Below are 220,424 nucleotides of genomic sequence, written 5' to 3'. Positions count from 1 at the left end.
AGTTCTGCTCATGAAATATGGGACCAACCCTTTACATGTTGCGTTTATATTTTTGTTCAGTGTGAGAAGAATGTCAAACGAACTTCATTGGGACGTAACAGTGACTCTGAAATTACATCTGTCGCTGTAATATTACTTTTGAGGAGAAAATGTGCTCCTTGTTTTTGCTGCAAAGTGTTGAACACTAAAAAAACAAACCAACTTAATGTTGATATTTTTAAAGATGTCAGCTCCAATATGTTACCCCCCCTGAGAAATTGTTCAATTTGATGCTTGTATTTGTGTGTTTTGTGTGATTTGTTTAGTTATTTTTAGACAATCACAAAATAAGATACAAGCATTGTAAATGGACATACTGGCAGACATTTTGTGATGTGTACAGTTTGTCAACTTCTTCCACTCGTTAAAAGTTTGTAATTATGATTCTAAAGTTATGAAAATGCCGTTGGTTTTTACTTTTTGTTTTATATTCAATTTGTTTTTGTTTTTTAATAAAAAGCACTACATTATTGTGAATAAATGTTTATTTTGCCTTGCCTTTTTGATCATGTTAAATTGTGCTCTGGATTTCCTTAATATAATTGAGTTATATTCAGCCGTCTAAGCAGGGATGTAGAAAAGCAGCTCCCAGGTTTAGATAGGTGGCTGCCGGTGCATAAGAGCTCATTTAATTATGGAGTTCAGCAGGTACACACACAAACCATAAAAAGGAAAATCAGAGGTCCGGATGCAAAAATATACTCAATTAAAATCCATACTCAAGACTAGAAAAAGTCCCTGTACAGTTAGTTACTCACTTGCACATAAGCACCTTGACATGGATCTCCACGCTGTCCTATTCAGGGCCAGGTCCCAGTCTGTGGTTTTGAGTCCCAGGTTGTGTAGGTCGTCCTCCAATTGGTTCGATCATCTGGCTCTCGGTCTTCCTCTTGGGTGTGGCCAGTTGGAGGATGGCTCTTTATCTGACTAGGTGACTGAACAGTCAGAGTACTAAGAGGACAGAGGAGCCTCTTAAAGAAGAAGTTACAGGTCTGTGAGAGCCAGAAATCTTGCTTGTTTGTTTGGTGACCAAATACTTATTTTCCACCATAATTTGCAAATAAATTCATTAAATATCCTATGTGATTTTCTGGATTTTTTTTCTCATTTTGTCTGTCATAGTTGAAGTGTACCTATGATGAAAATTACAGGCCTCTCTCATCTTTTTAAGTGGGAGAACTTGCACAATTGGTGGCTGACCAAATACTTTTTTGCCCCACTGTACTTAGTCAGTTAGGAAAGCTAAGGCTAGCTTTTTCAAACACTAATTTGCTTCCTGTAGCACTAATTCCAATAAGTTTTGGGACACTAAAGTCCAAGGACAATAAGAGCACCTCCTCCCAGCTGCCCACTGCACTGAGGATAGGAAACACTCAACACTGATAAATCTACGATAATCGAGAATTTCAATAAGCATTTCTCTACGGCTGGCCACGCTTAGCACCTGGCTACCCCTACCCCGGCCAACATCTCAGCACCCCCTGCAGCAACTTGCCCAACCCTCCCACGCTTCTCCTTCACCCAAATCCAGACAGCTGATGTTCTGAAAGAACGGCAAAATCTGGATCCCTACAAATCAGCTGGGCTAGACAATCTGGACCCTCTTTCTAAAAATTATCCACCGAAATTGTTGCAACCCCTATTACCAGCGTATTCAACCTCTTTCGTATCGTCTTAGATCCCCAAAGATTGGACAGCTGCTGCGGTCATCCCCGTCTTCAAACTGTTATGGACCTATATCCATCCTTCCCTGCCTTTCTAAAATTTTCAAAAGCCAAGTTAATAAACAGATCACTGACCATTTCGAATCCCACCGTACCTTCTCCACTATGCAATCATCTGGTTCCGAGCTGGTCATGGGTGCACCTCAGCCACGCTCAAGGTCCAAAACGATATCATAACCGCCATTGATAAAAGACAGTACTGTGCAGCCGTATTCGTCGACCTGGCCAAGGCTTTCGACTCTGTCAATCACCACATTCTTATCAGCAGACTCAATAGCCTTGGCTTCTCAAATGACTGCCTCGCCTGGTTCACCAACTTCTTCTCAGAGTTCAGTGTGTCAAATCAGAGGGCCTGTTGTCAGAGGTCTGGACAGTCTCTATGGGGGTGCCACAGGGTTCAATTCTCGGGCCGACTCTTTTCTCTGTATATATCAATGTCGTCCCTCTTGCTGCGGGTGATTCTCTGATCCACCTCTACGCAGACCACACCATTCTGTATACATCTGGCCCTTCTTTGGACACTGTGCTAACAAACCTCCAAACGAGCTTCAACGCCATACAACACTTCTTCCGTGGCCTGCAACTGCTTTTAAATGCTAGTAAAACTAAGTGCATGCTCTTCAACCGATTTCTGCCCGCACCCTCCCGCCCGACTAGCATCACTACTCTGGACTCTGGTTCTGACCTAAAATATGTGGACAACTACAAATACCTATGTGTCTGGTTAGACTGTAAACTCTCCTTCCAGACTCACATTAAGCATCTCCAATCCAAAATTAAATCTAGAATCGGCTTCCTATTTCGGAACAAAGCCTCCTTCATTTAATGCCGCCAAACATACCCTCGTAAAACTGACTATCCTACCAATCCTCGACTTCGGTGATGTCATTTACAAAATAGCCCCCAACACTCTACTCAGCAAACTGGATGTAGTCTATCACAGTGCCGTCTGTTTTATCACCAAAGCCCCATATACTACCCACCACTGTGACCTGTATGCTGGCCCTCACCACATATCCGTCGCCAAACCCACTGGCTCCAAGTCATCTGTAAGTCTTTGCTAGGTAAAGCCCCGCCTTAACTCAGCTCACTGGTCACCATAGCAACACCCACCCGTAGCACGCGTTCCAGCAGGTATATTGCACTGGTCATCCCCAAAGCCAACACTTCCTTTGGCCGCCTTTCCTTCCAGTTCTCTGCTGCCAATGACTGGAGCGAATTGCAAATATCTCTGAAGCTGGAGTCTTAAATCTCCCTCTAACTTTAAGCATCAGCTGTCAGAGCAGTTTACTGATCACTGTACCTGTACACAGCCAATCTGTAAATAGCACACCCGACTACCTCATCCCCAGATTATTACTTACCCTCTTGCTCTTTAACACCCCAGTATCTCTACTTGCACATCATCATCTGCACATCTATCACTCCAGTATTAATGCTAAATTGCAATTATTTTCGCCTCTAGGGCCTATTTATTGCCTACCTCCCTTTTCTTCTACATTTGCACACACTGTACATTGATTTTTCTATTTTTGTGTTATTGATTGCACGTGTAACTCTGTGTTTTTGTCGCTTTGCTTTATCTTGGCTAGGTCGCAGTTGTAAATGAGAACTTGTTCTTAACTGGCCTACCTGGTTAAATAAAGGTGAAATATATATATTTTTAAAAGGCCCTAATCTATGGATTTCACGACTGAGAATACAAATACCTTTAAAAAAAGGAAGGGGTGTGGATCAGAAAACCAGTCAGTATCTGGTGTGTCACCATTTGCCTCATGTGACCCACCCTTCGCATAGAATTGATCAGGCTGTTGATTGTGACCTGTGGAATGTTGTCCCACTCCTCTTCAATGGATGTGCTAAGTTGCTGGATATTGGCGGGAACTGGAACACGCTGTCGTACATGTCGGTCTAGAGCAAACATGCTCAATGTGGGACATGTTCAGCTTCCAGTAACTGTACAGATCCTTGCGACTTGGGGCTGTCCAATATGCTGAAGCATGAGGTAATGGTAGCGGATGAATGGCAACAACCATGGGCCTCAACTCATCACGGTACCTCTGTGTATTCAAATTGCCATCGATAAAATGCAATTGTGTTTGTTGTCCGTCTAACCATACCATAACCCGCCACCATGGGGCACTCTGTTCACAACGTTGACATCAGCAAACCGCTCGCCCACACAGTCTGTCATCTGCCCCATACAGTTGAAACCAGGATAATTCTGTGAAGAACACACTTCTCCAGGGTGCCAGTAGCCATCGAAGGTGAGCGTTTGCCCATCCTAGTCGGTCACGACGCGAAACTGCAGTCAGGTCAAGACCTTGGTGAGGACGATGAGCACGCAGATGCGCATGAGACAGTTTGTGCAGAAATGTTTTGGTTGTGCAAACCCAGTTTCATCAGCTTCCCGGGTGGTTGGTCTCAGACAATCCCGCAGGTGAAGAAGCCAGATAATGGAGGTCCTGGGGTGGTGAACAAGATGGCGGTCTCCGTTTTGCTTTACGATTCCCACAAGTGTCAGGGGACTCGTCTGGTTGGTACTGTCGATGTGCCAACTTCTGTTTGTAGCGTCTGAACCGTTTGGGCTACAAACTAATGTGAAGGCCAGTTGGACGCACTGCCAAATTCCCTAAAATTATATTTGAGGCAGCTTAGGGTAGAGAAATTAACATTCAAATCTCTGGCAACAGCTCTGGTGGACATTATTTTAGTCAGTAGGCCAATTGTAAGCTCCATCAACTTGTGACATTGTGTTGTGTGACACAACTGCACATTGTAGAGTGGCCTTTTATTGTCCCAACACAAGGTGCACCTGTGCAATGATCATGCTTTTTCATCTTGATCATGCTGTTTAATCTTCTTGATAGGCCACACCTGTCAGGTGGATGGGTTCTCTTGGCAAAGGAGAAATGCTCACTAACAGGGATGTAAACCAATTTGTGCACAACATTTGAGAGAAATAAGCTTTTTGTGCATATGGATAATTTCTGGGATCTTTTATTTCAGTTAATGAAACATGGAACCAACACTCTCCATGTTGCGTTTTATATTTTTCTTCAGTGTAGTTCGTAGGTCCAATCGTTTGGACGCTACAGACGGTTTCCTGAGAATACCTATTTTTGGCTCATTGTCTGACAAACACCACTCTAGTTCTGCCACCTTTCACCACAGATGCGGAAGTGCGACATAGGCGGTAGACGCATCCAAAGCATCTCCAGCTTAAATTGACAGATTTAGAATGGGATTTCTTTATTATGTTACTTAGATTGAGAGCGGACCCCTGGACCTCAGTTAATCTTTCAATCACCCACGTGAGTATATGCTCCTAAAAAGAGGCGGGACTTGCAGCGCGTCAAATATCGCAGATAGAACGGAGATGTATTTTTGCAACTGGCTACGCAGACGCTCGTTGATACGTGCGAGCAGTGTGGGTGCAATGATTGAATAACATGTGTACTTTTATTTTGCAACGCTCGCGCACACGAAGCAAGCACGTTAAGGCAACCTCTTTGCACATGGGGAAAATAGCAAAATGCCAGTCTCCACTCAACATTCTCCCCCCAAGCAGACTTGGGTAGAGGTGGAAGAGGTGGATCATCTTCCTCTGGTTTCAGACAATATGCTGGCCAAATAATCAACTACCAACTTTTGTATAAACTCTGACTAGCCAATTGGAGTATTACTGTTATCAAAAGGGAGCTAATGGGTTTGAATGACCTTAAAGTCGATTCAGCCCCTTTTTATACAGTTTAAAATAAACGTAACGTCACGGTAACACAATACTGTCATAACCCCAATTTAATGATGCAACAATTCACGTGTTTACATTGTTTGCCTGGGTGTCACGCTGGATGGAGCTGAACATTGACACATCAGGTGCTGAGAGTGTAAAAGACTGGCAGGAGTACAAAGGATGTCCCCATTCCATCCATTGCAGCTCATTTTAAGTTTAATTAGCAGCTAACAGAGGCATGAAATAAATGTTGTCCAATGAGCCTTCACAAATTTTTCTTGAAATGCATTCACCAGTAGAGACTCGTTTTTTCATCCTGGTGCGTGCTGGCACTTTTCAAGTGACAACTAAAAAGTATGTAAAACAGATCGCTATTTTTGTACTTTGTTTGGCTTGGTATCGTAAATGTTTTAACTAAATCAGGAGCTTGCTGATATACAAAGACATTTGAATGGAACTCATAAACTACAATGCATCCAATGTGCACACAAGGATCCCTGGCTGCATCCTAGTTCCTACACCTGTTTATTTTCAGAGTTAGAGATTTCACCTCTTATGAAGTGAACAGGTGTGGAAGTGTGTAGTATTTCATGTCAGTGTTTTTGTTTATTGATTGCACTAGAGTAGACAAGTGACACGTGGAATTATAAACAATGGGGAAATAGCAGGAAAAAACTTTAATTTGTAATTCAAATTGAGATACAAATTGGTAGCCTGGGTACCAGACCTGCTATCATGCCAGTTCTTGTCATAAGCCAAACAAGGGGTGGCAAGGTGTGGAATGATAGCACAAATTGGTTCGGGTACCCACGATAACAAATTGGGTAGGGGAGTTAAGATTTTTACTCTGCTATCTATAGTTTATGCTGCCTGCCCCTGTTCGTCATCTACTTGAGCAGAGGCCGTTTTGTTGAGAGGATCCCTGAGTGACATCAGTTCTTTTATCTTGAGGAAGGAATCACAGTCTGGAGGGAAACGGTTTCTCTTTAGGAAAACAAAAAGAGAAGTGGACTGGGGTCACATTCAGTGTTAAAGACACCGAAAACAGGAGTAATTAAGTTGTTTAATTATATGAATCTTCAAGCTTTTAAACCTGTCAACAAACACACACAAAGAGCAGATCAATGCACCACACACACACACACACACACACACACACGGAAGAGCTTGAAAAGACAAGACTCACATTGAGACAGAGACGAAGCAGACCTCCCCCTTCAGTCTGCGCCCCCACTGAGGATAGGAAGAGGAGCAGCGACTGCTCTGAAAGCATGTTGCCTACAGGAAGGAGAAACCAGCATAGCTACTACATCCCAATACAAAGACAATTCAAGTCATTGTACTTTTTTTTTTTAAAGAAGCGTCCTCACTTCAACATCACATTATAATTGCAACCAAAAAAATCTTCCAATGTTACAACTACAGCAATTATTCCCATGTGATGAAAGCTGCCTTCACTGAAGATGTTGTTAGTATGCTCCAAATGGCATCCTATTCCCTATAAAAAGTGCTTTACTTTTGACCAGGGCCCATAGGGCTCTGGTCAAAAGTAGTAGGGTGTAATTATGGACGCAGACTGTGTTGTGAAAGTGGCAGAGGTGGGACCAAGTCACTATTATTAGAGTCACAAGGTTTGAGTCTCTAGTCAAGTCCAAGTCCTGCATTCTAAGAGCAAGTGAAGTCGAGTCAAGTAAAATAAAATCTAGACTTGTAGTTGAACCAGTCATTACACATCTTTATTTATTGAGGCTACAGACAGCCGTTTTCATTAGTCTGCAGCACGTTTTGGAAAAAAAGGAATTGTTGCATCTAGTTGTGTTGTTGTCCTCCGTTGGCTAGCTAGCTAAAATTTTCCCTTTCCTAAATAAGCCATGGATGGAGATATGGATTTTGACTTAATTCTCTGTACTGGCCAATGATTATAAAGGTCATTCCGATCCAACCATGAATTCATACATTCTTCATCTGGCCTGAGAGGATGGAAGTTCAATATGTAGCTAGATGTAGAAGGCTAATGTTAGCTTGCTGGCTAATTGTTGCCCATGATAGGAAGTTAGGCTAGCGAGCAAGCATTTTAGCCAGGTAGCCTAGGCCAACAAAAACTAAAAGCATGTACTGTATGACAGAGTCACAGACCGTTTCGGCCACATGAAAGACAGGAGGATGGCATTGGCATTTCTCTACAAGTAGGGTGAGTCCACAAGTTTTTTCTACTTACTGATTTTACCCACGCACTGCTACCCGACACACTGAGGTGCGCACAGTCCTATTACACACAACCACAATGTCTGATACAGAGGCTATTTCTTTTGGGCTATTTCCCATGTATATTTGGTAAATCTACTTGTATATTTTGTACGATATGGCGCTTTCACCATTGGCGAGCACTTTGTTCTCTTGTTGAAATGTTTGCTGTTGACACAAACACATGGAGCGCCGACAAACACATGATACCATATATTTAATTAAATTAACAGAACTTCTACTTCATGAGTCATGTGCACATGAAAGTTCGCAATAAACATCGTGCCCACGCGGAAGGTAAGAAATGGTACATGAAAACATATCTATCAAACATGAAACAGAAATGTCCAAGTGTTGCAATAAACAGTACAGGAATGGAATGATGAAACGCTAGCAATTATTTTAGGCTTAGATGGAATATATACACTGAACAAAAATATAAAACGCAACATGTTAAGTCTTGGTTCCATGTTTCATGAGATTGAATAAAAGATACCGAAATGTTCCATACGCAAATTTTGTGCACAAATGTGTTTACATCACTGTCAGTAAGCATTTCTCCTTTGCCAAGATAATCCATCCACCTGACAGGTGTGGCATATCAAGCTGATTAAAAAAAAATATATATATTTTATTTCACCTTTATTTAACCAAGGTAGGCTAGTTGAGAACAAGTTCTCATTTACAACTGCGACCTGGCCAAGATAAAGCAAAGCAGTGTGACAGACAACAACACAGAGTTACACATGGAATAAAGAAGCCAATGACACAGTAGAAAAAAAGAAAGTCTAGATACAGTGTGTGCAAAACGCATGAGGTAGGCAATAAATAGGCCATAGTAGCAAAGAATTACAATTTAGCAGATTAACACGAGTGATAAATGAGAAGATGATGATGATGTGCAAGTAGAGATACTGGTGTGCAAAAAAGCAGAAAAGTAAATAAAAACAGTATGGGGATGAGGTAGGTAGATTGGGTGGGCTATTTACAGATGGACTATGTACAGCTGCAGCTGCAGCGGTTAGCTGCTCAGATAGCTGATGTTTAAAGTTCGTGAGGGAAATATAATTCGTTCCAGTCACTGGCAGCAGAGAACTGGAAGGAAAGGCGGCCAAATGAGGTGTTGGCTTTGGGGATGATCAGTGAGATATACCTGCTGGAACGTGTGCTACGGGTGGGTGTTATCGTGACCAGTGAACTGAGATAAGGCGGAGCTTTACCTAGCAGACTTATAGATGACCTGGAGCCAGTCTGGGGTCTGGCGACGAATATGTAGCGAGGGCCAGTCAACTAGAACATACAGGCCGCAGTGGTGGGTGGTATAAGGTGATTTGGTCACAAAACGGATGGCACTGTGATAGACTGCATCCAGTTTGCTGAGTAGAGTATTGGAAGCTATTTGTAGATGACATCGCCGAAGTCGAGGATCGGTAGGATAGTCAGTTTTACTAAGTTAAGTTTGGCGGCGTGAGTGAAGGAGGCTTTGTTCCGAAATAGAAAGCTGATTCTAGATTTGATTTTGGATTGGAGATGTTTAATACGAGTCTGGAAGGAGAGTTTAGTCTAGCCAGACACCTAGGTATTTATAGTTGTCCACATATTCTAGGTCAGAACCGTCCAGGGTGGTGATGCTAGTCAGAGGGGCGGGTGCGGGCAGCGAACGGTTGAAAAGCATGCATTTGGTTTTACTAGCATTTAAGAGCAGTTGGAGGCCACGGAAGGAGTGTTGTATGGCATTGAAGCTCGTTTGGAGGTTAGTTAGCACAGTGTCCAAGGAAGGGCCAGAAGTATACAGAATGGGGTCTACGTAGAGGTGGATCAGGGAATCACCCGCAGCAAGAGCGACATCATTGATATATACAGAGAAAAGAGTCGGCCCGAGAATTGAACCCTGTGGTACCCCCAGAGACTGCCAGAGGTCCGGACAACAGGCCCTCCGATTTGACACACTGAACTCTGTCTGCAAAGTAGTTGGTGAACCAGGCGAGGCAGTCATTAGAGAAACCAAGTCTGCCGATAAGAATACAGTGATTGACAGAGTCAAAAGCCTTGGCCAGGTCGATGAAGACGGCTGCACAGTAGTGTCTTTTATCGATGGCGGTTATGATATCGTTTAGTACCTTGAGCGTGGCTGAGGTGCACCCGTGACCGGCTCGGAAGGGCAGGATAGATATAGGTCTATAGCAGTTTGGGTCTAGAGTGTCACCCCCTTTGAAGAGGGGGATGGCGGCGGCAGCTTTCCAATCCTTAGGGATCTCGGACGATACGAAAGAGAGGTTGAACAGGCTGGTAATAGGGGTTGTAACAATGGCGGCGGATAGTTTTAGAACGAGAGGGTCCAGATTGTCTTGCCCAGCTGATTTGTACGAGTAGCTGCGGGGGGGGGGGGGGGGGGGGGGGGCTGTTGGCCGGGGTTGGAGTAGCCAGGAGGAAGGCATGGCCAGCTGTAGAGAAATGCTTATTGAAATGTTCGATTATCATGGATTTATCGGTGGTGTTACCTAGCCTCAGTGCAGTGGGCAGCTGGGAGGAGGTGCTCTTGTTCTCCATGGACTTTACAGTGTCCCAAAACTTTTTGGAGTTAGAGCTACAGGATGCAAATCTCTGCTTGAAAAAGCTAGCCTTTGCTTTCCTGACTGACTGCGTGTATTGGTTCCTGACTTCCCTGAACAGTTGCATATCGCGGGGACTATTTGATGCTATTGCAGTCCGCCACAGGATGTTTTTGTGCTGGTCAAGGGCAGTCAGGTCTGGAGTGAACCAAGGGCTATATCTGTTCTTAGTTCTGCATTTTTTGAAAGGGGCATGGTTATCTAAGATGGTGATGAAATTACTTTTAAAGAAAGACCAGGCATCCTCGATTGACGGGATGAGGTCAATATCCTTCCAGGATTCCCGAGCCAGGTCGATTAGAAAGGCCTGCTCGCAGAAGTGTTTTAGGGAGCGTTTGACAGTGATGAGGGGTGGTCGTTTGACCGCGGACCCATAGCGGATACAGGCAATCAGGCAGTGATCGCTTAGATCCTGATTGAAAACAGCAAAGGTGTATTTGGAGGGCAAGTTGGTCAGGATAATGTCTATGATGGTGCCCATGTTTACGGATTTAGGGTTGTACCTGGTGGGTTCCTTGATGATTTGTGTCAGATTGAGGGCATCTAGCTTAGATTGTAGGACTGCCTGGGTGTTAAGCATATCCCAGTTTAGGTCACCTAACAGAACAAACTCTGAAGCTAGATGGGGGGCGATCAATTCACATATGGTGTCCAGGGCACAGCTGGGAGCGGAGGGGGGTCGATAACAGTGAGAGACTTATTTCTGGAGTGATCAATTTTTAAAATTAGAAGTTCGAACTGTTTGGGTATAGACCTGGAAAGTATGACAGAACTCTGCAGGCTATATCTGCAGTAGATTGCAACTCCTCCCCCTTTGGCAGTTCTATCTTGATGGAAAATGTTGTAGTTTGGTATGGAAATCTCAGAATTTTTGGTGGCCTTCCTAAGCCAGGATTCAGACACGGCAAGGACATCAGGGTTGGCGAAGTGTGCTAAAGCAGTGAGTAAAACAAACTTAGGGAGGAGGCTGATGTTAACATGCATGAAACCAAGGCTTTTTCGATCACAGAAGTCAACAAATGAGGGTACCTGGGGACACGCAGGGCCTGGGTTTACCTCCACATCACCCGAGGAACAGAGGATGAGTAGGATGAGGGTACGGCTAAAAGCTATCAAAACTGGTCGTCTAGAGCGTTGGGGACAAAGAATAAAAGGAGCAGATTTCTGGGCGTGGTAGAATAGATTCAGGCCATAATGTGCAGACGGGTATGGTGGGGTGCGGGTACAGCGGAGGTAAGCCCATGCACTGAGTGATGATAAGAGAGGTTGCATCTCTGGACATGCTGGTTATAATGCGTGAGGTATGATGAGGGGAACTAGGGGCTCCATTGTAAACTAAAACAATGATAACTAACCTAAACAACAGTATACAAGGCATATTGACATTTGAGAGAGACATAAAGCGAGGCATAAAGTAATCACAGGTGTTGATTGGGAGAGCTAGTTAAGACAACAACGGGTAAGACAACAACAGCTAATCAGCTAAAACAACAACAGATAAAATGGCAATGAATGGGCAGAGAGGGTCGGTTAACTACACACAGAGCCTGAGTTCGCGGCTGGGGCCGACAGAAACAAAAATAACCCAAATGGAGTACCGTGATTAATGGACAGTCCAGCAGGCATCAGCTATGTAGCCAAGTGATCATAGGGTCCAGGGGACAGCAATAGATGGAACAGGGAAGCCACGGAGTAGTTGCTACTACGCTAGCACGCCGGCGACACGGCGTTTAAAGTTAGCAGCCCGGGGCTAGTAGAAGCGTCTGCTCCGACGGAGGCCGGTTGAAGGCACAGCAGATGGAGTATTCATCGGCAGACCAGTCGTGGTGGTGCGGCGGGGCGCCGTGTCGACAAAGCATCCAAGCCAGATGGCGAAAGAGGTATTGTAGTTGTAGTAATATAGTTTGCTAGCCGGGAGATGCGCCTGGCTCACGGCTAACTGGTGCTAGCATCGGGGCAGGGGCGTTAGCCACTATAGCCACTCGGTAGCAGCGGTTATCCGGTGCCAAGGTCCAGAGCTTACGGCAAGGATCTGGTGGAGTAGTGGATTCTAGCCGTGTTTGGGTGGAGTCCGGGTGAACAACTGAGTAGGCCGGGAGGTGGGCCTGGCTCAGGGCTAGCTTCGGTACTGGGTCACTCGGTGGCAGCTAGCTAGCTGTGAAGATCGGGAGTAATGGTCCAGGGTTTACGGCAGGAATCCGGTGTTGTAGTGGAGAAACAGTCCGATACTGGTAGGCTGGCAAGTATTATCCAGGATAAAAAAAGGGCTGGTATCTGTGCAGAAGGTAAAGGCCGCTAGCAGTGGCTAACAATGACTAAATAGCTTGTAGCTAATTAGCTGGTTAGCTTCTGATGGCTAGGTGGTTCTGGCTATAAGGTCTAAAAATAAAAAATAATAGCGGTTCCGTATCACATTGGGTGAGGCAGGTTACCGGAAGGTATAATTGATTTCAAATGGAAAAGAGATTGAAAATAATACTGAAATATATACAAAAAAGGACAAAAAATACAAAAGTACACGAGAGGACGAACAAAATACGTCTGCACTGCTACGCCATCTTGGAACATTGATTGATGCTGATTAAACAGCATGAACATTACACAGGTGTACCTTGTGCTGGGGACAATAAAAGTCCACCCTAAAATGTGCAGGTTGTCACACAACCCAATGCCACAATGTGTCCAGTTTTGAGGGAGCGTGCAATTGGCATGCTGACTGCAGGTATGTCCAACAGAGCTGTTGTCAGAGAAATTAATGTTAATTTCGCTACCATAAGCCGCCTCAATTGTCGTTTTAGAGAATTTGGCAGTATGTCAAACCAGCCTCACAACCTCAGACCACGCTTAACCATGCCAGCCCAGGACCTCCACAACCGGCTTCTGAGACCAGCCACTCATCCAGCTGATGAAACTGTGGGTTTGCACAACCAAAGGATTTCTGCACAAACTGTCAAATTATCTCAGGGAAGCTCATCTGCGTGCTAGTCATCCTCACCACGGTCTTGACTTGACTGCATTTCGGCGTCGTAACCGACTTCAGTGGGCAAATGCTCACTTTCGATGGCCACTGGCACACTGTACTCTTCATGGATGAATCCCGGTTTCAACTGTACCAAGAAGATGGCAGACAGCGTGTACGGCGTCGTGTGGACGAGAGGTTTGCTGATGTCAACGTTGTGAACAGAGTGCCCCATGGTGGGGTTATGGTATGGGCAGGCATAAGCTACGGACAACAAACACAATTGCATTTTATCGATGACAATTTGAATGCACAAAGATACTGTGACGAGATCCTAAAGTCTATTGTCGTGCCATCTGCCGCCATCACCTCATGTTTCTGCATGATAATGCACATCCCCATGTCGCAAAGATCTGTACACAATTCCTGGAAGCTGAAAAGGTCCCAGTTCTTCCATGGCCTGCATACTCACCAAACATGTCACCCATTAAGCATGTTTGGGATGCTTCTCACAGCAATTGAAGAGTGGGACATCATTCCACAGGCCAGAATCAACTCTATGCGAAGGAGATGTCGTGCTGCGACATCTCACACCAGATACTGACTGGTTTTCTGATCCACGCCCTACATTTTTTTAAAGGTATCTGTGACCAACAGATCCATATCTCTATTCCCAGTCATGCGAAATCCATAGATTAGGGCCTAATGAATTTATTTCAATTGACTCATTTCCTTATATGAACTGTAACTCTAAAATGTTTGAAATTGTTACATGTTGCGTTCATATTTTTGTTCAGTATAGATTTACAACATATGCATTTAAACATGTGAAAGCAACAGCAAACATTTCAACAAGAGAACAAAGCACTCTCCACTGGCAGGAGTTTGGAGAGAACAAGTGGATAGACAATTTTTAGAGCTGAATATTTATTTATTATGGCAATCCGGTCTTCTTACATTTTGACATTTGTGCTGCACCCGATCCTATTGCTGTACATCAAATCAGTAATCTGTTCACTAGCTCTCCCGACCTGTGTTGATAATTTGCTGGTCCAATCAGTGACAAGTGTGCGTTTCTCTAGCCAATCTGTTGCACGTTTTTTTTGCAAGGGCAATGCTGCGGCTACTGTCTCTGGCTGCGTGGAGAGTAATCCACAGAGACTGTGCCACAGAGTGACAAAACATTACAAAAACCTGGCCAGATCAGTTCAAGTCTCAAGTCAAAGTCCAAATCAAGTCGCAAGTTATTTATTTTCTATCAAGTTGAGTCTCAAGTCAAACTCGAGTCCAAGTAATGTGACTCTGGGAATTGGTGCGGAGTCTGACCTGCTAGGTTGAGGGAGGTGAGGGCTGTGTTCCCAGGCAGAATTACTCGGCCTCCAGTGTGTTGCACTCCCGGCTCCAGCAGGGGGCTCACTGTCTCAACCAACTCTGCTGACTGGTGGAGGGAAACGGGATGAAAAATCTGATCTGTGTCCCATATTGCACCCCATTCCTTTTATAGTGTGCTACTTTTAACAAGGGTAAAAGTAGTGCACTATGAAGGGAATAGGGTGCTATTTGGGATGCAAACCAGTATCAAAATATTGATGGAGTTTGATTAGACATACAGTGGTAATAATGCTTTAACAGTTGTTAGTTTTATGTACATCATACAGTGCATTCGGAAAGTATTTAGACCTCTTCACTTTTTCCACATTTTGTTACGTTACAGCCTTATTCTAAAATCTATTCAATATTATTTATTATTTCCCCCCCCCCCCTCAATCTACACACAATACCCCATAATGACAAAGTGAAAACAGGTTTAGACATTTTAGCTAATTTATTAAAAACAGAAATACCTTATTTACATAAGTATTCAGACCCTTTGCTATGAGACTCAAAATTAAGCTCAGGTGCATCCTGTTTCCATTGATAATCCTTGAGATGTTTCTACAACTTGATTGGAGTCCACCTGTGGTAAATTCAATTGATTGGACATGATTTGGAAAGGCACACACCTGTCTATATAAGGTCCCACAGTTCACAGTGCATGTCAGAGTAAAAACCAAGCCATGAGGTCAAAGGAATTGTCTGTAGAGCTCAGACAGGATTGAGTCGAGGCACAGATCTGGGTAAGGGATCCAATATATTTCTGCAGCATTGTAGGTCCTCAGTAACTCTTCCTAGAGCTGGTCGCCCGGCCACACTGAGCAATCGGGGGAGAAGGTCCTTGGCTAGGGAGGAGACCAAGAACCCGATGTTCACTCTGACAGAGCTCCAGAGTTCCTCTGTGGAGATGGGAGAACCTTCCAGAAGGACAACCATCTCTGCAGCACTCAACCAAATCAGGCCTTTAGGGTAGAGTGGCCAGACAGAAGCCACTCCTCAGTAAAAGGAACATGACAGCCCGCTTGGAGTTTGCCAAAAGGATCCTAAAGGACTCTGACCATGAGAAACTGATCTACAAAAAGAGTCAACACAGACTGTACTTTCTCAAAAAGCTGGGATCTTTTAATGTTAATTGAACTATACTGACTCTGTTTTACAAATCTTTCATTGAGTTTTTTCACATTTTGTATTGTTTGTTGGTTTGGCAATTCTACTGTCAGCCAGAGAAATATGCTGAGAAGGATTATCACCACAGCAAGCAAGGTACTTGGAGTTCAACAGACAGGCCTGGATGAGAACTTTAAGGTCAGGGCCCTCCGCAAGGCTCACAAAATAATTTTAGACCGAAGCCACCCCCTGTACCCGGACTATGAACTACTCCCCTTTGGGCGCAGGTATAGGGCACCCCTCAGCAGGAAAAACAGAACTAGACAATAATTTGTGCCAGGTGTGATATCCCTCCTAAATAGCTCGGGCTAATGTTCCTATCCACCGAGTAAGGCCAGCAGGCTAGTCTCTTTTTAATGGTATGTAAACTTATGAAAGTTGTATTGTCAATTTGTTTTGTTGTGTACATGACACTGCAACAAAATTTCCCCATGGGGACAAAGTCAGTAAAGAAACAAGATTCTCTGGTCTGATGAAACCAAGATTTAACTCTTTGGCCTGAATGCCAAGCGTCACGTCTAGAGGAAACCTGGCACCATCCCTATGGCGAAGCATGATGGTGGCAGCATCATGCTGTGGGGATGTTTTTCAGCAGCAGGGATTGGGAGAGTAGTCAGGATCGAGGGAAAGATGAAAGGAGCAACGTACAGAGAGATCCTTGATGAAAACCTGCTCCAGAGCGCCACGAAATTCAGACCTGGGCGAAGGTTCACATTCCAACAGGACAACGACCTTAAGCAAACAGCCAAGACAGCACAGGAGTGGCTTCGGGACAAGTCTCTGAATGTCCTTGAGCAGCCCAGCCAGAGCCCGGACTTGAACATCTCTGGAGAGACCTGAAAATAGTTGTGCAGCGACGCTCCCCATCCAACCTGACAGAGCTTGAGAGGATTTGCAGAGAAGAATGGGAGAAACTCCCCAAATACAGGTGTGCCAAGCTTATAACGTCATACCTAAGAAGACTCGAGGCTGTAATCTCTGCAAAAGGTGCTTCAACTGAGTAAAGGGTCTGAAAACATATGTAAATTGTGATATTTCAGTTTTTTAAAAACCTGTTTTTGCTTTGTCATTATGGGGTATTGTGTGTAGATTGAGGGGGGAAAAACTATTTAATAAATCTTAAGAGTAAGGCTGTAACGTAACAAAATGTGGAAAAAGTCAAGGGGTCTGAATAGTTTCCCAATGCACTGTATATCCACCAAATCCAAACATTGTGCATTTCACAGTCTAAGCTTTTTCTCTTTGAAAAGAAACACTAGCATGGTGTCATCTGTGAGACAAACTGCAATGTGCACACACACACCCAAACAAACATACCTTATTCTGTGTAGCATTGGCCTTCTCCTGCAGAAAGAAACAGAGGGACATGAGCTGTCCACAATGTACATATTTCCAAGGTGATACAATGCATTTAACCTGAGTCTAACAGGGTCTCTGTTGGTACCTCTTGATCCAACACAGATGGGCGCTTCTCTTTACCCCCTGACTTTCCCCCTTTACCCCGGGGCAACTTGGTGTCAGAGGCTGAAAGAGAGAACAAGAAAAACTAACGTATAGAAGAGAGAGAAATATTATGAGGGTTTATGACAATGCTTTACCTTTTCTGGCCAACTTTGGTTCCTCTTTCTTTCCTGCTACCCCTCCTGTCTGGTTTGCTGCTGGCTTCTCATCCTTTTTGGCTGTGTCCTAAAAAAAAAGAAATCAAGGGATTAATCTGAATATGAAGGAACCTTTTTTTCTGTGTGTTTATGAAAGAGATCATACTGTATGGGCGGCTTCCCTGACACAGATTAAGCCTAGTCTAGAACAGCGTTTCCCAAACTTGGGGTCGCGTCCAACGGTGGGGTCGTCTGATAAAAAAAAATATATGTTACCTTTATTTTAACAGTGAAGACATATTGAGACCTAGGTCTCATTTACAAATGAGCCTTGTGGATTCGGGAAAGTATTCAGACCCCTGGACTTTCTCCACATTTTGTTACGTTACAGACTTATTCTAAAATGTATTAAATCGTTTTTTTTCTGCTCATCAATCTACACACAATACCCCATAATGACAAAGCAAAAACTGGTTTTTAGAAATCGTTGCAAATGTATAAAAAAGAAAAACCTTGAAATAACACATTTACATAAGTATTCGGACCCTTTACTCATTACTTTGTTGAAGCACCTTTGGCAGCGATTACAGCCTCGAGTCTTCTTGGGTATGACACCACAAGCTTTGCACACCTGTATTTGGGGAGTTTCTCCATTCTTCTCTGCAGATCCTCTCAAGCTCTGTCAGGTTGGATGGGGAGCGTGACTGCACAGCTATTTTCAGGTCTCTCCAGAGATGTTTGATCGGGTTCAAGTCTGGGCTCTGGCTGGGCCACTCAAGGACATTCGGAGACTTGTCCCGAAGCCACTCCTGCGTTGTCTTGGCTGTGTGCTTAGGGTCGTTGTTCTGTTGGAAGGTGAACCTTCGCCCCAGTCTGAGGTCCTAAGCAAGAGCTCTCTGTACTTTGCTCTGTTCATCACTCCCTTGATCCTGAGGAGTGGCTTCCGTCTGGCAACTCTACCATAAAGGCCTGATTTGGTGGAGTGCTGCAGAGATGGTTGTCCTTCTGGAAGGTTCTCCCATCTCCACAGAGGAACTCTGGAGCTCTGTCAGAGTGACCATTGTGATCTTGGTCATCTCCCTGACCAAGGTCCTTCTCCCTCGATTGCTCAGTTTGGCCGGGCGGCCAGCCCTAGGAAGAGTCTTGGTGGTTCCAGACTCTTCCATTTAAGAATTATGTTCTTATGGACCTTCAATGCTGCAGATATTTTTTGGTACCCTTCCCCAGATCTGTGCCTCGACACAATCCTGTCTCAGAGCTCTACGGGCAATTCGACCTCATGGTTTGGTTTTTGCACTGACATGCACTGTGAACTGTGGGACCTTTATATAGACAGACAGGCGTGTGCCTTTCCAAAACATGTCCAATCAATTGACTTTACCACAGGTGGACTCCAATCAAGTTATAGAAACAGCTCAAGGATGATCAATGGAAACAGGATGCGCCTGAGCTCAATTTCAAGTCTCATAGCAAAGGGTCTGAATACTTTTGTAAATAAGGTATTTCTGTTTTGTTTTTTTATACATTTGCAAACATTTCTAAAAACCTGTTTTCGCTTTGTCATTATGGGGTATTGTGTGTAGATTGAGGGAAATAAATAATGTAATCCATTTTAGAATAAGGCTGTAACGTAACAAAATATGGAAAAAGTGAAGGGGTCTGAATACACTGTACACCACTTAAATTCTCTCCCTCTCCCCTTCCTTCCTTCCCTCCTTCCTTCCTTCAAATGTGGCTCTAACTTTTGAAGCTATACGCTACAGATGACTGCCGAAATAAACGAATCACCAACATAAAGTGTCTCAGTATGTGTGGGGCCAACATGAACCAGAACAGTTTCAATGTGCCTTGGCATAGATTCTACAAGTGTCTGGAACTCTATTGGAGGGATGTGAATCCATTCTTCCACGAAAAAGTTGATAATTTGGTGTTTTGTTGATGTGGTGGAAAACGCAGTCTCAGGCACCACTCCAGAATCTTCCAATTGGGTTGAGATCTAGTGACTGACACACACACACACACACTTTTACGCCCTATGCTCCATTGAGACCCCTCTTTAAAAACTCACAGATTTCTTCTAGTCATGGTAGCCAAAATAATGGGCAACTGGGTATTTTTATACCCAGTTGATGGGATGTTAATTGCTTAATTAACTCAGGAACCACACATGTGGAAGCACCTGCTTTCAAAATACTTTGTATCCCTCATTTAGTAAAGGATTTCCTTTATTTTTGCAGTTACCTGTATTAGGACCCCATTCCAGAAAGCTAAGGTCATCTGCCCCTGTTCTGACGCATGCCAGCTATTTTTACATATCAGTGGACCACGCCATGTTATAGCAATCTGGTGCCCAACGGCACAGTCGATGACGTGGCACGCATAGGGCTGTGGCGGTCACTAATGACCAGCAGCAGCATCAGTGCCTGGAGAAGCCTAATTACCGCGACTAAACGGTCATGTGGAATTTGACTGCCTTCATGACTCGTGACTGCCGGTGTGGCGGTAATATGGTCATTGCAACACCCTTAGGCACACAACCATTGCTTGATGCATTCATCGTCGCCGCAGGGGAATCCGACCTAAGACTCTCAGGAACACGTTTGTATCGTCTGTTTCCCTCTACAATGCTCACAAGTCACGCAGGACTTATTAGAACAGTGAACAGGACCAGGCACCAAATTCAAAACAATGATGGCGTTATTTTCTACATAGAAGATCATATCCAATTTTTGCCTGATGATCTGAACTTCCCAATACCTTTCTTATGCAATTCAGTCACTTCAAACCATAATCGTTTTAGATTGAAGTACTGACAGACGGATTTGTAATAGGGTCACGAGCCCAAAAAGTTTGGGAACCCCTTTTTTAGACCATGTCTTAGTCCAGGACAGTGTCTGGGAAACTAGCCCCGAGTTCTGGTAGGTACCTTTTTCTTGGAGGCAACCTTGGCTCCTTTGCTGACGTTGCGCTCCAGTGAGGAGCTGCTGGGGATGGAGAGAGGTCGTTCACACTTAGAGTCAGCATGAGAGGGCTGGGAAGACAGAGAGGGAGATAAAGCAGGATCAGATTAGTGTGCTTTTGTTTAGTTTGAGTTAGTGTGTAGCTATTGGTGTGTTATTCTTCTATAGAAGTGTGTAGGTGTGTGTGTGGCTTGGGATGGTCTAGTCTCTAAGCCGCTGCCTCCAGAATACATATCCCAGTGAGAGCGTGGGTTTAAATCCAGCACACTGCTTTTCTAGCACACTCTCTCCTCCTACCAGTATGTTATTGTTCTATCTAATAAAAAAATACGAAAACAAAAATATATAAAAAGGAGTTTTTTTTAGGAGGTCCCCACTCCTAAAAAAAAATAATAATAATACAATTTTAAAAAAGTGTGTAGGTGTGCTTTCCCCTCTCACCGACTGGTCTCTTCTGAGCAGCAGCCTCCTCCTCTCAACAACCTCCTCATGGGTCAGAGAAAAGGGACCCAGCACCTAAGGAACCAACACAAGAGAGAGAGATCACTGGGAGGGTAAAGATACAAAAAAATATGTGGATCCCAAATGGCACCCTATTCCCTATGTAGTGCACTACTTCAAACCAGGCCCATAGGGAATGCACTATTTAAGGAATGGAGTTCCATTTGTTATACACCCTTTGAAAACTCTTAGTTTATTTTTTAAAGGGGAATCATTTGTAAGCGGTTAAGTACCCACCTCTGCCAGACGAGAGGCTCCTGTGTCTCCAATATGATTATTGGCCAGAGAGAGACACAGCAAAGAGCGATTCAGACGCAAACCCTGGTAGCAAAAATAGGGGAGAAAGAAGTTGATACAACAACAAATATCTGCCACGTATCATCCTTCAAGGCTGGTAAATGTGGAAAACACATTTCTACAATAGTGGGGTACATTTTTTACATTTGACTAATTTAGCAGATGCTCTCATCCAGAGTACCTGTGCTATATGAGCAGCGCCCGCATCACCAATGGAATTGAAGGCCAGATTGAGTGACAGAAGATTATTGTTGGCAGCGTGGGCTGTAGCGAGGGCTGAGCCAATCAGGCGAGCTCCCTCCTCGCCAATCCGGTTATTACGCAGTGATACATGAGTAAGCCTGTATTGCAGTGATACATCATTATTGAAATGTGTGTGTAAGCATGATTGAAAAAAACAATAAAAAAAAAAAAACAGGGACTCACATACTGTCTTCAGATATAAGGAGATGATAACTCTGCTCTGGTAGTGGGTTTCCCTCCAAAACCACAGTCCTAACCGGAGACAGAGGTCAGAGAACATGAGAGAAGTTCAGTGGCCGACTGTATCAAGCGTCTCAAAGTAGGAGCGCTGCCTGAGGATCAGGTCCCTACTGTCCATGTAATCTTCTCATTGTAATCTAAAAGGTAAAACGGATCCTAAATCAGCACTACTCCGAGACACTTGATTCATACGGGCCCAGATATTCTTTCATTATACTCTGCATATCTCCATGACACAGGTAGAGAATAGGTACAGTGCCTTCAGAAAGTATTCACACCCTTTGACTTTCTCCACTTTACAGCCTGAATTTAATATGGATTAAATAAAGATTTTTTTTGTCACTGGCCTACACACAATACCGCATAATGTCAAAGTGGAATTATGTTTATTGAAATTTTTACAAATTAATTAAACATTTAAAACTGAAATGTCTTGAGTCAGTAAGTATTCAAGCCCTTTGTTATGGCAGGCCTAAATAAGTTCAGTAGTAAAACAATTGCTTAAAAAGTCCCACAATAAGTTGCATGGACTTTGTGCAATAATAGTGTATTTTAATGACTACCTCATTTCTGTATCCCACACATACAATTTTGTGTAAGGTCCTTCAGTCGAGCAGTGAATTTCTAACCGATTCATCCAGAAAGACCAGGGAGGTTTTGCAATGCCTCGGTAGATGGATAAACATTTTTTTTTAAAGTAGACATTGAATATCCATTTCAGCATGGTGAAGTTATTACTTACACTTTAGATGGTGCATCAATACACCCAGTCTCTACAAAGATACAAGCATCCTTCCTCACTCAGTTGCCAGAGAGGAAGTAAACTGCTCAGGCATTTCAGCATGAGGCCAATGGTGACTTTAAAAATCAGTTACAAAGTTTAATGGCTGTGATAAAAGAAACTGAGGATGGATCAACAACATTGTAGTTACTCCACAATACTAACCTAATTGATAGAGGGAAAAGGAAGCCTGCAAAGAGTAAAAATATTTCAAAACATGCATCCTGTTTGCAACAAGGCACTAAAATACTGCGAAAAAATGTGGCAGAGCAATTCACTTTTTGTCCTGATTATGTTGGGGCAAATCTAATACAACACATTACTGAGTACCGCTCTCTATATTTTCAATCATAGTGGTGGCTGCATCATGTTATGGGTACGTTTGTAATCGGTAAGGACTGGGGAGTTTTTCAGGATAAAAAAGAAACTGAATGGAGCTAAGCACAGGCAAATCCTAGAAAAAAACCTGGTTCAGTCTGCTTTCCACCAGAACTGGGAGAATAATTCACCTTTCAGCAGGACAATAGCCTAAAACACAAGGCCAAATCTACACTGGAGTTGCTTACCAAGACGACATTGAATGTTCCTGAGTGGCTGAGTTAAAATTTTGACTTAAATCTACTTGAAAATCTATGGCAAGGCCTGAAAATGGTTGTCTAGCAATGATCAACAACCAATTTGACAGAGCTTGAAGAATTTTGAAAAGACGAAATAGGCAAATGTTGCACAATCCAGGTGTGGAAACCTCTTAGAGACTTACCCAGAAAGACTCACAGCTGTAATCACTGCCAAAGATGCTTCTATAAAGTATTGGCTCAGGGGTGTGAATACTTATGTTAATGAGATATTTCTGTATTTCATATTCAATAAATTTGCTAATATTTCTAAAAACATGTTTTCACTTTGTCATTATGGGGTATTGTATGTAGACAAGTGAGAAAATAATAAATGTAATACATTTTGAATTCAGGCTGTAACACAAAATGTGGAATAAGTCAAGGGGTACGATGAACACTTTCTGAAGGCACTGTATATGATGAATCATCCAATCACCTTAGGTTTGAGCAGAGAGATATTGTATTCTTCAGGGAGGTCAGAGTTCGCCCCGTCAGACCAGCACGCCACAGACTGCAACACAGAATATAATATTGCAAGAGCAATGCCTATACCCAAAACATTACACTAACAACCAAGTAACAATAAATGTGGGATATTTTTCTCATTTTCTCCTAGGAAAAGTACATAAGCTGGGGGAAAAAACATGCCAAACATGCCCAATAGCGCTTAGCTTTGCCTTGGGCAAATACTGTATATCATGAGGTACAGGAAGTTACATCTCAATCTAAATACAGTACTCACTGCAGATTCTGTAGGTTGCTTAGGGCTGGAAGTGTCTTGTTAAGCACTCGAGCCATCAGCTCATCCACCTTCCACCCTATGAAGTGACAGAAACAACGGCTCAGACACCGCTTGTTTGCCATTACAAATGATGTTCATACAATGGCACTAAATGGTACTATTTATATTGTTCACTGTGTAAGAGGTGAATATGTAAGAGAAGTGGTACAGTTCAAATGTCAATGTCAGTGTCTCTTGAGAGAAAGCAGTATTGTTTTAAAACAACTCATAACATCTTTAAATGATTTTTTCTGTATGTTGTTTGCTATCACAACTACACTACATTGTTTACTTTAGGAGTATTCTACTGTTGTTCAGACAGTTAGGGAATATGTTTAGTTCAGTTATGCTCTCACCACACACCCTGACCTCCTTAATACTGCGAGGGTCCTCGCTCTCCAGCTCCACTTGGAGGCGTGGTTTAGGGCACCACGTTGTAGTCGCTATACCAGCACCCATCTGGGACTGGCTCTCCTCTGAGGCCACAAGTACGTAAATGATAAACAGCAATAATAAAAAGTCCCAAATGGCACCCTATTCCCTTTATAGTACACTTATGGGCACTGATCAAAAGTAGTACACGATAGGGAATAGGGTGCTGTGTGTACTGAAATGTGTGCACACACAGACACACACAAAATGTATACCGTAAATAAAATATATAAAGTATGTAGAAAATATAAATGGGCCAATATTTTTTATATATAATCTGAGAACAAAATCACCAAAATAAAAGCTAGACAGGTATAATTAAAAATTCCAAAAACAATTAATTTAGCAGTACTGATTTTGTTCTTATGTTTGAGCAAAAGTACACAGCATTAGCCATGGCAAAATGCATAGAATTGATGGAAAATTTGCTTAAAACTGCAAAAACATTATCTCAACTCCATGGCAGAATATGTAGAATGTGTGTAAATTTGCTTTAAAACTGTAAACATTTCTCCCAACTTCATGGATAATTTTTTTGAAATGCAGGAAATTGGCTTAAAAAAGCAACATGTCGACCACACCCATTGTCACGCCCCCTGCCACGTCCAATACCTAAGCCCCTTTTTGATCTAGAAAAAACCCTGGGCCTAGCAATAGAGAAACAAGTAAGACATGAGGCTTAGCTCCACAGTTTGGTGGTTGATGTGAATGGCTGGTGGACTGTCATTTACCCATGTTGCCTTTCTCTGTGGTAGGAGTGACAGAGGCTGGAGGTCGTGGGGTTACAGCAGGGATCTCCTTCATGCCCAGAAGAGAACACAGCTCAGGGAAGTCCATCTCCAGACTGCCAGAGCACTGATAATCATCTTTTAGAGAGAGGATCAAACCACAGAATGACATCCAGTGATGCCATCTGTCATTATGACTACCCATTAAGTTTTGCAATAGTATGTCACTGTACTGAGGTTATTAAAAACTGGAAGTTCAATCTGCAGCATCTAACAAAATGTTAGGTACAGTACTATATAATTTGCCAAAATAGTAAAATCTCACCTGAACCAGTATCTGGGCAACTGAGGTATATCTGGGCAGAGGAGGATGAATATGCCTACTCGTGATATTTATCTTCTCTTCCTCTGCCCAGATAATGTTACTGGTTCAAATCTTACCTATCCTCTGAACTGGACACTTCTCCTGTATATTTAGTCCTAAATGCCAGAGAAAAGGACAAAGAACAGTGAAGTGCTCAGCTATTTAACAACCGAAATATGACAAAATAAGCCAAATTTCTGCATCTGCACCACGGTCTACGTAAATAACACTGTCATTAGAGACTGGACTTGTCAGGCAAGGCTGGGACTGAATTCCTTCATCTTACCAGCAGTTTTTGAAAACTCATCCTCAAAGTTACCAGCTGCCTTCTCTTTCACGACTTTCTCAACCCTCTTTTTCATCCTCAAGGTGATGTAGCTTAGCTAGCTAGTAAGTACGTACAGTACAGTAGGCGGGTAAAGTTAGCAAGCTAGATATCAAGCTAAAATTCACAGATGTTGACTGTAACTATACTATAGCTACTGTTGTTACAGTCTAACGTTAGTCAAATTAAAATTTCCTTATAGCCTCCTAAACGAACCAGAGTAATATTTCGCTTGCTATCTAGCGACATATGCTTTCAGCAAGCTGTGTGTGTTTTCTTTCAGTCCAATTTACGCGACTTTCAGTTGTTGTCACTTGCTTGAAACTGCCAGAGCGAGCTAGACTGGCGTCATTACTCGTTATCACCATGCCAACCGCCCCGCCTTCCACAGGGAAACTAGGACAAAATATTTTTACTTGCATTTACCTGCAATGGATGGATGGGCTTTGGGCACTTACCTTGTCATGTTTATGTTCTCTGGACCACAGTTCATATAGTTCTTTGATAAACCTACATGTAACTGCCAAAATAAAGGAAACACTTGCGTAAACGAGGGATGCCAAGTATATTGGAAGCACAGGTGTGGTTCCTAAGTTAATTAAGCAATTAACATCCCATCATGCTTAGGCTCATGCATAAAAGTGCCCAGTTGTCCATTATTTTGGCTACCATGGCTAGAATAAAAAAGATCTCACTGACTTTGAAAGAGGGGTCTCAAAGGAGCATAAGGGGTTTAAAGTGTGTGTGTGTGGAGCTGCGCCTGAGACAGCGTTTTCCACCAGCGTCAACAAAACACTAAATTATGTAATTTCTCTTGGAAGAATGGTGTTTTATAGAGTTCCAGTTGTATAATCAATGCTAACACTTTATGTTGATGTTGGGGCGGCAGGGTAACCTAGTGGTTAGAGCGTTGGGCTAGTAACCGAAAGGTTGCACGTTCAAATCCCCGAGCTGACAAGGTACAAATCTGTCGTTCTGCCCCTGAACAAGGCAGTTAACCCACTGTTCCTAGGCCGTCATTGAAAATAAGAGTTTGTTCTTAACTGACTTGCCTAGTTAAATAAAGGTTAAAAATGTAAGTCGCTCTGGATAAGAGCGTCTGCTAAATGACTTAAATGTAAATGTAATGTTTCTTTTATTTTGGCAGTTACCTCCTAGTTCAGTGGTTCATCCAGCTACATACCAGAAATCAACCAACAGAAATAAAAAATGATGCAATAAACCGAAATCAAATGGAGGGTTTTGTTACTGTTTGTTACTCGGGCCTCATTGAGTCATTAATTTGATGATTTGGGTTTATTGCGTCATTCTGTTATCGTGATGTCACTTAATATTTTATTTTAGGTAATCTAAGTTTGTTTAAAAATACCTCAAGCCTACTTATCATTCCTATCTTTTATCTTATTAAGAAACATTCTCACCTGACGTGGGGTTGTAATAGTTTTGTAGGATAAACCGTTCGGACACTACAGAAGTTTTCGTGAGAGGGATGTCTCATGGTTGGTTAGACAAACACTACTCTTCCAACTTTCACCACAAATGCAGAAGTGCGACATAGGCGGATGTGGTGGATTGAGACACATCCAATGCAAAAATATATCTTAAATTGACGGATTTTTGCGTCAATCGACTCTAGGGAGTTAAAGTTTGTTTTAATTAAAATCAAGTTGGGAAATAAGTTAGCCAATTGCGTTTTGATTCTTGACCCACGAGGCTCAACAATGGGGCAAAACCTTCTTGCTATACCTCAGTGGTCTGGATGGCCAGATAGCTAGCAACAATGACAACAAACTGCCATCATAAGTGGCTCGTTTCAGATTGTTTGATCTTGTTCTTGATCCCATGACTTGTTTTGAGGTGTTTTGACTGACGTCACATCTATGCTAATATGGCAAAATTCTAGCTAGCTAACCAACAACTGTAACAATGCATTTGAGACAACAAGTGCTTATTGTGCAACTTTATTTATGTTTTCAATAAACATTGGAGACAAAATTACAGTTATATATACACATTATCAACAATCTAAGCCAATGATTCTGCCCCTTTGAAGCACGTGTATCGTTTTCGATAAGTTGTCAGCTAACCCATCTATAGAGCCCCACAGTGGACTCGTTAAGTAAATATGACATTATTTATTCATCAATGCCACAAACCTGGGACACCGAAGAGCACCATATGAACTATTATTACTATCCGAGAGCGCACAGATTCTTCTTTACCATTTGTCACGTATGCTCCCTTTCCGGCGCTCGAGGTCGCCAGTCTGCTTATTATTACACACACCTGTCACCATTATTACGCGCACCAGCACCTCACCAGACTCACCTGGACTCCATCACCTTCCTGATTATCTTCCCTATATCTGCCACTCCCTTTGGTTCTTTCCCTAGGTGTTATTAACTATGTTTCTGTTCATGTCTGTATGCTACCTGTGGTTCTTGTTTTGTTCTATGTTCATTTATTTATTAAATACACTCCCTGAACTTGCTTCATGACTCCCAGTGTACAAGTTACACCATTTTAGGAATTAGACAGCACAAATAAAACAAAATGTAAAACAGCATATTTATAATTTTGGTGGGTAAGTTACAAATGGAGAAACAATTGGATGCGTAAGGTAGGTTTAATATAAAATACTTTTTTTACTTTTTAATTACGTTTTATATTTTTATTTTTTCCCCTCGCTCAACTTTTTTCATTTCACTTTTTCACCCCGGACGCTTTATCTGGACGTGGTTCGTCAGGAACTCCACCAGCCGAAGCTAAGTAGTAACATTAACATGATGCCTAATTGCAGTCGCTGTACTCATAATATACAGGAGAACAATCGCCTTATGGCGAGGATAGCTGTGCTGCAAGCCCAGCGTCAGACGCAATCGTTAGGCAAGGGTAATTTAAGTGTAGGAAAGGATGAAACAGCGTCTGTGCCACCAATAAGTACAGATAGTAGTATGAATCTCCTCGCACAGTCCCCGCAGTCGGACAATTTTCTCATAGCTTCTGGAAGGAAATGCTGTAGGAATGCTCAACTGGTGTTGATCATTCAGCCAACAGAAACTTTCAACCGGTTCTCCCCATTAAGCAACGGGTCGGAGTCAGAGGCCGAGTCTTCTCTGGTCTCTCCTCCTCCCGTTACGGGGTCAGACGCCGAAGCCTCCCACCATTAGCTCTGACAAATTGAAAACCCTAGTCATTGGTGACTGCGCAGTATTAGACTTAAAACGAATCATCCAGCGATCATACACTGTTTACCCGGGGACAGGGCTACCAACGTTCAGGCTAATCTGAAGATGGTGCTGGCTAAGGCTAAAACTGGCGAGTGTAGAGAGTATAGGGATATTGTTATCCACGTCGCCACCACTGATGTTAGGATGACACAGTCAGAGATCACCAAGCGCAACATAGCTTCAGCGTGTAAATCAGCTAGAAAGATGTCGGCATCGAGTAATTGTCTCTGGCCCCCTCCCAGTTAGGGGGAGTGATGAGCTCTACAGCAGTCTCACAACTCAATCGCTGGTTGAAATAAGTTTTCTGCCCCTTCCAAAAGATAGAATTTGTAGATAATTGGCCCTCTTTCTGGGACTCACCCACAAACAGGACCAAGCCTGGCCTGCTGAGGAGTGACGGACTCCATCCTAGATGAAGGGGTGCTCTCATCTTATCTACGAACATAGACCGGGCTCTAACTCCCCTAGCTCCACAATGAGATAGGGTGCAGGCCAGGCAGCAGGCTGTTAGCCAGCCTGCCAGCTTAGTGGAGTCTGCCACTAGCACAGTTGGTGTAGTCAGCTCAGCTATCCCCATTGAGACCGTGTCTGTGCCTCGATCTAGGCTGGGGAAAGTGGATTTTGTCCAACATGTCTCCGGACCTACTCACTGCCACAGTCAAACTTTGGACCTAGTTTTGTCCCGTGGAATAAATGCTTAACTTCTTTGACAAAAAGATCATGATCATTAGAAAGCAAATTACAGACTCCTCTTTAAATCTGCGTATTCCTCCAAAGCTCAGTTGTCCTTAGTCTGCACAACACTGCCAGGACCTAGGATCAAGTGAGATATACTCAAGTTTTTTAATACTATATCTCTTGACACATTGATGAAAATAATCATTGCCTCTAAATCTTCAATCTGCATACTGGACCCTATTCCAACTAAACTAGTGAAAGAGCTGCTTCCTGTGCTTGGCCTCCTATGTTGAACATAATAAACGTCTCTCTATCCACCGGATGTGTACCAAACTCACTAAAAGTGGCAATAATAAAGCCTCTCTTGAAAAAGCCAAACCTTGACCCCAAAAATATAAAAAACTATTGGCCTATATCGAATCTCCCATTCCTCTCAAAAAAAATGAAAAAGCTGTTGCGCAGCAACTCACTGCCTTCCTGAAGAAAAACAATGTATACAAAACGCTTCAGTCTGGTTTTCGACCCCATCATAGCACTGAGACTGCACTTGTGAAGGTGGTAAATGACCTTTTAATGGCGTCAGACCGAGGCTCTGCATCTGTCCTCCTGCACCTAGACCTTAGTGCTGCTTTGATACCATCGATCACCACATTCTTTTGGAGAGATTGGAAACCCAAATTGGTCTACACTGACAACTTCTGGCCTGGTTTAGATCTTATCTGTCGGAAATATATCAGTTTGTCTCTGTAGATGGTTTGTCCTCTGACAAATCAACTGTAAATGTCAGAGTTCCTCAAGGCTCCGTTTTAGGACCACTATTGTTTTCACTATATATTTTACCTTTTGGTGATGTCATTCGGAAACATAATGTTAACTTTTACTGCTATGCGGATGACACACAGCTGTACATTTCGATGAAACATGGTGAAACCCCAAAATTGCCCTCTGGAAGCCTGTGTTTCAGACATAAGTAAGTGGATGGCGGCAAATGTTCTACTTTTAAACTCAGACAAAACAGAGATGCTAGTTCTAGGTCCCAAGAAACAAAGAGATCTTCTGTTGAATCTGACAATTAATCTTGATGCACAGTCGTCTCAAATAAAATTGTGAAGAACCTTGGCGTTACTCTGGACCCTGATCTCTCTTTTGATAAACATATCAAGACCGTTTCAAGGACAGCTTCTTTCCATCTACTTAATATTGCAAAAATCTGAAACTTTCTGTCCAAAAATGACTTCTAGGTTTGTCACTTCTAGGTTAGACTACTGCAATGCTCTACATTCCGGCTACCCGGATAAAGCACTAAATAAACTTCAGTTAGTGCTAACCTGCCGTACATACCTACACGTATGCTACGGTCACAAGACGCAGGCCTCCTTACTGTCCCTAGAATTTCTAAGCAAACAACTGGAGGCAGGGCGTTCTCCTATAGAGCTCTATTTTTATGGAATGGTCTGCCTATCCATGTGAGAGACGCAGACTCGGTCTCGACCTTTAAGTCTTCATTGAAGACTCATCTCTTCAGTAGGTCCTATGATTGAGTGTAGTCTGGCCCAGGAGTGTGAAGGTGAACGGAAGGGCACTGGAGCAACGAACCACCCTTGCTGTCTCTGCCTGGCCGGTTCCCCTCTCTCCACTGGAATTCTCTGCCTCAAACCCTATTAAAGGGGCTGAGTCACTGGCTTACTGGTGCTCTTCCATGCCGTCCCTATGAGGGGTGCGTCACTTGAGTGGGTTGAGTCACTGACGTGATCTTCCTGTCCGGGTTGGCGCCCCCCCTTGGGTTCGTGCCGTGGGGGAGATCTTCGTGGGTTATACTCGGCCTTGTCTCAGGATAGTAAGTTGGTGGTTGAAGATATCCCTCTAGTGGTGTTGGGGGCTGTGCTTTGACAAAGTGGGTGGGGTTATATCCTGCCTGTTTGGCCCTGTCCTGGGGTATCGTCGGACGGGGCCACAGTGTCTCCCGACCCCTCCTGTATCAGCCTCCAGTATTTATGCTGCAATAGTTTGTGTCGGGGGGCTAGGGTCAGTCTGTTATAACTGGAGTATTTCTCCTGTCTAAGCCAGTGTCCTGTGTGAATTTTAAGTATGCTCTCTCTAATTTTCTCTCTCCTTCTCTTTCTTTCTTTCTTTCTTTCTTTCTTTCTTTCTTTCTTTCTTTCTTTCTTTCTTTCTTTCTTTCTTTCTTTCTTTCTTTCTCTGTCTCTCTCTCTCTTTCTCCCTTTATTTCTTTCTTTCTCTGAGGACCTGAGCCCTAGGACCATAACTCAGGACTACCTGGCCTGATGACTCCTTGCTGTACCCAGTCCACCTGGTCGTGCTGCTTCTCCAGTTTCAACTGTTCTGCCTGCGGCTATGGAACCCTGACCTGTTCACCAGACGTGCTTCCATGTCCCAGACCTGCTGTTTTCAACTCTCTAGAGACAACAGGAGCGGTAGAGATACTCTGAATGATTGACTATGAAAAGCCAACTGACATTTACTCCTGAGGTGCTGACCTGTTGCACCCTCTACAACCACTGTGATTATTATTATTTGACCCTGCTGGTCATCTATGAACATTTGAACATCTTGGCCATGTTCTGTTATAATCTCCATCCGGCACAGCCACCCCTCATAGCCTGGTTCCTCTCTAGGTTTCTTCCTAGGTTCCGGCCTTTCGAGGGACTTTTTCCTTGCTACCGTGCTTCTACACCTGCATTGCTTGCTGTTTGGGGTTTTAGGCTGGGTTTCTGTGCAGCACCTTGTGACATCAGCTGATGTGAGAATTTGACATTTGATTGAAATTTGAATGAATGAGAAACAGACTCAAAACAAGGATGCCATGCCTAAACGCCCTTATTGTCAATTTAACAGGTCCATGTGGCTGCTGTCATTTGTGAGCAGCACATTTACCACTCTCCTCAAACTTCCTTTTCTGCCTCCTCTCTACCTCCATAGACCTCTCGCTCCCCTTCAAACCCCTACTCCCTTTCTCTCCACTTTCTTTTTCTTTTTCTTACTCCATCCTTTATTTGTACTACTATGCTCCATACTTGCTTCACTTTCTTCTCCATCACTATCTCCTACCATCTCTAACCCAGTCACAGCACGGCTGTGCCGAACCGCCGACACACCGAGTAAAGTTTGTTTGTTTTTCCGCAAATTCAAACTGTTCACACAACGTCGCCTCGAAAACCCGCCTCTCTATTCCACACAAAATAATTCAGTATTTCAGTCTATGATTGCCATGTGAGTGTATAAAATTCAGAAAGTAAATTGACACACATGTACCAAAAAAATATCAACGTTTATATATTTAAATCTAAAATATTGCCAGATTGGTTTTCATGCCATAAGGTGTTCATTTTTGTAAATTGTAACGTATCCCTTGATGGTATTTGTAAGTTCAACATTATTCATTGTTGTATTCAACCACAAGGGTGTACTAATGAGCTATGATTTTTTTTTATCATAGAGGACTACTGAAATAATATTATCTCAGTGTAGATAAGGGAAGGCCTGTTTTAAAATGAAAACATGCCAGCCAGACAAGCCTGTGTATGAATCAAATGTATTTGCATATGAATGAGTGGAAATTAGCTGACTTTGTGATCTGAAAGGTAAGTAGCGTTAATGTGTGGGGGGGTATCAAAATTATATATATTTTTAACCCGATGCCTGTTTATTCATAAAAAGCAGAAGTTGGAAAATAACAATTGCAATGGCTAGCCTATGCAAATCAATAGGAAAACAAAAGCTTATTAATAGGATTACATTTAGCCTAATTGGTAACAAATATGATGTGGGGAAAAGTCAGGATCCTAGTCAGGGTATTGTTTGTCAAATCCAGAATAAATATAGGTCTTCATGTGTATCAAATCTATAGGCGATTGTGGGCTAAATCAGTGGGCTAAATCATGATGAAGCCTGAAATGTTCAGGCTTCATCATGATCTGTGATCAAAACAGGCTGGGTTGTTTTCAGTTCCGTTTAGGCTAAGGTTATGCGTAAGAACGCAACTGCAAAGGAATAGCCTGACTCAATGGGACTCTTTTTAATAAATACGTTTTTATCTGTTAAGCTGTTTGGTCTATGCATAGACCCATACCGATTCTATCTTTTTAGTATTATGTGGTGGGCATATTCTAAATTGCAGAGCATTTAATAAACCAACCACAATTTCCTGTGATGTTGAGGCTGAGCAAGACCTTCGATAGGCTAGTAGGCTATGCAGATATAATTGTTGTAGCCTAGATCGCTTTATAAAATCTGGACCGTTGTTTTTTCGAAGGCTAAGCAAACAAGGGGTAGCATATGCTTTATGCCACTCTCTATAACACAGGTTAGGCCTATGTCCTCACATACCGCCCTCATTTCGAGCGCTGCTGTTAAACATAAGACATCTCCACAGAAATGTATAGCCTAAGGATTGCATGGTGACAGTGATTGTGTCTGTTAAACCTGGGAACCCAGGGGGAAAAATGAGGTCAAATCATGACATCAGTGATTTTCAGGTCAGAGAAAGATGAGAGTTTCTGAAAAAATGTTTATATATATATATTTCAGTCTGAGCTCTGAGTTCCCAGTTATCTTGAACGCACTGAAGACGGAAGTCAGAGATTGCAGAGTTCCGAGTTGTTTTGAATGCGCCACTAGAGACCTAGGCTACCACTTATTTCTGAATAGGGCTGCCTCCAACAAAGAAGCCTTTGTGTCTGTATTGAAGTGAAAAATAGGCATATCTACACAGTAATGGTGGCTGGATGCGATATCAACTAGCCTAATAATTTTTGCATTGAGGTGATATCCCTATTTTAGCTAAATCTACAAATGAAATTGATTAGATTACTCTGGCAATGAAAAATATTTTTTTCAAAATCATGAACATATGGACATTTGTAAGGCGATCACGGTGGATCTTTAATAATAAACTAAACGTAACACATGTAGACGTTTTGAAGGCGTTCGTTTTGAAGGCGTTCGTGCTAAGATCGTTCATAATAAACTTACAAGTGACGTGTCAGTGCCACGTTACATGACGTGAACACTACGTGTACGTGTCACGAACGTGATGTGAACGCGTCGGCAGTTTGACGCCTTAGACTGTCAATGGAGCCAAGTTTTTTCCCGATGTTAATTCACGGCAGTATTTTATGGCGCTAGGAAGATGTTAGGTGACTTCGTGAGATGTATCAGTAGCTTCACAAGGCTTAATTCTGGCGCTTATCACCCTCCATACAGGACCTTTGCCTTCCTAGCACACGTGACCTCCCTCCTGAAACATTTTACCAGTAAGCGCCACTCAAAAAGCTAGATGAAGTGGAGACACTTCAAGCTGAGGAGTAAGTTTCATACATCCCCATGTGCTACATTCACCCCTCAAATGTAATCAACAGCGACCCCAGTATTGATCTTAGCGCAACTGTAGATCCGGGTCACAGCACCACTGTACGGGTTGTCGGAATTACTAGCTTGTACTGCTAAGACTGCCTCTTTTTGAAGTTGCCATCATGGCCCTTTGGCCTGTGTAGTCATTGGGCTGTGCATTGTATAGCTCTGCCCTGCTCCCTTGTGGGGCTTTTTTCAATTACTGTTTCCTGTGTAAATCAATGGTTAATTTACAGTATAACTGTCATGTTGTCAATGTGGCTTACTATTCTAATAGCAGTTTATTATGTTACGTCAGTGTAATATTGTTTATTGCTATAATCTGACATTTACTAATTATAATTCCTCTTCATTCTGTACTTTCAGAAAACCACACAAACACACATTTAGAACCCCCTGTGAATATAATTGCTAATTGACTTTTTCAACATTTTGTTATGTTACTGCCTTATTTTAAAATGGATTAAATAAATAAAAGTCCTTTACTGGACTTCCAAGTGGCGCAGTGGTCTAAGGCACTGCATCTCAGTGCTAGAGGCATCACTACATACTCTGGTTTGATTCCAGGCTGTATCACAACCGGCTGTGATTGGGAGTCCCATAGGGCAGTATCAATGTAAATAGTCCGGGTGGCCATTTGATTAACTATTCAGCAGTCTTATGGCTTGGGGGTAGAAGCTGTTAAGGAGCCTTTTGGACCTAGACTTGAAGCTCTGCCGGATTTTCTGCCATTTTCTTCAACTCTAAAAACATTGTGAAGCCACGCCCATTTCTGAAGAATTGTATTATGGGCCTTAAAAGTACGGTAATAGTGTCTACTGGGTGTATACTTCGTATTTTTGCGAATTTAGTATGACATCCGGGAACATTTGGCATACTAACTATATCCATACTATGATCGATAACTATACTATATACTCAATTCACGTCATAAATAGTACGGTTAGTATTACTATTTGAACACAGCTTATGTGTTTTGACCTTACAAATATGTCCACCAACCTCTTCTAATTCACTCACTTCCTGCCGGTGCACAAAATGAGTGTCAATATGAACCTACTGTTTCCGGCAATGCCTCCTTTCCGGCAGCGGCTATTTCCTCGCCAACATGCCAGTGAGTATCGGAGCCTGACATAATCACAATTTTAACCGTTCATATGGGGCTTTAGATGCCAACACTGGAGTCAGTAATGCATAATAATGCGAGTACTGACTGTAGTGTGTTTTAGCTCTGTCGGCCTATTCAGTGCCGAGGTGTTGCTATCACAATCGTTCACATACGCGCGCATTGTGATACAAGATGGCGGCCTGCATATCGCAAACATGGAGAGTCACCTGAAAATGGAACATTGTCTAAATATATACGTGCAATAGCGGCCACTGTTAAACATACTATTGTCTTGTGTACTAGTAGATTATGTAGTGCCAGTTACTGCTCAAATCCCAAGTGAACATGTGTTATTATTTTGCCTCGAACAAGGGTCAGCGTTGACATTACCTAATCCAGTGAGCAAGAGTTCAGGGTGGTAGCTATGAGGTTTTGGATCGCAAATTCATTACAGTTCCTTGGCAGTATCACTCGCAGCAATTTTTTTATTTTGATGTCAATTTCAACAAAGCTTGAGTGGTTGATATGTGATTCGATTTCAATGTAATTCAACTGGCTGTGAGCCAACACCCATTGTGAGTTGTGTATCTGACATAGCTACATCGCGGTATCGTCCACTAGTTTTCTCTGGATAAGGGGGTCTGCTATTGACAAATGTTAAATGCACGGTCTGTCACTTGTAAACAGTAGTCCTAACTACTCAAACTAAATGTAATGTTTTAAGCAGTCTTTTGTCTACTCTTCTGCAGCTCGCAAAAGACTTGTTGCACCCATCCCCTGAGGAGGAGAAGAGGAGCCACAAGAAGAAGCGTCTCGTCCAGAGCCCTAACTCCTATTTCATGGATGTTAAGTGCCCAGGTAGATCCAGCTCTTTACTTCATTGGACTCATGTTTGAAGGGCCACCTTGTCTATCCGAATGCACTAGCTTAATGAGTCAGTGCTTACAACATTGTATTCATTAGGAAGCAAATGGGGCGGGACCTATTAGTATTTGTCCAATAAGAAACACTTGTTTTAGTGTACACAGTAGCAAAGAAACTATGAGTACACCCCCAGGCACGAATGACGTTGGTCTTAAGATTGTGTGTTTAATGTTTTGTATTTTTCTGTTTCCCTCAGGATGCTACAAGATCACAACTGTGTTCAGCCACGCCCAGACGGTCGTGCTGTGTGTGGGTTGCTCCACAGTTCTGTGTCAGCCCACTGGCGGCAAAGCACGTCTCACAGAGGGTCAGTAGTCTCAGCATTCTGTCTCCCAACTCATGTTGGAGAGTGGATAGTCTCTAATAATTGAATGTCTATGGAAAAACAACTCACAGGTAGTAGCAGTTAAGTACAGCATGTCAATATTTATTGATGTAGTTGGTCCTATTGCCAGTTACTATGTTAATGAATAGTAATTTGACTGGCTGATATTAAAGCACAGATTAATTCAGACAGACTTGTCACATTCACTGTAGATGTTAATGGCTCATATCTTTATCAAATGACCTGACTGCACTGTCAAGTGACTGGACTGCCACCCCAATGGTTGTACTGTCTCATTCCAGTGCCAGATGATAAATCTCAGTTTGCAGAAGGGTAGGGCTAGACCACTGGCTCTCCCCTTTCGAAGGCTGAGAACAAGATGCAAGTGATGCTATGGTGCTGCAGTACACTGGATTCCAACATTGCGTAACCATACTATGGCCTTAGCAGATTTTGAATGATTTCCTGCCATGTAGACTGTTTAGCACTAGATGCTGTAAATATGCAACCAAATGAATGAACACTGTCCCGCTACTTTAATCATTCAGATTGTAGTGCGATCAGTGGTCGTGTATAGCGGTAATGCCCCCATTGTCTGTGGCCTGACTGTCATTTTCTCTCTCCATCAGGGTGCTCATTCAGGAGGAAGCAGCATTAGTTGTACTCCCGATGCCCTGGTAGAGATGTAAGGGAGAGGAGGGGTTGGACAGGTTGATTTCAGCGACTCCAGCCTCGACACAGCAGTCACTTCATCCAAGAAACAGCGGATTGATCTAGAAGTGCTCAAGACGTCTGGACACCAGATGGGAGTACTCTGTGATAGTCCACTCTGTTGCTGTAACTCAACCCTCCAACCCAGTCTCTTAATAAAATATGGTTTTGGCTAAAGAATTTGGGTGGTTTCAACTTTTGTTCCCTTTTCCGTGCCTATGATGTCATGGAAATGCTGTTCTGACTTCATTGCAGACGTATGCCAGAAATTACAACGCCGGGATCCGTATTTAAGATCTCTGTTGAACACATGATTAAGCAATCTGATTCCCAGCGGTACATTGGATGACGTGGCACGCAACACCTGCGCATGTAGTTGGGCAGAAACTCGACCACTGGCATCTGTGTTCATAGCCTGTTACAGTAAAGTGAGTGCTCATTTTTTTCAAGGAAATACATAAGGTACAATGTCATATGTAATTAACTGACTCGTGACAAGAAAGATGTAACTTCATTTATTAATGTTTTACTGAATTGTATAATTTACAGTAAACAGATTTGGTTATTACTGGACATGGTCTTTTATACTGTACACCACATACTATCATGCCAATCTACCTATCACTGTGAAATGACATACATTAGTTACGACGCGCAGAACATTCAGTGCACATGCTGGCTAACAATACTTTTTGTTTAATTCTGAGAGTGTTAAAATCAAGACTGTTTTTTTTGGCCAGTATGGGTCACTTATCAGCACTGCATATAGTCTGGATGTTGGCTCATCGTAATTCGAAAAAGAAAAAAATCTATCCCTTATTGCTTTGACACATTCTTTACGTACACTGAATAGTTATTCCTACAAAGTATCTTTTGAAGATCCTCATCTAAATCCTATCCTGATCCCAACTTTTGCCCTTCATTTTCTTTCTACCTCTCCCTGTAACAATACACTTTGCATCTCTTGCCATTTACCTATCCTGCCCTGCCATGCTCCATGTCACTGCCTGCTCCTCCCTCTCCCTGAGCAGGTGGCGGATGGAAGCGTTTTGTGTGGCGAGGGTACAGGAGAGGAGTGGCATTAGGGTCCTGAAGCCTTCTCTCAGCTCCTCCACATTCTGCTGCAGACTGTTTGTGTGTGTTTCCAGGTCCCCTCGACATCCACTCACCTCTGACAGCACGTCATACATCAGATTCTGCATCTACATGGGGAAAAAGGTGCAGAGTGGTCTGAGAATGAGAGGGGCCAATGCGATAACGTTTAGAAGATCGTCGATTGCTCCCTTCTCTAGAATATTGGTCATATTTGGTTGTTGCAACAGTAGTGGCCTAGCCTGGACTCATATCTGTTTGTGCTACCATGTCAACTCCTCGTCACTCATTTGGCATGACAAGGAGTTGACATGATAGCACAAACAGATCTGGGTCCAGGCTAGTAGTGGCCTAGAATATTGGTCATATTTGGTTGTTGCAACAGTAGTGGGTGAACCTAATGGGTAACCGTGCCTGTCTCTCACCTTGCAGAGATCCACCAGCGTGTTGGCCTGGTCAGCCAATTTCCTCCTTTCCATCTTCACATCACGCAGCCTGGGGTGAACACACAGGAAGATTTCTAACATTCAGACATAATCACAGGACAGGTAAAACAAATTGAAAATATAATTCATGATGAACAGAGAATGATCATTTCTATATTACAGTTGAGGTTTTCACAAGTTCTAGAGTTCTAACACCCCTGTGCATGTGGTGTAAAGTGTAACCTCATTGGCTTTTCAGAGGGGAATATCTAAGCTGATTGGTGGGTTACTTGGGGAAGTGTGTTTTGAATGGTGCTTTACCGGTGGATTGCGAGCAGCAGCTTCCTCTGGTGCATGCGTACTCTGCAGTGGTCTCTCTCCCTGGCCAGCTTGGTGTGTTTGTAGATCATCCAAGTCTCTCTAAGTACATTTGCTGCAGCAATTTTTATCTGGAAGAGAACAATTGTTTCCTTGTCCAACACTCAGTTTTCAATGTGTGCATCCCAAATGGCACCCTATTACCGGTGCACTATATAGGGAATAGGTTGGCATTTGAGACACAGTCCATGATTCATACAACTCTACAGGTCAACGTTGAATGTCTCACATATGTTAAGTCAAGGTTCCAAAGACCACTATTGAATACATTCACATGTTAAGTCAGGTGAGTTTTACCCCTTTTGTAAAGTGGGAATCCATCATGAAGTTGTGGACGTGTTTCTCTGCCCTGGTCAGCTCTAGTTTCCTGGCAACCACGGCAACCACCAGCACTGTGCAACCAGCCCCCTTGTGTGTGTGTGTATGACAGAGAGAGAAATAAACAAAACAAAAAAGGTTAAAGGCCCAGCGCAATCAAAAACTAGATGTTCCTGTTTTATTTCCACACTGGGAGTTGGAATAATACTATGAAATTGTGAAAATTATGATAATGCCCTTTTAGTGTATGAGCTATTTGAAAAGAACACCTGACATTTCAGCCTGTTTTGGCGGGATGGAGTTTTGGCCTACCCGATGACACCACCAGGCGGTAAATTAGTTAATAGATCAATAAGATAGAGATTTCCAAACCAATAACAGCTAGTTTTCAGTTTTCCCCTCCCCACTCAGACCACTGCCAGACAGTCCTAGCTAAATTCTTGCTTGGGATATTGGTCTTGCTAAGAAGTCATTGTTGTTTATTTTTCACTATTTTAATTGAGAACAATCACAGTAGGGTACTTAATTGTTAACCACAAATTATTTGATATTGAGATAAAAATGGCTGCATTGGGCCTTTAAGGAAAAGAAGACAGTATGCTAATGACCACAATTACAATGATTCCCACCCCCTTCTCTTTTCTTTTAAAGATTTCATCAAATTATTCCCAGGCACCTGCAACGAGCCAACTCAGCTGTGCGATTGCCCTTCCTATTTTGCCGAACTGCTTACCATGATCCCAGTGAGTAGACAGATGCTGCGGCCACAGTAGGTGTGGGGAACAACATCCCCATAACCAATGGACAAGAAGGTGACCGAGACCATCCACAGGGCCTCCATGTAGTTACTGCTCAGGTCCTTATAGTTGTGGTGTCTAGAGGACAAGGGAGGGATGATGGTTCAGCTTTTCCTCTGTCTTGTCCACTCTTACCATATTAACATTTAACAAAAAACTAGTTTCTGTCTAGGAGTGTGATTTTTGACTGTATTTTTGATATGACTGACTTAACTTATGATGGGCCCATCTGATATTAGTCACAGTACAGGTTGGTCCAAGTCATATAGTCACTCAGGCCGGGATTAAATCGAAGGCACGTCCCAGCACGGCACTACAGACAATGAGTCTTTTAAATGCCATTTCCCCGACGTTTGCAATGGTAAATGCTGCAGACGTCGGCTGAAGTATTAATTGCCTTTAAAAGGCGCATTATCTGTAGTGTAGTGCGCAACACGCCTTTGAATCCATGTTAATTTTGGCCCTTTTTAGAAATTTTGTCTAGTTTTAGACAAGGATATATTTGTCAAAATTACTTAGTCACATTTTTGTCATTTAAATAATGATTAATTCTAGTTATTGTCAAAATGACAAAAACAGTGGGCCATTTGAGTCAATTAAATGCCCTTTAATTTTAGTCACATTTTAATAGTGTATTCAGAAAGTATTCAGACCCCTTTACTTTTTCCACATTTTGTTAAAATGGATTAAAAAAAATCTTAATCAATCTGCACACAATACCCCATAATGTCAAAGCAAAAACGGGGTTTTAGAATTTTTTTCACATTTATAAAAAAAAAAGAAGACATTTTACATTTACATACAGTTTAAACTCAGTTTTTCACAATTCCTGACATTTATTCAGAGTAAAAATTCCCTGTTTTGCGTCAGTTAGGACCACCACTTTATTTTAAGAATGTGAAATATCAGAATAGTAGTAGAGAGAACGATTTATTTCAACTTTTCAACACATTCCCAGTGGGTCAGAAGTTTACATACACTCAATTAGTATTTGGTAGCATTGCCTTTGAATTGTTTAACTTGAGTCAAACGTTTCGGGTAGCCTTCCACAAGCTTCCCACAATAAGTTGTGTGAAGTTTGGCCCATTCCTCCTGACAGAGCTGGTGTAACTGAGTCAGGTTTGTAGGCCTCCTTGCTCGCATACGCTTTTTCAGTTCTGCCCACAAATTTTCTATAGGATTGAGGTCAGGGCTTTGTGATGGCCACTCCAATACCTTGACTTTGTTGTCCTTAAGCCATTTTGCCACAACTTTGGAAGTATGCTTGGGGTCATTGTCCATCTGGAAGACCCATTTGCGACCAAGCTTTAACTTCCTGACTGATGTTGCTTCAATATATCCACATAATTTTCCTTCCTCATATAGCCATCTATTTTGTGAAGTGCACCAGTCCCTCCTGCAGCAAAGCACCCCCACAACGTGATGCTGCCACCCCCGTGCTTCACAATTGGGATGGTGTTCTTCGGCTTGCAAGCATCCCCCCTTTTCCTCCGAACATAACGATGGTCATTATGGCCAAACAGTTCTATTTTTTGTTTCATCAGACCAGAGGACATTTCTCCAAAAAGTATGATCTTTGTCCCCATGTGCAGTTGCAAACGTAGTCTGGCTTTTTTTATGGACGTTTTGAAGCAGTGGCTTCTTCCTTGCTGAGCGGCCTTTTAGGTTATGTTGATATAGGACTCGTTATACTGTTTATATAGATACTTTTGTACCTGTTTCCTCCAGCACCTTCACAAGGTCCTTTGCTGTCGTTCTGGAATTGATTTGCACTTTTTGCACAAAAGTACGTTCATCTCTGAACCAGACTTCTGGAGGTTTACAATTTTTTTCTGAGGCTGATTTCCTTTGATTTCCCCATGATGTCAAGCAAAGAGGCACTGAGTTTGAAGGTAGGCCTTGAAATACATCCACAGGTACACCTCCAATTGACTCAAATGATGTCAATTAGCCTATCAGAAGCTTCTAAAGCCATGACATAATTTTCTGGAATTTTCCAAGCTGTTTAAAGGCACAGTCAACTTAGTATATGTAAACTTCTGACCCACTGGAATTGTGATACAGTGAATTATAAGTGAAATAATCTGTCTGTAAACAATTGTTGGAAAAATTACTTGTGTCATGCACCAAGTAGATGTCCTAACCGACTTGCCAAAACTATAGTTTCCTAACAAGAAATTTGTGGCGTGGTTGAAAAATGAGTTTTAATGACTCCAACCTAAGTGTATGTAAACTTCCGACTTCAACTGTATGTATTTGGCAGCAATTACAGCCTCGAGTCTTCTTGGGTATGACGCTGCAAGCTTGGCACACCTGTATTTGAGGAGCTTCTCCTATTGTTCTCTGCAGCTCCTCTCAAGCTCTGTCCGGTTGGAAGGTGCACAGCTGCACAGCTATTTTCAGGTCTCTCCAGAGATGTTAGATCGGATTCAAGTCTGGGCTCTGGCTGGGCCACTCAAGGACATTGTCTTGGCTGTGTGCTTAGTGTCGTTGTCCTGTTGGAAGGTGAACCTTCGCCCCAGTCTGAGGTCCTGAGCACTCTGGAGCAGGATTTCATCAAGGATCTCTGTACTTTGCTCCGTTCATCTTTCCCTTCGATCCTGACTAGTAGTCCCAATCCCTGCTCCTGAAAAACATCCCCACTGCATGATGCTGCCACCACCATGCTTCACCGTAGGGATGGTATTGGGCAGGTGATGAGCGGTGACTGGTTGCCTCCAGACGTGACGCTTATCCCTTAGATGTTCATTTTCTCGACATCTAAAGGCACAACCTAGATTCGAGCCAATGTCTTAAGTAGTTGAACATGTTATTACTCCAACCTCGTGAAAGTGACAAACTGACATGTTTTCATTTTTGTCAAAAGCAACTTTATATATACTTGTATAACCTTTGATTTGATGGCCTTTGTGAAATATATTTTCCATAACCACAAATATTGTATTTTCAGCCGTTTGAAGCTGGTGTATAAAACCAAAAGAAATAGTGCACATAGAACAGATCTACCGCTTCTTAGACTTGCTTACAAGGAGCATGACAGATCTATAACTCACATTTCTATGTGAATTTGGTCGGGTCGCCCAAAAAGTTACATATTGCAGCTTTAACGCAAAATAAAGTTATTTACCCAGTCAGATATAGTGTAGTGGCAAGGGGAATTTAGTCAATAAATAGTTTGCTATCCCTTTTCCTTTCTTTCTGTGCCACCAAATGTATTTATTTATTAGAAATTTAGGAGGATGAAATCTCTTGAGATGCAGCATCTCGTTTTCAAGAATGTCCGAAATCAAAAAAACAAACAAACAATACTTAGTAAGGATGGATCGAAATTTACGGAATGGTAGCTGGAGGGTCATGCTTTTTCAATTTCGGTCAAGGGGAAGGTTTAGTATTTCATCTAGTCCAGGGGAGGATCATGTCATTTCTAATTCATGAAAATTAGACATTTCTCAGTGTTTTAGAATTAGTTGCTTATTAGGCTATACAGTGCATTCGGAGAGTATTCAGACTCCTGGACTTTTTCCACATTTTGTTACGTCACAGCCTTATTCTAAAATTAATAAAATAGTTTTTTCCCCCCACATCAATCTACACACAATATCCCATAATAACAAAGCAAAAACAGGTTTTTAGAAATGTTTGCAAATGTATATATAAAAAACAGAAATATCACATTTACATTAGTATTCAGACCCTTGACTCAGTACTTTGTTGAAGCACATTTGGCAGCAATTTAGCCTCGAGTCTTCTTGGGTATGATGCTACAAGCTTGGCACACCTGTAATTGGTGAGTTTTTCCCATTCTTCTCCGCAGATCTTCTCAAGCTTTCTCAGGTTGGATGGGGACCATCGCAGCACAGCTATTTTCAGGTCTCTCCAGAGATGTTCGATCTGGTTCAAGTCTGGGCTCTGGCTGGGCCACTCAGGGACATTCAGAGACTTCTCCCGAAGCCACAACTGCGTTGTCTTGGCTGTGTGCTTAGGGTCATTGTCCTGTTGGAATGTGAACCTTCACCCATATCTGAGTTCCTGAGAGCTCTGGAGCAGGTTTTCATCAAGAAGCTCTCTGCTTCGTTCATCATTCTCTCGACCCTGACTAGTCTCCCAGTCTCTGACTCTGAAAAACATCCCCACACCATGATGCTGCCACCACCATGCTTCACCGTAGGGATGGTGCCAGGTTTCCTCCAGACGTGACGCTTGGCATTCAGGCCAGACTTTAATCTTGGTTTCATCAGACCAGAGAATCTTGTTTCTCATGGTCTGAGAGTCCTTTAGATGCCTTTTGGCAAACTCCAAGAGGGCTGTCATGTGCCTTTTACTGAGGAGTGGCTTCCGTCTGGCCACTCTACCATAAAGGCTTGATTGGTGGAGTGCTGCAAAGATGGTTGTCCTTCTGGAAGGTTCTTCCATCTTCACAGAAGAACTCTGGATCTCTGTCAGAGTGACCATTGGGTTCTTGGTCACCTCCCTGACCAAGGCCCTTCTCCCCCGATTGCTCAGTTTGGCCCGGGCGGCCAGCTCTAGGAAGAGCGTTAGTGGTTCCAAACTTCTTACATTTAAGAATGATGGAGGCCACTGTGTTCTTGGGGACCTTCAATGCTGCAGAAATGTTTTGATACCATTCCCCAGATCTGTGCTTCTGTGTCAGAGCTCTACGGACAATTCCTTCGACCTCATTGCTTGGTTGTTGCTCTGACATGCACTGTCAACTGTGGAACCTTAAATAGACAGGTGTGTGCCTTTCCAAATGATTTCCAATCAATTGAATTTACCACAGGTGGACTCCAATCAAGTTGTAGAAACATCTCAAGGATGATCAATGGAAACAGGATGCACCTGAGCTCAATTTCGAGTCTCATAGCAAAGGGTTCGAATACTTATGTAAATAAAGTTTTTGTTTTGTTTTTTGTGATACATTTGCAAACATTTCTAAAAACCTGTCTTCACTTGGTCATTATGGGGTAATATTTGTAGATTGATAAGGACCATTTTTTATTTAATCCATTTTAGAATAAAGCTTTAACGTAACCAAATTTGGGGAAAAATCAAGGGTTCCGAATGCACTGTATAGCGATGTCTGCCCGGTGCCACCCCTCATCTCTGATTCTACGCTGGGCGCGCACTATCAAGTACACCTACAGGTTATTTGTGTGGTCTCAATCAAATGATCAATGAAGTGCATGCTCGGAGAAGCACAGAGCAGTTATATTTCTTAGATAGCTGCTGGGATGGTGTAAATACAACTAGGCTGCATTACACACTGCAATGGATATTCGAACCCTGCTCTTGCTGTTCAACATTGGTTCTGCGTAACCAATGGCTGTGCTGTGTAGGTATAAGGTGGCAGGTCAGGAGGAGTCAAAGGCTTCTTCAGAAAATAATTTATCGCACGTGGACTAGTATATAGCTTGTGTTCTGTTCAGTATCAGAAAGAGAGTGCGAAGATGTACGCATAATTAATTTCAACCATCTTCATTTTAATTAGACTAACAATAGGGCTTTGTGTTGGAGCCTATTTCTTCGTATTTTAGAAATAAGAGGTAGGCCTACCTGTTTGCCAGATGAATTAGGCTATCCATATATTTGTTCTTCAATTCCTTCACCCACCATGCACTCTTTAAATAGCCTATCTTCGTGTCAGTGAAGGGCTGTGAAGTTAAAACCAAGACTCGAATTGGGGGGGCAATGAGAAGGTATGCCATAAGCCTACATTTTATGAAAGAAAATGGCAAAAAGCACAGGCCAACCACTTGTTAGTTTAAGATTTTTAAGAAAATAAAACGAATCCGATTATATAAAAGTCATCTTTAACAGCGCTTTGGTCCGCGATGCTTTATCCTTAGAAACAAGCTGTAAAATACACGGGAAAGACGTGACTCCGATGCATATGGGAATACATATATCAGTTTTGTTTCTTTGACATTCAGAGGCTGAGCTACAACTTTCTATAGCCAAGGAGACAAACAATGACTTTGCTTGGGAAATAATCTAATTCTGGCACAATCAATTGATTAAACTATTAATTTTCTGTACAATAGAAGATGTTTAAACCCAGACAAATTTTAGGGAAACACTTGTGAATTTCTCTCGTTGGGTTAAGCCACGGAAGAAGAGTAGCTAGCAGTTCAAGTTTACACATTTCTGCGTCGGTAGGCCTACTCTGTCTGGGGTGGAAAGGTAGACCTAACTTTTGAAAGTACCATGCTCAGATTCCTAATGATGTCTCAGATTTATTTATTTATTATTTGGAAACAGGGACAATTTATTTGCAAACAAGACACACTGATTTGGCATCGGGAAATATGATAAGATTAACACAAAGGCCTATCTCTGTCCATTCTTAGCCATTATTTCGGTAATTTGTGTGGTATTAAAAAAGATTCAGCTAATATGTAAAATTATGTAGAATTGCATGAACTGTTTAAAAAGGGCAAAAAAAAAAAGATCGGACCTGCAAATATGATGATAGATTCATGCAATGTTTTTACTATAAAGGAGATCTTTCCACTCCTACTTTTGTCCACCGTGGTCTGTGTACCTGAAACCTTCTGGCCCACAGCCCTGTACGCTATTCAACATTTCTGCTTTGCCACTGGTCTATCCAAGAAGTAAGGGTAACGGGTATAAATGTTCTCTGCTATCCACTTTGTTTTAATTATTATTTTGGCTATAGGGGACGGTAACTACTTTTTTCAAGCGTTCAGGGAGGGTTTAGTTAATTATCCAGTATTTTACTGAAGGGGGGGCTATCCATTTTCATTTCAGAGAAGTCCGATTTCCTCCACGTAATCCTTATTAGAAATAATGTTCACTCCCGTACAATAATAATATAGTAACTACTGTCTAATAATAATAACTATGACATAATAATAATACATTTAAAAGCTACTAATAGGCATAAAACTAATAAAAACTACTGCTACAACTACTAAATCAACTAATACAATTACCTATTATATATACATGCATGCACAAGTATGATTCTCCCTGTAACACAGCTTGGCTCGTAAATGTAATTCCAGAACACTCAAGCAAGTATGATATGTTACATTTGGTATGGTTACATAAAACAGACGGTAACTTAAGGTAAAAACGAAAGGATAACGCGAATGGTTGCAAGTTTGAATCTCATCACAAACAACTTTAGCATTTTAGCTAATTAGCTACTTTTCAGATACTTTCAACTACTTAACATGTTAGCTAATCCTTCCCCTAACCCTTTTAGTTAGCCCTTCCCCTAAACCTTTAAACTAACTCCTAAATTTAACCCTAACGGTAACCCTAACCCCTAAACCCAGCTAACATTAGCCAACTAATGTTAGCCACCTAGCTAGAATTTGTAACATATCATAGTTTTGGAAATGTGTCACATATTGTGCATTAAAAAAAATCATTACATATTGTACGTTTTTCAAATTGATAACATATAATACGTATTGTAATTCATAACATATCATACGAAATGGATGATGTACATCCACAAATTAATACATAGCATACTAAATGGAGTGTCTCGGACTTACGTACAGAATAATATGAAATGCTCTGAGACCAGGTTGGTTAGTGAAGCAAACGCTCCGCTATAAATCGGAGCCGGAGCGGAGGCTATTTGCCCACACTTATCGCTTGCGTCACCGCAGCTCACCAATTGATTTAGGCTGTGTTTGCAGGTCGCGTCCTTCCCACTGCTGAACAGAACTGCGCTGTGCTGCTAATATTAATTGTGCTTATCACTGAAAAGCTGTCAATCTCGCCAAAAAATATTGTCTAGTCCATTTAGTAGTCAGATTTTAGTCACAGAGATCATTTTGTCAACTGAAAATGTATTTTTTTGTTTAGTTATATTTTTTTCTGGGTCTATTTAGTCAGTTATAGCCACTGAAAAATTGTTTTTTGAATAATATTTTAGTCACTGTTTTTGTTGACGAAATTAACACCACTGAATGAATCCCGGGAAAAGTCTATTGCCTATTTCCCTCTGTCACGCCCTGGCCTTAGTATTCTTTGTTTTCTTAATTATTTTAGTTAGGTCAGGGTGTGACATGGGGAATGTATGTGTTTTTTGTAGTGTCTAGGGTGGTTGTAAGGTTTAGGGGGTTTATTAGAGTAGTTGGGTTTATGTTTAGTATAGAAATCTAGCTGTGTCTATGTTATACGTCTGTAGCCTGTGTGTGCACTACGTTCATAGCTTCACGGTCGTTTGTTTGTTTTGTTAGTTTTTTTGTAAGAGTGTTTCTTTTCGTGTTATGTCTTCGTCATCAATATTAAAAGGAAGATGTATTTCTCACACGCTGCGCCTTGGTCCAATCTCTCTCCTAAAGACGATCGTGACAGAATTACCCACCAATCCAGGACCAAGCGGCGTGTCAAGCGGCAACAGGACCCACCTACACAGGATTCATGGACATGGGAGGAGATACTGGATGGTAAGGGACCTTGGGCACAACCGGGAGAATATCGCCTCCCTCGTGAAGAGCTGGAGGCAGCTAAAGCCGAGAGGAGGCGATATGAGGAGGCAGCACGGAAGCAAGGCTGGAAGCCCGTGAGTACAACCCAAAAATTTCTTGGGGGGGGCCTTAAAGGGAGTGTGGCGAAGTCAGGTAGGAGACCTGCGCCTACTCCCTGTACTTACCGTGGAGAGCGAGAGTACGGGCAGACACCGTGTTACGCAGTAGAGCGCATGGTGTCTCCTGTACGCGTGCATAGCCCGGTTCGGTACATTCCAGCTCCACGTATCGGCCGGGCTAGATTGAGCGTTGAGCCGGATGTCATGAAGCCGGCCCAACGCATCTGGTCACCAGTGCGTCTCCTCGGGCCGGCTTACATGGCACCAGCCTTACGCATGGTGTCCCCGGTTCGCCTACATAGCCCGGTGCGGGTTATTCCACCTCCCCGCACTGGTCGGGCGACGGGGAGCATACAACCAGGTAAGGTTGGGCAGGCTCAGTGCTCAAGGGAGCCAGTACGCCTGCACGGTCCGGTATTTCCGGCGCCACCTCCCCGCCCCAACCCAGTACCACCAGTGCCTCCTCCACGCACTAGCCCTATGGTGCGTGTCTCCAGCCTTTTACCACCAGTGCCTAAACCACGCACCAAGCCTCCTGTGTGTCCCCAGAGTCCTGTGCGTCCTGTTGCTGCTCCCCGCACTAGCCCTGAGATGCGTGTCCCCAGTCCGGTACCACCAGTTCCGGCACCACGCACTAGGCCTAATGTGCGCTCCCACGGTACAGTATGCCCTGTTCCTTCTCCCCGCACTAGCCTGAAGGTGCGTGTCCTTAGCCCGGTGACTCCAGTTCCGGCACCACGCACCAGGCCTACAGTGCTCCTCATCCGGCCAGAGCCATCCGTCTGCCCAGTGCCATCTGAGCCATCCGTCTGCCCAGTGCCATCTGAGCCATCCGTCTGCCCAGCGCCATCTGAGCCATCCGTCTCCCCAGCGCCATCTGAGCCATCCGTCTCCCCAGCGCCATCTGAGCCATCTGTCTCCCCAGCGCCATCTGAGCCATCCGTCTCCCCAGCGCCATCTGAGCCATCCGTCTGTCCCGAGCCATTAGAGCCGCCCGTCTGTCCCGAGCCGTCAGAGCCGTTAGTCAGTCAGGAGCCGCTAGAGCCATTCGTCAGTCAGGATCTGCCAGAGCCGCCAACCAGACAGGATCTGCCAGAGCCGCCAACCAGACAGGATCTGCCAGAGCCGCCAACCAGACAGGATCGGCCAGAGCCGCCAACCAGACAGGATCTGCCAGAGCCGCCAACCAGACAGGATCTGCCAGAGCCGCCAACCAGACAGGATCTGCCAGAGCCGCCAACCAGACAGGATCTGCCAGAGCCGCCAACCAGACAGGATCTGCCAGAGCCGCCAACCAGAAAGGATCTGCCAGATCCGTCAGCCAGCCATAAGCAGCCAGATCCGTCAGCCAGCCATGAGCAGCCAGCTCCGTCAGCCAGCCATGAGCAGCCAGATCCGTCAGCCAGCCATGAGCAGCCAGATCCGTCAGCCAGCCATGAGCAGCCAGATCCGTCAGCCAGCCATGAGCAGCCAGATCCGTCAGCCAGCCATGAGCAGCCAGATCCGTCAGCCAGCCATGAGCCGTCCAGCCAGGATCCGCCAGCCAGCCATGAGCCGTCCAGCCAGGATCCGCCAGAGCCGTCCAGCCAGGATCCGCCAGAGCCGTCCAGCCAGGATCCGCCAGAGCCGTCCAGCCAGGATCCGCCAGAGCCGTCCAGCCAGGATCCGCCAGAGCCAGCCAGCCAGGATCCGCCATTCAGTCCAGTGCTGCCCTTCAGTCCGGAGCTGCCGTCCCTCAGTCCGGAGCTGCCCCTTATCCTGGTGCTGCCCCTTATCCTGGTGCTGCCCCTTATCCTGGTACTGCCCCTTATCCTGGTGCTGCCCCTTAGTCCGGTACTGCCCCTTAGTACGGTGCTGCCCCTTAGTCCGGTGCTGCCACTTAGGCTGGTGCTGCCCCTTATTCTAGTGGGGTTAAGTAAGCGGGTAGTGACTATGGTGGGGTGGGGACCACGACCAGTGCCGGAGCCGCCGCCGTGGACGGACGCCCACCCAGACCCTCCCCTAGACTTTGTGCTGGTGCGCCCGGAGTTCGCACCTTAAGGGGGGGGTTATGTCACGCCCTGGCCTTAGTATTCTTTGTTTTCTTAATTATTTTAGTTAGGTCAGGGTGTGACATGGGGAATGTATGTGTTTTTTGTAGTGTCTAGGGTGGTTGTAAGGTTTAGGGGGTTTATTAGAGTAGTTGGGTTTATGTTTAGTATAGAAATCTAGCTGTGTCTATGTTATACGTCTGTAGCCTGTGTGTGCACTACGTTCATAGCTTCACGGTCGTTTGTTTGTTTTGTTAGTTTTTTTGTAAGAGTGTTTCTTTTCGTGTTACGTCTTCGTCATCAATATTAAAAGGAAGATGTATTTCTCACACGCTGCGCCTTGGTCCAATCTCTCTCCTAAAGACGATCGTGACACCCTCCTCCTCAATCTCCTCCTTTCCCTTCTTACAGGCTGACTACACCGCTAGCGTCCGATGCGCGAACGTTGCAAAATAAATGTAGAAATTTATGTTATTCAATTATTGCATCCACACTGCTCGCGTGAGTGTCTGCGTTGCCAAGGGCTAAAATATAAGTCAGTTATATTTCTGACGCAGATCGCGCTGCAAGTCCTGCCTCTCCCATCTCCTCATTGGCTTATAGAAGCAGGTACCCACGTGCCATCTCCTCATTGGTTATACCCACGTGGGTGACTGAAAGACGACGAGGTCGGTGGCGAAAAAGCCTGGAAGGAGGAGAGATAACTAGAAACGATTCGGTTGACCGTTTTATGTGTGGATTAATTGTCGGAGTAGAGGACCTTGTGCATTTCAGGTAAAATAACAACTCAATGTTTATATCCCAGGACAAATTAGCTAGCAATAGCAAGCTAGCTAAATAGGACAAATTTGCTAGCAAGTGCAAGCTAGCTAGCTAAATTGCCATACATGTTTAATGCTTTTCGACCTGTCTCCAAATTAATATAATCGGTTCAGAGTTTGTTTTGATATTTTAACCTGCGTGTCGTGATCGCGTTTGGTATGGAGGGACAAAATAGATTTATGCACGATGGCAGGTTAGGTTCCGTGTTAGCCACTCACCTCTCACAGACATGTAGGCCCCATGCAGCGATGAGCCACAGAGAGACGCTGAAGATCATCAACACAGTGCCAGGGTAGATGGTCATCAGCGCTTTGACCACAAAACGGCTGTTGAAGTGGATCTGGATACAAGTAATAAAAATATTCATATCCACAGTAAGAATGGAGAGGTTTGCAAAGCCAAGCGGGAAGTTCAAGGTCATCAGTTTGATCAGTGTTAAAAAAGCAATAACAAGGGAAGGAATTACCGAGGGAGGATTTGGTAGAGACTCAGGAGAGTGGGAGAGGGAGGCGGGTTGCGAGACAAAGCAGAATGTAGTGTCACTGTCATTGTAGTGTCCCCAACAAACTCAAGTTGAAAAAAAAAATATATATATATTACAAAAGCATTGTGGAGATACTGCACAATGGTTGTGTAAACATTTTTGTGCAGACAAAATCTCGACATATGGCTTGAAAACGTACAGTATCTCAATCCAAGGATGGAATGTGTAGCTTTACTTCTAATTATCACATATCGAGAAGATTTAAATACTTCTGGTTGTTATTAAATTGCCTTTTTTGTTAGCATGCTCAGCTAGCCAATGCTAAAGCAGATCATTGGATTCCATGAAAATGCAACACCTAGCAATGGGGTGAGTAGCTGCTGGAAGTGTTGTGGAATCCAATGGGCAGCTTTAGCATTGTATCGAGGATCTTACTACTGAACTTCAAGTCAAATCCATTTTGGCTAATGTTCAAACTGAGTGTGTACAAGTCCATTAAAGCAAGTAACTAAGATTTGAGGGAGAGGTTGCACCACTTGCATGGTGACCAATGTTGACCTCTGACCTTGTTGAGGGCGCCAATGCTGCGCGAGGCCGTGTCTGTGTAGAGTCGGCTGTGCAGCATCAAGGCACGACCCAGGAGGTAGAGTCGCAGGAACATGGGCAGAGCCAGCACAATCTCGAGCTCTGTCTCTGACAGCGTGGGGGACATGGCTTGCCATGACAATGGGAGACCCACTGGGAACGGGTGCACCATCGCTACAAACAGCTCCAGGGCGATCAGGGTCACCCGCTCCATTGTCATGGCGATTCGCCAGTCCTCTGCTCCGTTATCGTGGATGTAGAGCTAACAGTGATGGGAGTATGGGTACAAAACCATATCTGAGTTAGAGCATAGACGTAGTACAGTGTCACTGAGAGTGTAGTCAAAGTGTAATAAATTATATAACGAGAGGTACCAGACAAGGTTGCCCTCTGTCACCATCTTCTTTCCCAGTTAGCAATAGAACCTCTACTATACTATTGTCTGGCATATAACAAAAACAATTGTAGAGTAGAATGACTTAAAATAATCTAAGCCAAGGGATCATAGCTTGTTTAAAATAGGGAGATATGGGCAGTATATTAAGTAGTCAGACAAGTGAATTACCTGCACCTCACAGATGTGGTAGGCAATGATCAGGCCCAGCAGGATAAGAGAGGACAGGCTGATAATAGACTTCATAGCCACGGAGTATATGGAGCTCTGTAGGGGAAAACATGTAGTGGACTCACTCATCTTAACATACAGTACCCTTCAATTGGGCAAATATGCCTTCTTTTAACATACAGCTGGGATTCAATCATAGGTGCATTGTAGCGCATTTAAAGGTAATTTCAGATTGATACAATCTTCGCGAACACGGGAACATTTCCTTTAAAAGGCACGTTGTTCACAGAGCTCTACAGTACAACGCGCCTCAGACTGCATCTTGGCCACAGTAACCTTCATTCAAATATGCCATCTTCAGCAACAAACACTGAAGACCTTCAAATACATTTCTCTGAGTTAGAACTCATTATTTCTCATTAATTACCCAGGTGTCCCCCGCATTTCAAAAACGTGACCTGTGCCTGGTTGAACTTGCCTGGCTTAGTTAACCTACAGAAAATACCCAAAACTGCAAACCCCTCCCATCTGGCACTCCAGGCAAAGTATACAGAAAAAAAGGACGCATTGGAACCCAGATCTGTACCCCAAGGCTGACCTTACTGTAGACGCTCCAGGAGAGCTCTGTCTCGGTGACCATGACCACTACTCCAAACATCCCCACAGCGAGTGCACAGTCATTCAGCCTCTGCCTCCTCTCAAACAGCGCCCTTCGCCGGACCAGCCTATGACCGATGCTCTGGGTCTTCTTGTGAGGGCAGTCATGGGGACCATCCTTGGGCTCTGCACCACTGATCTCCTCACCTCCACCATAGGTGCCCTTGGCCTCAGATTTGGTGTGATTCTTGTCAGAGCTGGATGTTTGATTGGAGTCCTTTGGCTGGTAGTCGTCTTTGGTTGTAATGATAATCTCGGGTAGACTCTGGCGGACCTGCATCTCCATTGATGTGGCCTCTAGCCTTTGACCTCCTTCACTGGGTGGCCCACTTTCTGTCTCCCTTAAGTCCATACGAGACATGCGGACTCTGTTGTAGGGTGACTGAGTGGATTTCATGTCCTGCTGGCGCCTCTGTGGGCTTGCCTTTTTGGCCTGACTACCCCAAATCCGTTCCTTGTGCCCAGCATTCTGTTCATTTCCTGCTGGCTTCTCGCCTCTCTTTTCCTTGTGCACCTCCTTCCCCCTAACCTTTTCCTTGTTGTCTCCCCTTCGGGGTGAGGAGTGTGGTGAGGGTGAGACATATTGGCAGCCATTGTAATATGGGATTGTGGGTGATGACTGGCTTCCATCGAGCCACACTGAGTGATCTTCCCCTCTTTGACATGAGTGGTTTCTTCTGCACTGGTTGCCAAAAACAGGAGGGAGAGGGACCACTTTTGATTGAAGGAGGGGACGTGGATCCTCCTCATTCTGCATTGTCAAGTTCATAGAGGGAGAGGGCTCCATCTAGGGATTGATACAGATTGAAATATTTTATGGGGTTTGGAAGGAGACAAAAGTGAGATAATGCAGCCAGTTGGAGTGAAAACAGTAAAAATGTATGAGGCAGAAGCATATAAAAACACAGTCTATTGTAAAAGAAATCGGAGGCGGAGTTGATATGCCTGCGGAATGCTAAGAGATTCACAGAAGACATTCATACTATTAATGGTTGACATTATATTGACATTTCCCTATGGGGTTTCCATTGAAGATAATATGATAAGACAATGGAAACCTGTTGGAAAAACTTATCTAGAAACACTAGAATTATTGAAGTGATTGCAGCACCTGGTAATCTTACCATGTCAATCTTCAATATTCTTGCCAAATTACTATTAAAACCTAGTTGATTCCGCTCAGTCTTACCTCTCCACGTATTTCAGTTACTTCCAAATAAGTTTTAAATTCCACCGTTGCTGGATAAGAATGCCCCTGTTCCTTTTAAATTCCTTAAATTGTCCTTTAGTCAATATCCTCAAAGCACACAAAGGAATTGAAGCATCAGTTAAATATATCCTGGATATTACCTAAGGATAATTAGGTGACAAAACGACAAAAATATATTCAGTTTCTCTAGTCTCTCAGAAATAACTCTATCAATCCAGCTCACCTCCCACAGACACAAGTAAAGGTTATGAACTATAATCCATATAGCAGCATATGAACCATATGTCCATGGATATCAATTGTATTATGACTCCTTTATTTAATTATTTTCCAGTATTAAGTTATGTCCATCATGACATATTAATTTAAACTAGGCTTATGACTGACTGTAAGATCCACAGTTTCAGTTGTCCCCCAGTTGCATGGCAAAGTATTTGTCATCTGACAGAATTATTCATCAAGTTTGACAGTTCTTTCTCCTCTTTCTCCTTTTGTGTGTTTGTGTGTGTGTGTGTGTGCCGAATAAGGGAAGAATAGTTGACATTTAGTTTTATTGAGTGATAAAAATTACTATTTTATTGGGTTTTATGGGAGCTTGCCAAGGTGGCAATTTGGATAATTTCCCACTTAATCGGGATGGTCCTGTGTATGAATGCCGGGGAGGAGATTATAGAAATATGACAGATTAATCAAATTGGTTTGAGAGTCAGAGATCTGATACTTACGGGCTTATGAAATATGTCACCCTTTAGCCTGACAATGTGGAGAGGGAAATGGTTTTGGAATTAAAGTCATAGCAATGACATTCACCATCATTTAATTCCATCTATTAATACGTGACAGATGGCGCTCCAGTAAACAGAGGAAGTCAAGGAGGGTTGGAGAGAGGAGGATAAAGACAGGTATTGTAAAGTCAAAATACAACACATACTCAAATCTAGATAGTAGCCTACTAGAAGTATGCAATGAGACAGGTGAAAGGCATTCGTCAAAAGATAATTCATCAGGAAAAGGCTACTTTGAAAATGCCGCAGATACAGTTGAAGTCGGAAGTTTACATACACCTTAGCCAAATACATTTAAACTCAGTTTTTCACAATTCCTGACATTTAATCCTAGTAAAAATTCCCTGTCTTAGGTCAGTTAGGATCACCACTTTATTTGAAGAATGTGAAATGTCAGAATAATAGTAGAGAGAAGGATTTATTTCAGCTTCTATTTCTTTCATCACATTCCCAGTGGGTCAGAATTTTACATACACTCAATTAGTATTTGGTAGCATTGCCTTTAAATTGTTTAACTTGGGTCAAACATTTTGGGTAGCCTTCCACAAGCTTCCCACAATAAGTTGGGTGAATTTTAGCCCATTCCTCCTGACAGAGCTGGTGTAGCTGAGTCAGGTTTTTAGGCCTTCCTGCGCTTTTTCAGTTATGCCCACACATTTTCTATAGGATTGAGGTCAGGGCTTTGTGATGGCCACTCCAATACCTTGACTTTGTTGTCCTTGAGCCATTTTGCCACAACTTTGGAAGTATGATTGGGGTCATTGTCCATTTGGAAGACTCATTTGCAACCAAGCTTTAACTTCCTGACTGTTGTCTTGAGATGTTGCTTCAATATATCCACATAATTTTCCTCCCTCATGATGCCATCTATTTTGTGAAGTGCACCAGTCCCTCCTGCAGCAACAAAGCACCCCCACAACATGATGCTGCCACCCCTGTGCTTCACGGTTGGGATGGTGTTCTTCGGCTTGCAAGCCTCCCCTTTTTTCTCCAAACATAACGATGGTCATTATGGCCAAAAATTATATTTTTGTTTCATCAGACCAGAGGACATTTCTCCAAAAAGTACGATCTTTGTCCCCATGTGCAGTTGCAAACCGGAGTCTGGCTTTTTTATGGCGGTTTTGGAGCAGAGGCTTCTTCCTTGCTGAGCGGCCTTTCAGGTTATGTTGATATAGGACTTGTTTTACTGTGGATATAGATACTTTTGTACCCGTTTCCTCCAGGATCTTCACAAGGTCTTTTGCTGTCGTTTTAGGACTGATTTGCACTTTTCAAAGTACGTTCATCTCTAGGAGACAGAACACATTTCCTTCCTTAGACATATGACGGCTGCGTGGTCCCATGGTGTTTATACTTGCGTACTATTGTTTGTACAGATGAACGTGGTACCTTCAGGCGTTTGGAAATTGCTCCCAAGGATGAACCAGACTTGTGGAGGTTTTTATTTTATTTATTTTTATTTTCCATGATGTCAAGCAAAGAGGCACTGAGTTTGAAGGTAGGCCTTGAAATACATCCACAGGTACACCTCCAATTGACTCAAATTATGCCAATTAGCCTATCAGAAGCTTCTAAAGCCATGACATAATTTTCTGGAATTTTCCAAGCTGTTTAAAGGCACAGTCAACTTAGTGTATGTAAACTTCTGACCCACTGGAATTGTGATACAGTGAATTATAAGTGAAATAATCTGTCTGTAAACAATTGTTGGAAAAATTACTTGTGTCATGCACAAAGTAGATGTCCTAACCGACGTGTCAAAACTATAGTTTGTTAACAAGAAATTTGTGGAGTGGTTGAAAAACGAGTTTTAATGACTCCAACCTAAGTGTATGTAAACTTCCGACTTCAACTGTATGATAATATACTTGTTAATAATACCCTATTAAGTGGGAGTCGTCAGCGTAGTATAATGCCCTAATCCAATCAAGAGAGTAATTAAAAACACACAGCACAATGACTAATTGTGTGTGTCCCAAACGGCACCCTATTCCCTATATTGTGCACTACCTTTGACCAGAGCCCTATGGGCCCTGGTCAAACGTAGTGCACTACATAGGAATTGGGGTGCAATTTGAGACGTAGCCATGGTTCCATTGTGAGAGGCCGGGTAGCACTCAGTAATCAATGGGATTAACTATTCTTCCCTAGTGAAATCATCGCCAGCAGCATCCACGTGTTCTTCATCATGATAGCCATCGTAATCTTCATAATGAAAATGATTTTATTTATTCAGCTTCCATATCAATTGTTATTTTTCATGAGCAATTGTTTTACAAAACGCCGCTACTCATTGTTTTCATATTCTTTATCATTCTCTTGATCTTCTCCTCTTCCTCATTACCACCCTCCTCTCCTCTCCCCTCCCCTCATTACAGGTTGGTCAGAAATAGTTATCTTTACCCTGAATGTAGTTTTTGTACAAACCACCAGATGTCACCCACACCCTAGTGGCTGACACGCATATTTTTATGAGGCGTCATGTTTTGATTTTGGCACAATACAATAGTGCGTAATAGGACAGGCACCATATTTGACACCATATTTTAAATCAGACTTTAGTTAATTCTGTACACATTCTAATGATGTAGGTTTGTAGATTCAACAGGAATCTTCTTACATGGCCTATTACAGTTGTGCACCATACAGGGAACTGCTAAAATAAAGGAAATACTTGACAACATCAGGGATACAAGGTATATTGAAAGCAGGTGCTTCCACACAGGTGTGGTTCCTAAGTTAATTAAGCAATTTAAATGAAAACATCCCATCATGCTTAGGGTCATGTATAAAAATGCCCTGTTTCCCATTATTTTGGATACCATGGCTAGAAGAGATCTCAGTAACTTTGAAAGAGGGGTCTCAAAAGAACATAGGGGGTATAAAGGGTGTGTGTGTGTGTCTCAGTCATCAGATCTCAACCCAATTGAAACAGTTACGGAAGATTCTGGAGGGGCGCCTGAGACAGCACTTTCCACCACCAAAAACATGGATTTGTTTTGTGGAAGAATGGTGTCGTATGGTTTAAGACACTTGTAGAATCTATGCCAAGGTGCATTGAAGCTGTTCTGGTGGCTCGTCATGGCCCAACGCCCTATTAAGACAGTTTATGTTGGTGTTTCCTTTATTTTGGCAGTTACCTGTATATCCTTGTTGTTTCATGCTTGGTGCAGTTTTCTTTACTTAACCGATACCGATGCTTTCCTCCCCCCATTCTACGGGCCATTCATCATTGTGTGCACCCATGCGTGAATATGTGCCTCTAGGGCACAGGAGAGGCCTGACAACTCCCCATAAGCCATGGATAGCGAAAGGCAGCAGAAGTAATAGGATATTCTATTCTACAGTCCCTCTTTCTTTCCCTCTCTGTTTCTCTCCTCTTCCCTGCATCAGCACTACATGAGGACGAATGAGGAGTGGAGTCTAACTATGCACATTCCTGGGCCCCCATGCAGAGCCCAGCACTTTCTCAATTAGACAAGTCCACCCCTCCTGCTGATTCAACTCCCCCCCCCTGCCCCCCCCCCCCCCCCCATTGACAGAGCTACTTCCCCACCACACCACACAGAACCCAGCCAAATCACTCACCTATCTATCACCTCGCTCACTCACAGACTAGTTCTCCTCTCCATCAGTTCTCTGCTCCAGTAGACTGTGTATATCACTGTGCAGCACAGATAAATCTGGAGATTGGACCCAAGAGGAATGTTTGTACACACACGGAACTAATGGAATAGATACAAATATTCGGTAATGTTGTCAATTAAGATGTTGACACAAATCAATCAGGTCGGACTATTTTTCGTAAAAAGGTCAGTTGAGGCTCCACCTCCTCTCTTTTTCCACTCTTCCACATCCCTTATTTCCTCTCACGGTTTCCTTCTAGACTCCACCTCCCAGGGAAGCAGAGGGACACGGTAAGGGAGGGGGGATAAGGAGAGAGAGAGCAACAGAGAGAGGTGGGGGCTGGCTTGTGTAGAATCAGTTGTTTTTTTCCTCCACTCATTCACTGCATTTTTCCAGACGGCGTGTGCAAACTTAGGCTCCGTACCTCACTGCCTGCCACCCATATCTCTGTCTTTCTCTCTCTGATTCAATTATTCATTCCTACTAATGCTTTGTGGATGCAAATCAGGGATATTCCAGCCTCTGAATCCAACCTTCCTGTCCGTTCCTCTTCTCCTCTTATCCCTGTCTCAGCTGCACTCTTCTCCGATCCCTATCCATTAGAAATGTGGTGCTCTGTGGTTCTGGTTCTCTGTGGATTCTCTGCTTTGGTCCAGGGTAGGTCTGCCTCTCTATTTACTCTCTCTGACTACATTGAAAGATTAGAGTTACAAAGCCAGAGGGAAAGACTAGGAAAATATCACTGTAAAGGAGGAGAGGACGAATGAGAAGTGTCTGTGTATTTGTGTGTGAGTTTTTTTGTGTTCTGTCAGTGTTTGTGCTCTTGTTTTATGTTTGTCTGTGTGTACATGCCTACCTGTGTGCATAGTTAATACAGTAGTCTACATCTTATTTAGAGCCTGATGTGACGTGGTGCTCAATGTAAAATACATGTTGTTAATCGCGGGGACAGACATAAAAAGAAAGAGAGTCGGTTTATAAATTGAGAGAGATGGGGATAAATGCTTTACTAGGGAAGGATTTTATGCTGCAATCGTAAATGTAAAAACCTTGATCCCTCACTTTGTCCCCTCTATTTTCTCCAAAACTCTGTTGACAGAAAGTGCAGTATTTATGGGATTGAACCAGCAGGGGACAGACAATTGTCAATGGCGTTCACGTCATTTCAATTGAACACCATTATAGATCTGGTTCGATCTTGCTTCCTTGTTATCCTGTTATGGACACGTTTCTGTAGCAGAGAGAGTAGATGCGCTGTAAGCAGAGGAAGAGGTAGGTTACTAAGGAAAATTAAAAAGGTGTCACTACAGTATATCAGAGGCTACTTGCCCTGGAATTAGGTAAAGAGACAGTGAACTTTCCTCTCAATGCAAAACCGTAAATAATTTCCAGACCGTAACCTTTTGTAGAGATTCTTGATACTTTCCCGGTGATACCTGATTCTCCTTTGGCTATTGACACAGTGGTAAAGGATAATAGCAACAGCTTGAAGTACACAGACCACTGAAAGCGCTCTTAACGTCTGTTTGTACACCAAATGGATCTGAAATGACACACAACAGCAACACACATATCGGGCAACATAACAGCTACAGTTATGGGCCTATGAGGTTAAAAGATAAAAGCAAATACAGCTGCCAAAATAATAATGGCTGGAATGGAATCAAACTGATGGAAACCATGTTTGATGTGTTCGATACAAATCCATTAATTCCATTCCCACCATTACTTTCAGCTCGTCCTCCTCTAATTTGAGTAATAAAACAGAAACGCATCGAAGATACAATCGTCAGTAAAAATCTACATTTCTAGATGAGTCACATAACACTTTCTTGAAACAAATCCTTAGCATGCCTTATTTAATGATTCACACTACATACATTTTTAGTGCTTCAGGGGTTTTACACAAAACTGCTTTATTATTCATTAATTAGGTGTGCTTGCTGAAAGCAAAGCACAACTTTAGAAACGGTTCATACTTATTATTATTCTCCTTCCGGTCCCATAAAAGCTGCCAATACCAAAACAGCTTTACAACGTGCAGGCTGACAGTCCTGCAGTGTGCTTGAAAGAAACTTGTTGATACTACCGATACGTTTCACACCATAACAACATTTGCATGAATCCCAATGCATTTCAATGGCCATAGGTTAACGTGGTAAAAGTTTGCATCGTTTGAACTTTAAAATGTGCTGACCAGTCTGGAATGGTGTGCTTGTCAACAGCTTTTTGATACCATTTACACTTTTTGAACTATGACTGTTTCAAATGTGCATAAGAGCTCAATAAGCTTGAATGGGAAGTATTTGGATACGCAACCGTTAAAGCTACCAACACCAAAACAACTTTATAGCATGCAGACTGGTCCTGGTACTGTTGCTTGAAAAAAACATTTCGATACTAATGAGACTTTTCCCACTACAGCCATATTTGCATAAATCTGAATGCATTTCAGGAGCCATAGACTTGAATGGGAAAAATTCCGGTCGCTACTACAGTTATCTTCAACCGTTTAAGCTACAAATGCCATTCACTTTAAAACGTGCAGACCAGTCTGGAATAGGTTACTTGTATACAGCTTTTTGATACCTTCTGTGTCTGTCACCTCTCTTCTGAAATCTCCTGCTCTCCTTTTCCTTCCATCTCCCTCTCCTCCGTTCTTCTCTCAGTGTCGGTGCAGGGCCCTCACCAGAGGACCCTGTTGAAGAACCTACTGAAGGACTACAATCGTATGGAGAGGCCGGTGGGCAACGATTCACACTCCCTCACCGTCTTCTTCTCTATCAGTCTGATGCAGATCATGGATGTGGTAGGGATCAATGTTCAGATTACATTTACGTTATTTTATCTGTCTGAGCCTTTGTCTATACCTGTGCCACCTGCCTGTCTGTGAAAGTAAATCATCCACTGCACCTATTTTTAAATTTTTACATTCTTTGAGTCAAGTCTCTCAATATACACTAGGTCCTCAGAATAAGAATTTACTTAAAAACATTCACATCTTACAGGATGAGAAGAATCAGGTCGTCACCACTAACATCTGGCTTCGGATGGTAAGCACAGCACAGCTTCAAGTAAGAGTATACAGCTGTCGAAGTGAGAGTGAATGTATCTCAGGGGACCTTCTGTTATACACTGAGTGAACAAAACATTAAGAACACCTGCTCTTTCCATGACAGACTGACCACGTGAATCCAGGTGAAATAAGGTGATCCCTTATTGACGTCACTTGTTAAATCAACTTCAATCAGTGTAGATGAAGGTGAGGAGAGGATTTTAAAGATTTGAGACAATTGAGACATGGATTGTGTATGTGTGCCATTCAGACGGTGATTGGGCAAGACACAAGATTTAAGTGCCTTTGAACGTGGTATGGTAGTAAGTGCCAGGCATACCAGTTTGTATCAAGAACTGCAACGCTGCTGGGTTTTTCATGCTCAACAGTTTCCCATGAATATCAAGTGGTCCACCACCCAAAGGACGTCCAGCCAACTTGACACAATTGTGGGAAGCATTGGAGTTGACATGGGTCAGCAGCCCTGTGGAATGCTTTCGACACCTTGTAGAGTCCATGCCCCAATGAATTGAGGTTGTTCTGAGGGCAAAAGTGGGGGGTGCAACTCAATATTAGGAAGGTGTCCTTAATGTTTTGTACACTCAGTGTATATTCCGTTCATGTTGAATTCAATTGCCTTGTCCAATATATCCAGTTTGAGTCTGTCTTCCAGAGCTGGTTTGATCATTATCTTCAGTGGAACCAATCTGAATACCCTGGAGTGAAAAACCTTCGGTTCACAACTGACCAGGTGTGGACGCCAGACATCCTCCTCTATAACAGGTAATACACCTATAGTCATATCACGTCGTCATGCATCACATTTACATGCATGCGTTTTCTGCTTTAAAACACTACAGTTTAGAGTTCGATCCACCCTTTCCTTTCTCCTTTCTCAGTGCAGACGATGACTTTGACTCTACCTTCAAGACCAATGTGCTGGTTAACTCCAGTGGCTTCGCAGAGTATCTCCCTCCAGGTGAGTCCCTTTCTCTTTTTCTCTTTCCCACTCTGTATATATATGTATATATATATGTATATATATATATATACAGTTGAAGTCGGAAGTTTACATACACTTAGGTTGGAGTCATTAAAACTCGTTTTTCAACCACTCCACAAATTTCTTGTTAACAAACTATAGTTTTGGTAAATCGGTTAGGACATCTACTTTGTGCATGACACAAGTAATTTTTCCAACAATTGTTTACAGACAGATTTCACTTATAATTCACTGTATCACAATTCCAGTGGGTCAGAAGTTTACATACACTAAGTTGACTGTCCCTTTAAACAGCTTGGAAAATTCCAGAAAATTATGTCATGGCTTTAGAAGCTTCTGATTGGCTAATTGACATCATTTGAGTCAATTGGAGGTGTACCTGTGAATGTATTTCAAGGCCTACCTTCAAACTCAGTGCCTCTTTGCTTGACATCATGGAAAATAAAAATTATAGACCTCCACAAGTCTGGTTCATCCTTGGGAGCAAGTTCCAAATGCCTGAAGGTACCACGTTCATCTGTACAAACAATAGTACGCAAGTATAAACACCATGGGATCATGCAGCCGTCATACCGCTCAGGAAGGACACGCATTCTGTCTCCTAGAGATGAACGTACTTTGGTGCGAAAAGTGCAAATCAATCCCAGAACAACAGCAAAGGATCTTGTGAAGATCCTGGAGGAAACAGGTACAAAAGTATCTCTATCCACAGTAAAACGAGTCCTATATCGACATAACCTGAAAGGCCGCTCAGCAAGGAAGAAGCCACTGCTCCAAAACCGCCATAAAAAAAGCCAGACTACGGTTTTCCACTGCACATGTGGACAAAGATCGTACTTTTTGGAGAAATGTCCTCTGGCCTGATGAAACAAAAATAGAACTGTTTGGCCATAATGACCATTGTTATGTTTGGAGAAAAAAGGGGGAGGCTTGCAAGCCGAAGAACACCATCCCAACCGTGAAGCACGGGGGTGGCAGCATCATGTTGTAGGGGTGCTTTGCTGCAAGAGGGACTGGTGCACTTCACAAAATAGATGGCATCATGAGGGAGGAAAATTATATGGATATATTGAAGCAACATCTCAAGACATCAGTCAGGAAGTTAAGCTTGGTCGCAAATGGGTCTTCCAAATGGACAATGACCCCAAGCATACTTCAAAAGTTGTGTCAAAATGGCTTAATGAGAACAAAGTCATGGTAGGCCATCACAAAGCCCTGACCTCAATCCCATAGAACATTTGTGGGCAGAACTGAAAAAGCATGTGCGAGCAAGGAGGCCTACAAACCTGACTCAGTTACACCAGCTCTGTCAGGAGGAATAAGCCAAAATTCACCCAACTTATTGTGGGAAGCTTGTGGAAGGCTACCCAAAACGTTTGACCCACGTTAAACAATTTAAAGGCAATGCTACCAAATACTAATTAAGTGTATGTAAACTTCTGACCCACTGGGAATGTGATGAAATAAATAAAAGCTGAAATAAATCATTCTCTCAACTATTATTCTGACATTTCACATTCTTCAAATAAAGTGGTGATCCTAACTGACCTAATACAGGGGATGTTTACTAGGATTTAATGTCAGGAATTGTGAAAAACTGAGTTTAAATGTATTTGGCTAAGGTGTATGTGAACTTCCGACTTCAACTGTATATATATATATCTATTTCTCTATATATATATATGGATGAGCGATGGCCTAGCGGCATAGGCCGAGCGGGATGTGCAATAGATGGTATAAAATACGAGTAATGTAAGACATGTAAACATTATTGAAGTGGCATTATTTAAAGTGGCATTGTTTAAAGTGACTAGTGATCCATTTATTAAAGTGGCCAGTGATTGGGCAGCAGCCTCTCTGAGTTAGTGATTGCTGTTTAGCAGTCTGATGGTCTTGAGATAGAAGCTGTTTTTCAGTCTTTCGGTTCCAGCATTGATGCACCGGTACTGACCTCGCCTTCTGGATGGTAGCGGGGTGAACAGGCAGTGGCTCGGGTGGTTGTTGTCCTTGATGATATTTTTGGCCTTCCTGTGACATCGAGTGCTGTAGGTGTGGAGGGCAGGTAGTTTGCCCCCAGTGATGCATTGTGCAGACCGCACCACCCTCTGGAGAGCTCTTCGGTTGAGGGCGGTGCAGTTGCCATACCAGGCTGTGATACAGCCCGACAGGATGCTCTCGATTGAGCATCTGTAAAAGTTTGTCAGGGTTTTGGGTGAAAAGCACATTTCTTCAGCCTCCTGTGGTTGAAGAGACGCTGTTGCGCCTTCTTCACCACACTGTCTGTGTGGGTGGACCATTTCAGTTTGTCTTTGATGTGTACACTGAGGAACTTAAAACTTTCCATCTTCTCCACTACTGTCCCTTCGATGTGGATAGGGGGGTGCTCCCTCTGCTGTTTCCTGAAGTCCACAATCATCTCCTTTGTTTTGTTGACGTTGAGTGAGAGGTTGTTTTCCTGACATCACACTCCGAGTGCCCTCACCTCCTCCCTGTAGGCTGTCTCGTCGTTGTTGGTAGTCAAGCCCACTACTGTTGTGTCGTCTGCAAACTTGATGATTGAGTTGGAGACGTGCATGGCCACACAGTCGTGAATGAACCGGGAGTACCAGAGGGGGCTGAGCACGCACCCTTGTGGTGCCCGAGTGTTGAGGGTCAGCGAAGTGGAGCTGTTGTTTCCTAACTTCACCACCTGGAATCAACAAAATGGCGCCGGAAGAAATGGCAGCAGTTTTACGGGCGCCCAACCAATTGTGCTATTATGTGTTTTTTTGTGTGTGTTATTTGTAACTTATTTTGTACATAATGTTTCTGCAACCGTATCTTACGGCAAAAAAGAGCTTCTGGATATCAGGACAGCGATCACTCACCTCGGACTAGACAAAGATTTTTTCTACAACAAGGAGGGCGCACAAGACATTCTCCAAACACCCCACAGGGCCGACATCCCCGTTATTTGCAAGAGGAAGCGACGCAGGTACAGAAGACAAAGAGCCGGATGCCTCGTCAAGACCCAAAGAAGGCGAGTGGGAAAGCTGGCATTACCGTCAATACTACTCGCCAACCTGCAATCATTGGACAATAAATTAGACGATGTACGATCACAAATATCCTACCAACGGGACATCAAAAACTGTAATATCCTATGTTTCACGGAATCGTGGCTGAATGACGACATGGATATTCAGCTAGAGGGAAGCACCGGCAAGATAGAACAGCGCACTCCGGTAAGACGAGGGGGGGGGGGGGGGGGGGGGCGGTCTGTGCATATTTGTAAACAACAGCTGGTGCACGAAATCTAAGGAAGTCTCTAGATTTTGCTTCCCTGAAGTAGAGTATATTGTGATAAATTGCAGGCCACACTACTTGCCTAGAGAGTTTTCAGCTATACTTTCCGTGGCTGTTTATTTACCGCCACAGACAGATGCTGGCACTAAGAACGCACTCAGTCAGCTGTATAAGGAAATAAGCAAACAGGAAACCGCTCACCCAGAGGCGGCGCTCCTAGTGGCCGGAGACTTTAATGCAGGGAAAATCAGTTCTACCAAATTTCTATCAACATGTTAAATGTGCAACCAGAGGGAAAAACATTCTAGATCACCTGTACTCCACACACAGAGACATGTACAAAGCTCTCCCTCGCCCTCCACTTGGTAAATCCGACCACAACTCTATCCTCCTGATTCCTGCTTACAAGCTAAAATTAAAGCCTTCCTGACTCTGTCTATAAAAAAGTGGTCAGATGAAACAGATGCCAAACTACAGGAATGTTTTGCTATCACAGACTGGAACATGTTCCAGGATTATTCCGATGGCATTGAGGAGTACACCACATCAGTCACTGGCTTTATCAATAAGTGCATCGAGGACGTCGTCCCCACAGTGACTGTACGTCCATACCCCAACCAGAAGCCATGGATTACAGGCAACATTCGCACTGAGCTAAAGGGTAGAGCTGCCGCTTTCAAGGTGCGGGACTCTAACCCGGAAGCTTACAAGAAATCCTGCTATGCCCTGCGACGAACCATCAAACAGGCAAAGCGTCAATACAGGGCTAAGATTGAATCATACTACACCGGCTCCGACGCTCGTCTTATGTGGCTCTTATGTGGCTTGCAAACTATTACCGACTACAAAGGGAAGCACAGCCGCGAGCTGCCCAGTGACACGAGCCTACCAGACGAGCTAAACCACTTCTATGCTCGCTTCGAGGCAAGCAACACTGAGGCATGCATGACAGCATCAGCTGTTCCGGACGACTCTGCAATCACGCGCTCAGTAGCCGACGTGAGTAAGACCTTTAAACAGGTCAACATACACAAGGCTGCAGGGCCAGACGGATTATCAGGGCGTGTGCTCCGGGCATGTGCTGACCAACTGGCAGGTGTCTTCACTGACATTTTCAACATGTCCCTGATTGAGTCTGTAATACCAAAATATTTCAAGCAGACCACCATAGTCCCTGTGCCCAGAACACAAAGGCAACATGCCTAAATGACTACAGACCCGTAGCACTCACGTCCGTAGCCATGAAGTGCTTTGAAAGGTTGGTAATGGCTCACATCAACACCATTATCCCAGAAACCCTAGACCCACTCCAATTTGCATACCACCCAAACAGATCCACAGATGATGCAATCTCTATTGCACTCCACACTGCCTTTGCCCACCTGGACAAAAGGAACACTTATGTGAGAATGCTATTCATTGACTACAGCTCAGCGTTCAACACCATAGTACCCTCAAAGCTCATCACTAAGCTAAGGATCCTGAGACTAAACACCTCCCTCTGCAACTGGATCCTGTACTTCCTGACGGGCCGCCCCCAGGTGGTGAGGGTAGGTAGCAACACATCTGCCACGCTGATCCTCAACACTGGAGCTCCCCAAGGGTGCGTGCTCAGTCCCCTCTTGTACTCCCTGTTCACCCACGACTGCATGGCCAGGAACGACTCCAACACCATCATTAAGTTTGCAGACGACACAACAGTGGTAGGCCTGATCACCAACAATGAAGAGATAGCCTATAGGGAGGAGGTCAGAGACCTTGCATGGTGGTGCCAGAATAATAACCTATCCCTCAACATAACCAAGACTAAGGAGATGATTATGGACTACAGGAAAAGGAGGACCGAGCACGGCCCCATTCTCATCGACGGGGCTGTAGTGGAGCAGCCCCTTCGATGAGCTTCAAGTTCCTTGGTGTCCACATCAACAACAAACTAGAATAGTCCAAACACACCAAGACAGTTGTGAAGAGCCTATTCCCCTCCAGGAAACTAAAAAGATTTGGCATGGGTCCTGAGATCCTCAAAAGGTTCTACAGCTGCAACATCGAGAGCATCCTGACTGGTTGCATCACTGCCTGGTACGGCAATTGCTCGGCCTCTGACTGCAAGGCACTACAGAGGGTAATGCGTATGGCCCAGTACATCACTGGGGTTAAGCTGCCTGCCATCCAGGACCTCTACACCAGGCAGTGTAAAAATTGTCAAAAGACCCCAGCCAACCCAGTCATAGACTGTTCTCTCTACTACCGCATGGCAAGCGGTACCGGAGTGCCAAGTCTAGGACAAAAAGGCTTCTCAACAGTTTTTACCCCCAAGCCATAAAACATCTGAACAGGTAATCAAATGGCTACCCGGACGATCTGCATTGTGTGCCCCCCCAACCCCTCTTTTTACGCTGCTGCTACTCTCTGTTTATCATATATGCATAGTCACTTTAACTATACATTCATGTACATACTACCTCAATTGGGCCGACCAACCAGTGCTCCCGCACATTGGCTAACCGGGCTATCTGCATTGTGTCCCGCCACCCGCCAACCCTTCTTTTACACTACTGCTACTCTCTGTTCATCATATATGCATAGTCACTTTAACCATATCTACATGTACATACCACCTCAATCAGCCTGACTAACAGGTATGTATGTATGTAGCCTGGCTACTTTTATAGCCTCGCTTCTGTATATAGCCTGTCTTTTTACTGTTGTTTTATTTCTTTACTTACCTATTGTTCACCTAATACCTTTTTTGCACTATTGGTTAGAGCCTGTAAGTAAGCATTTCACTGTAAGGCTGTATTCGGCGCACGTGACAAATAAACTTTGATTTGGGGGCGGCCAGTCAGAAAGTCCAGGACCCAATTGCACAGGGCGGGGTTGAGACCCAGGGTCTCAAGCTTGATTATGAGCTTGGAGGGTACTATGGTGTTGAATGTTGAGCTGTAGTCAATGAACAGCATTCTTACATAGGTATTCCTCTTGTCCAAATGGGATAGGGCAGTGTGCAGTGTGATGGCGATTGCATCGTCTGTGGACCTGTTGGGGCGGTATGCAAACTGAAGTGGGTCTAGGGTTTCCGGTAAGGTGCAGGTGATATGATCCTTGACTAGCCTCTCAAAGCACTTCATGATGACCGAAGTGAGTGCTATGGGGCGGTTGTCGTTTAGTTCAGTTATCTTTGCCTTCTTGGGTACAGGAACAATGGTGGCCATCTTGAAGCATGTGGGGACAGCAGACTGGGATAGGGAGCGATTGAATATGTCTCTAAACACACCAGCCAGCTGGTCTGCGCATGCTCTGAGGATGCGGTTAGGGATGCCTTCTGGGCCAGCAGCCCTGCGATGGTTAACACGTTTAAATGTTTTACTCACGTTGGCCACGGAGGAGAGGGAGGGGGTGGGGTGCAGTCCTTGTTCGCAGGCCGCGACGTTGACACTGTATTATCCTCAAAGCAGGAAAAGTAGACGTTTAGTTTGTCTGGAAGCGTGACGTCGGTGTCCGTGACGTGGCTGGTTTTCTTTTTGTAGTCCGTGATTTCCTGTAGACCCTGCTACATACGTCTTGTGTCTGAGCCGTTGAATTACAACTCCACTTTGTCCCTGTACCAGCATTTCGCTTGTTTGATTGCCTTACCGAGGGAATAACTACACAGTTTATATTCAGCCATATTCCCAGACCTCTTTCCATGGTGAAATGCGGTGGTTCGCGCTTTCAGTTTTGCACGAATGCCACCATCCATCCACAGTTTCTGGTTAGGGTAGGTTTTAATAGTCACAGTGGGTCCACATCTCCAACACACTTCTTTATAAACTCACTTACTGAGTCAGCATATAGATTGACGTTGTTCTGTGAGGCTGACTGGAATATATTCCAGTTTGTGTGATCAAAACAATCTTGAAGTGTGGATTCCGATTGGTCAGACCAGCACTGAATGGTTCTAGTCACTGGTACATCCTGTTTGAGTTTCTGCCTATAAGACAGTAGGAGCAAGATGGCGTAGTGGTGGGATTTGCCCAAGGGAGGGCGGGGGAGGGCTTTGTATGCATCACGGAAGTTAGAGTAGCAGTGATCGAGTGTATTACCCCCGCGAGTAGAGCAATCAATATGCTGATAGAATTTAGGTAGCCTGGTTCTCAAATTTGCTTTTTTTTAAATCTCCAGCTACAATAAATGCAGTCTCAGGATATATGGTTTCCAGTTTACATAGAGTCCAGTGAAGTTCCTTGAGGGCCGTCTTGGTGTCTGCTTGAGGGGGAATGTACAAAGCTGTGACGATAACTGACGAGAATTCTCTTGGGAGGTAATATGGCCGGCATTTGATTGTAAGGAATTCTAGTTCGGGTGAGAAGGACTTGAGTTCCTGTATGTTGTTACGATTACACCATGAGACGTTAATCATGACTCATACACCCCCGCCCTTCCTCTTCCCAGAGAGGTGTTCATTTCTGTTGGTGCGATGCATGGAGAAGCCCGGTGGCTGAAACGATTCCGACAACATATCCCGAGAGAGCCATGTTTCCGTGAAACAGATAATGTTACAATCTCTGATGTCTCTCTGGAAGGCAACCCGTGCTCAAATTTGATCTACCTTGTTAAGAGACTGGACATTGGCGAGTAGTATACTCGGGAGCGGTGGGCGAAGTGCACGTCTACGGAGTCTGACCAGGAGGCCACTCCGTCTGCCCCTTTTGCGGCGCTGTTGTTTTGGGTCGGTTTCTGGGATTAGATCCATTGTCCTGGGTGGTGGTCCAAACAGTGGATACGCTTCGGAAAAGTCGTATTCCTGGTTGTAATGTTGGTAAGTTGACGTCGCTCTTATATCCAATAGTACTTCCCAGCTGTATGTAATAAGACTTAAAATTTCCTGGAGTAAGTTAGAGTAACAATGTAAGAAATAATACATAAAAAAAACGAAATACTGCATAGTTTCCTAAGGACTCGAAGAGAGGCGACCATCTCTGTCGGCGCCATCTTGCGGAGATGGCACCGACTCTACCTACATGTAAATATTACCTCCATTACCTCGACTAACCGGTGTCCCCGCACATTGACTATGTACCGGTACCCCCTGTATATAGACTCACTGTTGTTATTTTACTGCTACTCTTTAAATTATTTGTTATTTTTATTTCGTATCCTTATTTTTTAAACTGCATTGTTGGTTAGGACTTGTAAGTAAGAATTTCACTGTAAGGTCTACTACACCTGTTGTATTCAGCATGTGACAAATACAATTTGATTTGATTTAGTTGGAACAAAAACCTGCAGTACCTGCAGCACTCTAGTAACAGGGTTGCCTACCCCTGCCCTACATAGTGCACCACTTTTGACCAGAACCCAAAAGTAGTGCACTATAAAGGAAATAGGCTGCCGTTTGGGACAAACACTAAGGGAAAGGAAGGAAATAGGTTTTTTGAAGGCTGGGGTGATCCATCTTGTTTCCTGTGTAGAGGTTGTTTTTCAAGGGATTCTCCAGAGTTTTAAGATATATTTTTCGACATGTTGCAGTTTGAGGATATTTTGTGTCAAGGAAGGTTGCTTGTCGGATCAGCTTTTAGAGTAACCTAATTGTTAGCTTAGAGGATCTGTTACAGAGCTGCAGGAGAGCAGTGAATTGAAAATGGAGGTAAAAGTAGCTTTTCGCTAATCATTTTAGTTTTAATGAATCTAGAGAAAATAATGAGTTATTACAATGGCCTTGCCACAGAGCAAAGAGGTGCAGTTGTAAGGAAATTGCATTAGTTTTGGAGAGTTGTAAGTTGTGTTTTGGACTGTTTATGTTGACAATTTCCTTGTCACATGCCTTTACGGCTCAGCGGGAAACTATAAATCAAATTGTATTTGTCACATGCGCTGAATACAACAAGTGTAGACCTTACCGTGAAATGCTTACTTACAAGCCCTGAACCAACAATGCAGAGTTTTTTTTTAAGTAAGAAAATATTTGCTAAAAAAATAAAAAGTGAAATAAACAGTTACAATTTAAAAAAAAATCATAATTAACAATAACAGGGTTATATACAGGGGGTACAGGATCGAGTCAATGTGCGGGGGTGCAGATTAGTCGAGGTAATATGTACATGTAGGTAGGGGTAAAGTGACTATGCATAGATAATAAACAGCGAGTAGTAGCAGAATAAAAAAAAGCGGGTCAATGCAAATAGTCCGGATAGCCAATTAACTGTTTAGCTGTCTTATGGCTTAGGGGTAGAAGCTATTAAGGAGCCTTTTGGACCTAGACGTGGTGCTCCAGTACCACTTTCCGTGCGGAAGCATAGAGAACAGTCCATGACTTGGGTGGCTAGAGTCTTTGACAATTTTTAGGGCCTTCCTCTGACACCGCTTTGTATAGAGGTCCTGAATGGCAGGAAGCTTGGCCGTACGCACTACCCTCTGTAGCGCCTTGCGGTCGGATGCCGAGCAGTTGCCACACCAAGCGGTGATGTGGTCGGATGCTGAACAGTTGCCATACCAAGCAGAGTATGCAATTGAGATTCTCCCAATGAGTACTGTACACTTCAGGAGAAAGGGGATATATTGGGACGCACCCAGAGAGTGCCATCTAACCACTAGGTTACCTGGGGCGGCAGGTAGCCTAGTGGTTAGAGCATTGGGCCAGTAACCCAAAGGTTGCTGGATATAATCGCCAAGCTGACAAGGTAAAAATCTGTCATTCTGCCCCTGAACAAGACAGTTAACCCACTATTCCCCGGTAGGCCGTCATTGTCATTAAGAATTTGTTCTTAACTGACTTGCCTAGTTAAATAAAAGGTTACATTTATTAAAAACATAGAGAGAAAATACTGATCTCTACTCTGGAGATGCCATTATGTGTGATTCCCCCCCAAAATAAATATTGTATTAGACATTTTATGTTTATGTGATGACTAAGTTTTATAATCAATACTGGATTTAATTTAGTATTGGTTTGATCGTCAACTTCTGGTGGCATTTTCGGAAAATCAGCTAACCCATTCAAAATTGCTTTTCTAACCATCTGGTTGTCCCTTATTTGCATGTCTTGTGTCTCATAATTCATGTTTTTGAGTGCTGTTTGGCTACTATGGCATTGTAGTTTTGTGCTCTACTGGAAAACTCAATAGCGTTGATTTGTCATGTCAGTAATTGCTTTGCTTAAGTTTGCCAGCAATCTAAACTGTGTAGTACTTGGTGTGTCTCTGTGTGTGTGTGTGTTTCCCCCTGTGTGCCTCAATAATGTGGTACTTTGTGTGTGTGTGTGTGTGTTTCTGTATAATGAAAAGGTTGATCAGTTGTCTGCAGAGTAGAGATCAGTGTCACTCTCTATATGGTACTATATCTCCTTTCTCCTGAAGTGTACTCATTGGGAGAATATTGCGTCCTCTCTCCTCACCTAATTTTCAAAACTCATTGGATGAGAAAGCCAGAGGTCCCACCCATCTGACCTTCTCCTCCAATGGGTTTTGAGAAGGAGGCGAGGAGAGAGGACCCGAGGAGTGTGCAATTGAGATTCTCCCCCTCACCACTTCCCAAAAATCTTAAAGTATTAGATTGGTGGAGGCAGCGGCAAGTTTAGAAGGAATTTACACCATTCATTTCCTTCCAAATCAGTGAAGTGCACACTTTGGGAAGAAGGAGAGATAATTGAGACGTAGCCATTCACTCTTGCACTGTTATTCTGTGTACTGATCCCTCCTCCAGAATGCTTAAAGATAGGTGCCAGAACAAGAAGATACAGTGCATTCAGAAAGTATTCAGAACCCTTGAATTTTCCCACATTTTGTTAAATTACAGCCTTATTCTAAAATGTAATAAAAAATGTAATAAATGTTTTTTTCCCCCTCATCAATTTACACACAACACTCCATAATGACAAAGCAAAAACAGCTTTTTACAAATGTTTGCAAATTCATTTAAAAAAACGGAGTATTCAGACCCTTTACTCAGTACTTTGTTGAAGCACCTTTGCCAGCAATTACAGCCTTAAGTTTCTCCCATTCTTCTCTGCGGATCCTCTCAAGCTCTGTCAGGTTGGATGGGGAGCGTTGCTGCACAGCTAGTTTCAGGTCTCTCCAGAGATGTTCGATCTGGTTCAAGTCCGGGCTCTGGCAGGGCCACTCAAGGACATTTGGCCAGTCCTTGTCGCTGAAAAACACCCCCACAGCATGATGCTGCCACCACCATGCTTCACCGTAGGGACGGTGCCAGGTTTTCTCCAGACTTGGCATTCAGGCCAAAATGTTGTTTCTCATGGTCTGAGAGTCCTTTAGGTGCCTTTTGGCAAACTCCAAGCAGGCTGTCATGTGCCTTTTACTGAGGAGTGGCTTCCATCTGGCCACTCTACCATACAGGCCTGATTGGTGGAGTGCTGCAGAGATGGTTGTCCTTCTGGAAGGTTCTCCCATCTCCACAGAGGAACTCTGGATCTCAGTCAGAGTGACCATCGGGTTCTTGGTCACCTCCCTGACCAAGGCCCTTCTCCCCCAATTACTCAGTTTGGCCGGGCGGCCAGCTCTAGGAAAAGTCTTGGTGGTTCCAAACTTTCTTCGTTGAAGAATGATGGAGGCCACTGTATTCTTGGGGACCTTCAATGCTGCAGAATTTTTTTGTACCCTTCCCCAGATCTGTGCCTCGACACAATCCTGTCTCGGAGCTCTATGGACAGCTCCTTCAACCTCATGGCTTGTTTTTGCTCTGACAACTGTGGGACCTTATATAGACAGGTGTGTGCCTTTCCAAATCATGTCCAATCAATCCAAACAAGTTGTAGAAACATCTCAAGGATGATCAATGGAAACAGGATGCACCTGAGCTCAATTTCAAATCTCAAAGCAAAGAGTCTGAAAAGTTATGTAAATAAGGTATCTGTTTCTAAAAACCTGTTTTCGCTTTGTCATTATGGGGTGTTGTATGTAGATTGATGAGGAAAAAAACATTTTATACATTTTAGAATACGGCTGTAACGTAACAAAATGTGGATAAAGTGAAGGGGTCTGAATACTTACCGAATGCACTGTACAGTCGTGGCCAAAAGTTTTGAGAATGACACAAATATTAATTTTCACAAAGTCTGCTGCCTCAGTTTGTATGATGGCAATTTGCATATACTCAAGAATGTTATGAAGAGTGATCAGATGAATTGCAATTAATTGCAAAGGCCCTCTTTGCCATGCAAATGAACTGAATCCCAAAAAACATTTCCACAGCATTTTACCCCTGCGACAAAAGGACCAGCTGACATGTTATTCTCTCGTTAACACAGGTGTGAGTGTTGACGAGGCTGGAGATCACTCTGTCATGCTGATTGAGCTTGAATAACAGACTGGAAGCTTCAAAAGGAGGGTGGTGCTTGGAATCATTGTTCTTCCTCTGTCAAACATGGTTACCTGCAAGGAAACACGTGCCGTCATCATTGCTTTGCACAAAAAGGGCTTCACAGGCAAGGATATTGCTGCCAGTAAGATTGCACCTAAATCAACCATTTATCGGATCATCAAGAACTTCAAGGAGAGCGGTTCAATTGTTGTGAAGAAGGCTTCAGGGCGCCCAAGAAAGTCCAGCAAGCGCCAGGACCGTCTCCTAAAGATGATTCAGCTGCGGGATCGGGGCACCACCAGTACAGAGCTTGCTCAGGAATGGCAGCAGGCAGGTGTGAGTGCATCTGCACGCACAGTGAGTCGAAGACTTTTGGAGGATGGCCTGGTGTCAAGCATTGAAGCAAAGAAGCCACTTCTCTCCAGGAAAAACATCAGGGACACACTGATATTCTGCAAAAGGTACAGGGATTGGACTGCTGAGGACTGGGGTAAAGTCATTTTCTCTGATGAATCCCCTTTCCGAAAAAAGCTTGTCCGGAGAAGACAAGGTGAGCGCTACCATCAGTCCTGTGTCATGCCAACGGTAAAGCATCCTGAGACCATTCATGTGTGGGGTTGCTTCTCAGCCAAGGGAGTGGGCTCACTCACAATTTTGCCTAAGAACACAGCCATGAATAAAGAATGGTACCAACACATCCTCCGAGAGCAACTTCTACCAACCATCCAGGAACAGTTTGGTGACGAACAATGCCTTTTCCAGCATGATGGAGCACCTTGCCATAAGGCAAAAGTGATAACTAAGTGGCTCGGGGAACAAAACATCAATATTTTGGGTCCACGGCCAGGAAACTCCCCAGACCTTAATCCCATTGAGAACTTGTGGTCAATCCTCAAGAGGCGGGTAGACAAACAAAATCCCACAAATTCTGACAAACTCCAAGCATTGATTATGCAAGAATGGGCTGCCATCAGTCAGGATGTGGTAAAGAAGTTAATTGACAGCATGCCAGGGCGGATTGCAGAGGTCTTGAAAAAGAAGGGTCAACACTGCAAATATTGATTCTTTGCATCAACTTCATGTAATTGTCAATAAAAGCCTTTGACACTTATGAAATGCTTGTAATTATACTTCAGTATTCCATAGTAACATCTGACAAAAATATCTAAAGACGCTGAAGCAGCAAACTTTGTGGAAATTAATATTTGTGTCATTCTCAAAACTTTTGACCACAACTGTATATGCAAAGTACATATTTTCTTAAAGAGTATATGTGGACCAAAAGTCAAATGTCTCTCATTCTTTCTTCAAATTGCCTCGTGCGAAAGGAAAGTGTCTATACTTCTTATACTTCACTCTTTGCCTCCCTTTTAATCGATCTCTTCCCACGTCTGTCAGGGATTTTCATGAGCACATGTAACGTGGACGTACGTTGGTTCCCCTTCGACATCCAAAAGTGTGAGATGAAGTTTGGCTCGTGGACGTACGATGGCTGGCTGATGGACCTACAAATGAACGAGGCCGACATCTCCGGGTACATGTCCAACGGGGAGTGGGACCTAGTGGGTCAGTGGGGTTGGAATTGCCCTCCTAAATTTCTGTTATCAATTTCTCAACTTCAGTGTCAACTCAACTTTTATAAAAAAAGATTTATTCTCTCCTTTACTCTTTTTTTGATTTTCTTTCTCTCTCTCTCTCAAGGAGTGCCAGGTACTCGTAGCGAGGTGTTCTATGACTGTTGTAAGGAGCCCTACCCTGACGTGACGTTCGTTGTGACCATCCGCCGGCGCACTCTCTACTACGCTCTAAACTTGCTCATCCCCTGTGTGCTGCTATCCTCCATGACCCTGCTTATCTTCCTACTGCCTGCCGACTCTGGAGAGAAGATCTCTCTGGGTGAGCAGAGAGGAGAACATGATCCAAGAGTGATAGAATAGACTAACCTTATTTTTCTAGAAGGAACATAGAGAGGAGAGGATGAGAGGATGGTGGACAGCAGCATGGAGAGGAGAAGAGGAAATTAATTAGAGAGTATAGGGAGGAATAAGAAAAGGATGTGGGGGAATAATGGTGACGGGGAAGAAAAGATGACAGGGGAGGGAGAGTAGATTGATTCTAGAAAAAACTAAAAAGTGGAGGAAAACAAAGAAGACCTAGAAGAACTTTGGGGATGTAAAACGTTTTAACCTAATTTGAGGATGCATTACACTGCATTGTATTACACACCACAGCCAATTAACATATTGATGTAATTAAGCCCAGGAATTGATTAGGGGGTGAGAGCATACACACAGCCTTCCAGGAATTCAGCTTGACACCATGCTTGATGAACAGCCTGGCTGATACCAGGTTATGTTGTACAACACAAGCTATGTACCCAATACCTATCATAGTGTGGAGAGGCTGTTTTTTAAACTCTAAATCGAGTCTCATGATAAGGGTAGAAATGCTTCCAGCTTTGTGCTTTGGCACTGATTGGTTATTACCCCCCCAAAATTACCCGAGGGGCATTGAAAACTCTTGCTATCTGGATTTGAAAACAAACAGTTGTAAAGCAAGGGGTCAGTGCTCACAGCCTATTTGTGTGTGGGGGTGTTACAGCGAGAGAGATGGAGAGTGGAACAAACCAGTGTAAAAGCACAGCAACCTTCATTATTGAGGCTCTATCTGCATCCCAAATGGCATCTTATTCCCTTTATAGTCTACTACTTTTGACCAGGGCTCTGGCCAAAAGTAGTGCACTATATGGGGAATAGGGTGGCATTTGAAACGCATTGATTGTGCCAACAACATCAAAGGAGCCTCCCCAGCCGCTGAAGTAAGGAGGACTTGGAGTTTGGTATCAACCAGGCTAGCCAAGATAAGCATATTGCTTAAATGAAAGCCACTGTCCATTTCTTACTGTGACATTCTTAAAAGTGATTTTCTGATTTCCTCTCAACCCTTGAAGGGACATTCGTTTTATCTAATGAGCGAACAGGACTGACTCACTTGACAGATGTTTGTTTTATCGGCTTGCTTCTGGACGGCACCAGTTATGCCAAGAAAGCACTTGTAAAATGTGGGTTTAAAAAAAAGTGGGACAGAGGTAATGGGAGGAGATGAAGATTAAATCTGATGAATGAAGATGGAGAAGGGAGGGAGTTGGGGGGGGGGGCAGAGACAGCCGGGGTAGATGGATTGCTAATATAGGGTAAGCATATGTGTGGGTTAGAAGTAAGGCTCTACTAAGGGCAATTGAAGAAGAGGAATGTAGTAAAGTAATTTCACTTTGGGTACATTACTCTGTCACACTTTGCAATTTGCATCAGATCGAACCAAATCGAATCATATTCAATTCAATTGAAATCAATAACCATTGGCTTGATTGGTAGAGACCATAAAGTATTTGCCAAACGAGATGCCTATAAGAAAGTTTATCATTACAAATGTGGATTTCTGTAGGCTGGACCGAGATCAAAACTAATTGACGCACTGATGTTGATAAATGTGTGATAAGTGTGGCGAGTAGTGTGTGTTATAGTTGCCCTGAGTATTTCAAAACCCAAGAGCCTAGTCAGTTAGAATGGAGACGGTGCTCAGCATCCACTCACTGTTTTATACATTTTCAATATCTTCCTCTCTCTTTTCAGGTATCACTGTGCTGCTCTCTCTCACTGTCTTCATGTTGCTGGTGGCAGAGATCATGCCAGCTACTTCAGATTCCATCCCTCTTATAGGTGTGTGTGTTCTTATACGCGTGTTAGAGTCTAGAATGTATGTGTGCTTGAAATAATTGTCCCAAATGTTTGTCAGGCCCTGGTGATCTAACCATCTGGTTGTCCTTAAATGTAATTGGCTAAATAAATCTGAAAGATTCGCTGCTGGAAATTAGGTACGGTGAGCTCCCTGCAGCCAGACAGATGGCTACTAAAACACAAATGCAGCTCACTATAAAGCCCAAGAAAAATGACAAGTCATGATCAGCAAGAACCACTGTTAGCATTGTTATTACAAATGGCTTCCTCTCTCTACTCTAATTGTTTTGTCTCTTTCCTGCTTTTTTGCCCACCTTTCAGGACAGTACTTTGCCAGTACTATGATCATTGTTGGGATGTCAGTCATAGCTACAACGGTGGTGCTGCAGTATCATCACCACGACCCAAACGGAGGACAGATGCCCAAATGGGTAAGGCCAGAGCTCATGCTGTCTACTCCAGCCAAAGACAGTTACATTTTTAGTAATTTAGCAGATGCTCTTATCCAGAAAAACTTACAGGAGCAATTAGGGTTAAGTGTCTTGCTCAAGGGCACAGACAGATTTTTTTTACCTAGTCGGCTCAGGGATTCGAACCAGAGACCTTTTGGTTACTGGCCCAACGCTCTTAACCGCTAGCCTACCACCAGTCATGACTAACTATTTAGCATTTCCCATAGGAAAACACGCCACGCTTCGCTCTATGTGCTCACCCACCAATCCCTCCGTGGCTGGTCTCCTGGTATATCACAATGCTACAATGTTTTTATCAAAGTAATATGATTAATCATTTTGCTCACAATTTTTCTTCTTTGAAATTGAGTAACACCAATGACACTTTGTAATTAGACACACTTAAAAATGTTTTTATCAGAGTAATATGATTAATCATTTTGCTCACAATTTTTCTTCATTTAAATTGAGTAACACCAATGACACTTTGTATTTAGACACACAAAATGATCAATGGAGTCCTCAAATGTAAGACATTAAAGGGAGGGAATGCTTAAGGTCCATTTATATCTTTGTAATGAGTGTTTTACAAGCAGGTAACATTGACATAACATTTTTAAACTTTACAACGTTTATTTACTTTCTAGCCTTCTAAATAATCGATAGATATCTCTAAATCTCAAAAACATGTCACTACAACAATACTCATCACTAGTGGGACAAGCCAATTTGCTTTAAACAATTTGCTTCAAACAATGTATAAACATACATTTTTATGCAGTATAAAGAACTTGCATTGTAGTTTATCATTGATAAATAGTTCATTTAAAAACAGAATGATGTGATGTGCAACTATTTGTCATTTCAAAGTGTTTTTTTTTAATGGTTGCAAAGGCGAGAGGCGCAAATGCCACCCCAATTCAAAAATTACTGATGCAATACTTGCCGCCATGCTACCTTTGACCCCTTAATTGCTACCCTCTTTATCTGCCCTTCACTCCAACTGTCGTAGATTATTCTTTCAACGCCTCTTTCTATAGTTTTCTCCATCTTTTCACCCTCCAATCTCCACATCCCTCTGTATTTGTCCTACTAAACACTTATACTAACAAATCACTATATACAGTGGGGAGAACAAGTATTTGATACACTGCCGATTTTGCAGGTTTTCCTACTTACAAAGCATGTAGAGGTCTGTAACTTTTTTTTAAATCATAGGTACACTTCAACTGTGAGAGACGGAATCTAAAACAAGAATCCAGAAAATCACATTGTATGATTTTTAAGTAATTAATTTGCATTTTATTGCATGACATAAGTATTTGGTCACCTACCAACCAGTAAGAATTTTGGCTCTCAGACCTGTTAGTTTTTCTTTAAGAACCCTCCTGTTCTCCACTCATTACCTGTATTAACTGCACCTGTTTGAACTCGTTACCTGTATAAAAGACACCTGTCCACACACTCAATCAAACAGACTCCAACCTCTCCACAATGGTCAAGACCAGAGAGCTGTGTAAGGACATCAGGGATAAAATTGTAGACCTGCACAAGGCTGGGATGGGCTACAGGACAATAGGCAAGCAGCTTGGTGAGAAGGCAACAACTGTTGGCGCAATTATTCGAAAATGGAAGAAGTTGAAGATGACGGTCAATCACCCTCGGTCTGGGGCTCCATGCAAGATCTCACCTCGTGGGGCATCAATGATCGTGAGGAAGGTGAGGGATCAGCCCAGAACTACACGGCAGGACCTGGTCAATGACCTGAAGAGAGCTGGGACCACAGTCTCAAAGAAAACCATTAGTAACACACTACGCCATCATGGATTAAAATCCTGCAGCGCACGCAAGGTCCCCCTGCTCAAGCCAGCGCATGTCCAGGCCCGTCTGAAGTTTGCCAATGACCATCTGGATGATCCAGAGGAGGAATGGGAGAAGGTCATGTGGTCTGATGAGACAAAAATAGAGCTTTTTGGTCTAAACTCCACTCGCCGTGTTTGGAGGAAGAAGAAGGATGAGTACAACCCCAAGAACACCATCCCAACCGTGAAGCATGGAGGTGGAAACATCATCCCCAAAGAATGCTTTTCTGCAAAGGGGACAGGACGACTGCACCGTATTGAGGGGAGGATGGATGGGGCCATGTATCGCGAGATCTTGGCCAACAACCTCCTTCCCTCAGTAAGAGCATTGAAGATCGGTCGTGGCTGGGTCTTCCAGCATGACAATGACCCGAAACACACAGCCAGGGCAACTAAGGAGTGGCTCCGTAAGAAGCATTTCAAGGTCCTGGAGTGGCCTAGCCAGTCTCCAGACCTGAACCCAATAGAAAATCTTTGGAGGGAGCTGAAAGTCCGTATTGCCCAGCGACAGCCCCGAAACCTGAAGGATCTGGAGAAGGTCTGTATGGAGGAGTGGGCCAAAATCCCTGCTGCAGTGTGTGCAAACCTGGTCAAGAACTACAGGAAACGTATGATCTCTCTAATTGCAAACAAAGGTTTCTGTACCAAATATTAAGTTCTGCTTTTCTGATGTATCAAATACTTATGTCATGCAATAAAATGCAAATTAATTACTTAAAAATCATACAATGTGATTTTCTGGATTTTCGTTTTAGATTCCGTCTCTCACAGTTGAAGTGTACCTATGATAAAAATTACAGACCTCTACATGCTTTGTAAGTAGGAAAACCTGCAAAATCGGCAGTGTATCAAATACTTGTTCTCCCCACTGTATCTCCTCACTTCCTTGCAGTCTGTCCAAGTTCGCATCAACAGTACCATACCTTTCGGTTGGACCCAATAATACACTGGGTCTGTAGGCTTGTGTTTGATGTAGTTTCTAGCCTTATCTCAGTCTCTCACTTTGTGCAATACCTTGAAGCTTTTCCAAATGCATATCTCAGCTTCCCCTGTTTGGCAGATACGGCATTTACAGATTTATTGATGTCATCAACTCAGAGAATGGGTTTCGGTGAAGGAGAATGGATGGGTTGAAGATGCTTTATAGATTGGTGCAATCTGCAAGGTCTTCCCACTGATAAATGGCCCACTTTGGGTAGTCAGCTGGCCAATTAGCAACGTAAATGATGGTGGTTCAGAGAAGGGCATCGAACGGCAATGTTAATAATTGCACAACAACAACAGACACTATAGAGGCCCACAGTGGAGGTGTCATAATACCCATAAAACCTAGCGTTCAAATGGGGAAATGGTTCCAATCATTTCCCCACCATTCATTTTTCCAATTGGGGATTTTAGAAACACTTAAAATAAGGGCTGTGTTTCATGTAGGCTTACCCTGGCGTTTTGATAATCATGTAAATCTCTCTCGGAGTTGACTTTATCAATATATTCGCGGCTCTATTTACTCAGATTCGAAAATGCTATTTAGCGTCAAAGTACAGTGCATTCGGAAAGTATTCAGACCCCTTGACTTTTTCCACATTTTGTTACGTTACAGCCTTATTCTAAAATGGATTAAAATAAAAATATTCCTCATCATCCTACACACAATACCCCACAATGACAAAGTGAAAACCGGACTCTCAGACCATGAGAAACAAGATTCTCTGGTCTGATGAAACCAAAATGGAAGTATTTTGCCTGAATGCCAATCTTCACGTCTAGAGGAAACCTGGCACCATCCCTATGATGAAGCATGGTGGTGGAAAACTCATTCTGTGGGGATGTTTTTCCGCGGCAGGGACTGGGAGACTATTCAGGTTTGAGGGAAAGATTAATCGCAATGTCAAATCAAATCAAAGTTTATTTGTCACGTGCGCCGAATACAACAGGTGTAGACCTTACAGTGAAATGCTTACTTACAGGCTCTAACCAATGGTGTGGGAAAAAAAGGTATGTGTGTAAAGAAATAAAGAAATAAAACAACAGTAAAAAGACATTTGAAAAAAGAGTAGCAAGGCTATATACAGACACCTGTTAGTCAGGCTTATTGAGGTAGTATGTACATGTAGGTATCGTGCATATATGATGAACAGAGAGTAGCAGCAGCTTAAAAGAGGGGTTGGGGGGGGCACACAATGCAAATAGTCCGGGTAACCATTTGGTTACCTGTTCAGGAGTCTTATGGCTTGGGGGTAAAAACTGTTGAGAAGCCTTTTTGTCCTAGACTTGGCATGCCGGTACCGCTTGCCATGCAGTAGTAGAGAGAACAGCCTATGACTGGGGTGGCTGGGGTCTTTGACAATTTTTAGGGCCTTCCTCTGACACCGCCTGGTGTAGAGGTCCTGGATGGCAGGCAGCTTTGCCCCAGTGATGTACTGGGCAGTACGCACCACCCTCTGAAGTGCCTTGCGGTCGGAGGCCGAGCAATTGCCGTACCAGGCAGTGATGCAACCGGTCAGGATGCTCTCGATGTTGCAGCTGTAGAACCTTTTGAGGATCTCAGGACCCATGCCAAATCCTTTTAGTTTCCTGAGGGTGAATAGGCTTTGTCGTGCCCTCTTCACGACTGTCTTGGTGTGTTTGGACCAATCTAGTTTGTTGTTGATGTGGACACCAAGGAATTTGAAGCTCTCAACCTGCTCCACTAAAGCCCCGGTGATGAGAATGGGGACGTGCTCCGTGCTCCTTTTCCTGTAGTCCACAATCATCTCCTTAGTCTTGGTTACGTTGAGGGATAGGTTGTTATTCTGGCACCACCCGGCCAGATCTCTGACCTCCTCCCTATAGGCTGTCTCGTCGTTGTCGGTGATCAGGCCTACCACTGTTGTGTCGTCAGCAAACTTAATGATGGTGTTGGAGTCATGCCTGGCCATGCAGTCGTGGGTGAACAGGGAGTACAGGAGGGGACTGAGCACGCACCCCTGGGGAGCTCCTGTGTTGAGGATCAGCGTGGCAGACGTGTTGCTACCTACCCTCACCACCTGGGGGCGGCCTGTCAGGAAGTCCAGGATCCAGTTGCAGAGGGAGGTGTTTAGTCCCAGGTTCCTTAGCTTTGAGGATACTATGGTGTTGAACGCTGAGCTGTAGTCAATGAACAGCATTCTCACATAGGTGTTCCTTTTGTCCAGGTGGGAAAGGGCAGTGTGGAGTGCAATAGAGATTGCATCATCTGTGGATCTGTTTGGGCGGTATGCAAATTGGAGTGGGTCTAGGCTTTCTGGGATAATGGTGTTGATGTGAGCCATTACCAGCCTTTCAAAGCACTTCATGGCTACGGACGTGCGTGCTACGGGTCTGTAGTCATTTAGGCAGGTTGCCTTTGTGTTCTTGGGCACAGGGACTATGGTGGTCTGCTTGAAATATTTTGGTATTACAGACTCAATCAGGGACATGTTGAAAATGTCAGTGAAGACACCTGCCAGTTGGTCAGCACATGCCCGGAGCACACGTCCTGGTAATCCATCCGGTTCTGCAGCCTTGTGTATGTTGACCTGTTTAAAGGTCTTACTCACGTCGGCTACGGAGAGCGTGATCACACAGTCGTCCGGAGCAGCTGATGCTCTCATGCATGCCTCAGTGTTGCTTGCCTTGAAGCGAGCATAGAAGTGATTTAGCTCGTCTGGTAGGCTCGTGTCACTGGGCAGCTCGCGGCTGTGGTTCCCTTTGTAGTCTGTAATAGTTTGCAAGCCCTGCCACATCCGACGAGCGTCGGAGCCAGTGTAGTATGATTCAATCTTAGCCTTGTATTGACGCTTTGCCTGTTTGATGGTTCGTCACAGGGCATAGCGGGATTCCTTGTAAGCTTCCGGGTTAGAGTCCCGCACCTTGAAAGCGGCAGCTCTACCCTTTAGCTCAGTGCGAATGTTGCCTGTAATCCATGGCTTCTGTTTGGGGTATGTACGTACAGTCACTGTGGGGACGACGTCCTCGATGCACTTATTGATAAAGCCAGTGACTGATGTGGTGTATTCCTCAATGTCATCGGAAGAATCCCGGAACATGTTCCAGTCTGTGATAGCAAAGCAGTCCTGTAGTTTAGCATCTGCTTCATCTGACCATTTTTTTATAGACAGAGTCACTGGTGCTTCCTGCTTTAATTTTTGCTTGTAAGCAGGAATCAGGAGGATAGAGTTGTGGTCGGATTTACCAAATGGAGGGCGAGGGAGAGCTTTGTACGCGTCTCTGTGTGTGGAGTACAGGTGATCTAGAATTTTTCCCCTCTGGTTGCACATTTAACATGTTGATAGAGATTTGGTAAAACTGATTTAAGTTTCCCTGCATTAAAGTCTCCGGCCACTAGGAGCGCCGCCTCTGGGTGAGTGGTTTCCTGTTTGCTTATTTCCTTATACAGCTGACTGAGTGCGTTCTTAGTGCCAGCATCTGTCTGTGGTGGTAAATAAACAGCCACGAAAAGTATAGCTGAGAACTCTCTAGGCAAGTAGTGTGGCCTGCAATTTATCACAATATACTCTACTTCAGGCAAGCAAAATCTAGAGACTTCCTTAGATTTCGTGCACCAGCTGTTGTTTACAAATATGCACAGACCGCCCCCCTCATCTTACTGTGCTGTTCTATCCTGCCGGTGCAGCGTGTATCCCGCTAGCTGAATATCCATATCCAATGTACAGAGAGATCCTTGATGAAAACCTGCTCCAGAGCGCTCAGGACCTCAGATTAGGGTAAAGGTTCACGTTCCAATAGGACAACTACCCTAAGCACACAGCTAAGACAATGCAGGAGTGGCTTCAGGACAAGTCCCCGAATGTCTTTAAGTGGCCCAGCCAGAGTTCAGACTTGAACCCGATCAAACATCTCTGGAGAGACCTGAAAATAGCTGTGCAGCGACGCTCCCCATCCAACCTGACCGAGCTTGAGAGGATCTGCAGAGAAGAATAGGAGAAATTCCCAAAATACAGGTGTGCCAAGATTGTAGCGTCACACCCAAGAAGACTTATCGCTGCCAAAGGTGCTTCAACAAAGTAGAGTAAAGGGTCTGAATACTTATGATATTTACGTTTTTTATTGTCTAAAAACCTGTTTTTACCTTGTCATTATGGGGTAGTGTGTGTAGACATTATAAAATTGATGAGAGAAACACAATTTAATCAAAGGCTATAACGTAACAAACTATGGAAAAAGTCAAGGGGTCTGAACACTTTCCGAATGCACTGTAGACATCATGCAATACTACGAATTCCTGCAAATCATCTCCATCTGTCACCTTTGCTAACAGGTAGTGTGTCAATTTAAAACTTGCACAAGACAGTTCACAGAATTGTCCATTTAAAGAAATGTAGCCTATTTAATCATTATTACATTTAGATAACATTAGATAGTTAAACCAAGATAGCAGTGGACTTGTGTGTGTTTGTGTCCTCAAAAAAGTTGCGGTGGACAGATGATCTGCTGTAACTCATTCAGAACGCAGATCGGCATTTCATCTTGTTTTCCTAGCCTCTCTCCACTTGTTAGACATTATATGCACATTGATAGCTTGCTAGAAAACGTCTACACCAACTGATTTAACATGCGAGGAGAAATTACGAGTGAATTTATCGAGCGATGAAGAGCAAGTGGATGGACAGAATACATGCCAAAGTATTACTTTGAAGTTTTGTGATTGGTTGTCCCAAAGCTGGGACTTGTTGAACGTCCCGGTTTTCACAGAGCCGTAGGCAGAATTTTTAAAGAAAATACCGCAACAATGACTATTGGCGGGTTTTAATGTACAGCGTTTTTGACCCCCTACCGCTTTCAGATAAAAAAAAAAAGACTGTATAAAGACAGCTTTTTGTCTAGATATAAAAGGGATAAAATATCCCTAAGGGGGAGACAAATGCCTGTGTCTAACTTTAATTCCACGGTTAGAATTTAAATGAAGCTTTATATAAAAGGCTTCCTGCCTTAGGTGATTTTCTCATTCTTGTGCTCATGAAAGTAGCGTTGAATACAAAAGGTCAAGTTGAATATACCAGCATCTGCACACACCACCCACTGTGTCAAGCTTTTACCAGCTGAAAGGTTTACCCCTTAGTGTATTTAAGTGCACTACCCTTTTTAGGTGTAGGTGTATTCCTCACTAGATGTGTTTACCTCCCTTGCTATGTATCTACACTGAGTGTACAAAACATTAAGAACACCTTCCTAATATTGAGTTGAAGTGGATTTAACAAGTGACATCAATACCGGATCATAGCTTTCACCTGGTTAGTCTGTCATGGAAAGAGCAGGTGTTCAATGTTTTGTACACTCAGTGTATATTATAACATCCTTCTCTGATTGATTCTCCTTTCTCTTCATTTCAGGTTAATGTGGTCCTACTGCAGTGGGTAGCATGGTTCCTACGTATGAAGCGCCCAGGGGAGAGTGATGACCCAGAGCGACCACCCTGCGCCCCCCACCTACGGCGCTGCTCCTCAAGCTCCCAGAGCGGTAGCATCCCTAACCCTCCAGACCCCACACTCCACCCGCTCCACCCCCAGAACCTGGTCCCTCTCCAGGCTGGCCCCCAGCACTTGGGTCATCCCCATCTTCACGCCCAGTCCAGTGCCAACAACAATGGAAACCTGCTCTACATTGGCTTCCAGAATCTGGACGACCCCCCACTGCTCCCAGATCACATCCAGAATTACAGCATCTCGGCCGGGCCTCCTCGAGTAGCAGGCAGTCCCCCTCCCCATCTGCCCCCACCATTTTGCAGCCCTCCGCCACCCCCCATCCCGGACACCGTGGGCTGCCCTAGCACCATTTCCAGCGGCGGAGTCTTCGGAATGGGGAGTGGAGGACAGTACTCAGCAGGGCGTATAGGCGACCCTCAGCTCCAGGCTATTCTGGAGGAAGTGCGTTACATGGCGGACCGCTTCCGTGAGCAGGATGAGACGGAGAGCGTGGCTGACCAGTGGAAGTTTGCGGCAGCAGTAATCGACCGGCTCTGCCTGGTGGCCTTCAGTGTGTTCAACATCATCTGCACCATCGCCATCCTCATGTCCGCTCCCAACTTTGTGGAGGCTGCCTCCAAGGACTTCTTCTGAGGAAGAAGAGGATGGGGCAGAGGAGGAGATATTAAGAGTGAGAAGAGAACTGGGGTGGAGAAAGGATGTGGAATGATTTGGGGCTCAGTCTAAGAGGGCTATTGTCGGGGACAACAGACCCTCCTGTCAAGATGAAGGGGGTTCTTTGGAGATGCCTATAGTACATCTCAAGATGGTCTATTGAAGTCTATCAAGGACCTCTGATGAAATGGAACAGGATGGGGAGGGATGAGTTAATGGGAGAAGAATCCAAAAAATCCAGTCAAGGACTGTAGAGGGTGAAGTCAATTGTATTGAACTATAAGGCTTTCTCAAAGACCTATAAGAAGTGAAGGTGAGCAGGACGGGCAATTAGAAAAGTGGAGTATGGGATAATTCAACCTGAGATTGGGAAGATTGCAGTCCCTAGAGAGAGAGAGGGCGAGAGAGCGAGAGAGAGGAACATACAGATATATAGGGCTGTTTGATTTACTGGCAGAGAGAAGATAACCCTTCACTCTCAAGTCCCAGAAAAGGCAAAGAAAGACGGCATCATTTACTGAAAGGGGGGACCGGGAAGGAGGGGGAGAGTGACTTTTACAAGGAGAGACAACAAGGAATGAGTGTGTGAACAGACAGAGGTATTCTATGGTGACAGCGAAGGAGGGAAGGTCCAACAAACTGAACTGGGCAGTGTTAAAGCGAACACTTAGATCTCCGGGATAAACAGAAGAACACATCAGATTCTGTCTCATTTGTTTCATGGGCATCAAATTGCAAGGTCTTAAATAACATGGGGTATTTTTCGATCGGTTGAAGCACTAAATGAAGTCCCATTTCCTTCCCCAGGCCTGATCTGTCAGTGGGTTGCCAGTGTCTACCAATCTCCTTCAGTGTGCAGCACTGCTTGTGATTGGGCAACTGCATTACGGCGTAATCGTCAGTATAATTGCCAGTAATTGTGTTACAGTGGAGGGTTGATCCAATAATGACCCATCAAAAAGTCACTTAATAGAATTTGGCAGGTCCTGATAGAGAAGGCTTATCTCATTGGTTCCAAAGTGAAAGCTTAAAGGAAAATACCACTCAAAAACTTTTAAGTGGTCTTTTGGTATTACCTTTAATTAGTCTACTGTTGACATAGTCTCAAAATGTTTTTGCATGTCAGCAGTCAAGTTTTCAAGATATAGGATTTTCTTGAAAGTCCAATATGTTGAAAAGTCAACTGCTGACATCCAAAAACATTCGGGGCTGTATTAACAGTAGACTAATGAAAACAATACCATCATTTGAGTATTTTTCCTATAATATACTGTATGTGAGGAACGTGAAGGAAAGAGTGAGCCTCAAACCTCAAGATGAACACACAAATGACTTGATTTAAATGACACAATTGTCACATTTTTATATTACACAATATGGTTGATCATTTATAGGAGTAGGAATTTTTTCGATATTTTAATTATTTCCAAATTCAATGTATAGATACTAAAATATATTTCCTATAGTTATTTTAAAGACCACAGAGAGCTCCTGGAAGATCTCACATCTCTCGCTCCATCTCTTTCTCTCTATAAACTGACAGATCTCCTCCCTTCAGGGAAAACTTCAAGTTGGGAATAGGCGGACTGACTTTCTCTGGCACAAACACAAGTATAGAAATATTTCTCATCCCCAAATACATTTTTTTTAAACTATCCTTGCCTTCCTTTCCTGAATGGACACTGGTGCTGATATACATAAGAGAAAAATGACAGAGGGGCAGAGAAAGTGCTGACACGCAGCGCGCGCCGGACAGGGTTTTAATTGATCACATGTCCAGGAAGAGAGGGAAGGAGAGTTAACGGAGGAGAGAGGCCATGCTCGGTAATTCTCTGAATTTATGAGATGACCAGAGGGATAGCCGCTCGACAAAGCATAACTCAGTCACATAACACACTAGTGTTTCCCAACCCTGGTCCTCGAGTACCCCCCCCCAACAGTACAATTGTTTATTGTAACCCAGGGCAAGCACACCTGATTAAACTTGTCAACTAATCATCAAGCCCTGAATGAGGTGTGTTTGTCAAGGGCAACAACGAAACTGTGTACTTTTGGGGGTACTCGAGGACCAGGGTTGGGAAACACTGCAATACACCACAATGCAAAATATGTGGTATATTACAATGCAAAAGGATAAGCGTTTTTTTGGGGTCGCCTAATGCCAAACAATGTAAACTTAAAACGACTAAAACCAGATATAAAGTATGTAAAAAACATAATGGACGTATATATTTTGTATTATATAAACTGAGAACTAATAAATCACTTAAATAAAAGCTAGACAGTCAGGGAGAATTGAAATTTTCAAAACCAATTAATTTAGCAGTATTCATTTTGTTATTGTTTGAGCAAAAGAACAGCATTATCCATGTCGAAAATACATATCGTTGCAGGAAATTATACTGAACAAAAATATAAACGCAACATGCAACAAAATGTCAATGATTTTACTGAGTTACAGTTCATATAAGGCAATCAGTCAATTTAAATACATTAGGCCCTAATCTATGGATTTCACATGACTGAGCAAAGGCACAGCCATGGGTGGGAGGGCATAGGCCCACCCACTGGGGAGCTAGGCCCAGCCAATCAGAATGAGTTTTTCCCCACAAAAGGGCTTTAATACAGACAGAAATACTCCTCAGTTTCATCAGCTGTCCAGGTGGCTGGTCTCAGATGATCCCGCAGGTGAAGAAGCTGGATGTGGAAGTCCTGGGCGGGCATGGTTACACGTGGTCTGCGGTTGTGAGGCCGTTTGGATGTACTGCCAAATTCTCAAAAACGACTTTGGAGGTGGCTTATGGTAGAGAAATTTAAATAAAATTCTGGCAACAGCTCTGGTGGACATATCCTGCTGTCAGCATGCCAATTACACGCTCCCTCAAAACTTGAAGAATCTGTGGCATGGTGTGTGACAAAACTGCACATTTAAGAGTGGCCTTTTATTTGTGCACCTGTTCAATCAGCTTCTTGATATTCCACACCTGTCAGGTTGATCGATTATCTTGGGAAAAGAGAAATGCTCACAAACAGGGATATAAACAAATTTGTGCACAACATTTACGTATGGAACATTTCCGTTTTTTTAAATTTCAGCTCATGAAACAAGGGACCAACACGTTACATGTTACGTTTATATTTTTGTTCAACACATACAGTTGTGGTCGAAAGTTTTGAGAATGACACAAATATTAATTTCCACAAAGTTTGCTGCTTCAGTGTCTTTAGATATTTTTGTCAGATGTTACTATGGAATACTGAAGTATAATTACAAGCATTTCATAAGTGTCAAAGGCTTTTATTGACAATTACATGAAGTTGATGCAAAGAGTCAATATTTGCAGTGTTGACCCTTCTTTTTCAAGACCTCTGCAATCCGCCCTGGCATGCTGTCATTAACTTCTGGGCCACATCCTGACTGATGGCAGCCTATTCTTGCATAATCAATGCTTGGAGTTTGTCAGAATTTGTGGGATTTTGTTTGTCCACCCACCTCTTGAGGATTGACCACAAGTTCTCAATGGGATTAAGGTCTGGGGAGTTTCCTGGCCGTGGACCCAAAATATCGATGTTTTGTTCCCCGAGCCACTTAGTTATCACTTTTGCCTTATTGCAAGGTGCTCCATCATGCTGGAAAAGGCATAGTTTGTCACCAAACTGTTCCTGGATAGTTGGGAGAAGTTGCTCTCGGAGGATGTGTTGGTACCATTCTTTATTCATGGCTGCGTTCTTAGGCAAAATTGTGAGTGAGCCCACTCCCTTGTCTGAGAAGCAACCCCACACATGAATGGTCTCAGGATGCTTTACTGTTGGCATGACACAGGACTGATGGTAGCGCTCACCTTGTCTTCTCCGGACAAGCTTTTTTCCGGATGCCCCAAACAATCGTAAAGGGGATTCATCAGAGAAAATCACTTAACCCCAGTCCTCAGCAGTCCAATCCCTGTACCTTTTGCAGAATATCAGTGTGTCCCTGATGTTTTTCCTGCAGAGAAGTGGCTTCTTTGCTGCCCTTCTTGACACCAGGCCATCCTCCAAATGTCTTCGCCTCACCGTGCGTGCAGATGCACTCACACCTGCCTGCTGCCATTCCTGAGCAAGCTCTGTACAGGTGGTGCCCCGATCCCGCAGCTGAATCAACTTTAGAAGACGGTCCTGGCGCTTGCTGGACTTTCTTGGGTGCCCTGAAGCCCTCTTCACAACAATTGAAATGCTCTCGAAGTTCTTGATGATCCGATAAATGGTTGATTTAGGTGCAATCTTACTGGCAGCAATATCCTTGCCTGTGAAGCCCTTTTTGTGCAAAGCAATGATGACGACACGTGTTTCCTTGCAGTTAACCAATTTTATACATTGTAGAATAATAGTGAAGACATCAAAACTATGACGTAACACATATAGAATCATGTAGTAACCAACAAAGCGTTAAACAAATCAAAATATATTTTATATTAGAGAATCTTCAAATAGCCACCCGTTGCCTTCATGACAGCTTTGCACACTCTTGGAATTATCTCAACCAGCTTCATGAGGTAGTCACCTGGAATGCATTTCAATTAACAGGTGTGCCTTGTTGAAAGTTAATTTGTGGAATTTCTTACCTTAATGCGTTTGAGGCAATCAGTTGTGTTGTGACAAGGAGGGGGGGTATACAGAAGGTGGTCTTTTAGCAAATAGGGCTAAGTCCATATTATGGCAAGAACAGCTCAAATAAGCAAAAAGAAACGACAGTTCATCATTACTTTAAGACATGAAGTTCAGGCAATACGGAACATTTCAAGAACTTTGAAAGTTTCTTCAAGTGCAGTCGCAAAAACCATCAGCACTATGATGAAACTGGCTCTCATGAGGACTGCCACAGGAAAGGAAGACCCAGAGTTACCTCTGCTGCGGAGGATAAGTTCATTAGAGTTACCAGCCTCAGAAATTGCCGCCCAAATAAATGCTTCATAGAGTTCAAGTAACAGACACATCTCAACATAAACTGATCAGAGGAGACTGTGAATCAGGCCTTCGTGATCGATTGCTGCAAAGAAACCACTACTAAAGGACACCAATAATAAGAAGGGACTTGCTTGGGCCAAGAAACACGAGCAATGGACATTAGACCAGACGAAATCTGTCCTTTGGTGTGGAGTCCAAATTTGAGATTTTTTGTTCCTACCGCCGTGTCTTTGTGAGACGCGGTGTGGGTGAACGGATGATCTGTGCATGTGTGGTTCCCACCGTAATGCATGGAGGAGGAGGTGTTATGGTGTGGGGGTGCTTTGCTGGTGACATGTCTGTGATTTATTTAGAATTCAAGGCACACTTAACCAGCATGGCTACCACAGCATTCTGCAGCGATACGTCATCCCATCTGGTTCAGGTTTAGTAGGACTATTATTTGTTTTTCATCAGGACAATGACCCAACACACCTCCCGGCTGTGTGAGGGCTATTTTACCAAGGAGAATGATGGAGTGCTGCATCAGATGACCTGGCCTCCACAATCCCCCGACCTCAACCAAATTGAGATGGTTTGGGATGAGTCGGACTGCAGAGTGAAGGAAAAGCAGCCAACAAGTGCTCAGCATATGTGGGAACTCCTTCAAGATTGTTGGAAATGCATTCTCTCAAGCAGCTGGAATGCCAAGAGTGTGCAAAGCAAAGGGTGGCTATTTGAAGAATCTCAAATGTAAAACATTTTGATTTGTTTAACACTTTTTGGTTACTACATGATTCCATATGTGTTATTTCATAGTTTTGATGTCGTCCTGAAACTTTTGACCGGTAGTGTGTGTGTGTGTGTGTGTGTGTGTGTATACACATCTCCCTCTCTCTCAGGGTGTGTGGTCAGTGTTTGAGCTTCAGTGTGTTACTCAGTGTGTCAGACGGATGGAGGGGCTATACTTATAGCAGCTGTTCTTGTACTGTAGGCTGTCTGACTGGGTAATTCTCTATTTTCGATCCTCTCACTTTCCCTCTTTCAGAGGCTCTTGAGTTGGCAATGTGCAGCGTTGGCACTCTGAGCTCTCAAATTTACTGGGTTCACTCAGATGGAAAAAGAAGAGTAGATAAGTCGAGTGTGTGTGTGCCCGTGCTGTTGTTTGTGTGTGTAGAGGAATGCGTGTGTGCATGCTTCGAATCAATCAGTTGTTTTCTCACTCTCTCTCTCAGTTAATGAGCATGTGCGTAGCCAATGCACTCTCCACACTGAGACATTTCTCCAGGCGGCCAATTGAAGAGTACCCGGCTGGAAACATTACCCCTCAGACTGTTTGAGTATGTGTGAATGGGCGCTGCAATTTTGCATTAAAATATACATTACTGCAGAGCACAGGCGGAATGAAAACCTACGGCTCGATTTGAGACAAACACATGCCTGCGGGAGACATATACCAGTTACACACACACACACACACACGTTAATACTGCACACACTGCAAACACACCATTTACATAGCACAAAAACATCCACTACACACACACACACCGAATAAATACACAAGGCTTGTAGGTCAACACCCTTTAAAAAAAAAAAAAACAGCCTCTCAGAACCCCCCACCCCTACCGTTTGCTGTTTCCCTCGGACCATATTCCCGATGTGCGGATGATCAATACCTTTTAATTACCGATCGGCTGGGAGCGCTGGTCGATAGAGCTGATGTGAAGCAAAGTGAGAGAGACAGAAAGAAAAGAGAGAGAAGAGAGAATGAGAGGAAGAGACCTGCTCCGGACCGCGATTGATGCCCGTACCCGCCTGGTCCCACCTGGGGACTGCCTTGACTAAAGATGCGTCCAAAATGGTACCCTACATCCTATTTGGGCCCATATGGCTCTGGTCAAAAGCAGTGCACCATAGGGAACAGAGTGCATTCAGGACATAGACTAAGCCTGCCAAGCCACATTCACTCACCATGCTGACTGTCATTCAGCTGTCCCAAACCTCTGCGGTCACAAGATTAAGTGGCCAGCTGGTTGTGAGCGTTTAGTGGGCCAATGAGGGTATTCTAGTTTGGCCGTAAATCAAGGTTGGACAGTTTCAGGCAGACCGAAACATGGGTCAGTTGACTTTTATACTGATTCTTTATTGATTAAGTCCGGAACATCATTCTTTAGGTAGAAATGGAGATGGAGAGAGAGGCACCTGGAACAGCTAGGATGGTCAGGGTTCAAAGTGCACGTGGGTTGAATTAAATTGTAGCTCAGACTTCCATGATCAATGGGAAAAAAAGAGAACCAATTAACATTAGCTCATGAACAATGTTGAACTCAGACTGAAGACAAAAGTACCTTTATCACTAGTGCGATTAACTGACATTTTCGTTATTAAATAAGTAATTGATGTCTGTTCAATTATTTGAATTCCATTTATTCTTCTCTTTGAGCTCAATTGCGTAGTTTCTCTAGAGATGAATCAGATCAAGCCCGAACTGTGCGATGTAGTAGGGAGTTGTAGTTTGCAACAGGCCAATATTCTAAATAGTTTAGCTTAGAAAACGTGGTTATTAACTACAATGACCATAATCCATTGCGCGCCTACTTGTTCGGTCTGTTTCTTTTGCTAATACTACATAAGAGACAGAAGAATGATCGATCCAGAGTGATAGTGAGCAGTTGCTTCATGACGTATCGCTAGATGAAAATACTTGATCTAAGTGATAGTTGGTACTCAGTCATAAAAGTATGCCTTATTTACTTTGAAGAACTACTAAAGTTGTAATTTTGCCAGACATAGGCAGGTCTAGAGAGATTAGATAATATACACAACTGAAATATGTAATCAAAGTAACGTGAATAAATGGTCATAAGTAATGTGAAGACACTACCATCATGGCACTTGTATTAATTGTTTTATTCTGTGTTACAGCATTCAACCCACATGATGCACAATGATTTTTTAAATAATTGTTTATACCAACCTCAAAAAGCACTAATCGCTCAGCACTATTAAATCACTGCTAACCTAAAAATGTACTATCAGGTAAATGGTAGCTATGTAATTCCCTATATAGTGCACTACTTTTAACGAGGGCCCCTCTAGGCTCTGGTCAAAAGTAGTGCAAAATGGCTGTTTAGACACGCAACCCAATTCTGATCTTTTGCCCAATTATTGTCAAAAGATCAGAATTGGCCAGTCTGTGTAAACACAGCCCTTGTAGGGAATAGGGTGCCATTTGTGACTCAGCCGGGGACTTTATTGGGACCCATTACCACTGGGGTGCCAGGTTTGACATACAGCTGCAGCCTCTTGAAGATTAGAGCAGTCAGCAGTGCAGCTCTAATCGATTGGCCCCTGAGCCCTATATAAATTCACCTGAACAAACCAACATACCTCTACCATAATGAGAAATCTAAATAAGCCATTTGTTAAGGCTAAGGGGGAGCGAGCGATTAAGGATCACATGAGCAATTCTGGATAATTTGTATAACTGTTTTTGTTGTAAGACTCCATTTCATCTGTGCTTGGCCTAACAAGCTGCCTTAAGTCATAGTGCCATCACAGAAACATGGTAATGTATGACTGATTGACAGCACAATGACAGTAGAATAAAGACCTTTGCAGGGAGTGCCCATCAACTTTAACTTGTCAGTGTTCCCTACTACAGGTTTTTTAGGGCACTATTCTGACAGGTTTTATAAATCTGACTTTTAGAAAGAGCGATCAGTCAGAAAAGTTTCTCATCACCCCAGCAGCAGGGATAGACTGGGACCAGAAATCGGCCCGGGCATTTCTAACACACCAGCTTATTTTTTCCCTTTGAGGCCCCCACACCGACCCCTAAAACTAGCCAAATAATTACAATTTTGCCCAAAATAAACAAATAAAATAAATATATAAGGCCTACTGGGCAAAAGATGGACCAGCCCATCTGGCATTTCCCAGAATTTCCCTTTGGCCAGTCCATCCCTGCCCAGGAGGGTAATGAAGACTTCACAGGAGCAGAACACAGACATCAGTGATATCCCTGTGGAGAATAATGGTCCATGCATTGATAAGCACCACCTGATTACCTTATCAAAATGACAGTAGGAGGTAATGACTTGTTCCAACAAGAAATTGAGCTAATTACCAACTTCACATTCAGCATGCAAGTGTGTGTGACCACAAACAATTATAGCCTTTGCCCTAGGGATGAACAGGAAAAAAGTACAGGAAAAACATTGAACACAATTTTTCTTCAATATATAATTTTATTTAAAATAATGTTACAATGTTTCTCTACATGACATTTCCAAACCTGTAATATTTTTTCCTTTTTATATTGGTTATTAAACCTTCATATATTTTAAGATATAAAAAACTTTCCATTTTGTGTTTCACTATCAGTTGTTTATTCATGTTTTGATGAGTAAATCCAACACTGCTTAACTTCCAAAACTTGACTCAGTGTATATTTTAGTTAGGTCTATCTTCCCCAAATACCCTACAGTAGTTCTAGGACACTACGCTATGATTTCCCACAGCTCTAATAATTTGCTGAAATAAATTAAAGGTTTCGAGAGAGAGAGAGAGAGAACGAGAGAGAGAGAACGAGAGAGAGAGAACGAGAGAGAGAGAGAGAGAGAGAGAACTTTCATCCAAAGGACATTTTTAGAAATCATTTACAAGTTATGCTGAAGACAAAATATAAACATTTCTAGGTTTTAATGTTGCCTATTATACTTGCCATGGAACAAAAGCCCTGCTCATCTGAAACGTAAAGAACAGAAATCCATGTTTTACCTACACAAAGAAGGCTAACAGTCGGAAAACAGCACTTACACCACCATGTTAGTTAGTCGTTTAGAATGCCTAGCTCAAGTGTTAAGAAGCGGGTGCCATCCTTTAATGCCGGGGTGCATTCAACAGGACAAAACATTTTGGAACGTTCAGATATAAAAACACAGTATGTAGAACAAACCCCCATTCCGACATGTAGAATAAGGAGTTTGGCTACTGAACGTGGCCCCGTTTTTTCACTCTTATGGTAATGTGGTGGTGGCTGAATCTACAACAACAGTGTCAAGCTGCTATCAGAGGACACTGACCTTTTAATAACACCGCAAACAAACAAAAAATGTAGGGGTGAAAGACCTTTTGAAATACATTCGATCGGGGAGACATGATCACTCTCTTACAACTGACATTATTAGAGATGCAACAAAGTAAGCACAGGTGACTAGCGTTATTATAGCTCGGAACAAATGAGTCACAAAGACAACATCTTAGCATCCCCAGCATCTCACTGGCTCCTACTCCCTGTAACCATGACGATGGACCACTGACAACCCACTCCACATACAAGTGCGTGCACCTGTGTATGTGAATTGGTATGCATGCGCCCCTGTATTTCCAGGGTATGAGAGCCAACAGACAGCACCTGCTACAGCCTAGGGACGTAGACCGAAGTCTGTCAAAGGCTTTTTTTTCTTCACAAGAACAGATACCATCGTGACGACATCAAACAGTAAAGAACATTAACATGAATACGTTATAAGGGTGAGTGAGTCAGTTTTGTTATGCGGTCTGGGGCGAGACTGGGCATGCTCACACAGCGTAGTGCTGCTAAGGCAACCACATCTAGTCTGATGGCAGACCAACCTGGAGTGGAAGAACGGAACACTGGCACGCAGAACGGATGCGCGCGCACACACACACACACACACACACACACACACGCTCGTTGTCCCTCTCCCTCCTCTCAAAATCACACACACGTTCTGGTAGAGCATCTGCTATCTTTGTCATCCATCTCTAAATTGGCTATTACCCTGGCTGTCAAAACAAATAGGCAGCACCTCAATTGCACATCTTTAGCATTTCTTTCAGAATGCAGCTGTGGTGTTTATAACGGAAATGCTAGTGTATCGTTTGTCATTGGTTATTCTCCTCTCGGAAGGAAAGCAGTGCAGAACCATTCAACTAAGAATGGTAAAATGTTACACCTGTCAAACTTCAGTAATATCCTTTATTTCAACATAGTTTCCACTACAGAGAGGGAGGAGAGAGAGGGGCTGAGGCATGGAAGAGGTGTGAGCTAACCTTACACAGCTTGAAAAGGCTGCAAGGCAGCGCTCACTAGGGGAGGGGAAATGCCTCCCATCCATCTATCTGCACAGCTGTCACCCTGCACAACCCTCTCTGTGTTGCGTCCCAAGTGGCACCGTATTGCCTATGTAGTGCACTACTTTTGACCGGAGCCATCAAAAGAGGTGCACTACACCAGGAATATGGTGCCATTTGGGACGCCGCCCTGGTCTTTATCTGCTGCCTCAAAACCTAAACCCCCATATATCACATCTTAATCAAGCCTACCGCCTTAACAATACTGAGGTTAACACTGGGGTGTATTCATTACGGAGACCGTTTCCAAACCAAAACAGAGAAAGTATATCTCTATCTACAAAATTCAGGTAGGTCCCTCCCAGTTTCATTCCGTTTAAGACAGGTTTTGCAACAGAATCGGCGTAATGAATATGCCCCTGGAGACGTATGCTCACACCACCTTAATACTGTGACCGTTTGGTTAGACAAGGTGCAATGAGGGGCAGAGAGACAACATGCATCATAACTGTGGCCATGGTCCCACTTATACGCAGACACACACGTACACTGGTGCACACACACGGGTAATGGTCAAACTGTAGAGCAGTACTTAGTGGTTGATTTACAGAGCCCAGCGGAGCAATCTCTGTCATGTCTGCTCAATACTGACTCAGTAGTACATAGTACTTTAGTAGTACTCTACCGCTCTCTGCTGGCTGCGATAGGCACGGCACCCAACACACTACTTCCATCACTGTCTGTTTGTTGATCAATACTCAGAGTGCGGGAAATATTAGCTGGTTTCTAGTTTCTCTGAACGTTTAGTTCACAAGGTCAAACCCCGACTTCAAACAAGGTCAAACCCCGAAAAACACAAGTTTACTTCCGAACTTGGGAGTTTCTGCTGAATCACCACAAACATTTTTACGGTGATAAAATGTTCACTCTTTCGGTAGTGAACTGCCAACAGACATCATTCTAGACTAGAGTGTGTTAGATAGGTTAGAAAATGTGAAAAAAAATAGAGCAAGAATGAGAAGCCAAGAAGGAAGCTTTCCACATGGTTAGAATAAGGAATTAGTTGAGCTCTTATATTAATATATCACTTTAGCAGATTTTTCTAAAACATAGCTGTATTGTTTTTATGAACAAAAACACAATAACCCCTTACATCTCCAGTCAGTTACTTTTGTTTCCTAAGCTTTTGAAAAGCATAAGCTGTGTACCCAAAAAGTTAGATGTGCTGACTAATGGCGAGTAAACTATAGGCTATAAAAATAGAGTTGCACATATAGATAAGCTGCCAGTAATCTGTTAGGTTAACCACACAACTAATTACTGGGAGCTTATATTGTGCATCAATTGTTTTTATAGCCTACAGCTTTTGACAGATACCCTTTTGTTTCTTACCCCCCCCCTTATCCAGAAAACCTAATCCATCTGATAATGTCCAGCATCAGGGAAAACCATTGCCAGTGACAATGGTGTCCCGCCCACCCTCCGTTTTGTTTCCCAGCATGTCAGCTTGTAGTTCAGTAGACCAGAGGCACATTGAAAGCATTGGCCCGGACCAAACGTGTGGCAGAGCTGCCCGTCACAATCACGTCGCAGATGTCGGCTGGCTCCCTCGCTGGCGTTTCATCGGTTGATCGCGTCAAGGAGTTCCAATGGTGCCGCAGACTGGTGTGAACCTTGACCAATCGCACTGTACTGTTCTGTTTCCTCAACCAGTGGGGTGGCAGAACTCAGCTAGTGTCCCGCCCCATGTCGGAGGGGTGATGCATGGAGGAAAAAGTATATGCTATTCTATGAACATCTAGTAATGACATTAATGTTTTTTTTTCTCCTTCATTGCTCGTCGTCTATCTGAGAATTCCTGGGTTTGTGTGATTTAAAAAATCAGTTTCCAGTTGTCATTTGGGGAGTGGATCACCTAAGTTCTCTTCGTTTTTTTTGTTTCTTTTGCAGATGTCAATCTCGGTTGTGGCTGTGATGGCGTGAGTGGACCGATTCTGGTTCTGGAAGTATTTAGGATGTGGCGATCTCGCCCCCTAGATGGCGCCATCCCTTCTGTGTCTCCAGAGCAGGGAGATATTCTAGAATAGAGAGAAGGTTCAAGACACCAAACTCAACCACTTTCCCTTCCTGACAGTGAAGCTGCAGATGTAACAAACACAGCAGACATAGTGTCCAGTGTCCACTCTACAATTCTGCTTTTGCTGGTTACTTGCTGCCCTTTACCTTTCCTGTTATTTTGCTATTCACATTCCTTTGCTGTTCACTTGTCTTTACTGGTCACTTTGCATTTCCCATTCATATTACTTTGCTGTTCATTTGCCTTTGCTGTATGACAGTCTCCCACAGGGTAAATACCTGCCAGTCTGGGTTTATTCATCTTTGTGCCTGGGAAGGAAGTGACCTTTGATATGGACCACATGGCTGCTGTTCTTTTATGCTCATAAGCATACACCTGTATATGTGCTCCTGTACACCTCGCCTCAGGAGATGATCAACTTTGCTCTGTTCTCACTCATTCTTACCTACTGGGAATATTGGACGGGGTTGCTTTAAGCTTTCATGTCACTGAGTATAGTGGACTGTTAAAAGTCGTGAAATAAGTAGCCTCTTATCAGCAGCATTGTGAACGGTTGATGTGGTTTATGTTGGACAACAAGGCTTTCCAGAGCACACTTACCGTTGTTACTACAGTTCTGGTTGTCTTTGTCAGAGGCTTCCTCTTCAACCTAACATGTGGAGAGGGAAAGGAGAAAGAGTTTTAGAAAATAACCATTGGCGGAGAGAGTGGGAAATGGACATTTAGAGTACCTAATGTTGTAAAATCCATTGTCTAAAATGGTGAGGGCAGTAGGTAGCCTAGCAGTTAGAGCGTTGGGCCAGTAACTATGGTTGCAGGTTCGAATACCTGAGCCGACAAGGTTAAAAATCTGTCAATGTCACTTAAGGCACACAAAGGCACTTAACCCTAATTTGCTCCAGGGGCGCCATACTACTATGGCTGACCCTGTAAAACAACGCATTTCAATTCACCTATTTGGTGTGACGATACAACATGTATTTTTTATTTAAACAACATTGTAAGACAATGGAATTGTTCTGCCATTGTAATCTTTGGGTGGGTCGCTTAAGTCGAATCCGTAAAAAATAACAATAAAAAGTATGTAGAAAAGATAATGGACCAATATCTTTTTTTAATTTTTTTATACTACAATCTTTAAGAACTAATAATCACCAACAAAAAAGCTAGACTAGAATAATTATAATTTGTTTATTAAAAAATGAATTGAGCAGTATTAACTTTGTTGTTATGTTTGATCAAAAGAACACTGCATTAGCCATGGCAAAATGCATAGAATTGCAGGAAACTAGCTTTAAAACTAGGGATGTTAATGGTTGACCGGTCATGCTCATCAGTCTATAGGTACATTTGAATAATTTAGTGGAATTAAATTGCTTATCACCTGTCAGCCAGCGTGAGAGCACCTCAAAAAGCTGGTAGTGAAACATGCTTTAATAATTTATATATATTTTTTAACCTTTAACTAGGCAAGTCAGTGAAGAACAAATTCTTATTTACAATGACAGCCTAGGAACAGTGGGTTAACTGCCTTGTTCAGGGGCAGAACGACAGATTTCTACCGTGTCAGCTCGGGGATTCAACCCAGCAACCTTTCGTTTACTGGCCCAACGCTCTAACCACTAGGCTACCTGCCGCCCGATCTGATACATTTTCAGTTGGTCACATAATTTTACTGTTTGGATAAAATGTAACCGTTTGTTGACCGGTTAATAGGGGCCCTTGTCAAATGTAGTGCACTATAAAGAGAATAAGGTGCCATTTGGGATACAGACAATTAGTTGTGTATTGGAGGAGAAGGAAGGGTGTGACTCTTACCTGTTTCCTCCACTTGAGCTCACAGAAGACCCTCTCGAAGCACTCATGCATGTAGTTGAACTGGGGAGAGACGACAAAAACACATTGTTAGAATGAACTGTTCTACATACACTTAACAAAAATATAAAAACGCAAGTTACACCATGCCAACACCGTGCGTCCACGTGCGCAAATTGATTTCCCCCCCCCCACACCAAACGCGATCCCGACACGCAGGTTGAAATATCAAAACAAACTCTGAACCAATGATATTCATTTGGGGACAGGTCGAAAAGCATTAAACATTTACGGCAATTTAGCTAGCTAGCTTGCAGTTGCTAGCTAATTTGTCCTATTTAGCTAGCTTGCCGTTGCTAACTAATTTGTCATAGGATAAATACATTGTGTTGTTATTTTACCTGAAATGCACAAGGTCCTCTACTCCGACAATTAATCCACACATAAAATGGTCAACTGAATCGTTTCTAGTCATCGCTGCACGAGCAGTAATGAGCACCAATGAGCGTCTGCGTTGCCAAGCACTAAAATAGAAGTCAGTTCTATTTGTGACGCTGAACACAGTCCAGCCTCTCCCATCTCCTCATTGGTTTATAGAAGCATATTACCCACGTGCCATCTCCTCATTGGTTATACCCACGTAGGTGACTGAAAGATGAACTGAGGTTGGTTGGTCGTGGTAATACACCTTTATTACGAAAGTTAGATGCCAATCGTCATATAAAGTCCAAAGAAGTGCAATGATTGAATAACATGTATGCATACATTTATTTTATTCAATGCTCGCACACCTTGATGCAAGCAGTGTGGTCAGCATGTTACAGTTCATAGAAGGAAATCAGTCAATTTAAATAAATAAATTAGGCCCTTAATCTATGGATTTCACATTACTGGGAATACAGATATGTATCGGTTGGTCACAGATATCTTGAAGAAAAAGAAACGCACACCTATTTAGGCGAGGTGCTGGCTAGCGGAGTAGAAAACTTGAAAATAAAAGGAGAGCCGCACACTCTAGGAGCTCAGATGCAAAAATGTAATATCCAACGTTTCGACAGCCAAGCTGTCTTCATCAGGGTATAATCACAAACACTGCGGGATGACTCGTTTATATAGTGTCAAAAGACACACAGGTGTCTGTAATCATGGCCAAGAGTGGCCTAATATCATTGGTTAATTCTCAAATATTAAAATGGCATACAAAGAGCAGCATACAAAAAACAAACAAATGGATAGCATATGATCATAGATTCATTTTAGACTACACAAGCTTACAAACAATTACAATGGCAAAGTCACAATAATCACAAGAATGGCTTCAGATCAAAGTCTACGTTGAGACCGAAGGGAGCAAGGGTCTTTAAGTTAAAGATCCAGGCAGCCTCTCGTTTTAACAATAAATTATCAAGGTCACCCCCTCTCCTAGGGAGGGTGACATGTTCGATGCCAATATAACGCAGAGACGAAATCGAGTGGCCTGCCTCCAAAAAGTGGGCCGCAACTGGGTAAGTCAAGTTTTTGTACCTGATGGTGCTACGATGCTCTGAGATATGTACTTTTCATTCGCGCTTTGTTTTACACGCATAATTTTTTACCACAAGGACAAGTTATAAGGTCACAGATATCTTAAAAACAATGTTGGGGCGTGGATCAGAAAATCTCCTTCGCATAGAGGTGATCAGGCTGTTGATTGGAATGTTGTCCCACTCCTCTTCAATGGCTGTGCGAAGTTGTTGGATATTGGCAGGAACTGGAACACGCTGTCGTACAGGTCGATCCAGAGCATCCCAAACATGCTCAATGGGTGACATGTCTGGCGTGTATTAAGGCCATGGAAGAACTGGGACATTGAATTTCGTACAGATCCTTGCGACATGGGGAGGTGCTTTATGCTGAAACATGAGGTGATGGCGGCGGAAGAATGGCACGACAATAGGCCTCAGGATCTCGTCACAGTATCTCTGTGCATTAAAATTGCCATCGATAAAATGCAATTGTGTTTGTTGTTCATAGCTTATGCCTGCCCAAACCACAACCCCACCATCGTGCACTCTGTTCACAACGTTGACATCACACTTCTCCAGCGTGCCAGTGGCCATCGAAGGTGAGCATTTGCCCGCTAAAGTCGGTTACGACGTCGAACTGCAGTCAGGTCAAGACCCTGGTGAGGACGACGCGCACGCAGATGAGCTTCCCTGAGATGGTTTCTGACAGTTTGTGCAGAAATACTTTGTTTGTTTGTTCAAACCCACATTTTCATCAGCTGTCTGGGTGGCTGGTCCCAGACGATCCAGCAGGTAAAGAAGCCAGATGTGGAAATCCTGGGCTGGCGTGGTTACATGTGGTCTGCGGTTGTGATGTCGGTTGGACGTACTGACAAATTCTATAAAACATCGGAGGCAGCTTATGGTAGAGAAGTGAACATTTAATTATCTCGCAACAGCTCTGGTGAATATTCCTTCAGTAAGCATGCCAACTGCATTCTCGCTCAAAACTTGAGACAAATGTGGCATTGTGTTGTGTGACAAAACTGCACATTTTAGTGGCCTTTTATTGTCCCCAGCACAAGGTGCACCCGTGTAATGATCATGCTGTTTAATCAGCTTCTTGATATGCCACTCCTGTCAGGTGGATGGATCATCTTGGCAAAGGAGAATTGCTCATTGATGGCTGAATATATTAAAGCAGTGATTTATGGGAGATGTCCTAGTGTATTTTGTTTGTTTATTGTATATTGTAAACTCACATATGGTGTGAAGATCTTGACCCAGCGAGGTTTCTTCTCCCCCCTGGCGTACTCAAAGCAGAACGCCATGCCCTCCTCGTCAGTGTCCCAGCGCTGCATCTCCACCCACTCAAACGCTATCACCTGGTTCTGATGGGGCGGGAGAGAGAATGGTAAGTACATACACAGAGTATGAGCCAGAGTATACACAGACATACACTCAAATGTTTTTCATTTTGTTCTGTATGTGAGAGAAGGACGGCACACACAATAAAAGTCAGTGTATACACACACACACTCCAATCTCACTCACCTCAAGCGTGCCGTCCTCTGTGCAGGCGTGCAGTTTGAAGTGGTGCATGCTGATGGCCGTGATGACATGGCCCTTCCTCCGGGAGTCACAGGCGCAGTGGGGGAACATGACCTCGTTGTAGCCCTCACAGGAGCGCAGCAGACTCAGGTACTGACAGACAAGATAGATCGCCATCAACCACACAGGTAGGCACCAAACAGGCACGTACACATTCAATATACATATTCATTTATTTATTTCTATATCCCTTATTTTCCCAGGTAAATTGACTGAGAATAGCCCTCTGTGCCAGACATCTACTATGAAGGAGATGTGAAGTCACTGATCAGTGAGCCTGAGCCCTTCAGCTTAAGAGCATCTCAGCTGTCCGACACAGACTGGGCTGCTTTCATGTCACACTAGTGCGACATCAAAACACACTGTTTTAAGAATGCAAGTTTGATTATTGTCAACTTCAATGAGTTTGTGTTACAACTTCTGCTACAAAGTGATCATTTCTTTGTCTTTAATTGTTCAAACAATTCATGAGATTCAAACATTTAATCTTGTAATTCTAAATTTAAATCACATCTGTTTTAATATTAGAAATGTGTCTACGCAATGTGGAGATTACTGTCTTTAAAAGATATTGCACAGAAACACCTTACTTTTTCTTAAAATTGTAATATGTCGAATAATACAGTTTTAATGCATTTAAAAAAAAAAACATTTATGTTTGAACGTATAATTACTCAGCCTCCAACCGCAAGGCACTACAGAGGGTAGTGCGTACGGCCCAGTACATTACTGGGGCCAAGCTTCCTGCCATCCAGGACCTCTATACCAGGCGGTGTCAGAGGAAGGCCCTAAAGGAAGGCCCTTGTCAAAGACTCCAGCCATTCTAGTCAGACTGTTCTCTCTGCTACCGCACGGCAAGTGGTACCGGAGCTCCAAGTCTAGGTCCAAAAGGCTTCTTAACAGCTTCTACCCCAAGCCATTAGACTCCTGAACATCTAATCAAATGGCTACCCAGACTACTAGACAGTCATTCAAAATGAGGGGTTATCCAGTCATAAGTGGATTTTTTTATTATACTATGACTTATAAACTTAATGTTAAAAAAGGTTGAATACTTCTTTACATGAAATAATGGTCAGATTTTTTTTAATGGTCGCACAGAATGACTTTTTTTTGAAGGTCAATTTAACAATCACATAAAAAAAACATGTTTTAAATTTTTTTTGCGACAAATCCTGAAAGCGCATAGGGAACAAAGTGTTTCAAATTAAATAGTTTTCCCTTTTCAAAACCTTATACATTAGGTATTCCCAAACTGGGCACTGCGCAATGCGGTCAGAGGTACGTCAAATAAAAATGTGATTCACATTTTATATTTTTTTGTAATCTTCACATTTTCAAACAGTCCATTTATATTTTCCAACGGGGCTATAAATTTGGGTGAAGTTTTTCCTCTCGCGACTGAGTAGCCTCGTTTCACTGCTAAAAATAAAATGAAACCATCTAGTGTTCAGCAAAATAACAACAATGTCAAATACAGGTAGCCTAGTCAAATAATTAACATCCAATCACATTAACCGTTACTCTCTCGTGGTAATTCCACTAACGGTCCTTATGTAGCCAAACGTAGCTGCTGCTCATTGCGTTTGCTCGAAAATGGATAAATGGTTAAAAAAAGTAAGGCCCGTGTCCATAGAGACACATAACAGCTCTACTGGTAGTACTGCTACTACCAGCAGTACTACACCTGCACCTGTCGACGGCAAGTTGTTCTGCTTCCACGAGGACATCCAATGCTAGCATCAGTAATTCTACATGTTGTTAGCCCAGCTAGCATGGAAACTGACAGTTGTGAATCTGTTGCAGCCGAAGAGCTACTGTCCCCTTACCCAGGAAAGCACCGAACAACAGACGGGGACGTTGCACCATCAAAGAGGCGCAAATATGATGAGAACTACATTGATTTGGGGTTCACTTATATTGGGAGTAGTGCCTTTCCTCAGCCACAGTGTGTTATATATGCAAAAGCACTCTCACAACTCGATGAAACCACTCTTGCACAGACATTTAGAAACAACATTTTTGAAATTCGAAAAATAAGCCACGGGAGTTTGAGCGAGAATTAAGACTTTCAAGTAGTAAGACATGTATAAAAGCAACAGATACCATTAATAAGAAGGGTCTAGAAGCGTCTTATATGGTGAGCTACCGAGTGGCTAGGACAGGCAAGCCCCATACCATTGAGGAGGACTTAATTCTTCCTGCTGCCGCGGATATGGCTGGGACAATGCTGGGGGAAAAGGCCAAAAAAACTATACAGACAATGCCTTAAACAACACTGTTTGTTGCATCAGTGACATGGCAAGAGATGTTTTGAAACAATTACTGCTTCGCATATAAGCCAGTGAATTCTATGCGTTACAGCTGGATGAGTCAACAGACGTGGCGGGCCTGGCACAGCTCCTGGTATATGTCTGTTACGTTTATGGGGGGTCAAATAAGGAACACATCCTTTTCTGCAAACCAGAAGAGGATATGGTAACGCGCATGCAAGCAGTTGCTCCCGATGCCACTTGGGTACACTGCAGCATCCACCGAGAGGCTCTTGCTGCCAAGGGAATGCCTGACAGCTTGAAAAATGTTTTGGACACTACAAAGCAAAGCCCCTGAACTCTCGTGTATTTTCTGCACTATGCAATGATATGCGCAGTGACCATGTAACGCTTTTACAACATACAGAAGTGCGCTGGTTATCAAGGGGCAAAGTATTGACACGTTTTTTTGAATTGAGAGATTAGCTTAAAGTTCTCTACTGACCATCATTTTCACATGTCTGACCGCTTGCATGATGACGAGTTTCTCACGACTGACCTATCTGGGTGATGTTTTTTCTTGCCTGAATGATCTGAATCTAGGATTACAGGGACTCTCCGCAACTATATTCAATGTGTGAGACAAAATTGAGGCTATGATTAAAAAGTTGGAGCTCTTCTCTGTCTGCATTAACAAGGACAACACACAGATCTTTTCATCATTGTATGATTTTTGTGTGCAAATGAACTCAAGCTTATGGACAATGTCAAATGTGATATAGCGAAGCACCTGAGTGAGTTGGGTGCTCAATTACGCAAGTACTTTCCCGAAACGGATTACACAAACACCTGGATTCGTTATCCCTTTCATGCCCTGCCTCCAGTCCACTTACCTATATCTGAACAGGAGCGCCTCATCGAAATTGCAACAAGCGGTTCTGTGAAAATTGAATTTAAATCAGAAGCCACTGCCCGATTTCTGGATTGGGCTGCGCTCAGAAAATCCTGCCTTGGGAAATCGTGCTGTTAAGACATTGATGCCCTTTGCAACCACGTACCTATGTAAGAGTGGATTCTCAGCCCTCACTAGCATGAAAAGTAAATACAGGCATAGACTGTGTGTGGAAAATTATTTAAGACAGACTCTCTCCAATACAACCCAACATTGCAGAGTTATGTGCATCCTCTCAAGCACACCCTTCTCATTAACATGTGGTGAGTTGTTCACAATTTTTGATGAACAAATTCGGTTTTATATGTAAGATGGCTAAATAAAGAGCAAAATTATTGATTATTATTATTTGTGCCCTGGTCCTATAAGAGGTCTTTGTCACTTCCCACGAGTTCTTATGTTAAACAAATGTATCTTATAGTGTGTGTGTGGCAGGCTTAAAATGATGGCAAAAAAACAACATTTGAGAGTGCGCTGACCCTGGTGCTAGAGGGGGTACGCAGCTGGAAGTTGAATGTTTGAAGAGGTACGGAACTATAAAAAGTATGTGAAACACTGTTATACATCCTTGACCCACACATTCTCATACTGTTTATGAGTTGTAATAATATATGCCATTTTTAGCAGACGCTTTAATCGAAAGCGACTTAGTCATGCATGCATACATTTTACGTACGTGTGGTACCAGGAATCAAACCCACTATCCTGGTGTTGCAAGCGCCATGCTCTACCGACTGAGCTACAGAGGACCACTTGCAATGGGAAGAGAATAGAAACGAGAGACTAGAAAAAGGGACTAACCATGGCCATCTTGCGCTGCTCTGCCAGTTTCGTCAGCTGGTAAGAATTGTCTTCTGTTTTGATGAATCCCTTCTTCACGTCATCCAATGCCTTAGCAGACAGAGAGAGAGAGCGAGAAAGGGGCTTTGTTAGAGACCACATTTCATCTAATCTAGCACTGACCTCAGAGCAGTGGCACTGGGAAGCAGTAGTGGGCGATAATATCATTGAAACTGACCACAGATCAGTATTATACAGTAGCCTAACACTGACTCAGGACCAGTAATACAGCAGAGCATAAAATTAACATTTGCCACCTGCCAAATGAGGATAGATTTAGGTATGAATGCCTTTCACCAGCCACGTGGAGGATAGTAAACTTGAAGGGCTCTACAGTGCGAGTATTACATTCGCATAACAAATAAAGTCAAAAGTCAAGTATGAGCACATGTGCGAGTTGAAATTTTCTAGCAAGAAAATGCTGCAGTAGATGTTTAAAAAAGTAATTCTGCTGTTTTGTTTCATACTGTAGCTGCTAATTGCACAAAGAAATACAAATCCTATATTCCACCTCACGCAGCAACACTGCCTGGCTGGGTAACTGTGCACACAGTGAAGTGCTGATCGATTCATTTTTGGAGGCGCTGCACACAGGCATAAAAGTTGGTCTAACTCGCTGGAAAGTCTACAAAGCGAGATTTTCTTGGCTATTTACATTGTTCACAAGCTCGGTTGTATTTCAATGTTAGTTTGAGTCTGCTGCTTCAGCCTAGTCAGATCCCAAATCTCAGACACACACTTGACAACTTCATTGGCCCCATTATCACGGGAACCTCCCGCCCTTAAAAGGGCAGCTGAATATTTTGTCTCAACTGACAGTTTGGTTAAAAGTATTTTGGCTGGTAGATTTTTTTTATCCATCTACATGCAACAGTTTTTAAAAGAAAACATACATTTTAGGCCCTGAATACAGTAACCCAGATAATAATAATACACAGTACCAGTCGAAAGTTTGGACACACCTATCATTCAAGGGTTTCTTTATTTTTACTATTTTCTACATTGTAGAATAATAGTGAAGACATCAAAACTATTAAATAACATATGGAATCATGTAGTAACCAAAAAAAGTGTTAAACAAATCTAAATATATTTCAGATTTTAAATTCTTCAAAGTAGCCACCCTTTGCCTTGATGACAGCTTTGCACACTCTTGGCATTCTCTCAACCAGCTTCACCTGGAATGCTTTTCAGTCTTGAAGGAGTTCCCACATATGCTGAGCACTTGTTGGCTGCTTTTCCTTCACTCTGCGGTTCAACTCTACCCAAACCAATTGGGTTGAGGTCGGGTGATTGTGGAGGCCAAGTAACAGACACATCTCAACATCAACTTGAGATGGCTTTGGATCAGTTGGACCGTGGAGTGAAGGTAAAGCAGCCAACAAGTGCTCATCATGTGTGAGAACTCCTACAAGACTGTTCAAAAAGCATTCGTTGGCTGCTTTTCCTTCACTCTGCAGTCCAACTGATCCCAAACCATCTCAAATTGTGGAGGCCAGGTCATCTGATGCAGCACTCCATCACTCTCCTTCTCAGTCAAATAGCCCATACACAGGCTGGAGGTGTGTTGAGTCATTGTCCTGTTGAAAAACAAATGATAGTCCCACTAAGCCCAAACCAGATGGGATGGCGTATCGTTGCAGAATGCTGTGGTAGACATGCTGGTTAAGTGTGCCTTGACATGCGGAGATCATCCGTTCACGTACTCTGCGTCTCACAAAGACCCGGCAGTTAGAACCAAAAATGTCAGACCAAAGGACCGATTTCCACCGGTCTAATGTCCATTGCTCATGTTTCTTGACCCAAGCAAGTCTCTTCTTCTAATTGGTGTCCTTTAACAGTGGTTTCTTTGCAGCAATTCGAACATGAAGGCCTGATTCACATAGTCTCCCCTGATCAGTTTATGTTGAGATGTCTGTTACTTGAACTCTATGAAGCATTTATTTGGTAACTCTAATGAACTTATCCTCTGCAGCAGAGGTAACTCTGGGTCTTCGTTTCCTGTGGCAGTCCTCATGAGAGCCAGTTTCATCATAACGCTTGATGGTTTTTGCGGCTGCACTTGAAGAAACTTCCAAAGTTCTTGAAATGTTCCGCATTGACTAACCTTCATGTCTTAAAGTAATGGACTGTCATTTCTCTTTGCTTATTTGAGCTGTTCTTGCCATAATAAGGACTTTGTCTTTTACCAAATAGGGCCATCTTCTGTATACCACCCCTACCTTGTCAAAACAGAACTGATTGGCTCAAACGCATTGAGGAAAGAAATTCCACTAATTAACTTAACAATACACACCTGTTAATTGAAATGCATTCCAGGTGACTACCAAGAGGGAGCCCTTACCTGGTGGAAGCAGTAGTGGACGGCCAGCGGGTTGTCCCTGAGAAGTTCCTCCTCCTGAGATGTGAAAAGCCACTTGCGGAGGGCCAGACAGGTGCACGGCACAGCTGATGTGTAGTTCTGCACGTACAGCTTGTGGGGAAACTCGTTGGGGGCCAGTTTTCGCACTAGGGAAAGATGGAGAGGGGCAGCCTATTTATTTCCATACCGTTAAAAAAATATAGTAGTCTACAAACTGACTGGAGGGTGCATCTCAATAGACTAGAGAGGTTTCGCTTCCTCGTCTCCTTCCCGTCATTTCAGATCGGTGCAGTTGAATGGAAGGAGACCGGGAGAGGAAGCCACTTTAGACTACTGAGATGCAACTGTACTGATCAGAAGAGTAAAGGTGAAAGGTAAAGGGGTCGGTACATGGAGTAGCTGTGGACTCCAAAATAAATGAATGAATAAACAGATGAATGGTCTTACCAAAGGAGTGGTTGATGACTTCAAAGAGGGCAAAGTAGCTGGCCATGATGCTGTCCATACCAACCTTCATCACTAAAGCCTGGGGAATAGAGAGAGGGAAAGTACAGTGGCGGCCTATCAATTATTGATATTTAAGCACCATTCAGTCGCATAAGAGCCATGTATTGATATTGATCGAGTGTTATACACTCTGGTCCTGGGAGTGCAAGCCTTTGTCCCAGCCCAGCATTAACCCACCTGATGATTCAACTAACCAGGGTCATGATGATTTGATGAATATCTCCATGGTTAATCTATCCTGTTTAGTGTACTTTTAAATACTTATTTTAATATGTGATTTTGTTTATCCTGCTGATTTCATGGTGTATGTAAAGTGACTTTGGGCATCTTGAAAAGCTCTTAAAACAAAATGTATTATTATTATTGATTGGTTAAATCAGGGGTGCATTCAGTGGTGTACTGAATGTTGCAGATATAAATATAATTAATAGAGCTGACATTTCCCTATTATATCTGACACAGAAATTGTACAAATGATATGATTGCTATCTGAAAGTTCTGTAATGTTACATCCTCCTGAACAGGGCCCATATTGACATAGTGTCTCAGTAGGAGTGCTGATCTAGGATCAGTTTTACATTTTATTTTTTAAACTAATATGTAGCCCTGTAAAGATTTGTTTATTACAATGCTAAATTGATACAAAAAAAACTGTAATTGGTGAAATTACGTTTCTACATTGTGTACAATCTCTATTTACCTACTGAGATGCATTACATTGAAAATTGTCTCTTTAAAAGGGTGTATACGAACAGTTTGAAAAGTACTGGAGCATATTAACTTCTCTAGGATAGGGGGGCAGCATTTTCACGTTTGGATGAAAAGCATACCCAAATTCAACTGCCAGCTACTCATCCCCAGAAGATAAGATATGCATATTATTAGTAGATTTGGATAGAAAACACTCTGAAGTTTCTAAAACGGTTTGAATCATGTCTGTGAGTATAACAGGACTTATTTAGCAGGCGAAACCGAGGACAAACCATTCAGATGTTTTTTTTTTTTTGAGGTCACTCTTTTAAATGGTTTTTCATTGGGAATACAGATTTCTAATTGACCGTCTTGCAGTTCCTACCGCTTCCACTGGATGTCAACAGTCTTTAGAAATTGGTTGAGTTTTTTCCCTTTGTGTAATGAAGAAGTACGGCCATCTTGAACGAGGGTCACTTGAAGTGTACTGTTTGTTAGAGGCGCGTGACCAGAAAGCTAGCTACAGTTTGTTTTAATCCTGTATTGAACACAGATCATCCCGTCTTCAATTTTATCGATTATTTAAGTAAAAAAATACCTAAAGTTGTATTACAAAAGTAGTTTGAAATGTTTTGGCAAGGTTTACAGGTAACTTTTGAGATATTTTGTAGTCACGTTGCACAAGTGGAACCTGTGTTTTTCTGGATCAAACGCGCCAAATAAATGGATATATATCGACGGAATTAATCGAACAAAAGGACCATTTGTGATGTTTATGGGACATAATTGGAGTGCCAACAACAGAAGCTCGTCAAAGGGTAAGGCATGAATTATATTTATATTTCTGCGTTTTGTGTCGCGCCTGCAGGGTTGAAATATGCTTCTCTCTCTTTGTTTACTCTGTTGCTATCCTCAGATAATAGCATCGTTTGCTTTCGCCGAAAAGCCTATTTGAATTCTGACATGTTGGCTGGATTCACAACAAGTGTAGCTTTAATTTGGTATCTTTCATGTGTGATTTAATGAAAGTTTGATTTTTATAGTAATTTATTTGAATTTGGCGCTCTGCATTTTCTCTGGCTTTTGGCCAAGTGAGACAGTAGCATCCCGCCTAAACTCAGATTTTTGGATATAAATATGAACTTTACCGAACAAAACATACATGTATTGTGTAACATGAAGTCCTATGAGTGTCATCTGATGAAGATCAAAGGTTAGTGATTAATTTTATCACTGTTTCTGCTTTTTGTTACTCCTCTCTTTGGCTGGAAAAATGGCTGTGTTCTACTGTGAATTGGCTCTGACCTAACATAATCGTTTGTTGTGCTTCCGTCATAAAGCCTATTTGAATTATGACATGTTGGCTGGATTCACAACAAGTGTAGCTTTAATTTGGTGTCTTTCATGTGTGATTTCATGAAAGTTAGATTTTTATAGTAATTTATTTGAATTTGGCGCTCTGCATTTTTACTGGCTTTTGGCCAAGTGAGACGTTAGCGTCCCACATATCGAGCTCTAGAGTTCCTCTGTGAAGATGAGATAACCTCCAAAAGGACAACCATCTCTGCAACACTCCACCAATCAGGTGTTTATGGTAAGCCACTCCTCAGTAAAAAGACACGACAGCCCGCTTGGAGTTTGCCAAAAGGCACCTAAAGACTCTCAGACCATGAGAAACAATATTCTCTGATCTGATGATACTAAGATTGAACTCTTTGGCCTGAATGCCAAGCATCACATCTGGAAGAAACCTGGCACCATCCCTACTGTGAAGCATGGTGGTGGCAGCATCATGCTGTGGGGATGTATTTCAGTGGCAGGGACTGGGAGACTAGTCAGCATAGAGGGAAAGATGAAAGGAGTACACAGAGATCCTTGATGAAAACCTGCTCCAGAGCACTCAGGACCTCAAACTGGGGTGAATGTTCACCTTCCAACAGTACAGTCGTGGCCAAAAGTTGAGAACGACACAAATATAAATTTTCACAAAGTCTGCAGCCTCAGTTTGTATGATGGCAATTTGCATATACTCCAGAATGTTATGAAGAGTGATCAGATGAATTGCAATTAATTGCAAAGTCCCTCTTTGCCATGCAAATGAACTGAATCCCCCAAAAACATTTCCACTGCATTTCAGCCCTGCCACAAAAGGACCAGCTGACATGTCAGTGATTCTATCGTTAACACAGGTGTGTTGACGAGGACAAGGCTAGAGATCACTCTGTCATGCTGATTGAGTTCGAATAACAGACTGGAAGCTTCAAAAGGAGGGTGGTGCTTGGAATCATTGTTCTTGCTCTGTCAACCATGGTTACCTGCAAGGAAACACGTGGCGTCATCATTGCTTTGCACAAAAAGGGCTTCACAGGCAAGGATATTGCTGCCAGTAAGATTGCACCTAAATCAACCATTTATCGGATCATCAAGAACTTCAAGGAGAGCGGTTCAATTGTTGTGAAGAAGGCTTCAGGGCTCCCAAGAAAGTCCAGCAAGCGCCAGGACCGTCTCCTAAAGTTGATTCAGCTGCGGGATCGGGGCACCACCAGTACAGAGCTTGCTCAGGAATGGCAGCAGGCAGGTGTGAGTGCATCTGCACGCACAGTGAGTCAAAGACTTGGAGGATGGCCTGGTGTCAAGAAGGGCAGCAAAGAAGCCACTTTTCTCCAGGAAAAACATCAGGGACACACTGATATTCTGCAAAAGGTACAGGGATTGGACTGCTGAGGACTAGGGTTAAGTGATTTTCTCTGATGAATCCCCTTTCCGATTGTTTGGGGCATCTGGAAAAAAGCTTGTCCAGAGAAGACAAGGTGAGCGCTACCATCAGTCCTGTGTCATGCCAACGGTAAAGTATCCTGAGACCATTCATGTGTGGGGTTGCTTTTCAGCCAAGGGAGTGGGCTCACTCACAATTTTGCTTAAGAACACAGCCATGAATAAATAATGGTACCAACACATCCTCCGAGAGCAACTTCTCCCAACCACCCAGGAACAGTTTGGTGACGAACAATGCCTTTTCCAGCATGATGGAGCACCTTGCCACAAGGCAAAAGTGATAACTAAGTGATAACTAAAACATCGATATTTTGGGTCCATGGCCAGGAAACTCCCCAGACCTTAATCCCATTGAGAACTTGTGGTCAATACTCAAGAGGCGGGTGGACAAACAAAAACCCACAAATTCTGACAAACTCCAAGCATTGATTATGCAAGAATGGGCTGCCATCAGTCAGGATGTAGTCCAGAAGTTAATTCACAGCATGCCAGGGCAGATTGCAGAGGTCTTGAAAAAGAAGGTTCAACAATGCAAATATTGACTCTTTGCATCAACTTCATGTAATTGTCAATAAAAGCCTTTGACACTTATGAAATGCTTGTAATTATACTTCAGTATTCCATAGTAACATCTGACAAAAATATCTAGACACTGAAGCAGCAAACTTTGTGGAAATTAATATTTGTGTCATTCTCAAAACTTTTGGCCACGACTGTACAACGACCCTAAGCACACAGCCAAGACGACGCAAGAGTGGCTTCGGGACAAGTATCTGAATGTCCTTGAGTGGCCCTGCCAGAGCCTGGACTTGAACCCAACCAAACATCTCTGGAGACCTGAAAATAGCTGTGCAGCAACACTCTCCATCCAACCTGACAGAGCTTGAGAGGATCTGCAAAGAATGGGAGAAACTCCCTAAATACAGGTGTGCCAAGCTTGTAGCGTCATACCCAAGTACACTCGAGGCTGTAATCGCTGCCAAAGGTTCTTCAACAAAGTACTGAGTAAATGGTCTGAATACTTATGTAAAATGTGACGTTTCAGTAACATTTAAATAAAATAAAAAACGTTTTGCTTTGTCATTATGGGGTATTGTGTGTAGATTGGTGAGGGGAAAAAACAATTTAATCAATTTTAGAATAAGGCTGTAACGTCACAATGTGGAAAAAGGGGTCTGAATACTTCCCAAATGCACTGTAGATGCAAGATTCTTACAGGGTTCAACTTCAATGTCTAATTTACTGATTAACACCTTCCTAATATTGAGTTGCACCCCCTTTTGCCCTCAGAACAGCCTCAATTCGTCAGGGCATGGACTCTACAAGGTGTCAATTGTTCCACAGGAATGCTGACCCATGGTGACTCCAATGCTTCAAGTTGGCTAGATATCCTTTGGGTGGTGAACCATTCTTGATATACACAGAGAAAATGTTGACCGTGAAAAACCCAGCACCGTTGCAGTTCTTGACACACTCAAACTGGTGCGCCTGGTACCTACTACCATAACCTGTTCAAAAGGCACTTCAATCACAGAATGGCACACACAATCCATGTCTCAATTTTATCAAGGCTTAAAAATCCTTCCCCTTCATCTACACAGATTGAAGTGGACATCAATAAGGGATCATAGTTTCACCTGGATTTACCTGGTCAGTCTGTCATGGAAAGAGCAATGTTTTGTATACTCCATGTAAGTCAAAACTAAGCCACTCAGGAACATTCAATGTCGTCTTGGTAAGCATCTCCAGTGTATATTTGGCCTTGTGCTTTAGGTTATTGTCCTGCTGAAAGGTGAATTCATCTCCCAGGGTCTGGTGGAAAGCATACTGTTCCAGGTTTTCCTCTAGGATTTTGCCCGTGATTAGCTCCCATTCCTTATTTTTCTTTATCTTGAAATTCTCCCTAGTTCTTAAGAATTACAAGCACCCCCATAACATGATGCAGCCACCACTATTCTTGAAAATATAGAGAGTGCTACTCAGTAATGTGTTGTAGTGGACTTGCCCCAAACATAACACTATATATTCAGGACAAAAAGTGAATTGCTTTGCCACATTTTTCACAGTAAGTATTACTTTAGTGCCTTGTTGCAAACTGGATGCATGTTTTGGAATATTCTGTACAGGCTTCCTTCTTTTCACTCTGTCAATTAGGTTTGTATTGCGGAGTAACTACAATGTTCTTGATCCTTCCTCAATTTTCTCCCATCACAGCCATTAAACTCCGTAACTGTTTTAAAGTCACCATTGGCCTCATGGTGAAATCCCTGAGCGGTTTCCTTCCTCTCTGGCAACTGAGTTAGGAAGGACGCCTGTATCTTTGTAGTGACGGTGTATTGATACACCATCCAAAGATAAAATAACTTCACCATGCGCAAAGGAATATTCAATGTCTGCTTTTTTTACCCATCTACCAATAAGTGCTCATCTTTGCGAGGCATTGGAAAACATCCCTGGTCTTTGTGGTTGAATCTGTGTTTGAAATTCAATGATCAACTGAGGGACCTTACAGATAATTGTATGTGTGGGGTACAGAGACGAGGTAGTCATTAAAAAAATAATATTAAACACTTATTGCACACAGAGTGAGTCCATGCAACTTGTGACTTGTTAATCAAAAGTTTACTCCTGAACTTATTTAGGCTTGCCATAACAAAGGGGTTGAATACTTATGGACAAAAAATTTGGAAAAACACAATTCCAATTATGGGGTATTGTGTGTAGGCCAGTGATACAAAATGTAAAATTAATCCATTTTAAATTCAGGCTGTAACAACAAAATGTGGAAAAAGTCGAGGGGTGCGAATACTTTCTGAAGGCACTGTAGCTATTCATTACAGTAGCTATCTAAACTAGTTAGTGCTCTGTTAACTTTATTAGCAGTATGTTTTGAGAGGTGGAAAATGCCAGCGCCATAGCACCGGTGTCCAGTGGTACCATCGGGGGCTGCCAACTCCTCTCCCTCTCGACCTTGTTCGTGCTTTGTGCTGTCCCTCTAATAATAGCTTGAATAAAAGGCTAGTTCGAGCAGTTTTCTAGGCAGAGACCAATTTCTCTGGGGCACTCGGTAACAACGGTACAGCGAAGCCTAATCATTACAACAATTATCTGGGTGATTTTTTTTTTGTTGGTGCACAGGTGCTCACAAAATAACATTTCAGGTCACACAGCACAATATTTAGGAGCATATGCAACCAAAATGGTTACACATGCTGACCACTCCGCTCGCGTCGCAAAATAAATGTACACGTTATTCAGACATTGCACCCGCACTGCTTGCGAGCGTCTGCGTGGCCAGGCGCTAAAATAGAAATAGGTTCTATTTGTGACACTCAACGCGCTGCAAGTCCGGCCTCTCCCATCTTCTCATTGGTTTTTAAGAGCATATACCCACGTGGGTGATTGAAAGATGAACCGACATCCACACTCCAGTCGGTTGTAGTAACGCCCCGTAAAGTTGGTTGCCAACCGCCAAAGAAGTAAAAAAGAAGCCTGAGGAAGGAGGAGAGATGACGAGAAAGGAATTCGGTTGACCGTTTTATCTGTGTCGGAGTAGAGGACGTTTCAGGGAAAATAACAACCCAATGTTTATATCCCAGGACAAATTAGCTAGCAACAGCAAGCTAGCTAGCTAAATTGCCATAAATGTTTAATGCTTTTCAACCTGTCCCCAAATTAATATAATTGGTTCAGAGTTTGTTTTGATATTTCAACCTGGGTGTCCTGATCGTGTCTGGTGTCGGGGTACCAAAATGAACATGCGCACGCCCGGTTTGGTCAGCATATATTTGACTACAAGTGAGGAACTTCTCTATAAAAACGGTTCTATACCTGGTAGACTTGGTCAGTTGTGCTGTTCTTGCGCACCCTGACAGAGATGATGGTCTTGTCTGGCAGGGCTATCCGCAGCTCCACGTCTGAAACGCCATTGTAATTCTGACAGAGAAAGGAAAGGGGAGTATCAGTGTGTGTGTTTTAAGATGCTCTCCTGGGGCTACGGAAACTGTCTGCACAAACGTACCTCATCTGATTCAGAAAGGAATTCCTGCATGATGTCACTCTCACCAATCACCCGTACTGAACAAACTACAGAAGGAGAAAATAAGAGAAAGAGAGAGAGCAAAAGGTCATCTTACCATATTGCATTCACGTGCACACTTGAAGTTGGACACAATGTGCACTGCAGTTATATTACCGCTACATACACATTCCAGGGCATTCCACAAATATTGCAATGATTTGCCATCTGTCTGCAGGAGATAGAGAGCTATCTTGGAGTTCGACACACTGCATTACAGCATACGTGGTTTCTCACTTCTCCAAAAACTCAGATTTCTGTGCTACTTGTTCCTCCAATTAACTCACACAGACATTCCAAAAATAAAGCACGTGCTGTTTTTCATCTCTCCTCAACTGATCTCCAGCACTGACATATGGTAATGTGTAATACCACAGAATGAAATAGAACGTAATAGTAAATATATACACATCTCTCTGTGTAATATGATACCTGTGGTGTTGGAGCTATAGGCACTATCTGCATGTCAGCATTACACATCATTGAAGGGAATTAAGTGGCCATCCTTAAGTTTTTTTCCTTAACTCTCCTCAATTCTCTACAGGTACACTCTACCTCTTTCTCTACCTTTGCTTCCTTCTCTCTCTCTCTCTCACCTCTCTCCAGGTACTCCTCCAGGCCCCTGCGGCGTGTGTCCAGCTGCTGCTCAGACAGGGAGAAGGGCCACTTCCCTGGGATCTTAGGGAAGGTGTAACTGGCAAACTCCCTCTTCAGGTTCTGGTTCAGGATAGCAAACTCCCGGTAGCGCTTGGAGCACAGCTGCCTGCCCGACATGTACACGTTGTACACCTGTAGGGAACAGACCGAGGTGAGCGGTAAGGTGGAATATGACAGAACACAGGGGAAATGATGCACAGTATTCACTTGTAAAAGATGAGACATGTACACAGGGCTCTAAAGTGCGACCATTTTGGTTGCATATGCTTCTAAATATTTTGTTGTGTGACCGGGACTTAATTTGGGAACACCAGTGTGCCTAGAAAAACATTTGTAGTAATGATAAGGCTTCGCTGTACAGTTAAAAAAAAAATGTTTAGGTGATAGATCAGCTTTAACATTGCAGACAGATTGTAGCTTCCATCAATGTAAATGTCTGCATCATTTCCAATCCCATAACACACACACACACCAGTCAAAAGTTGTACACCACCAACTACCTACCTCAACCCCATATTTGTTTTTCCTGCTCTTTTGTACACCAGTATATATCTACTTGCACATCATCATCTGCACATATATCACTCCAGTGTAAATTGCTAAATTGTCATTACTTCGCCACTATTGTCCTATTTATTGCCTTACTTCATTTGCACACACAGTATACAGAAGTTTCTATTGTGTTATTGACTGTACGTTTGTTAATCCCATGTGTAACTGTGTTGTTGTTTTTGTCGCACTGCTTTGCCTTATCTTGGCCAGGTCGCAGTTGTAAATGAGAACTTGTTCTCAACTGGCCTACCTGGTTAAAAAGGTGAAATAAAAAAATAATTTAAATAAATAAATAAACAAATAAAGAAGCTGATTAAACAGCATCTTTTCACAGGTGAACCTTGTGCTGGGGACAAAAAGCCACTCTAAAATGTGCAGTTTTGTCACAACACACTGATGTAAAAAGGGCATCAGCTGTCAGAGCAGCTTACCGATCACTGTACCTGTACACAGCCAATCTGTAAATAGCACACCCAACTGCCTCATCCCCATATTGTTATTTATCTTTTTGCACCACAGTATCTCTACTTGCACATCATCAGCTGCACATCTATCACTCCAGTGTTAATGCTAAATTGTAATTATTTTGCCTCTACGGCCTATTTATTACCTTACCTCCCTAATCTTCTACATTTGCACATACTGTACATATATTTTTCTATTGTCTTATTGACTGTACTTTATTGACTTTGTTTATGTTTAACTCTGTTGTTGTTTTTGTCACACTGCTTCGCTTTATGTTGGCCAGGTCGCAGTTGTAAACGAGAACTTGTTCTCAACTGGCTTACCTTGTTAAATTAAAAAATACGTTTGGACACACCTACTCATTCCCGGGTTTTTCTTTATTTTGACTATTTTCTACATTGTAGAATAATAGTGAAGACATCAAAAACTATGAAATAACATGCAGTAACGAAAATGTGTGAAACAAAATCAAAATATATTTCATTTTTGGGATTCATCAAAGTAGCCGCCATCCTTTGCCTTGATAACAGCTTTGCACACTCTTGGCATTCTCTCAACCAGCAAATTTTTATGGTGAAAATTAGCTTCCCCAAACTTGAAACTCACGTGATGCCTTTGTAAAGTGGATGAATGTGCTTAATTTTAAGAATTGAGCAATAAATATAGCAGCATAAGAAAGCTGGGATCCTCTTAAATAGTGGCCAGTCAAAACTCTGTTTTCACATGAAATTACACAAATGGTGTACTTAAGAAAAATTACTTTAAAGTGCTAATTAGTTTTTTGGGGGGTATCTGTACTTCACATTCAACAACTTTTACTTTACTACTTTTTACTCCATACATTTTCCCTGACAGCTCGCTACATTTTGAAAGCTTAGCACACTTATCAAGAGAACCTACCTGGTCATCCTTACTGCCTCTGATCTGGTGGACTCACTAAACATACATGCTTTGTTTGTAAATGGTGTTGGGAGTGTGCCTCTGGCTATCTGCAAAAAAAATCTACAAATAAATAAAAAGCCAACCGTGCCATCTGGTTTGCTTAATATAAGGAATATGAAATAAGTTCCTTTTGATACTTGTGTATATTTGAGCAATTACATGTACTTTTACTCAAGTAGTATTTTACTGGGTGACTTCCACTCGAGTCCTTTTCTACTAAGGTATCTTTACTTTCCACCATTGCGATTGCATAATGACTGGGCTTATAAGAACATGTTTCACTAGGCTCTCTAATGTGTTCCAGGAGTCCTAGGCCTATAAGCTACGTTTTGAGTTAATTGGCCACTTTAGTTGTGATACACACCTTATCAAAACATATAAGACTATGGGCTAGGCTACATAAGCGACTGGCAGTTAGAAAGTTTGGTAGGCTACTAATGACCATCAGAGCTCAGTTTTGGAGAAGCCTAGTTACCGTGACTAAACGGTCACGTGGAATTTGACTCGTGACCGCTGGTGTGACGGTAATACTGTCACCGTAACAGCCTTAGTCCACCAGAATCTGCAGTCATGAAGAGAGCATGGCAGCGCCCCCCCCCCCCCAAAAAAAAATTGGCATGGGCCCTTGGATCAAATTTCTACAGCTGCACCATCATTTTGACTGGCTGCATCCCCGCTTGGTATGACAAATGCACCGCCGTCGACTGCAAAGCGCTACAGAGGGCGGTGCGAACAGCCCAGTACATTACTGGGGCTGCGCTCCCTGCCATCCAGGACCTCTATAATCAGGCGGTGTCAGAGGAAGGCCTGAAAAAAAAAAAAAAAAAAGACTCCAGCCACCAAAGCAATAGACAGTTCACTCTGCTATCGTCCGACAAATGGTACCGGTGCATCAGCACTTGGACTAACAGGCTCAGAGACAGCTTCCACCCCCAAGCCATTAAACTGCTAAATAGTTAGTCCCGGTAACCATTAATTATCTTGCACTGACCCTACGCACACTCACCTTCAGAAAGTATTCACACCACTTCACTTTTTCCACATTTTGTTGGGTTACAGCCTGAATTTAAAATGGATTTAATAATGTCAAAGTGGAATTATGTTTTTAGACATTTTTACAAATTAATAAAAAATGAAATCTGAAATGTCTTGAGTCAATAAGTATTCAACCCCTTTGTTATGGCAAGCCTAAATCAGTCCAGGAGTAAGAATTTGTTTCATTCTTTTTTGGGGACTCATTCCATGTTCAATCATAGTGGTTAACATGATTTTCAATGAATACCTCATCTCTGTACCCCAGACATACAGATAATTGTAAGGTCCCTCAGTCGATGAGTGAATTTCAAAACACAGATTCAACAACAAAGACCAGGGAGGTTTTCCAATGCCTCACAAAGGGCACCTATTGGTAGATTGGTAAAAAAAAAGATATCCCTTTGAGCATGGTGAAGTTATCAATACACCAGTTACTACAAAGATACAGGCGTCCTTCCTAACTCAGTTGCCAGAAAGGAAACGGCTCAAGAATTGGTGACTTTAAAACAATGGCTGTGATAGGAGAAAACGGAGGATGGATCAACAACATTGTAGTCACTTCACAATACTAACCTAAATGACAGCATAAAAAAATGACAGCATGTACAATAAAAATTATATGCATCCTGTTTGCAATAAGGCACTGAAGTAAAACTGCAAAGAAATGAACTTTATGTCCTGAATACAAAGCGTTATGTTTGGGGCAAAAACGAACATCGCTGAGTACCACTCTTTATATTTCTAAGCATGGTGGTGGCTGCATCCTGTTATGGGTATGCTTGTCATTGGCAAGGACTAGGGATTTTGGGGGGAGGGATAAAAAGAAACAATAGAACTAAGCACAGGCAAAATACTAGAGGAAAACCTGATTCAGTCTGTTTTCCAACAGACACTGGGAGACAAAATTCATCTTTCAGTAGGACAATAACCTAAAACACAAGGCCAAATATACACTGGAGTTGCTTACCAAGACAACATTGCATTTTCCTGAGTGGCCTAGTTAGTTTTGACTTAAATTGGATTGAAAATATATGGCAAGACTTGAAAATGGCAGTCTAACAATGATTAACAGCCAACTTGACAGAGCTTGAATAATTGTTTTAAGAATATTGTGCAAATATTGTACAATCTCTTAGACTTCTCTCTGTATTTGTTGCCAAACGTGATTCTAACATGTATTGACTCAGGGGTGTGAATGAGATATTTCTATATTTAATTTTCAATAAATTAGCAAACATTTCTAAAAACATGTTTTAGCTTTGGCATTATAGGGTATTGTGTGTAGATGGGTGAGAAAATACATCTATTTAAAAAATGTTTAAATCATGCTGTAACATAACAAAATGTGGAATTAAGGGGTATGAATTGACACTCCCACACACACACCATTTGCTGCTGCTAATCTGTTCTTTATTTTACACTTATCTATTCTGATGCCTAGTAACTTTACCCTGCCTTCATGTACACATCTACCTCAAATACCTTATACCACGGCACATTGATCTAGTGCTGGTACTCCCTGTAAACTAAACAATGAACACCTGCTCTTTCCATGACATAGACTGACCAGGTGAATCCAGATGAAAGCTAATGATCATTTGTTAAATCCACTTTATAATCAGTGTAGATAAAGGGGAGGAAAGGTTCAAATATGGATTTTTAAGCCTTGAGACAACAGATACATGGATTGTGTATGTTTGCCATTCAGACGGTGAAGGGGAAAGACCAAAAATGTCAGTGTCTTTGAACGGGGTATGGTAGGTGACCGGCGCACTGGTTTGTGTCAAGAACTGCAACGCTGCTGGGTGTCACGCTTAACAGTTTCCTATGTGTGTCAAGAATGATCCACTACCCAAAGGACATCCAGCCAACTTGACAACTGTGGGAAGCATTGGAGTCAACATTCCTGTGGAATGCTTTCGACACCTTGTAGAGTCCATTCCCTGACAAATTGAGGAGGTTCTGGGGGCAAAAGGGGGGGGTGAAACTTAATATTAGGAAGGTGTTCCTAATGTTTGGTATACTCAGTGTAGGTCGCATTGTATACGTGATTACTGACAAAGGCCTACACATTTTGGCATGGCCGAACTCTGCACTGCAAAAGACACATTGGGCTTTTAGAAAAGTTTAGTCATTCTCTAGTAAACAAGGCCAGCCAGAAACCTCACCATAAACTATGTATTTTTTACTCACCACAAACCTCTCGGCGTGCTGCTCCACGTGCTTGAATGTGGGGATGGAGATGGGCACGGCCTGCTTGTCGCTGTAGTCATAGCTGAGCTGGGCGGCGCTTTCATCCCCGGCCTCAAGACCGTCTGCCTCCTGGGGCGGCACAGACAGCACAGAAAGCACCAGCTCCCTCTCCCCGGCCCGGATCAGATCCACCACCTGCTTGTGGGTGGCCCCCTCCACGCTCACACCATTACTGTGGGACGCAGAGTGAGAGATGGTGGGACGGGATCAATCGGTGCTCATGTTATGCCCGTTAATGGTGGTAGTGTTTGGTTAGAGGATAGGTTTGGCCTATCCTCCAACACCGTCTCCGAAATTATACACGTTTGCCTTATTCTGTCTAGCTCTGTAACCTGCCAAACTTTTACCACTGATATACATCTCTTTCCAATGTTGGCTGAGCAGTGAGTCTCTCGCTATCGATTCCCTATCGCTACAAAAAACATTATATATATAAAATAGTAAAAATAAAGAAAAAACATATAATATATATAGTACCTGTCAAAAGTTTGGACACCTCATTAAATGTTTTTTCTTTATTTTTTACTATTTTCTACATTGTAAAATAATAGTGAAGACATCAAAACTATGAAATAACATGTGGAATCATGTAGTAACCAAAAAGAAAACAAGTGTTCAATCAAAATATATTTTATATGAGAAACTTCAAAGTAGCCACCCTTTGCCTTGATGCCAGCTTTGCACACTCTTGCATTCTCTCAACCAGCTTCACCTGGAATGCTTTTTGAACAGTCTTGTAGGAGTTCTCACACATGATGAGCACTTGTTGGCTGCTTTACCTTCACTCCACGGTCCAACTGATCCAAAACCCTCTCAAGCCACTGGATATCATAAGGTGAATGCACCAATTTGTAAGTCGCTCTGGATAAGAGCGTCTGCTAAATGACTTAAATGTAAATGTAAAGTTGATGTTGAGATGTGTCTGTTACTTGGCCTCCACAATCACCCGACCTCAACCCAATTGGTTTGGGATGAGTTGGACCGCAGAGTGAAGGAAAAGCGGCCAACAAGTGCTCAGCATATGTGGGAACTCCTTCAAGACTGTTGGAGAAGCATTCCAGGTGAAGCTGGTTGAAAGAATGCCAAGAGTGTGCAAAGCTGTCATCAAGGCAAAGGGTGGCTACTTTGAAGAACCTTAAATATAACATATATTTGGATTTGTTTAACACAATTTAATAGTTTGTCTTCACTATTATTCTACAATGTATGAAAATAAAATAAAAACCCTTGAATGAGTAGGTGTGTCCAAACTTTTAACAGTACTGTATATAGACACAGTGCATTCGGAAAGTATTCAGACCCCTTCACTTTTTCCACATTTTGTTACGTTACAGCCTTATTCTAAAATTGATCAAATACATGTTTTTCCTCATCAATCTACACACAATGCTCCATAATGACAAGGCAAAAAGTTTAAATTGTTTGCACATTTATTAAAAATAAAACAGAAATACCTTATTTTACATAAGTATGCTTAAAAATTGAGTCCACCTGTAGTAAATTCAATTGATTGGACATGATTTGGAAAGGCACACACCTGTCTATATAAGATCCCACAGTTGGCAGTGCATGTCAGGGCAAAAACCAAGCCATGAGGTCGAAAGAATTGTCTGTAGAGCTCCGAGACAGGATTGTGTCAAAGCACAGATCTGGGGAAGGGTACCAAAAAAATGTCTGCAGCATTGAAGGTCCCCAATACCATCCCGACGGTGAAACATGGTGGTGGCAGCATTATGCTGTGGGGATATTTTTCAGCGGCAGGGACTGGGAGACTAGTAAGATCGAGGGAAAGATGAACAGAGTAATGAACAGAGAAATCCATGATGAAAACCTAATCCAGAGCACTCAGGACCTCAGACTGGGGCAAAGGTTCACCTTCCAACAGGACAACGACTCTAAGCACACAGCCACGACAACGCAGGAGTGGCTTCGGGACAAGTCTCAATGTCCTTGAGTGGCCCAGCCAGAGCCTGGACTTGAACCCGATCAAACATCTCTGGAGAGACCTGAAAATAGCTGTGCATCGACGCTCCACATCCAACCGGACAGAGTTTGAGAGGATCTGCAGAGAATGGAGAAACTCCAAATACAGGTGTGCTAAGCTTGTAGCGTCATACTCCAGAAGACTCGTGGCTGTAAACACTGCCCAAGGGGCTTCAACAAAGTACTGAGTAAAAGGTGTGAATACTTATGTAAATGTGAAATTTATTTTTAATAAATTAGCAACAATCTCTGCAAACCTGTTTATGCTGTCGTTATGGGGTAGTGTGTAGATTGATGAGTGGATAAAAAAAAAATCCTATTTCGAAATAAGGCTGTAACGTAACAAAATGTGGAAAAAGTCAAGGGGTCTGAATACTTTCCGAACGCACTGCATGTTTTATTGTCACACACCGGATAGGTGCAGTGAAAATATTTTGTTTTACAGGGTCAGCAATAGTAGTACAGCGCCCCTGGAGCAAATTAGGGTTAAGTGCCTTGCTCAAGGGCACAAACAGATTTTTCACCATGTCGGCTCGAGTATTCTAACCAGCGACCTTTCGGTTACTGGACTAGCGCGCTAACCGCTAGGCTACCTGCCGCCCTACAGGTTTACCATGTGGTGACATGCCTCCCTCCTTAACGCACGATGCTGAGGCCAGATGGCAGCAGCATCAGGTGTCTCGGCTAATCTGCCTCTGAGTACCAAGGGGGTTGAGGGAGGGAGGGCAGGGGATCACTTGCCTGCCACACACTGTTTCCATCATTAATTATTCATTTTAGTAACCTTTGACACCCCTGGCCTATAAGATCCGGACTATTTTCTATGTAAGAGAACATTAAACCTTTAACATCTCCTCGAGATTAAATTTTTACTGCAAGATATGAAACTGTCACAATGATGTTTGTTCTTCAAATTATGTATTTTATTAAGACAAATGAAATATCCCACATTATCTCGAAAAATGTAAGGTTTTGTTTTAGGTTTCCGCTTTTTACAGGTTTTTGCTCTTAAAAAAAATTACACGTCCACAACAACGCTTAAACCTGAGAAATGTTGACTTTTAGGTGTAGTGCACATATTTAGGTGTAGTGCACATTTGTAGTGCACATATGATAGTGTTTGCAAAACAAATACCCACTGGATTGATGAAAATGACCATGATATCATTCTGACAGGTCAGCATAGGCTACTTTGTAGATAACATTTAATTGAGAAGGTTTTTTGGGAAACCTTTCCATCTACCAGAAGTCTTTTCATTAGCATCATCGCTAACAGCTACACAAAGTATTAGACGCGCACCCCCCCCCCCCCACACACATTCTCATTGCCTCTCCAGAAAGTTGCAGGAAATACAAATCATTGATGTTCACGTCTTATGATAAACTTGGGCAAATTAATACATTTTCAATACATTTAGTGGATGCACTACTAAGTCAACACTTCCGTTTTAATGCCTGGATTCCACGAGGGCCCTAATTATCATACTTGGATCAGAATGATTGTTACGAATTCCCTGCCGGGCTTATCAGCACACTCCGCTCCTTATTCCCTAGGACCATAGCCTGAGAGTCTAGGGAGTACCCTAAACCTGCTTCTCAAACTCTCTGACCTGGGTGACGTGTGCCCTGATAGGTTGCTAGGGAGGTTACTAAGGGGTCGGAAATCTGCCCATCCTCTTGACTCCGCAGGTCATACAGGGCACTTTCCATACTGCCTACCTGCAGTCTAGTGGAGTATGGCTCCGGGGTATACAGTGGACCAATACCATGTGGATTATACCCCTTCTATGGAGCCTATGGGAGTGAAGTACAGGAAGAACATATGGTTCGTATGGAGCAGAATAGATCTTTGCATCTTGGAATAGCAGACCAGATCCCGGGCTTCCTCCGGTCAGGGGAGCCCTCTCCAACAGGGGAAGACTTGGGATAGTCGTATGGAGTTCAGCAGTATGATGACACCTCTCCAACCCCAGCAACATTACCGGCTACGACTGTGACTTTAGTATTCTGCCTCTTCAGCGGCACGGCGAACTCTGGAGTAACCCTCTCCCTGGCTCGGCCAGCATTGCCCCGCGGTAGTAAACTTATTGCTGACCGGACCCTATTCCTCACCGCCTGTCCCTGAACTATGGAATCCTGCAGAAGCACCAGACCAGTCTGCTGCTACCTCCGATGACCGTTCCAGCCCTGACCTGGGCCCATGGGGAGACCCAGCCACACCACTGTCACCAGTTACTGACAGAACAGCTTCACCTAACCCAGCCATAGCCCTGGTCCCATTCAGTATGTCTAGGATGCACCTGCCCAGCGTGCAACACCTGATCCAGGTCCAGTCTTGCTGCCTCTGGACTCAACCCCAGATGTGACGGTGGTGGACACACCAGACCTCACCGGGGTCGACCACTCAGACTTCGCCCCCCCGCCAGTGTCCTGTCCCAGGGGCACTACCTATTCCTGCTTCTGGTGTCCGAGCTGATCCACCATCTGCCCTGGGCTCACCAGCACTGCCGCCTGATCTGGCCTCGAGTTTACCGTTGGGGCCTGCTCTGGGTCCTCCTCTGGTTCCTGCACTGGGGGACTTTCCTGCCTCAGTTGGGGAACCGTCGCTGCTCCTTGCCTACCTTGGGACCAATAGGCTCTAGACTGACATTCGAGCATGGAATTACTTATTTTGTATGCTGCTCATATTTAGGGGTGGCTGTTACGAATTCCCTGCCGGTGACTTATCAGCACCTCACAACCCTGAGCTGCACACTCCACTTCCCATTCCCCACAACCGGAGCCTGAGAATCTAGGGAGTACCATAAACGTGCCTCTCAAACTCTCTGATGTGTGTGACCTGTGCCTTGATAGGTTGCTAGGGAGGTTACAAGGGGCCGGACAGCTGCCCATCCTCTTGACTCTGCAGGTCACGCAATACTTCAAGCAGTCAGAGAACAGCAAGCTCATCTCTGTCCTGCACAACAACAGCTGGACTCATTCATATCTGTACTTGTGGGATGGTGTGCGTGTCAAAAGTGAGTTGTGACATTTGTATATTGTTCTTCATAGTTACTACTATTGCATGTTGCACCTCTGCGTTTACTGTGTAATACTCTGCAGGTAGCATATGCAATCTATACAGTCCTTTGCATCTGTGCCCTGGTGTATTCATTACCTCTGTTTCTGTCCATTACAGAACCACTACCATCCCCATGTTCATCTTTATCAGTTTGTTTAAATAAAGTTTGCGTATGTGTGAACTCTTGGGCTGCTTTATTCCCATTCTAACCGGGTCAGTGTCGGTGGGTCACAAATCACTAAAATACATAGTGCCGGGTACCTCTCAATTATGCACACCTCGACCCATTATTCCTGCAATGTTGATTCACCATCGTCATCAATTCTTTTCATAATTTATCTGCAGATAATCGCCAAAAAGCCTAAGTCTACCAGTAGCCTGTGCAAATTAGGGAGCCAAATGAAAGGCTCTCCCACCGATGCAATTCAGGAGCTTACACTGAGTGACGAGAGTCACTCACTTCAGCGTCACTGTCTGGCAAGCCCAGACATCCTAGGAAAGGAAACTCAAGAAATCCTTTGGTATACTAGTCCCAATATGATACCATAGACATAACCACGTTGCATGATTCATGAATGGCAAAAGGATATAGGAGATCGAATTTATTCAGTCAGTTCACCTTTTATAAACTAGTCAACACTTGCAGGACTACCTGGCATGATGACTCCTTGCTGTCCCCAGTCCACCTGGCCTTGCTGCTGCTCCAGTTTCAACTGTTCTGCCTGCTGCTATGGAACCCTGACCTGTTCACCGGACGTGCTACCTGTCCCAGACCTTCTGTTTTCAACTCTCTAGAGACAGCAGGAGCGGTAGAGATACTCTTAATGATCAGCTATGAAAAGCTAACTGACATTTACTCCTGAGGTGCTGACTTGCTGCACCCGACTACTACTGTGATTATTATTATTTGACCATGCTGGTCATTTATGAACATTTGAACATCTTGGCCATGTTCTGTTATAATCTCCACCCGGCACAGCCAGAAGAGGACTGGCCACTCCTCATAGCCTGGTTCCTCTCTAGGTTTCTTCCTAGGTTTTGGCCTTTCTAGGGAGTTTTTCCTAGCCACCATGCTTCCACACCTGCATTGCTTGCTGTTTGGGGTTTTAGGCTGGGTTTCTGTACAGCACTTTGAGATATCAGCTGATGTAAGAAGGGCTATATAAATACATTTGATTTGCTGTTCAGTTGTCAGTCCACACACAATAAATAGCCTACTATGCTCCACGATGCTGCGTAGCTAATTTGTAGATTTTGACTCATCGTTACCAATTACATTGAATGGGACATGCAAATTCACAAGCATCATGCTCTCTCCCCTCCGTGTAAAGAAATTCGACTGCATCTAGAGATCTGTATATAAATTATATGCTCAAGTCTCCGCCCTAACAATGGGAGTCGTTGTCCCAAAGGCGGGAAGGCAGGAGACAAGCTTAGGTCCAAAATATGCACATAGCAGAGAGGAAGAGGTGAAGCATTTCTGTGTTTCCCTGTCATCACTCGCTTTGTGACTGAAAGGCGCCTATCCTATCAATAGATCGCTATAAGATGTATAGCGTTCATTCTAGTAGGAGATGGCTCGACAGACTAGCGAATTGAAACTTTTAAATAAAAAGTACCCTATTTAATATGAAGTGGAAAACGTAGCTGGCTGAAAACGAGTCTGTATTGGGAACTTTCCTCAAGCTTATTCAGGGGGACAAAGAATGGGAGACAAAAAAAATAAAAAGGATAGAGGGAGATGTAGGCTAACCCCTCTCCACATCACAGCTTTGATGTAGCCGTGATCCTTCTATCAATCAGAAAAACAGTTCTCTGTAGCATCTGCCAAATTAATCTCATGAATACCATATATAGAAACGTGAAGGTAGGTGAACTGAATTGGAATAAAGTCAAAATAAAAAAGGGACAGTACCAAGAGAGTTGGCCAACTTCTGGCTACTTCATGAGAATTTTTCACTCATTGACAAGGGTGGATCTAAATGAATAAATATTGCAAAATAAAACATTGCATAACTTTTAGGTTTCCCTCAATCAATAAGTAGGGATTGACAACAGCCTAAAGCCATCTAGTAAAACAGCAAGTGTGCATGCGTAAACAAACAAACTAACCTTCAAGCCTGATCCGCTGACGTGAGTTAGAGGTGTAGGCACTGGGGGAATAACTTGACTACACACATCAACTTTATTTCCAATTGCTGGGGAAGCAGTAGTGGCTGATTAATGTGTCACAAACACTACTTATCATACGACACAGGCAAAGCGGCTAGTTGATGGATAAAGACATACCGTTAGGAAGGCAAAGGTTTACGTCCCAATATCACCCTATTCCTTATATAGTGCACTCTTTTTGACCAGGGCCCATAGTGCACTACATAGGGAATAGGGTGCCATTTGGAAGTAGAAATACCCTTTTGATGCCTCAGCAAGTTGTCTACCATGTTCCTCATTCTTTCTCACGTTTGTCATTGACCGAGAAAAGCTTGGTATCGTTTCCATTTTCTTGTTCCTCAAGCGTAAGGCAAACTAATACTCAAAAGAAGAATCTGTGCCCTGAACAGACTGTACTGCTTCTGCAGTTACATAAACTGAGTAATGTAGTGTAGGAAGACCATTTCCTTTGCAACTTTTTTTAGGAAGGTATGAAAGGTTAATTCCCTCCTCTGAAGTTATGATTAAAATAATATTTTCCTAATTTGAGGTGCTGGTCTTGCCCCAAAATGTTCTCAAAACGAGGGTCCAGCTTTTCCTGTATCAACTCCACCCAGGCACACTGACTTACACACAAATACACTCAGAAATAGGGCAAACAAACACAAAGCATGATTGATTGGCTACATAACCAGGCTAATCCCCCCCCACTATGGTACACTGTCAGACTGAGTAAAACCCCAATTTCACACACAGTAGAGTTGGTGAACTGTCTGTCTACAGTTGGTTGAGTGACAATAACTGACCTACTCACTGTCATTATCCTGTCAGCCATGAGGACGCTAGACTGGGAGAGAGCCCTAATCTTTTTAATCTCCCGTTTCAAAAAATGATTTAAGTTACCAAGAAACCAATGACAACTCTGACATTCTACACTCATGAGCACAGTGTTAAAATCACTCACTGACTGCCGAAACGTACTCTACCAAATTAGCTAGCAAAGATCATATTGTTTGTTGTGGTGGTGCGATGATTTGAATACATACTACTCACAAATTTATGCAATGATTGTCGGTCTGGATTTGTTTATTAAAATGCTTGCTAGCTAATTAGCATGGGTGCTAGCTAGCTAATGTGTACTAGCTAGCTACAGATAACGTTTCAGCCAATTACTGCAGTGAGGTTAACTAGTTAGCAACTTGCTAGCTAACGTTAGCCACTTTGCTAAATAGCTAGTTATTGCAACGTTCAAAACAACTTGGAACTCTCCGACTTCCATGTGTTCAAACCAACTGGGAAATTGGAAGAAATTCAATTTGAAAGGTCATACAACTCGAAATTACACTCGGGAACTAGGGCCTCTTTCTAGAACTCCGAATTCCCGATCTGAAGACCACTGACGTCATGATTTGAACTCGTTTTTTCCGAGTTCTCAGTTGTTTTGAACGCGCGCATGATGCGGATTCCCGAGTGGGATGACCGTTCAAATGGATTTTTCCCAGTCGGAGCTCATTTTTCCCTAGTTTCCCAGTCGGAGATTTGAGTTCACAGTTGTTTTGAACGCGGCATCAGTCCTCCCCAGAGGTAGCTAACTAGCTAGCTAACGGCCGCTATTATGGGTAAAGAAAGCTGACTTACACCTCCAGAATCCTGTCACCCTTTGATATGCCAGCTCGGTCCGCTGCCCCTCCAGGCAAAACAGCACTGACATGCTGAAGAGGTGCGTACAATTCCCCATTGATGCTTCGCAGTTGTCCTCCTTCGCTAACTTGTCCACGAACGTTGAATCCATATCCTGATTCCGACTTTACAATTCTAACCATTCGTGGACCTGACGTCACTTGGGTAGCATTTTGGACTCCGGTACCGACTACCGAACCTGCAGCGGGTCCATTACGGGAAGCCGAAGGGAGAGCCGACTTAATTTCATCGCCTTCAACATCCGCCATCTTCTACTCAATGCCTCCGGTCGGTGTTTAGCGGTTTCAAAACAACAAGTAGAAATACGCTCAGACTAGCTCCTCGAGACCGACTCATAGGGAGTTCTATTAACCTGAACCATGGTGCACCGGTCTATGCCCGTGACGTGAACGGGCAAAAGCGGTAAAGAAGGAGCGCCCTTCTCAAATCCAACTGTAATGCGCTGCTCAGTCATGTTGTCAACAAGACATCATGGTGCATCTTCCAGAAACATACAACATTTATTTTCCACCAAATATATGTTAGCATTTTCTAAGTAGTTTTGATTGGTAAGGCAGATCAAGCGTTTTTATCTAAAGCAATGACTTTTGCATTGGCAAATCACAGAATCCTACTCATTACCAACAATGACGAAACAGCCTACTGGGAGGAGGTGAGGGCCCTGGCAGAGTGGTGCCAGGAAATTAACCTCTCCCTCAACGTCAACAAAACGAAGGAGCTGATCGTGGACTTCAGGAGACAGAGGGAGCAAGCCCCCATCCACACCAATGAGCCTGCAGTGGAGAAGGTGAACAGTTTAAAGTTCCTCGGCGTACACATCACTAACAATCCCAAATGGTTCACCTACACAGACAGTGTGGTGTGACGGCACAAGAGCATCTCTTCAAACTCAGGAGGCTGAAGAAATTCGGCTTGGCCCCTAAGACCCTCACAAACTTTTACAGATGCAAAATTGAGAGCATCCTGTCGGGCTGTATCACCGCCTGGTACGGCAACTGCACCACTCGCAACCGCAGGGCTCTCCAGAGTGTGGTGCGGTCTGCCCAACTTATCACAGGGGGCACACTGCCTGCCTTCCAGGACACCTACAGCGCCTGATGACACAGGAAAGCCAAAAAGATCATCAAGGACCACCCGACTGTTAAATAGCCATCACTAGCCGGCCTCCACCCAGTACACTGCCCTGAACTTAGTCATTGCCACTAGCCGGCTACCACCCGGTTACTGAACCCTGCACCATAGAGGCTGCTGCCCTATGTACAGTTGAAGTCGGAAGTTTACATACACTTAGGTTGGAGTCATTAAAACTCGTTTTTCAACCTTTCCACACATTTCTTGTTAACAAACTATAGTTTTGGCAAGTCAGTTAGGAGATCTACTTTGTGCATGACACAAGTCATTTTTCCAACAATTGTTTACAGACAGATTATTTCACTTATAATTCACTGTATCACAATTCCGGTGGGTCAGAAGTTTACATACACTAAGTTGACTGCCTTTAAACAGCTTGGAAAATCCCTGAAAAGGATGTCATGGCTTTAGAAGCTTCTGATAGGCTAATTGACATCATTTGAGTCAATTGGAGGTGTACCTGTGGATGTATTTCAAGGCCTACCTTCAAACTCAGCGCCTCTTTGCTTGACATCATGGGAAAATCAAAAGAAATCAGCCAAGATTTCAGAAAAAAATGTGTAGACCTCCACAAGTCTGGTTCATCCTTGGAGGCAATTTCCAAACGCCTGAAGGTACCACATTCATCTGTACAAACAATAGTACGCAAGTATAAACACCATGGGACCACGCAGCCGTCATACCACTCAGGAAGGAGACGTGTTCTGTCTCCTAGAGATGAACGTACTTTGGTTTGCGAAAAGTGCAAATCAATCCCAGAACAACAGCAAAGGACCTTGTGAAGTAGCTAGAGGAAACAGGTACAAAATTATCTATATCCACAGTAAAACGAGTCCTATATCAACATAACCTGAAAGGCCGCTCAGCAAGGAAGAAGCCTTTGCTCCAAAACCGCCATAAAAAAAGCCAGACCACGGTTTGCAACTGCACATGGGGACAAAGATTGTACTTTTTGGAGAAATGTCCTCTGGTCTGATGAAACAAAAATAGAACTGTTTGGCCATAATGACCATCGTTATGTTTGGAGGAAAAAGGGGGAGGCTTGCAAGCCAAAGAACACCATCCCAACCGTGAAGCACAGGGGTAGCAGCATCATGTTGTGGGGGTGCTTTGCTGCACTTCACAAAATAGATGACATCATAATGGAGGAAAATTATGTGGATATATTGAAGCAACATCTCAAGACATCAGTCAGGAAGTTAAAGCTTGGTCGCAAATGGGTCTTCCAAATGGACAATGACCCCAAGCATACTTCCAAAGTTGTGGCAGAATGGCTTAAGGACAACAAAGTCGAGGTATTGGAGTGGCCATCACAAAGCCCTGACCTCAAATCCTTTAGAACATTTGTGGGCAGAACTGAAAATGTGTGTGTGAGCAAGGAGGCCTACAAACCTGACTCAGTTACACCAGCTCTGTCAGGAGGAATGGGCCAAAATTCCCCCTTGTGGAAGGCTACTCAAAACGTTTGACCCAAATTACACAATTTAAAGGCAATGCTACCAAATACTAATTGAGCGTATGTAAACTTCTGACCCACTGGGAATGTGATGAAAGAAATAAAAGCTGAAATAAATCATTCTCTTCTATTATTCTGACATTTCACATTCTTAAAATAAAGTGGTGATCCTAACTGACCTAATCCATCCATAAACTGAGTTGAAATGTATTTGGCTGAGGTGTATGTAAACCTCCGACTTCAACTGTACATACTGTAGACATGGAATCACTGGTCACTTTAATAATGGAACACTGGTCATTTTAATAATGTTTACATACTGTTTTATTAATTTCATATGTATATACTGTAATCTTGTCAATGCCATCCTATTCAACTATTGCTGTTTATATACTATTATATCCTACAGATATACTAAATATTCTATCCACATACTGTCCATTTGTCTATATATCCCATCACACACACATTTAAATATGTGTATGCGACCAATACAATTTAATTTGATTACACCACATGCGTAATCTAGCCTAGGCTACTTTTGTTTTGAGCAGACTTTGCCGTGTGCTTTCAATGGGGCACCTGGCTCATGCCTGTGAGGCAGCCAGGTTACAAAACAAATGCAATCACTTTTCTCTCTGAGTAAACTCCTTCCCCCTTGATATCCCGGGGTCAGATAATCGAATCCCCTCAGTCAGCCCGCCCCTTGATCGCATCACGAGACCCTGCTTTTCACTTTCCCCACTCACGCAACGCGGGATCTGAGATCTGTCAGTGTATGCAGATGCTTTCTGTTTATTGTATTCCGGTTTAACCTACACAAGCATACGTTTATCACCCCCACATGAGGCTGCTGAGGGGAGGACCACTCCTAACAATGGCTGGAATGGAGTTCATGGAATGGTATCAAACACATGGAAACCATGTGTTTTGTAATATTTGTGTTGTGGAGAAATAACAAGGCAGGAGACGGAGTACAGTTAGTTTTCGTTTAGTCAAAACCTCTCCTGCTCTACAGTTTCCCGGGCACACTAGTGCGCATGTGCATTTCCTATTAGGTGTAGTAACGTACACTGTCGTAACACATCACTGCTTAGTAACAGCATAGTAACTAATATAAACAGATGTAGATCCCAGATACTACATGTTTGATGAGTTTGATATCATTCCATACAGTCCTTTCCAGCCATTGACCCTTTCCTCCCCAATTAAGGTGCCACCAACCTCCTGTGTCACCACCGTATTATGTAAATGGTGCATAGCCTGCTGATGTAGGTCTACTGTACATATAATAGGTGCAGTCTGGAGTAGCCCTCCAGTCAAAATGTCTAGTGTACGTTTTGTGAGAATTTTGATAATAGAAAGTTACAGGAAGCCACAATCAAAGGCTAAAGTGTACCCTCATGAGGTTATGCTCATTGAATGCTCTTCATACACTTAAGTAGGCCAGTAGCTGCTTCAAGTTGGGGACTGCCTCACACAATGAGCTTTTCATTATGCATTTTTGTACTGAGGTCATATTATTTGGTTTGCAGAAAATTAAATGTGTCCCTTTTAATGCAAATGTTTTTGCAATGACATGTTATTTGAATTAAACGATTTTTGAATGAAAGATGACCTACAGCAGTGATTCCCAACCTTTTCCGGTTACTGTACCACCAACTGAATTTTGCTCTGCCCGGAGTACACCTGAAGTACCCCCTCATGTGCATTTTACCATTAGGCCTATGGCCACTAACCTACAGCATATTCAACAGATAATATTGTTATGAGAATACATGGTACATTGAGTGTACAATGTTAACATTCTCTAAAATGGCTTTGGATGCATTGTTGGGCATGGGCATCAGTTGACCCAGACTTAGTGCAGTAATTCATTCATCTCATATTAATTTACTCAAGAGGCAGTGTGTGTATTGACTTGCTGTGTGTTATGATTATGGAATTGAAAAAAAACAAAAAACAAATGGCCATATACACTGAGTATACCAAACATTAGGAATAGCCCACACCACACACACACACACAAAACACAACAAAGTGCCAATGCAAAGCCCTCCATCTGTCACTCAGAAACATATTATAGTGTCTCTCTGCCTGCCAGCTGAAAATCTTTGCCAGTATGTTTATGTGTAGGCTACCTGCCCCCCCCCCCCCGAAGCACAGGATACTGTAGCAGTAGCCTACTGAAGTTACAAGAGATTTTTAATTAGAGACGTGGATTCACTTTTGGGGGATTTTTGGACAACTTAGGATGATGCACACTGTGTTTAGCCAACTGTGTGCAACATCCTAAATTGTCCTAAAATCAGAAAATGGTGGTGGAAAATTGTGTCTCCTAGATTATAATATTATATTTTATCAAATCATTTTTGTATATTTTTTTGTTATACCTAAAGGGGTCCTAAAATTCAAAATCAAATAGCTAAATGATCCATAGTATGACCATCTTAAAACCTTTCCATATGTCAGCTTAGCATCCTCCCTCCCCCAACATCTTAGACTCTAAAGAATTAACAAGCTGCTTGTGTCTACAATAATCAACCTGTCCTCAACGATTACCACCCTGTTGCATTAACACCTGTCATAATGAAAAGTTTTGAGCACCTGGTTCTCTCCCACATACAAAACAAGATTTGAGACATTGTAGACCCCCTTCAATTCGCTTACAAGCAATAGAGAGGAGTGGACGATAGTCTTGTGTGCTTACTACACTGTGTTCAGTTCCATCTTGAGAAGACTAAGTCCTATGCCCGGATGGTGTTCGTGGACTTTTCCACTGCTTTTAAAACAATACAGCCACATCTAATAGGTCAGAAACTTTTGAATATGAACCTAAGTCCAAACCTCATTCTGTGGGTTTGATCTTATTTTGTCAAATAGACCACGATGGGTGAGATTCAATGGTGAGTGCAGCACAAGGAAAACCATCTCAAATGGGTCACCACAGGGCTCAGTCATCTCTCCTGTCTTATTTACACTCTACATGTCAGTCCAGACTGTACTTCGTACGTAAACTTAGAAGTCTAAATGTCAATTAATCTGTTTTACAGTCCTTTTACAGATGTTTTATTGAACGTGTCTTAACCTTTAGTGTAGTTGCCTGGTTTGTCTCCCTCACATGGGCAAGTTAGAATACCCTGGAGAGAGTTGTTCAGGTCAGTGGTAAGCTTGTAGGGAGAAAGAAAAAAGCTCTCCGAAACATTTACAAAGAGCGTTGGACTGGAAAGGTTGCAAGTTCAAATCCCCGAGCTGACAAGGTACAAATCTGTCGTTCTGCCCCTGAACAGGCAGTTAACCCCCTCACATAAGAGGGGTAAATAAATAATTTTGGATCTTACACATCGACTGAATAGCCAGTACTGCCATCAGGGCTAATACTCAGGTCTTTACCTATTGAAACCAAGAGAGCTACTAACAGTACAGCTTTTAAGTGAAAATGGATTTGTGTGACTTACAAATGCTTACAAGAGTATATACAAGACAAATGTATCTGTCATGTGAATGTTGCTGTTTATATGTTTACTTTATGTTTACAGTTTATTAGGTACACCACCCTGTTCACAAAAATGGTTAACTTCTACAGAGTGAGTCACATGGCCGTGGCTTGCCTTATAAAGCAGGCAGACAGGCATCGGGCAATTCAGTTACTGCTCGATTGAACGTTAGAATTGGCAAAACGACTTTGAGTGTGGTATGATAGTAGGTGCCAGGGGCGCCGGTTCCAGCGTCTCAGAAACGTCCGGCCGGCCTCCTGGGCTTTTCACGCACGGCAGTGTCAAGGGTTTACTGAGAATGGTGAGACAAACAAAAAACATCCAGTCATTAGCAGTGCTGTGGGGCGAAAACAGCTTGTCGAAGGAGAATTGCAAGAATCGTGCAAAATAACAGGCGGGTCACAAACAGGCAAATAACGCACAACTTGTCGGTCCTTGTCACGTATGGGCTATTGCAGCAGACAATCACACTGGGTTCCACTCCTTCAGATAAAAACAGGAATAAGTGGCTCCAGTGGGCACGAGGTCACCAACACTGGACAATTGAGGAGTGGATAAACATCGCCTAGCCCGACGAATCCCGTTTCCTGTTGCATCAATGGTTGTAAAGATGAGGAGAGGTCTCTCCGTAATAAAGAGATGCTCTGCATTTTTGACACCACACTCCACAATGCAAGTCCTGCAGGTTCTAATTTGATTTTATCTTGATTATTGTCCAGTCATATGGCCAAGTGCTGCAAAGAAAGACCTGGTTAAGCTTCAGCTGGCCCAGAACAGAGCGGCACGTCTTGCTCTTCATTGTAATCAGAGGGCTAATATTAATACTATGCATGCCAGTCTCTCTTGGCTGAGAGTTGAGGAAAGACTGACACCGTCACAATTTCCAACGCACTTAATGCGTTGGAAATTCCAAATTGTTTGTATAGTCAACTTACACTTAAGTGATAATGCCTGAGAATCCGGTGTTTGGAGGATATATTGGCATGGTTGTTGTTAGGCTCTAGACGTAGCCGAGGGCCGGCAAACCGTGCCAGTATATCCTCCAAACACCGGCTTTGAGGGCATTATCACTTTTATACCTTGGGTTACCAACATATTCAAATAATGATAGACATATTTTCATTAAAAACGTTATTTTGACAAATGTATTAATATTATTACATCCTTCCACAAGATATAGTCCTGACAAAGATCTGGGGTTGCTATCCAAACCGACTCGTCATTCGTCTTTTTGTTCTGTATCTATGGACGCGACCCAGTCGTTCGTTCTAAATGTTCCATTGCCATACTGGCTGGCAACGTTCTTATCCCTTGCTTGCTAGCTAGCCAACTACGGCAAACTTAGTCACGTCAAACAGTGCTGCCAGAATAACAACAGAGTAGCTGCATTTGAATTTGTTTAATCTGTTTTATAGTGACATTTATTTGGATACATCCATAACAATTAGCTAATGAGGCATAGAAAGTGGGTTCTCTCGTCAGGACACTGTTGTTCAGAGGAGCTAGCCAACAGCACAGCTAACACAATCACTTCAAACTGAAGCTAGAAAGACTGCAAACTAACTCTTCGTTTCATTTTACCTTTTTTCAATTTACATTTCTTTGTATCTATCCATAAAAATGAAGCCAGCTGATTGTCGTGACTTTACTTTCATTAATCTAATGACTGTTATTTATTTAATCAACTAACTATGTTTAATTGCTACCCAATTAAATTAATCATCTAACAATTAACTCATTAGGAATTTGGGGCGAATTAATCTCTAAAGGTCTTTACCTATCACATCCATAAACAGTCAACTCATTAATCATAATCTTGTATCATATCATCGTTCTGAACAGTCGTAACCTCCTGCATCTGCAAAACATAAATAATTATTTATTTACTAGCTAACTAAATGATAACACAGGGTAAACATACACACTTAATACATTAGAACCAGATCCCTAGAGGACTGACACAGAGATGGAGAGTGTAACGGGCTTCCTCCTTCTCTTCATCCGAAGAGGAGTAGCAAGGATTGGACCAAAGTGCAGCAGGGTGTGAATTCATAATGATTTATTAAACAAAACGACGAAACATGAAATAACACTTAGAAATACAAAATAACAAAACGAACTAAACAGACCTAAACTACAAACTTACATGAAACGAAGAACACACGAACAGGAACAGACAAACCGAAACAGTCCCGTGTGGTAACATCTACTGACACGGAAGACAATCACCCACAAACAAACAGTGAGAACAACCTACCTTAATATGACTCTCAATCAGAGGAAACGTCAAACACCTGCCTCTAATTGAGAGCCATACCAGGCAACCCAAAACCAACATAGAAACAGAAAACATAGACTGCCCACCCAAAACTCACGCCCTGACCAATAAACACATACCAAACAACAGAAAACAGGTCAGGAACGTGACAGAGAGGGAGGGAGAGAGAGCGAGAGAAAGAGACACTTATCATTTTAGAAACTACTCTCACAATAATCATATACTTTGCACACAAACTGCCGCCCGTTTGGATTAAGAAATCATGAAACTTGGTTCACCAAGTATTGCTGTCGGAAACAGGCCTTCTTAGAAAGGGTGTTGGGCCTTTCCGTGGCACGCTTGCAAGGCTCTGAATGTCCAAAAGGGGTCCCCACTCGTCTTCTACTGTTGTTCTCTGCCGTCGTCCTGTATCCGGTAACTTGTCGTGTAGTCCTGAACAGAACTACATAGTTTATTCTACTTTCCATTCGCTCCCGAAGCTGCCTCTTTGAAGAAGGTGTCGATGGTTCCCATTGGAGTGATGATAGCTGGTTCCACTGGTCCCACTTAAATTCGTTTTTCTAGATACTTTACTTAGGACAGCTAATCAGCCGTACCAGTGATTGTACGGGAGGTGACTATTGTCTCTACCGCGTGTTGAGATTTCAGAGTTCGACTTACTTTGGATGTGAGCTGCAGCTACACGCCTCTCTGGTTCTTAACCCACCGTTTTATACAGTTCATTCAAAAGGGGCTGACACACTCTCTTACCTCACTCAAGGAGTGGTGACTACTCACTTGTACAAAGTTATTGAAACAATTTCCTCTTATAGTTTCTAAGATCACATCCCTCTCTTAACAAAAACACTTTCATCATTGTTCATATTTCATACACAACGTAGAGGATGGAGACTTCGCACATATAGTGTGTATACTTATCAAGTTACGGTATTTCCTTTATAACATTTTTAATGACATAACAAAATAACAACCGAAATGACATAATTCTTTAGATCGCCTCTGACAATTCCCCACATTTATTTTTTATTTATTTATAGGGGACAATGCACATTAATCAACATCAATGTTACAATAATGCAACATTCATGTTAATGTGATGGGGGTTAGCCAAAAGCTAATTTGCACCCATAGTTCCAGGGCAGCTAAGGACAATTACACAACCACAATACAAATACTCACTGAAACAATACAACATACAATACATTACATCCAGTAATAAATCATTCTAACGACAATAACACCATCATCAACTGTCGTCTTACATATGAGGAACCACAGACAACACATGTGTACAGGTTTGGATAGATTTGAGCCATTAAAAGTACAATAATCAGTGCAGCTTCTCAAGTCCATGGGCATTGCATTCCAGTATATTGTAGCTTTAACAGAGAAGGCCGATTGACCGATTTTACTGTGTCGAAAAGGGACAACGCAATCCCCTCATTATATTTTTATTATTATTAAACCTTTATTTAACCAGGAAGGGCTCATTGAGATTTAAAATCTCTTTTTCAAGAGCGTCCTGGCTAAGATAGGCAGCACCAAGTCATTACAAAGATTACAGACAAACAACATGAAAAACTACAGGTAATCTAGTAAAAACCATAGAATTCACAAGAGTATAACAAAATCAAAAACAGCAAGTTAAAAACATTGACAGGTCAGGGAATCAATCTCAAAATCATTCATCAGTGATTTAAAAACACCAATCGGGGCAAGTTCTTCCAGTTTAAAAGTATTTTGTAAGGCGTTCCAAGACGATGGCGCAGAGTACATGAAAGCCCTTTTACCAAATTCAGTTTGGACATTTGGAACAGTTAGCAGGAAAAAGTCCAGCGAACGAAGAGAGTACCCACCACATTTCTGAACAATAAAAATGAAAAGGTAGTAAACCCAAAATGGCATATATGCCGGCATAGGGGTGGAGGGGCAAGACCATGCAGGATCTTAAAGACAAGGCTTGCATCTACATACTGCTTAAAGCTATCCAGACAAAATAAATTATGTTTGTAAATGATATGACAACGGTGGTAACTGTTTGTTTTGTTATTAAAAATCTTAAGTGTTTGTTTGTAGAGTGATTCAATTGGTTTCAGAATAGTAGCTCCTGCTTGTGACCAGCATGTGAGGCAATATCTCAAATGTGATAAGATCATAGTATGAATATATAGTTTGGCGGCCTCCAGAGGAAGGAAAGGTCTTATAAACCTAAATTAAGTTTGGATAATCCAAACTTAACCGTGTTAACCACCTTCTTCACATGTTTCTTAAATGTCAAGTTGGAGTCCAAAATGACACCAAGATACCTGAAGTTAGACACAACTTTCAGATTCTCCCCATTAACAAGAACAGCTCGTTGGGAAGAATCAATGAATTTCTTAGAGAAGTGCATACAAACAGTCTTGTCGATATTTAAATGCAGGCAAGAATTAGTCATCGATTTAGAAACATGTACCAGAGCTTCCGTTAACATGTTCACAACCAACTGTCTATTTTTTGAGTGTACATACAGTACTGTATCGTCTGCATACATCTGCATGTTAACTTGTGGGCAAGAAAATGGGAGATCTTTTATATAAATGGTAAACAGAAGGGGGGCTAATATTGACCCTTGTGGGACCCCAATGTTATAGTAAAGAGAGTCTGACTGAGTGTCCCCCAAATGAACCCTTTGACTTCTGTTTGTCAGATAGGAATACATCCAAGTCATGACTTCAGTGGACACATTAATTAAGGGTGGATAGTTTAGGTAGGAGGACCTCATGGTTCACCGTATCAAAGGCCTTTTTAAGATTCAAAAAGACTGCACCGACTTCACCACCTATGTCCAGTTTAGATTTAATACACTCCAGAAAATAGGAATTGGCTGTTTCGGTAGAATAGTTAGTTCTAAATCCAAATTGCATTTGATGTATGGAGTTGCCCTGAATGAGGTGATCAGTCAGATAATCAGCCACCCGTCTTTCAGCTACTTTTTATAGCATGGAAGAATGCTTATAGGTTGGTAATTTTTCACCAGTGTTGGGTCACCAGATTTTAAAACAGGTATCTCTGCAGCAGACTACCAAGCATTGGTGAAGAACCCATATTTGATGGACAGATTGACTAGATGTACAATAGGGGCAATCAGAGAATTTTTGTGTCTCTTCAGGAATACAGTGTCTAGACCAAATAAATATTTCGTTCTAGAGCTCCTGAAGAAGCTAATAATACTGTCCACTGCTGACGCTGAGATTTCAGGAATTCTGAATATTGGTTTATTATTATACAGTTGAAGTCGGAAGTTTACATACACCTTAGCCAAATACATTTAAACTCAGTTTTTCACAATTCCTGACATTTAATCCTAGTAAAAATCCCCTGTCTTAGGTCAGTTAGGATCACCACTGTAACGTCCTGACCAGAGTTCTTATGTGTTTTGCTTGTTTAGTGTTGGTCAGGACGTGAGCTGGGTGGGAATTCTATGTTGTGTGTCTAGTTAGTCTGTTTCTGTGTCCAGCCTAATATGGTTCTCAATCAGAGACAGCTGTCAATCGTTGTTCCTGATTGAGAATCATATATAGGTGGCTTGTTTTGTGTTGGGGATTGTGGGTGGTTGTTTCCTGTCTTTGTGTTTTGTCTGCACCAGCTAGGACTGTGACGGTTAGTTTGTTTTGTCATTTTGTATAGTGTCTTGTTTTGTGTTAATTAAATCATGGAAAATTACCACGCTGCACATTGGTCCTCAGATCCTTCTCGCCTCTCCTCGTCTGAGGAGGAGGACGACTTAGACTGCCGTTACAACCACTTTATTTTAAGAATGTGAAATGTCAGAATAATAGTAGAGATGTAACGGCTGTCGTCGGTGGAAGAAGGTGAGGACCAAGGTGCAGCGTGGTAAGTGTTCATGATGTTTAATAATCATCAAAACAGAACACTGAATAACAAAATAACAAAGAAACAACCGAAAACAGTTCTGTCTGGTGCAGACACACAAAGACTGAAAATAACCACCCACAAAACCCAACAGAAAACAGGCTACCTAAATATGGTTCCCAATCAGGGACAACGATTGACAGCTGCCTCTGATTGAGAACCATATCGGGCCAAACACAGAAATAGAAAATCATAGAAAAACTAACATAGACAACCCATCCAACTCACGCCCTGACCATACTAAAACAAAAGACAAAACAAAGGAACTAAGGAACTGGCGGCACCTGACTGGCGGGCGGCTCTGGCGGCTCCTGACTGGCGGGCGGCTCTGGCGGCTCCTGACTGGCGGGCGGCTCTGGCGGCTCCTGACTGGCGGGCGGCTCTGGCGGCTCCTGACTGGCGGGCGGCTCTGGCGGCTCCTGACTGACTGGCGGCTCTTGCGGCTCAGGACAGACGGGCGGCTCTTGCGGCTCAGGACAGACGGGTGTCTCTTGCGGCGCTGGACAGACGGGCGGCTCAGGCGGCGCTGGACGGACAGACTTCTCAGGCGGCGCTGGACAGACGGGCGGCTCAGGCGGCGCTGGACAGATGGGCGGCGCTGGACAGACGGGCAGCTCAGGCGGCGCTGGACAGACGGGCGGCTCAGGCGGCGCTGGACAGACGGGAGACTCAGGCCTGCTGAGGCGCACAGTAGTCATGGTGCGTGGTGCCGGAACTGGTGGTACCGGGCTGGGGACACGCACCACTGGGCGAGTGCGAGGAGCAGGAACAGGGCATACTGGACCCTGGAGGCGCACAATATGCCTGATGCGTGGTGCCGGAACTGGTGGTACCGGGCTGGGGACACGCACCACTGGGCGAGTACGGGGAGCAGGAACAGGGCATACTGGACCCTGGAGGCGCACAGTAGGCCTGGTGCGTGGTGCCGGAACTGGTGGTACCGGGCTGGGAACACGCACCTCAAGGCGAGTGGGGGGTGCGGGAACTGGAGGCCTGCTACGTGGGGCTGCCACAGGAGGGCTGGTTCTTGGAGAAGGCACCGGATAGACCGGACCGTGGAGGCGCACTACAGGTCTCGAGCACCGAGCCTGCCCAACCCTACCTGGCTGAATACTCCCTGTAGCCATGCCAGTGCGGCGAGGTGGAACAAGCCGCACTGGGCTATGTACACGTACAGGAGACACCATGCGTAGGGCTGGTGCCATGTACCCCGGCCCGAGGAGACGCACTGGAGACCAGATGCGTAGAGCCGGTTTCATGGCACCTGGCTCGATGCCCAATCTAGCCCGGCCGATACGAGGTGCTGCTATGTACCGCACCGGGCTGTGCACACGTACTGGAGACACCGTGCGCTCTTCCGCATAACACGGTGTCTGCCCGTACGCTCGCTCTCCACGGTAAGCACGGGGAGTTGGCTCAGGTCTCCTACCTGGCTTAGCCACACTCCCCGTGTGCCCCCCCAAGAAATTTTTGGGGCTGCCTCTCTGGCTTCCAGCCGCGCTTTCGTGCAGCCTCTTCATACCACCGCCTCTCGGCTTTTGCTGCCTCCAGCTCTTCCCGAGGGTGGCGATATTCTCCAGCTTGTACCCAGGGTCCCTTACTGTCCAGAATTTCCTCCCAGGTCCAGAAATCCTGCGATCGCTGCTGCTGCTGCTGCTGCCCTTTACCACGCTGCTTGGTCCGGTTTTGGTGGGTGGTTCTGTAACGGCTGTCGTCGGTGGAAGAAGGTGAGGACCAAGGTGCAGCGTGGTAAGTGTTCATGATGTTTAATAATCATCAAAACAGAACACTGAATAACAAAATAACAAAGAAACAACCGAAAACAGTTCTGTCTGGTGCAGACACACAAAGACTGAAAATAACCACCCACAAAACCCAACAGAAAACAGGCTACCTAAATATGGTTCCCAATCAGGGACAACGATTGACAGCTGCCTCTGATTGAGAACCATAGACCAAAGACAAAACAAAGGAACTAAGGTCAGAACGTGACAAGATAATTATTTATTTCAGCTTTTATTTCTCTCATCACATTCCCAGTGGGTCTGAAGTTTACATTCACTCAATTAGTATTTAATAGCATTGCCTTTAAATTGTTTAACTTGGGTAAAACATTTCAGGTAGCCTTCCACAAGCTTCACACAATAAGTTGGGTGAATTTTGGCCCATACCTCCTGACAGAGATGGTGTAACTGAGTCAGGTTTGTAGGCCTCCTTGCTCGCACACGCTTTTTCAGTTCTGCCCACAAATTTTCTATAGGTTTGAGGTCAGGGCTTTGCGATGGCCACTCCAATACCTCGACTTTGTTGTCCTTAAGCCATTTTGCCACAACTTAGGAAGTATGCTTGGGGTCATTGTCCATTTGGAAGACCCATTTGCGACCAAGCTTTAACTTCCTGACTGATGTCTTGAGATGTTGCTTCAATATATCCACATAATTTTCCTCCCTTATGATGCCATCTATTTTGTGAAGTGCACCAGTCCCTCCTGCAGCAAAGCACCCCCACAACATGATGCTGCTACCCCTGTGCTTCACTGTTGGGATGATGTTCTTTCGGCTTGCAAGCATCCCCCTTTTTCCTCCAAACATATCAATGGTCATTATGGCCGAACAGTTTTATTTTTGTTTCATCAGACCAGAGGATATTTCTCCAAAAAGTATGACCTTTGTCACCATGTGCAGTTGCAAACCGTAGTCTGTCTTTTTTATGGCGGTTTTAGAGCAGAGGATTCTTCCTTGCTGAGCGGCCTTTCAGGTTATGTCGATACAGGACTCGTTTTACTGTGGATATAGATACTTTTGTACCTGTTTCCTCCAGCATCTTCACAAGGTCCTTTGCTGTTGTTCTGGGATTGATTTGCACTTTCCGCACCAAAGTACGTTCATCTCTAGCAGTATGAGCGGTATGACGGCTGCGTGGTCCCATGGTGTTTATACTTGCGAACTATTGTTTGTACAGATGAACGTGGTAGCTTCAGGCGTTTGGAAATTGCTCCCAAGGATGAACTAGACTTGTGGAGGTCCACAATTTTATTTCTGAGGTCTTGGCTGATTTCTTTTGATTTTCCCATGATGTCAAGCAAAGAGGCACTGAGTTTGAAGGTAGGCCTACATCCACAGGTACACCTCCAATTGACTCAAATGATGTCAATTAGCCTATCAGAAGCTTCATACACTAAGTTGACTGTGCCTTTAAACAGCTTACATACACTAAGTTGACTGTGCCTTTAAACAGCTTGGAAAATTCCAGAAAATGATGTCATGCCATGACCCACTGGAATTGTGATACAGTGAATTATAAGTGAAATAATCTGTCTGTAAACAATTGTTGGAAAAATTACTTGTGTCATGCACAAAGTAGATGTCCTAACCGAATTGCCAAAACTATAGTTCGTTAACAAGAAATTTGTGGAGTGGTTGAAAAACGAGTTTTAATGACTTCAACCTAAGTGTATGCAAACTTCCGACTTCAACTGTATATGGGAGTGAGAACTGTGGTCTTGGATGAAAATCCTTTAGCCAGTTCCCTGACAGAGTCAACAAAAAAATGGTTAAAGGTGGTGGATTTGAAATCGGAGACTTGAATTAGAATTCCATTAACTTTTAATTCAGGATGTTTTTTGTCCTTTTCAGCTCCTCTCCCTGTTAGTTTGTTGAGATTTTCCCAAATTACTTTGCCATTTCCTTTCGCTTCATTGATCACTCTAAGAAAGAACTCTGCTTCTGCTTTTGCTTTTTTATTCCTAACCACCTCATTTCTCAGTGCTGTAAATACACGTATGTCATCATTCTTACCAGACTTCAGTGCTTTTTTCAAGGAAAGATCCCGTTCTCTCATCTGCCTCCAGAGGTCCTCGTTGAGCCATGGCAGAGAAGTTTTCCGTCTTGGCTTACGTTGAAATTTCCTTGTAAAAGAGGTATCCACTTTGTCAAAAGCTGACAGAAATGTTCTGTATCCAGACTCTGGGTCTTCATTGCTTAACAGATCAGACCAGTCAATTTGACTTGCATCGTAGTTACTCTGCTCACTTTTATTGAATTTTTTTATCATTCTGTTGCAAATTTATATGGTTCTTACATCTCTTTTTAGTGAGCTTTCTAACCACCAATGTAACATTGTGGTCAGACATGCCAGTTAGTAAGTTACTGAACTTAGTTATTCGATCAGGTCTGTTAGTAAAGACCAGATCAATTTGAGTCTGGGATGACTGTGTTACCCTGATTGGACCTTGTATTATTTGAGTCAGGTTGAAATAATCTGTGATCTCATTGAGTTTTTTACTGCAAGTTTTGTTTTCCCAGTTTATATTGAAATCGCCCCTGAAGATGATCTCTTTCTTATGATCACATTATTTAAGCATGGCATGGCATTTACATGGTCATAAAACACGATATCAGATGTTGGTGGTCGATATAATCCAATAATAGTGAGAGACATATGAGGGGAGAGGAATACATTCAGCCCCATACATTCAAGGTCATTGGCATGTTTCCATATGATACGATTGGAATATCCAGGGACATTAAAGGCAGAGATAGGAGAAGATTTCTTCAGCCATGACTCAGAGAAAGAAAAAAATCTAGATTGGAGTCATTCAATAAATGTTCTACCTGTTCACTCTTAGAATAATGCTACGAATATGCAGATGACCTCCCAATATTCCTCTAGGCTTGGAACGAGTATCCCAGAGCATTTTTTGTTTTGTTTTGTTTGGGACACGTATCAAGAGTTGGCATTAAAATTACATTATCAGCAGATTACTCATTCTCTTGCAAAGCCATGTTAGCGACAGAAGTTATGCTCACATACACAGCATATCCTTCTCTGAACCAGATCATTTAGATTACTCAGATATAGATTATTTCAATCCTTCATCAATGATTTTGGTCTGGATGGCTAAGTAGGGGGACTTTTCTCCACTTTTCCCAGAATTACATCCTCCATATCAGCAGGTGACCTAACTCCAGACTCTGATGAGGAGCTTGGTACCCTGGGCCGCTTGGGTGTAAGTTGATTCCGGATTGTTTGAATGAAGGCCAGCGTTGATGTTTGGCTGCCTTCTTTTGTATTCCCCAGAGAGTTTCACCACATTCGGGGTCCCTTATTAACCTCAGAGTTTTATCATTTTCCCTCTTATTCTTATTCTTTTTCTTGGAATGAGAGGTCACTGTTGTAGACTCTGGCTCACCAGGTACCAACTCCAATGTTTCATTCACTCCGTCTTTTCCCTTGGAAGCCGAGGAATTACTCTCTTTAACTTCAGTCTCATGTTCTGTCATTTCAGCTGAGATATGTGATAGGTCTGCCCTACTCATGGGGAAAGGATTGTTGTCCTGCACATAGTGTGAAAAAGTTTCCTATGTTAGAAATAATGTTCCAGTACTTTAGAACATGTTAGAGTTTTGTCGGGAAAACGTCTGTGAAACAAACAGGCACATTGCTGTGTGAATTTGGAGAGGGAGATAGAGCAGGGTGTGAGCTGTCAACCCCCAACCAGCCCCCCCCCCCCCCCCCCCCTCTGTGGGTGAGAGAGGGTCTGGTTGAAGTTATCCATTGTCAAGCTGATCTAACCTATTTGGATCCTCACAGGACAGTCATGACATGATTCACGATTTCGACTGGCTGAGAAACGCTGCCTGTCTGTCTCGTCCCGACTCTCGGCACGTTCATTACTATGGGACAGCTGGAGGTTCGAAGTGGAATATTGAAACAATGTTTCAAATGTCGAAGAGACAGACAGCAAGGTTTCGCCGCTGTTGAAAACTAAATGTTAGTCTAAAAGAAATGTGAGATAATGTCTAGATGCTTTTTCTAGTGGAGATCAAGCGTGTAAATTGCCTGTCTGGGCTGATGAGACAGTGGATTGCGCAGGCAGATGGAACAGAGTAAATAGGCATTTTAACGTCATAGATTTAGCTGGTGGAATAGACACCGGCTGGAATGTGGTTTTAACCAATCAGCATTCAGGCTTAGACCGAGCCAATGTATAAACAGCACTGACATACACACTCACCCCACCAGACATGCCACCAGGGGTCTTTTCACAGTCCCCATGTCCAGAACAAATTCAAGGAAATGTACATTATTATACAGAGCCATGAATGAGTGCATGGAACACCCTTTCGTCTTATATAGCGCAAGTGAACAGCAAACCTGGTTTCAAAAAACAAATAAAGCAACACCTCACGGCTCAACGCGCCTCCACCATGTGACCTACTTGTTGTGTGTCTGTACTGACATATGTATGTGTAACTGATAGATGCACACACAGTACATGTTAATGTTTTTAAATGTATATAAATTGGAAAATCTTTTTTTGTCTGTAATGTGTTTTTCGTTATGTGTCAGACCTCAGTAGGACTAGCTGTCACCATTGGCGTCGGCTAATAGGGATCCTAATAAATCAAGTCATGCTGATGGCAGAGTCAGGAATAACGTAAGCAGCATGAGTCCATGGCCCCATCCTGCCTGGTGTCAACGGTACAGGCTGGTGGCGGTGGTGCAATGGTGTGGGGAATGTTTTCCTGGCAGATGTTAGGTCCCTTGATACAAATTAAGCAACGTTTGAACAACACACCTTGTAGAATTCATGCTCCAAAGAATTCAGGCTGTTCTGCAGGCAAAGGGGAGTCCGACACGGTACTAGATGGATGTACCTAATAAACTGGCCACTGATTGCATACATCTTTATCTAATCTGATTTGCCACAACTGAAGTTCCTTCTGGAAAATAATCCAGACATAATTGCTCAACTTTTGGTTGAAGGAACAATTCATTAAATCAATGATCTAATATCTAATGAGTTCATGAGGAATTATAATCACAACTTTAAACAAAACCTCAGTAAGAAACGTATGATATGAAGAAGTGACAGCAGCACACAAAAATGACACCAGACCAGGGCAGGCTGAACATACTCATCTAAATTGTTTATTGATCTAATTTGTTGATCAATGGATTTGCATTACAAGGACACATTCACAGATTCAACCTGACTATTACCTATTACTGTAATATTACTACTCTACGCTGCTTCACTGTGTTTGCATGTCATTGTCCTCCAAGTGTATCTCCCTCCCGTGAAATCTCTGTTTAGTGGAGAGAAAATGGAAGTCTCCTCCTGCAGTTTTGCATGACGGCCGCTAGGTGGCGAAAGTGCTCTACTTCTTTACGAAGAAGTCATTGCACATCACAGTGAGGCAGGACACCAGAGTGACATACTCCTTGAAGTCAACAGTGTTGTCTTTGTTAGAGTCCAGGTCCTTGAAGATTCTGTCCACTGCTGACTTGTCACTGGCTTTCTGCAAACAGAGAGAATGCAGAAGAAAGAAGGGGGAGCTTAAACACAGCAAACTGTCTTGGTTTATCTATCCGTTTATTTTGATCATGGCGACACATTGCTGTATTTCTGGCCAATGGTGAGATAAATCTTTGCGTTTCAATATTTTGGGATGCCATTGCTGGAGTTAGCAAGCATTGTTTATTTAAGCTGTATTCCAAAATGGACCGCATCTTTCCAGCTTTCCTATCCTCTGCCCAGCCCAATGGATCTCTGAAGAGAGAGAACTGATCCAGCATCAAATCAAATCAAATCAAATGGCATTAGTCACATGCGCCGAATACAACAGGTGTAAGACCTTACAGTGAAATGCTTACTTACCCTAACCAACAACACTAGATACTGCAACAGTGTAGTATCTAGTGCAGGGGTGTCAAACTCAATTGCTTGAGGGCCCTCACCTAGTTGTCTAGGTCTTCATTGGACACAAATTGAAAGGAAATAACACAAATCAGCAGACACACCCCACTCGGCAAAAACTGGTTGAATCAACGTTGTTTCCACGTCATTTCAACCCCCAAATGAAATGTGAGGATGTTGAATCAACGTGGAAAACTGATTGGATTAAAAAAATCTAATCAATATAAGGGAATTTAATATTTTTTTCACCCAACTTTTAACCTTAAATCCAATGACATGGTAATATTTTTTGTTGATTTCACAACTCAACCAAATGTAAATCAAAACTAAACCGACGTCTGTGCCCAGTGGGACGGCCCTCCAGGAATTCAGCTTGACACTCCTGCTGTAGTGCAACAAGAAATCTGATCCCAGATCATTAGGACTTGCTCAGTCTCACTCACCCCCAGCATCTCCCCTAGTTCAGCCTGGAGCAGCTCTTTCAGCTCAACCTTGCTGAGGGTCAGCTTGTCCCCCTCCTTCCCAGAGTACTTGTGGAAGGAGGCGATGAGGAGAGACATGGCCTGCTGGATCCCAGACATGGTGACTATAGTTAAAGGGGAAACAGAGGGACACACAACCTATTAGAAGCACTAAATAAATTACGTTTCTGGACATTTGTGGGGCATTAAACCATTTCAATGAATTCACTGACAGCGTATGGTTTTTGTTTTGCATCATACTGTAGCTTTTTCATCATAGCTTTTGTCTCTTGTGTTTTTGTGAAGAGGGATAAAAATAAACCCTGGTTCCCACAGAGCCCATGGTAGAACTATATTTCCTACATAGCCCTGGTCAAAACAAAGTAGTGTACTATATAGGGAATAGGGTGCCATTTGGGAGGCAACCATGGTCTCTACCACAGGTTCCATGGTGAAAAACACAGGCGCTGTTATGGCAACGATCCTGGTAATTCACATGGCTCCTGATGAGGAAACAGGTTAAGGTCTGGGCAAATCCCATCTGTGGATTACTCCTTTTCCATATGCGGTGTGTTAACCCCAAGAGAGTCACTTCTTTAATGTTGTGTGTGTGTGTGACCCTGCTATTTAGGGTGTGGCTGAGGGAGGAAAGGGTAGAGCCAAGGTAACGTTAGCCAGATGAGACAGAGAATGAATGAAAGAAGGGAGAGTAAGGAAAAGGGAATGAGAATGAGAATAGGAGAACAAAAAACGGTTGATATATTGTCGTTTTTTTTCTCCATAGATGACGTATTACAACTATTGAGTAGTGAGCACAGTGATATGTTACACCCAACCTGTCCTGTTCAATGTAAAAAAACATTGCTATGGAATGACTGGTTTGCAAGCCTCAGTTACAGAATCAATGCATCGTAATAAGACAACCACAATAGGAACCAAAGAAGGACATTTTGTTTTAAAGTGAGAAAGTATCAAGAGAAAAATAGAAGTGCACAAATCAAAACATACTAAACAGGGGTTACATGTAAAAACTCTGCGGTGGCAGTGAAGTTTAAACATCAGACAGCCCAGTTAAGAAAACCAAGATGACATTTTCTACTCACCGAGATGTGGGAAGAGTGAGAGAGCAAAGTAGAAAGTGAGAGAGAGTGAGATAGTGAGAGACTGATGGAGAGAGGGATGTGTTTTATACATAACCACACCCTCCATCCCTCCCTTTATCATGGCCCTTAAATTCTCTTCCCCCTCTCTCTTTCTCTGGGACATGAACTATTACTTTTCTCTTCGTTCATTTATCATTCATTTATCATTCATTTATCATGTTACCTGATAGTGTTAATTGTCTCAATATTTACACCACATTGCATAGTAGTGGATGTTTAGCTTGGTGCACCCGACATGGACTAAATCCTTGCATTATATCCAACCATTCATTCCCAAGACTTTAGATGCAATACAATTAGAACAATTCACTGCCCATCTTACAATATAGGTAAAACAATGCATTTACATCAAGTTTACCTTGAGCTTATGACCAGCGGCCTTTAGTTGTATTGTAGGTTGACCAAAGAGGGGATTTGCTTAAGAATGATTTCGATTGCGAAGTATTAAAGCCCATGATGTATTCTTATCTGCCAAACAGGCCTACTTTTGTAACTTGTTCGTAATGCAAATGGGTGACGCTAACATTGAGTCTGCCAGCTAGTATGTCTTGTTGACACTGCGTTATTGACAACACGTTATTGATACTGTGCACTGGTGGTTTAAAGTTCGCATACAGCGTAGTGTCCGACAGACTTGCACTACATTGTACTTATGGATAAGCGCAGTCATACTGTAGATACAGTATAATATGAGTTCCATTCGAACAGTAAAAGTAGCCCATTGCAAAGTTGACTATATGAGAACACATTAAACTTATTTAAGTGTGGTAAGACAGCAGATGTAGAATCAAATTTCGCTACAGGATTGCATCCCAAACGGCACCCTATTCCCTACATAGTGCAGTACTTTTGATGGGCCCTGGTCAAAAGCACTATAAAGGGAATAGGGTGCCATTTGGGACGCAAGCCTATGGCTGGATATGTGTTTAACAGAGGGAAATGAACATTGCTTCACAGCCCTGCTTGTCTGAGTGAATCATGCAGTATCATTTATATAATTACAACATGTCCCAAAAGCCTGCGGTTTCCTTGGTCACAATTAACTTCAGTCACCAGTTAGATTCTTAGATGCATTTATAGGAATTGCTTCACAACTTGACCAAACATCTTTCAACTGGGAGGCATGGGCTGTATTCACTGGAGGATAAATCGTTTACAATATGTATAAATAATGTAATTGAGTTACTGTACCATAATACTACTGTATTTACTGAGAAGAAAACACTTTTAATCACCAACACATCTTATATCATTTCTGTTTTGTAGCTCTTCTTCACATTAATATCTGGTTTTACTTGCACTAAAATACTGTATATGCCATTACATCACACACACACACACACACACACACACACACACACACACACACACACACACACACACACACACACACACACACACACACACACACACACACACACACACACACACACACACACACAAAACAGGCCTAGGCAGAGTCTCTGTCCCGTGCTCTTTCTTTGTTGCTTTGAGAAATGATAATCAACTTCATCTTGTGATGCTTTTCTAAAGCTTGTAAGAAGAATAATAGAAACGCTGACCGCTGACCCGCACACGGTTGAAAGATTCCAACAGTTTATTGTTTTGAGTCAGAGTAATTTGTCAGGCTTGGCTCTTTTAATGTAACGCTTGAATTGGAGACAGAGAAAGACAGTGAAGTGCATGCTTAATGTACCACTCCCATAACTCCCTGCATGCTTTTATTCCTAAAAATATGCATCTAGATTACTGTGTGGGGCTGGTTCTCCTTCAAATCCCTCGTGTGTGTGACTCAGTGAGGAAGTTGAATGTGTGTGTGTGTGTGTGTGTGTGTGTGTGTGTGTGTGCGTGCGTGCGTGCGTGCGTGCGTGCGTGCGTGCGTGCGTGCGTGCGTGCGTGCGTGCGTGCGTGCGTGCGTGTATACTAGTTCCAGTTATGTTCTGCAAACGGAGTTCCTCCTGACTCACTGGATAAACCTGGGAGTGTTATGGTAGTGAGTGGGTCCACTCTTCCTCCACAGCGATTTAATTCCACATTTCTGAGGTTGGAATTGTGACTCACTGACATGACCATGAGCAGATGAGTCAGACAGACGCCTGACTGAACATAATTGTGAACATCTGAGCGTCAGGCCCATCTCTACCATTATTGCAACCAATGCAGTCTTGGTGGTCATCATGTGTGTGCGTGTGTGCATAAATGTGTTTGTGTGCATGGATGTGTGCGTGTGCATGGTCAGTGGTTTAATCAAGGATGCATTATGTGGACTTTCTTGGATTTCTGCATTTGTCTGTACGTGTATACATTGTATATATTCCTCCTTGGAATTCGTCCTCAATTCAACATGTCTTCAAGATAGCATGAGCCTCCGACACAATAGGATCCAATTTAATGGTCTAACTTTCAACTATCTTTGGTATCTATAGGATTATAAGATTGGGGCGGCAGGTAGTCTAGTGGTTAGAGCGTTGGGCCAGTAACCGAAAGGTTGCTGGATCGAATCCCCTGAGCTGTCGTTCTGCCCCTGAACAAGGCAGTTAACCCACTGTTCCTAGGCCGTCATTGTAAATAAGAATTTGTTCTTAACTGACTTGCCTAGTTAAATAAAGGTTAAATAAAAATGTAAACAAAAAAATGACCACTGAATATCCCCTTGGCCTTAGAGTACCAGTACCAAGTCTTTGTATATAGCCTCATGATTGTTTATTGTGTTACTATTTTCTATTTTTAACTCTGCATTGTTGGGAAAGGGCTCGTAAGTAAGCATTTCACGGTAAAGTGGTACACCTGTTGTGTTTGGACCATGTGACAAATACAATTAGATTTTTAATTTGACTTGACTGACCTCCCCTGTGGAACTCCTCTCTGCCTTTCTTTCCCTCTACTGCCCCCTCCCCAACACCTTCTCTCAATCTAAACGTTGTTGTCTTTAAAGGACAGAAAATACAAAAGGAAGAGCACACAGTAGAGGTTAATGTAAGCAGCAGTGTTATGTGGTTGTTTGTGTATGTGAGGGTTGACAGTAACAAATGACCTGGGTTATATTTATTAAGGCACACCTCAGCAAATCCTTCTGCAATGGAATATGAAAACGAGTTTCTCGTTGCACTCATTCTTGTAGTCCCTCCCTTTTTTAAATTAGTTTTCTTCCATATAGCTCAGAGTTTAACAGTAGGATTGCCATACTCTCCTGACATCTAGTGGTCAAATATGGAACTGTGGCCTGATCACCATTATTCCAGAATACAGAAGACAAGAACTTTGGTCAGTGCCAAACCTTGTACTTATTTTTAATCAATTAGACATACAGTACCAGTCAAAGGTTTGGACACACCTGCTCATTCCAGGGTTTTTCTTTCTTTTTCTATTTTCTACATTGTAAAATAATAGCGAAGACATCAAAACTATGAAATAACACATGGAATAATGTAGTAACCCAAAAGTGTTAAACAAATCTATTGTATATTTAAGGTTCTTCCAAGCAGCCACCCTTTGCCTTGACAGCTTTGCACTCTCTTGGCATTCTCTCAACCAGCTTCGCCTGGAATGTTTTTCCAACAGTCTTGAACGTTTTTTCCAACAATTTCAACATATGTTGAGCACTTGTTGGCTGTGTGACCAGCAAAGCACCCCCACACCTCCTCCTTCATGCTTCACGGTGGGAACCACACATGCGGAGATCATCCGTTCACCTACTGTGCGTCTCACAAAGACATGGCGGTTGGAACCAAAAATCTCAAATTTGGACTCAGCAGACCAAAGGACAGATTTCCACCGGTCTAATGTCCATTGCTCGTGTTTCTTGGCCCAAGCAAGTCCCTTCTTCTTATTGGTGTCCTTTAGTAGTGGTTTCTCTGCAGCAATTCGACCATGAAGGCCTGATTCACACGGTGACCTCTGAACAGTTGATGTTGAGATGTGTCTGTTACCTGAATTCTGTGAAGCATTTATTTGGGCTGCAATTTCTGAGGCTGGTAACTCTAATGAACTTATCATCCGCAGCAGAGGTAACTCTGGGTCTTCCTTTCCTGTGGCGGTCCTCATGAGAGCCAGTTTCATCATAGCGCTTGATTGTTTTTACAACTGCACTTGAAGAAACTTTCAAAGTTCTCTAAATGTTCCGTACTGACTGACCTTCATGTCTTAAAGTAATGATGGACTGTAATTTCTCTTTGCTTATTTGAGCTGTTCTTGCCATAATATGGACTTGGTCTTCTATATGCCACCCCTACCTTGTCACAACACGACTGCTTGGCTCAAATGCATTAACTTCTCTAGGATAGGGGGCAGCATTTTCACTTTTGGATAAATAGCGTGCCCAATTTCAACTTCCTTCTACTCATCCCCAGAATATAAGATATGCATATTATTAGTATTTGGATAGAAAACACTCTGAAGTATTTGGATAGAAAACACTCTGAAGTTTCTAAAACTGCTTGAATCATGTCTGTGAGTATAACAGAACTTATGTAGCAGGCAAAACTCCGAGGACTAACCATTCAGATAATTCTTTTTTTGAGGTCACTGTCTGTTCAATGAGTTTTCATTGGGATACTAGATTTCTAAGGGACTTGTTTGCAGTTCCTACCGCTTCCACTGGATGTCACCAGTCTTTGGAAATTGGTTGAGGTTATTCCTTTGTGCAATGAAGAAGTGCGGCCATCTTGAATCAGTGTAACGTTATGTGTACTGTTTGAGAGTTGCGCAAAACTAGAAAAGTAGCGTTAGTTTGTTGTCCTCCTGTATTGAAAACAGATAGACCCGTCTTCAATTTGATCGATTATTAACGTTTAAAAATACCTAAAGTTGTATTACAAAAGTAGTTTGAAATGTTTTGGCAAAGTTTACATGTAACTTTTGAGATATTTTGTAGTGACGTTGCGCAAATTGGAAGCTGTTTTTTTCTGGATCAAACGCGCCAAATAAATTGACATTTTGGATATATATGGACGGAATTAATTGAACAAAAGGACCATTTGTGATGTTTATGGGACATATTGGAGTGCCAACAAAAGAAACTGGTCAAAGGTAAGGCATGATTTATATTTTATTTCTGCGTTTTGTGTTGCGCCTGCAGGGTTGAAATATGCTACACTCTCTTTGTTTACTGTTGTGCTATCATCAGATAATAGCATCCTATGCTTTCGCCGAAAAGCCTTTTTGAAATCTGACATGTTGGCTGGATTCACAACGAGTGTAGCTTTAATTTGGTATCTTACATGTGTGATTTAATGAAAGTTTGATTTTTATATAATTTTATTTGAATTTGGCGCTCTGCATTTTCCCTGGCTTTTGGCCAAGTGGGACGCAAGCGTCCCGCATATCCCGGAGAGGTTTTAAGGGAAGAAATTCCACAAATGTACTTTTAACAAGGCACACCTTGTTAATTGAAATGCATTCCAGGTGACTATCTCGTGAAGCTGGTTGAGAAAATGCCAAGAGAGTGCAAAGATGTCATCAAGGCGAAGGGTGGCTACTTTGAAGAATCTCAAATATAAAATATATTTACATTTGTTTAACACCTTTTTGGTTACTATATGATTCCATATGTGTTATTTCATAGTTTTATTGTCTTCACTATTATTCTACAATGTAGAAAATAATAAAAATAAAGAAAAACCCTTGAATGAGTAGGCATGTCTAAACTTTTGACTGGTACTGCACTTTGAGACAGGCATTGTAAATGGAACTACATAAGTTAGTTTTATTGAACTATCCAAAATGGAAATTGTATCTAAATAGTTGAAATCGAAATTCTCAGATTTTTTTTCTTCACGAAAATGTGTTTACATATAGACTCTCAAACCAATGATCAATGACTTCCAACCCATTGAGGAAAACTGGTTGAAAATATTTTGTTTCAATTGCAAAACTGGTAGAAATTATGTATTTTTAACCAGTTTTGCACCCTGGGAAGTGGGAATGTATCTAGTGTTGTCTCACTTAAATTGAGAATATGTCAATTACTGTAGTTTTGTTGTCTCATTTAACACAGTACACTATACAGCATTACAGTATTCTGTAAAATGCACATAGCACAAAGTGAGTAGAAAGGATGTCATGAAATTATACAGAGAGAAGTCCCCATTCTAAAAACCCCTTTGTGTGTCACATGGGCATGTAACTCATGTGGATACAGTGTTTATACTGTTTATGCAACCTCCCCCTCAACCCACAGTTACCTAGCAACACCCCTGTTTGCCTTGTAACCAATAACATTGGTTGGCAGCAAAGTAGGCCCTGCCTAAGTATACTCAGAGAACAAGAGAGGGTAGGTCCTGCCAAGAGAGAGAGAATGAGAGGAAATAACAGCTTTTGTTACTCAACTTGCACCAGACCATGACACACGATGAGAAAGGCCTTGTGGGAAAATAATTTCATGAAAATACAGCCCACTATGTGTCCTATAATTAAACCACCCTACAGTTATTTTGTTGGCCTCTGTTACATACAGTGCATTCGGAAAGTATTCAGACCCCTTGACTTTCTCCACATTTTGTTACGTTACAGCCTTATTCTAAAATCAATTACATTTACATAAGTATTCAGACCCTTTACACAGTACTTTGTTGAAGCACCTTTGGCAGTGATTACAGCCTCGAGTCTTCTTGGGTATGACGCTACAAGCTTGGCACACCTGTATTTGGGGAATTTCTCCCTTTCTTCTCTGCAGATCCTCTCAAGCTCTGTCAGGTTGGATGGACAGCTATTTTCAGGTCTCTCCAGAGATGTTCGATCTGGTTCAAGTCCAGGCCACTCAAGGACATTCAGAGACTTGTCCCTAAGCCACTCCTGCGTTGTCTTGGCTGTGTGCTTAGGGTCGTTTTCTTGGAAGGTGAACCTTTGCCTCAGTCCTGAGCAGGTTTTCATCAAGGATCTCTCTGTACTTTGCTACGCTTTCCCTCGATCCTGACTAGTCTCCCAGTCCTATCCGCTGAAAAACATTCCCACAGCATGTTTCTGCCACCATGTTTCACTGTAGGGATGGTGCCAGGTTTCTTCCAGACGTGACGCTTGGCATTCAAGAGTTCAATCTTGGTTTCATCACACCAGAGAATCTTGTTAACCATGGTCTGAGAGTCCTTTAGGTGCCTTTCGGCAAACTTCAAGTGGGCTGTCATGTGCCTTTTACTGAGGAGTGGCTAAGTACGATAAGATATGGACTCACTGCTGTAAGTCGCTCTGGATAAGAGTGTCCGCTAAATGACAAATCTAAATGTAATCTGTACAAGACTGAAATCACAGGTAAATCTGTGAAAGGACATGGTGTCTTTACTGGGCAGTCTCCGACACAATCCTAGTTCTGGACCACAACAAAAACAAGCTCAACAGCGATTATCCATTGAAATGGCTTTTTATAAAGGAGAACGGTTCATAATAATGGAGCAAGTTGAATGGCATCAAACACCTGGAAACCATGTGTTTGATACATTTGTTCCCATTCCATTAATTTTGCTCCAGTCATTAACAAGAGGCCATACTCCCCAATTAAGGTGCCACCAATCTCCTGTGGCCTAATCTGTGTCCAAGAAACCTCCCCCAAGACTATTATGCATTTTTTTTGTAGACAAAGAGAAACACACATCTACAATATTTTGTTACTCTAATTGAATTCCAATAGACTAGCTACAGTATAACACATGTACAACCTGCATCTATAACTACTTTAATGCATGCATGCACACACACACAAAATAATGACAACTCCTTGGTCTTTGTGTTTAATGGACAGTGTGATCATTACAAAAGTGGAAAATTAGAACCCTTCTTTTCTCCACGCCCCTTCCTCCTCTCATCCCTCACTTCCCCATCTTCTTCTTGTGCATCTGGTAGCACTGTTCACAGGCGATGGACAGGCCCACAACGAGAGAAACAAACTCCTCAAAGTTCACCTCTCCATCACCATTAGAGTCCAGATCCTTCATGATCTTGTCTACTGTGGCTGGGTCCTTCTGAGACTGAAAGGAAGACAGGGATGTTTTAATAATACTACATGGAAATACTGTAATTTCACAAACAGTACTAGGGGACAACAGTTGACGTCGCTACTCTTTATTGGGCAGATACATGACAAGTAGTTAGATTTTTTTTTTGCGGACCACCTGACCAAGGAAAACTCTGGGCCTTATGACCTGGGCCCCTGAGTTTTTCCTGGTCAAGTCACATGATCAGGAAAAACTCCAGACCCTAATCATAAATGTGCATGATTTCTGTATCAAATTATCAGGGAGTGCTTCTACAGTAAAATAGTATATAGTAATAGAGATAATATACTGTACGTCCCAAACAGCATCCTATTGCCTAAATAGTGCACAACTTTTGACCAGAGCCTTATGGTGCCATGTGATACACAGACATAGTAGAGATGGCCACCTTGAGGAAGCCAGAGAGCTCGTTCTCCATCAGGTCCCTTAGCTCACGGCGGCTCAGAGTGTTGCCATTGCCCTCCTTAGCAGCATACTTGTGGAACACAGTGATCATGGACTCCATTGCTCGTTCCAGTTCTGATGGCATGGTTGCAGGTCTAAGTTAGGTTGCACTGAGAGAGAGAGCGAGAGAAAAATGACACTTGAATGACAGGGTAGCAAAGCATTCATGTGACTAACATGTATCTTTATTCTGGCATCATTTTTTAAAACAAATACTGTACAAGACGTTGACTAAAGGAACTATATTTCATGAGGGAATTTTGTAATCTGAATGTGTGTGTGTTTCAAATCAGCACCATGTGCCCTGCCCATTCCGATGAGTAATGCTCACATGAGTAATCCATAAAATCACCAACAAAAGTTGATCACAGCATCACTACTAAGTTCTTGTCTCTCAAATACAGAACACAAAATACATTCACATACACAAGTCAGATACAGAGAGCACACAGATCATGTGATTTAACTTTACCTGGTTGAATTAGAAGGGAAACGTAAAAGAGAGCCAATGAAAAAGGGTGTGGTATGAGAGGAGGAAATGACTGAACTGGGAAAAAATGTCGTCCAAAACCGAGGAAAGTAGAGTAAAAGGAAAGAAACCACTCGCGAAAGAGGTTGCACCAACAGTGAGGAAATAAGTGTGTACATATCCACAGTCAGCTCTTAACCCAGTTATTCAAAGTGAGCCACACCTTTATTTCAGTCAATTTCTTTATTGTTAAATAATATTACAAACTCAGATTCTTTTAGACCAAAAAAGTATAATGCACACAATTATAATACTCTAATTGTTTAGCAAACATTCTAGGTTCTATATGTTGGAAATGCTCTTTTGTCCTTACGACAAATGTGATTCTTTTAGTTATGAAACTATAAAGTTTGAAAATCTTTAAGGTACTACTGTAAGTATGGACTGTAAAAAGTGACTTATGTTGACTTATTTACAGATGAAAAGTATGACAACGACCCCATAGAAAACTGCACTTCAAAGCCAATCGCACAAAACCAAGAAGGACTTAAAGTATTTCAAGTCCGCTGACTAGTTCCAGAGTTGGAGGAAGAGATCGGATAGGATTAACCAAACTATTTATTCTGAAGCGACTTTTACATTCGTAGACATTTTTTTTTACTACCAGTCGGACAACAAGAGTATACGTATCAGATGCTGAATTCTTACCGTTCACGAGTGTGGAGTTGGCGATTGAGGAGAGTTGAATCGTGCAGAGCTGAGAAAAATATTGCGTCTGAGAATTTATAGACAGGCGCCGCCCTGTAGCCTATGCGCTGCCTTGAGTGAAGTAATGATATATTGAACAATATAGTAGGTCACATTGGTAAACCTTGCAAACACAGTCAACGAATAGTTCGCGTTGTGTATTTAAAATTAAAGTGACCTACTCATTTACATGACAAGTAGGGCCAATTTTTATTTTAGAAATGATTAATAGCCCTAAATTTGATTAATCTCCCACTTATAAAAGAGAATAGTGAACATTGAAAGTGAGGTAAAGACAAATAGACAGCCTAGTGTAAATGATAATCGATTGTAATGACAATAGTGCTTTCTCAAACAAGCCTATCATTATCAAATACAATTTTATGTCAACATGCGCCGAATACAACCGTGATATGCTTACTTACAAGTCCTTAACCAACAATGCAGTTCAATAAATAGTTAAAACATTTACTAAATAAACTCAAGTTAAAAAAAATGACAAGAAATGTACATAACAATAACGAGGCTATATACAGGGGTACCGGTACCGAGTCTGTAAGAGGGTGCGTGCTGGTGGCCGGGAAGTCAGGCGCAGGAGATCGAACTTGGTATAACCGAGCAGTTTAATAAGTGCTTTAAAACTCCGAAAACCAAAATATACAAAATAATACCAGTGGGTACAAAACCCTTCGCGCACCAGAACATAACTTGCACATAGCTTACAAACAAACAATCACAGACAAGGACATGAGGGGGAACAGAGGATTAAATACACAACATGTAATTGATGGGATTGGAACCAGGTGTGATACAAGACAAAACCAAAGGAAAATGAAAAGAGGATCAGCGATTGCTAGAAAGTCGGTGACTTCGACCTCCGAACGCCGCCCGAACAAGGAGAGGGACCAACTTCGGTGGAAGTCGTGACAGAGTCAATGTGCGGGGTACAGGTTAATCGAGGTAATTTGTAAAGTGACTATGCATAGATAATAAACTGCGAGGGGGGGTTCAATGTAAATAGTCCGGGTGGCCATTTGATTAGTTTAGTTGTTCAGCAGTCTTATGGCTTTAAGGAGCTGTTAAGGAGCCTTTTGGTCCTAGACTTGGCGCTCTGGTATGGCTTGCAGTGCGGTAACAGAGAGAACAGTCTATGACTTGGTTGACTGGAGTCTTTAACAATTTTTTGGGCCATCCTCTGACAACACCTAGTATATAGGTTCTTGATGTCAGGAAGCTTGGTCCCAGTGATCCACAACGCAGTTAAGAAAGAAAAATACAAACATTTAACACATAATTAAGGAGCAACAATACAATAACAGTAGCGAGGCTATATACAGGGAGTTCCGGTACAGAGGCAATGTGCGGTGGCACCGGTTAGTTATTCTGTAGGTAGAGGTAAAGTGACTATGCATGGATAATATACAGAGTAGCAGCAGCAGCAGCGTAAAAATGTGGGGTGGGGTGGGGTGGGGACATTGCAAAACATATACCAGTCTGTTAGCAAATCAGTTCTGTAGCTTAGTATCCGCGTCCTCTGACCACTTCCTTATTGAGCGAGTCACTGGTACTTTCTGCTTTAGTTTTTGATTGTAAGCAAGAATCAGGAGGATAGAGTTATGGTCAGATTTGCCAAATGGAGGGCGAGGGAGAGCTTTGTACGCATCTCTGTGTGTGGAGTAAAGGTGGTCTAGAGTTTTTTTTCCTCCTCTGGTTGCACATTTAACATGCTGGTGGAGCATGCCACCATTCTCATCGACGGGGCTGTAGTGGAGCAGGTTGAGAGCGTCAAGTTCCTTGGTGTCCACATCAACAACAAACTATCATGGTCCAAACACATCAAGACAGGTGTAAAGAGGGCACGACAAAGCCTTTTCCCCCTCAGGAGACTGAAAAGATTTGGCATGGGTCCTCAGATCCTCAAAAGGTTTTACAGCTGCACCATCGAGAGCATCCTGACTGGTTGCAACACCGCCTGGTATGGCAACTGCTCGGCCTCCGACCACAAGGCACTACAGAGGGTAGTGCGTACGGCCCAGTACATCACTGGGGCCAAGCTTCCTGCCATCCAGGACCTTTATACCAGGCGGTGTCACAGGAAGGCCCTAAAAATTGTCAAAGACTCCAGCCATCCTAGCTATCAACTGTTCTCTCTGCTACCGCACAGCAAGTGGTACCGGAGCACCAAGTCAAGGTCCAAAAGACTTAAGTTCTACTGCCAAGCCATAAGACTCCTGAACAGCTAAAAAAATGACTACCCATCAAATGACTATTTGCGTTGCCCCCCCTTTTACGCTGCTTCTACTCTCTGTTTATTATATATGCATAGTCACTTTAACTACATGTACATATTACCTCAATTACCTCGACTAACCGGTGCCCCAGCACATTGACCCTGTACCGGTACCCCCTGTATATAGCCTCGCTACTGTTATATTACTGCTGCTATTTAATTATTTGTTACTTCGTTTTTTTACCTATCTATTTTTTACTTAACACTTATTTGTTTTAAAAATGCATTGTTGGTTAAGGGCTTGTAAGTTCGCATTTTACTGTAAAGTCTACACTTATAGTATTCGGCGCATGTGACAAATACAATTCGATTTGATTTAGAAATGAGGTAAAACAGATGTTAAGTTTCCCTACATTAAAGTCCTCGGCCACTGGGAGCGTCGCCTCTGGATGAGCATTTTCCTGTTTGCTTATGGCCGTATACAGCTCGCTGAGTGCCAGCATCGGTTTGTGGTGGTGTCACGCGGGACTAGGTGGGTGAAGGAATCAGACGCAGAGAGAGATCCACTTGGAAAAAATATATCCCTTTTACTAATGCACAAAAAATGATAAGCCCAAACATCCAGGGCGCAGAGAACAACTTGATAACCCAAAACACAGGGTACCAAGTAAATAGAAAAAATAATACACCTCTACCTAAAACACACACACGTAACATAAAGACAATCCCGCACAAAACAAGGGCGGGTCTACCTACTAAATATAGGGAAGCTCATTTACGAAAACAACAGAAACACAGGTGAAACTAATAAGACAAAACAAACAGACAAACGAAAAAGGGATCGGTGGCGGCTAGTAGGACGGTGACGACGACAACCGAGCACCGCCCGAACAGGCAGGGGAGCCAACTTCGGCTGAAGTCGTGACAGTACCCCCCTCCTGACGCGCGGCTCCTGCAGCGCGCCGCCACCGGCCTCGAGGACGACCCGGAGGGCGAGGTGCCGGGCGATCCGGGTGGAGGCGGTGGAAGTCTCTCAGTAGAGAAGGATTCAAAATGTCCCCCACCGGAACCCAGCATCTCTCCTCCGGACCGTACCCCTCCCAGTCCACGAGGTACTGTAGGCCCCTCACCCGGCGTCTCGAGTCCAGAATGCCACGTACTGTGTATGCCGGGGACCCCTCGATCTCCAGAGGGGGCGGAGGGACCTCACCTTCTTGCAGGGGACCAGCCACCACCGGCCTGAGGAGAGACACATGAAACGAGGGGTTAATACGGTGATACCTAGGAAGTTGTAACCTATAACACACCTCGTTTATTCTCCTCAGGACTTTAAACGGCACCACACACTGCGGCCCCAGCTTCCGACAGGGCAGGCGGAGAGGCAGGTTTCGGGTCGAGAGCCAGACCCTGTCCCCCGGTGTGAACACGGGGGCCTCACTGCGGTGCTGGTCAGCGCTCCTCTTCTGCCGTTGTCCCGCTAACCTTAGCGATTCCTGGACGGCTTTCCAGGTGTCCTTGGAGCGCTGTACCCATTCCTCTACCGCAGGAGCCTCGGTCTGGCTCTGATGCCATGGGGCCAGGACCGGCTGGTAACCTAACACACACTCAAACGGGGACATGTTCGTTGAGGAGTGGCGGAGGGAGTTCTGAGCGAGCTCAGCCCAAGGAACATACCTCGCCCACTCACCAGGCCGGTCCCGGCAATATGACCGCAGAAACCTGCCCACATCCTGGTTTACGCGCTCCACCTGCCCATTACTCTCGGGGTGAAAACCCGAGGTCAAGCTGACCGAGACCCCCAGTCTCTCCATAAACGCCCTCCAAACTCTGGACGTGACTTGGGGGCCCCGATCAGAAACGATGTCCTCAGGCACCCCATAGTGCTGGAAGACATGGGTAAACAAGGCCTCCGCAGTCTGCAGGGCCGTAGGGAGACCGGGCAACGGGATGAGACGGCAGGACTTAGAAAACCGATCCACAACGACCAGGATCGTAGTACTTCCCTGGGACGGGGGAAGATTGGTAAGAAAGTCCACCGATAAGTGTGTCCACGGCCGTTGTGGAATGGGGAGGGGCTGTAACTTCCCTCTAGGCAAGTGCCGAGGAGCCTTGCTCTGAGCGCACACCGAGCAGGAGGAGACATAAAATCTCACGTCCTTAGCCAACGTGGGCCACCAGTATCTCCCTCTAAGACTCCGCACTGTCCTCTCGATGCCAGGATGACCCGAGGGGGGGAGAGTGCGCCGCGCGTGTGGCAGAGCACCAGAGACACATGCGCCGCGCGTGTGGCAGAGTAGATCAAGATGTCATCGATGTACACTACCACTCCCTGCCCGAGCAGGTCTCTGAGAATCTCATCTACGAAGGATTGAAAGACAGCTGGAGCATTTTTCAACCCATATGGCATGACGCGGTACTCATAACGGCCAGATGTAGTACTAAATGCGGTTTTCCACTCATCTCCTCCCCGGATACGCACCAGATTATACGCACTCCTCAGGTCCAATTTTGTGAAGAAGCGCGCCCCGTGAAATGATTCCACCGCCATAGTGATGAGAGGTAGTGGGTAACTAAACCCCACTGTGATGGAATTTAGACCTCGATAATCAATGCACGGGCGTAAACCGCCATCTTTCTTCACAAAAAAGAAGCTTGAGGAGACAGGTGATGCGGAGGGCCGAATGTATCCCTGTCCCAGTGATTCAGTAACATATGTCTCCATAGCTACTGTCTCCTGCTGGGACAAAGGATACACGTGACTCCTAGGAAGTGCAGCGTTCTCCAGGAGGTTTATCGCGCAGTCCCCTCTACGATGGGGTGGTAATTGGGTCGCCTTCTTTTTACTGAAGGCGATAGCCAAATCGGCATATTCAGAGGGAATGCGCACGGTGGAAACCTGGTCTGGACTCTCCACCGTAGTCGCACCAACGGCAACTCCTATACACCTGCCTGAACACTCCTCTGACCACCCCTTAAGAGCCCCGTCACCAAGAAATCACCGGGTTGTGCTGAGCTAGCCAGGGAATTCCCAACACCACTGGAAACGCAGGTGAGTCGATAAGGAACAGACTAATCTGCTCCTTATGACTACCCTGCGTTACCATGTCCAGTGGTACCGTGGCCTCCCTGACCATTCCTGACCCTAATGGTCGGCTATCTAAGGAGTGCACAGGGAAAGGTAGGTCTAACGACACAAGGGCAATCCCTAGCCTTAACGCGAGCCCCCGATCTATGAAATTCCCAGCTGCGCCTGAATCGACTAGCGCCTTATGCTGTAGAGAGGGAGAAAACCCGGGGAAAGAGGTTAACACATACATATGACCGACAGGAAGCTCTGGGTAAGTCTGGTGCTGACTCACCTGGGGTGATCGAGTAGTGCTCCGCCTGCCCTCCCGACTCCCAGACGAGTTCCTCCAGCACCGGTCGGCCGTGTGCCCTCGCCGACCACAACTGGTGCAGGAGGACACTCCTCCTCCGGTCCCCCTCGACGCTGCGCCCCCTAACTCCATAGGGATAGGAGCAGGAGGGCTGGGAGGTGGAAACGACAGGACCTGTTCCGAACGTCCGCGGGCAGCCAGCAGGTAGTCGAGACGGATGGCCATATCAATGAGTTCATCCAGCGTGAGGGTGGTGTCCCGACACGCTAGCTCCCTGCGGAGGTCCTCCCTAAGGCTACATCGGAAATGGTCTATTAAGGCCCTGTCGTTCCACCCTGCTCCTGCGGCCAAGGTCCTGAACTCCAGGGCAAAGTCCTGTGTGCTCTTCGTCTCCTGACGCAGGTGGAACAGCCGTTCACCCGCCGCACGACCCTCTGGTGGGTGGTCAAACACAGCTCGGAAATCGGCGGGTGAACTCAGGGTAATGATCCCTCGCCGAGTCTGGGCCATTCCACACTGCGTTGGCCCACTCGAGAGCTCGTCCAGTCAGACAGGAGACGAGGGCGCTCACGCTCTCCTCTCCGGAGGGAGTAGGACGAACGGTCGCCAGGTAAAGTTCCAGTTGGAGAAGGAAACCCTGACACCCAGCCGCCGTTCCATCATACTCCGTGGGAGCGCCAGCCGAAGAACCCCGGAGCTGGATGCGGTAGCAGGAACAGGAGGTGCTGGAGGAGGGGGTGCTGGAGATGAGGTGGGAAGGCCACTCCTCTCCCATCGATCCATCCTCTCCATCATTTGGTCCATAGCTGACCCAATCCTGTGGAGAACACTGGTATGATGGAGGACCCTTTCCTCCATCGATGGGAGAGGAGATGCGGCTGCCCCTGCTGATTCCATTTGTTTAGGTGCGGGATTCTGTCACGCGGGACTAGGTGGGTGAAGGAATAAGACGCAGAGAGAGATCCACTTGGAAAAAATATATCCCTTTTACTAATGCACAAAAAATGATAAGCCCAAACATCCAGGGCGCAGAGAACAACTTGATAACCCAAAACACAGGGTACCAAGTAAATAGAAAAAATAATACACCTCTACCTAAAACACACACACGTAACATAAAGACAATCCCGCACAAAACAAGGGCGGGTCTACCTACTAAATATAGGGAAGCTCATTTACGAAAACAACAGAAACACAGGTGAAACTAATAAGACAAAACAAACAGACAAACGAAAAAGGGATCGGTGGCGGCTAGTAGGACGGTGACGACGACCGCCGAGCACCGCCCGAACAGGCAGGGGAGCCAACTTCGGCAGAAGTCGTGACAGGTGGTAAATAGACAGCTTCGAAAAATATAGATGAAAACTCTTGGTAAATAGTGTGGTCTACAGCTAGCTTATGAGATACTCTACCTCAGACGAGCAAAACCTTAGTTAATATTAGATTTCGTGCACCAGCTGTTATTTACAAATAGACACAGACCGCCACCCCTTGTCTTACCAGAGGCAGCTGTTCTATCTTGCCGATGGACCGAAAACCCCGCCAGCTGTATGTTATCCATGTCGTCGTTCAGCCACGTCGTTATGTGAAACATAAGATATTACAGTGTTTAATGTTCCGTTGGTAGGATATCCTTGATCGGAGCTCATCCTGTTATCCAATGATTGCACATTGGCTAATAAGACTGATGGTAGAGGGGGTTTACTCACTTGCCTACGAATTCTCAGAAGGCAGCCCGACCTCCGCCCCCTTTTTCTCTGTCTTTTCTTCACGCAAATGATGGGGATTTGGACCATTCCTGAGAAAGCAGTATATGCTTCGCGTTGGACTCTTTAAAGAAAAATCTTTGCCCAGTTCGAGTTGAGTAATCGCTGTTCTTATGTCCAGAAGTTATTTTCGGTCATAAGTGACGGTAGCAGAAACATTATGTACAAGATACGTTTAAAAAAATAAGTTACAAACAACGCAAAAAAACGAACAAAATAGCACAGTTGGTTAGGAGCGACATAAACCGGCAGCCACCCCCTCCAGCGCCATTCTTCAAACAGGTTGTTTCCATGCGTTTGTTACCATTCCATTCCAGCCATTACAATGAGCACATCCTCCTATAGCTCCGCTACATTGAGGTTTATCTTCCATTATTTTAGGTTATCTGGTATTAGTGCATAAGCCTAAGTTTTAGGGCCTAACTGTACGTGCGCCAAATAGGCCTGCCTACAAGCCAAGGAAAAGTTAATGCCATCCACAGAGGCAAAAAGGACATTATCTGAGTTTAATTCAAAAAAAGAAAAGCTGCGAAATGGGGAGTTGAAAAGGAAGAGGGAGGGCCAGAAAAGTAATGTTTGTTAATGATTTGGTGAAGTGGTAAAAGAGTATGATAGCAGTGCCTATGTTATGTGTGATGATTGTGAGGCGCCATACAAATTCGACAGTCACAAGATGGGGATTTCAAATAGGCCTATGGCACATCAAGGGAACCGTAGCCTACTGTTCAGATCCGTTAAATGGAAACTGAAATCTGGACACTGACTGTTACTCCAACACCTCTCACATAGCCTTAATATGAATAATTTCTTGCAGTAAAATTATACACAAAATGTAGGCAACATCTTTACTCGAGCGGAGAAATATGAGAGAATGCGAAAGCACAGTCAGATACTGTCAGTAGGGGTGCTATCTTGATCAGCATCATAACAGCAGGTCGTTTTTCAATTCAACCAGATATATGCATCCAATCCAAACTGAAATCTTATCAGAAACATGTTGGGACATTTTCAGAGCTTTCTATTTCCTTGCAACCGGTCAAACTGATGTCATTTGGAAATTTTGCACTGAAAATCTTTTCCACAATGTTTTTGTTGTTGTTACATTTTTTCCCCAGTCCATAAATGTCTTAACTTCATGAAAAAAAACAGAGATCCCAGAGAACTGTACCGATGTCCTAAAGTATGGGTAAAGTGGTCCTAATGGAGGGGTCCAGCAGTTTTATTGTGGGACATGATTTTTATTGATGAAATGGACCATCCAAAAGTTATGTTTTTATGCCCTCTAGTGGAATATCTTTAATGACAAATTACTGTACTATAAGTGAAAGATTTAAAATAAAGTTTTAAATGTGGTTGTTTGGAACTGCAGCGAGAAGGGGAACATGATGAAATGTCAGAGTTCTCTTTATCTCTCTCATTTCATTGCTTTCTTTTTCTCTGTCTTGCTTCTCTGCCCTAACCCCTCTTTTCCCCCAAACCAGACTCTCCCTCCCTCTCTCTCTATCTCTGGTGTGTGTGTGTGTGCATACACTTGTTAGACATAATTTGCTGAACAAAAAGACATGGGCATATAAGGAGGGTCACCTAGCGACAACACCCAGCTTCCTAATAAAAAAACATTTTCGGCCTACACCCGTTTCCCTCTCAATCTGCTCCAGGCCTGAGTGACATTTGCGGTTGCTTAGGCCCCTGGCCGCCAGGGTGACGCAAGCCTCCCCAAAAATACTTGTATTTGTGACAAATAAGTGTCACAGACCAGGTGCTCCTCTATATAAGCTCCCTCACTTTCCACCCCGTCTGCACCTGACAGATTCTCCTATTCTACACACAGGTAAGACCGACAGGAAACTCAAGAGAAACAGAATACATTCTTAGACAATCTTTAAAGATAATACAAGGAAGAGGTGAGGGCCCTGGCGGAGTAGTGCCAGGAAAATAACCGCTCCTTCAACACCAATAAAACGAAGGAACTGATCGTGGACTTCAGGAGACGGCAGAGAGAGCATTGCTCGTTCGGATATTTCTTAATTTTTATCTTTACATTTTGTGGATTTTCGTGTATTGTAAGGTATTACTGCACTGTTGTAGCTTGAAGCATAAGCATTTAGCAGCACCTGCAATAACATCTGTAAATACTGTATGTGTACGTGACCAATACAATTTGATAATAGGGTAGAAAGCAGGAACTTGTAAAATCCATTTTTAAATGCTTTTGGGTTAGAAATCGTGATGAATGAATGTCATTTGGAACAGTAATCAACATGAGGTACGGTTGCGTGACTGGAAAGAATCATTAACAAAGGTTTTACTGTACAGTTATTCACTACACTACTGTGTCCAAATACTTGGAATATCTCCAACTGTTCATACATTTAAACAAGCGTTCAAGTCAGTAATCTGTGTGATATCATTGGTCTGAGTAAACTTATCAATTTAACATGTCTATTCTTGGTTTTGTAAGTGCTTACTTACTTAGTCCTCTTCATTCCTATAAAAGAACATAAGGCATTCCACCTGTAAGCTACTTATCTATTACTTATAATAGTTTCCACCCCCAGGATCACCATCACCCTCAGACACCATGGCACAGCCCACACCTCTGGAAGCCTCCCTGGGAGCCCTCATCATGACATTCCACAAGCACGCTGGTAGTGGAGATGCCAAGACCCTCAACAAGAAAAAGAGCTAACCAACCTCATCAAGGCAGAGCTGCCCAACATCGCTGGGGTGAGTCATTGCAACACCTCGGGACAGTTTCCCGAACAGAGATTAAGCCTATAGTCCTGGACTAAAAAGCACTTTCAATGAAGAGTATCCATTGAGCTAGCTAGCAGATTGTAACGGGCTAATGTGAGGCTCGCAGGCCTGGGCAATTCCAGTCCTCGGGGACTTGATTGGTGTCACACTTTTCTCCTATCCCTAGCAAACACACCTGATTTAAACAAATTGCCTTTTTAACTGAAGATCATGATTAGTTGATTATTGGAGTCAGGTGTGTTAGTTAGGGCAAAAAGTGTGACACCAATCAGGCCCCTGAGGACTGGAGTGCCCAGGCCTGTGAGAGGATAGGTACTGTTTGGTGTAGCACAGGGAATATTCAACCAACCTTAACTTGGCGATAGTATCTTCTTTCTCGATTCGGCCAAACATGTATCTTCAGAAATGTCAGTGTCCAGTTGCAGGTGGTTTGTTTCAATTTAGATGTGTACTCCACCGTCTTTTCTTTTTCAAATCTTCAGTCATTGATCGAGACACAAAGTGTTACGATGACACTCACCTGTCTCGATCAATGAGAGAAGATTTGAAAAAGACAAGATGGCGACGAACACGTTGTTAGATTACATCATGGAGCAAAACATTATAATAATTCCGCATTTTCTAAATTCAAACAAACCAACTGGACTGATAGTGTGGCCGAATTACGTTATGTCTCTGCATCCAGTACGAAGGAAGTTAGAGGTAGTTTCACTAGCCAATTCTAACTAGCATTACTGCAATGACTAGAAGTCTATGGTATCTACTAGCATGCTAGTAGTTCCTTTAAACTGTACGCAGAGACATAGAAATTGTGCCAACGAGTTCATCTAACTCTGGGTTCTAGATAAAGGGCTTCAATGCCAAAATCCTGAAGTATCCCTTTAAGTGTGTTGTGATTTGAATAAAAACTATTTAATTCTTTGTTTGATTGAACTTTGACTGATTCTATATTGCATGGAGTCTCAGCCATTCAGTGTGAATGACATTTAAATACAGAAATGTTAAGGTATTGTCTTTCTTTACTTGTGATCCGACTACATGAAAAATCTGTCGATGTGCCCTTGAGCAAGGCACTTAACCCTAATTGCTCCTGTAAGTTGCTCTGGATAAGAGCGTCTGCTAAATGACTAAAATGTAAATGATCCTATATTACATTGGCATGAGCAGAAGGCTGGTCCTGAAGTGGATGACCTGATGACGATGCTGGACCAGGATGCTGACGGCTCCGTGGACTTCAAGGAGTACATTACCCTGATTGGATCCCTTGCCTACGCATGCAACTGTGCCCTGGTGAGGAGTATGTGATTGGATGTAAAGACCTGCCTGCTTCCATCTGCTTTGTACGGTGTATTACATTACATGCCACATTAATAAATGCCTGTTTAATTTTAATTTGGTGGTTCGGGTGTTTACTTTGACTTTTTTGTGTGAATAAGGTTTTTGTGAATAGGTTTTGTTTGTAGAAAAATGTATTTCACATAGTTGCACTGGTTATACTGGTAGATGACTGAAACTGTTTACAATAAAAGTATAGCCTACAGAGGCAGGATCTTAATTTGATCACCCTGTTGCTGGAGAACTTTCCTGCAGGAAATGTTTAACTTGTAGTGTATTTGAGGCTATACTATATTTGAGGCTTCGGAAGTTTAATCTCCAGAATTCACAATAATTCACATTTCCTCTTACTGCAGGATTATTTTCCTGCTGTAGCAAACTGGCTCAAATTAAGATTCTACATCTGTAACCCTAGCTAGATGTGTAGCTTTCTGATATTCAGTCAAAATCAGACATACAGCCACCATACAGGTCTCACAATTTCAGCAAAACATGCACATTATTCTTTGACATTGAGTAACTAACTAGCCAACAAGTTTGTCGAGTAGGCTAGACGGGGTGCTTGTTGAAAAAGTACTCTTATTTGTGCAAGCAGGTTGGGAAGGACTGGCAGCCAGGGGATTGAGTAAACTGTGTAAATACCTCCCTCGGATATTAAAGCATAAATATCTAAATCAGACAACGTCAACACATCCTGCACCCCTGTCAAAAAATCTTTCCACCGTCTGTGATTGTAGCCTACAGTACTTTTTTTTTTATATTAGCGGGTTAGCTAATGGAAACCTCTCGTGAAAATCATTTAAAATAGATTCTTATGCCACATTTTCTTATGTGTCCTGTATATTTAGATACATGTGAGAAAAGCATTGATGTATATTTGGCTGTTCCACATATCAACACTGCATGGTTAAATAGCAAATAGCAATCTGTCTCAAACAACCATCATGTAAAGCGGTCCTAATGGAGGGGTGCAGCAGTTTTATAGTGCGACATTGAAACTTTTGAATGGTCGGCCCATTTCTTCAATAGAAGTCATGTTTTTATGCCCTCTAGTGGAGCATTTCTGTAATGACAGATTACTGTACTATAAGTGAAAGACTTAAAATACAGTTTTAAATGTGGTTGTTTGGAACTGCAGCGATGATGGGGAAGATGATGAAATGGCAGAGTTCTCTTTGTCTCTCCCTCTCTCATTCCTTTCTTTTTCTCGGTCTTGCTTCTCTGCCCTAAACCTCACCCCTCTCCCTTCTTTGTCCCCTAACCAGACTCTCCCTCCCATTCTGTCTCTGGTGTGTGTGTGTGCGTGCATAAACGCATTTGAAATAATTTGCTTACCAAAAAGACATGAGCATACAGGGAGGGTCACCTAGCGACAAATTAAAAAACAAAACAAAACTTTTTGGTCTACAACCTTTTCCATCGCAATCTGCTCCAGGCATGAGCGACATTTGTGGTTACTTAGGCCCCTGGCCGCGGGACGACGCAACCCCCCCCAAAAAAGATTTGTATTTGTATTTATTTTTACTCAGTCTGGGTCTCGACTTACTGTTGAGAGTTAGAATAGCAGAATACACAAGGTGCAAGTTTGGTTCTGCATCAGCAATGTTTATCTTGTTATGTTAGTCACTGACAGCCATTCAATTAGCCATGTCAGTTAACACTTTCTAGATTGGTAAATCAGTCTAGCCAGCTATCTAAATTTGTAGTAGGCCTAATCATGGCCGAATACCGACAAGGCACGTGCCCAGGAGCCTGACCTCCAGGGTGCAAACAATTACATTGCATGTAATTTGTCATAAAATCTCGCTTAGGGCCCCCAAAAGGCTTGAGCCTTCTAACTCTTTCCCATTCTTAATTTCTCTTCGCATCATCAGTTTATGACTCACATATGACATTCAATGTCTCTTTGAGCCTCATTGTGCTCTTCTACCCATGGCTTAACCTTAGATAGATATCATTTGTGCTGCTTATCATGCATGAGGGTTTTCTATTTGTATAACTCCTGATAGTAAACTAAATTGCACAACCAAACAAGTTCAACTTGAATATCTACAGGGTCAGAGAGAGAGAGAAACAGCCAAACCAAACTGCCCATACCCCAGATAAATATTTGATACACTAAAACCTGAAGGCACTGTGTTGCTGAAACGCTGGTTATTAGGTTTAGCCAATTGTTGGGAACATACAGTACATATGCAACTTTCTTTCTTTTTATACTACAAAAAACATTCTGCAACTGTCATGATTTCCCTGGTGTTTTGTGCCTTGCAGAAACATTTAACTTGCTGTGGATGGCATTTATCAGATCTCTTTTGCAACTCACTTTTTGTAAGCAGCTAAAGTGACTTTGTGTAGTGAGCCTCGCGTTCAAATGTGAATGTCATGAGAAGATGTCAGAAATGTTTCTCACAGGAGGAACCTCACCAGTGGCACAATGCCAACAATACATGTGTTATTATTACAGGTGTGCCAAATGTAAGATCCATACCATCTTCCTTCTTCTCCTTATCATCATCATCATCATCATCATCATCAAATTAAAAGTGAAATTGGTATCCATAAAAACATCTGTCAAATTGAAGCATCCACCTGCGAGGATGTCTAGGAGGTATTCACAGCGCGTACAATTGAATTGAGTCCACAGTGTGTATTTGAAATATTAAAGGGATAGTTCACCGAAGTTACAAAATGATTACGTACCACTTATTAGAAGCAATAATACTGTAGGTTTCATTTTGATAGGGGTGAGTAATTATGAGGGTTTTTAATCTCATGTTACGTTTCCAGAGACTTATTTGCAGGTTTATCATAAGTCACATTAGTCCTTCAGCTCTTCAATAGAGAATTTTTATATTTGTTAAAGCAGCTAACATGAAAGGTCAGGTCACACAGGGACATGCAGGAAGGGCGTAGCGTAGAGAGAGAGATGAGGGTGAGGAGAGAGAGGGAACAGGGAAGGGCAGAGTGGAGGATGGAATCAAGGGGAGTGTCACAGGCCAAGGCCCTCATTTATCAATGTTGTGTACGAACAGAAATGTTGGTCGACCATGCATGTGATCATTTCTAAGCAAAGTGTGGGATTTATCAATTTGTACTTATACTTGAGAATGTTTGTAATATAAGCACACCTCTGACCATACATACGCACAGCACCTTGTGGTAGAAAAGTCAAACTGCTAATGAAATACCACCCACCAAATAGAGAAAGGATTGACATACTGGACCAAATCATCAACCGTGAAGAAAAAAGACAATACATTAATTGTTTATTCATGTATTTCTTATATAGACACTTCAGCTACTAATAGTTTTCTCAGGGTGCTATCGAATTCATAAACATGAAACCACTTTAGCTTAATTGAATAACAAAGTCAATTAGAAAGAGAGTGGAATGTAAGGTTGGAGGCAATTTAGTTCAACAATATAAAAAGGCAACACTGAGGCGTTGTGACTTGTCCAACATAGCAAATCTTGCATTGCTGGAGGATCTGGCACAAGCTGCATTACGCAGGGAGAGTGTTTTCAGTGAGTGTGCATATTTTTTTAGCCGAAAGCAACGCTTGGCTTAGTAGATTTTGTTTCCCAAGGCATATTTTATTGTATCTCTGCAACCAACTCTCTCCAGTATTAGACAGGGAGACGAAACGCACCAACGCCATCCCAGTGTACACCCAAGTCCTCGCCACCCTGGAAATTTTGGCCACTGGAACATTCCAACAGGAGATTGCGGATCGGTCTGGCATTTCACAACCAACCATGAGCCGAATATTGCCTGCAGTCCTTCATGGCATTATTTCATTGACCCCACAATATGGTTTCCGTACACTGCTGTGCTCCAGGCCAGAGTGGAAAGGGATTTCCATACCATAGCTGGATTTCCCAATGTCTTTGGAGCAATTGACTGCACCTACATCGCAATAAAAGCACCATCATTGAACGAATACAACTTCCATTCTGTCAATGTGCAGGTCATCTGTGATTCACATTTGGCTTTGTTGAATGTAGTGGCCAAATGGCCAGGTGGGACACATGATTAATTCATTGTGCAGAACAGTTCAGTCAGGCCTTAACCTCCAGGAAGGAGTTGTTGAGGATGGATGGCTTTTTTGGTAAGTAACTTGTTTTATTTGCCATGTTATACCTCTACTGGGAAACAATATCTGAATGTTGTGTTCATAACTGCAGGAGACCGGGGCCACCCATTAAAAGCATGGCTGATGACTCCCTCACAAACCAACAAGAGGCAAGGTACAACCAAGCCCACACAAGAACAGTGGAGCGTACCATAGGCCTGCTGAAAGGGCATTGGCTGTGCTTTTCTGGGACAGGAGGCACACTGCAATACCAACCTAGCAAGGTTTGCCTCTGAAATTACATTCCTTCAAATGCCATTATGTGAATGTAACACAATGTGCAAATTCCTTTTTAGGTTTGCTACATTGTCAAGACTTGCAGTGTGCTCCACGACATTGCAATCAAAAATGGCATTCCACTGAATGATCCACCCAAACCCATGCCTGGCGGAGTGTTTCCCACCACCCACAGCTCTGGCACTGAGGACAAGAGTCAATATCACACCTAAAACCGTTGTATCTGTTCTTCCAAATATTGCAATCAAATCGACAATGAAAACACATTTACATTGCACCAGAATTTGTCTCACGTTTAACACAATCAACAAGTTCTTTCAATGATTGATTTCTCTCTCTCAGGCTGTTGCGTACATCCCCCAGCTGCTCTTTGAGTCCAAGAATTGATGTGTTGATCAAATCAAATCCAATTTTATTTATATAGCCCTTCTTACGTCAGCTGATATCTCAAAGTGCTGTACAGAAACACAGCCTAAACCCCCAAACGGCAAGCAATGCAGGTGTAGAAGCACGGTGGCTAGGAAAAACTCCCTAGAAAGGCCAAAACCTAGGAAGAAACCTAGAGAGGAACCAGGCTATGAGGGGTGGCCAGTCCTCTTCTGGCTGTGCCGGGTGGAGATTATAACAGAACATGGCCAAGATGTTCAAATGTTCCTAAATGACCAGCATGGTCAAATAATAATAATCACAGTAGTTGTTGAGGGTGCAGCAAGTCAGCACCTCAGGAGTAAATGTCAGTTGGCTTTTCATAGCCGATCATTAAGAGTATCTCTACCGCTCCTGCGGTCTCTAGAGAGTTGAAAACAGCAGGTCTGGGACAGGTAGCACGTCCGGGGAACAGGTCAGGGATCCATAGCCGCAGGCAGAACAGTTGAAACTGGAGCAGCAGCACGGCCAGGTGGACTGGGGACAGCAGAGTCATCATGCCAGGTAGTCCTGAGGCATGGTCCTAGGGCTCAGGTCCTCCGAGAGAGAGAAAGAAAGAGAAAGAGTGAATTAGAGAGAGCATACTTAAATTCACACAGGACACCGGATAAGACAGGAGAAGTACTCCAGATATAACAAACTGACCCTAGCCCCCCGACACAAACTACTGCAGCATAAATACTGGAAGCTGAGACAGGAGGGGTCAGGAGACACTGTGGCCCCATCCGATGATACCCCCGGACAGGGCCAAACAGGAAGGATATAACCCCACCCACTTTCCCAAAGCACAGCCCCCACACCACTAGAGGTATAACTTCAACCACCAACTTACCATCCTGAGACAAGACCGGGTATAGCCCACAAAGATCTCCGCCATGGCACAACCCAAGGGGGGGCGCCAACCCAGACAGGAAGATCGCGTCAGTGACTCAACCCACTCAAGTGACGCACCCCTCCTAGGGACGGCATGAAAGAGCACCAGTAAGCCAGTGACTCAGCCCCTGTAATAGGGTTAGAGGCAGAGAAGCCCAGTGGAGAGAGGGGAACCGGCCAGGCAGAGACAGCATCAGCTTATGACTCACATATGACATTCAATGTCTCTTTGAGCCTCATTGTGCTCTTCTACCCATGGCTTAACCTTAGATAGAGATAATTTGTGCTGCTTATCATGCATGAGGGTTCTCTATTTGTATAACTCCTGATATTAAACTAAACGTCACAACCAAACAAGTTCAACTTGAATATCTACAGGGTCAGAGAGAGAGAGAAACAGCCCAACCAAACTGCCCATACCCCAGATAAATATTTGATACACTAAAACCTGAAGGCACTGTGTTGCTGAAACGCTGGTTATTAGGTTTAGCCAATTGTTGGGAACATACAGTACATATGCAACTTTCTTTCTTTTTATACTACAAAAAACATTCTGCAACTGTCATGATTTCCCTGGTGTTTTGTGCCTTGCAGAAACATTTAACTTGCTGTGAATGGCATTTATCAGATCTCTTTTGCAACTCACTTTTTGTAAGCAGCTAAAGGGACTTTGTGTAGTGAGCCTCGCGTTCAAATGTGAATGTCATGAGAAGATGTCAGAAATGTTTCTCACAGGAGGAACCTCACCAGTGGCACAACGCCAATAACAGTGTTATTATTACAGGTGTGCCAAATGTAAGATGCATACCATCTTCATCATCAAATGATCCGTATCAGATTAAAAGTGAAATTGGTATCCGTAAAAACATCTGTCAAATTGAAGCATCCACCTGCGAGGATGTCTAGGAGTTATTTCTAGTGCGCAAAACCATTTTGTGTGTCACGCTCGTCGAAATGATCGGACCTAGGTGCAGCGTGGTGAGCGTACATTTTTCTTTATTATAAATGTCGCCAACAAAAACAAGAAACAACAAAAACGAATGTGTAGCTTACTAGGGCCACTAACAAAGACAACTACACACAAAATACAAAAGGAAAAAAGGCTGCCTAAGTATGATTCCCAATCAGAGACAACGATAGACAGCTGTCCCTGATTGAGAACCATACCCGGCCAAAACATAGAAACACAGAACATAGAGTTTCCCACCCGAGTCACACCCTGACCAACCAAACATAGAGAATAAAAAGATCTCTACGGTCAGGGCGTGACAGTACCCCCCCAAAGGTGCGGACTCCGGCTGTAAACCTGACACTATAGGGGAGGGTCTAGGTGGGCATCTACCTCGGTGGCGGCTCCGGTGCGGGACGCAGGGCGTGACATTGTGATTTGTTTTGACCATGGGAAAAAGTGCAACTACATGAATCCAGCTAAGGGCGTACAATTGAATTGAGTCCACAGTGTGTATTTGAAATATTAAAGGGATAGTTCACCGAAGTTACAAAATGATTACGTACCACTTATTAGAAGCAATAAAACTGTAGGTTTCATTTTGATAGGGGTGAGTAATTATGAGGGTTTTTAATCTCATGTTACATTTCCACAAACTTATTTGCAGGTTTATCATCAGCCACATTAGTCCTTCAGCTCTTCAGATGATTTAGCCAAGTGATATTTATACCTGTTGTATAATCAAAACATCAGTATAAACACATACTCTCTTAGTCACTGGGCTAAAAGTTTAGCATTTCACTGTTAGTCTACACCTGTTGTTTACGAAGCATGTGACAATTAACATTTGATTTGACTTAAAAATGCCTGTTTTAAATGACGGTTAGAGAGAGGCTGTGCTTTTAACGACACCACTATAACAAACCATAAACAGGATAAACTAAAATATAACCTAATCTGGAATGCAAGTATTTACTGCAAGACAAAGAGAGCATGGACACACCCCGCCATTCAATGAAATGCCACGGACAGTGTAATAGAAAACAGACTTTCAATGAACTTACATAACTTAAACCATTTACCATCCTCTCTATATGCAGTTGTTGTTCCATGATACACGCATGATATATGAAGGCATACTGTTCACAAAAACATAAGAGAGGACAAGGAATGTTTTGTATTCATTTGAGTTGCATGTTATGCTATTAATATAGACAATACTTTTTTAGACAGTGTATTCTATAGAGAATTTTTATATTTGCTAAAGCAGCTACCATGAAAGGTCAGGTCACACAGGGACACGCAGGAAGGGCGTAGCGTAGAGAGAGAGATGAGGGTGAGGAGAGAGGGAACAGGGAAGGGCAGAGAGAAGGATGGAATCAAGGGGAGTGTCACAGGCCAGGTGCTGTTCTATATAAGCTCCTTCTCTTTCCACCCCCTCAGCACCTGACATATTCTCCTATTCTACACACAGGTAAGACCGACAGGAAACGGAATACATTCTTAGACTGAACCTTAAAAGATAATACAGTAACTGTTATCAATTTAACATGTCTATTCTTCATTTTGTAAGTGCTTACTTACATAGTCCTCTTCATTCCTGTAAAGAACATAAGGCATTCCACATGTAAACTACTTGCCTATTACTTTTAATAGTTTCTACCCCCAGGATCACCATCACCCTCAGACACCATGGCACAGCCCACACCTCTGGAAGCCTCCCTGGGAGCCCTCATCATGACATTCCACAAGCACGCTGGTAGTGGAGATGCCAAGACCCTCAACAAAAAAGAGCTAACCAACCTCATCAAGGCAGAGCTGCCCAACATCGCTGGGGTGAGTCATTGCAACACCTCGGGACAGTTTCCCGAACAGAGATTAAGCCTATAGTCCTGGACTAAAAAGCACTTTCAATGAAGAGTATCCATTGAGCTAGCTAGCAGATTGTAACGGGCTAATGTGATGCTCGCAGGCCTGAGCAATTCCAGTTCTCGGGGACCTGATTGGTGTCACACTTTTCTCCTATCCCTAGCAAACACACCTGATTTAAACAAATTGCCTTTTTAACTGAAGATCATGATTAGTTGATTATTGGAGTCAGGTGTGTTAGTTAGGGCAAAAAGTGTGACACCAATCAGGCCCCTGAGGACTGGAGTGCCCAGTCCTGCGAGAGGATAGGTACTGTTTGGCGTAGCACAGAGAATATTCAACCAACCTTAACTTGGCGATAGTATCTTCTTTCTCGATTCGGCCAAACATGTATCTTCAGAAATGTCAGTGTCCAGTTGCAGGTGGTCTGTTTCAATTTAGAAAATGCTCCGTTATTAAAGTAAATGTTTTGCTCCATGAAGTAATCCAACAATGTGTACGCCACCGTCTTGTCTTTTTTCAAATCTTCTCTCATTGATCGAGACACAAAGTGTTACGATGACACTCACCTGTCTCAATCAATGAGAGAAGATTTTAAAAAGAAAAGACGGTGGCGTACACATTGTTAGATTACTTCATGGAGCAAAACATTATAATATTTTCTAAATTCCAACAAACCAGCTGGACTCTGACAGTTTGGCCGAATTGAGTTAAGGTTGGTCGAAAATTATCTTTGCTACGCCAAACAGTACCTATCCAGCAACGGCTAATGGAATATCACATTGGCCCGTTGCGATCTGCTAGCTACCACTGAGCATACTTTTTATTTTTAAATCTAGGTCTAGGCTTAATCTGTATCTGGGAAACTGGCCCCTCATGAGATAGTAAATGCTATTCTAATGCCCCCTTTTATTGTTAAAGAGATACTTAAGGATTTTGGCAATTAAGCCCTTTATTTACTTCCCCAGTGTCAGATTAACTCATGGATATTATTTTTATGTCTCTGCTTCCAGTACGAAGGAAGTTGGAGGTAGTTTCACTAGCCAATTCTAACTAGCATCACCGCAATGACTAGAAGTCTATGGTATCTACTAGCTTGCTAGCAGTTCCGTTAAACTGTACGCAGAGACATAGAAATTGTGCCATCTAACTGGGTTTTAGATAAAGGGCTTCAATGCCAAAATCCTGACGTATCCCTTTAAGTGTGTTGTGATTTGAATAAAAACTATTTAATGCTCTGTTTGATTGAACTTTGACTGATTCTATATTGCATGGAGTCTCAGCCATTCAGTGTGAATGACAATTAAATACAGAAATGTTAAGGTATTGTCTTACTTTACTTGTGATCCGACTACATGAAAAATCTGTCGATGTGCCCTTGAGCAAGGCACTTAACCCTAATTGCTCCTTTAAGTTGCTCTGGATAAGCACGTCTGCTAAATGACTAAAATGTAAATGATCCTATATTACATTGGCATGAGCAGAAGGGTGGTCCTAAAGTGGATGACCTGATGACGATGCTGGACCAGGATGCTGACGGCTCCGTGGACTTCAAGGAGTACATTACCCTGATTGGATCCCTTGCCTACGCATGCAACTGTGCCCTGGTGAAGAGTATGTGATTGGATGTAAAGACCTGCCTGCTTCCATCTGCTTTGTACGGTGTATTACATTACATGCCACAATAATAAATGCCTGTTTAATTTTAATTTGGTGGTTCGGGTGTTTACTTTGTGACTTTTTTGTGTGAGTAAGGTTTTTGTTTGTAGAAAAATGTATTTCACATAGTTGCACTGGTTATACTGGTAGATGACTGAGACTGTTTACAATAAAAGTATAGCCTACAGAGGCAGGATCTTAATTTGATCACCCTGTTGCTGGAGAATTTTCCTGCAATGCAGGTTTTGTAGGATCTTAATTTGATCACCCTGTTGCTGCAATGCAGGAAATGTTTAACTTGTAGTGTATTTGAGGCTATACTATATTTGAGGCTTCTGAAGTTTAATTTCCATTTTGAAATTTCAGACTCGCTTTTCCCTTACGAAATCCACATAATTCACATTTCCTCTTACTGCAGGATTATTTTCCTGCTGTAGCAAACTGGCTCAAATTAAGATCCTACATCTGTAGCCCTAGCTAAATGTGTGGCTTTCTGATATTAAGTCAAAATCAGATATACAGGTTTCACATTTTCAGGAAAACATGCACATTATTTTCTGATATTGAGTAACTAACTAGCCAACAAGTTTGTCAAGTAGGCTTGTTGAAAAAGTGCTCTTATTTGTGCAAGCAGGTTGGGAAGGACTGACAGCCAGGGGATTGGGTAAATACCTCCCTCCCGGTGTCAATGCACACACACACACACACACACACACAGAGCTAAGGGTTGCATAACTCTACAATAAAAAGGCAAAAAGTATGTTTAGCTTTCAAAAACATATTGTATCACTGTGCCTTTCCTCTTTCTACAGATATAATTTAGCCATACTGTGTATAAGAATATGCATATATGAATTGTTTGTAAATTGTACCATATTTGTTGTCTCTTGGTGTCTTTTCAATATATATTATTTATTACTTATTTTATTTTTGAATTTAATGTAATTGTTGTCTATAACTGTTCTGTACTTTGTCATGTATTTGTACATTTTATGTGGACCCAAGGAAGAGAAGCTGCAGCATGTGCAGTAGCTAATAGGGATCCTAATAAACTAAACAATAATGAGACTGGTCCTCAAATACACCCACATGGATTCTCTTGTCAGAAAGTAGGACCCCAAGAATGCTGCTAAACCGAGCAATTGAGATATAAACAGGCTATAGTTTAGACCTATGCATTTACTGTGTTGTGCATGCCTGGTAATCAAATCAAATGTGAAATCAAATCGTATTTGTCACATGCGCTGAATACAACAGGTGTAGATCTTACAGTGAAATGTTTACTTACAAGCCCTTAACCAACAATGCAGTTTTAAGAAAACACCCCAAAAATAAAAAGTAAGAGATAATAACAAATAATTAAAGAGCAGCAGTAAATAACAATAGCGGGGCTATATACAGGGGGTACTAGTACAGAGTCAATTGCGGTGGGAATTGAGGTAATACGTACATGTAGGTGACTATGCATTGATAATAGAGTAGCAGCAGCGTAGAAGAGGGTGGTCGGTGGGGGGGGCAATGCAAATAGTCCGGGTTGCCATTTGATTAGCTGTTCAGGAGTCTTATGGCTTGGGGGTAGAAGCTGTTTAGTAGAAGCCTCTTGGACCTAGACTTGACGCCCCGGTACCGCTTGCCGTGCGGTAGCAGAGAGAACAGTCTATAACTAGGGTGGCTGGAGTCTTTGACAATTTTTAGGGCCTTCCTCTGACACCGCCTGGTATAGAGGTCCAGGATGGCAAGAAGCTTGGCCCCGGTGATGTACTGGGCCGGATGCGCTACCCTCTGTAGTGCCTTGCGGTCGGAGGCCGAGCAGTTGCCATACCAGGCAGGGATGCAACCTGTCAGGATGCTCTCGATGGTACAGCGGTAAAACCTTTTGAGGATCTGAGGACCCATGCAAATCTTTTCAGTCTCCTGAAGGGGAATAGGTTTTGTCGTGCCCTCTTCATGACTGTCTTCGTGTGCTTGGACCATGTTAGTTTGTTGGTGATGTGGACGCCAACGAACCTGTTTTGATCAAGTTGATGGACAGGTTGTTGTCCATGTACCACACGGTCAGGTCTCTGACCTTCTCCCTATAGGCTGTCTCATCATTGTTGGTGATCAAGCTTACCACTGTTGTGTCATCAACAAACTTAACGATGGTGTTGGAGTCGTGCCTGGCCATACAGTCATGAGTGAACAGGGAGTACAGGAGGGGACTGAGCACGCACCCCTGGGGAGCTCCAGTGTTGAGGATCAGCGTGGTAGATGTGTTGCTACCTACCCTTACCACCTGGGGGCGGCCCGTCAGGAAGTCCAGGATCCAGTTGCAGAGGGAGGTGTTTAGTCCTAGGGTTCTTAGCTTAGTGATAAGCTTTGAGGGCACTATGGTGTTGAACGCTGAGCTATAGTCAATGAATAGCATTCTCACATAAGTGTTCCTTTTGTCCAAGTGTGAAAGGGCAGTGTGGAGTGCAATAGAGATTGCATTATCTGTGGATCTGTTGGTGCGGTATGCAAATTGGAGTGGGTCTAGGGTTTCTGGGATAATGGTGTTGATGTGAGCCATGACTAGCCTTTCAAAACATTTCATGGCTGCAGACGTGAGTGCTACGGGTCGGTAGTCATTTAGGCAGGTTACCTTGTTTTTCTTGGGCACAGGGACTATGGTGGGCTGCTTGAAACATGTTGGTGTTACAGACTCAGACAGGGAGAGGTTAAAATGTCAGTGAAGACACTTGCCAGATGGTCAGCGCATGCTCGGAGTACACATCCTGGTTATCCGTCTGTCCCTGAGGCCTTGTGAATGTTGACCTGTTTAAAGGTCTTACTCATATCGGCTGCGGAGAGCTTGATCACACAGTCGTCCGGAACAGCTGATGCTCTCATGCATGTTTCAGTATTACTTGCAGGACGGAAGGCAAAGGCAGATTAGCCACTCGTCGCCTGATCCTTATAAGGCACCCTGATCTTTTTCAGAAAAATCTCAGTTTCCTTCTCCAGCAAATGACAGGGATCTGGGCCTGGTCGGTAGTAAATCCCTCCCATCCGACTCACTGAAGAAAAACTCTTTGTCTAATCTGAGGTGAGTAATCGCAGTTCTGATGTCCGGAAGCTCTTTTCCGTCATCAGAGATGGTAGCAGCAACATTATGTACAAAACAAGTTACGAACAATATGAAAAAACAAACAAAATAGCATGGTTAGTTAAGAGCCGATAAGATGCAGCCATACCCTCCGGCGCCATCATGTGCTTACCAATATGCTGTGGTAAAACAGCAGGATACAGGATCAAAATAGTCTGTAGTAAACCAAGGTCACTTATTCTCTAGCTTGACCGTCGCTGGACCCGGGTTCGAGTCCCGGTCGGAGCTACCCCCGAATTCACTACATTGGTGTCAGAAGTGGGATGGCGCCCGTGAGGCCATTGGAGAGGCATGTACACATGAGTGAATTGGTATAGAGAAGCATGGGGACACGCCGTCCCGAAGGAAGGGGGTAATTTGGCAACATTAATCCAACACCTATCAAGAGATTTGTACCTCTTGGTGTAACGATTAAGATGTTTGCTTGACAGTCACTGGGCCCATTGGGGCTAACCCCCATATTCGCTACACTATATTGGTCTATTACAAACAGCAACCAACTAGCCTGAGTGACAATATATTTGTACTAACATGTCAATTCCATGTCACTCATTGCAAAGCCAAATTTGACAGTGCTTATCATACAAATATTATAGACCTACAGTATAGAGCCCCACAGTGGAGGTGTCATAATACCCTAAAAAAAAAGCCTACACAAAACACAGCTCTTATTTTAAGTGTTTCTAAAACCCCCTATGGGAAAAAGTCATGGGAAAAAATGATTGGGACCATTTCCTTGTTTGACCACTAGGTTGTATGGGTATTATGAGTCAAACTGTGGGTATAGGCTAGTAGGACTGTGTGTTTGCAGGAGCCATTTTTGCCTACTTGTGTGGTTGTTGTGTTGTCTATAGTTTGTCTTTTGTATATTCCATTTTGTACACTAGAGAGCATGGGTCACTGGTCACATGCACTATATATAGAAAAGTATGTGGACAACAACTTCAAATGAGTTAATTCGGCTATTTCAGCCACATCAGTTGCTGACAGGTGTATAAAAACGAGCACACAGCCATCAATCTCCATAGACAAACATTGGGAGTAGACTGGCCTTAGTGAAGAGCCCAGCGACTTTCAACGTGGCACCGCTATAAACTCAGAAAAAAAGAAAAGACTCTCACTGTCAACTGTGTTTATTTTCAGCAAACTTAACATGTGTAAATATTTGTATGAACATAACAAGATTCAACAACTGAGACATAAACTTAGACATAGACATGTGACTAACAGAAATTGAATAATGTGTCCCTGAACAAAAGGGGGGGTCAAAATCAAAAGTAACAGTCAGTATCTGGTGTGGCCACCAGCTGCATTAAGTACTGCAGTGCATCTCCTCCTCATGGACTGCACCAGATTTGCCAGTTCTTGCCGTGAGATGTTACCCCACGCTCTCCACCAAGGCACCTGCACGTTCCCGGACATTTCTGGGGGGAATGGCCCTAGCCCTCACCTTCCGATCCAACAGGTCCCAGACGTGCTCAATGGGATTGAGATCCGGGCTCTTCGCTGGCCATGGCAGAACACTGACAATCCTGTCTTGCAGGAAATCAAGCACAGAACAAGCAGTATGGCTGGTGGCATTGTCATGCTGGAAGGTCATGTCAGCATGAGCCTGCAGGAAGGGTACCACATGAGAGAGGAGGATGTCTTCTCTGTAACGCACAGCGTTGAGATTGCCTGCAATGACAACAAGCTCAGTCCGATGATGCTGTGACACACCGCCCCAGACCATGACGGTCCCTCCACCTCCAAATCGATCCCGCTCTAAAGTACTGTCCTCAGTGTAACGCTCATTCCTTCGACGATAAACGCGAATCCGACCATCACCCTGGTGAGACAAAAAGTAAAGAGCACTTTTGCCAGTCCTGTCTGGTCCAGCGACGGTGGTTTTGTGCCCATATGCGACGTTGTTTCCGGTGATGTCTGGTGAAGACCTGCCTTATAACAGGCCTACAAGCCCTCAGTCCAGCCTCTCTAACCCTATTGTGGACAGTCTGAGCACTGATGGAGGGATTGTGCGTTCCTGGTGGAACTCGAGCAGTTGTTGTTGCCATCCTGTACCTGTCCCGCAGGTGTGATGTTTGGATGTACCGATCCTCTGCAGGTGTTGTTACACATGGTCTGCCACTGCGAGGATGATCAGTTGTCCATCCTGTCTCCCTGTAGCGCTGTCTTAGGCGTCTCACAGTATGGACAGGGCAATAAATTGCAGCATGCCTAAGGCACGTTCACGCAGATGAGCAGGGACCTTGGGCATCTTTCTTTGGGTGTTTTTTTTCAGAGTCAGTAGAAAGGCCTCTTTAGTGTTTTCATAACTGTGACCTTAATTGCCGTCGTTCAGCTGTTAGTGTTAGTGTCTTAACTACTGTTCCACAGGTGCATGTTCATCAATTGTTTATGGTTCATTGAACAAGCACGGGAAACAGTGTTTAAACCCTTTACAATGAAGTTATTTGGATTTTTATGAATTATCTTTGAAAGACAGGGTCCTGAAAAAACGAAGTTTCTTTTTTTGCTGAGTTTAGGATGCCACCTTTCCAACAAGTCAGTTCATCAAATTTCTGCCCTGTTAGAGCTGCCCCGGTCAACTGTAAGGGCTGTAATTGTGAAGTGGAAATGTCTAGAAGCAACAGCGGCTAAGCCGCGAAGTGGTAGCCCACACAAGCTCACAGAATGGGACTGCAGAGTGCTGAAGGGTGTAGCGCGTAAAAATGGTCTGTCCTCGGCTGCAACACTCACTACTGAGTTCCAAACTGCCTTTGGAAGCAACATCAGTACAAGAACTGTTTGTCAGGAGCTTAATGAAATGGGTTTCCATGCACACAAGCCTAAGATCACCATGCGAAATGCCAAGTGTCAGTTGGAGTGGTGTAAAGCTCGCCGCTATTGGACTCTGGAGCAGTGGAAATGCGTTCTCTGGAGTGATGAATCACGCTTCACCATATGGCAGTCCGATGCACGAATCTGGGTTTGGCGGATGCCAGAACGTTACCTGGCCCAATGCATAGTGCCAACTGTAAAGTTTGGTGGAGGAGGAATAATGGTCTGGGGCTGTTTTTCATGGTTCGGGCTAGGTGAGTGAAGGGAAATCTTAACGCTACAGCATACAATTACATTCTAGACGCTACAGTGCTTCCAACTTTGTGGCAACAGTTTGGGGAAGGCCCTTTCCTGTTTTAGCATGACAATGCCCCCGTGCACAAAACGAAGTCCATACAGAAATGGTTTGTTGAGATCGGTGTAGAAGAACTTGACCTGCCTGCACAGAGCCCTGACCTCAACCCCATCGAACACCTTTGGGATGAATTGGACCGCCGACTGCAAGCCAAGCCTAATAAAATAAAATAAAATAATATTGGTCACATACACATGTTTAGCAGATGTTATTGCGGCTGTAGAATTAATTATCACGTTTTAGGGAAGACCCAGATGAAGACAGTGTAGAAGTAACAAACGTGTATTACTAGAACAGGGGGCAGGCAAGATGACAGGTCAAGGGCAGGCAGAGGTCGGTAATCCAGATTAGAGTCCAAAAGATAGAGAACGGCAGGTAGTCTCAGGGTCAGGGTCTAAACCGGGAAGAATGGTCAAAACCGGGAAAACTAGAAAACAGGAACTAGAAACAGACAGGAGCAAGAGAAAAAACGCGGGTAGGCTTGATGATCAAAACAAACTGGCAACAGACAAACAGAGAACACAGGTATAAATACACTGGGGATAAAGGGGAAGATGGGCGACACCTGGAGGGGGGTGGAGACAAGCACAACACAGGTGAAACAGATCAGGGTTTGACAGAAATGCTTGTGCTTCTATCTCAAACAGTGCAGTAATATCTAACAAGTAATATCTAATAATTACACAACATATACCCAATACACACAAATCTAAGTAAAGGAATGGAATTAAGAATATATAAATATATGGATTTGGCTTTGTCAGATTTCAAAAAGGTTTTACGGCGAAAGCATACCATGCGATTATCTGAGGACAGCGCCCCGCTTACAAAAGCATACAAACATTTTACAACCAAGTAAAGGAATTACAAAAGTCAGAAATAGCTATAAAATGAATCACTTACCTTTGAAGATCTTCATTTGGTTGCACTCACAAGAGTTCCAGCTAAACAATAAATGTTTGTTTTGTTCGATAGTCCCTCTTTATATCCCAAAAACTCTGTTTTGTTGGCGCGTTTTGTTCAGTAATCCACTGGCTCAAAGGCGGTCAAAACATGCAGTCGAATACATCCTAATAGTACAGGTAAAGTCTGTCGAAACATGTCAAACGATGTTTATAATTAATCCTCAGGTTGTCAACTGTCTAAATAATCGATAATATTTCAACTGGCCAATAGCTTATTCAATAGAAAGGAAAAACAACAAAGGGCACGCAGTCGGTCACGCGCGCAAACCAGCTCTGCATTCTTCCTCAGTCCACTGACAAAAAGGGTCTTATTCTTCTTCATTTTTCAGAAAACAAGCCTGAAACAATGTATAAAGACTGTTGACATCTAGTGGAAGCCATAGGAACTGCAATCTGGGTCCTAACCCATTAGATACTCTATAGGCATTCAATTGAAAATACCCACATCAAAAAAATCCCACTTCCTGGATGGATTTTCCTCAGGTTTTCGCCTGCCATATCAGTTCTGTTATACTGATGATGCGTTATCTGTTATCCGGTGATGCGTTGTGCAGACCTCACTACCCTCTGGAGAGCCTTACGGTTATGGGCGGAGCAGTTGCAGTACCAGGCGGTGATACAGCCCGACAGGATGCTCTCGATTGTGCATCTGTAAAAGTTTGTGAGTGTTTTTGGTGACAAGCCGAATTTCTTCAGCCTCCTGAGCCTTCTTCACCACGCTGTCTATGTGGTTGGACCATTTCAGTTTGTCCGTGATGTGTACGCCGAGGAACTTAAAACTTTCTACCCTCTCCACTACTATCCCATCGATGTGGATATGGGGGTGCTCCCTCGGCTGTTTCCTGAAGTCCACGATCATCTCCTTTGTTTTGTTGACGTTGAGTGTGAGGTTATTTTCCTGACGACACCACACTCCGAGGGCCCTCACCTCCTCCCTGTAGGCCGTCTCGTCGTTGTTGGTAATCAAGCCTACCACTGTAGTGTCGTTTGCAAACTTGATGATTGAGTTGGAGGTGTGCATGGCCACGCAGTCGTGGGTGAACAGGGAGTACAGGAGAGGGCTGAGAATTAACCTTTGTTTGGCCCCAGTGATGAGGATCAGCGAGGTGGAGATGTTGTTACCTACCCTCACCACCAGGACCCAGTTGCACAGGGCGGGGTCGAGACCCAGGGCTTGATGACGAGTTTGTAGGGTACTATGGTGTTAAATGCTGAGCTGTAGTTGATGAACAACATTCTCACATAGGTATTCCTTTTGTCCAGATGGGTTAGGGCACAAGCATTTCACTACACCCGCAATAACATCTGCTAATAGTGTGTATGTGACCAATACAATTTGATTTGATTTGACATAGCACACAATTGTGCAACATTTTTGGGGGCCATTTTGGCCAGTGAGCACTATTTTCAAAACTACTGGCTGAAATTATACAAAAGCTCAGTAGCATCACTGTAGCCCTTTCCTGCAGCCAAATGGCTAGTGGCTTCATGGGTGCAATGTTATTAATATTTTGCATAATTTCCTAATTAATAAACTTTTATAACACTTTTTTTAAACAGCTGAAAATCTGGTGTTTCTATGGCAAACGGTTTTGGTATATAAAGTGTAATATTGTGATGCAAACTCAAAATTGAATACATTTCAACTCTATATCTGACATGGTACAGGTGACTTCTTTTTTTAAGACTCTGTATGACCCTGCTTTAGCCCACTGCAGTAAAAGCTTTTAAATGTGTCATGATTTTAATAAAGAATACAATTGAAAAAAAGTTTTATTGAACTTTGACTGATTCTATATTGCATGGTGTCTCAGCCTTTCAGTGCGAATAAAAATTAAATACAGAAATCCTAATGTATTGTGTCTTCCTAGTGATCTTATATCCCATGCCCACATTCTCTTGACATGAGCAGAAGGGTGTTTGACTGTATTGGTTGTATGTTGTGTGGAGTGTCAGTCATTAAGTGTGAATGACAACAAAATACAGAGATCCTAATGTTTTGTCTTCCTTGTGGTCCTATATTATATTGACATAAGCAGAATGATGACAATGCTGGACCAGGACACTAATGGTTCTGTGGACTTCAAGGAGTACATCACCCTGATTGGATCCCTTTCTACAGTGTATTACATTACACTAGTGCATCCTGCTCTTCTGAGCGGTAAATAATTTGAAATTAATAATTTGATTCATTGCAATTCCCCCCTCCTGTAAATCAAATATGTATCTGTTCAGATTTTTGGTATCTGGATAGGCTACCAATGTTATCATCTCTGGAGGAATGTAAAAAAAATCCCATATTTCCCTTTGGATCATGGCACTTGCTTTCATGACCATTACTTAAGTCAGCAAGATGTGCGAAATGGCCGCTTGCTGCCTCGTGTGTCACTGACTTGGTGGAGTGTGTTTTGATAGGCCTACCATGAACCCATGTTATCCATATCTATTAAAAAACGCATTCTACAATAGAAATAGAGTTAGGCCTACTATTGTGATGCATGATTGCAATGCAATTCCCCCATCCTGCAAATCAAAATGTGTCTGGATATACTGGTAATATTCTCAACTCCAGTGCATTAAAAAAAAACTCCCATTGGCCTATTTCCTGTTGGATCATGGCGCATGCTTTCTCTTTAAAATTCTATGTTTTGATAGGCCTACCATGAACCCATGTTATCTATATCTATTAAAAAAACAGTAGTCCTGTAGGCTAGGGCTGGCCCAGCATGTCTGATGCGCAGGACGCACATCCAAACTAGGAGTGGGATGTACATTTCACCTCTCCAAGGTGGGCTGACTAATCTACCAGCTCACGTTTGTTGCCTATGTTTAGACCTAGTGCTTGTTTGACTCATTATGTACAGTACCTTGCTTTATTTAACAGCATTATTTGAAAAGCTTTGAGGGTTAGTTTAAGAGTTGGGGAAAACAGGGCAGTGAGCCATGAGATCTGCATTTGAAAATGTTATGCACAGGGAATAGGGTGCTATAAGCGCAGCAGCACTGTTGATAGTATACCTTGGATTGCTGCATGTTGCATATTAATATTACTAATGTGATGCATAATTGCATTGGTAATTTGGAATGTCCAGTCAATGCGCAATTGATTCTACAGAATCATAATTGGGCTACAAGTGCTTACATAATTTATATTGTGACAGCATGGTATCCCAGGGATACCGGACATTCCAAAACACAAAAACCAGGAAAATAAATTAAAAATACAAAACACAAGAGGACGTGCTTCCTTTAAGCCTAAAATTAAGAAAATCAGCGCCAAATCAACCGCAGTTGAGAGGCTTACGGTATTATAATATACTGTAGATTCTACATTAATAAATGGCTGTTTAATTTTCATTTGTTTGTGTTTTCTTTGTGAATAGGTTTTGTGGATTAAGGAATTTATAAGGAATGAAAGGTTTTGTGAATAAAATATGTACTAGCTAGTAGGCTAATTAATATGTAATAACATCATGCTGTGAAACCATTTCCTTGTAGGCTACTATAAGGGTAGTTGAGATCAAATTGTTGCACTGGTAGTACCTACTAGTAGATTAATAAAGCTGTTTCCTATAAAAGTATAGCCTAGCCCTAGCTAGAGGTGTGGCGTTCTGACATTCAGTCAAAATCAGCCAAATCATGGTATCTGTCCCATTATGTCGTCTGTGAGCACACAAGCAGCGCCATTTACACAGATACAACGTTGTGATCTCTATGGGACAACGGGAAAGAATAAGGTAGTGGATAGACTCTCTTTTCTTAGGATTATCAGTGAAATTAAGGAATAATAAAATATGAGTTACTATGTATAGCTTTGTAAGACTATAAATGACCAACCACCCAGTTTTGGAGTAGTTAGAAGGTATACTCCGCTGCTTTTGGTTTGGCCCCTAAAACCCTCACAAACTTTTACAGATGCACAACTGTGAACATCCTGTCGGCTGTATCACCGCCTGGTATGGTGATACCGCAGGGCTCTCCAGAGGGTGGTGCGGTCTGCCCAACGCATCACCGGGGGCAAACTACTTGCCCTTCAGGACACCTACAGCACCCGGTGTCACAGGAAGACCAAAAAGATCATCAAGGATATCAAACAACGTAAGCCACAGCCTGTTCACCCTGCTATCATCCAGAATGCGAGATCAGTACAGGTTCATCAAAGCTGGGACAGAAACAGCTTCTATCTCAAGGCCATCAGACTGTTTAATAGCCATCACTAGCCAGCTTCCACCCGGTTACGCAACCCTGCACCTTAGAGGCTGCTGCCCTGTATACATAGACTTGGCCACTTTAATAATGGAACACTAGTCACTTTAATAAGGTTTACATACTGCTTTACTCATCTCATATGTATATACTCTATTCTTTTCTACTGTATTTTAGTCAATGCCACTCCGACATTGCTCGATCTAATATTTATATATTTCTTAATTCCATTATTTTACTTTTAGAATTGTGTGTATTGTTGTGAATTGTTAGATTCTACTGCACTGTTGGAGCTAGGAAACCTCGCAGTATCCCTTTAATTAATAGGAAGTCCCACCCAGTTGACTACTTCAAAATGGTGAAAGTCCTCAATGGCGCTGCATGCTCTCGGTAGCCGATGTGAGCAAGACCTTTAAACAGGTCAACATTCACAAAGCCGCGGGGCCAGATGGATTAACAGGACGTGTACTCAAGGCATGCGCGGACCAACTGGCAAGTGTCTTCACTGACATTTTCAACCTCTCCCTGACTGAGTCTGTAACACCTACATGTTTCAAGCATACCACCATAGTCCCTGTGCCCAAGGAAGCGAAGGTGACCTGCCTAAATGATTACCGGCCCGTAGCACTCACGTCGGTAGCCATGAAATGCTCAGAGGCAGCTGTTTATTGTTGTCTCTGATTGGGGATGATATTTAGGCAGCCATTTCTTCTTTGTGTTTCGTGGGATCTTGTCTATGTTTAGTTGCCTGTGAGCATTATTTATAGCTTCACGTTTCGTTTGTTCATTTTGTTGTTTTGTTCTTTGAAGTTTTCATTTCCAATATTAAAGGATGGAAACATACCACGCTGCATCTTGGTCCACTCCTTGTAACGATCGTGACACCCATTAACATCAATGAGGCTGTAGTGGAGCGGGTCGAGAGTTTCAAGTTCCTTGGAGTCACCAACGAACTACATCACCAACGAACTATCATGGTCCAAACATACCAAGACAGTTGTGCCCTCTTTTCAGTCTCCCCCTCAGGAGACAAAAGATTTGGCATGGTTCCCCAGATCCTCAAAAAATTCTACAGCTGCACCATCGAGAGCATCCTGACCAGTTGCATCACCACCTGGTATGGCAACTACTCGGCATCTGACCGTAAGGCGCTACAGAAGGTAGTGCGTACGGCCCAGTACCTCACTCGGGCCAAGCTTTCTGCAATCCAGGACCTATATAATAGGTGGTGTCAAAGGAAAGCCCATAAAATTGTCAGAGACTCCAGTCCCCCAAGTCATAGACTGTTTTCTCTGCTACCGCATGTCAAGTGGTACCGGAGCGCCAAGTCTAGGACCAAAAGGCTCCTTAAGAGCTTCTACCCCCAAGCCATAAGACTGCTGTACAATTAATCAAATGGCCACCGGACTATTACATTGACCCCCCCTCCAATTTTTTTGTACACTGCTGCTACTCGCTGTTTATTATCTATGCATAATCAGTTCACCCATACCTACATGTACAAATTACCTCAACTAACCTGTACTCCCACACACTGACTCGGTACCAGTACCCCCTGTATATAGCCTCACTATTGTTATGTTTTTGTGTTACTTTTTATTTTTTACTTTAGTTTATTTGGTAAATATTTTCTTAACTCTTCTTGAACTGCACTGTTGGTTAAGGGCTTGTAAGTAAGCATTTCATGGTAAGGTCTACACTTGTTGTATTCCGCGCATGTGACAAATAAAGTTTGATTTGATGCTAAAACGGACTTTTGGGCACTAGAGTCCACTATACATCTCTATGGGTTAACCCACTTGATGGGAATTGTAAAGTGGCTCATATAGCAAGAATCGCTACACTGCCCCCTCTGAACGCACCTTCCAGTTTTTTGACTTCTCCGCCTCTTCACACGACCCGGCCGTGCGTTTCGGTGGTCTAAAGGCCTCCCACTTCTGACATTAATGTACCGAACGGTGGGGCAGGGAAGAGAACCTGGGTCACTGGCTTGAAATGCAAACACCATCGCGCTAATAGGGTTAACTCACTCGGTGGGAATTGTAAAAATGACTCATATAGTGATGATCACTACAAAATATGTTATCTTTGCTGTTAATAAATGGGCAAACGACCCAAGTACGTTTTGTAAAGCATTTACGAATATTTGCAATCCCACTTGACAGTGGTAAACAGGCATGTCCGCCACTGTTATTTTTTTACAGCAGTAATTTCTTCTGTAAAATATAAATTTAACTGAGGCCACTTTAACATGGTTTATTAGGCTACACATGCGCTGACTACTGTAGTCCTTCTTACCCCCGCCCCATTATATTGCAGTGTACCAGCAGAGACCGAAATCCCTGAATCGTGGCACGGTGTCCAAGGTTGATGCGATTCGGTAAAGGAGGGTGGGAGAAATCTGGGCGGGAAGTAGCCTATCAAGCGCATAATCTGGCAAACACTCTGAACGGTGTGTGCATTTTCATGATCGGATCATCGTTTAGACCTAAATTGAATTTCGTTACAAATTGAATTCCTCTCTTCCATTTGGATTGATTGTTCTATTGCGTTGTATAATGTAGGCTATAGCCTTACGTGCGTGCGTCCACTTCCAATTTTATTGCGCAAAACATATGCCATATTAAAGCAAGGCCTTCTCCATCTAAATAAGGTGATCATCCAGGAGTTATGAATATCTATTTTGCAATATTTGCCTTCATGGCACCTGTTGTTATTGTTATGATAACGGTAGGGGTATCATGTGTAATTCATCGAAGGAGGCACAGTCGGATTGAACGCTCACTTCAATGATGGACGCTCTGGTTCGTGAGTAGCCTGTGTCTGTGATCGTGTCAGTGTGTGATTTGTCTGTGTTTACATGTTTTGTTGTTTTCCCGTTGTAGTTATAGCCTATGACATTTTATAGGCTAATGATGATGCATGCAGACAAATGTTCCCTTCACCCCTCCTTGTGGCGGGCAGAAATACCCCCCCGCAGAAATACCCCCCTTCAGTTTCTATCCTCTCCGGGAGCATCGCTCCGATTACCATGGAAGAAACCTTCCTATCATGGCGGCTAGATTCCAGCTGAAGGTAAGAAATGCGCTGTTCTGGAAACCAAGCCGGTAACAGACAGACATCGCATTGCACAGCAATTTGCGCTGTAATAGGCTATTTGGACAAATTGCTTGTGAGTACCAGTCGATTGTGGAGTATCCTGCCTGCATTCTAAAAATGTTATGGTGATTAACTGTCTGCCAGTAAATTAGGGGAGACCAGGGTTGTTTGTAACATAGGATAGTTGTAACACTCTCAATATCTCCAATCAGGAACAAGCTAGAATTATGTGATTGGCTGTGCACATGCTCAGTTTAGTCCTCAACCCTCATGTGAAGAAGCAAGGACCTGTGATAGACAGCAGATTTCATTGACAAGAATCTGATTTTGAGGTAAGAAATATTTTTTTTTAACCAAAATTGTTTTTGTGATGGCATTACCTGCTTTGTAGTTAGATTCACCAAACTTGTATCAGGTTTATAACCAGTGTGTGTAGATTTATTTGATGTAAGATAACAATGCAAGGGTCAGGGTTAGTTGTAACAAGCCCTCGGAGGTATGGGTTCAGTACTGAGAATGCAAATTATGGGCCTGTCAGGCCAAATAGTGTCCGCCCCCCGCGTCGCAATAGGATTTGTTGTGATTGTCTAACAAGTTGGAAGACAAGGGTTGCTGAAATACTAGTCTAAGTAAATCAGCTCTGTTTTCTTTCTCTCTGTTTCTCCCCCTCTCTCTCTCTCTCTCTCTCCATCTCTCTCTCTGTCTTTCACTCTCTTCCCACCTCTCTCTCTCCCTCTCTCACTTTCATCCTTTCTCACTTTCTTCCTCTCCCTCTCTGTATGTGTCTGTCTGTCTGTCTCGCTCTCTGTCTAGCGAAGAAACCTAGTTAAGGGCAGTTGGAGCTACTATAATTGCTCACACCTATCCATTTGATTGATCAAGGTTAACTTATAGCTAGATACCTCAATATGACAGACATATAACTAAATGTATAGCTAGCAACATGTAGATGACCAACTAGATGGCTAAGTGTTGAAAAACGTTTGTTCAGTAAATCCTTCCAGTGATCTAATTTAAGTTAACTATTAAACTTAACCCTGTGAATTTCTCTGCCCTACGAATGTTGCGACTGTTGTCGAGATCAGCGAGGCCTTCGTAGTATTTCACCTGATTGGAAAGATGAAACAAAATCTCCTCGAGGGATGCCATTAAAGTGCAAGCTACATACAAACAGAACGCTACAATAACAGTTAGCTAGCAATCGTTAGCTAAATAAAACTGTCTGGCTAGCTAGCTGACTAGGCAGGCTGAAGTACAGTGCATTCGTAAAGTATTCAGACCCCTTCCCTTTTTCCACATTTTGTTACGTTACAGTCTTATTCTAAAATGGATTAAATAAAAAATGTCCCACATCACTCTACACACAATACCCCACGATGACAAAGTGGAAACAGGTTTTTAGAAATTTTTGCTAATTTATTGCAAATAAAAAACAGAAATACCTTATTTACATAAGTATTCAGACCCTTTTCTATGAGACTCTAATTGAGCTCAGTGCATCCTGTTTCCATTGATCATCCTTGAGATGTTTCTACAACTTGATTGGAGTCCACCTGTGGTAAATTCAATTGATTGGACACAATTTGGAAAGGCACACATGTCTATATAAGGTCCCCAGTTGAAAGTGCATGTCAGAGCAAAAACCAAGCCATGAGGTCGAAGGAATTGTCCGTAGAGCTCAGAGACAGGATTGTGTCGAAGGCACAGATCTGGGGAAGGGTAATTTCTGCATCATTGAAGGTCCCCAAGAACACAGTAGCCTCCATCATTCTTAAATGGAAAAAGTTTGGAACCATCAAGGTTCTTCCTAGAGCTGGGCGCCCGGCCAATCTGGGTAATCGGGGGAGAAGGTCCTTGGTCAGGGAGGTGACCAAAAACCTGATGGTCACTCTGGCAGAGCTCCAGAGTTCCTCTGTGGAGATGAGAGAACCTTCCAGAAGGACAACCATCTCTGCAGTACTCCACCAATCAGGCCTTTATGGTAGAGTGTCCAGACGGAAGCCACTTCTCAGTAAAAGGCACATGGCAGCCTGCTTGGTGTTTGCCAAAAGGCACCTAATGGACTCTCAGACCATGAGAAAGAATATTCTCTGGTCTGATAAACCAAGATTGAACGATTTGGCCTGAATTCCAAGAGTCACTTCTGGAGGAATCCTTGCACCATCCCTATGGTGAAGCATGGTGGTGGCAGCATCATGTTGTGGGGATGTTTTCAGCGGCAGGGACTGGGAGGAGTCATGATTGAGGGAAAGCTGAACAGAGCAAAGTACAGAGAAGGCCTTGATGAAAACCTGCTCCAGAGTGCACAGGACCTAAGACTGGGGCGAAGGTTCATCTTCTAACTGGACAATGCAGGAGACAATGCTTTGGGACAAGTCTCTGAATGTCCTTGAGTGGCCCAGCCAGAGCTCGGACTTGAACCACGATCGAACATCTCTGGAGAGACCTGAAAATAGCTGTGCATTTTCGCTCCCCATCCAACTTGACAGAGCTTGAGAGGATCTGAAGAGAAGAATGGGAGAAACTCCCCAAATATAGGTGTGCCAAGCTTGTAGCATCATCATACCCAAGTACTCAGTAAAGGGTCTGAATACTTAAATGTAATACTTCATTTAAAATAAAAAAAAAAAGCTAAAATTTCTAAACTAATTTTGGATTTGTCATTATGGGGTGTTGTGTGTAGATTGATGATTTAATTTTTTTTTTTTAATCCATTTTAAAATAAGGCTGTAACGTAACAAAATGTGGAAAAAGTCAAGAGGTCTGAATACTTTCCGAATGCCCTGTAAATACGTAGCTAGCGATGTCAATCTAAAATCAATCTTATAACAGCTTCAATTATTTCTTCCTATTTGACAATATTATCTTATATAAAGACAAATATCAAATAAATAAAAATGTTCCTTTTCAGTATTTTCGGTCTTCTGAAGCAGTAGCAGTAGTCAGCAGGTATTCACCGTAAAAACAACGTCCTTGTAGAGCGATTCTGAGGTAATATATTTGCGCGGACCGAGCGAGCACTTATGAGGTCAAATAGATCTAGAACGTCGTCCCTCTTCCGCGACGCTACAAGGTAAAATAGAGATAAGCATCCAGCATAGCAAAGGACACTTTGTTTCATTACGTAGGCCAGTCATTTTGCAAGTTCAAGCAACAGCCCTATCAATGGAACCTAGAGGTCATTGAATCCGAATGTGATGCAGGGGATAGGGACACTTTTTGGCATAACAGGTCCCACCAAGCCTGTACCCCAGGAATACCATACCACTGTCACAACTGTGACTCTGATTCAGTGAACATGTCCAAGATTCAGTCATAAACACACACACCGCGCTCTCTCCCTCTCACACACACACACACACACACACACACACACACACACACACACACACACACACACACACACACACACACACACACACACACACACACACACACACACACACACACACACCACAAACATTCAGCTGTTTTGTTCAGTTGTTGTCAGATGTTTTTGTTTAGTTGAGAAGGGACAGTTAAATGGAGTGTAAAAATAATAAACATTTTATTATTTGTATTATTTGATTATTTCTGCCACACAAAAAGATATGTTAAACATGGCAATGTTGTTCTCATGTTCTGAATAAAGGCTTTCAATATTTTGTTTCATGTCATGATTTATGCAATTTTTCAAACTGTGAAGTTTCACCCCAAGCCCTGTTACAACTGACCTGGGAGGTGGTGTAAATTGTAATTTCACTCCTTGTATTTGAGGAAAAAGTCACACCTTGTCAGTTTGATTTAGAGAAATAACACCTATACCAATTTGTAGCAGACAGATGTAACATGTTTGTATCAAATTTTGAATTTAGTACCTCAAACAATCTCTGAGAAATTGACAAAAATGCAAAAAGTGTTACAGCCATCCCTGGTCTACCCTACATACCATTTATTTTTATTTTTTTATTATTTACTATGTGGCTATTCCTTTTTTAATCTGCTGATTAGACTGAAGAACAAAATAGTACATTGATCAATAGGGTAGAATGCAGGAAATAAATACTTTTAAAACACTTTTGAGAAATGCACATTATTCTTCTGTTAATGATTTTTTCCTTAACGTGTACTATTCATATCTGTTTAGTTCTTTACCTACACACGCTACTTTGTCATAAAAATACTTAGAATGTCTCAAACATGAACATTCATTTACTGTTCATTCATTCATTCACAAGAGTTCAAATGTCAGTTACTTGTGTGATATCATCGGTCTGAGTAAACGTATCAATTTAACATGTATATTTTGCATGTGGTAGACACCTACATACATTACTGTATGTAGTTTCACTTACTTACTGACTTAGTCCTTTTTATTCCGATGCAAAACATAAGGCATTCCACATGTAAGCTGCTTGCCAAGTAGCCTACTTATAATAGTTTCCACCCCCAGGATCACCATCACCCTCAGACACCATGGCACAGCCCACACCCCTGGAAACCTCCCTGGGAGCCCTCATCATGACATTCCACAAGCACGCTGGATGCCGAGATGCCGAAAAAAGATAACCAACCTCATCAAGGCAGAGCTGTCCAACATCGCTGGCGTGAGTCAGTGCAACACCTCGGGACAGTTTCCCGAACAAAGTTTAAGCCTATAGTCCTGAACTAAAAATAACTTTCAATTAAGATTATCAGTTGAGCATGTTTTGTTTTGAAGATGGAATCCGCATTGAGGACACGGTCGGCCCAACCGCTGTTTTTTTGTTGTTGCTTTGTTGACAAAGCATTGGTGAGGAGCGTCATTGTCACGACTTCCACCGAAGTTGTTCCCTCTCCCTGTTCGGGCGGTGTTCGGCGGTCGACGTCACCGGCTTTCTAGCCGCCACCGATCCATGTTTCATTTTTCCTTTTGTTTTGTCTGTTTACACACCTGGTTCCCATCTCATAATTATGTTCCTTATTTAACCCTCTGGTTTCCCTTTCTGTTTTGTGCGTGATTGTCTTTTGTGTATTCCGGTGTGTTGTATTTTGTGTCCTGTTTTGTCCTTGTTTGGAACGGGATTTTGTTACGTTTTTGGATTGAGTAAATCAGTTATTGTTACTCTTACCTGTGTCCTGCGCCTGACTCCTTCGCTATCTTTTAGATAGACTCTGACAGAATCACGCACCTACAACATGGAGTCAGCAGGTGCAGCCAGCCCTCCGCTTCAAATGGAGGAGCGCGTTCAGCAGCACACAACCATGCTGCAGAGTCTGGGTACAGCCATGGATCGCGTTCTGCAAACCATGGACCGATTGGAGAGAGGGGTTTTTCCTGTGAACCCTGTGTCGTCTCCTCAGGTTCCACCACTACCTACCGTGATGTCCACCTCTCCGTCATCAGGATCCGGTGGGATTCAGCTCTCGCTCCCGAGGGCGTATGATGGGACAGCTGCCGGGTGTCAGGGGTTCCTACTCCAGCTGGAGCTCTACCTGGCATCTGTCCAGCCAGCCCCTTCGGGACGCGAGAGAGTGAGCGCCCTCATCTCCTGTCTGACCGGTAAAGCCCTGGAATGGGCCAATGCCATCTGGGGCAGGGAAGGCCAGACGTTGGATGATTATGAGGAGTTCGCCCGCCGTTTCTGGGCGGTATTTGATCATCCCCTGTAGGGGAGAGCGGCGGGGGAACGCCTATTTCATCTACGTCAGGGGATGAGCGCTCAAGATTTTGCGCTGGACTTTAGAACTCTGGCGGCCGGCGCGGGATGGAATGAGCGGGCACTGATCGATCACTACAGGTGTAGCTTACGAGAGGACGTTTGTCGGGAGCTAGCCTGCAGGGACACCACCCTTACACTGGACCAGCTGGTGGACCTATCGATCCGGTTGGATAACCTGTTGGCCTCCCGCAGACGTCCTGATCGGGGTCCGTCAGTTCCATCCCCCAGCGCTCCTGATCCAACGCCTATGGAGTTGGGAGGTGCCGCAACGAGGGGGACTGGAGGGGGGACCATTCCCTGCACCAACTGTGGCCGCAGAGGGCACACTGCTGGTCGGTGCTGGGGGGGTTCCCCGGGAGGTAGAGGTAGCAGGCGGCGTGCTGGTGGGTCATCCCAGGTGAGTAGGAATTTCCCAAGTTTTCCCCGCGTTCCCAGCATAAGGCGCTAGTAGATTCAGACGCAGCTGGGAACTTTATCGACCGTTCCTTTGCTATGAGATTCGGGATCCCTATTGTGTCTGTTGATGTTCCCTTCCCTATACATGCCTTAGATAGTCGTCCTTTGGGGTCGGGGCTAATTAGGGAGGTCACAGCTCCGCTCACTATGATAAAGCAGGAGAGTCATAGGGAGCGAATTAGTCTCTTCCTAATCGACTCTCCTGCGTTCCCTGTTGTGTTGGGGATTCCCTGGTTGGCTTCGCATGATCCTACTATTTCGTGGCAACAGAGGGCTCTCAAGGGATGGTCCCGTCAGTGCTCAGGGAGGTGTGTAGGTGTTTCCTTAGGTGCCACTATGGTGGAAAGTCCAAACCAGGTCTCCACCATGCACATTCCCCCCGAATAGGCCGATTTGGCACTCGCCTTCTGCGACTCAATTACCACCCCATCGACAGGGGGATTGTGCGATAGATCTCTTGGTAGAAGCTGCACTTCCCAGGAGACGGCGGTATATGTCACCGAATCTCAAGGACAGGGATACATTCGGCCTTCCATCTCACCTGTCTCCTCGAGTTTCTTTTTTGTGAAGAAGAAGGATGGAGATTTGCGCCCGTGTATTGATTATCGAAGTTTAAATAAGATCACGGTAAAATACAGTTACCCGCTACCGCTCATAGCCAGTATGACCGAGTCATTACACGGGGCGCGCTTCTTCACAAAATTGGACCTCAGGAGCGCTTACAACCTGGTGCGTATCCGGGCGGGAGATGAGTGGAAGACAGCATTTAGCACCACTTCTGGGCATTATGAGTACCTCGTCATGCCGTACGGGTTAATGAATGCTCCATCAGTCTTCCAATCTTTTGTAGATGAGATTATCAGGGACCTGCACGGGCAGGGTGTAGTGGTGTATATAGATGACATTCTAATATACTCCGCTACATGCGCCGAGCATGTGTCCCTGGTACGCAGGGAGCTTGGTCGACTGTTGGAACATGACCTGTACGTCAAGGCTGAGAAATGTCTGTTCTTCCAACAGTCCGTCTCCTTCCTAGGGTACCGCTTTTCCGCGTCAGGGGTAGAGATGGAGAATGACCGCATTTCAGCCGTGCGTAATTGGCCGACTCCAACCACGGTAAAGGAGGTGCAGCGGTTTTTAGGGTTTGCCAACTACTACCGGAGGTTTATCCGGGGTTTTGGTCAGGTAGCGGCTCCCATTACCTCACTGCTGAAGGGGGAACCGGTGCGACTGCAGTGGTCAGCTGGGGCGGACAGGGCTTTTGGTCACCTGAAGGCTCTGTTTACCTCGGCTCCCGTGCTGGCTCATCCTGATCCCACCTTAGCGTTCATAGTTGAGGTGGACGCGTCCGAGGCAGGGATAGGGGCTGTGCTGTCTCAGCGCTCGGGTACGCCACTAAAGCTCCGCCCCTGTGCATTCTTTTCGAAGAAGCTCAGCCCGGCGGAGCGAAACTATGATGTGGGGGACCGGGAGTTGTTGGCTGTTGTCAAGGCTCTGAAAGCGTGGAGACATTGGCTTGAGGGGGCCAGACACCCTTTTCTCATTTGGACTGACCACCGCAATCTGGAGTACATTCGAGCAGCGAGGAGACTGAACCCTCAAGCCATTTGGGCCCACACTTCACCCTCCTCTGGTCATCCTGGCATCGGTCGGACAGTGCGCTGTCTTGCTGGGAAGTACTGGTGGCCCACGTTAGCCAAGGACGTGAGGGTTTATGTGTCCTCCTGTTCGGTGTGCGCACAGTGCAAGGCACCTAGACACCTGCCCAGAGGGAAATTACAACCCCTTTCCGTTCCACAACGACCGTGGTCACACCTCTCGGTGGATTTCCTGACGAATCTTCCACCCCCGCGGGGTAACACCACGATCCTAGTCGTTGTGGATCGGTTTTCTAAGTCCTGCTGTCTCCTTCCTTTGCCCGGTCTCCCTACGGCTCTACAGACTGCGGAGGCCCTGTTCACCCACGTATTCCGGCACTACGGGGTGCCTGAGGATATAGTTTCTGATCGGGGTCCCCAATTCACGTCTAAAGTCTGGAGGGCGTTTATGGAGCGCCTGGGGGTCTCGGTCAGCCTTACCTCAGGTTTTCACCCGAGCGCAACGGGCAGGTGGAAAGAGTCAACCAGGAGGTGGGTAGTTTTCTGTGGTCCTATTGCCAGGACCGGCCGGGGGAGTGGGCGGTGTTTCTCCCCTGGGCAGAGATGGCTCAAAACTCCCTCCGCCACTCCTCCACTAACCTGTCACCTTTTCAGTGTGTGCTAGGTTACCAGCCGGTCCTGGCACCATGGCATCAGAGCCAGATCGAGGCTCCTGCGGTGGATGAATGGTTTCGGCACTCGGAGGAGACATGGGACGCTGCCCATGTGCATCTGCAAAGGGCCATCAGGCAGCAGAAGATGAGTGCCGACCACCACCGCAGTGAGGCCCCGGTGTATGCACCGGGGGATCGGGTCTGGCTCTCGACCCGAAACCTGCCCCTTCACCTGCCCTGCCGGAAGCTGGGTCCGCGGTTTGTGGGGCCATTCAAAGTCCTGAGGAGACTGAACGAGGTTTGCTATAGGTTACAGCTCCCCCCTGATTACCGTATTAACCGCTCGTTCCATGTGTCTCTCCTCAGGCCGGTGGTGGCTGGTCCGCTCCAGCAGTCTGAGTTGCGGGAGGTTCCTCCGCCCCCTCGATGGACATCGAGGGGGTCCCGGCGTATACAGTGCGAGCCATTATGGACTCAAGGCGTCGGGCAAGAGGCCTTCAGTACCTCGTGGAGTGGGAGGGGTACGGCCCGGAGGAGAGATGCTGGGTACCGGTGGGGGACATCCTGGACCCATCGTTACTCTAGGAATTTCACCGACTCCATCCGGATCGCCCTGCGTCTCATCCCCCGGGTCGTCGGCGCGCTGCTGGAGCCGCGCGTCAAGGGGGGGGTACTGTCACGACTTCCACCGAAGTTGTTCCCTCTCCTTGTTCGGGCGGTGTTCGGTGGTCGACGTCACCGGCTTTCTAGCCGCCACCGATCCATGTTTCATTTTTCCTTTTGTTTTGTCTGTTTACACACCTGGTTCCCATCTCATAATTATGTTCCTTATTTAACCCTCTGTTTTTGGATTGAGTAAATCAGTTATTGTTACTCTTACCTGTGTCCTGCGCCTGACTCCTTCACTATCTTTTAGATGCAATGTGGTAAAAAGGAAAATGCAGTACGTATTGTGCTGTTCTATAGGGTGCGCAAGGATATCCGAGTGAAAAGTATAAATTCTTTGCAGTAACGTTTTTGTTCTAATATCGCAAATGTTCGTGCCAGTTTTAAAGTCCAGTACTAGGCTTAATCTGTGTCTGGGAAACTAGTCCTTCATAAGCCAGCAAATGCTATTCTAATGCTATTTTTTATTGTTATGCGTTGTGATTGTAATAAAACATTTACATGAAATATAGTTTAATTGAGATTGACTGATTATAATGCATGGAGTCTCATTCATTTAGTAGCCTACTAATGACAGCAAAGTATAGATATCCTAATGTATTGTCTTCCTTGTGATCCAATCGCCTCCCTTCACGTTCTCTTGACATGTGTGAAGTGTCAGCCATTCAGTGCGATTGACAACAAAATACTGAAATCCTAATGTATTGTGTCTTCCTTGTAATCTTATACTATGTTGTCATGAGCAGAAGGGTGGTCCTGAAGCGGATGACCTGATGACGATGCTGGACCAGGACGGAGCTCTGAACGTCATGGAGTACCTTACCCTGATTGTATCCCTTACCTGCATGTGCAACTGCGTCCTGGAAGGGAAAAGGGGTTTGCATTTCATGAAAAGACCTGCCTGCTTCCATCTGCTTTCTACAGTGTATTGCATTAGGCCTACATGTCACACTAATGTCTCATATCTCATTGAGTAAATTCGATAAATGCCCTCCTCCGTGTCCACACGCATGCACGCACGCACACATAGACACAAAGGTTTGCATAACTCTGCAATAATTATGAGACTGATCCTCAAATACATGCACCCACATGGATTATTTGTCATTAAGTAGCTCAGTTGGTAGTGCATGGTGCTTGCAACGACAGGCTAGTGGGTTTGATTCCTGGGAACACCCGTAGTAAAATGTAGGCGCGCATGACTAAATCGCTTTGGATAAAAGCCTCTGCTAAATGGCGTATATTGTTCGATTATATTAAGATCTCAAGAACGCTGCTAAACAGAGCATAGCATGTGAGATAGTAAACAGGGTGTGTAGGCTATGTGTAGGCCTAAGTATTTACCGTGATATGTTTCATCTTTGCTGCTAATAAATGGGCAAAATACCCAACCAAAGATCCACGTTTGGAAAGCGGTTTGTTTTGTACACGTTTATGAACATTTGCTATCCCGCCTGTGCTATAGACTCCATTGAACTTTTTATTCTGTTTATAAAGCTGTAGCAATTTAAGTAAAATGTTTTTTAAAAATCGAGGTCACTCTTTAGTAACAGGCCGGGTTTATTACGCATGCTCCGACTACTGTAGTCCTCACCCCGACAGAGACAAAAAAACTGAATCGTGGCAGAATTTCCGAGGCTGATGTGATTCGATAAAGGAAGTTTGAGAGACGACTAGGTGGGGAGTAGCCTACCAAGCGCATAATCTGGCAGCATTTGGAATGGTGTGTGTATTTTCATGATCGCTTTCATTTAATTTCGTTACCAAATTCCATTTCTCTCTTCCATTTGGCTTCATTTTTATTTTGCAAAGGTTTTTTTTGAGGGTTGTAGGCTCATGCGCATGCGTCCATTTCCAATAATGCGCAAAACCGATGTCTATTATGGCTATATACGCTATATTGATCCAGGAGTTATGAATATCTATTTTGCAATAACCTGTTGTTATTGTTATGATAACGGTAGGCCTATCATGTCTAATTCATCGAAGGAGGCACAATCGGATTGAACGCTCACTTCTTCAATGATGGACGCTCTGGTTCGTGTTAGTGTGAGTAACATCTGGTCATGTCAGTGTTTTGTATATGTTTACATGGTTTGTTGTTTCCCCGTTGTAGTCTACTAATAGCCTATTACATTTTATATGCTAATGATGCAGGCAGTAGCCTAAAGCCTAGGCTACCAGAAACAGATCACCATTTATTTTCAGGTGTCTGATTCGCCCCCATATGCATCTGTCGGACCCCTCGTATTAGTCTATGTAATAATTTACAACATTTAACACGGCTCAATGTAACACATTGATCTCTTTTTTTATATGATATAGGCCTGTCTATACACTGTTTTTTGGAAAAGCTATTCCCCTTCCACCCCATTCCTCTATCTTGATTGTGGTCATTAATTCGTTATGATGGCCGAAATAGTCTTCAACCTAGACCAAAAGGAAACATATATTTATGTTTTAAATAACACCCACCTTTACCATACTATTCCCATTAGGCAATATTCTAATTTCCATTGAATTCACCTGCAAATATGTGGATGCCTACCAAATGTATTGAACCACTTATAGGCCTTTTATAGGCGTTAACCTTTTTGGGGAACATTTTTGAGAACTAGGCTATAAGGTGCTCTATCATGCATATATATTTTTGGGGTGGAGAACAAAAATGCTAAAGAAATGTAGACCATATGCCTATTCAAATGCAACATTAGACACACTGGAAACAAATAAAGAAGCCGTGCAAGTAAAATGCTACGCGTTTTGTGCGTGCTCCGGGGATGCGCAGGGACCAGGGATGCTCGTTACCATGGAGACGGGATGCAGGAAAGCGGCGCGGTCTTGCGCTGCAGAGGGGGAGATAAAAAAAAAAACTAGGGTACCGAATATTGCACAGCGCAATAGGCTAACCTAGTTAAAAAAATTTTTTTTAACAATGAGAGACTCTTTTTACGCACTATATTAACAGGAATGAAAAGGGAGTCCTTAAATATTTGCATCTCACAAATCTCCCATGCCACACCTCGTGGCGGGGCAGAAGTAGGCCTACCCTTCTACTATCCCCTCTGGGTGCGTCGCTCAGATTACCATGGAACCTTCATATCATGGCGCCTAGATTCCAGTTGAAGGTAAGAAATAGGCTGTAGAACAACGCGTGTTCTGGAAACCAAACCGGTGACAGACAGACATCGCATTGCAAATCAATTTTCGCTTTAATATGGAATATAGGTCTTATTTGGAAAACTCATTTGTGGGCGTCAATAGATTGTAGCCAGTGTAGCATAGCCTGTCTAGCCTATTGCTAATTTAGTCGCCGGCTGTTTTGAACAGAACACGAAAGGACAGGACGGAGTTGACATTGGTGAATGACAGCGAGACAGGATCTCTAACCATGTCCTGCTGGTAAATTATAAACGATCTTTCTTTAACCTCCAGGTCTGCATGTTTTTTTATGATGTGATGTGTGTGTGGATTGTTTGGTATTGCTTCATATAATACAAAAAATAATCACTTTGGTGCAATTTTAACAAGTAGGCTATGTGGTACATTTTCACAACTGTAAGCACAAAAATCCAAACGAAAATGGCTCATGTTTCAAAACTCTAAGCACATTTTAAATTGACTGAGTACAACAAATTAATTCACAGTCACTTGTTAGCTGCATCAAATCCCTCTTTCAAGTTGGATACATATTCAATCGAAGTATCTGCTTTTCAAAATGCAATAGGCCTACTTTTGATATGATGTTCTTGTCATTTGTTAACAATACAATTAACTATCACTTAATCAAACTGCTCAAAACTGTTAACTGCTGAACCAAAATTATGTAGTGTCTAGTTAACGTATATACTGTACACTGAACCAAAAAATAAACACAACATGCAACAATTTAAAATATTTTACTTACATACAAGGAAATCAGTCAATTGAAATAAATTCATTAGGCGCTAATCTATGGATTTCACATGACTGAGAATACAGATATGCATATGTTGGTCACAGATACCTTAAAAAAAAGGTAAGGGTGTGGATCAGACAACCAGACAGTATCTGGTGGGACCACCATTTGCCTCATGCAGCGCGACACATCTCCTTCACATAGAGCTGGTCAGGCTGTTGATTGTGACCTGTGGAATATTGTCCCACTACTCTTCAATGGCTGTGTGAAGTTGCTGGGTATTGTCAGGAGCTGGAACACGCTGTCGTACACATCGATCCAGAGCATCCCAAACATTCTCAAAGGGTGACATGTCTGGCGAATATGCAGGCTATGGAAGAACTGGGACATTTTCAGCTTCCAGAAATTGTGTACAGATCCTTGAGACACTGGGCCGTGCATTATCATGCTGAAACATGAGGTGATGAATGACAAGACAATGGGCCTCAGGATTTCTTCAAGGTGTCTCTGTGCATTAAAATTTCCAATCGATAAAATGCAATTGTGTTCGTTGTCCGTAGCTTATGCCTGCCCATAACATAACCCCACTACCACCATGGGGCACTCTGTTCACAACGTTGAAACCACTCGCCCACACGGCGCCATACTGCCCGGCAATCTGCCCGGCATAGTTTAAACCGGGATTCATCTGTGAAGTGCACACTTCTCCAGCTTGCCAAGGGTCATTGAAGGTGAGCATCTGCCCACAAGTCGGTTATGACACCGAACTGCAGTCAGGTCAAGACCCTTGTGAGGACGACGAGTACGCAGATGAGCTTCCCTGAGACGGTTTCTGACAGTTTGTGCAGAAATTCTTTGGTTGTGCAAACCGAAGAACCAAAAAGGGTTCTTCAAAGGGTTATCCTATGGGGACAGCCGAAGAACCCTTTAAGGTTCTAGATGGCAACTTTTTTTGTAAGCGTGTAGTGTACAATGCACTGCTGAAAGATCTGGGTTGTATATAGCAATATATTCCACTCACTATCTGAATGTCATTGATGCACTGTAAGCTAATACAGTTTGTCAAGCAGATAGATAGGTGGTACTGCGTCAGTTGACAAGTCACAGAACATGTGATCTTGTACAATGTTGCATGGGGCAGAAAACACTATGCTACGTTTTTAGCAAACTGCTTTACAATACCCCTATTTCTGATGATTTGTCCTACGTATGTACTGTATAAGGATAATAAAACTGTAAGACTGACATATTTCTCAACGTCCTCACAACCTGCCATTGGATACAAAAAAAAAAATGATGCATACCAATTTATAGTCAAATACTGTATGGACAATTCAATTGGATTAAATGGTAGTTAAAATGACTAAACGGTAAGCCTATCATCTGATGTATTGGTGACTAAACCAAATGTGCTGATGGTATTTCACGGAAAACTTAGATTTTTCATGAATGGCTCAGGGGTGAAAGATGTGAGAAACCCCAATGAATGCACAGTCAAAGGTTCTGAACATAAGATAGGGGGCATTACAAGTGTTATCAGTTAAGAGTTTTTTACTTAACATTTTGAAAATGTACCACTTACATCTGAACATTTTTCCAAAGTGATTGAAAAAACCCCTGTAATGTGGGAAATGTATCAATTGATTTAGGCTGTGCTATATTTAAGCAATAAGGCACAATGAGGTGTAGTATATGACCAATATACCACAGCTAAGTGCTGTTCTTAATCACAACGCACGTGGTATATTGCCCATATACCACAAAACGCTGAGGTGGCTTATTACTATTATAAACTGGTTATCAATGTAATTAGAGCAGTAAAAATAAATGTTTTGTCATACCAGTGGTATATGGTCTGATATACCACGGCTGTCAGCCAATCAGCATTCAGGGCTTGAACCCTGAAGTGGATGTGATTAGTTTAGAAAATTCAAAGGGAGGTTGTTATCCTCTTCCTCTCCCCTCTGCATGAGAGCAATCAATATAATGGATATCTGTTAGGTTAAGTGGTTTTCAAAGTAATCCGTCTGATTAAAGTGTGTCTGTCTGTCTGTCTGTCTGTCTGTCTGTCTGTCTGTCTGTCTGTCTGTCTGTCTGTCTGTCTGTCTGTCTGTCTGTCTGTCTGTCTGTCTGTCTGTCTGTCTGTCTGTCTGTCTGTCTGTCTGTCTGTGTGTGTGTGTGTGTGTGTGTGTGTGTGTGTGTGTGTGTGTGTGTGTGTGTGTGTCTGTGAGTGAGTGAGTGAGTGAGTGAGTGAGTGTGTGTCTGTGAGTGAGTGTGTGTCTGTGAGTGAGTGAGTGAGTGAGTGAGTGAGTGAGTGAGTGAGTGAGTGTATGTGAGTGAGTGTCAGTGTGAGAGTGAGTGTGCCACTGTGAGTGCCAATGTGTGTGTGTGCGCTATCAGTATTAATGCATTCCTGCAGCAGTTACACTCTCATAAAAAAAGGGTTCCAAAAGGGTTCTTTGGCTGTCCCCATAGGAGAACCCTTTTGGGTTTTATGTTGAACCCCTCTGTAGAAAATGTTCGACCTGCAATCAAAAAGGGTTCTTCAAAGGGTTCTCCTATGGGGACAG

General features: G+C 43.3%; 9 protein-coding genes, 1 non-coding gene and 1 pseudogene across 11 annotated transcripts in view; 6 read left to right on the top strand and 5 right to left on the bottom strand.

The window, feature by feature from the left end:
• Positions 1-6,360: 6,360 nt before the first annotated feature.
• On the bottom strand, positions 6,361-25,759 carry lrrc71 (leucine rich repeat containing 71). Its single transcript, XM_038971474.1, has 16 exons — positions 25,684-25,759; positions 25,068-25,171; positions 24,230-24,344; positions 23,835-23,910; positions 23,529-23,603; positions 21,638-21,706; positions 21,393-21,552; positions 21,152-21,235; positions 20,855-20,929; positions 20,380-20,484; positions 17,454-17,541; positions 17,300-17,379; positions 17,173-17,199; positions 14,641-14,752; positions 6,686-6,777; positions 6,361-6,483 (listed from the first exon to the last, which is right to left on the bottom strand). Exons 1-16 carry the CDS (start codon positions 25,757-25,759, stop codon positions 6,361-6,363), a joined length of 1,461 nt encoding a protein of 486 aa, XP_038827402.1.
• A 10,271-nt stretch (positions 25,760-36,030) lies between these two features.
• On the top strand, positions 36,031-38,248 carry LOC120027432 (40S ribosomal protein S27). The gene is made up of 4 exons (XM_038972364.1): positions 36,031-36,114; positions 36,858-36,966; positions 37,229-37,339; positions 37,987-38,248. The coding sequence occupies exons 1-4, from the start codon at positions 36,109-36,111 to the stop codon at positions 38,013-38,015; spliced, it is 255 nt and encodes an 84-aa protein (XP_038828292.1). The 5' UTR covers positions 36,031-36,108; the 3' UTR covers positions 38,016-38,248.
• Positions 37,605-37,737, top strand: LOC120027554. The gene has a single exon (XR_005473315.1). It is a non-coding gene; the product is annotated as a small nucleolar RNA SNORA35 (small nucleolar RNA).
• Positions 38,249-39,039: 791 nt separating the features above from the next.
• Positions 39,040-55,151, bottom strand: LOC120026753 (small conductance calcium-activated potassium channel protein 3-like). Its single transcript, XM_038971473.1, has 9 exons — positions 54,732-55,151; positions 54,134-54,229; positions 53,549-53,830; positions 52,718-52,839; positions 41,015-41,156; positions 40,261-40,371; positions 39,907-40,034; positions 39,586-39,655; positions 39,040-39,270 (listed from the first exon to the last, which is right to left on the bottom strand). The coding sequence occupies exons 1-9, from the start codon at positions 55,149-55,151 to the stop codon at positions 39,040-39,042; spliced, it is 1,602 nt and encodes a 533-aa protein (XP_038827401.1).
• Positions 55,152-61,020: 5,869 nt separating this feature from the next.
• On the top strand, positions 61,021-90,179 carry chrna11 (cholinergic receptor, nicotinic, alpha 11). Its single transcript, XM_038972111.1, has 10 exons — positions 61,021-61,072; positions 63,085-63,224; positions 63,424-63,468; positions 64,144-64,253; positions 64,370-64,449; positions 78,451-78,618; positions 78,754-78,948; positions 80,685-80,771; positions 81,111-81,220; positions 89,454-90,179. Exons 1-10 carry the CDS (start codon positions 61,021-61,023, stop codon positions 90,177-90,179), a joined length of 1,713 nt encoding a protein of 570 aa, XP_038828039.1.
• Positions 90,180-99,353: 9,174 nt separating this feature from the next.
• On the bottom strand, positions 99,354-137,789 carry snx27a (sorting nexin 27a). Its single transcript, XM_038971636.1, has 13 exons — positions 137,409-137,789; positions 128,516-128,747; positions 123,268-123,460; positions 122,615-122,679; positions 122,425-122,529; positions 115,069-115,147; positions 114,604-114,767; positions 112,221-112,310; positions 108,159-108,308; positions 107,867-107,995; positions 105,124-105,183; positions 103,906-103,954; positions 99,354-103,306 (listed from the first exon to the last, which is right to left on the bottom strand). The coding sequence occupies exons 1-13, from the start codon at positions 137,717-137,719 to the stop codon at positions 103,239-103,241; spliced, it is 1,695 nt and encodes a 564-aa protein (XP_038827564.1). The 5' UTR covers positions 137,720-137,789; the 3' UTR covers positions 99,354-103,238.
• An 18,867-nt stretch (positions 137,790-156,656) lies between these two features.
• Positions 156,657-159,589, bottom strand: LOC120027210 (ictacalcin-like). 2 transcript variants are annotated; one of them, XM_038972102.1, is made up of 3 exons: positions 159,433-159,589; positions 157,894-158,036; positions 156,657-157,052 (listed from the first exon to the last, which is right to left on the bottom strand). In XM_038972102.1, the coding sequence occupies exons 2-3, from the start codon at positions 158,029-158,031 to the stop codon at positions 156,912-156,914; spliced, it is 279 nt and encodes a 92-aa protein (XP_038828030.1). In that variant the 5' UTR covers positions 158,032-158,036; positions 159,433-159,589; the 3' UTR covers positions 156,657-156,911. The 2 variants fall into 2 exon arrangements, with proteins under 2 accessions (XP_038828030.1, XP_038828031.1); XM_038972103.1 differs by lacking the exon at positions 159,433-159,589 and adding an exon at positions 159,015-159,059.
• Positions 159,590-166,779: 7,190 nt separating this feature from the next.
• LOC120027194 (protein S100-A1-like) lies at positions 166,780-168,792 on the bottom strand. Its single transcript, XM_038972082.1, has 3 exons — positions 168,681-168,792; positions 167,448-167,613; positions 166,780-167,032 (listed from the first exon to the last, which is right to left on the bottom strand). The coding sequence occupies exons 2-3, from the start codon at positions 167,586-167,588 to the stop codon at positions 166,874-166,876; spliced, it is 300 nt and encodes a 99-aa protein (XP_038828010.1). The 5' UTR covers positions 167,589-167,613; positions 168,681-168,792; the 3' UTR covers positions 166,780-166,873.
• Positions 168,793-178,658: 9,866 nt separating this feature from the next.
• LOC120027278 lies at positions 178,659-180,154 on the top strand (annotated as a pseudogene).
• Positions 180,155-188,479: 8,325 nt separating this feature from the next.
• On the top strand, positions 188,480-190,293 carry LOC120027283 (protein S100-A1-like). The gene is made up of 2 exons (XM_038972203.1): positions 188,480-188,638; positions 190,156-190,293. Exons 1-2 carry the CDS (start codon positions 188,495-188,497, stop codon positions 190,291-190,293), a joined length of 282 nt encoding a protein of 93 aa, XP_038828131.1. The 5' UTR covers positions 188,480-188,494.
• A 25,688-nt stretch (positions 190,294-215,981) lies between these two features.
• The window catches only part of LOC120026751 (tripartite motif-containing protein 46-like), a 19,241-nt gene continuing 14,798 nt past the window's right edge, over positions 215,982-220,424 (top strand). The window contains exon 1 of the mRNA XM_038971471.1: positions 215,982-216,005. Within this exon, the coding sequence (XP_038827399.1) occupies positions 215,982-216,005 (24 nt within the window). The remainder of the gene's footprint in view (positions 216,006-220,424) is intronic.

Source organism: Salvelinus namaycush, chromosome 32, assembly GCF_016432855.1.
Source record: "Salvelinus namaycush isolate Seneca chromosome 32, SaNama_1.0, whole genome shotgun sequence".
In the NCBI taxonomy this organism is placed as follows: domain Eukaryota; kingdom Metazoa; phylum Chordata; class Actinopteri; order Salmoniformes; family Salmonidae; genus Salvelinus; species Salvelinus namaycush.
Note: the sequence above shows the minus strand (reverse complement) of the source record. Positions and strands in the feature narration are given on the sequence as shown.

Excerpts from the sequence above, each read along its gene's own strand:
- lrrc71 (XM_038971474.1), bottom strand. The coding sequence starts at position 25,759 with ATGAAAAAGAGGGTTGAGAAAGTCGTGAAAGAGAAGGCAGCTGGTAAC. Across the intron at positions 17,380-17,453 it reads ACCAAAGTTGGCCAGAAAAG|CCTCTGACACCAAGTTGCCC; the intron begins GTAAAGCATTGT and ends TCTCTCTTTCAG. Across the intron at positions 6,778-14,640 it reads CACCTCCCTCAACCTAGCAG|GCAACATGCTTTCAGAGCAG; the intron begins GTCAGACTCCGC and ends TCCTTCCTGTAG.
- snx27a (XM_038971636.1), bottom strand. The coding sequence starts at position 137,719 with ATGGCGGATGTTGAAGGCGATGAAATTAAGTCGGCTCTCCCTTCGGCT. Across the intron at positions 112,311-114,603 it reads TCCACTACTGCTTCCACCAG|GCATTGGATGACGTGAAGAA; the intron begins GTAAGGGCTCCC and ends CTGTCTGCTAAG. Across the intron at positions 105,184-107,866 it reads TCAAGATCTTCACACCATAT|TTCAACTACATGCATGAGTG; the intron begins GTGAGTTTACAA and ends GTCTCTCCCCAG.
- LOC120027194 (XM_038972082.1), bottom strand. The coding sequence starts at position 167,588 with ATGCCATCAGAACTGGAACGAGCAATGGAGTCCATGATCACTGTGTTC. Across the intron at positions 167,033-167,447 it reads AGCTCTCTGGCTTCCTCAAG|TCTCAGAAGGACCCAGCCAC; the intron begins GTGGCCATCTCT and ends TCTTCCTTTCAG.
- LOC120027210 (XM_038972102.1), bottom strand. The coding sequence starts at position 158,031 with ATGTCTGGGATCCAGCAGGCCATGTCTCTCCTCATCGCCTCCTTCCAC. Across the intron at positions 157,053-157,893 it reads AACTAGGGGAGATGCTGGGG|AAAGCCAGTGACAAGTCAGC; the intron begins GTGAGTGAGACT and ends CTCTGTTTGCAG.
- LOC120026753 (XM_038971473.1), bottom strand. The coding sequence starts at position 55,151 with ATGTCTCGTATGGACTTAAGGGAGACAGAAAGTGGGCCACCCAGTGAA. Across the intron at positions 53,831-54,133 it reads ACCACATCTGTGAGGTGCAG|CTCTACATCCACGATAACGG; the intron begins GTAATTCACTTG and ends CATCACTGTTAG. Across the intron at positions 39,656-39,906 it reads CTGCTGCTCGCAATCCACCG|GCTGCGTGATGTGAAGATGG; the intron begins GTAAAGCACCAT and ends TGTTCACCCCAG.
- LOC120027432 (XM_038972364.1), top strand. Across the intron at positions 36,967-37,228 it reads CATGGATGTTAAGTGCCCAG|GATGCTACAAGATCACAACT; the intron begins GTAGATCCAGCT and ends TGTTTCCCTCAG. Across the intron at positions 37,340-37,986 it reads CAAAGCACGTCTCACAGAGG|GGTGCTCATTCAGGAGGAAG; the intron begins GTCAGTAGTCTC and ends TCTCTCCATCAG.
- LOC120027283 (XM_038972203.1), top strand. The coding sequence starts at position 188,495 with ATGGCACAGCCCACACCTCTGGAAGCCTCCCTGGGAGCCCTCATCATG. Across the intron at positions 188,639-190,155 it reads AGCTGCCCAACATCGCTGGG|AAGGGTGGTCCTAAAGTGGA; the intron begins GTGAGTCATTGC and ends TGGCATGAGCAG.
- chrna11 (XM_038972111.1), top strand. The coding sequence starts at position 61,021 with ATGTGGTGCTCTGTGGTTCTGGTTCTCTGTGGATTCTCTGCTTTGGTC. Across the intron at positions 63,469-64,143 it reads CTAACATCTGGCTTCGGATG|AGCTGGTTTGATCATTATCT; the intron begins GTAAGCACAGCA and ends TCTGTCTTCCAG. Across the intron at positions 78,619-78,753 it reads CGGGGAGTGGGACCTAGTGG|GAGTGCCAGGTACTCGTAGC; the intron begins GTCAGTGGGGTT and ends CTCTCTCTCAAG.